The sequence below is a fragment of the Prionailurus viverrinus genome, chromosome C1 (genome assembly GCF_022837055.1).
Source record: "Prionailurus viverrinus isolate Anna chromosome C1, UM_Priviv_1.0, whole genome shotgun sequence".
Lineage (NCBI taxonomy): Eukaryota > Metazoa > Chordata > Mammalia > Carnivora > Felidae > Prionailurus > Prionailurus viverrinus.
In genome coordinates, this window is record NC_062568.1 from 58,717,119 (window position 1) to 59,005,476 (window position 288,358).

General features: G+C 39.7%; 2 protein-coding genes and 2 pseudogenes across 3 annotated transcripts; 2 read left to right on the top strand and 2 right to left on the bottom strand.

Annotated features, from left to right (window-relative positions):
* The first annotated feature begins 4,492 nt into the window (after positions 1–4,492).
* Positions 4,493–5,026, top strand: LOC125173232 (cofilin-2-like; annotated as a pseudogene).
* Positions 5,027–17,665: 12,639 nt separating this feature from the next.
* On the top strand, positions 17,666–216,955 carry LRP2 (LDL receptor related protein 2). The gene is made up of 79 exons (XM_047872129.1): positions 17,666–17,935; positions 54,909–55,016; positions 56,821–56,943; positions 66,083–66,199; positions 78,646–78,756; positions 79,089–79,202; positions 80,896–81,012; positions 82,041–82,193; positions 83,757–83,876; positions 89,856–89,984; positions 91,643–91,812; positions 92,820–93,037; positions 94,329–94,535; positions 97,579–97,781; positions 99,469–99,609; positions 101,949–102,152; positions 108,291–108,483; positions 110,229–110,354; positions 111,253–111,383; positions 113,979–114,116; positions 114,492–114,773; positions 115,931–116,170; positions 117,412–117,531; positions 117,628–117,744; positions 119,209–119,586; positions 120,783–121,031; positions 122,045–122,256; positions 123,087–123,271; positions 124,269–124,497; positions 125,528–125,705; positions 127,520–127,648; positions 133,210–133,376; positions 134,326–134,469; positions 138,470–138,579; positions 140,371–140,548; positions 142,689–142,902; positions 144,219–144,452; positions 146,029–146,217; positions 149,372–150,292; positions 150,425–150,590; positions 150,973–151,131; positions 152,271–152,557; positions 153,477–153,680; positions 154,786–155,028; positions 157,244–157,369; positions 158,713–158,832; positions 161,739–161,870; positions 163,890–164,091; positions 167,544–167,839; positions 168,918–169,434; positions 170,783–170,935; positions 171,454–171,624; positions 173,114–173,337; positions 175,227–175,404; positions 176,371–176,567; positions 177,722–177,967; positions 178,595–178,717; positions 179,714–179,833; positions 181,085–181,201; positions 181,905–182,021; positions 182,895–183,032; positions 184,981–185,103; positions 188,342–188,470; positions 192,745–192,876; positions 193,943–194,074; positions 195,768–195,911; positions 197,019–197,184; positions 198,818–198,946; positions 200,188–200,408; positions 201,210–201,386; positions 203,580–203,699; positions 206,194–206,284; positions 207,084–207,151; positions 207,529–207,646; positions 208,180–208,309; positions 209,300–209,404; positions 211,462–211,569; positions 215,163–215,234; positions 215,424–216,955. The coding sequence occupies exons 1-79, from the start codon at positions 17,857–17,859 to the stop codon at positions 215,583–215,585; spliced, it is 13,941 nt and encodes a 4,646-aa protein (XP_047728085.1). The 5' UTR covers positions 17,666–17,856; the 3' UTR covers positions 215,586–216,955.
* A 35,612-nt stretch (positions 216,956–252,567) lies between these two features.
* DHRS9 (dehydrogenase/reductase 9) lies at positions 252,568–275,617 on the bottom strand. Of its 2 annotated transcripts, none has more exons than XM_047868917.1 (5): positions 275,456–275,617; positions 261,294–261,665; positions 259,613–259,871; positions 256,024–256,187; positions 252,568–253,312 (listed from the first exon to the last, which is right to left on the bottom strand). In XM_047868917.1, exons 2-5 carry the CDS (start codon positions 261,604–261,606, stop codon positions 253,089–253,091), a joined length of 960 nt encoding a protein of 319 aa, XP_047724873.1. In that variant the 5' UTR covers positions 261,607–261,665; positions 275,456–275,617; the 3' UTR covers positions 252,568–253,088. The 2 variants fall into 2 exon arrangements, with proteins under 2 accessions (XP_047724873.1, XP_047724872.1); XM_047868916.1 differs by lacking the exon at positions 275,456–275,617 and adding an exon at positions 273,469–273,507.
* Positions 275,618–285,138: 9,521 nt separating this feature from the next.
* LOC125171619 (ATP synthase subunit g, mitochondrial-like) lies at positions 285,139–285,447 on the bottom strand (annotated as a pseudogene).
* Positions 285,448–288,358: the final 2,911 nt, after the last annotated feature.

A 288,358-nucleotide genomic window follows, 5' to 3' on the forward strand; every position in this document is an offset into this window, starting at 1 on the left:
ACCAAAACTACATTCCTTTTTGGGCTAGATGATATTGCAGTGTGTGTATATATCACATTTTATTTATTCATTCATCTGTTGATGGACTCTTGGATTATTTCCACCTTTTGGGTATTATAAACAGTACAGAAGTGAACATTGGCATACAAGCATTTGCTTGAGTTCTTATTTTCAGTGTTGTTGGCTATATACCCAGGAATGGAATTGCTGGGTTTATTGTAATTGACATTTGATAAAACACCAAACTGTTTTCCACAGTGGCTACATTGTTTTTACGTTCCAGCCATCAGTGCACAAAGGTCCTGATTTCTCCACATTGTTATTTTCTGTTTGTTTGTTTCTTTGTTTTTTTACTATGATCATCCTAATGTGTTGAAGTGGTATCTCATTGTGATTTTGGTTTGCTTTCCTCTAATGACCAATGACATTGAGCATCTTTTCATGTGCTTTTTGGATATTTGAATATCTTCTTTGGAGACATATCTATTTGCCTGAGACAATCTCTTTGCCTGTTTTTTAAATTGAGTTGTTAGTCTTTTTGTTGTTGAGTTGTAAGAGTTCTTTATATATTCTGGATTCTAGACTTTTATCACATTTATGATTTATAAATATTTTCTCCTATTCTGTGAGTTCACTCTGTTGATTGTGTTCTTTGGGGTACAGAAGTTAAAACAATTTTTTTTTAATTAAAGTATAGTTGACCTATGTTATGTTAGTTTCAGGTGTACAACATAGTGATTCAATAGTTCTGTGCTCACCACTATAAGTGTAGTTACCATCTGTCACCATACGTTATTATAATATTATTGATTAGATTCCTTATGCTGTATCATAGTCATCCCCATGACTATTTACTTTCAGTTATACAATAAATAAGAAATTTAAAAATTTTTGATGAAGTCCAATTTATCTTTTTTTTCTTTTGGTGCTTGTGCTCTTGGTGTCATATTTTATTTGATCTTATTATTAGTTAAAATTTTTTTAATGTTTATTTATTTTTGGTAGATAGAACACAAGCAGGAGAAGAGAAGAGAGAGGGAGACACAGAATCTGAAGCAGGCTGCAGGCTCAGAGCTGTCAGCACAGAGCCTGATGCGGGGCTCAAACCCACAGACCACAAGATCGTGACCTAAGCTGAAGTTGGACACTTAACTGACTGGGCCACCCAGGTGCCCCTCTTATTATTAGTTTTTAAAGATCCAAGTTGCAAAGTATTTTATTAACAGTATATTTTTAAAAAATAATCTCTATGCCCAACATGGGGCTTGAACTCCTAGCCCCAAGATCAAGAATCACATGCTCTACTAACTCAGCCAGCCAGAAGCCCTGGTGTTATATTTTAGAAAGCATTGCCAATCCAAGGTCATTTGCCCCTATGTTTTTTTTTTCCTATGAGTTTTATAGTTTTAACTTAAGTCTTTGATCCATTTAGAGTTAATTTTTATTTATGGTACAAGGTAGGGATCCAACTTCATTTTTTGTCTATAGATATACTGTGGTCCCAACACCATTTGTTGAAAAGACTATTCTTTCCCCATTGAATGGTTATGGGTGGCACCCCGACCAATTGACCACAGATGTACGGGTTTATTTCTGGACTGTCAATTATTTTCTATGGATGTATGTCTCCGCTTATGCCGGAAACACATTGTTTTCATTCCTGTAGCTTTGAAATAAATCTTGAAATTATGAAGTGTGAGTTGTCTAACTTGATTCAAATTATCTTTTTTCAAGATTGCTTTGGCTATCTTTGGGGTCCCTTGCAATTCCATATAAATTTTAAGGTTGGCTTTTCCATTTCTGCAAAAAATGCCATTGGGATTTTGGTAGGATTACATGGAATCTGAGGATTATTTTGGAGAGTATTGCCATTTCAACAATATTAAGTCTTCCAATCCATGAACACAGGCTGTCTTTTCCTTTATTCTTGCTTTCTTTAATTTGTTTCAGCAATGTTTTCAATCTATAAATCTTTTGTCTCCCTTGGTTAAGTTTATTCTTATGTATTTTATTCTTTTTATGCTATTATAAGTAGATTTTTTTCTTAATTTATTTTGGATTGTTCATTGCTAGTGTATAGAAATACAAGTGATTTTTATGTGTTGATTTTGTAGCCTGCAACTTTCTGAAATCATTTATTAGCTCTAACAATGTGTGTGTGTGTGTTCTTTAGGGTTTTCTACATATGATATCATGTCATCTTTGAACAAAGATAATTTTACTTCTTCCTTTCCAATTTGGATGCTTCTTATTTCTTTTTCTTGCCTAATTGTTTTAGTTAGAACCTTCAGCCCTATGTTAAATACAGTGGTGAAAATGGGTATTTTTGTTTGTTCCTGATCTTAAGAGAAAAGCTTTCACTTTGTTCACCATTGACTATTATATTAGCTGTGGGTCTTTCAGATAAATTCTTTATCATATTGAGGAAGTTTCCTCCTACTCCTAGTTTATTGAGTACTTTTGTTTATCATGAAAAGTGAGTTTTGCCAAACACTTTTTCTGTACCAACGGCAGTGATCATGTGGTTTTTATCATTCATTTTGTTAATATGATATATTACATTAATTGATTTTTATTTATAAAACCACCCTCACATTACAAGGATAAATCCCACTTGGTCATGGTGTATAATTCTCTTATTGTATTACTGAATTCAGTTTGCTGGTATTTTGTTGAGGATTTTTACATCTATATTTATAATGGATATTAGTCTGTGATTTTTTTTTTCAAAATTTTATTTAAATTCTAATTAGTTAACATATAGTGTAATATTGGTTTCAGGAGTAGAATTTAGTGATTCACCACTTACATATAACATGCATTGCTCATCATAACAAGTGCCCTCCTTAACACCCTCATCCATTTATAGCCCATCCCCCACCATCTCCCTCCATCAATCCTCAGTTCATTCTCTATAGTTAAGAGTCTCTTATGGTTTGCTTCCCTCTCTCTTTTCTCCCCCTTCCCATATGTTCATATGTTTCATTTCTTAAGTTACACATTTGAATGAAATCATATGATATTTGTCTTTCTCTGACTGACTTATTTTGCGCAGCATAATACACTCTAGTTCCATCCACATCATTGCAAATGGCAAGATTTCATTCTTTTTGATGGCTGAGTATTATTCCATAGTATGTATATACCACATCATCTTCTTTACCCATTCATCAGTCAATGGACATTTGGGTCCTTTTTTCCATAATTTGGCTATTGTTGATAATGCTACTATAAACATTGGGGTGCATATGCCCCTTTGAATCCATATTTTTATATCCTTTGGGTAAAATACCTCATAGTACAATTGCTGGGCCATAGGGTACTTATATTTTTAACTTTTTGAGGAATCTCCATACTGTTTTCCAGAGTGACTACACTAGTTTGCATTCCTACCAACAGTGTAAAAGGGTTCCCCTTTCTCCACAGCCTCACCAACATCTGTTGTTTGCTGAGTTGTTGATTTTAGCCATTCTGTCAGGTGCGAGGTGGTATCTCATTGTGGTTTTGATTTGTATGGTCTATAATTTTCTTTCTTTCTTTCTTTCTTTCTTTCTTTCTTTCTTTCTTTCCTTTCTTTTTTTGGTAATGTTTATTTTTGAGAGAGGGAGGCAGAGCACAAGTAGGGGAGGGGCAGAGAGAGAGGGAGATGCAGAATCCAAAGCAGGCTCTGGGCTCTGAGCTGTCAGCACAGAGCCCGATGTGGGCTTGAACCCACAAACTGTGAGATCATGACCTGAGCCAAAGTCAGACGCTTAACTCACTGAGCCACCCAGGCACCCCTATAATTTTCTTTTCTTTATAGTATCTTTGTCTGGTTTTGGTATCAAGGTAATTCTAGCCTCATAGAATTAGTTAGGAAATGTTTCCTCCTATTCAGTATTCTTGGAAGAGTTTGAAAATGAGTGGTGTTAATTTTGCTTTAAGTGTTGGGTAGAATTCACAAGTGAAGTCATCTGGTTCTGGGCTTTTCTTTGTTTGGAGGTTTTGATAACTAATTCAATTTCCTTACTTGTTTTAGGTCTATTCAGATTTTCTATTTCTTCTTGAGTCAGTTTTGGTAGTTTATGTACCTTTCAAATTTGTCCATTTTATTCATTGCATTTTGTTTTTTCTAGGTCCAGGGAAATCTCCCAAATTTAGCTAGAAGCTAAAATGATTATGATATATAAAATTTTTATTTTGGGAGTCTTAAAGTTTTCAGATAATGTTTTAATATCTAATGAATAGGTAAATAGGTTTTTGCCTGAGTAATGTGCTTAGTGCATAAATACTTAGTGTTTCTAGATTGCCCTTTTTGTGAGCATCCCAATTTCTAAGACACCTAGCTTTTATGTTAAGTATGTACTTTTATCAATGAAAGACTTTTAATGAGGGAATTCATAATTTTACTCTTCAAAAACATACCTAATATAAGAACCTGGATATAGGGCTGCAGCTCCCGCACTCGCAGCTGCCCGCCTGCCCCTCCCTCTCCTCCTACCAGTGCCACAGACCCGGAGCCGGAGCCGCCGCCGCAGCCACAGCCACGGACAGTATGGCTTCTGGAGTTACAGTGAATGATGAAGTCATCAAAGTTTTTAATGATATGAGTAAGAAAATCTACACAAGAGGAGATCAAAAAAAGAAAGAAAGCCGTTCTCTTCTGTTTAAGCAATGACAAAAGACAAATAATTGTAGAGGAAGCAAAGCAGATCTTGGTGGGTGACATTGGTGATACTGTAGAGGACCCCTACACATCTTTTGTGAAGTTGCTACCTCTGAATGATTGCCGATATGCTTTGTACAATGCCACACTACGAAACAAAAGAGTCTAAGAAAGAAGACCTAGTATTTATATTCTGGGGTCCTGAGAGTGCACCTTTAAAAAGCAAGATGATTTATGCTAGCTCTAAAGATGCCTTAAAAAGAAATTTACAGGTATTAAACATGAATGGCAAGTAAATGGCTTGGATGATATAAAGGACCGTTCAACACTTGGAGAGAAATTGGGAGGCAACTAGTTTCACTTGAAGGAAAACCCTTATAAAGTGCAAGTGCCATCTGGATCTTAAGGAGCTTCCATTTCTCCACCTCAATCAATTGAAATAGTGTTAGGTGTTTTTTGTTTCTGTTTTTGTTTTTTTTTTCTCTTCCCACTGGGTCCTTCCAATACAGTGAATGAAGGAAATACCATTCATGTAAGCAGCCTATCAGTGATTGCCATTAGACTGTTTAATACTGTTACTTTTATGTAGAACCCAAGGAATGCCTTCCCGTCATATTTTAGCCAAAACAACTGGTTATATGCCTCCCTTGCAGCAAGCACTACAATGAAAGTGATGGTCAATGTGAATAGCTTAGAATACTGCAAAGGGTAAGCTGATTGAATGCCTTGAAAGTATTATCCACTGGTCAGATGGTAAACTTTATTCAGTATTATTTATAGTTGCACTTGATTGCAGTTCTGTGAGGCTCGAGCATTCATACACCTCACCTGCCTTGGCAAGCCTATTTTTGTGACATGGCAGCACAGATATAACACTATGCATTGAAAGCACTTTTTTTGTAATGAGTTTAACTCACTCTCCCTCCCCCAAAAGGAATGCCAATTAAGTTTTGTTAACAGTGTCATCAACTTATCCTAGTACCTCAGTATTCATTCCTGTTACCTGCATATCTTAAAAGAAACAGCTGTTAATGCCTTTTTGTTTTCCATTGAGTGTACACTACTGAATAAGTGTAGGAGTTTATGTTTACCATGTAAGTTTGGCAACACTAAAAATATTTTGAATATCAGTCATGATGGCAATTTCTGTATAAAAGAGCCTTAAATGGAACATTGTTTTTGAGATCAAACTACCTACCCTCACAAAAATGGCCACGTCGCAATAAAAGTTGTGGCATATTACAAAAAAAAAAAAAAAAAGAACCTGGATATAAATAATGGAAAGGAGATCTTGGGTGGATAAAAATACTTATCACATAAGGTTGTTGGGTACTATAATGCATCAATTAAAGGATTTTATTATATTCCTTCTTCCTCATTTCAGCCATATGAATTACTTATCTTTCAATATTCAGCTTATAGATCATTTTATTCCTCAACCTTGATTTTTCCCTTTCAAAGGAGAGATAGGTGTGCCCTCCTGTGTGTGTCCATAGAAATTGTTTTTTCTCTTTTCATAAAGATGGCATATATTCATTATAGATAATTTAAATAACATAGAAAAGTTAAAAAAGATCACCTCAAATCCCACCATTTGGAGCTAAAGACTTGTACTGGTTCAGTGATCATTCTTTTAGAGTGGAGTTCAATCTTGATCTTGACCTCATGCATCTCTCTCTCTGTCTCTACACACACACACACACACACACACACACACACACACACAGACACGTACAAGCCTATGCAACCTAACAGAATAGCATGTAGAATGCACGTTACTTTGCAAACTGATTTCCTAAACATTTTTATGAAGATAAAAATAATATTTAATATTTAGGGGCACCTGGGTGGCTTAGTTAGTTAAGCGTCCGGCTTTGCCTCATGTCAAGATCTTACAGTTTTGTGAGTTCAAGCTCCATGTTGGGCTCTGTGCTAACACCTCAGAGCCTGGAGCCTGCTTCAGATTCTGTGTCTTCCTCTCTCTCTGCCCCTCCCCCGCTTGTGCTCTGTCTGTCTCTCTCTCAAACATAAACAGAAAATAATACTTAATTTTTATCATAAGCTAAAGCTTTAAATTTCTAGTAACCAAAGTGACATGGCAATTAAATTAGAGTTAATTTACAAGTAAGGGGTTTATGAAAAGCAAATAAAGTTGTTTTATTAACTTTAATTTGTAAGGTCACATTTATAATACCCTTTCGCTTCTGTTCTGACTGAGGCAATTATCTAACTGTTGGTTGAAATAACTGTATGAACAGGAAGGTACAGCAGAGAGAAGTCTTCCTTTGACTGGTGAGTGAAGACAGGAGTCTAGATGAAAACCAGCCAACTCTGAAGGAGCAGAGGCAAAGGCACTCAGGTATGGAAAATATCCTTATCTTTATCTGCCCACTGGAAAGGGCTGTGTTGGAAGAAAAGAATTTGCAGTTCTCTCTTCTAAAACCTGCATTAGGAAGCACCTCCAATTTTTCAGTTTGAGAAATAGTAAGGATTTTGATTATAAAGAGTCATATAAGTAGTAAATCAATTTTAAAGAATAATTTTTAGAGCTATTTGGCCAAAAAGTTTTCTGTCCATTTACCCACAATTACCAAGATCAGTGTAATCAGATGGTAGCAGAGTCAATGTCTCTGTGCTACTCACCCTCCCAAACATTATTAATGGTAGGTTTTATTTTTATTATAATTTTTTTTTCAGTTTAGGGAACTTCAGCTGATTCTGGGGAACATAGGTTTATTGTAAAGTGTTATTTTCCAACTTGTTTCTCCCATCAGCATCTGCTTCTGTGTCACAAAATTCAAGTGGACTGTGTCCAAATATAACCAATGACAGTATAGTTTATAATGGATATGGGGAGAAGTAAATGGCCTTTCAAAGAGAATTCAAAAAGACCATATATAATTGCTATATTTTTACTATAATTTTAAAAACTTTTCTTAGCCTAATTTTTCTTTCAGTTTGAGGTATTTCTAGACTTAAATATTATTTTATTTATTTATTTATTTTTTATTAAATTTTTTAAGTGTTTATTTTTGAGAGAGATAGAGAGACAAAGAGTGCAAGCAGGGGAGGGGTGGAGAGAGAAAGGGAGACACAGAATCTGAAGCAGGCTGCAGGCTCTGAGCTGTCAGCACAGAGCCCTATGTGGGGCTTGAACCCACGAACTGTGAGATCATTACCTGAGCCAAAGTCCTGTGTTTAACCAACTGAGCCACCCAGGCGCCCCGACTTAAATATTATTTTAAAGTTATTACTTTCATGATGACAGAATGTACAAATTTTGGATGATATCTCATCCAAATATTGTTTTGCAATATATTCAAATTTAGTGAGTTTTTATTTTTGTGCCATATTTGTTACTAAACAGGTTCCTATTACAACAGGGTGTACTGAAAATATTAGGTAGAACATATTATGCTTTGAATTGAAAAATTGGAATTTTGGAAAACTGTATCTGCCATTGGGAACTGGATAGCTTAAGTATACTGAAAGACTTTTTTCTTTTTTTTTTACAATGACTTTTGTGGTAATATTAGCCAATGTAATTTAAAAAAATATTCTATAATGAAATACATCAGCATTTAGAAGAGCTGCATAAGAGTGAATTAATATTTTCAAAATGACTAGTATATAATGATACAAAATCCATTCAAAGTTAAAGATCAATGGATTTTAATGTAATTGTGGATGATAAGTTCCTTGATGTGGTTTCAAATTCCTTATTGTAATTAACTCTTAGGAACAACTTGTTGAGTTTTGGTGTAGTATGAGAGAATAGTCGCAATTATATGAAAAATATATTTTAAAGTTAAAAATATGAAATAACAGTAAAGGCATTGGAGAACTACAGCACACTCAGCATTTGAGAGACCATGAGCCAAGAAAGAAAGGGAAAACACTTAGGAAAGCTGGAAATTCTCTGCTACTTTTCTTCTCAAAGCATTTCCAATTTGTAAGCTGCATTGATATGAGAAGTCTAATATAAATAAATGTTTACACATTAAGAGTTTAATCAGAGCTTTTGGTAGTATCATGGTGCTGCTGAGATAAAGACTGGAACTCAGAGCCACTAAGGAAGAAAAGTTCCTGGAAAATGCTGCACATTTTCTACTGAGGTATTTAAAGGACAAACCAGAACTAGTTCAGCCCTCAAAAAGATTGAAATCCAGGGGTGCCTGGGAGGCTCAGTTGGTTAAGCATCTGATTTTGGCTCAGATCATGATCTCACAGTTTGTGAGTTCAAGCCCCATGTTGGGCTCTGTGCTGACAGCTCAGAGCCTGAAGCCTACTTCGGATTCTGTGTCTACCTCTCTCTTTGCCCCTCCTCTGCTCACATTCTGTCTCTCTGTCTCTCTGTCTCCCAAAAATAAATAAACATTAAAAAAAAGACTGAAATCTAGTCTTGAGACACTTCATTCTGGTTGGATCAAAGATTTACCCCTATTTTAACTGCCTACTTGAAGGAAAAGAAATTCTCTTTGGAGGAGATAGCATCATCTATAGCTTACACAATATGTTATACTCATTTAAAGTATTCAATTAAAATTTGTCAAGCATACCAGAAGCTAGAATGAAATGAAAGGAAAAAAAAAAAAGAAAGATAAACATTTGACAGTTTCAAAAGATACAATTCATATGTTGGAGATGATGAAATGGACAATTTCATGTGAGAACTGGGCTCTTTAAAAAAGGATTTGAATGGAAATTCTGGAACTGAAAATATAATGATGGAAATAAAAAAATGTAATAAATGACTGACAGTATATAAAACCTAAAGTTAGTAGAAAGATGGAAATAATAAAAGCAAAGATATTAATGAAATGCAAAACAAAAATAAAAATGTAATTGATGTAAAAACAAATCCAAAGTTGGTTCTTCGAAAAGACCAACAAAATTGGTAATACTAGAAAAGAAAAAAAAAAGGAGGAAATAATCAATCAATGTAGTAATGAAAAGAAGGGCAGTACTGCAAATCACGCAGATTCCAAAAAGATAAGAGGAAATAATGAACAAATTTATGCCAATATATTTGAAAATGTGAATGAAATGGAAAAATTCCTAGAAAAGCAAAATTGCCAACATTGACATAAGAAAAAATAGAAAAATCAGTCCCTTGGTGGCACATTGATTACATTGGACCCTTTATATATGGAGGAAGAGGTGATTTATTTTTTCCAGAATCTACTGGTACTTTGAAGGTGGTTTTGTCTTTCCTTTTCACAGTGCCTCTGCCAGCACCATAAAAATGCCTGATTTACTAACATGGGATCTTGAATAGTGATGCCTCAGAACAAGCAACTCATTTACAAGTGAAGGAGGTTTAATACTGGGTATTTGACCTTGGAATGCTTTAGTTTTATTATACAGCTTGTCCTCGATTTATGATTTGACTTACGATTTTTTGATTTTACAATGGTAGAAAATAGATATGTATCCAACAGAAACAGTATTTCAAGTTTTGCATTTTGATTTTTTCCCCTGAGGTGGCAGTGTGTGGTATAGTACTGTGTTGTGATGCTGGGCAGTGGCAGCTTCAGCTCCCTTCATCCCTTCAGCCAGGCGGTGATGAGGGTACACAACTGATAACACTTACAACCCTTCTGTACCCACACAACCATTCTGTTTTTCACTTTCAGTACTCTGCTCAATGAATTACAGGAGTTTTTTGATACTTTATTGTAAAATGGACTTTGTGTTAGATGATTTTGCCCAACTGTAAGCTAATGTAAGTGTTCTGAGCACGTTTAAGGTAGGCTAGGCTAGGCTAGGCTAGGCTAGGCTAGGCTAGGCTATGATGTTCGGTAGGTTATGCGTATTAAATACATTTTTGACTTACGATACTTTCAACTTCTGATAGGTTTATCAGGAGGACGTAACCCCATAGTAAGTTGAAGAAGGTATGTATACCTCATAACCCAGAAGGAGCTTCCCTAATAGTACAATAGAATGACTTGTTCAATTTGTATTTAAATTACAAGGACAAAGCTTTGTAATTTGCTCAAGGACAAAGCTGTGGGATTGGGATATTGTCTTCTATGATCTAGCATGTGGCAGGTATATGCTGGTGCCTCTCATCATCACGGTAAGAATTTGTTAAATAACAAGAATGCAGTTTAGGTTCTGCTGGATCAGAGATCCTGATCCTTAGACAGAATGATTTCACCAGGGGACACGGTAAAAGTACCACAGAACATTAAGGTATGACAACTGCCTAGTCACTTGACTCCTTACACGGGTTTCACCTCACCTTGACTGCAATCATTATGCTTCAGGTGTCTGTGGCATTTCTTTCATTTTGTGCCCAGGAGCTTCTCCATTGCTGCAGGCTCTAGTGGCTAGGGTGAACACACATGCATACCCCAGGTGACAGGGAAGGTAATGCCCCCCATGATCACTCTTAACCAATAGGGGATGGGAGCTGAAAGAGAAAGAGTTCTCCTGTTGATCCAGGGGAATAATTCTGAGAGTCGATCTAAATTCTCCTTAGGAGGGTTCTGGGAGATCTAAGTGCCAGATATCACAGCAGTGACATTGATATAGGGCACTCAGTCCCGGGCAGGGTCCCGCCGCCTCGCCCTTCCCAGGGGCTAGAACCTGCCAGTTATTGCCACCCCTTCTCGCTGGAGCACCAACTGACCGTCTGGGACTCTGCTGACTCCCAATAGTCCAGACTGTACCTTCCTACCTTGCGTACCTTCCGTGGGCTTTGGTGATTGGTGACACTCTGAGGGGAGGAGGAAGGGGGAATTATTTTAGAAACACAAAAAGAGAGGCAGAAACAGACACAGAGAGGAATAAACCTAGAATTAAAAAAGAGGAGGGCTGTGAGAAAAGGTAGCAGTCACTTCATGGCTTTCTTTTTGAGATTTCTGGATTTGGAAATGCAGAGCTCTCTGCTCTGACCCAAATCACTGGAATGTGGTTGGCCTCCCTGCACTGTGAAGCGGAGGAGAAGGTGGGATTGGGGACTGGAGGGGCAGAGGGGTCTGGTGCTTCCTGACTCTGGTGAGTTCTGGCTTGATCAGAACATCTGTGCATGCCTTAGGCTCACCTGACTCCCAGGGCTTCCTGTGATTGGGTCATTAAGTCCTAACATTTTTTAGCAGAGTCCTAATTTTATTCAACTTTTTTTTTTTCAATCCGTGAGACTTACTAGATTCCCTGTTGTTTCTTTAAAATTCTGCCAAGACTTTTGGGGCGCCTGGGTGGCGCAGTTGGTTAAGCATCAGACTTCAGCCAGGTCACGATCTCGCGGTCAGTGAGTTCGAGCCCCGCATCGGGCTCTGGGCTGATGGCTCGGAGCCTGGAGCCTGTTTCCGATTCTGTGTCTCCCTCTCTCTCTGCCCCTCCCCCGTTCATGCTCTGTCTCTCTCTGTCCCAAAAATAAATAAACGTTGAAAAAAAAATAAAAAAAAAAACATTCTGCCAAGACTTTTCATATGACTATATTTGCAAATCAGGAGGATTCTCCTGTGATACTATATCTGGTGTCTCCATTTTTGGTTTGGAAAACGTGGCTGCTGCACTGGTTGTCCCTTTAGGTGTTGCTGTGGCTTTCTTGGCCCTGGCTACCTACCATGAACTGGCAGCTGACTTATGGCTCAGGACCTGGTTACAAGTTATTTAAAAAGGTAGGCGGTGGGAGAGTCATAAATGCAGTGTTCTTCCTTTTTGGATTGCAGTTGTTATTACATCAGAAGCATACTGGGGCTGCCTGGTAGGTGAGATATCTTAAGATGTCTTTTTGGTACTTTTTGATGGTTTCAGTCTTGCTCTGTTTTGCGTGTGGCAGAGATCCACTCAAGTTGCTGGAGCAAAAGAAGGATTATTTTAAGGATATAGTAGGTTAGAAGCTAGACCTGGAGTGGAGTCAGGAGTTTAGGCAGCTCCAAGAACCTCTGCCTATCTCTCCCCTATGTCTCTGAATCTCACCATCAGTGCTGGGAAAGCAGATAGTATATTTGAGAAACCAAGAGGAGGCCAGTGTGTCTAGACTATCATATGAGATTCAAGAGATTGCCAGGGGCCAGATCCTGCAAAGACTTGTAGATTATGCTAAAAGTTTTGATTTTTATTTCAGAATACTCTGAAAACTACCGAAGTGTTATAACCAAGTGATCTATGTAGTCTGCATGACTGCAAAAAATATTATCCTGGTTTCAGAGGGAGAAACTTTGAGGAAGTTACGGGAATACAAGTGTGATGACAGCTGGACTGAGGGAAAAAGAGCTGTGAGGACACATTAGAAGGGACTCCTAAGTCACTATGGGGGGCTTGGGAGGTATTCCTGGAAGAAGAGGTATTTTAGATGAGATTGGAAAATTTAATCGGAGTTAACCAGATGAAGAAAGGTGTTGGGAGGGAAAGAATGGACACAGGCAATAATAGGAGTGAACACTGGGACATAGGAGAGGAACTGTTCATGTGGATTTATGATTTCCAAGTTTCTCAAACTTGAAAAAATCATTTGATTTCAATATAATTTCAAACTCACAGGAAAGTTGCAAGAATATTGCAAAGAAACCCTCACATACTCTTTGCCCATTTGCTCTCTCTCTCTTCCTAACACACACGCATACACACAAATTTTGCTTTCTGAATTATTGGAGAATAAGTTGCAAAATCATGTTTCTGTACCCCTAAATCCTCTAGGATGTATTTCCTAAGAACAAGGACCTTCTCTTTCCTAAGCAATGTCAGACAATTTAACATTACAAGATACTATTATCCAATAGATAGTCGACATTGAAATGCCTCAGTTTTTCCTATATTTTTCCCTAGTCCAAGTCCAACCCAAGCCTGTGTGTTGCATTTAATTACCATATCTCTAAAAGGTTCCTTAGTCTTTGTCTTTCATGACCTTGCCATTTTTGAAGAATACAAGTTGGTAATTTTATAGAATGTCCCTCAGTTTGGGTTTGTCTGCTGCTTTCTCATGGCTATATTATGCATTTTTGTCAGTGATACCATGAGGCATCTGCTATATTTACCAAGTTTCTAGCTTCTGTAATCTTTAAGATGCTTTAACATCTGCCCTGCAGGCATATGCTGGACACACCTTGCAATGGACAACCTGATGGTATGCCCTAGTCACCTTGCCTTGACCTCCTGCCTCCCTCAGTGCCTCCCTCCTCTGAGAGTTCTCCCAAAGGAGTGTTTTTCAAATACAAACTGGCCAACCCTGAGCGTGTTTACCCTATCTGCGTATTCCTTTCTTCAGAAACCACAGAAAAGCTGCTTGCCCACATTTTCCCTCCTCTCCCTCTGGGAATGCTCACTTTGGTACTTCCCTGTGTGGCCCCCCAGTTGTGTGACACGTCTTCCCTCTCTTGGCAGCTGGACGCGTATAATACACTACCTTTCCAATGGCAGTCATCTCCTGATCTATTGACCATACTATACCTAAATAATAATAAAACCTACTAAGATATCTGCCAGGTTTCTCCACTTCTCCTACTATGTGTAATTTGTGGAGAGATACCTCAAATTTTTTTGACTGTGATCTATAATAAGGTGACCATATATACCTATATATACATATGAATGAACCAGTTTTGTGAAACAATACGTATGCTTTCCACATGAAAGTTATTTTAGTTTCTATTCTGTTTTATTTAATTTGAAAATAATTCTTGTCTGAACTACTGAATTGATTTCTTACCCTCTAATTAGTAATGATCTTTGTTTGAAAGCACTAGCCTAATCAAAATATCACTTTGGATCATCTGATTGCAGAATGGAAAATAGATGGATAGATGGTGGGGGGCACAACTGATGACAAGGAACTTGTATAAGGCTCTTGCCATCATTCAGGTGAGAGAGTCTAGGTGGCTACTGGCCATGAAGTTGAGAGAAGTGGGTGGGTTTGGGAGTAAAGAAAGTAGATTGAAGAATTTAAGTTAACAGCACTTCATGATTGATTGCATATAGGGGTGGGAAAGAGGGAGGGGTCAAGAATGACAATTCAGGCCTTGGCCTCTGGGCTGGATGGTGGTGCCCCTTTCTGAGATAAGGAACAAGGAAGGTTTACGGTTCAGGCTCCACCATGTTGAGTTTAAGGTATCAAGGACATTAGACTGGAGCTGTTCAGTGGGTAGTTGGCTCAATAGCATTTAAGAAGCAAGTCTGGGTTGGATTAATAGCAAATTGAAGTTGAATTTTACTCAAGGAGATTTTACAACTTTATGCCCACTGCAGGAAACAGAAGTTTAAGATAGGAACAAATTCTCTGAAAATAGTTTTAATGATTTGTTATTGAGATGCATAAGTAAAATAATATGTACAAGTCGAAAATGTTTCAAGGAAGTCAATTAACATAAATTTACTAGAATATCACTTTTCTGCACTGTTCCTCTCTGTCTCTGGCTAACTGTAAAGTCTTACATGCATATATATAGAGAGAAATGTGGAAAACAAAAGAAATTGCTCTTTACATCATATAGAAACAATGTCGGCTTAAATCACCACTGTGCTAACTCGGGCTTTCCCGGATGCTGGTCCTCAGATTTAGTCTTCTAAATCTAGATTTTCTCAGGTATAGATACCGGAGATAAACAGGCTGCAAAAAGATGCTTGTTTTCAAGCGGCACCAGTTTGGGGTTGCACTGAGAAAATGAGATTTTCTAGTGGAAAACTGGATGTGTGAATTTACACCCACAGCGTTGGGAGTGATGGACCGTGCTCCGTTAGTGGTCACTCGTTCCCCATCCCCACCCTTTATCTGCTCCCCTCCCTCCCGCTCTCCCTCCATTCTCCCCCCTTCACTGCGTTATTCTGGGATTAACGGCGGGGTCGGCCCCGTACACAAACGCAGCTGGCTCGTACCGTCAGCCTGAGCCCCGCTGTGCAACCACGTCAGGAATTCCAGTAAGTTGGCAACACAGGAGCACAAAGACAACAACAATGAGGAAAACCCTTCAGTGCAGAAAGGAATGTTTGGAGCCCTGGCTGCTACAGTGAAAGGACACACACACACACACACACACACACACACACACACACACCCCACACTCGCGCCCGCGCTCACCCTCCCACACCCCCCACGCGCCCACACCCGCACTGGGAGCCACCCAGCCCCTCCCGCGCACGCCTCCCCAGCGGCTGCCGCAGCTCTTTGTAACTCCGCGGTGCGGGGACGCTCATTGACTATGCAGTGCGGCCTGGGCGGGCGTCAGAGCCGCCTGACCCCGGCGCGGTCTCGTACCATCGCCTCGGCCGCCCGGAACCCGCATAAATCACCAGCCGAGACTGAAGTGCAGCTTCTCGCCCCCTCGCCGCTTCCCTCCTCCCACCGGCCTCAGCCTCTTTACTTCCCAGACCCCTCTGCCCCTCGGGTCCCCAATCCTGCCTCCTCCTCGGCGCCGCCGCCGGACAGCGCCAGTACCGTGCAGGGAGGCCAACCACGTTCCAGTGACTTGGGTCAGAGCAGAGAGCTCTGCATTTCCAAATCCAGAAATCTCGGAAAGAAAGCCACGAAGTGACTGCTGTCCCTTCTAACAGCACTCCTCTTTTTTTAAGTCTAGTTTTTCCCTGTGTCTGTTTCTCACTTTTTGTGTTTCTAAAATAGTTCCCCTTGCTCCTCCCCGCAAAGCGTCACCAATCACCAAAGCCCACGGAAGGTAGGGGTCCGGACTGTCGGGGGTCAGCAGAGCCCCAGACGGTCGGTCGGTGCCCCGGCGAGAAGGGGTGACAATAACTGGCAGGTTCTCGCTCCTGGGAAGGGCGAGGCGGCGGGACCCTGTCCGGGACTAAGTGCGCACAGGGCTGCCGCCTCCACTGTTCTGGCCCCTCTGGCTGGAGGAAAAGGGCTCCTGACTCCTTGGACCGGGACCTGGCTCCTGGGGCCCTGCTGCGGAGTTAATCCAGAGCCCGGGATAGGAGATTCTGGGGCGACCCCCCGCCCGAGAACGGCCCCTTCTCATAAGACAGGGATCCCAGGTCCAGGAAATAAGTCGCGCCACCCCTCCTTTTTTTCTGCCGGCTCTAGAGTCACGAACCGCCTGAGGAAGATGCTCTGAGGGTGGCTGTAAGGTCCCTCCGCAGGGCTCTTGGGGGCCGGAGTCCCCGGCAGCCTGTCTAACGCTGCCTTGCAGGAGGGAGCTTCAGGGCTCCCTGAACCCCTTACGTCTCTCCCTCATATAAAGGCGCACCATTCAATCCAGAGGACATTCATTCTTTTCCAATGTTGCTTCAAATGGAACAGATTTGTAAGAAACGCGATCTGGCGGTGACACCTGTGTATGTGCTGCTTAAGAAAAGCTGAACAAAGATCCAACTCTCCCCCCAACATTGATCTGTCCCCTTTCTCTTGGGAAAAAAAAAACACCAAAAACAAAACAGCACCCATCTCAGCATCTCAACTCTGTGGGTGAAACCGGGGTGTCCGAGAAGCCTAGAGATTTCAGACTAGAGAATGGTCACAAATCGCTCCCAGCGGGCTTATTCCTTCCGTTTTCTTCTCTTCTTTTTCTTCCTTTTTTTAAGACTGTCGGTGGTAGGTTTCCCCGCGGACTGCGTAGCCGACTTCTGTTGCGCAGGCAAACCCGCGCAGAGGCTAGGGCAGAACGTGCCCGTGTGTGTGTGTGTGTGTGTGTGTGTGTGTGTGTGTGTGTGTCTCAGGCGGGTGTTCGCACAAGTGTGAGACTTCCAGGAGTGAGTAAACGTGTGAATGCCTGTGAAGTGTGCGTGCACGTGTCGGTGTTTGTGTGACTGTGGAGTACCGCACGCGTGTGCGACTTAGGAATGTGTGTGCCGGCGCGCGAGTGAGCGCGTGAGACTGTCAGTTTGTGTGACAGTGAGGAGTGTGGGCTACGGTGTGCGCGCGACCCTATGAAGTCGTGTGTGAGTGTGCGCGCGCGCGCGTGGGGTGTGCATGTGAGAGCGCACATGTGTTCGAGTCCCTACTCCTCCCTACGCTGCGAAGTGCAGGGGGCGTGCCTGGCGGCAGGGGGCCTGCCCCGCTGGATTCCCGCATGCTAGTTCCGGGGCGGTCGGGTCTCAAGGGCTTTATGCACTGTCTGGAGGGTGGGGACTTGCGCGGGTAGAAAACGGGATGCCTCGGGCGCTGGGGCCGGCTTTCTGCCACTAGGAGCCCGCCGGGGTGCAGGCCTACAGGAGCGCTCGCGAGCAGAGGTGCCGCCGGTGCTGCGGGCTACGCGCGCCCACCTCCCGGGGAAGGAACAGCGAGGCCGGGGCCCCGGACGGTCGCGGGGATGGAGCGCGGGGCGGCGGCGGTGGCGTGCACGCTGCTGCTGGCTTTTGCCGCCTGCCTGGCGCCGGCCAGTGGCCAAGGTAAGCGCCCGCTGGGCGGAATTCCGCGCAGAGCTCCGGACTTACCCGGCAGTGGCAGGGGTCGAGTCCGTGAGCGCACAGAGGGGACCGCGGCCGGGAGGGGGCCAGGGCAGGGCGGCGGCGTTGGAGCGGCTCCCGCAGGGGCGTTCAGGTTGCTCAGCGAGGGGCGAGCGCGAGCACCCCTCCTTCGCCCGCCCGGCAACCGAGCAGCCACAAACTTGAGAAAGCGGCTCCGCCGGTTTCGGTGACAGCGCACCCCACGGGGACCCCGTCTTTGTTCCCACGGGACTTTCTCCCGATCCTCTGGAAAGCACTCTGCAGTTGGAACCCGGAGAATGAGGTTCTCTCAGCCTGTGCGCAGTCTGTTCCCCCCACTTATTTATTCCCTGGGGGTGCTGAGCGGTCCTCGGAGCTGCTCAGTGCGCAGCTTTCCACCTGCAGCGCGCAGCCCGGGAGATCCCTTCGAGGGCTAGAGCACCCCCCCCCTTCTTTTCCTCGGCGAAACTTGGTCCCGCTGTGACCCTCAAGAGACTGCATCTCGATGCAGATCATTTACGAGCCGAGATAAGGCAAAGAGGCGGGATTGGCGGAGAGAGCGGCTGATATACTGGAGCATTTTCTTGAAGGGTTTTCCTTTTCAACGGGGAGGTGGGGGCTTTTGTGTTGATGAATGGGGCCCCGTCTGCGCGGCCAGAGTTTTGAGGGCTCGAAAGCAAAAGTTTCTGGTATGAAGCGCTTTAAAATTCTCTCAAGGTGTCAGAATTTACGTTTTTATAGAAACAGAGGCAGAGAAAGAAAGGGAGGAAGCAGTGGAGAGAATAAAAACAGTAAGGGTGAAAAACAGGGAAGACAAGTAGGGAGAAAAAGGGAGAGAAGGGAGAGGAGCAAACTTTGAAGACAGAGCAGCGAACGGAGTGGGGGGTGGGTGGGGGAGAGAGAGAAAGAGAGAGAGAAAGAGAAAGAGAGAAAGAGAGAGACCAGGGATGAATGGGAAGGGCGAGGAGGAGGCCGGGGAACCCGCGAGCTCTCTCCAGGCTTTGCGTTGCTAGGTAGCAGCCCAGAGCTGCGTGTGACCGACCACCAGACAGACAGAACGGACGCTGCTGCCTCCACAGGGACTAATCTGTCTGTGGGGATGGGAGAGTTCTCCCCCCACTTCTCTCCCCTCCTGCTCCTTCCTTCCCGTCGGACAACTTAATTGCCCTACAATGAAAATGAAACCCCTATTGTTGTAGGATTAGCCAAAGCAATAAATTGATTTCCCTGGATCACATATTGGGGTTGACGGGTGGGGACTGTAGAAGTCCCCATTTATGGCAGAGAGAGGGAAAAGCTTGTGGATGGGCCGTGGCATGTATTCAAATGGTTAATCTGCTTTCTTTCCTCAATTCTTAGCGTAAGCTCCTTAGAGGGAATCAACTAAATAATTATACAGCAACTCCTAGCAGTACCCATTTCAGACTTCCTGAGAAGTTTGGAAACGCCAACAAACCTCACTGGTTTGTAAAAATCTTTGGAGAGGGAGGGGAGGCGGGGAGAGACTGTTAATAATTCTTGCTTTGCACACCTTTTTCTCAGGGTTGGTAACACGGAAAGAGGATTTATTATTATCATCGTGGAGGGTTTGCCGCAGCTCTTAGGGTGATATACATCGTATGTCCTAAGTATAGCCATAGGATTTACTGTATGTTCCTGTCAGTGCCTGGCAAAAGGAAATCTTGTCCGGATTCATCTGGGATACATCTGGATTGTTCCCATACAACCCAAACAGGTGTTTTTTCCCCTGGATTGATGGTTTAGTCACCAATAAGGTGTACTTAACTCTTTTTTTTTTAATTTTTAATATTTATTTTTGAGAGAGAGAGAGAGAACGAGAGCGAATGGAAGAGGGGCAGAGGGAGGGAGGGAGGGAGGGAGAGAGAGAGAGAGAGAGAGAGAGAGAGAGAGAGAGAGAGAGAGTTGGAGACACAGAATCCAAAGCAGGCTACAGGCTCTGAGCTGTTAGCACAGAGCCTGCACAGAGCCCAAACGCGCTGAACTCAGGAACTATGAGATCATGACCTGAGCCGAAGTTGGACGTTTAACCAAGCCACCCAGGCGCCCCTGTACTTACTCTTTTTGGTGGTTTAAATCCATCCATCTTCTCTGATAATATACAATAATATGTACAGTAATAATAGCATATCATACACTTATACATGTGGCAGACCCTGTTCTAAGTGCTTTACACTAATTCACATTTAATCTTTATAATACTATAAATACTATAATGTTGACATTTAATCTTTATAATACCCCTTTGATGTAAGTACTCTTTCTATATCTGTTTTACTGATGGGAAATGGAGGCATGGGTCAATGAAGTTAACTTGCTCAAGGTCATACTGCTAGAAAATGGCAGAGCTGTGAGGCCAGTCCAAGAGATTCTGAGTCCAGAGGCTATAATTTAACTGCTATAGTGTGTGGCTCTCCCCTCTATTTCCCTGTCTCTTTTATTTTGTACTAAAAATGTCATGGTCCCTAAGTCACTACCCATGTATGAGGTTACTAAAGAATCTGAGTGGTATTTTACAAGTCTTTGCCACTTACGCACCATAACTCTGGATATTTTTTCAGAAATTCTTTTCAGGTTTCTATCACCTGACCTCTAGGTAACCTTCCTGTAAGGTTAAGGAGATTTCTATTGACTTATCAGGTGAAGTAAAGTATGACATTGTAAAGATCCTTATTTGAGCACACACTTTAGGTAAGATTTTCCTGCAAAGTTTGCATCATTAGACATTGGAAAAGACCTCTGAGTATTTTATGGTTAGTCTTTAAAAAAAATTATAACACATCTATAGCTAAAATTATTTGTATTTTCTTCATATTTTGTAGAACGCTGTTAAGAAATATGGGGAGAGCCTGAACTCTGGAGTCAGGCTGTCTGGGTTCTAGCAATGGCTTTACCACTTTCTAGCTGTGTGACATTGGGGAAGTCACTAAACTTCCATGGCTCAGATTGCTTATCTGCAAAATTGATATGATAGAGAATCTACTCCGTGACATTTCATTAACATAAAGAGATAAAAGTGCTAAATATGTAAGGCATATAGACAAATAACTACAGCTATTATTATATTGACCAACACTAAAAGTAACATTTCTTTTTTTGTTTTCTATTCGTATTTCTAATTTCCAAGTGCACATAAGGAGGTCTTAGGCATTTTCAAGTAACATTTCTTTGAGGAATTCCCAGATCCCAGTACATGACTGAAAGTTTTTTTGAGAAAATGGTATTGATCTTCAAGTTATATTCTTTCATTCAATAGAAGCTGGGTTATGCCTTTTATAGTTAGTATCAGCTTTATGACAATTACACTTTCAGGTGAAGTTTATGTAGTTAAAAGGATTATGGGGCCCAGTAACAAACAGGCAATATTTTGGTTCTGTCACATCTCTGATACTGCTGCTGCTTTAATTTCACAGCAGTTGGCTTCTTTTTCTCTGCTTGAAGTTCTTCCTAGCCAGTTTTTATAGTATAGGGCTTCTGCTCAAACTCCCTTCAGTCTTGTGCCTGTCCTGTTCTAATAGAAAGTTAGACTTTTATAGATGGGGGAAACCTTAGCTATCAGCTGGTCTACTTGCATTATTTTATAGATAAGTAACTAAACCTGGAGGGAAGAAAGGGGGACTGACAGGAGGGAAAGGGAGGGGGTTAAGCCCTTAGCCTAAGGGCCTGTGGCCCAGGATAGAACCAGCTCTCCTCTTTGTGTCTTCCTAATTGATCATTTTTAATTTTTTTAAATATTTATTTATTTTTGAGACAGAGGGAGAGACAGAGTGTGAGCAGGGGAGGGACAGAGAGAGGGACACACAGAATCCGAAGCAGGCTCCAGGCTCCGAGCTGTCAGCACAGAGCCCAACTTGGGGCTTGAACGCAAGAACCATGAGGTCATGACCTGAGCCAAAGTCAGATGTCCAACGGACTGAGCCACCCAGGCGCCCCTAATTGATCATTTTTAGATATAGGGTGGGTCACATACCCCGGGTCTAAGAGGAATCTCAAGTCTAAGAGGATAGGTTAATACAACCATGTGTCATGTCCAGCTTGGTTCAGAACTTATGCCACGTTAGTGCCCCACCTTTCAAAGACTGTATCTCTGGATCCATTTTTCAAAATCTTGAGCCATCGAAACTTGTTACTAAGGTTTATGGATTTCATAGTACAGAATAGGTATTTATTCTTAGTTGAAGGTAATTGTTAGGTCATTTTAAAGTTTATTTTTGCGAGAGGAGGGAGAGAGGGAGAGAGAAGGTGAGCAGGGGAGGGCAGAGAGAGGGAGAGAGAATCCCAAGCAGGCTCCTCAGTGTCAGCACAGAGCCCTACGCAGGGCTCCACAAACCAACTGAGCCACCCAGGCACCCTTAGTGGCTACAACTTTAAATGTTAGTCTAGATTCATATTTGTAAATGACAGAAATCTAAATTAAACTTCCTGGAGACAAAAAAGGAAATTTATTTCAAAACATAATTGTAAAGATATAACTATTAGGTTGAACCATATGGGATTGCTGTTTTTCTAAGAAAGACTCAACCTAACATAAAATTTTATATTTTGCTCAACCTAATATAAAGTGGAGGCTCAGCCTATGTCAAGCTGATCTGGTTTCTCTATCTTCTGACTCTGAGAAGACTGTTCTCAATCATGTTCTTTAGTGTCTTAGGATGGCTGTCAGTGGCTCTTGGAGCCATGTTCTTTCTGGGAAAAAGCAAGAGTTTTTTCTTGTCTTAAAAGTGTAAGTTGCCTCTTGGGCTCTCCTTAGGTCACAGACTCATTGCAGAACCAGTCATTGTACCTGGCATGAAATGTGCCCATGGCTTAGGCTTTGGGTCATATGCTTGGTTCCTGCAGTCATGGACTAAGGTCGACCAAAGAGGGAAATTTGGATAGGCCTCCCAGGTGAACAGAGGCTGGGCTGCAAAAACCAAATCTGTCTAGGACACTTTATCAGGTAAAACCAGCTGATGCTATTTTTGTTTTATCCATGAAGACAGACTTAAAAGGCTGAAGAAACTTCTCAAGAGCAGTCAGTGCTGGAAAAACTCAATGAATTGAAGGGGGGAAACGTACTGGAAGTATTAAAGCAAAAGGGATGAAGTTTTATGTTCATGTGATCATGTTGCAATTTTAAGTTTAGGAGAACAGGAGAAAGAAGGACTTCTAGAAGATTTACTTGTAGCCTAAAGGCTTCTTATATGGAGCAGATCTTTGTGATGGATAGGAAAGTTCTGAAAAGTGAGCTGAGAGAGCAGAGTACAGGAGCTCTTGAGTCCATTATATGATTTCATTTTTCAGTGAATCCTACGTCCTTTCTCCTTTCCCAGCTAACTCTGCTTTCTTGCTTATATTTCTAAGACTTTGCTGCTTTTCCAGGCAGTAGGCCTTGGCTATGAGAATGGGGTGGAAAGAAAGAAGAGAGGAGGTTTGGAGACATTAAAATGCTTCTGTGGAGGGGTGCCTGGGTGGCTTATTTGGTTGAGCGTCAGACTCTTGTTTTCGGCTCAGGTCATGATCTTATGGTTTGTGTTGGGCTCTGTGCTGATCCTGCTTGGGATTCTCTCTCTCCCTTTCTCTCTGTCCCTCCCCCCCCCCCATAAATAAATAAATAAAAACATCTAATTAGAAAAAAAAAGCTTCTATGGAGACAATACATCCTGGGGCAAATCCAAGAGTCCTTAGCATTTAACCTAAGAACTTCTTCAATAATGGTAGAGCAGGTGTCTTTCACACCTCCCTGGATTGATTCGGAATGTCAAATATATATGCGCCTTATGCCAATGGTTATTTTGCTGGTCTTTAAGTCTTATTTCTAAAGCACGTGCTGAGAAACTAGAAACATTATCATTCCAAAATTAAGATGGTTAACTTTTATATAAGGGTACTTCTGACTTAGTACAGTGCCAAAACCCAATGCAAGGAAATAAGAAGTCTCTCTAAGAAAGGTGACGGGTTACACAATGTGAAGTTTCATGATGAAAGCTCTATGCTTTTAGTCATTAGCCCTCAGGTCATGCCTGACCCCCAAGGTTATTGGGAACAGGGAGAAATGAATGAAAGGAGGAAATGTAATTACCATTCTGTGCATTGAAAAGTTAAGCCACTGTTACCATGGATACAATGGCTTGTTTATTGTCCAGATCTTGAGATCCAAGTTTGTAAGCAATACCAGAGGTCTCCTTTAAGTTTCGGTACTATCGGTCAATAACACATGAAGATTCTTTCTTAGTAACTTTGAACAGAAGCCTTTACTCACTAATCTACTGATTGACATTAAATGAAAACCTATCTACTTTTGACGTTCCTATAGGTGTTAAATGTGAACAAGGGGAAGAAGACAATAGCCACAGTTCTGTTATGCTAGACTTTCTTGGATTCTTATATAAAAACATCCTGTCCTATAGTGTCAGAGATTTGCTTGTCTCTTTGGGCCCAATTTTTGGTTTTTATTTCATTAGCAAGGAGAAGTTTTTTTGTGTAAAGGCTGAAAAAGCAAAATAATTTATTTCATTAGGGAAATCCTCAAAGTTGAACTGAAGAATGGAAGGGTTTTTTTAAAGTATGAAATATATCAATCCTATGCACATTATAATGTCACTAAAGGAGAGGAGAAAATGCTAGCATGTGCTTCCACACTGGCTTAATTTTGATATGGGGAAGGAAGGGTGTGGAGGATACTTTTTGTTGCGAGAAACAAGAAACTGAAAACCCACCTCAAACCGGCTTAAACAATAAAGGGTATTTATTGGCTTGTGTAAGAAAATTCTGAGGCCGAGTGGGGTTCAGGTGAGGTGCAGTCAGGGCTCCAGTTCTCTTTCTTTGTGTTTTTCTTGACTCTACTCTCTTCTAGGTTTCAGCTTTGTTTTCAGTCCAGCTTCCCCTATTGTTATATTATAGCTGCCAGAGCAAATGGGGCTGCATGTTTTCTTGATCATATCTAGGGTGAATTCAACATTGAGAGTTTGCTTATGTTCTCAAAAGCACTATTTCACCACAACTTATAGAATGCTATAATTTTTAGGAACCCTAGATAGAAGTCAGCCAGTTCCCCTAACTTGGCATTATCATCAAAGTCACCTGGGGAGCTTTAAAAAGTGTATAGATTCTTAGGGCAAAAACCCAATCTTACTAAATCAGGAGCATGGGCATCTGTTTTTAAAGAGTTTCCAGTTGATTCTGAGGGTCAGACAATTTGGGAACAGCTGATCTAGGTAATCTCTCATTTTTAGTTTTGTAACTAAAGGTATACTAGCATGCCACTGCAAATTCCTTCTAGCAGGCAGTTAAATACACTCTGTTAAATCCATACTTTCTTTTGAATGGGGATGTTACAAGGTAGCTACAGTAAGAAGGAAAACTACTCTTTTATATCTAGTGCTGCCCCCATTTCTGGCCATCTCCTATCCTGCCTAACATGACCCTCCCTCCCTAGAGCTACTGTTTGTGTCTTAATTGTATTCTTTGCTCTGTCTCTGGACACAATTGAAGTCCTTCCTCCCCCTCTCAGAAACTTTGATTCTTTAAGCTGAGCAACTGTTGGATGGATCCTCTAATCCTTTCTTACCCAAATTAGGCAGATTTCTCTATAACTACTATAATCTCTCTCCTCCAATTTATGTCAGAGCATCCTGACAGAGCCCACTGGCATCTAAAGCAGCCATCTATTCCATGGTTGGAATGGGAGTATTGGAAAACCTTGTAGCTCATTTCTTTTATAGCCTAGGCTCAATTCTTTGTAGACCCCACTGGGACTTAGAGTCCGTGATCCTACCACCTGTACACTGTCCCTCAAATCCCTTGTTTATTTACTTCCTCATCTTATATTGTTATGACTCTTCATTAACATTACTTCCTTGCCTATACCGCCAGCAGTCGGGCCCCCTGTCCCATTGTCTTGCTCTCTTGTGCTCTGCCAAAGCTCAGTCCTGGTTAAATCTAATGCTCCACATCTGCATTGCTGTAGCTAAATGTGGCAAGAGAAAACACAAAACTAGGTTGACTGATCTCATTATAAATTTGTGAAACTAATCTCAACCTCAGACCTGCTGTCTGGTGAGGCCATTCACTTTCCTACTTCCTTATATCTCCTTTTTCCTCAGACTTCCGACACCACCTGCTCAGATGACATTGCTTCTTATAAATGTGAAAAGAAGCAATCAGAAGAGAACTCAACAAGCTCCCATAACTCAGCCATCATCACCTGCATACATCCTGTCTGTATATTCTGTCTTCCCTCTGGTTACACTGGATGAACTTTCCATGCTCTTAAGTTCAAACAGTTCATTCATGTTCTACATTGAATTCTGTCTTAACCTCTCACTAATTAATTGTCTACTCTCTTTCCCCACATTTCTGTTCCTATTTTCTCTGTTCCTCTTTATGGCAAAATTCCTTCCCAGATTTGTCTATACCCACTGTAATTTTTCTCCTCCAATTTTTCTCAAATCCATGCCTTTCAAGTTTTTGCTCCTACCCTTGGTAGATACTTCTTTTGCCAAGGTCACTAATGACCTCCATGCTATTAAATCCAACAATCTTCTCTCAGCTCTTGTTTTATTTAACTATCAGAGGCATCTGACACTGTGTATCCTGCCTTCCTCCATGAAACACCTCATCTGGCTTCCAAGAAACCAAATTCTCCTGGTTTCCTTCTTCCTTGCTATTTTATTCCTGCCCATCTACCTGACTCACTACTTTTCATCTCTGTCTACGCTACGTCTTTGGAGACTCATCCTGTCTCATGGCTTTACCATCTATATGTTGACAACTTCCAAATTCGTGAATCTGATCCAAATCTAGACCAAAACCATAACTCTGATCTTCTCTAATGCCCTAAACCTGCTTTCCACATAGGCTTTTCCATCTTAGTAAATGGCTGGACCATCCTTGCTCGGATTCCTTTTTCTTTTATATCTTACATTCAATCCATCAGAAAATCCCATTGTTTTAATCTTCAAAATGTATCTAGAATCCAATCACTTTTTACCATGTTTATTGCTACCACACTGATCCACATCATAGTCAGCTGTTACCGAGATTATTGCAATAGCTTCCTTACTGATCATTCTGCTTCCCTTTTGTCCCTCTTCTGTCTACTCTTGACACCTATTTAGAATATCAGTCAGATCATGTTACTACTGCTCAAAAGCTCCAATGGCTTCTGTCACACACAAGTTGAGTTGTCTAGAAACACACTAAGATGGAGTTTGGGGTAAAAGATGTTTATTAAGATCATTTCCCTTGAAGAGAAACGAGGAAGCAGGAATGGCAGAAGTTAAACACTCTGAGAAGGCCTCAGTCAACCTAGTGGGGAGCTCTGGAGCAAGACTTGACTGTGAGAGTGTTCTATGGCAGGCTGCAATGACCTTTTTTAGTTACTAGATGTGGCCTGCCCTCATAAGGGCATGACCTTGGGCAAGGTGCCTTTCTATAACTGAAGTGGACCCCAAAGGAGCTGAGTGAATGTAGAAAACCCTTTCTCCTCTCCCCCTCTCACAATGCTCTAGGCATGGTGATAATCCTTGCTTCCTCCCCCCATCCCCCCAACATAGTGTGTACCTTAAGGCTTTTAAATTTGCTTTCTCTCTGAGTGCTCTTCCCTCAAATTGTGCGTGACTCACACTCCTTGCTTCCTATAGGTCTTTGCTCATAGGTCACCTTATCAGTGTGGTCTTCAGATTTTTCTTGATTAACTCTCTTCATTGCACTTATAACCATCTGACACAATGTATGTAACTTATTTATTTACTTTTGTCTTCCTTTCTTTAAGATGTCAATTTCATGAGGGCAGGAATTTTTATCTCCCTTGTTTATTGCTTTATACCTAATATCTAGAATAGGGCTAAATAAATAAATATAAGTTGAACAAATGGGTAAATGCCCCATGGACTCTAAAGCTAAGAAGGGGCATTCAGCTCATCACCATATCCCTGGTATTGCCAGCCTTTAATTCCCCCAGGCTCCATCAAAAACCCCATGGAGGGAATAAAAAATTGCTATCTCTATTAAAACAAGTGGCTTAGCAATGCTGTTTCTCTCCATTTGACTCTTCCCTTTCCTCCGCCTCGCTGACCCCCAACACTGATGATTCCCAATGCATTTGAGAGTGGCTGATCCTGCATCAGTCTCTTTAACCTTTCTAACGTTAACTTAGACACTTGGTTACCCTGTGAGAATCCCCTGTATATACAGAATGTGTCATCCTGCTATTTTTAGGACAGATTTGATACAGTAGCTTTTACAAAAAGATAAGGCAAAGTTTTTGACATTATGTTAGTGGACTGCCATTCTGCGTTTAAACAACACAAAAGAAAGCTGTCTGAGGCTACAGCACGGTGAAAACAGCCTTGATCACACAAAAGGGCCTCTTTGAAGAGGGGAGTGGTTTCCCAACTCAGGGAGGCGGCATGGACTATGGTGGAAAGAACATCACATGTCAAGCTGTGACATTCATCAGTCTTGTTCCTGATGAATGAAGGAAAAATGGGCTCAACCAAAGAAGGACCAGACTGCTGAAAAATGCCCATGACTGCTTGTCCTGTGGGCACAACCTTTCTCATTCCAGGTCCCATTCTTTTGAGGACTCTATATACAACCATGACCAAATAGGTTAAAGGCAGAGGAATGGCTCAGTTACATGCATGAATGGGTAGTGAAGTTGCAAGAATGAGGTAAAATAATTATGGATAAATTTTTTGGAGTGCTTGCTACATGTCTGACACTATCCTAAGTGTTTTACAGGTATTAATTTACCCACTTCATTAACAATCTGAATTTATGGATAAAAGACCAAGGCAAAGACAGGTGCCCAAAGCCATCCAATTACTAAGTGGTGAAACCGAGATTGGAACCCAGAGCACTTATTCTTACATATTGTCACTGTGGACAAGTAGGAGCAGGTAGAAGATAGTGCCTGTCTACACAGTCAAACAAAGCCTTATTTAATGGTTCATGTTATGTTACGGTGACCTCATTTCAGAGATTGTTAGCTTTGCAACCCAAATGTCAGATATTTTTGTGTGACTTTGGCAATCATTCATGTAATACATGTTGATCAAGACCTTATGCTCCCGGCGTGATGTAACTAGTTATATCAAAGGATAGAGAGATTCCTGTGACATATGCCTGTCAAAATACCTTACTATTCAGAAGAGTACACTTCTATTTTAACCTACTTTTTCCTCTATACTCCTTGGGTATCCATTGATTCTTGCTTGCTGGCTTCCTCCTGTACTACCATTCCTTATCTGGCAGTATTCTCTTCTCTATAATTACATGTCTTTTCATTCAAAAGATGACACCCAATTGGAGAGTTCTACTCTAACTTCCTCTTAGGGATGACAGATTTTAAAAGGTTGCTGTTGTTTAATATTGATGGAAAAATTCTTAATAAGCTCTCTTATTCAATATCCTAGAAGATAGTAATGAACAAGTGAGAGTGGAGTCTCTATATCTGAGGAGGCTGCTCTTTTTTTTTAATTAAAAATTTTTTTTAATGTTTTATTTATTTTTGAGAGAGAGAGAGAGAGAGAGAGAGAGAGAGAGAGAAAGAGAATGAGCAGGGGATGGGCAGAGACAGAGAGAGACACAGAATCCACATCAGGCTCCAGGCTCTGAGCTGTCAGGGAGCCTCTGAGCTGTCAGCACAGAGCCTGATGTGGGGCTCAAACTTGTGAACTGCAAGATCATGATCTGAGCCAAAGTCAGACACTTTAAAAAAAAAATTTTTTTAATGTTTATTCATTTTTGAGAGACAGAGACAGAGCATGAGCGGGGAAGGGGCAGAGAGAGAGACACAGAATCTGAAGCAGGCTCCAGGTTCTGAGCTGTGAGCACAGAGCCCGACACGGGGCTCGACATGGGACTTGAACTCATGAACTGCGAGATCATGACCTGAGCCAGAGTCGGACGCTCAACTGACTGAGCCACCCAGGTGCCCCTATCAGACACGTTAAAAAAAATTTTTTTTTTTTAATGTTTGTTTATTTTGAGAGAGAGGGAGAGAAAGCACGAGCTGGGGAGGGGCACAGAGAGAGGAAGACACAAAATCTGAAGCAGGCTGCGGGCTCTGAACTGTCAGCACAAAACCTGACATGGGGCTTAAACTCATGAACCTGAGATCACGACCTGAGCTGAAGTTGGACACTCAACCGGCTGAGCCACCCAGGTGCCCCTTGAGGAGACTGCTCTTGTAGAGATGTGGAAGGCATTTGCCTATGGGCTGAAGGTGCTAAAAGGTCTCTTGGCCCCCAGACGTCTCTCATCTTGGCCAAAGATGTCTGCTTTGTCACCGTTAGAACCAGTTCTTAGGAGTAAGACATCGTTTCCTCCTGAAACTGTTTAAAAGGGTAGAAATGTTTACCCCTCTAGAGCAGAGGAGTTTGGTGAGATAGCCATGCAGGTAAAAGTTTGCTAGAGCAAGGTTCACTGAGAATGAGATCCAAAACTGGTATGGTTTGATGGGGGATGAAAGTAGGGAGGAAGCTGCCAGAGGTGACAGGTAGTCTTGAAAGGGAGTCAACTTCATCTCAACTGGGTTGCCTAAATCAGCATTTCTAGGAGAAAAAGGTCTTAGGATGATTTTACGGGGAATTTCGACTGTGAATCTGTCAAGTGGACTTCAAAGATAGAACTTCTTACCTTCTACTATGGCTCTGCTTCCTCAAGTTGGCTGTATTTGAAGTAGGATTGTTAAAACAACAGGAGAGGTTGACCTTAAAAGCAACAAAGTTGTAAGGCTCTATCAGTCATTCCTTAGGGATTCACCAGTGCCAAGTAAGTGGGAGAGGAGGCTTGTGGATTTAATGTACGTTGCAGTTATGATTTTTCTAGACCATAATGATGACTATTGATAGGTACTTCTGGTTTTGTTTTTAGCATGTAGTACATAAAAAGAATTTGCAAATGAATAAAGTAAAATGCACATATTTCTTAAGTCAATTGTTAAATGGTTGATTTTTTAAATGTTTTTTTAAATTTTTATTTTTGAGAGAGAGAGAGAAAGAAACTGCAAGTGGGAGAGGGTCAGAGAGAGAGGGAGGCAGAGGATTCAGAGTGGGCTCTGTGCTGACAGCATAGAGCCCCACACAGGGCTTGAACTCACAGACTGAGCCATGAGATCATGACATGAAGTCTGATGCTTAATAAACTGAGCCACCCAAGCACCCCCAATAAATGGTTAATTTTTGAGTACCAAAACTCTGAATTTTTCTTCCAGTTCACTTCTGCCACAAAAATTTACCTCTTCCCTAATATTTGGTGCAGTGAGGTGTTGAAAGAATTTGCAAAGTAATCATTGAAAGCCGAGATTCTGGTGAAAAACAAAATGCATGGTTTAAAAATTGAACATACTAACTGGAAGGCAGTGAAAGTTAGATGATTCTCACTGTAAATAATTAAACCCAGCAGTGAAGACAAGAGAAAACGTGGGACTTGAGCTCAGAGGGATACATCTTGTATTGAAGGCTTTCACTTCTCTGTAAGGGAAATCCTAGAGGTCTTTAATAGTTGTTGCCGATTGTGAATATGTGCAACAAAATCCCACCGTAATCCAGATTTATTTTTCAAACACTTTGCTGTGAGGGAAGGAATGAGAAAAGGGTGGGAGGGGAATCAGGTTTTATCAAGACCCTTGTGCCCTTTCCCTTTAGCAAGTGTAAGCGTGATTTGTCACAGTGACCTGGGACTTTGGTTCCCTCCAGAGCCCTCTTGTACTGTGGGTGCTTTGGTAGATCAAAGACAATTGGCTTTATTTTTTTTCAGAGAAGCAGTGGGTCTACTAATTGAGAACTGGCTAGCCATGAGAGACATGCGTTATATTCCTTCTGATTGGTTTTCTTATGCCTCCCCACCCCCTTTTCATTGAGGTGGGGGGGGGCAGGTGATTTGTCTTAATTTTTCTATCTTTAAAAAAGGGAATAAGGTTTCATAGTTTTTATGAATATTGGCATTATGAAGTGCTTTGTTTTATTTAAAAAATTAACACAGACTAAAATAGACTTTGTAGTGTGCAGCTCTATCAGTTTTAATATGTGTATATATTTGTGTAACCACTACCACAGTCAAGATTAGAACAGCTCAGGGGTGCCTGGATGGCTCAGCCGGTTGGGCAGCCGACTTTTGGTTTCTGCTTGGGTCATGAACTCTGGTTCATGGGTTCGAGCCCCAAATCGGGCTCTGTGCTGATGGTGTGGAGTCTGCTTGGGATTCTCATTCTCCCCCTCTCTTTGCCCCTCCCCTGCTTGCTCTCCCTCTCAAAAAACAAACAAAAAAAAGACAACTTAATTAAACCAAAAAAAATTAAAAGATTAGAATAGCTCAGTAATAACGTGCCCCTCAGGCCCATTCCCCCACACGATTTCTTTGTAGTCACACCCTCCAAATAAGTTCTCAAGTTATTTTTTTGAAAACTCACTTTCTCATGTGAAAGTCTCCATTGCCTTTCATTTGCTCATTTTTACTTGAAAAGTGTTCCTAGCTCATTTTTTAAAGTAATTCAAAAGGACATTGATGGTAGGGTTGCAAGGCTGCTTCTCCCTTATTATAAAAGAGGAAAAAACTCTGGAAAGATGGCAGCTCTTTCAGTATAGCTGTCTAGGGGAAAACACACACACACACACACACACACACACACACACACACCCCAAACTTGGCTTATTGCTAGATTGGAATCTGCAAAGAAAACATGCTCAAGAAATCTCCCTTGAAGAGGGAGACAGAGGTTTATTTTTTATTTAACGATTTACCCCTTGACACCTGGAAAATGATTAGTTGATGTTTTCAAAGAAGATTAAGTCAGTGTGGTTAATTAACTGTAGTAATCAGGTGACTTAAATCAATTAACTCCTTGTTAACAATTTCCATCAATTTTGTAAATAAATGACTAAATCAGTAAATTGTACTCTTGAGATTAAAGGGTATTTCCTGATTTATTTTATTGATGACAAATTAGAGATTTTCTCCTTCTCATCTCATTTCCTCCCTGCCAACCTTACTGTTACAAATGAGAACTCTCAAGGTAGCTATAGTTTGAAAGAACACACCAGGTTAAGTTTTAATATATGACTTTAAAGAAAAGTCAGGCTGAAGGACACCTTTGCTCTATCTTAGCAGATGTTGAAAGAATCACTTAGGGAAATGAAACTTAATGAGTAAGTGTGTACATAATAATATTAAGGGAGAATGTGAGTAGCAAATAAACTGACTGCAGGATAAGCCCTTACTATTAAGTTTTAAAAAATTTTATTTTCCTTCCTTTTTCTAAGTTAAAACTGAATGATGGCTATAATAAAATGAAACAGAATTTGGCTTTTAGCTAGAAATAACCTTTGATGGATATCTTAGGTGCTCTATTTAAAGGGAACTTATAAAAATAATTGGATTTATTGATTGTATTAGTCTGTAAAGCTTAACTGCGTTTTAAAAATATCATATAAATATACAAAAAAATGTTGTTTTTAGAATTTTTTTAATTGAAGGGTGCCTGGGTGGCTCAGTTAAGCACCTGACTTGGTTTCAGTTCAGGTCATGATCTCCCGTGTGGGATCCAGCCCCAAGTAGGGCGCTGCACTGACAATACAGAGACTACTTGGGACTGTCTCTCTCCCTCTCTCTCTGTCCCTCCCCTACTGATGCACTCTCTCTCTCTCTCTCTCTCTCTCAAAATGAGTAAATAAACATTCAAAAAAGAATCTCTATAATTGAAAATTCACTTCCCCGCCTATAAGATTTTATTATGTCTTCATCTCCAATGAAACGTATGAGGTGGAACATTAAAAAATGATCTCCCATACCCTCAAATACGCCATTGCATTTCCTAGAAGACATGGAATATTCCAGGGATTTGCCCTGTATACCAGATGTTTTAAGGTTGTTTAGGATTGCTTCAAGAAGGAATATTTGGCATCTTGAATAACTTTTGAGGAATTAGTATGTATTTGCAAAAATTCTATGCTAAAATAAACCACATTTTATAAAGAGAAAATTCTTAAAGTTTCCTTGAATGTACAGAAAGTAGCCTAAATTGTGGGAATGCACTGAAGCCAGTGATATAAATTTAAATCTCTGGCTGCTAAGTAAAACTTTGGGCTCTTCCCGCTGCCCCTTCTCCACCTGCCCAAGGATCCTCAATCTCAAGGGTCTACCCTGGACATGGTTAACCTGTGGCCAAATCCTTTCTGGTGCTGGGACACTGCCTGGTGTTGGAGTTTGGAGACTTAGCTTGCTTACTTTCCAGATATGTGCCCCTGGGCCACTAGATCTCTCTGAGCTTCAGTTTCCTTGACCTATACAATGGGTGTTAGTAATTTCTACCCTGCAGGCTCCTGGGAATATTTAAAGGACACTGTGAACATGTAAGTTCTTGGCACTTGGTGAGCATTCAGTAAACATTTGGCCCTACAGGGAACCTGGTGTTAAATCATTCATAGTTGACCAGCTCTTGGTTAGGTCAGTGCAGCAGAACAGCCACCATGCTGTGGTCTTTTGAAATAAAGGAACCACTTGTCAAATTCTCTATCCATAGAACTTGCTGGGGAAAAATATATCTTTTTTTTTTTTTTTTTTTTTTTTAAGGAGGTGAAACTATCAGAAAAAGAAGAAACATTAGAAGACAGGCCTTATAATCTGCCTTTCTACTCCAAGAATTTTTGGTTCTTCACTTTTCAGGTCTTGAAAGCACAGATCCCAAAATGTAATGTTACAGAAGGTTTCAAACTTCTGAATGGATCCAGTATTTCCATTTCATGTGTTCTGTATGTGTTTCCTAGAAACTTGATCCCATGCAGAGTTTACTGATGAGGTCTTTGTAACTGAGAATAACAATGATACTCTCTACTTACCCCAATGAAGAACCTTGGGGCTAAGTAGAGTTGGGTGTGTCCCCTGGTCAAGGAGAAGGATTTCTAGGGGGAAGAGTATATTTGAAGATGAACGCTTGGCTTTGTGAGAGATTTTAGGCAGAATGTGTACGAATCACAATGATGTGTTTTTTCTTTTGTGGTAGTGTCTTTTTGTTGCATGAAACTAGAGCAAGGTCAGTGAGGGGTGTTCAAGGTCAGTTCAAGGGGATGAGAAAGCTATCAGCGAATCTAGTTTTGGTTAATAATCAGTGAATATTATCATTAATGTATTCCACAAACATTTACTGAGATCCTATTGTGCCTAGAAGTGGAGACACGGAGGGATAAGACGAGTAAATAAACACTTGTGAGAGGTGCTATAGTAGAGGTTTGGGAACACAGGAAAGGATTGAAGTCAAGTAAGACCTGAGGGGGCCAAGAGCCAAGAAGACCATAAAGATGGCTGTTTGAACTGAGTCTTCAGGAGGGTGTGCCAGCAGGAGATGGAGTTGGAAGAGTGGAGTCTGGTGACACTGTGGAGGACTTTGTCAAGAAGTTTGGTGCCTTTGAAGAAATGTAAGGAGGGAAGTGCAACAATCAGACTTTTGTTTTGTAAAGATAATGCTTGCTGCAATGAGGGAAAGCAGATCAACCAGTTAAGTTAGAGGAGCCACAGATGATGAGGGTGGAACCAAACCTGTGGATCTGCAGGTGATAAGAAATGTAGAGTCACCATGGGATAGAGAGAAAGCTTTTATTTGTGGCTTTTTGGGATAATTCATGTTATTTGTTTTATAAGTTGATATGATTATTTATGGGAGTATTAGACATATCTTTTCAGTGTACATCCATGTTATATACATTTATAACTACTTGATAGTATTTTCTTGAATCCTTTGTTTTAAACACTTCTACCTCATTGACCATCTAGGCATGGTGTGTGATGTCTTCTGTGGTTTAGCTCACTGACTCCTAGTTGGTACAGCTCACTTAAGAGGCATCTAGAAATGTGTAGGCTTTTTTTGGGGGGCGGGGGGGCGTTGTCATAATGCCTGAGTGTCACTGCTAGGCGTTGAGAGGAGGGATGCTACACTAGCTGCAATGTACAGGACAATTCTATACTACAAGGAGCTGTCTAGTCCCAAATGCCAATAGTATTTCTGTTGAGGGTCCATCTTGGTTGACAGGGAGTGAAGGAAGGAATAATACTACTAATAAGAACTGACATTTTACTGAAACTTATTATATGCCTGTGATATAGTCACCATAGTCATAGTGTTCAATCCTTGTGTCAGTTTGGGGAGGTTCTATCCCCATTTTATAAATGAGCACACTGAGACAGTAGGAGGACTGGCTCTGGGTCTTGCATGCTTAATTAACTCTAATACTGACTGAACCATCCAAGCGCCCAATTCTTTAACTTTTATTGAATACATACTCAGTTTAATACAATAGATTGATCAATTACAAGAGGACAATGAGAAATACATTTGCATGGTGTGCTTACACTTTATTAAATATCTCAGAATACATCTCTTGGACACATGTCATCCAAAGTATCACCTCCAAGTATTTTTTAAAATATGGAAAATGATCACATTTATTGATTAGGAGAAACTCTTACTTGATGGCAAAACAGTTGGTGCTCTATAGATGTCTTGTGAATTGAATTGACTCTATGGAGGCACTAAGTGGTTTTAGACGGTGCTATGATCTTGAAAATTTGGTTTTTACTTCATGTAAAAGGGAATCTGCCTCAAGCACTCAAGGTCTTTGTAATTTGAAGGCATGTGTCAGTGATACAGGATGAAAAATGTGTCTCTTTCTTGGACATGCCTTACACTTTCTGGGCTCTGCCAGTTCCAGTTTGTTTCCTCTGCCAGAAATACCCATCCCTCAGATCTGCGTATTGGGGCTTATGCGCTCCTTTCTCCACAGGGCCTTTCTCGATTTCCACTCAATGTTATCTAAACCTCTCTTACAGCACTTATCATCATACCATGAATTATAATTATTTATGTATGTATTTTATCTCCTCTAGAATAGGACCCCTAATGCTGAGTTATGCCTGCCTCCCCTGGTATCCTGTGTCTGGAACAAAGCCATGTGGAAGCAAGAGCTTGAGAAATATTTGTTTTGGTAGATATTTAAGAGAACCACATGAGTGTAGTAAAGCAACTCCATCACCTAGGAGAGGTGATAGGACTGTTGTTGCAGAGAGGATTTTGTTTGGCTTGACCAGGATAAACATTTGTTTTTATAACCAGCAGTAGAAGCCTGGCTTGGTACTCCTGTGACTCCTGTCTTCCTGCTCCACCATACTCTGGTGGTGGCATCCATCCCTAAGGTCACTTCATTGTCCGAAATAGCTGCTGTAGCCACAGCCATCACTGCTCCGTGCCAGGTAGTGGAACTGGAGGAGGAAAAGGAAGAGTGTGCCTTCTGTCTTTAAAGAAGACTTCCCAGAAGTCCTGTACAACACTTCTGCTTGCATTTCATCTCCTTGATTATGACTTAATCCCATGACCACACTTAGCTGAAGTCTGGGAAATGTAGCCTTTCAGCTGAAGACCTGTTCACCTGAATAAAATTGAGATTCTCTTTCTGAATAGGAAGGGGGAATGAATATTGGGGTAGGTTACTTTGGTCTTGGCCATAGATGGCCAGGTAACACTGGGCATTTGTTCAGTGTTGAGAATCACATTTTGGGAGAGACAGAGACCATTTGAAATGAATTTGGAGGAGAGAAACAAGGATGGTGAGAGAACTGGAGGCTATGTTATGGGAAAAAGGCTGGAAAAACTAGAGCTTCTTGGGGAGATAAGAGGGAACAAATGGCTGGCTTTCCCCAGATATTTGAAGGACCATCATGTGGAAGAAGGATAAGCCTATTTTAAATGGTTCTGAGGGATAGAAAGGAAATTGTTGGTGCATAGCACGCACCAATGGAATGTTGGAATTCTACTTTTAGGTCTCTTTTAACCTTTGACATTATGTAGTAGAGCTATATTACTGTATATATGTCTGTGAGTCTCTGATTTTAAGGTTAGAAATACTGCTTGTTTCTTTACATCAAACTGCTGGTTTCTTTACATCAAAATCAACCCCCCCCCTTAAAAAATATTTTTTAGAGACAGAGAGAGAAAAAGAGAGAGAGCTCAAGCAGGGGAGGTAGGTAGGGAGAGAGAGAGAGAGAGAGAGAGAGAGAGAGAGAGAGAGAGAGAGAATCCCAAGGAGGCTCTGTGCTGTCAGCACAGAGCCTGACTTAGGGCTCAGGCTCACAAACTGCAAAATCATGACCTGAGCCAAAATAAAGAGTTGGAAGCTTAAACCAACTAAGCCACTCAGCTGCTCCTAGAATCCCCCTTTCTTTCTTTCTTTCTTTTTTTTTTTTTTAACTTTTTTTAAAATGTTTATTCATTTTTGAGAGAGAGAGAGAGAGAGAGAAAGAGCACAAGCAGGGGAGGGTCAGAGAGAGAGGGAGGCACAGAATCTGAAGCAGGCTTCAGGCTCTGAGCTGTCAACACAGAGCTCGATGTGGGTCTCGAACCCACCAACTTCGAGATCATGACCTGAGCTGAAGTTGGATGCCCAACTGACTGAACCACCCAGGTGCCCCAAATCTTTTCTTAATGGTTGTTTTAATGGTGATACAGTCAGCAGTTTACATTTTGCAAAGCACAGGAATTTTCCTCTTGCCAGATGTGGCCTCGGTTTCCTTCATGCTTGGCTTTCTTCAAAATGTCGTGGAGTAAGAAACAATTTCCACATTTAGGGTGTAGTGAGAATTCTTAGGTTGTAAACACTTAATATGAAGGTTTAGTAACTTCCTATTTTTTAACTCAGTAATTCAGTAAATACTGTCACTCTCAACTTCTTTGGACTGAGATATCTATGTACTAAACAATTTAAATACCCCTAAAATGTAATTGTTTAAATGTCTTAAAAACAGCTATTATCAACAAAAAAATAAGCTTTCAGAGAGTTTATTTCACTAAGTAGTAATGTATTTTTGAAAGTGCATAGAGTAGACACATGCCTGAAAACTTGCCTATCTTTGTGAATTAAGTTCTACTTTTCTTTTTTTTTTTTTTTCAACGTTTATTTGTTTTTGGGACAGAGAGAGACAGAGCATGAACGGGGGAGTGGCAGAGAGAGAGGGAGACACAGAATCAGAAACAGGCTCCAGGCTCTGAGCCATCAGCCCAGAGCCTGATGCGGGGCTCGAACTCACGGACCGCGAGATCGTGACCTGGCTGAAGTCGGACGCTCAACCGACTGCGCCACCCAGGCGCCCCAAGTTCTACTTTTCTAGTTCAGTTTTATTTTGAATGCAGATATATTTTTCTCTTCTAAACTTCAGATATAAGAAACAGTTAAAGAGAGAATATAATTAAAAATTGTTTTCTTTTAATGTTTATTTTGAGAGAGAGAGAGAGAGAGCACGCGCGCGTGCGCGCGCAAGTGGGGGAGGGGCAGACAGAGTGGGAGACACAGAATCTGAAGCAGGCTCCAGGCTCTGAGCTATCAGCACAGAGCCCGACGCAGGGCTTGAATTCACTGCAAGATCATGACCTGAGCCAAAGTTCGATGCTTAACCAACTGTGCTAGCCAGGTGCCATGAGAGAGAATATAATTTAAGATGAAACTGATAATTTAGTAATAAGGTATTATTCAAATTTCAGTATTAAATCAACTTTTTTTGGGGAAAGAAGCTATCATAATTAAGTTAATTTAAAAATATTTTGAAACTATGTTGCAATTATGAATATGGAAATGCTAGAGTATGAGCAAATGTGTATGAAACAAACTAAAATTCAAAGGGAGACAATATATAGTTTAAAGGACCAGAAAACACTTGTCTAAAATATTAATAATAACTAACATTTGTTGAACACTTAGTAATGTGCCAGGCTTATACTCCTTTTTCTATCTTCATATTAACCTCATAAGTAAGAGCTCTTATTATCCCATCTAAAAAGATGAGGAAACTGAGGCGTGGAAATTAAATAACATACCCGCCATAGTGTTATTAAAGCAAGAGCTGGGGTCTGAATCTATCTAGCCCATAGGACTCCAGGGGCTGGCTTCTGGAAAATTACTTGGCTTTTGAACGGTCAGTCTTCCCTTCCTCCCTCCTTTTTTAGAGTAGTATATCAAGCACATTGCTGGCTGGTTATGCAGACTTTGTGTTTTAATCTTCAACAGAAAAGCTGTTGGCTTTTAGACATACTGGGCTGATTGGAGGAAGGGAAATACAGACTATTACATTTGCTATGCATTCCTAAAGTTGCTCTTTGATCAGCAAGCTTTGATCAGCATTCCTTGATCAGCAAGCTTTGTAACACTGGGTGGGCCTCCTTGTGTGTACCTGTATGTGTATACAGGCGTATGTACATGTAGATTCCATATTGGGTGGAATTGGTAAATCTTGCACTTCTAGTGGAAGGAGTTCTTTGAGTTACAAATAAAGTAAGGGGTTTCAGTTTACAAAAGAACCCAAATAATAGTATTTCAGTAAATCATCTTCATTTGTTATTTGGGTCTCTCTAGGCCTTTGGAGTCATTGCTTTTGCAATATTTCTTTAGTGCCTTTCTCTTCAGCCCAGAGTAATCTAAGACACGTTCACTGATGCAGAGATCACACCGAATTCTCCCGGGAAGCCCTTTGAGTGTGTTTTAATTGGGCTGTGCTTTTATGGAAAAGTGCTGTCTCACTGCTGATGAGGTTTTGGCACCAGCAAAGATGGCCTTGTACAGGTACCACCACCTATGTGGAGTCCTGATAAGATACTCTATCCCCCTAAAATCTGCCCCGCCAAGCTGGTGAAGAAGGTATTTGTGCATTAGAGAATACCTAAATGCCACCATCAGAAAATTCATTCCTTTGCAGAAGGGCTCCCTATTTTCTGCTGTAAATGCAAATACCCAAGGAAGGGCTTTAAAAACCACTTAAACTTTGCTGTTAATAAGTCACTGGGAACAGATTTTGGGGGTCAGGGGTGAGAGCCATGAAAGCTGTAGCCACATTATGGGGATCCAAGGGACAGAGAAGAAAAGGATTTTCAGACAGGGGTGCGGAGAAATGAAGCGGAGGTGGGGCCATTTAACTAGATAAGGCCCTAATTGCCTCATTCCTGGACTATCAGAAGAGCCTTTTAAGTTTAAGTTGCTTTTCCCTTCTTCGTAACTTTACCCACCAAACTTAGTGAAGTGTTGAGTGCTCTTAGTAAATGGTGAGCATAGCCCTGCTCGGGGAAGAACTGGCTTCACTTAAGTTTCTGGCAGGACTTGGGGGTGGTTATACTGGTTTGCTTAAGGAGAGCCAAACTGTGGCCTTTTTCTCTTCACAAAGGTGTCCTGCCAGTTGTTGTTGTACCTTCTTAAGAACACACAGATGAACGGTCTGCCGGAGCTTCAGTCCATGTTTGTTGGAATTTGGAGCCTCTGCTCTGTGAGGGTGGAGAATACTTAGGAAGGCGGTAAGACCTCAGGGAAGCCTAAGGCTGGGGTCATGTCGCTGGGATAGTTTACTCTTCTTCTTGGAGGGATTGGATGTCCGAGTTTCATAAAGCCTTTCTCATTCAGCTAGAAGCGAACAACTTTGTCATCTCGAGTTTTCCTTTGAATGTATTGTAAAGGCATGATCACACATGATTTTAGTCAAAAAATGCTTGCATTTTGTAGCATTTTTCTATAATATAGGAGAAAGTTTAGAGAACTAGGATAATGAATATCTTAATACTTGTAGGAAGAATTTGAAATACCATTCTTTTGAACCTAGGACCTGGAGCATTTCTGAACTTCCTAAATGGAACGATTTTTAGCTTAGTTTCACTTGATTAAAATCCAGAATTTCTTGGGATGCCTGGGTGGCTCAGTTGGTTGAGTGTCCGACTCTTGATTTCTGCTCAAATCATGGTCTCACAGTTTGTGGGTTTGAACCCCGCATCGGGTTCTGCTCTGACAGCATGGGGCCTGCTTGGGATTCTCTCTCCCCTTCTCTCTGCCCCTCCCTCTTACCCTCTCTCTCAAAAAATAAATAACTTTTAAAATCCTGAATTTATTTATGACCTTCATTTCTTTATGTCCATATAGAGGCATACACTGAGGTCAATAGGAAAACTTGGGAGTCCATTGTATAGTGTAATAATGACTCAAGGCTCATTCTGGGAAAGCCTTTATATGTATCATCAAGTGTGTGTGTGTGTGTGTGTGTGTGTGTGTGTGTGTGTGTTGAAATTATACACTTAACAGTATTCCACATATAAACTCCAGAGGATCGCCTAAAGAGTGATTTTAAAATAGATGAAATAATAAAAAATGGTCATTGTGGGAAAACAGAAAGATGCATAAAGAAAAGGGAAACTGGTGGCAGCCTTGGTTTTGGGTCTAGCTTGTTTCCTAGAATAAATCTTGATTTTCAGTCTTGCCCTTGACTCTAGACTTGGCTAGATACTTTGTTCTTGGGCTGGAGGCAAAGCAACCACCTTGCTCTCAGTGCTGAGTGAGCTTCCTGGAAGCAAGGTGGTGCAGGGTTGGGAGGTTTTCTCTCAATTAGAACAAACAGCTCTTATCTGGTGAAGGTATTGATCCTGGAGTATTTTATTACCTAGACTGTTACAATGTTAGAATTGGATGACAGGTGGGAGTACCCAGGAGGGAACGAGCCTTCCTGGAAGGACTGTATTTCTAGCATTGTGCTGGTGTTTTACAGTTCTCTTCAGTCCTCACTTGAACCTGATGTTGTAGGTCAGAAAATTTGCAGGTTAAGGAAACTGTGTATCAGAGTTCATTAAATTTTTTTTTTAAAAACGTTTATTTTGAGAGAGTGAGCAGGGGAGGGGCAGAAAGAGGGAGAGAGAGAATCCTAAGCAGGCTCTGCAACTGTCATCACAAAGCCCAATGAGGGGCTCGAACACACAAACCGAGAGAGATCATGACCTGAGCTGAAACCAAGAGTTGGATGCTTAATCAGTTGAGCCACCCTGGTGCCCCATGTATTAGAGTTTTAAATCCAGGTCCCCCAAGCTAAGTCAGTTAAGCAACAAATATTTATTGAGTGAAGAGTCAATTGTTAGTAAGGCAAATAGTTCCTACCCTCATGGAACTTAGAATGATGTAGGGACAGTCAGTGCTATTGCAAGGGTTGAAACCCATGTGTTATGTCTCTTGGCTCATAATCTAGTATTTTCTCCATTAGTATCTTGTTTTAGCTCTTTTTTGTAAAATCTGAATTTGTTACTAAATTTAATTAAAAATCTCTTTAGTTATTGCAGTACCTAAAGACTCATTCTGAATATCAGCACATTCATTCAATATCTAATTTACAACTGTAACCATAGATATCCAATTTCCAGAATTGAGACAGCCAACTAAAAATTCTTGTTTTTGACCAAATCCTTCATGTCAGTTTATTTTTTGGTTGCCTTTTTAAAAAGTGCAATGTAGACAATATTCCAGTAAGAGATGGTTTTAATTATTTGTGTCAACAAAGGTTTTATTGTGTGTACTTTCTAGTATAGTTTATTACTGGAATCATTACTTTTTTCCAGCATTGAAATTCTAAGGTTTTATTTTAATGCATGGTTAAACGTTTAAATTTATAATGACAGGTTTTTTACTATCATTATTTATTGTGTTTATAGTACAGATTAGGTAAAATCTTAGGAAATGCACTCCACATTGTTTTTCCTGCTTCTGACAATCACCACAGATAAACTTATAATTTTATTTAAGCTGTTCTTAATATTAGGACACTAAAAATTCACCATATGTAATCAGAAACCCACACCCCATTTTATCACACACAGGTATCAGTTGGAGACAATATAGTATTGTTGATTCTGTGTCAATAAGCTATTGAGTTGTTTCGAGTCATGGTAATCACATTATAACACAAAGTGATGACATTTATAGAGACTGGAAGTGATTTGGAGACCTATAAATGCTCTTCAGCACAGGCATAACAAACCTGGGCCAAGGGACTCTTACTATAACAGATAACCAGCTGGCGAGGCATGTCCTAAAGTTATTTTTGCTCAATCTGTTAAGATCAGTACAGCAGAGAAGACAAGAAATTCATTCAAACATGAAAGTCTTTGCAAATATAACAGATCCTATTTTATAAATTCCCAAGTTAACAAAGGCAGCCCTACCTTTGACTCTGTATAAGGAAACCAAAATCATGATTATGTTTTTAGCAAATTGCTTATAATAAAAATTATAGCTTTTGATTTGTGGAATCAGATGTTCTTATAGCCTTTGGGGGGGGGTGGTGCAGAGTACTTTTTCCACTCTAGAGTAGTGCTGGATATAAACACGGGATCCCATCCTTTAGTGAATAAGCAGAGAATAATCTGAACATATAAATAGGCTCCCAAGGATTTGAGGTTGACTTCTTCCAGTCTGTCTGGTGTCTCATGCCAGGTCAGTATGGAAGATGATTGTTGAAATGTTAATTAGATCAGAAGAAACAGTGCCTCTAAACAGTGGCATCCATTATCAAAGTTCAGAAATCACCAAGATTTCAAGCCTTTATCATCTTTTGGAAATCATCTTGGCCATACACACACACACACACACGCACACGCACACACACACACACACACAAATTTTTTTAGACTTTTCTTTTTAAGTTTATTTATTATTTATTTTGAGAGAATGAGAGTGAGAGTGGGGGAGGGGCAGGGAGAGAGGATGAGAGAGAGAATCCCAAGCAGGCTGTGCACTGTCAGCACAGAGCCCGATATGGGGCTCCAACCTACGAACCATGAAATCATGACCTGAGCCCAAAATCAGATGCTTAACCAACTGAGCCACCCAGGTGCCCCTCATCCTTATATTCTAATGGATTATATATTGTTTATTTATTGAATGTCATCTGGGTACTAGCAGGTACTGTACTAGGCACTAGGATTACAGAAGTATTTAGTCCCGCCCTTAGGAGCTCGCAGTTTAGAATTATGCTGCCACCTTACCATTTACTCTTCCTTTGGTCACTCGATCTCATCTACTTCCTCTGTTCTTTACTTTTCATATATCAGGTCACGGTGGGAGAATTTTGAGCTTCTGTGTATAAAATTCTTTCTGAACTATAACTTGTCACTAGAAGGGAGAAAAATAAAAAAAAATGTGTAAAACAACAAAAATTGGTTAATTTTTTTTTTAAAATTTTTTCAACATTTTTTATTTATTTTTGGGACAGAGAGAGACAGAGCATGAACGGGGGAGGGGCAGAGAGAGAGGGAGACACAGAATCGGAAACAGGCTCCAGGCTCTGAGCCATCAGCCCAGAGCCTGACGCGGGGCTCGAACTCACGGACCGGGAGATCGTGACCTGGCTGAAGTCGGACGCTTAACCGACTGCGCCACCCAGGCGCCCCGAAATTGGTTAATTTTTTAAGAAAGATAATGACACCATACATTTTTATTAAAAATAATGATGTCAGTTTATCAGATGATTAATTATCAGTACTTATTCCCAAGAACAGGTTTTTAAACTTACTAGTGGAATTATTTTCACATTCTTGCTGCATAATATTTAAGAGTTTAAAAAAGTTCTTTGTTGGCAGAAACCCTACATGCCCATAGCTAAATCATTAAGGTTGAGTCATACATGTGTGTACCCCCATTAGTCTCCTAACAAATGAACTATGATAAAAGTCAGTGTTTGTGTCAATAACAATGTAATGAGCCCCACAATAAGTATCAAAATTCCTGATCAGAGTTGTCATCACACTTGTTTATTGACATGGAAACATTGTTTGCTTCAGAGTAAATTATATATATATGTATATATGTGTATTTATGTATGTATTTTATATGTAGTATATCTGATCTCTACTTTTTGAAAATGTACACATTAGAATCAGAGGGTTGTTTAGTTCCTAGCATGAAATTTGTGACCAATAAACCCACTTAGCAATTATGTCCTGGTCCAGTCTGGATTTGGGACAAAGCTAAATAAGAATGAGTTAACCAAATTGAGGTTAGGGTTCAAGATGCTAGCTCTTATTAAATTCAGTGTCTGGACACTGATTATTGACCATAACACTTCTCCTTTCCTCCCTCTTCCTTTTTCTCTTCCTTCTATTTTTGCCTCTTCTTGCTCTTTTCATGCCGTCAGAGCTTGTTGGTGTAACTATTGTAATAGTTAAGAATGAAGTAACATGGAATAGAGGAGAAAGAGCACAGTGAGGTGTTTGTAAGATTCAGCCAAGAAGGTCTATTTAGCATTCACAACTGATTTAGTCTGTGGCCGTAGAGAATCACCAAATCCACCAGTTGGGAATCAATTTCTCCTTCTGCTGCTATTGTAATTTCCAGTATCAAGCCATTGTCCATTTGATAACCTGGTGATCTAATCTGCTTGTTAAGGTGACCAAATTAGCAGTGATATTTGCAACTTTAACATATCTGTTTCAATTTGATTTATGGTTCAACACTTGGGGCTAACGCATCAAGAAAACCTTAGTTTGTTGCTGTCTGTAAACTTTGGGTTGAGAGTGGGTCTTTTGCACCATTTATAAGCCATAGGCAGGAAAGCTGCCTGCCTGGAGATGTCTATAGTCCCTTATTTCTCACAAGTGCCTAGTTTCTTTTTTAGTGTTTGATTCCATTCAACCATTTTCCAGTAATTCATATTTGCTAGTCACTAAGCCATATAAGAATACTTGGGGCAATTGGGGTTGGAAGTCAGCACTTAAATCAGGGTGATTTATAGTTTTTGTACAAGGCCTGTTAAATTATTATGTGCTGAAGGGCATTTTAGACTTTTCTTATGTATAGCGTGATTCACTGGTTCCTTACTTACCTGAGCAGGCGACTGTTTCAAATTTTCTTCTGTTTGGATAGTGTTCTTTATGGCATCCTGTAAGTATAGCTCTTTGGCCATTAGAGAGGTAGAAAACCAGGTAGTCCCTTAGAGGGAGTGGGGTTGAAGGTCTTGGACTTAGTTTTCTTCCATGTGGAGGAGGAGTCCATCCACAGGAAACACAGTGACTGAGCTGATACAGAAAATACTACATGAATTACTTGGAAGTACAGAAAAGACTAATACAAATATAGTGTCAGTGTTTTGGTAGTGGCTGCCAGGAAGTTTTCATTGCGGAGTGTTCTGGGTAAAATCTTGGAGAGTCCTTTGAATGTTTTAAGCACTCATGTGATTGCCAATTTATATTTTATTTCAAAATTTTTAAGTGTAGCAGAGATCGGGTAAGGACATTTGAAGAAATTTTTTGTTACGATAATTATACAGGTGGAAAAAGTTTGCCCCATAAAGCAGATGTGTCTGTGATTTTGTTTTTCATAACAATGATCCTTTTACATTAATGAAGAACTGTCTGAGGATTTCAGATTTTCAGCCTTTTTTTTTTTTCTCTGTGTGACTCCCCCCACCCTTGAATGGGTAAGCCTGTGGATGCACTGTGGAACATTCCAGGGTGAAGTAGGCCTCCCTGGAACTTAGATTCTTTATCACACTCCCAGGGGAGTTGATTTCAAGCTGCTGGTACTAGGAGCTGCAGCATATTGCCCAATCCCAGGCCCTCTTATTGCTGGGTGGGAGGGAGTGGGATTGCTGTTTAAGAAATTTTATTATCTTCAGAAGGGAAGAATTTATTATAGGGGTTTTGGTAGATGATCTCTTTCATGTGGATTAAGATGTTTTGAGCTCTGAATGTCCAAGCTGCTTAGAGGTTCTAAGTTGTTCTCAACTGGGGGTGGTACCGCCACTCTCGAGTGATGTTTGGACATGTATGGGGTGTTATTGTCACGGTGACCCCGGGGAAGGGCACTATTGGCATTCCACATATGGGGGCCAGAGGTGCTATACATTCTGCTTTGCCTGGGGCAATTAAATAATTGTCCCACCTTAAATGCCAACTGTGTTCTCTTGAGAACCCCTGAGAAGTGTGGTTTTATTCATAATGCTCAGGAGTACTGCCTGAAAGTCTGGTTGTTGGGGTAGGAGGTGCTCAATGAAAAATAAGTGGGATGTGAGAGACTAGGGGGAAGGGGAGGAAGGCAGGTAGCTTGTGTTTAAATGAAAATGGGAAATAATAGCTCAGTAGGTACAGGTAGAAACAATTTCCAGATTGAGAGGCTGCTCTGATAGGGCCTCACGTTATTCTGCTGGCTTTTGGTTATTGGAAAGGCACTTAAAAAATCATTAAGCGAATATTTAAGCAATGACTGAGATCAACTATCTTTTTTTTTTTTTTTTTAATTCTTAAGTTAGTTAACATACAGTGTAGTCTTGGCTTCAGGAGTAGAATCCAGTGATTCATCTCTTATGTATGACACCCAGTGCTCATCCCAAAAAGTGCCCTCCTTAGTGCCCATCATCCATTTACAACCCTCTGTTTGTTTTCTGTATTTAAGGGTTCTTTTCTGGTTTGCCTCCCTCTCTGTTTTTATCTTATTTTTCCTTCCCTTCTCCTATGATCATCTGTTAAGTTTCTCAAGTTCCACATACAAGTGAAATCATGTGATATCTGTCTTTCTCTGACTGACTTATTTCACTTAGCCTAATACCCTCCAATTCCACCCACATTGTTGGAAATGGCAAGATTTCACTTTTTTACTGCAGAGTAATATTCCATTGTGTGGAATATATATATATATATATATATATATATATATATATATATATATATACAGAGAGAGAGAGAGAGAGAGAGAGAGAGAGAGAGAGAGCACACATCTTTATCCATTCATCAGTTGATGGACTTTTGGACTCTTTCCATACTTTGGCTATTGTTGATAATGCTGTTATAAACATCGGGGTGCATCTGCCCCTTCGAATCAGCATTTTTGCATCCTTTGGATAAATTCCTAGTGATCAGCTGACTTTCTTGAGGGATGACTGAATTCCGTAGGCTGGATGCTCAGATACATTCAGCTGTGAGAGGATGGTGGGGAAAGGACAGTAGGATACTTTTGGTGTACCTGTAGAACTTGCTGATCATTTAGCATGCAAGTGGACCAGGCCTGGGGCAACTTGAGGGGCTTCAAGATGAGACTCATCTCTGCTAGCAGCCTCTCAGTGAACCACTGACCAGCTTGCTCACTGAGCTCATTTATGCTCTGGGTCGGTTTCTGGGGAAAGAAATAGAGCTCCAAGCCCTTCTCATGGTCAAAGTCTGTATCCTCCTCCAGGCTTACATCTACCCAGAACCACAGTTAGTTTTAAAAAGTTACTGGCACTAGTGATCTCTAAGCTTTCTTAAAGTCGACCCGTTTGATCACGTCACTCTCTTGCTCGACATTTTCGGCCCTTTATTGTCCATCTTCCCAGCCTTGTTGTCCTCCACTTACAAGTAGTTCCTTATGCCGTGGAGGCCTGCGCATTAGGCCTTTACCCATGATAGGCTTCTTGCAAGTTGTTTGGACGCTACACAAAGGACTGGTCCTTCCTCTTCACTTACCCAAATACTGCTCATCCACAAAGGCCCAGTGAAGTCTTATTCTCCTTCATGAAGCCTTCTCTAATCACTCCAGCATGTGGTATTAATTTTTTTCTCCTTGATACCAGTTGATTTTTATTGTCTATGTTGCTTATTTGGAACCAAATCCTCTACGGTCATATGGCACAGCTTTGGAATCAGTCTACCTAGGTCTGAATCCCCACCTCACTACCTACTAGTTGTGAGATTTTGTCAAGCCTCAATCTCCTCATCTATGAAATGGGGCTTTTAATACAATCTCACAGAGTTGTGATAGATAAGTGGGATAATCTATGGAAAATACTTAATACATGGCTAATTCATATTATATGTTACTTTTGTCCCCCCAGAATTTATGAACTCTATTAAAAAAAAACCCAACCATATCTTAACTTTCTTTGTTTCTTCCACAAGCTCTAGAACAATGTTTTGCATGTAGTAGGTATGAATTTTTTTTTTTTTTTGGTGGCTTTAGTGAATCTGACATATGCTTTTGGGTCTCTCTTTTTTTTTTAACTACACTTACATGATGTGTATACATGATCACTCATTGAGTGGCTTTGTGAGTTCTGCCTCAAAGTCCTTGACTTCTTGAAATGTCTTGAAATGAATGTCTTCTTGAAATGAATCAGGTATCAGGGCTCTGAAACACTATTTTGGAAAAAACAGTCAACTTAGTGGTTTGTAAAGTACATTAAAAAAAAGCCCACAAGAGTTCTGGCCACCTATTTGACAATCTGTTATGAAAACCAGAATGTTGCACAGAAAAAGAGTAGTAGGTTGGTTTGCTGGGCATGTCTGGTTTCAGTTCCATCAATCGAGTCCTTGACAATTCCACCAGTTGATGTTAGGCAGAGCAGGTCTTCCCCACAGTTTGTTACCCTTGCCTGTCATGGCTGCAGTGGTCAAGTTTTGGAAATAAGCAAGTGACTCTAAGTCTTTGAAGGGGACTGGCTTTGTTGGTTGGGATAGGGTGTGAGAATTGTAGCGAACCATCACCCAACTTACAAACACTGAATGTATGTCAAGGGAATAAAAATAAAGTACAGAAAAAGTGAAGAAAGAATTATGGATGAATTAAGGAATTGCCTCTTACATTTGTTTTAGCACAACGAAGGTAACACTATTAACATGTCATGTACTTTTACATGACGTATCTTTATTTATTTTTTAATTTTTTTAATGTTTATTTTGAGAGAGACAGAGAGAATGAGTGAACATGGGTGGGGGAGGGGCAGAGAGAGAGGGAAACACAGAATTTGAAGCAGGCTGCAGACTGAGCTGTCAGCACAGACCCCGATGTGGGGCTCGAACTCACGCCATGAGATCATGACCTGAGCTGAAGTTAGATGCTAAATCAACTGAGCCACCCAGGTGCCCCATCATATCTTTAAAAAGAGTACATGCACCTCCTCTTCCTCAGGTAGACCAAGAGTCTGGAAGAACCAGCACATGTTTAAGAGGATCTAACAGGAAAATAGGATTTGCCGTAGAAATTACCTTACTCTGTTCACTTTGGACAATGTTCCATTGACTACAACTTGCCTTTCTCTTTTGAGAAAAGAATTTATGAGAGGAAAAAAGAAACTTTTACAGGAAACGGTAGGAGAATCAAACCTTTCAATATGACTCAATTTTTTCCTTTTTCTTTTTTAAACTTCTGGACATTCTTCTTTCAAGTAATTTCAAATTTTTCCAGATCTCATTTTCCTTTCTTTGGATTTAAGATAGCAAACAAACTCTTAGAGTGTTACTGCTTGCCTTTATGGCTTTATATGTCTAATGGTTTTACATATATGATACCAAGAGGCTGAATCTTACGAAGAGGAATTTTCATTACCTGATGGATACGTGTTGATTATTCCATGTGGGCCTAGCACTGTGCTAGAGGCTAGAAAGAGTACAGAAGTGGTGTTCTTACTTCAGTACTATTTCCTGCACTGGGAAAACAAGTGACTTCCTCCTCCCTCTAGGCATTATCTGTTTCTCTAACACATTCTTGGTCCAACACTTAGACCAGGAAGCTTGGGATATGGCTATTTATAAAGAAAGGATTATTCTTGTTTTTCTCCAGCTTGGGGCTTTATAAGGTTGGAAAACAAGTTTATTCTCATGTCTAATATAATTTTTCTTGAAGAGATTGAAACTGTTGCTTTTGATTGGCCAATTTCCCTAGGCCCAATAATTTTATATGCAATGTTTGTTGCCAGGTATACCACTCTTCTCCAACTGAATCATACCGCATATGATGTGGTCAGGATTCCACACAAGCTCAGTTCACGAACTCAGTTAATGTTGACAGCAACTTTAGAAAAAAAGTCACATTTTTACATTCATTCTCGAGCTTGGTGGAATCATTTCTGTTTCTTTTCCTTTTTGGTTTTTCTCTTTTCTTTCTTTGGTGTAAGGGAACACAGAGCAGTGGTCAATGAGGCACAGATGCCTTTGGACCTGAACTATAACTGTCAGGTCCGAATTCTTGCATTGCACATGTTTGCTATTTGATCTCGGGCGAGTGACTGAACTGCTCTGTGCCTCAAGTTCTTTATTTGTGAAGTGTTCATAAAAATGACGTCTATCTCATAGGGTTTTTATGGAAATTAAATGACTTGAAGTTGGCAAAGTGCTTAGAGTGGTGCATGCCATTTAAGCACCATGCAAGTATTTTTCTTTTCATTTATTTTGATTCTTGGAAAAGGCCAGGGCTTGTGCTGAGGAAATAGTGTGTTTGCTTGGTCCCAGTGGTTTCTTGTCAATGGCTGCCTGGTTCCTAACAAAAGATTTTTATTTCAGTGTGGGTTACGATGTTTTCCTCGTTATTGCAAAATTACCTCTTGGTTAAAACTGGATTGACTGGATATGAATGTTTAGAGACCGTTTGTTGAAAACATTTTTTTTCCTTTTGCTCTATTTAGATTTTTTTTTCTTCATAAACTGTTTGGCTCCAGTGTATGAAATCCCTCTCCTCGCTTATTTGGACTTCAAATTATTAAACAATAAGGTGTAGATACCTGTGGCGGGTTGACTTACGTAAAACAAACCAAAATCTGAAAATAAAGTGCTTACAGATGAATTGAAATTGGGGGCACCTGCCATTGTTATCAGACCTGACCCAGACCTTTCAACTAGTAGTTTGCTTCTAAACAGCACATATTCTCTTTATAATAGAGTGAACGACAGGCTTCTGACACCAGTGGAGCACTTTGTTTGATTGCTGGGAGGCCACCCAGCAATGATATAGTATGGGTTTGTTTTTCCTGGAGAGGTATTTCCAAACAATAGTCATTTGGGAGTTACAACAGGCATAGAAGGTAATACTGAAAAGGTGAACTTGATGGATGAATTATCATGGATCTGTTGATAAAGTGAGTAAATGGAGTTTGATATATTTCTTTAGATAACTGAGTATCTGGGAGATCAATTATGAAAAAACTCTAACTAGAAAGGATTAATTGCAAAATTCCTCCTACCAGTTTTGGTTTGCATGTGTTTTATGCACTTGGCTTTGAAGTGCTTTAAAAAGTGACTTTTGGGTATCTATTTCTTTTTATGATGTGTATAACTTCATATTTTAAGAAAAATGAAAAATAACCTTAAAATCTGACTTGTAATAAGAGTTGCTTAAGGATTATATATATTTTAAAACAGGCAATAAATTGTTTTTTGAGAATTTTCTTCTGTAAGCTCAGTTTCTAAATTTATGCTTCTCATTTTTTCATAGCAATATGAAACTCTTTGTAAGTAGACCTTTAGATTGTTACCATTTTTCAACCAGAAATTATTAGATACTAAGGGAGACAAATGTACTGAACCTACAAATGTATTATGTTGGATTCCTAACAATAGACCTAATTGATAAAAGTGATTTAATATATGTTGTGTTAATAGCTAAACCTCCAAAGCCCCTAATCTCCCATGGAAATATTGCTTTGTAGAACAAAATCCAATGAGAAGTTCTGGGATTCCAGAGTGAATTTGTACATTCCTTAGGGGCATTTTTGCAAGGGAGGTTGTTGTGTTTTAAAGGTAGTTGATAAGAGACCTGCACCACCAACCCCAGACCTGCACCACCAACCACCATCGTGCATTAGTCTATAGAAGGTATTTGGGTGTACGTATTCCTGTACCACTCGGTACCACCATTTAGCCAAGGGAAGTTTCTGACCATTTGCAGCATACATTATAAATCAGGATGTCACTACCAGACAATCAGATTTGAACATTCCATGAACAAAGTAGCCTATATCCCCTAGGAATAGATCACTTAACTATGTTTATGTCATGCTGTTGATATGCCAGCATTTACACAAGTCAGGATAGCACATTGTTTATTTCTCTTAGGAGTAGATAATTGATCTGTATATTTACCTAATTTTTGCTTAATTAACCAATAACTGAAATAGGTAATTTAGCATGATCACTGAAATACCTGGGGAGAATAATTGTATTCTTTTAACCCCCCAAATTACTCCTACCACATTGGGCTTGTGAAAGAATAATTTTGTATCTTCTCCAAGTTGGGCTGATGTTGGCTGCTTTCTTTAAAAAAATTTCCTACTTGGCACATGATACCTGGGGAAGTCACTGGTCACGTATTTGGGGACTCAAAGGATTTCCAACTGCCTAATTAGTCCCCTGGGGAGACCTAGGATAATTGCTGGTTATATTGGTTGTATGAAATAAACTTGTTTAAGTTATCTTCTCTTTCTGGTATCACTAGGGGATATCACTGCCACTTGGGAACGTAGTAACTTTGGGGGGCAAATTTGTGCCCTCTGGTGGGGTACAGAGCTTTTTCTTTTGTTTGTTTTTTTGGCTTAAAACAAGCAGAGATGAGCTTACAGATCTGGCATCCTACAAATGGGTTCAACAAAAAAGCCAAAATATTGGTCTGAATCTAAGAATGTGGGACCATAAATTGCTATATATGATTTAGTAGTAAAAAGGCACTTAAAAAAATAAAGGGCGAAGAACTGAAAAAAGGCACAGTCAAGCAAATAAGAAGTTACTCATGATGTTATCATTCAGAGATAAGCACCAATAACATTCTGGTCTTTCTCTACACTCTGTATGTAACTCTGTTAAAGGTAAAATTATACATCCTTGTCTTTGTTATATGATATAAGTTTTTATCCAAATCATTTAGAAGTTCTACATAACTATTTTAATGAGTTCTTCATATGTTAATATAAAGATAAGAATTTTATCCTTTTTTTGAAATTATTGAATATCTAGGAAGCTTGCAATTTATTATAAGTAATGTTGTGATTAAAATCTGCACACATAAATCTTTGTCTAATTCTCTGATTAGTTCCTTAGGGGGGAAAATACCTAAAAATAAAAGAACTAAGAAAAATCACTTTTAAAAACCAAGATATATGTTGTCGAATTGCTTTCCAGATTGGTTACGTCAAGGTATACTGTAGTGAGCTGTGCACAAAAATGACCATCTTCCTGCAGACCCTGAAACAGATAATAACCATTATAAGAATGTTTTCTTCATTTTATAAATAATTTACATTCCTTTGATTACTAATTCATTGAAAAAACTTTTATTTTTATAAAACATTTGTATTTCTTTGAAATATCTATGTGGGTAAGTTTTTTTACTCTTTTTTTTTTTTTTTTTTTTGCATGTGGCATTATAAGAATGTGACAGTGAGCATTTTCGCTGTGAAGATGGGCATTGTATCCCTGCAACCTGGAGGTGTGATGGGACCAGAGACTGCTTGGATGACACAGATGAAGTTGGCTGCCGTAAGTGAGGAGGGGCCGGGCCAAACTCTGTTCGAGTAATATAAGTGCTTCCTGGTGAATTCAACTGTACCAAAGATACAGTTGTACCTTTAGTGATAGATTCACGACTGGGCTCAAGTCTTTTGAGATGTCTGTTGTTGAATAGAGAACTGAAGGCATTAATGATTCTTTTAGTTCTTTGGAGGAAGGGCTTCAATTCACATTCATTTCTATCTTACCCTTATCCCATGACCTTGATATGGAAACAAATTTGTGAGTAGTTTCCTAAAGCCTATAATAAAGTATTTCAGATTATTCACTCTGGAAATTTTGTCCACCAACTGTGATTTGTAATTCAAGGAGGAGTCTTTTGTATAAAGGACGTTGTGTAGCTTATGCAAATTACACAAAGAGATCACAGAAGAGCTTAGTGTGGTCTTAAATGTTTAAAAAAATGATAGTTAAAAACATGATATATTGTAAATCCAAAGTTTAATAATACAATCACTTTCACATATATTCACATATATTTCTTCATTTAATTCTGTCAATATTCTGAGATAGGTTTCAAATTAGGAAACAGGCATAGTGAAGTTGAATCATTCATTAAAAGCCTCTTTCCTGCACAAATCCCAGCCCTTAACATCTTTTGCTTTCCCAGCTTGCCGTAGGTGATCAATCACACCACTGCAGTTTCATTCATTCTGATTTGTGAACAGACAAGGGTTATCATCCGAAAACCAAGAAATCAGGGAAAAATTAATTTTGTTTGCAATTGTTGGCCATCCTGTGGCACAACAGAACAAACTTTGGTGTATTGTTTGGATCGTGATGCATTTGACAATGAGAGGAGGGTGGGGAATAGGTCCTATTCAGTGCTTCTCAAACTTCCATGCACAAATGGAGCATCGGGGAGCTTGTTGATGTGCTGGTTTCACATCCATATGTTTGGAGTGGGACCTGAGATTCTGCATTTCTACCAGCTCCCATGTGATGCTCATGCTGCTAGTTTGTGAATCATATTTTGTGCAAGGGAGTAGTTCTATCTGCAGAGACATGATCATGTGCTATCTGTTTGTCTCCTATGGGATTACTGAGTTAATTTTTAGATTAAACACCAGGAACAGAAAAGCAAGAACTGTGTATTCTGGGACAGAGGAATAAATACAGTTGTACCAACAACTATTTAGAGATTGTTAATGTAATAACAATGTTCCATAACAACGATAATAACAACAGTACCAACAACAATAGTGACAGCAGCTAACATTATACTTCACTTGCACATAAATTATTTAACTTATTTTTTTATAGCAAACTATGAGATATAGTCCCCATTTTGTGGTACACACATTGAGGCTCAGAGAACCTGCCAAAGATCTTAAGTCAAGAAAATTATAGAAATAATAATTATTCAATTCTGGGTCTTCTTTTCCAAATAGCATGTTTTTTCAGCTCATCATGATGTTTTACTATTAGTTCTTGCAAAGCATTTCAAATAGTTTAGCAATAACTCATGGTTAGTTTGTATTTAAGTTACATTCTTAATTTGATATTTTTTTGTCATGCCTTTGTGTTTTGGTTGTTTGTTTTATTCTTTGTATTTATTCTTTGCATCATCAGTTTGTTGTGATGCCTTTGCCGCAATTATTTGGCATTGAATGCTGATTAGAGTCCACAGGCTGTTTTATAGGATTGTTTACTATTTGCCATCAATGTGTTAAGCAGGAGTTGACACAGATTGTTTTGAAATAAGCATTGCTTGTTGGTGTAATAGGGTGGATGTTTCACACAGTGAGTTGAGTCCTTTCCTGGTTTGTTTTAGCTCCCCCTTCTTGCAAGTCGAACCAATTCCTGTGTCAGGGTGAAGGTCTATGCATCCCTAACTTCTGGGAGTGTGACAATGATGAGGACTGTGAGGATGGCTCCGATGAACATCAGCATTGCCGTAAGTGATTGTAGAGGAATTTTGTTTTGGCCCCCTGGACACCTAAAATTTAAAAATAATAATGGGATGATTCTTTATAAATGCTGAATTGGAACTCAAATCACAGGGCAATCTCACCCAGGGTGAGAAGATATTGAAAGTGTGAATGTGCTGAAGAATTATAAATATACCCCAGTGATTTGGAAATAGGATAGGTTCTCAGTATTAAGAATATGTCACACTCAGTAAAGAAACAGAACATTTATTGGTATCTGTGGGGGGCGGGCAGTCTTCATTTGTGTGGTTGGCGGTTGGATGGGTCCTTTGGGTCCTGCAGTGCACACTGCATAATAACCTTCCACCCCTTCTGCCTCGGTGTTAAACTGCCTTCTTTTTGATTAAGTGGCAGTGTAGCGAGGTCTGTTGGAAGCATTGTTGCTTGTTGCTTCAGTGACTGCTGGTATAGCTTGCGTCGGATGAACTGCAGGAAGGAGGGAAATGGTAGCCCTGAGGAAGACCTTGGCAGCTGCTGCATTCCTGGACACTGAGGGAGTTCAGGACAGTAAACTGGAAGAAACGCTCCCATTCTAATTTCGTTGGGATCAAACTGTAAAAGAGTTTGAAGTGGGCTTGAAAATAATTTTGAGCAAGAGAGTAATCTTGGGTAAATATTAGATGGCAGCATATGAGAAATATGCCATGTGTAGCATTCCTTTGCTTTCTCTATTAAGGATATTTGTATAATTTCAAATTATTCCTGTATCAATGAGGATGTTTTTGGCTGCAAAGAATGAAACACACGTCTCAGAAAAGTTAAGCAAAGGGGGGAATTTATTTATTTATTTATTTATTTATTTATTTATTTATTTATTTATTTAACGTTTATTTATTTTTGAGACAGAGAGAGAGGCAGAGCATGAACCGGGGAGGGTCAGAGAGAGAGGGAGACACAGAATCGGAAGCAGGCTCCAGGTTCTGGGCCATCATCAGCCCAGAGCCCGACGCGGGGCTCGAACTCACGGACCGTGAGATCGTGACCTGAGCTGAGGTCGGACGCTTAACCGACTGAGCCACCCAGGCGCCCCATTTAAATTTTTTTTTTTTAACGTTTATTTATTTTTGAGACAGAGAGAGAGGCAGAGCATGAACGGGGGAGGGTCAGAGAAGGGGAGGAATTTATTATCTCACACTATAAGAAGCCTAAGTGTATTGTTGTTCCAGGGTTGATGAATTCCCAACTCAGTAAATTATCAGCCAATTTTCTCCCACTTTTCTGCTCTCCCATCTTTAGCCTGTTGGCTTTTTGTGATTGTATGAAAGCTGTAGAAGTCCTGGAATTCACATCCTTATAATTTCAGCTTTTAGAAGGGAGAACATAATATCCATTCCGTGTGTGTGTGTGTGTGTGTGTGTGTGTGTGTGTGTGTGTGTGTTTATAAGACAACCCCACCCAAAGCCCCCAAAGTGAAAAACCAAAGATCTTTTAGAAGTCCAGGTTAGACTGAGATGGAAATTGGAGAGCAGATATCTGACTGTAAGCAACTGCTTCAGGCTCTTGACCCCAATTGTCCTGTGGAAGAGTCTAGCTCTGATCACTGTGTGGCATTCACCTTTAAGCCTCCTCCACATTCTGTTTCATTAAATACACATCCCACAAATCATGGACATCTATCATCACTTTGTTTTTGATTTTAAGATGTCAACCAAGATCCTGTTGGCATTTTTACAGTCATTGTCCACAAAGATCAAAGAAGAAACAGATGTTTTTGATGGCTACTTCATGTGAGAACTTGTTTAGTCATTATATGACTAGTAATGGAGATTCCATGGCCTTTCATTGGTCCTGGATTCATTTATAAGAGCTTGGAATTTAGCCCAGTACTTTTGAGTCCAGCATTGACTGTGAACTCTTTTCAGTCGGGCCAAGGGTCTTTTGAGGAAGAGAATAGGAATTCTCAAAATACCCTTGAGTTTGACTTCAGTTTACTCCTAAAATGAAGACTGTATAATTAAACAGCCTGTTAGGGCTTGTAAGTGTTGGTCATGGGGACTTCCAGCAACAAAGAGATGGTGATATTTGGGACAAAGTGATGAAGAAGAAACCAGCAAACTGTGTAGGGCTGTGGAGGGTGGTGGTGGTGACAAGTGACAATCTTGAGGAAGGCATGGACAGGAGCTAATCAAAGCCAAATGGGAGCATGGGATGTCCAGATGAGGTCCAGTTATGTTTCAGGATGTGAACATGTTTCAGGAACAGCAAAAGGGGAAGAACAGATCTGAAAAAGGGAGATGGGGGATGATAGTTCAGAAGTAGTGAAGGGAAGAATTAAAAGTGCCAGGCATAGTAGGGCACAGGAAGAAATCCTTGTTTGTAGGAAATCTGTCTGGGCCAATACTATCTTCTGGCCAATCTCTCAAAGGTCCTAGGGGAAAGAAGTGATGACTGCAGATAGTGAGTGCTCAGTGAGAACAGGATGGGGCTAGATTGTGAATCTCTGGAGAGCAGTGAATATGCTTTATGCGGCTCGCATCCCTACTAGCAGATAGTAGGTTCTTGATAAGCGGGTACTGAATGAATTAATGAGTGATGAGTTATTTCTCTTTTGACTAGATAGACCATTTTGGTTCCATTTTCTCTTGCTCCCCACACAAAGTAGGAAGAAAGCTGAGCTGTAGATTGTGATACAATGTAATGGATGACCCCTTGCCAATAATAATATTTACAGAGGGTATGCAAGCTCCTAAGGACAACCACTTGGGAAAAGAGACTGGAGAAAATGTTATAGCAGCAATTTATTTATTTAATTTTCAAAAATGTTTATTTTTTGAGAGAGTATGAGTGGGGGGGGAGGGGCGGGGGGAGGGGCAGAGGGGGGGAGGAGAGGGAGAGAGAGAGGGAGAGAGAGAGAATCCCAAGCAAGATCTTAGCTGTTAGTGCAGAGCCCCATGTGGGTCTCAATCCCACGCACCAAACTATGAGATCATGACCTGAGCTGAAATCAAGACGGTTAACTAACTGAGCCACCCAGGTGTTCCCATAGCAGTAATTTATAAGCAATCTTACATGCTATTTTAAATGAGTGTGGATTTCACAATATAATTCTTGCATTTTTAATGTCATAAAATTCTTTATTGGGCATCCTTAGCTGCAGACAGGATATGCCACCACTATATTCACTAAGGTCACCAGGGAACTCCTCAATGTCGGATGGACTTCCCTATTGCACAACTTTGGCAATCACGCCCTCCTTCTGGACACTACTATCTTGATTGCCATGACTCCTCATTTTCCTGGTTCTTTTCTGAACTGCTTTGATCATTCTATTTTGTACTCCTTTTCTACCCAGCCTGTAAGTATGGCTGTTGCTTAGAGCCCTGCACTTACTCAATGCTTTTCCAGGATAATTTCAACCAACCTTATGATTTCGATGAATCTGGATGGCCTGGTGACACCCAAATTTATGCTTATGACCCAGATTTCTTGCCTGCACATCAGTCTTGCATGTTCAACTGCCTGTTGGAGATCCCCAGGACGCCTCAAATTCAAGGTGTCCCAAGTGGGATTAATAATCTTCTCCCATGAACTGTTTTTTGTTTTTTGTTGATCTACGTGAATTACCTTTAAAAAAATATTTTTTAATGTCTGTTTGTTTTTGAGAGAGAGAGAGCATGAGCCGGGGAGGGGCAGAGAGAGAGGGAGACACAGAACCTGAAGCAGCCTCTAGGCTCTGAGCTGTCAGAACAGAACCCGACATGGGGCTTGAACCCATGAGCTGTGAGATCATGACCTGAGCTGAAGTTGTGTGCCACTGACTGAGCCATCCAGGCACCGCTATCTTCTTTTTTTTAAAATTTAATTTATTTTTTTAATTTACATCCAAGTTAGTATATAGTGCAACAATGATTTCAGGAGTAGATTCCTTAATGCCCCTTACCCATTTAGCCCATCCCCCCTCCCACAAACACTTCAGTAAGCCTCTGTTCTCCATATTTGAGTCTCTTATGTTTTGTCCCTCTCTCTGTTTTTATGTTATTTTTGCTTCCCTTCCTTTGTGTTCTTCTGTTCTGTGTCTTAAAGTCCTCACATGAGTGAAGTCATGATATTTGTCTTTCTCTGACTGACTAATTTTGCTTAGCATAATACCCCCTAGTTCCATCCACATAGTTGCAAATGGCAAGGTTTCATTCTTTTTGATTGCTGAGTAATACTCCATTGTGTATATATATATATATATATATATATATATATATATATATATACCACATCTTCTTTATCCATTCATCCATCAATGGACATTTGGGCTCTTTCCATACTTTGGCTATTGTTGATAGTGCTGCTATAAACATTGGGGTGCATGTGTCCTTTCGAAACAGCATACATGTATCCCTTGGATAAATACCTAGTAGGGTAATTGCTGGGTCATATGGTAGTTCTATTTTTAAATTTTGAGGAACTTCCATACTGTTTTCCAGAGTGGCTGCACCAGTTTGCATTCCCACCAGCAGTGCAAAACAGATCCTCTTTCTCCACATCCTCACCAACATCTGTTGTTTGCTGAATTGTTAATGTTAGCCATTCTGACAGGTGTGAGGTGGTAGCTCATTGAGGAAACCCTATCTTTTTATAGAAATAAAATTAACTCACTATAAGGTACTAGCAGAAAATACAACATCAGTCTTAACTACTAGAAATAGGCAGAGTGAGTCTTTTTCCTCGTTAATGTAGAATTTTATGAAACGTATTTCATTTTTTTCTAAATTTTTAATGTTTATTTTTGAGAGAGAGAGACAGAGAGACAGAGAGAGAGAGACAGAGAGTGCGAGTGGGGGAGGTATAGAGAGAGAGGGAGACACAGAATCTGAAGCAGGCTCCAGGCTCTGAGCTGTCAGCACAGAGCCCGATGTGGGGCTCAAACTCACAGTGGTGAGATTGTGACCTGAGCTGAAGTAGGACTCTTAACCGACTGAGCCACCTAGGCGCCCCTATGAAACATATTTCTTTTTTTTCTTTTTAAAATTTTTTAACGTTTTATTTATTTTTGAGACAGAGAGAGACAGAGCATGAACAGGGGAGGGTCAGAGAGAGGGAGACACAATCTGAAACAGGCTCCAGGCTCTGAGCCGTCAGCCCAGAGCCCGACGCGGGGCTCGAACTCACGGACCGCGAGATCGTGACCTGAGCCGAAGTTGGCCGCTTAACCGACTGAGCCACCCAGGCACCCCTGAAACATATTTCATAATGAAAGCGTTAGAGGAAAAATAAAGATGGGTGTTAGTGACATTAAAAATGTAATCAATTAGCATGGAAAGGATAGCACAATCCCTTAGGCACCCAAGCTGGAAATTTGGAATTATTCTTGATTCTTCTGCCCACACTTAGTCAGCCAGCTCTGGCCTAATACCTCTGAAGTTCATCTCTTTCCCATTTATAGCATAATTTCCAGCATCTATCTGGGTGACTGCAGCAGCCTCTGGATTGGCCTCCCTGCCTCTAGTCCTATGCCTTCTCAGGTTCTCCCTGACACTGATACTACAAAGATTTAACTAAAACCCTTGGGTATCTCTCTATCCACCCCAAGAAGAAAGCTCCAGCTCCTTAACATGGTTTCATGGTTTACAGTGGCTTCTAAGACACTGCCAGCCCTTATTTTTCCATGTCTATCACTTGCTATTCATGCCTGGAAATTTCCATGTGGGGTCATAGCAGTGCTTCTAGTTCCCTTGGGCATATGGTGCTGTGTCCCTCTTTCACAACTGTGCATGCTGCCTGAATGCTTGTTGCTAGACAGTCCTTTCCTTATGACCTAGCTAACCTCACTGCTTCTCCTTTAAGACCCAGGTGAGGTGTTACCTCCTAAAGGAAGCTGTCCCTGTTCACACTCTCATCTCAGAGTGAATTAGGCACACCTCCCTGATCCTTCTATAATTCCTTGTATGCCTATAATTCACTTTCATCATTGTTTTTAATTTTTTTTAAAAAGTGTTTATTTATTTTGAGAGAGAGAGCCAGAGCAAGCACACGAGTGGGGGAGAGGCATAGAGAGAGGGAGAGAGAGAGAATCTCAAACAGGTTCTGAGTTGTCAACACAGATCCTGACGCAGGGCTTGAACTCAGAAAGTGTGAGATCATGACCTGAGCTGAAACCAAGAGCTGGACGCTTAACCAACACAGCTATCCAGGCATCCCTCTAATAAATTCTTAAAGTGTCCCCTAGAAAGCCATGAGCTCCTTGAGAGTAGGGAGTGTCCCTCATTCATCATTATATTCCCATTATTGGTGTACTTTGTGGTATATAATAGGCCCCCAGTAGAGGTTTATGTAATGAATAAGTAAATTCTAGCATCAGACTGGTTCATGGAACCGTATGATTTTAATTTGTCATTTTTCTGTGTTTGAACGAGCATTTATTTATTTATTTAAATGTGAAATTTATTGCCAAATTGGTTTCCATACAACACTCAGTGCTCATCCCAACAGATGCCCTCCTCAATGCCCATCACCCACTTTCCCATCCCTCCCACCCCCCCATCAACCCTCAGTTTGTTCTCAGTTTTTAAGAGTCTCCTATGGTTTGGCTCTCTCCCTCTCTAACTTTTCTTTTTCCTTCCCCTCCCCCATGGTCTTCTGTCAAGTTTCTCAAGATCCACATAAGAGTGGAAACATATGGTATCTGTCTTTCTCTGTATGACTTATTTCACTTAGCATCACACTCTCCAGTTCCATCCACGTTGCTACAAAAGGCCATATTTCATTCTTTCTCATTGCCAAGTAGTATTCCATTGTGTATATAAACCACAATGTCTTTATCCATTCACCAGTTGATGGACATTTAGGCTCTTTCCATAATTTGGCTATTGTTGAGAGTGCTGCTATAAACATTGGGGTACAAGTACTCTTATGCATCAGCACTCCCGTATCCCTTGGGTAAATTCCTAGCAGAGCTGTTGCTGGGTCATAGGGTAGTTCTATTTTTAATTTTTTGAGGAACCTCCACACTTTTCCAGAGCGGCTGCACCAGTTTGCATTCCCACCAACAATGCAAGAGGGTTCCCGTTTCTCCACATCCTCGCCAGCATCTATAGTCTCCTGATTTGTTCATTTTGGCCACTCTGACTGGTGTGAGGTGATTTCTGAGTGTGGTTTTGATTTGTATTTCCCTGATGAGGAGTGATGTTGAGCATCTTTTCATGTGCCTGTTGGCCATCTGGATGTCTTCTTTAGAGAAGTGTCTATTCATGTCTTCTGCCCATTTCTTCACTGGATTATTTGTTTTTTGGGTGTGGAGTTTGGTGAGTTCTTTATAGATTTTGGATACTAGCCCTTTGTTTGATATGTCATTTGCAAATATCTTTTTCCCATTCCACCATGGTTGTCTTTTAGTTTTGTTGATTGTTTCCTTTGCAGTACAGAGCTTTTGAATGAGCTTTTAATTACCCCCTCATAAACCCCTTTGAAAGGTTAAGCACAAAATATACAATTGCTTTGGGAGTCAGTTTAAGAAGAAAGCCAAGATACTTAAAATAATATTGGCACTTGATTTAGTTTTTCTACGTATTTTGTTAGTACTGCTACTCATGACTTGCCATTTTGTGAATAAAAAAAGTTCTTTCGGGGTGCTTAAGTGTCTCAGTCAGTTGAGCCTCCAACTCTTGATTTCGGCTCAGGTCATGATCTCATGGTTTGGGAGTTTGAGCCCCGCACCGACAGTGTGGAGCCTGCTTGGGATGCTCCCTCTACCTCTCTCTCTGCCTCTCCTCTCTCTCTCTCAAAATAAATAAGTAAACTTAAAAAATAAATTAAAAAAAGTTCTTTAATTTTATGTGGAAATTGTCAATACATACTTAAGTAAATTATATGGGAATTTAATGAGGAAATATTAATCTTTTTAGACTTATTCAGATAAAATTGTGTCTGCTTTGGCTGAATTCAGACGTTTAAGTGACTTCTAGAAAAGTTGATCTATTCTAACTTTATTAATACAAGGTACCAGGAGAAAATATGAAATCATACTGTTGAAGTGTCAGAAATAGGCTGCCTGGAAAAATGTTGTTTGCTATTCAAGAATTACATAACACATACATAATGAAAGAATTTTCTTAGAAAGAACAGGATGACAAGATATAGTCAATTAAACACGGAATGTCTTATCATATAATAACCTGTATATGTTTGAATCTCAAGTGTCAGCTCTAAAACTGTGATTGATTATCCACTTGTCTTTTTGAAAGGTTTTTTTAGAAAGTTTAGATGATGGCACACCCCTTAACAGATACGTAATTTCATCAGAAAAGCAAATTTTGCCAAACCTAAGCATCTTTACCATGTGAAAGTATAGGAAACTATAAAAATGCAGGGGAAACCTTTTTTCTTCAATTTGAGGACTATAATTTTTTTCAGTGGGTCACATTTCCCCCAAATGCTTCTCTTTTTATGTGGACAGTTGAAAAATCCCATGATAATTCCTGCCTCAGGCTTCCCAAATAGCATTCACATGGTGCTTGCAGCATCAACTCCTTTGATTTTTATCTGTTTTATCCAGAGGCAAATTTGATAAGCTACTGATGTCCTGATTTTACCTACCCTAATCAACATAGGCTAAAAACAAGCTAGTTTAAATTGTTTATATATACAATTGACACATGTTCGATGTAGAAAGCTGATATAATGGGGAAAAACTCACCCATAGAAAAAAAAATCACCTACAATTTTATTACTCAGAAATAACCACTGTTATAACCCTTTGGCATATTTCCTTCTTGTTTAAACAAGTATTACGATGACAGGTACCTCAACCGATACTCGGCTACTACTTATATCTGCAAAATTTTTGTTTTACCATTTTGGTTGTCAATGTATATTGTATTCTCAACACATGTTGATCCTATAATTGTCTACACTCACATGCTTGAGTGTTGATGTGATTCTGTGAGCATTTAGATATAGTATCGTGATACTAATACCTTTGCTTTTGCATTGTAGACAGCTCACACTGTCTACATTGGGGTAGGTGGGTACTCTGCTTTCTAAGCCTATAAACTTTATGTTCGGTATATTCTCTTGCCTTTGCTTTTAAATTTTCCTCACTCATCTTTGGTAAACGGCAACGGATTGGTCTGTATTTGGCAGTAATTATAAAGTAGTATCTTTTCCCCTCCACAGCTGGGAGAACATGCTCAAGCCATCAGATTACATGCTCCAATGGTGAATGTATCCCAAAAGAATACAGGTGCGACCATGTCAGAGACTGCTCAGATGGAACCGATGAGAAAGATTGCCGTGAGTCCCTTTCAGTCTTTGCACTGTGTTTGCTTTCACCTTTGTCCCTTTGGCATTTTAATCAATTTGTTAGATTTGTTGATGGACAGAAATGCCTACAATATGCCTCTTGTTATTGAAATTTCTTGGCAGATTCTTTTGTGGATTAGAGGTGATATTCTGATAGGAGACTATTTTTAGCAAGACATTCTAAGTGTGTCCTGCCTTAGCATGTCAAGTTTCTGTATTTTTGGAAGAGACTTTTAACATTAACATAGAATCCTGAAAAGTTATTGAATACATTGAATATAAAATCCAGTTTGGTCAGTGTTGGGTTTTATTGAATTATGATGTTAAACCAAATGTCTCATTAGTTTTCTGCTCTTATGGACTCAGTATTTTCCGGGTTACCTTTGGAAAAGTGTTACATTCTGAAAATGGCTTTCTCCAATGATGACATATTAGTTTGTAACTGATCACAAGATAAGGCATAGAAATCACACTATTCTATGTGTAATGTTTAGACATTACCATAAACAAAATAAGAGAGTGTATAATCATAGTGCATCATGTACTTCTTACAAATCAGTAATCTGCCTCTCTTGAGGTTTATGTGGAATTGTTAGAATATGAGAATATTGGAGTTATTCTACTATGTAAGTTCTGTGGTCTGTCTAACTCTATCTTTAGTCTCAGACATATTCAGTTTTGTTTAAAAGTTCTTATAAGTCTATTATTTATGCGTTTATCATCTATGGTATCATTTATGAATCAGAATGTCCTTGAGGTTTTAGACATTTTTTCCTGAATTTCTTTTGATAGGCTGTGTCTCGTAAGTTTACTGTGAGCTAAGTGCAGTTAGTTTCTTTCTTTTGCTCTTAAATTTATATTTTGGAGTTTAGGGAATTGTTTTAATATTTCAGTATTCCAATACTCAGTGGATAGATTTTGAGTGCCTTGATCGTAAACTTAGTTACGTCTCCAACGGAGATTTAAGTTTTAGTCTATTCTCATGGGACACCTCTATTGTTTGATCATTTTGATTCAATTTTAATTTTCTGGACTGTTCCTAAACTTCTTTCTTCGGTCCAATTGGTATATTTTATGCTTCATGAGGAGAGAACCATCTTCTGGTTCTTTTTTTTTGGTACATTCCCCAATATGGTGCAGTGCCTTGGGAGGGAGCTAACATAAACTGGTTATGAGCAAATCATTCCTATTTCACCGTACTGTTCAAACTGTACTTTTCATGGAAGAAATATTGTGAAAGGGAAAGATCTGGCTCCAAATAGGTCCAGATTCATGTTGCATCCATACCATCATCACATGGTGCATTTTTTTTTCAATGTTTATTTTTATTTTTGGGACAGAGAGAGACAGAGCATGAACGGGGGAGGGGCAGAGAGAGAGGGAGACACAGAATTGGAAACAGGCTCCAGGCTCTGAGCCATCAGCCCAGAGCCCGACACGGGGCTCGAACTCACGGACCGCGAGATCGTGACCTGGCTGAAGTCGGACGCTTAACCGACTGCACCACCCAGGCACCCCATATGGTGCATTTTAATGTTTATTATTATTTTTATTTTGAGAGAGAGAGAGAGAGCATGAATGGCAGAGGGGAAGAGAGAGAGAGGGAGAGAGATAGAATCCCAAGCAGTCACGCTGGCTTGACTTGAACTCTTGGACCGTGAGATCATGACCTGAGCTGAAATCAAGAGTTGGATGCTTTCTTTCCTTGGGTCTTATTTTTCTTTGAGAAAAATACTGTGATTTGTTTTTGTATCTCCATTTCCTAGCAGGATTGCTGGTATAGTTGTGTTGTGGTATAATTTCCAACTTAAATGTTCTCTCGGAAAGAGATTATGTTGTCTCTAATTTGGATCTCTTTTCATTTTGGAAATTTTACAGAATTACCGGCAATTTTAAAGATAGTGTATGTCTGGATGTCACAAAATAACAAGTCCATGAGTCAAGTACTGTCAGTACTTTGTAAAGCAAACAATAGGTCCTTCATTGTGGCAAGTGAAGAAAATGTTTTTGACTAAATAATAGTGATGAATCATATATTTTATAGTATTTTGTAAACTGTAAGTGTTATATAAATGTTGGTTGTTATTCTTAATTCGGTTCCTCAATGAGGACAATCGAGCAGGTGCTATTATTCTCTCACAAATAAAGAAACTAAAATTGCAAAGAGTAGACTGGCTTGTTCAAGGTTGAAAATATGTGGCAGAGCTAGGGCTAAATCCATCTTCTGGTTCCAAGTCTGGTGATTGCTCTTCATGAAAGACTTTATTTACAGAAGGAGAAAGTTCTACCTTGTGCAAGTTTAAGAGAGAACCAGAGGCTGTGCCACCAGCCAACAGTCTGTGTCTTTATCCCTAATTTACAAGTGGATAAAAATGAGTGCTTTATTGGAAATGCAATGGAACTGAAGGAAATGCTACTCTAGGGAAAATAAAAGGCAACTGAAACAGACTGTTTGGATTTATTCCATGTGAACACCCTGCAGCCAAGTCTAAAGTCATCAGTACAACTGCCTCACAACTTTGCCAATAGACCTTCCGGAAAAAAGCTGGCTGGGTACAAGTATGCAGGCTGCTGTTATAGAAAGGGGTTATGGAAAGGAAGTGAGTGAGCTTTATAAAATATCTGAGCAGGAATTTTTAATCAAGTTTTTGTTTATTTTTTTAAGTGCAAGTAATAGGTGCAACAAGGATTTCTTAAGAGAGCCAGATTTATATGATAGTTAATTGCTCCTGGAATCATACAAGTCATGAATCCTTCAGGGTTCATGGCTCTAAGATGAATCTGACACATGCAAAAGGGGTTTGTAATGAAGCATTCTTTCCTATTTCTCTTTGCCTTATTTATTTATTACTACGTGTTATTTACGGAGAAGTATAAAAAAAAATCTAACAAATCAGGAAGTTACGAAAAGAATCTTCATGCTTCTTTGTGCTTTGATCTCCTGGCCACAGCCAGATTTGTACAAGAAAGAGAATAATGGCCTGGATCAAAGTCTTTAGAAAGTGCTAATATAGGGAGACAAATTGGCCTCATTTTGTTTTCCCTTTGTTTGGAACCCTTGCAGGAAGTAGGGAAGAGAGCTGCCATTTGCTGGGCTCCAATCACTATTTTATGCAATTTTTACCTTAATGACACAAGGTAGATGTGATGACCTGACCATCTCCTCAGGCTTTTAACCTAGGTCTAAACTGTATGCCCATGCAGGTTTTAAATATAATCAAAAGCAGAGTGAATTGATAATGAACTCCTTTGTACTCATCACCCACTTATATCAATTACCAACTCATAGCTAATTTTGTCTTACCTATATCTCTTTATTCTTATTTTGAAGCAGTTTTCACACATCGTATAATCTCATCTTTATTTCATTTATCTATCTATCTATCTATCTATCTATCTATCTATCTATCTATCTACTTGAGGTGGGGGGAGGGTGCAGAGAGAGAGGGAGACACAGAATCCGAAATAGTCTCTGAGCTGTCAGCACAGAGCCCAATATGGGACTAGAACTCATGGACTGCGAGATCATGACCTGAGCTGAATTCAGACGCTTAACCAACTGAGCCACTCAGATGCCGATATTTTATTTTTGAGAGAGAGAGAGAGAGAGGGTGCAAGTGAGTGAGTGGCAGAGAGAGAGAATCCCAGGAGGGGGAGAGAGAGAGAGAGAGAGAGAGAGAGAGAGAGAGAGAGAGAAAGAGAGGAAGAGAGAAACGGGTTCACCGGAAGTGGGGATCCTGTTTTTCCCGAAGTGGGGCTTCAACTCACCCACTGTGGGACTTGAACCCATGAACAGCGAGATCATGACCTGAGCTGAAGTCAGATGCTTAATGATTGAGCCACCCAGGCACCCATAATCTTATCTTTAAATAATTTAATATTTAACTCTAAAATATAAGGACTGAAACATAGCATAACAATATCACAACCCACACCTATGAGTTAACAACCATTAAAATAATCAGTTCTTAAAATTCCCCAATTGGTTTTTTATTTTTTGTGGTGTCATTTAAAGCAAACTCCAAATAAAATCTATGCATTGGAATTAGTTGCTGTCTTTTGATTTGTAGGTTTACCTTCCATTTCTGTTGTTTACCTCTTGCAATATATTTGTTGAAAAAACCAAATTACTTGTCCCGAGTTTCCCACAGTCTAGATCTTGCTCATTGCATCCCCAGAGCACATCCTTTAACGTGCTCTTCTGTCCTGTAGTTTTTGGCAGCTACATTTACAGCAAGGTTCCTCAACCTTTGTACAAATGACATCAAGGGCCAGGTAGATCCTTTTTGCATGGAACATTATGCATTGTAGAATGTCTAACAGTATCCCTGACCTCTGCCTACTAGAAGCCAGCAGTACCTCCCATTTGTCACAACCAAAAATGTCTCCAGACAATGCTAAATGTCCTGTGGGAGCAAAATCTCCCTCCACTAGTCTAGTTGGGAATAACATTAGTCTAGAGGCTTGAACAGATACAAAGACTTCTGCACGCGCGCGCGTGTGTGAGTGTGTCTGTGTGTGTGTGTCTGTGTCTGTGTGTGTGTCTGTGTCTGTGTGTGTAGGGGCACAATACTTTGAAAATACAGGTGCATATTTCCACTAGGAGGCATATAATGTCTATCAGCCATTGATTGTTGCTAACATCCATTTAGTCATAGTTACTTCACTTCAGATATGTAACAGCTGTTTATTAGTTGTTTTAAATTGGAACATTACAATATGATGAAGGATTAAACAAGGCTTGCCCAGAAATCATTTTCATGAGACATGGTACATGGGAATCATTACCTGTGGACAAATGCAGGATCAGCCTATGAGTGTGACTTTCATTTTTCTATTTCTCAGAAGTAAGATTGTCTACACGAAGGGGTCTAAATACATTATGCCCCTAGAAATCATTTAAATATAGTAATGATGTTGGAAAAGCTCCAAGGAAGGATCTAATTCTTTTCCCCAAATATTTGAAAGGATCAGGAAGCTCGACCCTGTAGTTCATAGTCCTGACTGTTGGATCAGACCCCTAGTTTATAGTCTTTACCCTTTCAAGCTTTCTAAGATCAAGACACTGCGCTCCAACGTAGAGCACCTTGTGTCTATTCCAGACATTCCTTGTACAGAACAAAGAAAAGTGTATAAGAGTTCTCTCAGGGAGGCAGGGAGAGGGGAGGGAAGAGAATGGGCCTGATGATGAGGAAGGCAAACATAGTAAGATTCCACTAAAAAGATTGTCCTTGAGACAAATTTGTGTTGTATGAAAGCTTTTCATATTGTTTGTCTGCTGTGTTCCAATATGCATAAGGTATTTTTTGATTATTCTATTATGTGAGAACGATTTCTGGTTATGTCTACTATAAAAAGCTGTGAAACAGGTAAAAGTTCATTTTCTCCAAGTTATTTTATTCTTCAGTCTGGCTATCTATAAAATGGCACCTACTATTAAATAGCTGTCAATTAATTTTTCCCCCCAAGGAACAGGAGATTCAAAACTGCAGTCCATTTTACTTCTAATGGGATTAGCATCAAGGAAAAACCACTCATGCAGAGTCTAAGATAAACATCAGAACAATGCAGCAATTATGGGTCATTCAGTTAATATATTACAGTGACTTTAAGTTGCTCAAAACTAGTACAGTTTTTCCCAGTTAAGAGAACAGATTATTTTGTTTTTATCGAGTGCCATATTAGAGTGATGTTGGTGTGAGTAAAACTATTGCTAATTATCACTGGTTTGCAGTACTTCTCTTTTGATACTTAGGAATGCCAAAGAAAGGGTAAAATCCCTATTACAATGAAGGCTTTCTTGCTGGTAATCAGCAGTATTTGGTCTGCCTGCAACTGGGGCCGCTTTGTCCGTGAAGTTTTATTTCTATTGACTTTCTGTTCTTTAGAATTCAAACATTTTCCTTTATATATCTAATTGCTGAAACTCCAAATGGGAAACAGAGGAATAAAGAGGATGATTCAAGTCATTCTGTAGACTATGATGGCTCGTAAAGAACATGCTTTTCTTCAAACTCAGTTCCACGGTTAAGCTGCCCCTTCAGCCTTGCTCTTACTGTTCTCTTTCTACTACTCCAGGTGAGAAAGCAGAAGCAGAGAGACTGACACCCTTACCTATCACATCACAGACATACCTGTTTTGGTGTTCTTACAGTCGAGATAGAATTCAGAGCCCTGAAACCTTGGGGAAATAAAAATTTCTTATTTAAATCTCCATCAGGGGCACCTGGGTGGCTCAATCAGTTAAGTGTCAGACTCTTGTTTTCGGCTCAAGTCATGATCTCGGGGTTCATGGGGTCCACCCCACGCTGTCAGCACAGAGCCTGCTTGGGATTCTCTTTCTCTCCCTCTCTCTGCCTCTCTCCTGCTTGCACGCATGCTCTCTCTCAAAATAAATAAACTTAAAAGAAAATATCATACAAGCACATTATAAATATTTATTAAAAGCTCCCAAGGGGTGCCTGGGTAGCTCAGTCGGTTAAGCTGCCGACTTCAGCTCAGGTCATGATCTCGCGGTCCGTGAGTTCGAGCCCCACGTCGGGCTCTGTGCTGACAGCTCAGAGCCTGGAGCCTGTTTCAGATTCTGTGTCTCCCTCTCTCTGGTCCTCCCCCATTCATGCTCTGTCTCTCTCTGTCTCAAAAATAAAAAAATAAAAAAAAAGTTAAAAAAAAAAATAAAAGCTCCCAAGACCCCTCTCAGCTGTTGTCCAATTTCTTTGCTCCCTTTTATAACAAAGTTACATAGAGTTGTCTTTAATATCACTGCCTCCATTTCCTCTCCTCTTTCTTTCTTGAACTCCCTGAAAACAGCAGTTTCCACCAATCTCCTGAAAGCATTCTTGTCAATGCCAGCAATGACCTTGTTTTACTAAGCCTAATGGCTCCTGTTCAACTGTCACCTTATCAGAGAGCTGCTCCTCACTGTCATTCATTTTTGAGAGAGAGAGAGAGAGAGAAAGAGAGACAGAGTATGAGTGGGGGAAGGGCTGAGAGAGAAGGAGACACAGAATCTGAAGCAGGTTCCAGCCTCTGAACTGCGGGGCTCAAATTCATGGATTGAGAGATCATGACCTGAGCCACAAGTTGGACGCTTAACTGAGCCACGCAGGTGCCCTGATTGAATAAAATATTTTTTAAAACATTGTGGGAATTTCTTTTTTTTTTAAGTTTATTTATTTGTTTTGAGAGAGAGAGAGAGAAAGAGAGAGAGAGAGAGGGTGTGTGAGCAGGGGAGGGACAGAGAGAGGGGGAGAGAGAGAGAATCTCAAGCAGTCTCCTCACTGTCAGTGAGGATCCTGAAGCGGGGCTTGATCTCACAGTTTGTGAGATCATGACCTGAGCCGAAATCAAGAGTTGGACACTTAACCAACTGAGCCACCCAGGTGCCTCCCAACATTGTGGGAATTTCTACCTCATTTGTAATTTTAAAGTTTATCTCTTTATCCAGTTCTTAGCAAAGTATCCAGGAAGGTGGATTTCAGTAAATGTATGTTGGATAGAATGAAATTCTAATGAAAAGGAACTCTGTAGAATAACTAGCTTTCAGCATAATGACGTTCATGCAGCAATCATTTGCTGATGAATCTTCAATTATCTGGAACAGTTTCTCGATAGGAAGACTGAGCCACGCCATTTCTAGCTATGGTTTGCAAGTGGCCACTCTCATAATTCTAGTGGTGCGGGTACTCTTCCTGTCTCTTCAGTTAAAATTTGCTTGTTTGTTCTGCCCAGATGAGTCACAGAGGATCACTGTAAGGAATAGATAGGAATAGATAATGTGTTTTCTCTTTTTGGCTTCTGCTTCCTGAAAGCTACTTGGATTAAACTTGATTTTAGTCCCATGGTACTAGCCCTTGGGATTACTGTGTTTGCTTTCTCTCTCTCTCTCTTTCTTTTTCTTTCTTTTTAATGTTTATTGATTTATTTTGAGAGAGAGAGCAGAGGAGGGGCAGAGAGTGAGGGAGTCACAGAATCTGAAGCAGGCTCCAGGCCCTGAGCTGCTTGCACAGAGCCCAACGCAGGGCTCGAACTCACGAGTGCGAGATCCTGACCTGAGCCGAAGTCGGACGCTTAATGGGCTAAGCCATCCAGGCATCCCTGCTTTCTCTTTCTAAGGTGCTGAATTGCTATTTCCATTTTATAAAACTTATTATGTATATGCTTTTTATTGAAAGCCATTGTTAATTATTTTTGAAGAGTGGCAGGAAATACTTTCCTCTTGTTTTGCTGTATGTTGCTTTATTTCCTTGGTGCTAGTTCATGATGGCAGTCACTTTGGGGATTTGAATTTAACTGGGGAGGGGGTAGAGTGAGTTCCCTGCTATATTGTGGTCTATTTTTTTGGTGCCGACTCTCTTGTTTGTTCTGATACTCCTGGAAAGCTTTGTTTCCTAGCATAGAGTTTCCTTGAATTCCTGGATCATACCAGATTGAAGTCCTTAATAGAATATGCCATTACTTGCTGAAATCTAGAGTTGGCCTCACCACTCCAGACTCCCAATGTGGGATGGGAAATTGAATGGAAGAAACGAAAACTTTGCTTTTTCTCTAGAGTTATTTATTTTCCTTTCAAAACTATCTTTCTAAGAGTTTCTATTTCTTTCATTCAATTTCATTTTGTTTCTGTAATTTTTTGCTTCTTCCTATTGCTTGCTGTGAAGCTTCTAAGCAGTAGCTACATCTATTGTGATGCTAGGGATGTGCATTGTGGAGCCACATTGCCTGAATTTGAAATCTGGCTCTCCAGTTTACTGGTTGTATGACCTTTTTTAAATTGCTTAACCTCAGAAAGGTACATATATAGCATCAATAGAATAGAAATCTATAAATGGGAGTAATAGTGTCTACCTCATAGGGTTGTGATAAGGATGAAATGAGTTCATACATACTGAGTACTTTCTGGCACCTACTTTCAGTCTATGTTATTGATGGCTTTTATTGTCATTGCTTATTTAACTGTGGGTAGTACTTGCAACTAAGTGCTGGTGGCCAAACTAGCAAACTTTTTCTGGCAAATCATTACTTTGACTGGATTAGCCAGAGTAACTAACTTACAAGGATGAGGCTAAGACCTTGAAAGGTCTCAGGTATCTTGGGCAAGACTTTTATCAGTAATTTCTTATTTTCCTTTAAATCTTACCTTAACTTTCATAATCTACCTTTAAGATGTCTCCCCTTTCTTTGTAATAAATTTGTCTTCTTTTCTATGTGCTTTTTGACCATTTTGCCAAATTCTGAGACTAGAATGTAATCACAGCCCTCTTGTCAAGATAATAAAGAGTAGTGTTAATATTTATATCTTGCTCTGCTGTGAATGATTTCCATTCTGGGAGTTCCATGAGGTCTTCAAGCCACTTCAGACCCTTTAATTATTTGATTATCTAAACATGGTACTTTCTTGCTCAAATAAAATCATTAGCATAGAAAAATTTTAAAAATCTTCAAGCACCACACCAATCTTGTATGGATATTTGGGGGAAGCTCCCATTTGTAGGGGAACAAACACATACATTTGGCATGTGGAGAAAGTAAGGAAGGGAGAAGGAAGAGGTGGTGTGAGCAAGTGTGTTCTTTTTGTGAATTTTTATGTCAGATAAGCTTTAGAGGTCTTGGGCTACTTGATCGTTGTCAATCTTTCCATTAAGACAAAACTTAGAAGGTTGGGTTTCTCTGGTTTCTTGTGCATTATCTCTTCTCTTAAATTTTCTCTCTACTTAAAATCTTGCAGGACATTTCAGATACATGATGGGTTTGCTCCATGGGAAAAAGTTTCTGAGGTTAGACTCTTGACCTGGTTAGGAAATAAACCAAAAAATAAGATTTTAGGTATCTGCCAGTCCCAAAGTATTGTGACTTCCTATTTCCTGGGGTTGGTAATAGAAATCTTTAAGGGAAGTAGAATCTGTTCATTTCTTATTTTGTTCAGGGTGAATAGTTTGGAACCATTCCCTCTGTGTGGGTCTCCAAATATTTTCAGTATTTAGCTGAGTCAGGTAGTTCCATGCAGTCTTCCCTATGGGCATGTACCGCGGTTAACTATGCACAGAATAGACCAGAAGGCTTGTAGGAGTTGAGGCAGGTTCTTAGCTGATTGAGAAGAGATTCATTATCATTGTGGATGGAGACAAGAAAGCTGTTCCTCATTCCCGGTGTTTAACTGCTGACCTCTGACCATCACAATACTCTCCCTGACGCCCTCAAGCTGGCCTTGTTGTTTGTTGGGGGGAATGAGGCGTGTCAGAAAACTTTTAGGTCTTGTCAGTGGATACTGTTGTAGTTCTTCCCTTTCCGGTTTTATGGCACTGGCTCTCAAAAGGCAGGACGGCGAGAACAAGTGATCCTCTCAGTATATTTGTCCCAGATCCTTCATATCTGCCATAATCACCTTAAGTGAGGTAGTCACCCTCCAACCCCAAATAAAATTTCCTCCAAACAGATATCTTATCTATTACAAAGACAGGGTTTTCTAAGATCTTTCTCCTGCTTAAAAGGCTACACAACATACTCTAGGAGCTGTCTGGCACACAGGGAGGGGAATTGCTGGCCAGACTCAACTGGCCTCTTGCATCTCTTGAAGTGAGAATTAATAAACAGAGCTGTATGACCCTTTGAAGGCACATTTGTAATGCATACCTTCTCAATGATGAAAAGACAGCAGTAACCCTAATCTGATTCTTAGACTACTAAAAAAATAAATTAAAATTCAGAAGAAATTAAAAATTTTAATCAGCTATTTTAAAATGCCTTCCATTTTATTATATGATTAACTAAATGGAACTTTGGCTATTTAAGTACACCTAAGTATTAAGACACTTAGTAGTCCAGTTTTAAAGTTTTGGAGATGAGAATATTTGGGGTTCTTTCACTGTACAAAAAATGGAAAAGTATCATTTGAGAGTTCATCTTCCATTAAAGTGCACGTTGTTAACTCAGGATAAGTTTAATAAAGTTTCAGCACAGGATTTTGTGCACTGCTCCTGCTTGAAGGAGACTTTGGGACTGTTTAAGGAATTATCTGTCCACATCTATGAAACCTCAAAGCAGGTTCTTAAATGAAAAATTGAGCCACAAAGTGGGACTCTATTGTCTAGTCTTTGAGCCCTTATCTAAGGCATACCTTTTGCTTACAGAGAAATTTGAAGATAATATGAGAATCATTATGAGAACAATCTTTAATGGAAAAAAAAAAAGACCAAGAAAAATATCAGTTTGAGAAGGAGGATATTGAAGACCATAAAAGGCAGAAATTCAAAATGGTTTTGAAAGCTTTGTACCTAAAAAGTTCATCTGTGATAAGTCAGTAGCAATATCTAACATATCTTGAACACCTTGAGTAATGATCCAGTTCTTGCACTAAGTGTTGGGGATTCTAAAATGGGTAAGACAAGGGGCACTTGGGTGGCTTGGTCGGTTAAGCATCTGATTTCGGCTCAGGTCATGATCTTAGTCTGTCAGTTCGAGCCCCGTATCAGGCTCTGTGCTGACAGCTCAGAGCCTGCTTCAGATTCTGTGTCTCCCTCTCTCTCTGCCCCTCCCCTGCTCATGCTTTGTCTCTCTCTGTCTCAAAATAAATAAAAACATTTAAAAAAAATTTAGATGGGTAAGACAGGATCCTAGAACTTAAGAGGGTGTCATTATGTTGTGGGGGAAACAGATAAACAACCACTAGAATGAAGCCTTCATTCGGAATCATGAGAGGTATGTGTTTCAAGTATGGGGACACACAGGAGAGGGACTATCAGCATGTTATTCCTGCAAGGGACATCCTGATTTTTCCATCTTGAGCTAGAAAACCAGAGTTAAGCATCTGGTTAATAGCATATGTGTATAATGTGGTAATAGTTACTTGTGCTTGTAGAACACATTATGGTTTTCAGAATGCGATTGTAGACATTGTGTTTTGAGGTCCCTCTACCCTGTGAACTAAATTATGTAAATGTATGGATAAAGAAGTGGTAACAGAGACGATAAGCAGCTTGAGTAAGAGTAAATAGCTACTGAGTGGTCCCATCCCTCCTAACTTAGAAGCCTGTTTTCAGAAAGGAAACAACCCTCTGGCAAAAGAAACAGCCCTTCACTTCTCAAAGCCTGTTTGGTAGTACACTAGCTATCTGGGATGTTATCTGTATTATGTAAAAGAAGGTTCCATTTTGGAATAAGTTAAATTCCTTCTCATTCTTTAGCTCTGAGCTCATAGGTCACTTCTTCAGGGGAGACTTCCCTGGGCTCTGGACTCCCCCCTGCTATGCATTCTCATAGAACCCTGCACTTCCCACATTAGCACACAGCCCAGTTTGTAATTTGTAAAAGGAACCAGGTCTCTTTTGTTTTCCAGTATATGCTCAGCATTTAGTGTCTAACATGTAGTAGTCACTGAAGAAGTGTATGCAGAAGGAATGTCTTAATTTAAGATTTGTGTGTTATTTTCCTTTTTTTAGAATACCCAACATGCGAACAGCTTACCTGTGCCAGTGGAGCCTGCTACAACAGCAGTCAGAAATGTGATGGGAGAATTGACTGCCGAGACTCTTCTGATGAAAGCAATTGTAGTGAGTAATGTATGCAAGATGTGCAATGGTGTGCACAGTCATTTATGCTGGCCAATTCCACAGTCTCTTCCCGAATTTCTGTTCGGTGAATTCATGTTGGTAGCCTGAAGTCAGTATTTGGAAGTGGGAGTATTTGCACCATGGAAATTGGCAAACACTACGAGTCAGGGCCTTTTTGTTCCTGGAGAATTGGTTGTTAAACATTTACCAGCATGCTGCTGCATAATAAAAATCTCTTTTTAAACTTGAGACAGAATCTTCCTGTGAAATTAAATGGCTACAGTGGAATTGAACTTCTCTTTCTTCTTGCCCTCGTTAACTTTGTGTCACAGCTCAGGAATGTTCACAACACGAGTTCCAGTGTGACATTGGGGTGTGCATCCCTCGTATCTATGTCTGTGACCATTACCCTGATTGCGAAGACGGCAGTGATGAACGTTCTTGTGGTACGGTGATTTCCTTATGCTGGGTCAGGTTGCTAGGAGTGTTGCTGTAGTTATTTTCTGACGAATGTACCACTCTTTTCAAACAAAAGGGTCACTATGTCTGATGGCAGATGGAGCCAGAAGATCACTTAGGCCTCATGGCATGAGTTTCAGCAGTGTAGTTAGACCTGGACTCTTTTATCTTCTAAGGATCTGTGTAGAGTTGAAGGATTGCTGATGGACAGTGTGCATTTTTCCCCCTTAGGCTACAAGGGTACAGGGTGTATTGTATCACCAGGCTCTCAAATTACCCATACCTCAGTAATGGGTCTGATAACCTTGATAGTTGAACACTTCGAAGGGAGAGGAAGTTCCCTTATAGCAGTGGTCCTAGCTCTCCTCTTTACTTTGAAATTCTTATCACATTGATATTGGAGGGACAGGAAAGTTTCAGTGTGGTGCAGGTGGCTTTTGTTGCCTCCACTTTTTAACTCTGTCCCTACTTTTTATTTTCCTTTTAATTGCCTATGAGGCACATCACCTCTCATGGTTGCCAACTGTGGACTAATTTTTTTTATGTATTTTTTTTAAACATTTATTTATTTTTGAGAGAGAGAGAGAGAGAGAGAGAGAGAGAGAGAGAGAGAGAGAGAGAGAGAATGCAAGCAGGGAAGGGGCAGAGAGAGAAGGAGACACAGAATCTGAAGCAGGCTCCAAGATTTGAGCTGTCAGCACAGAGCCTGATGCAGGACTCGAACTCATGGATTGTGAGATCATGACCTGAGCCGAAGTTGGACACTAACTGACTGAGCCACCCAGGCACTCTCACTCTGGACTCATTTTATTGGAATATGTAGTTTGAAGTCTCTGTGAGAGAGTTTTACTGATTTCACAAAATGAGGTGGCACCTTTTTGTGGTCATTTATGTACTAGAATGTTGTGATTTTTGTAACCACACTCATTTTGATTGATTGCTAAATTATTTTCAGTATCATCCTAACTTTTCTTTAAACATTTTTTTTGATGTTTATTCATTTTTGAGAGACAGAGAGCATGAGTGGAGGAGGGGCAGGGAGAGAAGGAGACACAGAATCCGAAGCAGGCTCTAGGCTCTGAGCTGTTCAGCACAGAGCCAGACGTGGGGCTCGAACCCACAAACTGTGAGATCATGACCTGAGCCGAAGTTGGATGGTTAACCAACTGAGCCACCAGGCGCCCCATCACCCTAACTTTTTATGAGCCATGCCTGACTTCCTTTCTGACCCCTGGGCTTATTTCAGTGACTGTATTAAAGGGAATGTGACAACACAGAATGGGTGACTCAGAATCATTTGGTCTTAGATAGCAATTTCGGTGCTTGTGATAAAGTAAGGGCATGCTGGACATTGACCTGTCTGGAGCACCTTTATCAATCTGCATTCTTTGTTCTGTGTCAACCTATAGCATACTGCCTTGTAATTTTGAGAGACAGACTGGCATCTGAGTTCACATCCTTGACCCAAAGATGCTGTTATGTTTTCTCCCCTTCTTTTTTCCACTCTTCCCCCTGTTCTTTCCTGGTTGTTTTTGTTTTGTTTTGTTTTGTTTTGTTTTGAGATACTTTAGAGACTAAATTGACATAGTCAGTTTCGTTTCAGTTTAGGCAGTGAGTTGAACTTCTTGATTTTTCCCAAGTGATTTGTGTCTTTGGAGTGCAACTGCTGTTTTCTTCCAGCCTACGAGACCTGCAGAGGCAACCAGTTCACTTGCCCCAATGGCTACTGCATTAGTCAAAATATGGTTTGTGATGGAGAGGATGACTGCAGAGATAATGGAGATGAAAATGGATGTGGTAAGGAGAAGAGATTCTTATTGGAAAGCATTTTCTTAAAGTGTTTTCCAGAACTTGTATTCCTACTCTCCTTGTTAGAAATTATCTGTGATAAGCAAGTCTCAGGATTGCCTGCATTTTAAGTAACTTAGTGGGTGGGGAAGAAGGAGGTGACTCCCCTGGCTTTTCTTAAAAAGATCCTGGACCCAATTATAGAATAAATTATGATTTCTTCCCTGTCATCATTAAAGCAGAATAGGTGGGGCAGTCTGTCCCTCTTCTTTAATATATGCTGACTTTTTTCTGTTTTCAAATTCGGATTTTCAACCACGTAAGTCACTGACATCCAGTGGTAGAAGATAGGCAAAGTGTGAGAGAAAGAGTTAGGGACTGGTAGTTGCAGGAGACTCTGCTACCCAGGGAATTGTTTCAAGATTCTTTGAGAAGGAAATTGACAATGATATTCACCGCCTTCACCAGCAGTACCTCCAACAGTGCGGAAGTTACTAACGCCCACAGCATAAAGCAAGTCCTGTACTGTTCCAGCCCCTGATATAGTAAGAGTGATGCTTGGGGAAGATCCATTGGTTTCAGTGTTCCAGGCAGCAGTCTTCCTGCAGTTTAGTTGTAGTTTTTCTTACATTGATGACATTTCACTAAAGAAAAAGAACAACCAAAAAAAGGACAGACAAAAACAAAATAAAAACTCAGGAAACTTGCTATTACCTTGATAACCCTAGTTCTATAATTCAGGATTTAAATTAACTGCATTTTCTTCTAGGGGTTATTAATCTAGTTTGTTTGATAATTCAGGTCCATGTGTCTTCTCACTCTTATAATCTGGCTGCCTACCTTAGAACAGAACTTGAATAATTCCATTTGCCACTTCTCATCTCAGTAAAAGCCCAGTAGTACAGTTAGAAATACTAGTTTACTAAGAATACTTGTGGACTTCTCTTGTCCACCTGGTCTATATTCTCTATATTGATTAAAAAGAGTTGGCTCCCTCTCCCATGTGGCCTGTGTCTCTTTTATTCCACCCCCTGCAGAAAGCAGTACTCATCATATTCGTGAATGTTACCCAGGCGAATGGGCTTGTCCAGAGTCTGGAAAATGCATCCCAGTTTTAAAGGTTTGTGATGGGACTTTAGATTGTCCAGGAGGAGAAGATGAAACCAATATTACCAAAGGACGATTTTGTGGTGAGTATGGAAATTTATCTGGGTAGTTTTCAGATAAATACTGTTTTTGAGAGAGAGCACACATGAGTCAGGGAGGGAGAGGATGACAGAGGATCCAAAGTAGGGTCTGTGCTGACAGCAGGGAGTCCGATGTGGGGCTTGAACTCACGAACCACGAGATCATGACCTGAGCCAAAGTAGGAAGCTTGACCCACTGAGCCACCCAGGCACCCCTCAGATAAAGAGGTTTCTGTTTTTCTATAATAGATTGCCAAATACAGAGAGTATTGGTGTTTGCATAACTATCCTAAAACTTACTGGATTAAACCAAGCAATATTTATTTCTCGTGGTCCTTTGGGTTGGCTAGGAAGTTTTGTGGCCTAGACCGGCTCATTGACACATCAAAGATATTAAAATGAAAACCTAGTCTAGTCTTTTTCCACATGGTGATAGAAAAGGCAAACCCTAGCGAATGAGCTCTTTTAAACCTCTTCTTAGGTCATGTTTGCTAAATTTGTTATTGGCCAAAGCAGGTCATCTGGCCAAGCTTAGATTCAATGGATTGATGAAACAAACTCCATCTCTTAATGGGAGGAGCTTCAAAATATTTGTGGTGTTTTTTCTTTCACCCAAGCAGAATGGTTTTAATGGCAATTTTGATGATTCTAAAGGTGTTCTGGGGATTTTATTCTCTGGCTTATACTTATGGAGAAGTCTTATCTGGCTATATTGGAAAAAAAAAAAGAACCTTCTGGTTTTTGGGATATATACCTTACTTTAGTTTTTCTTTTTTCCTATCTATATATCTATCTATCTATCTATCTATCTATCTATCTATTTACTGAGTGAGTGGAGGAGGGAGAGACAGAGAGAAAGAGAGAGAGGGAGAGAGATACACACAAAATTCGAAGCAGGCTGACAGCTCAGAGCCTGATGTGGGGCTCAAACCCATGAACCATGAGATCATGACCGTAGCCAAAATGCTTAACCTGAGTCAGACTCTTAACTGATTGAGCCACCCAGGCACCCCAGTTTTTCTTTTTTTTCTAAATGGTTGTAGAATATCCCCCCACCGTCAATCCATCAACTGTATGGACAATTGAGTGTCCTATATGGGAATACAATTTATGACCTGTAGTCTATAAATTATCTAGTAGTTGTTTAGAAGTAGCCATGGTTAACATGTTTCATGTTGCCAATCCAGTCACTTGGGAATTCTTGACTTTTTTCTACTATGTAAACAAAAAGATAGGCTTATGAGTTGATTTTTCCATAAACCGCCTTTAAGATGACTTGACTTGCATGTAGTTATAACTTTAAAAGGATTTATTTTTAGTGTACAAAAATCCTTTGTATACACTAATCTTAGCTCTTAAAAAAAATAAAAGGACTTATTTTTTTAAAAATAGGATTGAGCTTTTATTGCATAAAATTGCAGGAAGGCTTGAATGGTAATAATTTCTGTGTCTCTACTACATGCTTAATTAACTTTTAGGTTTGATAAAGGAAGCTTTTACTTTATAGGTAAATCAGTCTTGTCCAGAGTTCACTATTTATTTAACAAAGTGTTTTTCTCTGTTTAGATGTGAATTTGTGTTTTATATTGAGCTGTGAGTACCAATGCCACCCGTCACCAAATGGAGGGATATGTCATTGTCCCCTAGGTTTTGTCGTTGACCAAAATAACACCCGCACCTGTGTTGGTAAGTGACAGGTGGGAGTGCCTTGTGTTTCATCACAAGTGCAACGCTGCGACACTGATGTGTTATGTGATCTCTACATCAAGGTGTTTATGCTTGTGGATAGGAGTGACTATCTTTATAACAAAGACCAACACAGTCCCCATAGAAAACCTGGACAATAGGAAGTTTTAAGTCTGAGAAACTTGTGAAATGCACAAGGCAAAAGAGTGGTTCTTTTGAGTGGGTTGACTAGCTACATGGATACTTGTCCACAACATAATGAAGGAAGAAATCTTTTCATGTTTTTTAGTATTTGGAAGCAGGGTTGGTGTGGCCACACTGGTTGTTTAATATGGTATTACATGCATTTGGATGTATTACCACATGGCTTCTTCTCACCCCTGGCCTCTTCTCCAGGATGCTCATACCTCTTCAGGACCCAGCAACTAAAGAGTGGTCACGTAACACAGATCATCAGCTCTCTGCTCCACTGACCACGGTGGCCAGTCAGTACCCATGCCGTGCTTGTTGTTAATCCTATTGATTTCACCTGTGTTTGAAGATTCTTGAAACTTGGTTCAAGAGTAGACATGGTCATTTTGCTTCATTTGGCTGGCATTGAAGTAGATGCTGGTGCACCAGATACTTCTCACATCTCTCTTATCTGAATTGTAACAGTGATTTTTCCCACTAGGAAATTTTTGAGTGTGATGTGAGCCAGCTTTGCATCCTTCTGAGATTAGGATGGGGTCTGATGATAGGAAAATTACTATGGCCAAGTAACATCAATTTAGTTTTTGTAGGATTTAAACAGTGATTTTTAATGCTCTGATTTCTTTCCTTCTTTCTGATTTTTGATACACAAACAACAAACGTATTAGCAGAAAGTGTCCATAGGGGTTTTTATTTATTTATTTTTAATGTTTATTGTTTATTTTTGACAGACAGAGAGAGAGACAGGTGCAAGCAGGGGAGGGACAGGGAGATGAATCTGAAGCAGGCTCCAGGCTCTGAGCTTTTAGTACAGAGCTCGATGTGGGGCTTGACCCCATGAACAGTGAGATCATGACCTGAGCCAAAGTCAGATGCTTAACTGACTGAACCACCCAGATGCCCCCATGTTTTTTTTTTTTTAACTTTATTTTTACTGTTGTTGGCAAAAGGGCATCTGGAAGGTAACTGTAATGATTCATTAAAATTAAGTTTGGTAGTCATCTATGGATCTCCAAAAGACAGATAATTCAGATTTTTCCTAGGATATCTGTGTTCTTTTGATATTCCTTCCAAATAAGGGGTTCTTCAGGGTTTTCTGAATAAAAACAGACATGGCATATGTAAGACATACTTTTACAAAAGTGCTTCTCCTGAAATAATTTCCAAAATATTAATATAATTTGGTCAAAAATACTGAATTTGGGTAAAAGTAATGAAGTTATTCAGTCTTTAGTCTCAGCTCATGGCTTCCAATTTGGTTATACTATATCAAATATGGTTGATCTTAATAACTGTTCACAGCCAGAAAAAAATTTAATGCCACAAATTAACTCTGGTTTACAAATTTAACTTGAAACTTTTGAGAAAGTCTATTCCTCAGTGTTATTGAGAACCATAATGGGACTCACTTATGTGTCATATGCCAAAGAAAAATAAGATTTTTATATCCGCTAAGCAATCCAATTAAGGTGGTCCTTGTGGTGTTCAAAGGAGGCAATTTTAGGTTTCTAATGTTGGGACCATGCCCCAAAGTTTGCCCATGATCTGATTGTTCCCCTGAAGTAACAGTATAGTTACTTGTTGAATATAAGACATGTCACAAGACAAGACATGCATATAAGATAAGACGTGCTTTACACAAATCACTTCAAGAGATTCTGAAGACTCAGAGACAACTCAAAATTATTTAAGGAAGCCCCTAAATTTCTAATCATTTGAAAATATTCTATAAAAAAAGATGATGATCTGCAACGGGCATTAAATGAAATTAGGACACTTTTTGTGTTTTATTATTACAATCATCATCATCACCACCACCATCATCAGATTGGGGATGCAGTCAACTAATTAAAAAATACCGGTCACTTGAGTGTTCTCAACTGTTAGGTGGTTTTCTGAGCCCCTGCCTGTGCTGCCTGGCTTCATTGTGAAGGCAGCGTCCCCTTTTCCTCAGAGTGCTGTTCATCTGTGGGTGCGAGGCTGCTCCTTTTGTCTTTGGCAAATGTCAGGGTCTACCCCCCCTACCCCCCGCCCCACCCCGCCACTTATTGCCACCCACCTGCCAATTCGATTTCTAGTCTTTTTAGTTCTCTAGGCATTTCTCCTTTCTCTTAGTAGAAAAGGAATTCCAATAGAAATACCAGAAGCCACATTCTCAGTATTCCATCAGCTTCTCTCTTTTTTCTTCTCTCACTCCCCGAAGAGGGGACTGAGACGGCTGCTGAGCTGCGTTGCATTTGGAACTTGATAGGCCGTGAAGTCTATTCAGTAAAAGTGATTGCTCTTTCAGAATCCTTGGCTTAGTTTTGTGATGCCCTACAACCTGTTCTTAGACATTGTTTTTTTGCATCCTAGAGTCTAGATAGCACATTTTCCAACACTTTTCCCCCCAGTATCTAAGTCTATGATGAGCTTTGGGTTCTATTTTCAAGTGTCTAGGGCTACTTGTCAGAGGTCTGGGCCACTTTGTTTTGAAGTCTGAAATAAATGAAAACTGTCATAATGAGTTTTTAAAAATACATTTAACCTATTAGTGAATGTAATACAGAAAATGCCAATGTTCTGCTGTGGCATAAGATAATTTCAGGGTTTCTAAAACTCACCCAGTTCCTAGCACACTGGAAGTCGTTGATCTAATACTATGACACTAGTTTCAACTTACATGATGAACATCTTTTTTTTAATCCCTGCAGTGTGTGCCTGGGACTTTAGTACAGATGACTTCATTTGGAGATAAACTCAAAAGTCTGCAGTTGGGGGCCTTTGTGATTGTTAGGTCCCGTGCCACCTGTAGAGACCTTTTCTGTGATCTCTGTTTTTCAAAGATGTGTTCTTTGAAGCTGGGTTAACATTTATTTCACAGACTGTGTTTTGCTCTCTTTGTAAAGAGAACACATTAGTTTTGATACGTGACATTACGAAACCAGTTACACTTGTTTCAGCAGGGTTTTTAGGAAAATTCTTTTGGTTTGCTCTTTCAAGCATTTCAACTCAATAAACACTCTCTGTATGACTGTGACCCTGCATGGCTGGCTCATTACAGAGGCTTCAGGTGTTGGAAACCTATGCAACATCTATCATCTTAGACATGGCTCCCCAGTGAATGCCTCAGTGGTAATCAAGAATAAAATTGAATAATCCTGACAAGTAATCTTGTGGACTTCTACCATTCATCTGCCCCTGGTAGTCTTGACCTGGCTGTGGAGCCTCCGAGGCATGCTGAAGCAGTTTACCAGGGTTATTGTTTCTGATTGACAGGACATGCTGTTTGTTGACGGAATGACATCATGGTACGGAGTTAGGGCAGGGAGGTCATTCAGCATGGTGGGATTTCAGACAACCTGACGGATCAGAGGGTGTCCAAGGGGGTCTAAGCTAAAAAGGGGTTTTTGAATTATTTTCAAAGCAGTATCTGTTGGTATGAGGTGACAAAGAATAAAAAGGAAAGAAAAATAGGTAAAGGTAATGGCGTGGGAGGTGGCATTATAAAGCAGTGTGTTAGGGTTTTAGACAGTTTGCACTACTTTTCTATTCTCATGAAAAGCCTCAAGTCTACTTTAATTTTTCTTATTTTCACTTTGGCTGATGACGTGCAGTAATTATCCTTCATTTTTCTCCATAATGTAGACTGTAATCTTATTCATTCATTAAAAGTGACAGTGATTTTATACACTCATTCAACCTTTAACGTACTTGTAGCCCAGGTGATAGGAAGGGCATTTGCACCCGAGAATTCTTAGTTATGACTTCTTCACCTTTGGTTTTCTTCTGTTTGACATCAGAACTCCTGTTCCCGGGGTGACTGCAGGCCCTTAAGACATATTCTCATCGGTCTTGCATTCAAAATGAGGTCATGACATTCTGGGAATTTGAGGGCGAATATCCTGTACTTTCATTTCTACTGAGGTGAAGCCTCAGGTGGTGCTTTCTCAGGGCTGAGGTGAGGGCACACAAGAGATAAGTCATGAAAGGCCTTTTATTTATACACACATGCCTTTTACCTTGTCATGTCCAAATTGGATTAATGTTTTCCTTTGGTTAGTCACAGTCCTTGGAAAGGGCCATGGAGGCCCATGTTGTTGTAGTTGATCTTGAGGGAAAACTGGAAACTTCAGCTTGATCCCAGCGCTTTCTTGAGCTTTGTAGTTGGGGAGTTGTGAGATAGAGGGCCACGCAGCAAGTATAGTAGAACCTAATTCACAACTGTGACATTTGTTGCAAATGTAATCGGGTCCTAGAAATGTGGAGAATTCTAGACCCTAGGGTACAATGCTTTCAGAAATTATAATTTACTGAGAACCTGTTGGTATAGGATGTGATGGTCTTTCTCCCAGGTGAAGAGAGCAGGGTGAAGGAGACTGAAGAGTGGATGTGAACTTGGAGGGTCAAATGAAATATTTGGCAACAATCTACTAAGGATAGGCTACAATTTCTGTAGCCCTTAAGCTGTACAATCTTTGAGAAAGACTCGTTATATTTTATGTTGTTCCATCTGCTTCTCCCCCCCCCCCCCCCATACTGTATTGTTTATATGTCAGTTTTAGAAAGTAGAACTAGGACAATGGTGACAGTAAACCCTACTCAGTCATGTAATGGACTTCCAATGAACACTTATTAAATGAATGAATGAATGAATAAGAAGTTAATGAATAAGTAGAAGAGAAGATATTTAAAAATGATTTAAATTTAATTTTTGTTATAATTTTTTTTCCCAACTTTTTTTTTTTGGGGGGGGGGGGACAGAGAGAGACAGAGCATGAACGGGGGAGGGGCAGAGAGAGAGGGAGACACAGAATCGGAAACAGGCTGCAGGCTCCGAGCCATCAGCCCAGAGCCTGACGCGGGGCTCGAACTCACGGACCGTGAGATCGTGACTTGGCTGAAGTCGGACGCTTAACTGACTGCGCCACCCAGGAGCCCTGTTATAATTTTTGATGTCAGAGGAAAGGCAGCTGGGCAAATGAATCTTTCCAAATACTTTATTGCAGTTACAGTTTTGTAACTTCTTGATGGGATAGATATAGGGCAGGTCTTACTTTATTCTGATGTAGCACTGTCCAATAGAACTTTCTGCAATGGTGGAAATGTGCTATATCTACACTTTCACATTAGGTAACCCTTGATCATATGTAGCTGTTGATCACTTGAAATGTGGCAAGTAAGACTAAGAAAATAATTATTAATTTTATTTCATTTTATTTATTTTATTTTAAAATGTTTATTCATTTTGAGAGAGAGCAGAGAGGGAGGGGCAGAGAGAGAATCCCAAGCAGGCTCTGTGCTGGCAAGGTGCAAGCCATGAGATCATGACCTGAGCCGAAATCAAAAGTCACATGCTTAACCAGTTGAGCCATCCAGGCGCCCCAATTTTCATTTTAATTAATCGAAATATAAATTTAGGAGGCTACGGTGGGCTAGTGGCTGCTATATGGGAAAACACAGTTTTGAAGGGAAGAAATTCAGATATTTTGTAAATCAACATTAAAAAATGAAATGCAATACCACAAGGCTATGAATCTAAGCAGTGCTGTGCATCCTCTGTAAAATTATCCTTTGTGCAGATTAAAAAAAACTGTTTAAATCATCTTAGATTTTCCATAGTATGAAGATGCCTGTTCTGAATTCCTATTTTTTGTTGTATGCCTAGAATCTGGGCTACCTCCAGAGGGGACTTATTTAGATATGGGCATCACCACATTCCTATATGGCCCGTCCAAGACTTTTGTCAGAGTGTGCTCAAAAAATGCTGGTAAACATGGTTATAAATATTTATTTCCCATGTGGCAGATTTTGATGATTGCCAGATATGGGGAATTTGTGACCAGATGTGTGAAGACCGAACTGGCCATCACCAGTGCCACTGCGCAGAAGGGTATGTCTTGGAGCATCAGCAACATTGCAAAGCTAATACTTCCTGTGAGTAAATTAAGTACGCTTGCCATATCTTGGAACCGGAAACAGGAAATATCCTCCTTCCATAGCAGATGACAAAAGAAATATCAGCATTTATGTGGATAGCAGGGTTTTTTCATCACAAATTAGGAGTGGGCGCTGCTGCCAGAAGAACGGGTCCACGTAAATTTTATACTTTGTTTCTTAGGGACCAACTTGTGGATTAATTATGACCATTATTCATATAGTTTTTTAATTGGTTGCTTGTCCACTTTGAGTCTGAGCTTTTGTGTCATCCACAACATTTAATTGTGGTATGTTACTTGTACATTTAAATTTTAATTTACCTACCGCAAATGTGGGTGACTAGTATCTGTAGAAATAATTTTGGTATTGTTTATGAAACATTTAGGGGTGGTTCCAAATGGACCTATGAAACTTGGGTTGGAATTTTGGGGAATGCCCTCATTCTGGATGTTTGGTTGGAATCAATCTAAGAGTACTGTAGTATAGAAAATTTATGGGGAAAATCTGTTAAAAAAAAAGAAAAGGTATTCCCCCTCCTCCATTTTCATGACATTTTGTCATTGAATCATGCATTTCTGGGATAGAAGATCTTGACTTTGTTTCTTTTCGCCAATGTTTTTTTTCACATATTAATTTTGAAGTTCCTTTGGCCTGACATTTATCTGCTCACATAATTGATCAATTGCCCATTTCCAAGTTATTTTCCTGTACAAAATCTGACTTGCTGTGTAATAGCTTTTTGGTACAGCTGTTTTTTTAACAATTAAATGTAGTTATTTTTAAATGGGTAATAAATTCATATGTTCAAAAACTGTAATCTATAAAAATGTCTTTCTCCATCTCTGTTTCTCTCTGCCCAGTTTCCGCTTCCCTTATCCCATGGATATCATTGTTTATTTCAATTCTAGTGATTGTTAAATACATAAATAAGACTGTACAAGTATTTAATTCTATTTTTCTATACACACGGTTGTGCATTGATATGTATCAACACAGAGAACTTTTCTTCACTTTTTTATGTTAGCATAATAGTCCATTTTTTTGATGTATATTATTTATTTAGCTATTTCCCTACTAATGGACTTTTATATCATTTTTTATCCTTTGCATTTTTGATCCTTTAGCCATTGCAGACAAGACTGTGAGGAAAATCTTGATACTCATATGTCATTTTGCAAGCCTGTGAGTTTGTAGGGAAAGCAGATTTGGATCATCATTGCCATATTTTTAACAGTGATTTCCCAGTAATCCTTAAAATATGTTCTGTGCTTTACATAATCTGAAGTTGCACATGGGGTAAGGTGCCCATATCACAGAGGATTCTTGAAAATACCTGATGTATTCCCCTCAGTGTCCTTGAAAGCACATTGGACTAGCAGTCAGGACACTTGAATTCTTGGTAGACTCTGTTCCTAACTTACTTGGATTTTGAACATTTCATCAAACATCTTTTGCCTCCATTTGCTTATCTGTAAACTGGGTAGAATGACACCCATATGCCTGCCTCAGAAGTGTATTTTAAAATCAAATAAGATGACATGGAAGAAGTATTTGAAAAGGCAGGAAGCCTATCAGTTGTAAGTTCTTCTGAGAGAGTGATATGCATATGTTTGTTCACTTAAAGGTGTGATAATACCTTCCTTCTTCACATTTAGCTGAGCAGCCCTCCGTTATTTTCTCCAATGGTCGGGATTTGCTAATTGGTGATATTCATGGAAGGAACTTTTCCATGCTGGTAGAGTCTCAAAATCATGGAGTGGCTGTGGGTGTGGATTTTCACTATCACCTACACAGAGTCTTTTGGACTGACACTGTGCAAGATAAGGTAAATAGAAATTTCAGGAGTGTAGCTTGGGAGTTGATAGAACCCCAAGCACAAAGTGTTGATAGCTTTCATTTTTGGGGGAGTGAAGGGGAAAGTTCTTTTGTTTTCTAACAAAAAAGGCCCTTGAGATATTTTATGTTAATCAGCACCTTTTCCATGCTATACTATTACATGTGACCTATTAAACAAAGCAGTCTATTATATGGATTAGCCTTGAGCAACTTTTAATTTTATTCGAAATGGAGTCCAAAAGCCTAATTAAAAGAAATAGTAGACATTCTTTCAAAACTGGACAGATATTTGGTAGTAATTTTTGAAACTTGATCATTTAAAATGTAAAAACTACTCTGCTGCTTTGGATGATAAAAATCAGATTTTACCTGCATCTTCTAAATGGAACTGTAATGGAAGATTCGGTAACAAATAGTGACAACATTTTGTTTAACAGCCAAAATTTCATTATGCTGTCTTATTTGGAAAGTGTGACAGATTTAATTTCAACATTGAGTGATGCAATAGAGATTTTTAAAACAAACTTTAGAGGCTTCTAAAGAGTTATGGAATTGTATTTCTTCCTGTCACATTTTCTGTACTATTAGTAAAATTTTAATTCAATTATGTGATGACTTTTGCATAAAAATTCTAAAAAATGAGAATTTGGATTATTAACAATACTGATTTGCTTACAGCTAAAAATCAAAACAAACCATCACCACCTCCTCCACAAAAAAAGCCACATTTTTTAATGAAACTTTTGGTAGTTACCAAGAATTAGAAATGGAGGATTTAAAAAAATCCAACTTTTTATATTTGCCTTACATATACTTTGAAATAATCTTTTTCTCCCTAGGAACCCATTATATAAAATATTTTAGCAAGTCTCAGTGAATTTTTTTTTAAGTCCAGCTGACTGATTGGTACAGCATAGATGATAAATATACTGAATGAATATAGGAAAACAGTGCCCACAGCTTAAGACATGTAATTTTGTTTTTTCTTTCTTTTAGGTTTTTTCAGTTGACATTAATGGCTTAAATATCCAAGAAGTTGTTTCTCTTGATGATCCAGAGAATCTGGCCGTAGACTGGATTAATAATAAACTTTATTTAGTAGAGACCAAGGTCAACCGCATAGATATGGTAAATATAGACGGAAGCCACCGGATCACCCTCATAACTGAAAACTTGGGGCATCCTAGAGGAATTGCTGTGGACCCAACTGTTGGGTAAGAGATGTGGAAACATACTGATTTTAGTATTTTTGGAGCTTTATCTCTCCTCTTATACATAAAACATCTATTGGATTAATTAAAGGTTAACTCGGATTTCTTGTAGGCTCCAAAACCCATGCTTATTTTATGTCTCCACTCATAGAAGCTTTAAAGGAGTACCTCTACTGGTGTACTAAGAATATATGATTTTTTAGGGATATGAATTTTATTTTTAGTGTTCGCCACATTTGCCTGCTGAGAGAATAGACTCTGTTCTGACTCAATCTAATAATGTTGTTACAACTAGATGTTGCTTTTGATTCACCATGATCAAGATGATCATTCTAACATGAATTAGCTGTAGTTTTTTAAAGAGGGGAAAGAAGATCGGAGCTATTCTTTTGGCAATTGTTACAAACTGGGATTGAGATGACAATGGTAATACCTAATTACAAGTTGTTTGATGTGCGACATGCCATCAAGATTGGTAATGCTTACTTGTCTGCAGGTGTAAATTCAAATTTTCCTTGTGTCCACATTTGAAAACAGTTATAGGAGACTTAGCTTTCTCCCAAATTCTCAAAGTTGGATCTTAGCACACTTGGGGGTGCCTGGGTGGCTCAGTCGGTTAAGCGTGTGATTTCGGCTCAGGTCATGATCTTGAAGTTCATGAGTTCGAGCCCTGCGTCGATCTCTGTGCTGACAGCTTGGAGCTTGGAGCCTGGAGCCTGCTCACACTCTGTCTCTCCCTTTTTCTCAAAAATAAACATTAAAAAAAAAAAAATTAGGGGGCGCCTGGGTGGCGCAGTCGGTTAAGTGTCCGACTTCAGCCAGGTCACCATCTCGAGGTCCGTGAGTTTGAGCCCCGCGTCAGGCTCTGGGCTGATGGCTCAGGGCCTGGAGCCTGTTTCCGATTCTGTGTCTCCCTCTCTCTCTGCCCCTCCCCCGTTCATGCTCTGTCTCTCTCTGTCCCAAAAATAAATAAACGTTGAAAAAAAAAAAAAAATTAGAAGGCTTGTCTGAACTTTGGGCTACTGAAAGTTTGCTGAATGATGATTATTCATTTGTACTTCATGACATGAATTTTTAGGCTGCCATATTAGTGCATTTTAATAGTTGCTATTTGGAGTTGTTAACTCTCCTGATTGTCCCTCGTAGTCTCTGATTTTTTTCTTTTGTTGTTTTATACTCCCATGATTCTCTAATCAGCTGGAGAAAATTTCCATTGATCCAAACAACCTAAAAACATATTTTCCAGAGAAACTTGTAAAATAACTGACTGTCATCTTTTGTTTTTCTTTTGTAGTTATTTATTTTTCTCAGATTGGGAGAGCCTTTCTGGGGAACCTAAGGTGGAAAGGGCTTTCATGGATGGCACCAACCGGAAAGATCTGGTAAAAACAAAACTGGGATGGCCTGCTGGGATAACCCTGGATATAGTATCAAAGCGTGTTTACTGGGTGGACTGCCGGTTTGATTACATTGAGACTGTAACTTATGATGGAATTCAAAGGTAAGAAGTATTTTTATAGCTTCATAAGTTTGGGAAAAAAGTGTATACATATAAATATAAATATTTATAAATAGTATATATATAAATTTATGGAGAAGGGTACAGCAGGACCAGGATTAAAATACTTTAATTAAAATTAAATTACTGGGTGGCTCAGTTGGTGAAGCATCTGACTTTGGCTTAGGTCATGATTTCATGGTTGGTGAGTTCAAGTCCCCCATGGGTGAGCTTGAGCTCTGCTTTGGGTGAGCCCCGCTTCTCTCCCTCCCTCTCTCTGTCTGCCCCTTGCTCACTTGTGCTCCCCCCTCTCAAAAAAATACGGACTTTGTGGGTTCAATATCTTGAATAACTTTTGTGTTGACATTTGCATGAAGTGACAAGGTTTTGTTTTTGGATTGTTGTTAACTTTTCTTGTGTTCCATGTTGATACTCATTATTGCGTAGAGCATTTGTTCTTTGATTTCTCCTCTCCGACCTTTCCCCCACTCTCAGATGGAACACATTATTTTCATTAACTCCTGAGTCCATTTATTTCTCTGGGTCCCTTATGGTTTGTTTCCAAAGAACACTTTATCGTTTAGCTTTCTAACTTTCCCCCAGTGAATAAGTGCGTATTATTATTTATTTAGCATAATCTGGTGGGAATTAATTGGATTTTACTCTGCCCTTATGTATTTCAAATTTCAAAGAGAAATTCTGACTTGCTTTTCACCTGATGTACTTCAAAGATACTTAAGAATATTTGAGCATAAACTATAGCATACTTTTTTTGCATTTTTAAATGTTATTTTATTATTTTTTAGATTTTATTTTTTTTTTAAATTTACATCCAAATTAGTTAGCATATAGTGGAACAATTATTTCAGGAATAGATTCCTTAATGCCCCTTACACAACCTCTCCAGTAGTAACCCTCTGTTCTCTAAAATATGACAAACTTTTTATTTCATCTTTTTAGTCTGATTACAGTTAACTGTATTAGTTAAATTGTTAACTGTTTTAGTTTCTCTCTTTTTCATATTTTCAAAAATTGGTTAAACCACAGTCTTTTTTTTTTTTAATTTTTTTTTCAACGTTTATTTATTTTGGGGACAGAGAGAGACAGAGCATGAACGGGGGAAGGGCAGAGAGAGAAGGAGACACAGAATCGGAAACAGGCTCCAGGCTCTGAGCCATCAGCCCAGAACCTGACGCGGGGCTCGAACTCACGGACTGCAAGATCGTGGCCTGGCTGAAGTCGGACGCTTAACCGACTGCGCCACCCAGGCGCCCCTAAACCACAGTCTTTAAATTTGACTAGCAAAAACTACTCTGTGGATTCAGCAAATAAACTGCCCAATTTAATTTTCCAAATGACTTGATTTTATTTTTTTCTTAATGGAAGGAATATTATATTTTTTCTTCTTTATATTTTAAGGGTGGTATCACAGTTTACCACTAGATTTCAGATTCTTAAAACAATCTCTACTTGATGAAATGAAGTGATTGGATATTAAGACTGTGACTTCTTATCACTGAAACTGGTGAATCACTTTAACATAAAATATCAATCAACCCAATAAGTCATACAAAAACAATTGAGAAATTGCCTAAATTTTTTTTCTCTTTCACAGGTGTTTTGACATTATATTAGATAGCCTAACTATTTTTATGCTAAGGTTCAAGTAAAACATAAAACCTAAAAAAACCAATGTAGCTTCAGAAATATTTGAGTGCTTTGCTGGCTGTGAAGCAACATCAAAGAGCTATATTAAAGCTCATGAGTACAGCTGAAATCATAAAGTCACTGCCTATTGCTGTGCCAGCAGGTGGCATTCAGGGTTCTGGAATTTGCTAAATGAAAAAGAAAAACCATTCTCTAATCTTAATGTGCCATGTCATTATTGAGTGTTTTAAAGTGTGTGCTTACTTGCCCCCTTAGGTTTCTTTGTTTTTGTTTTTTGCTTTTTGGTTTTGTTTTTTTTTTTTTTACATTTTGGTGTGAAACCTTAGCATCTTCAGTTCTTAGAGTTCTATAGTGCATTTTTGCTTTCAGGGCTCTTAAGATTTTTCTTGAAGGTCTTTCTATTTTGCCACGAGGCAAAAAATAAGTTTTTTTTCTCAGAACCATCTTCTACTTCACTTTCTTTATGTGGCCTAAGTGAATTATCACTGATGTAGAAGAACTTATGGCAGACATTATCCTTGCTTGGCACCTTTTACTTGTATTTTCTTCTACGTAAAGCAGCTCTGGCCACTATGTGCCTCCACTACAAGTGTGGTGAGCAAACAGGTTTATCCTGAGGCATGACAGTAGTCGTGCTATTTTTTGGTTTTCCAGAATGACATCAGGAATAGGTCTGTATGGTTGTTCTGGAATTGTTCTACTTACTATCCAGCTCCCTAATTGCTAAGAAATGGTTAATGCTGCAGCGTGAAGTAAGTTGAAGGTATCTGCTACTACATTTCCATTCCCTTGTTATACCCTTTCACCTATGGATTTCAAAATGGTATCTCACATCTTAACCCTCTTCCCCTTTTTTGTGTGATAACCTTAAAGAAGCATTTGAGAAAACAGTAATTTTTCAAAACGTCTAGAATAAACTAGGACTGGTGCTAGAATTTTATTTTCAAGGGTCTTTCCCAAGAGACACATGAAAATCTTTCTATCAAATGTAGGTGGAGATATACCTACAACTTAAAAATATTTTTCTATATATTCTACATTTGGATCAAGAGATTACTTAGCTTTTTAAGCATTTACTCGAACTAATTCCACCTTTAATCAAAATGAAGGTATGGGGCACCTGGGTGGCTCAGTCGGTTAAACGTCCGACTTTGGCTCAGATCATGATCTCACGGTTTGTGAGTTTGAGCCCCAAGTCGGGCTCTGTGCTGATGGCTCAGAGCCTGGAGCCTGCTTCGGATTCTGTGTCTCCCTTTCTCTCTGCCCCTCCCTGCTCATACTCTGTCTCTGCCTGTCTCAAAAATAAATAAAACTTAAAACAAAATTAAAAAAAAATGAAGGTAAAAAAAAATTGTGTGATGTACATCTTTTGCAACAGGAAGACGGTCGTCCACGGAGGCTCACTCATTCCTCATCCCTTTGGAATAAGCTTGTTTGAAGGTTATGTATACTTTACTGATTGGACAAAGATGGCTGTAATGAAGGCAAATAAGTTCACGGAGACCAGTCCACAAGTGTACCTCCAGACCTCCCTGAGGCCCTTTGGAGTGACTGTTTATCATTCCCTCAGGCAGCCTTATGGTATGTTTGCCCCAGAACAATGGAAATCCTGCTCAGTACTAGCCTTGGTAGAAAGATTTTTTTTCACAGCCATGGAAGTTAGTGATGAGCGATATCATGAGATTTAGGTGGCATTTTCAAATATATGGAGGGTTATCTAGAGAGTTAAACTCTCTGAAATTGGCTCTGTAGATCCTGGGGCCTTCTGGAGAAATTGACGTATTTCAGAGTTAAAATGCCGAATCTACAGGGAACTTAGAGATGTCTTTTACAGATATTATTTGGCACCAGCAATGTGCCAAGTCCTGTCTAAATGCTGGGGACAGACAGCAAACAAAGCAAACCAAAATATGTATTCTTATTCTACTAGGAGAAATCTTGTATTCAATCCTTTAATATTAAATTTGAGGAAATCGAAGCCCAGAAGAAGAAAATAACATGCCCAAGTTGAGGTGACATCAGAACCAATTTCTCTTCTTCTCTGTTGTATATGTATGACACTTGTTCTTTGGTTTGCATTGGGTCTGTCATAGGCTGACTGTGTTTGGTGTCATAGGCTGGTCACATCAAAAAAAAAATTATTTTGATTCAGACATTGTATAGACGTCTGTTATTTTATAGTAAGTCTTGTTTTAAATTGGCATGACTATGACTGTATATGGCTCTTTTCTGTGTTGATAGAAAGTTTACAATCAATGAACATTAATTCAGGGAAAGGCAGATTTTACTTTAAAACTCCCTTGTTAAGTGGCGGGTTTGACTTTACAGTGGAGAAAGACTATAATTAGGTTTATTTATTTTCTTTAAACAAAAAACCAGCCACTAGAACTGATACATTCAGGTGAATATCCTTCAGTGTATTCATCCTGGGAAAACATACGTTAGCTGAAAATGCATGCTGCCCCTGAAAACATTTTTGAAATATTTATTTGCAATAATCAGTTTATCAGCTACTAAATTCCTATTTGTCCTTGACCAAAAATATTACCCAATTTTATCATCCAAATTATTTTTCTTTGTAGTTTCCCTAAATCAATCCACCTGAGAAGGTAAAGATATAATTTTAAAGAGTAAGTCAAAGGTTAAGAAGGTAATTTTCAAAGCAGACGTGACATTTTTGGCCATGACAAAAGCTTTGTGTACAGTGAGCTTTTTCAGTCATTCCTCTGAGAATGGGTTTTGGAAGTATAAACTGGTTTGTACTGCAGGCATGTAAGGTTTTGGAATCAGATCTGGTTTTGACTTCCAGTTTAGTTGCTGAATAATCTTGGGCAGTAATAAAACTGAGATAATAATATTTAGCTCTTAGAGTCATTGATTGTAAATTGGCTTACTTACAAAGCGAGCATCCAGTGAATAATAGTTACTTATTATATCTTATGAATGGTAAAAATAACCCTAAAGTTTTTTGGGGGGAGGCAGTTACTTTCTAACCACTGAGGCTAGCAGACAGGGTCTGACATAATTGTCTTGGGGAGAAGAATTCCCAAAGTTATCTAGCTGTGGGAACCCTGTGTGTTGCAGTTTGAGAGTAGGTGGGAGAGTCAGAGCAGGTAAATGTGGATGTACACAGCAACAACCAGCGGTGGTGTTTCTGAGTTTCAAACCCATTATTCTGTTTCACCTACAGGGCTCAAAGTGGTTTCACATGTCTTTGGCAATCATACATTTCTAACTGAGATTTAACCCTGTATATTTTTTCCTCTAGTTAACAACCCATGTGGAGATAACAATGGGGGCTGTGAACAGGTCTGTGTCCTCAGCCACAGAACAGATAATGATGGTTTGGGTTACCGCTGCAGGTGCACATTCGGTTTCAGCCTGGATGTGGATAACCGCCACTGTGTTGGTAAGAAATCACTTTTGGGCTCTCTTTTTGGCAGGCAGCATAAGGGTATATGCTGCTTTTGGACAGGACTGGACCAGCTGTCATACTTCTTTTGTTTTGTTTTTAATTTTTTTTTCAACGTTTATTTATTTTGGGGACAGAGAGAGACAGAGCATGAACGGGGGAGAGGCAGAGAGAGAGGGAGACACAGAATCGGAAACCGGCTCCAGGCTCTGAGCCATCAGCCCAGAGCCCGACGCAGGGCTCGAACTCGCGGACCGCGAGATCGTGACCTGGCTGAAGTTGGACGCTTAACTGACTGCGCCACCCAGGCGCCCCAAGCTGTCATACTTCTTAATGGTGAATAAGCCTTCGGTAGCTGACAGAGCATCTTCCTCAGTAGGCACTACTCCCTTCATACACAGAGCTGTCCCATGGGTCTTTCCTTTAATTGCACATTGAGGGTTTCCTTGGACTTCCTTTCCCCTTTGTCTCCTTCCTGAAATCTTTGTCTCCTTTTAAAACTATTCTCTCTCTCTCTTTTTTTAATGTTTATTTATTTTGAGAGAGAGAGAGACAGACAGACAGAGTATGAGCAGGGGAGGGGCAGAGAGAGAGAGAGAGGGAGACACAGAATCTGAAACAGGCTCCAGGCTCTGAGCTCTCAGCACAGAGCCCGATGTGGGGCTCGAACTCACGGATCGTGAGATCATGACCTGAGCCAGAATCAGACGCTCAACCAACTGAGCCACCCAGGTGCCCCTAAACTATTCTCTTGAAATTCCATACAATTTAATTTTGAGTTCTTTTCTCTATTGTGTATACTTTTTCCACTTTAGCTGGTAGCCTTAACTTTATTGGGAATAAAGCCTTGCCTTTATTGTTGCATTCCACAGCAAACTAAGTGTCGGGGCAGCTCATTTACTCATCTAGTTTTTCATTTTTCAGTTCAGATTTTATTTATATCTGCCTCTATGCTCTGGGATGCAATTCAGTTCTTTTCTTCTTTTTCTTTCTTCTTTTTTTTTTTACATTTTTTTTTTTTACATTTATTTTTGAGAGAGAGAGAGATAGAGAGGCAGAGAGAGAGACAGAGCAGAAGTGGGGGAGGGGCAGCAAGTGGGAGGGAGACACAGAATCCAAAACAGGCTCTGAGCTGTCAGCACAGAGCCTGAAGCAGGGCTTGAACCCACAAACTGTGAGATCATGACCTGAGCCGAAGTCGGATGCTTAACCGACTGAGCCACCCAGGCGCCCCTTTTTCTTCTTTTGTTGCCTACACATCTTCTCATGGTTAGGCTCTTGCCTCAGCTTCAGCTGATGAAATGCACACTCTTACAACTTTTGTTTCTCTTGTCTTCACCTTGAAAACTCTCCTTTTTAATGCCTTGACAAATTCTTGCTCCCCAGATGGTGCTGCTTTGGGCTTGGAATGTAAATTCTCTAATTTTACCGGGGACAAATTTGTTAACTTAAAAAAAAAATGTTTATTATTTTAAGAGGGGGGAGAGAGGGAGACACAGAATCCAAAGCAGGCTCCAGGCTCTGAGATGTCAGTACAGAGCCCAATGTGGGGCTTGAACTCACAGACTGCGAGATCACAACCTGAGCCAAAGTTGGCTGCTTAACCAACTGAATCACCCAGGCACCCCAAATTTGTTGACTTTGTAGGTAATCCCAGACTCAGATAAAAATCACCCTCATTTAAAAAGCCATGTATTTCTGACTGTTACATTGACACTACATTGTGTAATAATTTTGCACTTAAACTCCTGCAATTTTAATTTTTTGGGTATACCTCTTGGGTATACCTCTTTTTGATTTCCTGACATACTATTACTGTCTCCTTCTTTGATTTTAAAATCACTCCTTTTCCCCTATTTCCTCTATTTTTCCTCTCTCCTCCCATCTTTTCCTTCTTTGTTTATTTCTAAATAACTTAACTGGTTACTGTTAATTCTTCCTTCACCCGTCTTAATACCTTAAAAACTGCAGTAGGATTCTTGGTATAGATATCTATTCAAAAGTTAATCCAAAGCAAGGGTTTTGATGGAATTACTATGCAGGCCAGTTAATACTGCCTTAGAAATTCAGCCTATGGACCATGTTTTATATAAATCTTAAGGATAAATTTCTCGAGAAGAAGAAAGATTGTAATAGTTATATTGCCGTCATAGCTGCTTATCTTTTTTTCCTCTCTTCCCATTGTTTCCAACTATGTTTTCCACAGATTTATTTTTTATGTTTATTTCAAAAGTACATTTCTGAATTATAAAATGTGCATTGTGGATGTATAAGTAATTTCTCTGGAATTCAAGAACCAGCCTGTGGCTCATGGCGATGTGTTCTTCTTCCTACAGTTGTTAAGCAGTTCCTGATCTTTTCATCTGAGGTGGCTGTTCGTGGCATCCCGTTCAACCTGTCTACCCAAGAAGATGTCATAGTTCCAGTGACGGGAAATCCTTCTTTCTTTGTTGGGGTTGATTTTGATGCCCAAGAGAACACTATCTTTTTTTCAGATACATCAAAAGACATGATTTTTAAACAAAATATCAATGGCACAGGTGAGAATACATTAAAATTTTTTTGCATGCTTTGTCTATTTTTTAATAATAACAATAATAATAATAATAATAATTTTCTAACTAGAACTTACTTGGCTTGCTAAATATTTTTAAATAAGGAAAGAGAGCCATTACTTTTTTGTGACTTAAGTTAAAACAAAAACTTTTTCTTAAGGGTATATTTTTAATGATGAGAAATGTTAATATAAAAGAAGCTGACATTCCATAAAAGGAGAGTCAGTAATGGGTTAATTGATTAGAAGCTATTCCTCATATTCAAGCAGCCAGAGGATCTCTCTGGGAAGGATGCTGGGCTTGAAATAATAGTAAAAAAAAAAAACAACCCCCAAAAACAAAAACATGAATTAATATGTGAGTGTCGATTTACTATAAATTTTCAATTGATTTGGGTTCTGTTAATATCTTCATAATCATCACAGAGAGACACATTATAATCAGGCACACTTTACTGTTGTGTACTTTATTGGATGATGACATCATCTTATATTTGGATTTTATAACCCACTGGAGAATTCTATCAAATACCACAACCAGATAAGGATACCATAAGAAAAGAAAACTGTAGGCCATTACTTCTGGTAAATATTGATGCAAGGCTTCTCAACAAAATAAACAATATTGCAGACAGAATTCAGGAACGCATTAAAAGGGTTATATATTATGACCAAGTGGGATTTATCCCTGGGATGCAAGGATGATTCAATATATGCAAATCAATAAATGTAATACACTACATCAATAAAATGAAAGATAAAATCACACAATCATCTCAATAGATGCAGAAAAAGCATTTGACAAAAGAAAACATACTTTAATGATAAAAACTCTTAACAGAGTGGGTATAGAAGTAACGTATCTCACTATAATAAAGGCCATGTACAACAAACACTCAGCTAACATTATACTGAATGGAGAGAAATTGAAGGCATTCCCCCTAAGATAAAGAACAAGGCAAGGATGCCCTCTGTTACCACTCCTATTCAATATAGTGCTGGAAGTCCCCGCTAGAGCTATTAGGTAAGACAAAGAAGTAAAAGCCATCCAAATTAGAAAGAAAGAAGCAAAAAGGCAGTTATTTGCTGCTGACCCTATATATACAAAAAATCCCAAGGAATCAGTCAAAAACTGTTGCAATTTAATTAATAATTTCAATAAAATGGCAGAGCAGAAAATCAACATACATAAATCAGTTGCTTTCCTTTACACTAATGATGAAGCATCCAAAAAAGACGTAAAAACAAAACATTCCATGCACAATAGCATCAAAAACAATAGAATACTTAGGAATCAATGTAACCAATGAAGTAGAAGATCTGTAAAATGAAAACTACAAAACTTAGATGAAAGACATTGAAGAAGACACATACAAATGGAAAAACATCCCAAGTTCATGGACTGGAAGAATTGATATTATTAAAATGGTCATAATACCCAAAGTCATCTACAGATTCAGTGCAATCCTTATCAAATGACCAAAAGCATTCCTCATAGAAATAGAAGAAACAATCCTAAAATTTGTAGGGAACCACAAAAGACCCTGAATAAAACCAATCCTGAGGACACAGAACAAGCCTGGAGGTATCACACTTCCAGATTTCAAACTGTACTACAAAGCCAATGCAGTAACAACAGTATGATATGGACACAAAAATAGACACATTATGGAACATTAGGACAAAATAGAGAGCGCAGAACTGAACTCTAGCATATATAGCCAACTAATATTTGAGACAGGTTTCAAGAATAACCAATGGGAAAAGGATAGTCTCTTCAACAAATGGTGTTGAGAAAACTGGAGAAACACATGTAATACAGTGGAATTGGATCCTTACTTCACACAAGTCACAAAAATTAACCAAAGTAGATCAAAGACTTAAAAAATGATTTCTGATACCATAAAACTCCCAGAAGAAAACATAGGGAAGAAGTTCATTAGTATTGGTTTTGGCAGTAAGTTTTTGTGCACAAACACAACAACAAAAATGAATGAATGGGACTACATCAAACTCAAGCTTCTGCACAGCAAACTAAACAACAAAATGAAAAGACCACCTACAGAAAGGGAGGAAGATATTTTCAAACTATATATTGGTTAAGGGGGTTAATATCCAAAATACATAAAGAACTCAGTCTAACTCAGTAATGATGACGACAACAACAGCAGTCAAATCCAATTAAAAAATGGACAGCAGAACCAAATAGACATTGTCTTAAATAGGGCATCAAAATGGTCCAAAATGGTCCACAGACACATGAAAAGATGCTTAAGATCACTAATCTTTAGGGAATTGAAAATCAAAAGTATGATGAGACATCACCTGCTACCAGTCAGAATGGCTAATATCAAAAAGACAAGAAATTGGCAAGGATGTGGAGGAAAGGGAATCCTGATGCACCATTGCAGGGAAGGTAAATTGGTGCAGCCACTGTGGAAAACAGTATGGAGATTCCTCAAGAAATTGAAAAGAGAACTAACAGATGACCCAGTAATTCCACTACTGGTATTTACCTAAAGAAAATGAAAACACTAATTTGAAAAGATATCTGCACCCCTAATTGTTGCAGCCTTATTTCCAATAGCCAAATTATGGAAACTGCCCACATGTCCATCAATAGATGAATGGATAAAGAAAATGTTGTATATATATAATGGAATGATATTCAGTCGTAAGAAAGTAAATCTTGTGATTTTCAACACACGAGAGTATAATGAGTATAGAGTATATGAGTATAGAGAGTATAATGTTAAGTGAAATAAGGCAGTTAGAGAAAGACAAATACTGTATAGTTTGCTCATATGTGGAATTTAAGAAACAAATGAACAAGGGAAAAAATAAAAAGACAAAGTATAGACTCTTAACTATAGAGAATAAACTGATAGTTACCAGAGAGGAGGTGGGGGGGGGGCATAAATAGGTGAAGGGGATTAAGATTACACTTACCTAGATGAGTACTGAGTAATATACAAAATTGTGGAATCACTATATTGTACATGTGAAACAAATATAACACCGTTAACTACACATTTTTTTCCCCTATGATGGAAGCTTTCTTCAAATTTCTGTGATTTTTGTTTAAGCTACCAGAAGGTCTTTCTGTCTGTTTGGGCCTCATCAGCTGGATAACTTCAGATATTGAGGCAGACTTTCTGTTGGGGAGCTTCCAAACATCAATATTAGTAAATCTTTTTCTAGGGATAGTCCTTTGTCCTTATCAGAGGTCTCCATTCTCCTTGGTATGGGGATTAAGAGGAGGTGAAGATAGCTTGCCGTCTGTGTTATAGGAGAAGTACAGAGGACAGGGGGCCAAGGACCCTTCAGTTCACTAGTCACACAATTTGCCTGTATTCAGTTTTGTTCCACCCAGCAGATGCAGTGCCATTGTGCATTGTGGTGTCTTTGAGCCCACAGCGTCTCTGCATCATTTCCTCCAGAGAACAAGATTGCTGGTCTGTTAGAAGAGGTAGATGGACAGAAGCGGCAGAATTGCTCAGGATCCGGGAAGGACCTGGTGGTCTCACTGCTTCTAATACCAACTTGTAACTAAGCACTTTAGTTCTTCACCCTTGTGTGTCGCAGAGCCCGGTATCTCTGACCCCGAATATGTTGAAGTGTCTCTGTGTGTGTGTGTGTGTGTGTGTGTGTGTGTGTGTGTGTGTGTGTCTTCCCCCTGCTGGACTTAGTTTGCATCTCCCCCCCCCCCCCCCCCGCCCTTAGTGAGTTATTACCTGCAGTCCCTTTCTCTTCCAAAGTGTCAAAATTTCTTATCTGCTGTCCCTTTGTTGTCATGTTAGTAGAGTTTGGAAGGAAGAGGAGAAAACATGTGTGGTCAGTCTTCTACTTTCAACCAGACTGCATCTATCTGAAGACTAGAGTTAGGTCCACTGAGCTTGGAGAACTCCAGTCAATGTTAGCTTTCACCAAAAAGCAGAGTTAGGTTTTTTGCCACATGTAGGCTCAGTCTCCTACAGATCAGCTTCCTTCTGCTTTGTCAAACTGGAATTCTCATCACGCTTTTTGTCAGTTTTAAGTCTACATAATGAGCAAGTTACCTTTTAAAACACTCTATAGTATGCTTTGGTGAGAGAGGTTTTACACTGCTGTTTTCCACGAATACGTGTCATTGAGTACGTATGTAGAGAATGAGTTGTCAGAAATCAGGTTAAAGTCAAGATCAGCTGAATGAAGCTCTCAAGGGACTCCGATATGCTCAAATCTCTCCCATCCTAAAAGTGCAACCCACATCCCAGTCCAAGTGTCTCTCTAGTTACAGCTCTCTCTCTCTTTCATTTCATGGTTGGACTTCTTGGAACATTGGCCTACATGTTCCTGTTCTCACTTCCACATTTATACTTTCCACTTATTCCTCACTCCATCTCAATCTGCCAACTATGTCACTTCACACTCTTCTCATCTTGGTCACCTCCAGTGTCGTTTCCTTATCTTTCTGGTGTTCTTCAGAGGTCGTTCCTTCTTTGCCTGTTTCCTATATAGGCGTGTTCTCTATGTTCAACATGTGGGTCTCTTCTCCTCTATTTTCTGCATAATTTTGCGCCTTCAGCGTCTTGGATTACCATTTATGTAGCCATTATAAATTAGAATGGGGAGACTTATGGTAAGGCATTTACTGAATGATTTTCCTCCTAACCTGGCAAATGAGGGAAAGATCAGGGAAGACTTTTTTCAGGTGATATAAATATCCCTCCATAAATCTCCCTCCAAGCTCTCTGAGATTCACACCCATAATGCCAACTGCCTGTTGTGTATCTCACCATATATCCCACAATTACCTCAAAACCAACAGATGTAAGTAGACATCTTTACTCCATGTAAGACTTCCTGCCTTAGAGCATGTAGAGCATGACCACTGTCCCTTTCCCTCGCCACCCCCATTCCTCCCAGGGTCTGGTGGTTACCTAAATTTCTCCCTTTCTCTTAACCTCTGCCATTAACTGATTAACCTCCAAAACGCGTGGAGTTCTCAATCTCTCTTTCTCACTTCCAAGTCTTTCCTTTCCTACAGCACCTAATTCACCCCTTCCTTTGGGAAAACTGTCCACACCTCCACCTCGCCTTGTGCTTCATTTGGAGTCTGTGTTTCATACCATTCCATGCATATCTGTCAAAATACCCATTACTTTTTGATTTCTACCTCTTAGTTTAATTGCCTCCACTTCATTATAAATCCTTCAAAGGCAGTGTCCACACTTCTTTCAAGATGCTTCACTTTTCTATGACTCAGTTTCCTCATCTACAAAATAAGGTTGCTAATAATACCGCCTTCCTTGAACTGTTGTGACGATGGATGATTCCATGTAAAATCTTTGGGCCAGTTCCTGGCTTGTAGTAAGTGCTCAATATAAGCTATTATTACAAATACTATTAGCAATATTATGTTTCCTAAGTATCTAGTATGGTGTCTGGCACATAGAAGACTTTCTTTTATAATTTGCTAAGTAAATGAATGGAAAAAGCACTACGATGGTTTTCCCTACTTCAAAAAAAGTGTTATTGACTGTGATTCAGATTTCCTTAATGAAAATAAGAAAAAGGGGAAAAGACATAAAAATTTCACCAAGAGAAAAGTGGCCTTTTTTTTCCTCCTGTACCTCTGATTTCCATTTGGAATCTTTGCTGGTCTTTTCAAAATAGGGCAACTTTGCAGTTTGAAAGGCTGTTGAGAAGGTTGGGCGGTCACACCTCAGAGATCTCCTGCCAGTGGTACCTGGTCGCTTATCAGAGCTCTCTGTGGGTGGTGCTTGTGAATATGTGAACTCAGGTATCTTCTCTTCTTTCAGATGTTCTGCAATGAGAAATTTTTTTCTGGAAGGTTGAACAAGGGAGTAAATGTAGGGCATACCACTTCTGGTTCAATTTATCAGAATCATATCTGTTTTTTGAGATCCAAACTTTTGGGAATGGATAGATTCTAGTTTTATCTCTGTGGTTGCTCGTTGCTCAGCAGTGTTTTTTTTTTGTTTTTGTTTTGTTTTTTAAGAATTCCACGTGGGTTACTGAAATATGTTATAACTTTGACACAATTTAAATATGCAGTATTTGGAAAATGTGTGGCATAAAATATATTTAGCTTAAACCTTGTTCATATCTCAACTTACAGGAAGAGAAATTCTCACCGCCAACAGGGTGGAAAGTGTTGAAAGTTTGACTTTTGATTGGATTTCAAAGAATCTTTATTGGACAGATGCTTCTTACAGGAGTATCAGTGTCATGAGGTTAGCTGATAAATCGAGACGTGCAATAATCCAGAATTTAAATAACCCACGATCAATTGTAGTTCATCCTATTGCTGGGTAAGTGTGTTCATGTTTCCTGAAAAGCTTGAAACTGTATGTCTTTTAAAGTTATTGAAAAGTGATGCCACATTTATTTGGCAAGCTCAGCAAATACAAGATTGAACTACATAAATTGAAATCACCTTAAATTTTATCCGTGTGGCATAAGTTTAAGGAATCATTTCATCTCCTTGAAATCACTTTCTCCTTAGTTTCAGCTTTCCCAGTCTTCACTGAAGTGTGTTTTTTTTCCACAATTGAAGAGGACCAACAATGTGATACAGATTCAGTAGAAAAGGATTGAATGTGCAGTGGAATTATCAGGAAAGGATCAAATTCTTTCCCTGCTTTAATGTATTGATACAAAGCGTGGCAAAACTTGCTTAATCATTCAGTAGTTTTCAGAATAAAAAGTCTTTCAGACCACAGACTAAGTTTCATGTTTAGCCATTCCGTGATTGGTGGTGTCAGACAAGAAAAGACAGAACAGTTTATACTATTCCTTTTAGGTTCTTACCTTTCTTATTTAAATCTGGTTAATAGCGAATATGTTTGTTTGGAACAAGTCTGAGCTTGGTAGCTGTATTTGAGTGGAGTTTAAAAAGAAAAAAAGTGAGTGGTAAATCACTAAAACCTGATTTCTGGAGGACACAGAGTAAGCACTTTACATAATCTTGTCTAATTCAAAAGCTGGTTTGTGAGCCAGGAAGATATAATACCTGATAAACAACAGTTAGTACTCAAATTTCAGACCTATCTGACTACAAAGCCTTTGTGTCTAAAGAACTCTGTATGATGCCTCTAGAGTGTTTATTTTGTATTTAAATTTCTTCCTGTGAAATAATGTAAGAAACATTTAAAAACTGGTGATATTATTAATAATACATTTTACTGCCCTGTAAAGAGTTGATTTCCTAATGAACTTATCTTAAACTAAATCTTAGCCATTTGGTTTTGAAGAGCTGTTAAATTCCTTTCCTACTGACTCTTTCATTTAAATAATATGAAGTCACATTTCAGAAAATTATGTTTTTGAAAGACTAATTTTAAGGGTCATATGAGAGAGAAAAGTTTTGTTTGTTTGTTTGTTTGTTTTTACCCCTAGATTTTTCTTTTTGTCACTCCTCAGAATAAAAGTTTACCTTGGATAGAGAGTGAGAGTTGGTTTGGGTGCATTCTTCAACCGAGATGAAATGCTTTCCTTGTGGAAGATGACTAAAGAGCTATCTAGTGTGACCTAGATGTTTAATCCAGAGAGGAAAGAGAGATTAAAATCTGTATTCTTGCTCATAGTATATTATTTCATTTCAACAACTTGGGAGTATTTAAAGTAACCCAGGGGTGCCTGGCTGGTTCAGTCAGTGGAGCGTGTGACTCTTGATCTAGGGGTTGTAGTTTCGAGCTCCATGTTGGGTTTAGAGATTACTTAAAAAATAAAATCTTAAAATGTAACCTGAATTATGTCTTTTTAAAGAATCTACTTGGTGACAATAGTTTCATGTCCCAAGTCTAGCACATTGGTTCTCTGCTCTGGATGCCCATTTTAATGCCATTGTATTTATGACTTTAGTTATATATTGCTAACTGAATTTTTAATTAAGAGATCGATAGTACACTAAACTTGCCTATTAAACAGATTTTATTTTTTCTGCATAAGCCCAAGAACATATACAGAAAATGAAATTGTAACATGTCTCTGGAAAATCTGAGTCATGTAGTTTGTTCCAGTGTTAACATTTTTGATTTATTACCTCTTTTTCTAGGTATATATTCTTCACTGATTGGTTCCGTCCTGCTAAAATTATGAGAGCATGGAGTGATGGATCTAACCTTTTGCCTATAGTAAACACTACTCTTGGATGGCCCAATGGGTTGGCCATTGACTGGGGGTAAGTAGGAATCATTGTGAATTATTAAGTTCCCTCTTAGTGTGGACCACATTAAGCAGTATGATGGAGTGAGGAAACTGGTACTACTTGCACTCAGATATTTTTACATCATTGGCACTGGGAGAAGGACACAGTATGATACAAGGACACAAAGAACACATAGTTAGCCAGCTTCTGCTGGGATGAAAACTAATGCACTCATGAACATTCTGAGGATATTGATAGAGGGAGCAGAATGATAGGACCTTGTGGGAAGTCCATACAGAGGAGGCAAGATGGAAATCACATTAGAAGTAGGATAGGGGATTTGATGAAGTTCAGGTGATATGTAATTTTCATAGGGAGCATCTTGTGGGTAGGAAATCTTTAGTGTCAATTAATTAACAAATGTGTATTTGCATATATATACTCTGGGAGAATTTTGAAGTATAGGATAGAGTTCTCAGGAAATTGATGATCTAGGAACATAGGAAAAGATAACAGGGTGAAAAAGCTTACAGAGATGAATGCCAAAGTAGTCTATAGAAGAGACAAAAGGAAGAAATATATGTAGTCTTTTAAACATAGATTACTACCAATATTTTGTTAACTTATGGACTTAACCAGGAGAAAAATAAAATACCTAACTGGAAGATAACATTAAAAAATTTTTAAGACAATTAAAAATTGCTTCGTTAGAACGTATTGTATCATTGGTGGGGGGCATAAGTAAGGTGATGAAAAAGAATGAAATCATGCCATTTTCAAAAACTATCACATTTTTAATGAATATAATCTAATCTTTAAAACTTTGTTTAATAAATGTTTCAACTGAACATACCATTTATGATTGTCCTCCGTGGAAAGGGTGCATTACTAGTTTCTGGATAACAGATAACTAAGTATTTTATCATTTTAGTGCTTTACGGTTGTACTGGGTAGATGCCTTTTTTGATAAAATTGAGCACAGCACCTTTGATGGCTTAGACAGAAGAAACCTGGGCCATATACAGCAGATGACACATCCATTTGGACTTACTGTCTTTGGAGGTATGCTTTGAAGCAATAAAAGTGTGTGTGTTTTTTTTTTATACTTTGCAAATTGTTAACAGTAGACTCATCCTCATTTGGCAATCTCACAACTCCAGAAAAGTTGGTTACTTTAGAATACAAAAAATGAGAATGGTGCTATTATGTGTAGACAAAACATTTGGTTTTTTTCACTTTGTGAATTTTTTGTTTTAGACGCTTTTAGATAATAATTGACAATTTATATAAGTATAGCATTTTGTAGATTACATGTATTATAAACTCCCCAAGTACTCTATGATATAAATATCCCCCAAAGAAATAAACTACTGATTCTATCACTTTTAAGAATAAAACACTAGGAGTGTTTGTGGTGTCTTGTGTTTTGTTATTCTTTGTAAAAACCTTCTTAGAATTCATGTGGGAAAGCTACTACACATATTTATCAACTGCATAGGCACTGAATGACTCTGAAACTTTTTAGACACATAATGGGTAACTGATATCATTGTTGTTATATAGAAATTAGTGTATGTCTTGTGGAAAAACAGCGAGACGTAGTTGCTTTTTCATGAACCTTTCCGATAATTTAATGCTGCTAATAAAGATTGCTTGTGGGTGTGAAATCCTGGGAAACACAGCAGCAATGATCACAATGTTTCAGTTTTCCTTGTCCTGGCTCCCCTCTTGAGTGGAGTGGTGGTATTGAGTTGAGTGTAGCTTGGCATTGTGAAACAGGTGGTTTATTTAGTCTTGAACACAAGGTTTCTGCAAATGATTGTATAGCTTGCGCATTATACAAAATTGCCAGGCCAAGAGGATGAAGAGAGACTCAAATCTAACCTGGTTCTGTTTGACAAACCATAATTAGTCCAGTTAGTGCCATTTTGTGATCCACAAAAGGCCCTGGACCATATGCTACTTGTGTACTTGGATGGAACATCCTACTCTGGATAATTAGTAAGGTGCTTTAACAGGCTAGATACTGACTGTAAATCAAAGACTTTCTCCCATGCATATAGTGTGGAATGAATAGGTAGTAAGTATATTGCATGTTCCATCCTGCTGTCTGTTTATCTGTGGAGGAGTGCATGGTATTTAAAAATATTTTAAAAATGCTCTTGAGAGAGTAAGTTTTTATGATGAGATGAGTCAATTCTACATACTCACCCCTTTCTATTTATGCCTTTCCACTTACTCCCTTTTCACTAATGATGTCAGACAGCCATTTGATGTCACATAGGAACATTGTAAGAATGTTAAATTTTTCCTGCTCCTTGAGGGAATGTTTTGGGATTGAATAAAAAGGCACTTTCAATACCTTTTGGTTTCATCAGTATGAAAAAAATTTTAGTGCATACTCACAAAAGCAACACCATGTTCCCCAAATAATAATAATAGTAATAATAATGATAATAATAATAATAATAATAATAATAATAATAATAGTAGGTTTCTCCCAACACTGCCCTTCATTGTGAATTTCTTATAGAAAATTATTTTTTTTTAAGTTTATTTTGAGAGAGAGGGGGAAGAGAGAGAGAATCCCAAGCAGGCTCTGCATGTCAGTACAGAGCCTGATGTGGGACTCAAACCCACAAACTGGGAAATCATGACCTGAGCTGAAACCAAGAGTTGACTGAGCCACCCACGGGCCCCTGGAAAATTCTTTGATTGCACAACACCATAGAAATTATCCTTCTTTTTATGGAAAGGCTAGATATGCTTGGCTATCTGTGCACCACATAGGAGTGAAAGGTTTATTGAACTTCTTATCTATTTAAGTATAGTAAGATACCTTCATGAGTGGTGGGATTGAGATTGTCAGTCAGTCTAGATAAGGTTTAGTAAGTCCAGTGACTGATTAGTCATTGATTAGGCCACAGATAAGGGAAATTGGTCTAATGATAAAATTTGTGGCATTTTTGGCATTTTTTTGGTTAGCTGGGAATTTTAAAGTATTCTTAAAAAGAAAAATCCACTGATTCTATTCAAAATGTGTGTGTTTACTTTCTTGCTCTGGTAGCATAAAGGGAACATGACTAACTATTTTTACTTCATGGAATATTACTACAGTTGGAGAGGTAGGCACACTTCTGTGGATAATTTGATCGATCCCCAGAGCTACAAAATTAGTGTCCTCAATTAAGACATGGGATATATAGAGGGGTTGATCTGGAAGGGAGCTTAGAGATTTAGTTATTTCCTTAATTTTACTAAAAAAAGAACCCTCATCCAGTTAAGTACTCGCCTATAAGCGCTGAGAAGTTTAGTGCTTTAGGTGGGATAAGAACTCGGTCATATGAGACACATCTAATGCTCTATTGAATAATCCAATTTTTTATTTTTACCTGTGGAAGTCCAAACCTAATTGCTACTAAATACCATCACAATACTCCATACATGCCTGCCTGAACCAGAACTCTGGTATCATTAAATATGTAGCCTTCTAAGGAGCCATTTCTAGAGAGTAATAAGTCACAGAAAATGATCACAGAAATATATTACAGATATTTGTGGGAGAATCTTCTCACATTTGCAAGAAGCGTTACAAGTCTATTGCATTTTCCAAAGTGAGCTGTGATGATAATACTAATCACTGGTATTTCTTCTTAGACTATGTGTTTTTTACCGACTGGAGACTGGGTGCCATCGTTCGAGTGAGGAAAATGGATGGTGGAGACATGAGAGTTATCCGAAGCGGCATCACTAATATAATGCATGTGAAATCATATGATGCCAACACTCAGACTGGTGAGGTTGCCAAGTTCTTTTACATGGTTGTATTTTGTTCAATATGGTGGCTCCTTTACTTTTTAGTATGTATGATTTAATACAGCTCCTGATTGTTATATATTCCTGCTACCCAGAGAGTTAAATAGTGTAAGACTTAACAATCTCTGTTCAACTTTGTTAATCCTAAAGATATTGTCAGGCAAAACACATTTTAGGACATTTTCTGTGTTTAAACTGAATGTTCCATTTGGCATGTTGATTTCTAAGAAGCAGCTACTTTTTAGTGTTGGGTGTGAACACTGTTCTTTCCCATTTGTTTTCCTTCACCACTAATCCTGTGATCAACCCAGTGGAAATGTACATAACTCACTGTCTCCCTCATTGCCTTTGCAGGTTCTAACTACTGTAACCGACCCACACATCCAAATGGTGACTGCAGCCACTTCTGCTTCCCAGTGCCAAATTTCCAGCGGGTGTGTGGTTGTCCGTATGGGATGAATTTGACTTCTAATCACTTGACATGCCAGGAAGACCCATCCCATGAACCACCCCTGGAGCAATGTGGTGCCCTTTCCTTTCCATGTAGCAACGGCAGATGTGTGCCCAGTCACTACCGCTGTGATGGAGTAGATGACTGTCATGATAACAGCGATGAGCACCTATGTGGCAAATTTAGTAAGTAGCTTATACATAGGAGATACTCAGCGACGAATAGAACAGAGAGGCGGACCTTTTTTTTTCTTTTTTTTCTTTTTTATGGTTGGGTTATCTCTGTGGGGGAAAAAATCTTCTAGAAGTTTGGATTTTTTAATATGTACCCCCAAGGCTTTAGGAAGCTAGATAGTAAATATCATTCATAGATCATGCTACAGTTGATTTCTACCATTGATTTGGGCTATCTTCAGCAACATTTTGTTTTTATCTGACATTGGATGTTTGGACCAATGCAGTTATTACAAGCTCCTCCAAAAGTCAAGTCAGAATAAATAGATTATAACCTTTAGTATCTGAAAGAATATATTTCATAATCGGTACTTGTAATCATTGCGTTTGAAAATTTCAAGTGGTATATTTCCTTTCCCCCACTTTGGAGTAAAATAGGGGTGAACTGATGGTCTTAATGTTTACTTTCTTCTTTCCATGGTAATCTGGTGTATAAAGTCGGGGGCCTAATGAATGCTATTGTAGAAAACAAGCATTCCATTAAAATTAAAAAAAAGAATCATTGAAATCTAAGAACTCTCTATCAAGGTGAGATCAATAATACTAATAACCTGTCTTTTTAGAGAGAAAGAAGAGTGTCAGATATGAAAATAAAAGTGCCCACTTGTCTGAAATTTCTAAAATTTTCTTCTTGTTTTAAATGTACAAATTTTTACCTGAATATTTTATCAATTTGCGTTTTTCCAATGACACCTTTTCAAGGTTTCTTTAGACTAAGTGTGAAATTGAGATTAGACGAAGTGTAGCTGAGAAGTACGGGATGGGTCTCAGGTCGCACCAACTAGAGATTGAATCTTAGGGAGATTCCTAAATCTCTCAAAGCCTCAGTTTCCTCATCTGTAAAATGCAGATAATTATACATACCACACAGTATACTTGTGAAGATTAAGAGAGAAAAAGTATGTATAAAACACTTAGAAAAATGCCTGGCTTATGACAATTAATTGCTACATAAATGTCAGCCAATGGTGATGGTAAGAATGATGTGCACGTCTCTCTTTATTTTGTATATTTGCTCCCGTTGAAGAACTGGGCCTTTACAAGGTAAGAACTCACTTAATAGGGCTGTAAAAGCAAATGTCTTTGTGACCAGTTTGTTTCCGTTGTAGATAATTCCTGTGCATCTTCAGCATTCACCTGTAGCCACGGAGAGTGCATCCCTGCACACTGGAAGTGTGACAAGCAGAATGACTGTGTGGATGGCAGTGATGAGCAGAACTGTCCGTCCCAGGCACCCACTTCCTGCCCTGCATCCTTATTCACCTGTGATAATAATCTGTGTATCCCAAGGAGCTGGCTCTGTGACACAGATAATGATTGTGCGGATGGATCTGATGAGAAGAATTGCGGTAAGTTTTGCGCAGACTTCTCTTGGTTGGTCAGCCTAATGAATAGATTTGAACAATTAGTAGGCCTTGCACATTTTCCCCTGAGGCTCCCACAGTTTTTGTTGGATTGTAATCATTGTTCCATCTGTCAATCCCTGTATCAATAGGCTATCAGAGTAAAGAGTAAAGATGCTTAGAGTCCTCTGATCACTGAGTTTTATGGATGCAGAAAAAGGACTGTGTCTGTCTAACATCCAGACACGAGTGGGATACAATTCCTCCACTATATATCCACTATATGTATGTATGTATATATGGATAGATATAGATATCTATATCTATATAAAACAAATTTGTGATATATAGATAGATATAGATATCTATATCTATATCTATATCTATATATCTATATATCACAAATTTGTTTTATTCTAAATCATATAAGACATTTGGCTATTGGTTTTTCTTTTTGTTTCATACAGGCAAAAAGGGAATAAAGCACAGAAGCACAGAAAATTTAAATTTCATTGGTGCTGTCTGCCTGCTTTTCATCTTGCTAGTTCTGATTTCATGTAGGTTGTTGTTTGTTTTTGTGTCTACAATAGTAGTTGAAGGTGGATGGAGTTCCCTGGACCAAGGTCTAGTCTTGGTTACATGACTAGGCAGGTCACTTCCCTCTGTAGCAGATGGGTTTTCAGACCTCTTCTAGCTTTCACATTCTGTGCGTCCATATTTAATATGGCTTCATATTGTGGATGGGACAGCCAGCACATCTGACTCTAAGGGTATGTCTCTTTAGCAAGGTAGGACCCTGGCTTCTAGAAACGTTCTGCTTAGACTTTGGACTAAATCCAGTCATGATCTGTCTATATACTGTTGCGGCATGTGGGTCAGGCTGACCATGGTGCCCAGTTGGGCTCCGTTGCTTAGCTTTGGTGGAGAGTCACAGACCCAATTGTATTCATGAGGTATAGTCCAGTCCAAGCCCATGATGCTCACTTTGGTAAGTGTAATGTATTTTTCAAGGTTTAATCACAGAATCTGACTCTGACCTATAATCTTCTTATTCCTCTTCCCTCAAACTGTCCTTGCTTTGAGTACTCTTCTGGGCTAACTTTGGCTATATGGCTGATGTGAAGGAATTTTGAACACATGTACAAATGAGATAACCTGTGTATCTCCTTAGCATTTTGCAGCTTCGGTCCGGTACACACTGAACAAGAAATAAACTGTTACTTGGTTTTGTTTTTGAATGACGTTAGAATTTACAGAGACATGCCTACCTAGTCAGTTTCGTTGTCCTGATCATCGATGTATTGACCTATCTTTTGTCTGTGATGGGGACAAGGACTGTGTTGATGGATCTGATGAAAATGGTTGTGGTAAGTGGATTGCTTTATTTGTATTCATGACATTTAAAAATGTGTAGTCATTTTTTCCTTGAGCTAATTTCGAATGCTTTTTTTTTTCATTCTTAGTAATTAATTGCACTGCTTCCCAATTCAAATGTGCCAGTGAGGGTCGATGTATTAGCAACATATATCGTTGTGATGGTGTTTTTGACTGCAATGACCACTCTGATGAGGTAGACTGTTGTAAGTACCATATTCCTACATGTTTCAGGCCAAGGAATCATTTCATATTACCACAGGTTTTTTCTAATTCGCATACACTGGAGAGAAGACAGCTTAAATTACAAACCATTATCAAACAGTATCGAATATACAGTATTGAATATACAGTAGAGTTGACTAGGTATTTCCAAATAATAAATTTGTGAATCAAGTGGTTTTACAAATGGGCACTTTCCAGTCTCTTAAGTAGGTTCCATGTTTCTTAGATATTTTTGTTCTCACTATGAATATTTCCTAGGACATCCCAAATTCGTGGGTTTCAAATTTTTGAGGCTTGCTATATATAATGATATCTTAATTGTTTCTTTTAAATTTCAGTAGAGCAGTCAAATCATGGTATAGATAGGGTGTGGAGTGGTATTTGATATTGACTCGAATTCTTTTGTAGCTATTTTTTGCTGAATATCTGCTAAGATGTTATGTGTTAGAGTAGGGTAAGAAATTATATAACATAAGAAATAATTGAAGCAAGGTACATATTAATGAAGGCCTTAGAAATGATACAGATAAAATTCAATTGGGTTCACGGAAAAGAAATTCCTTCTAGTCATAGGATTCAAGGAGAACTTCATAAAATATAAATCTGACGGATCTATAATCTCCATGGGCTAGAGACCTATAGTGGACATGATTTTTTATTGCTCACTAATTGTGTCAAATGGATTTAGTTGATCACTTGTTAGAATAATGGTGTTTTCGACCATGAAAAGCAGGTGTTTATCAATTTTCCTCCCCATTCAGAAAATAAGTTTTTAAACCTATGTATAAAAATAAAAGTTAAATAAAATGCTTAATACTTTATAGATGTATACAACACCCAGAAATTCGTAGTCACTGGTGTTCCTGTTTTCTGTTGAAAACGTGGAATTCTTCTGTGATTTGTGGTTAAACTACCAATTGCCACTGACTTGTGGTTGCCTTACAAGGTCCCTGGGAGGAAACTTGGCATAGTGGAAACTTAGCAAAGAATTAAGGACTTACTGTCACCCTTTGTTTACTTATTGTGTGCTGGTTTCATTGGATGTAGTTCATTTGAGGGAAAATTAACAACATCCAAATACTTGATATTAAACTGGTCAATTCAAAGTAACAAATTAATGGCAATTTGAATTCTATTGAAGTGAACTGGTGATTATTTAATAAAGAAGAAGATGAATTTTATTATTAACCTGTAGTTGAACGAATGTCAAAAACACATGAAACGATTTTCTTTTGATTCAGGGACAAATCGGACTCATAGAAAAATTTTTGTGCACTGCAATGTCTGAGAACCCTATATCGTTCTAGATTTTAATATTAAATTTGTTATAGTCATTATCAGAAACCCACCATTGATCCAAAATCATTTCTTCTTAATCTAGGAATTATATAAAAAGGATTATGAATTACCTTCATAAACTCATCTCTCCCATGCATTTATCTTAGCAACTAGGCCTCCTGGGATGTGCCACCCAGATGAATTTCAGTGCCAAGCAGATGGTGTCTGCATCCCGAAGAGCTGGGAGTGTGATGGGCACCCAGACTGCATCTTTGGATCTGATGAGCATCACGGCTGTGCCCCCAAGACCTGCCCTTCAACTCACTTCCTGTGTGATAATGGAAACTGCATATACAGAGATTGGCTCTGTGATGGGGACAATGACTGCAGGGATATGAGTGATGAGAAGGACTGCCCTACTCAGGCCTTTCACTGTCCCAGTTGGCAATGGCAGTGCCCTGGCCATAGCATCTGTGTGAATCTGAGTGCAGTGTGTGATGGCATCTCTGACTGCCCCAATGGGACAGATGAATCCCCACTTTGCAGTAAGTTTCCTGACCACAGTTTAATGGCCATAAATTCCTTCTGAGCAGTGGCCTTCTGTGCATCACCATTGTCAGAGTCCCCATGCAGCTTTAAGGAAGGGATTTCAGTTCCTCTATGAATTCAAATCTGTGTAGGGATAAGCATCATGGACTTCAAATAAATCACCACTGGATGATATTTCTCATTAAATCCTTTGCACTTGGTTCTGTGTTTTTACTTCTTTTTTTAGAAAAATGGGACTAAATGAGGCCATTAGATTGTCAAATTAATTTTTGTTTTGGATTGTGGTCCTAAGTTTTTCTAACTTTAATATTTTCTAATTTCAATCAGAACTTGCCACAAAGCAAATGAAGTCCGGGGATTTGTGTTTGCTGTGATTAAAATCCTGTGATTGGCATGTAATCCTAATTGCTGTCCTTTCTTTCTTTCCTCTTTAATCAATGCTCACTCTCAGATGAACCCCAGCCAGGTATGATTGCAAAATATTTTAGATTCTTATGATATTATATGGATTGTGTTTGTGCTGAAAATATTCTAGTAATTTTGACTTACTTCCCTCTCTGGAGCATGTTTCCTGTCACGTCTCTTAAAAATAAGTTAGAGTACACATGGAAATAGAGGCATTTGCATATCAGCCATGTGAACCAACTTTGGGTGGCTTCAGGCATTGCTGCTGTGGCCCTGAAAGGAAGGAGTGATGGCATGTTGGTGGATCTGTGCCCTCTAATGTTCTTATTTCCTTTCCCTTTCCATTTATTCCCTTTCATAGACCTTCCAGCCTTGCTCTTGAATGTCTCATCTTTCATTTCTGTATAGGTAGAAGAATGTCAGAAAGCAAGCAGGAAGTAATTTAGGTCTCTTTTCATGCTTTCTCAATGACAGTTGTGTTTTTTGATGTTGACAGTATTTCCCTAAGTTTCTCTCATTGCACTAAATGGAATTATAATAGAAGTGGTAGTGAAAAAAGTGGTTTAAGTACAGTGATTATGGAGGAGAGTAAATCCTTAAGGAAATTAGAGCAGACACTGACTAGCCTGTGGAGCTCATCCAAGTGAATAGCTGCTCTTAGCTCTTACCCGGGTATTACAATGAAGGTGGCATGAGACCGTATGATAAATATTACAACAGGGTGGGACAAAAAAAAAGCAAAGATTCCTGACTTTTTTCCTTTGTGATTTCTCTTTCTTTATTCTAGACCAGGACAGCTGCTCAGATTCCAATGGTGGTTGCACTCACCAATGTGTTCAGGGGCCCTATGGAGCTCAATGCGTGTGCCCATCAGGATACCTGCTTGCCAATGACTCTAAGACCTGTGAAGACATCTATGAATGTGATGTCCCAGGCTTTTGTAGCCAGCATTGTTACAATATGAGAGGTTCCTTCCGGTGCTGGTGTGATAAAGAATACACGTTAGACACTAACGGAAGGACTTGCAAAGTTACAGGTAATAACTGAACTTGAAAGTGAACTACCTCCAGCCAGAATAACAGCACACTCCAGAGTTTAAGATCAAATGTTGCATGCAGGCATTTGACAGTGTTGGAGTTGAATCCTGGATGGGTTATGTAACTCCTTAACCCACAGTTTATTGTGCGGATTAAATAAGTTAATAATGATAAAGATCTTGGGATATTTTGGAAAATAGAGAGTAAAATATAAATAGGTAGATGATTTTTATGTTATTTAAAGTATCAGTGGCTTTTATATTATTTAAAAATTATTTCTATATCATATTTAAGCATTTTATATATAATGCTTAGTTGATTCAATTCAACCAATATTAATTCAGTTTCTACTATGTGAAAGTGATTATACTAGCTATTAGGATATTGATTTGGATGGTTCACCTAAAAAAATGACCAAATAAAGAAGGTTATCATAATAGTTTCTTTTTCAAGTAGGAGGCTGAATGGTAGACAGTCCAGGGGCGGGGGAAGGCTGTGCACCATGCTAAAAATTGGTATGATTTATTACTAAAAAGGAAGTGAAGAGATATTGAGAGATAATTAAAAGTCTCTGCCACAGCTCAGTGCCTCAGGCAAAACAAAAATATTTAAGACACAATTCTTATCAGGAAGAATTATCAGGAAGCCCACATTCTAGGAAAGAAGATAAAATTCAAAAGTAACTGCAAAAGTAACAAATAGTAACTGGAACAATGCAAGTGTAGTTTGCTTCAGATTGATATTTAGGCAAACACTGGGGTATAACTCAAGGAAAAAAGATATTTTGGAAAAAGCTGGTTTTAAATACTCATGAAAATGAGCTAACTATCAAGATAAAGAATGAAGTGATTAAATTATTTTTTTAAGGAATTTGCTTTCCCTATTACGATAGTTTGGAATTATATCTTCCTTCTGTTATCAAAAGTATTGCATCAAATATTTAAGAGATGTTTTAATTTAATTGTGGTTGCTCCCTGATTCATTGACATTTTTGCATTTTCTTCTTGAACAGCATCTGAAAGTCTGTTGCTACTTGTGGCAAGTCGGAACCAAATTGTTGCTGACAATATCACCTCCCAGGTTCACAATATCTATTCAGTTGTCCGGAATGGTTCTCACATTGTAGCTATTGATTTTGATTCAATCAGTAGTCGTGTCTTTTGGTCTGATGGAGGTCAGGGTACAATCTGGAGTGCATTTCTAAACGGAACAGATAGAAGAGTAGTAAGTACATTTCTACTGATCTATGGCCTCACTAGTCCCCCTGTCTTGGGATTATTACTCTTACTCATCAGTGAGAACAGGTCCTACCTCATCCTGGGTAGCTCTCATTTTTCCTTTTGGGCCACATTGCACCCAAGGGGCCTGGGCATTCATAACTCTCAATATATGCGTGTTTTAGAAAAGAATGTGACGTCTGAAGGTGGATCCATGATTCTAAATTCCAGGTCACATGACGCAGAGACTTCAGAAACTCTCTGACATAGCTTTAGTAATTTTTTTTTTCCCTAGTGGATGAGAGCAGAGGAAAATGCAGGGTAGTTAAGGGGTTGCTTTTCTTTAGCTTTAATTTAGTTATATTTCTCAATCCATCTCCCACAGTTTCAGTTTCTCGACCCTTGATGGTTATGTTTCCTCTGCCCCTTAGGACTTTATTTTGTAATTGTTGGCATTTAATCAATAAAGATATTATTTTGGCATGTGAACGTTATAAAGTTTCATAGTGTTGCCAATTTAGCGAATGGATAGAGCTTTTGTTTAAATGCAAAAGCTTTGAAACCAAATGAAAGTACACACTCACCCAACGGTAGAGTTATCCCAGAGTATTCAATTCTACAAAATGTAGTATATTTTTCGTGGAATGCCGTACTTTTGATTTGTGGTTAGCTACATGGAAGACAACATTTTCTAATCCTTACAAGCAATCCTAGGACAAGTTTAGTTGCCTTATTCTAGATTTTCATAGAACTTCAATCTATTCATATAATTATTTACATAATTTCAATTTATTCATTCTCCGCAGAATTCACTCTTAATTCACCTTTTTTCTTTAGCTACTTAACAGTGGTGTCACCATGACTGAAAGTATGGTGGTAGATTGGGTAGGTCGCAATCTTTACTGGACAGACTATGCTCTGGAAACAATTGAAGTATCTAAACTGGATGGGACTCACAGGACTGTGCTGATTAGTCATAATGTATCAAATCCAAGGGGACTAGCATTAGATCCCAGAATTAGGTAAGATTTTTTTTTTTAATGATATCGCCTTGAAATGGTTATAAGGGAAAAACAATAATAGCATGATATGGCCTATACGTGTATCTTAAAATTTTAAATGAAACCTTGTTTAAACATTTCTATAGATATGGTAACCATCCAAGTAGTTATTGGTACCCTTCCTTTATCTGTGTACTCTTCTTCATAAAGTACATAAGAGCCATTGGTTGTTCAATTAAAGAACACATTGATTTATTAGCTTGGTAACACAATTATTGAATTGATTGTCATAGAATTATATAATTAGGTCTCTAATGAATGCATTCAGTGGTATTCCATAGACGGGCCAGTTTGCTGTAACATGGTTATACAACCAAAAAGGCAAGATTTTCCTGCTTCAATTTCATGTTTATTAGAACTCCGTTTTATGTCATGGAAGGAAGAAAAGTTTTGCCCGCTGGTTGTAACGGGAAGAAGAAATTCTCCCATGTGCTTAGAAACCTTTGATGGCTTCTTTCCTTGAATTTACTTAAAATTCTCTAACTTCAGTTCTTCTCTGTAAGATCGTGAGTTAGACAAATTATGCTTGATGCAATATAGATTTCCTAGATATTATAAAGTAATACACACCAGTGAAATTTATGATGAATCTCTGATGAATAAATTGACTCTTATCTTAAAAAATGACAGGGTAGATAAATAAGGCCAGATGGATTTTTCTAGATCAACTATTTGTGGATTGTACAGAAACATGAATAGGCATTGAGACTTTCATTGTCATTATGTACTGCATGTTTTATGAACATTTTAGAAACACCCAGATGGCTTATGATTGTATTATGATTACAGTTTTACTTTGTGACACTCAGAGGAAATAATAAACTCTGTATAGATGTTCTGAATTAGAGATGATTTACTTTAAGCAGAACATAAAGATGATGTTGTATTACTTAAAATGGCAGTTACTTTCCCTATTGAAATATATCCTTTCTGACTGGTAACTGATTTCTTTCCACAGTGACCATTTGATGTTCTGGTCTGACTGGGGCCATCACCCTCGTATTGAACGAGCTAGCATGGATGGCAGTCTGCGCACTGTCATTGTTCAGGACAAGATTTTCTGGCCCAGTGGCATAACTATTGACTACCCCAACAGACTGCTCTATTTCATAGATTCCTATCTTGACTACATAGACTATTGTGATTATAATGGACAGCATCGGAAGCAGGTGATAGCCAGTGATTTGGTAAGTTGGTTTTGAGGAAGACCACGCTGAACCCACAATAGCGGCTTAGTAGAAAGCAAATAGAGTTAACAAGAGAACTAAGAGATTAATTTTTGTATCTTAGACATTACAAGGTCAATCCAGGAAATATCAACAGGAGTGAGGGCCAATCCATCTTTCCTTACTAACAGAAAATAAATATTTTTATTCTAGTTCATGGTCAGATTGTGCCATGTCTGGGAACGATTTGTGTGATTAAGTTGATCTGTAGAGGCTAATCTGTTGCTTCTACACTTTAAAAAAGTGCGTTAAGCAAAAATTAATAATTTATATTTAGCTTTCTCAGTTAAATCATAGCCTGTTGTATATTTTGTATTTTTTAATTTCAGAATAATTGATATACAATGCTATATTAGTTTTGGGTGTACAACATACTGATTCAACAATTCTGTACATTAATCAACTTTTATTCAGAAAATTATGGTGAATTTATTTTCACAATTTGAATGGGAAGATATAGAAAATATATATTTTATCAAAGATCCAGTATTTAAAATTGCCATTGGTGATAGTTCTGTGGCTTTAAGGGGCCCTGGCAGGGCCTCCCTCCCTTCAGGAAGCATGCAAGTAGGCTCGGTCAGATTTATGTGAATCTGTAGTGGCAGAAATAGCACTGGGTAACGAGTGGTGATAACAGGGGAGGGGGCTAAGGCTTGGGAGTAGGGGATACAGATAAGTCACCTTACTTTCTGCCCTTCAGTGTTGCTTTCATTTGTAAAATGGATGCCCAGTGTAATGACCAGAGAAAAAATGAAGACTGAGCGACACAATGTGAAAGTGCTTTCTCAACGTGAAAGCGACAAAAATGTGAAAGTATCTTGAGTGCTATAGTGGGATAATTATAGGTCAAGCAGTGTATTTTTTGTCTGTCTCCTGAACAATGACTTCCCTATGTCTTAAATGATTAAATGCTAAACGATACCCTTTTCTACATTTTTTGCCTTGGTTTGTACTTGTTGGCAAAGTCTCATCTTTTCTCTTCACTTCACAGATTCTGCGACATCCCTATGCCCTAACTATCTTTGAAGACTCTGTGTACTGGACTGACCGCTCTACTTATCAGGTTTTGCAAGCCAATAAGTGGCATGGTGGAAACCAGTCAGTCATAATTCGTAATATTCAGCAGCCCCTGGGGGTTGTTGCAGTTCATCCTGTGAAACAACCTAATAGTAAGTGATATTGAGACACTTGCCTGGGAATAGCTTGGAAAGCACTTATTCTGAGAATGCTAAGTGTACAATGTTGTAGACCTATTTGTTTGGGCAATATACTCCCTTCTTCTTTACTAACCACCGCAGTCCTAACATTTTCATTACTTTTATTTATCATGGTAAACTAAAAATTTGTATGTAACAACAGCAGACCTAAACTGTGTCATTTTATTCAGCAATTGGCTACTGCCTCTGCGACAATTTCTAAATCCCTGTTTCCTCGGCTGACAAATACTGCATAGACCAGATAGTCCCTTAGATCCTTTTATTGCTGCCCTTCTGTGATCTAAAGGAGCTTATTCTTAGGACTCGTTTATTATGGCGCCAGTGCCCTGTAGGTGTAGCTATCCCAAGTCATCCTAGATGTAGATGTGATATACGCCACACATCCTAGATGTGTGTGTGGCTAGATGATTTAAAAATTTGATTAGTTCTATCTCCCTTTTTTAGAATATCTGCTCCCATGTTTATAGTATTCTCAGTGCTTAGAATAGTGCTTAGAGCACAGTGAATGTTTTTTGAGTGAATGAATAGATTAATGAATCTAACGCAATATATAATAAGAATGTATAAGATCTAGAGGACATCCTGAGAGCCTGGGGTGCACATAGGTTCCCTTATTTTAAAAAGCAGAGACGCACAAAGATACAATCAATAGAAAGATAAAAGATTACTATCTAACCAAAATTTGGACAATAGTGGATAAACTTCAAGGTCACAAAGGGAACATGCACATTGATTTCATTTAATATAAAAAGATTTTTTAGCTTAGGCAAGGAGACACATGTTATTTGGCATCGTATTTCTATTACTGAACTTTGGGTTACTCAGTAGCTATTTGTTCATAAGCTGGTTATAGATAGGATTGACCTGTGACCTTGGGCAAGTCAATTCTCTCTCTTATTTCTCTTATGAGTTTTGTGTTGAAAGCATGATGCTGGGGAAGGGTAAAGTAATTTAGGAAAAAACCAAACCAACATAGGTAACTTAATCTATTTGAGTCTCTACTGGGGGCCTCCAGGGGGACAATAACAGCATGACTATGTGCATACTTAAAAATTTATTTATTTACTTATATTGAGATAAATTTGACATATTATATTTTTAGGTGCACAGCACAATGATTTGATAAATGTATATATTATGAAATGATAATGACAATAAGATTAGTGAATATCCACCATTATACATAATTATAATGTGTGTGTGTGTGTGTGTGTGTGTGTGTGTGTGATGAGAACTTTTAAGATCTACTCTGTCAGCTACTTTCAAATGTATAATACAATACTGTTAATGGTAGTCATAATGCTGCACATAACATCCCAGGACTTATTTATCTTGTAATTGGAAGTTTATACCTTTTGACCACTTTCACCCATTTTGTGCACTACCTACTCCATGCATCTGGCAACTACCAATCTGTTCTCCATATGAGTTTGGTTTTTCTTAGATGTCACGTATAAGTTATAGCACATAGTATTTATAAGTTATATAACTTATAGCATAAGTTATATCATATTGTATATCATATAGTATACTATAGTATAGACAAGTATATTGTCTTTCTCTCTTTGATTTATTTCACTTAGTTTATGCTGATTGCAAATGGCAAGATTTTCTTTTTTACGGCTGAATGATATGGCATATGTGTGTGTGTGTGTGTGTGTGTGCACTACATTTTACTACATTTTCTTTATTAATTCACTCTGTGCACTTTAATGTGGGAGGTTTTCCATTCACCAATGTTTTCTTCTCTTCTTTTTCCATTACAGGTGAAAATTCATGTGCTTCTTCCTCCTGCAGCCATCTATGCTTGCTTTCCTCACAGACGCCGCACCTTCATTCTTGTGCTTGTCCTTCAGGATGGAGTCTTTCTTACGATTCTATGACTTGCTTGAGAGGTACCATATGCCCTTTAAGTGTGGAGGCTGCCTTAGTTTAGCAGAGCAGTGTGAGCTCTAAGCCACTTGCTAACAGAACGTGTGCTGTGTTCCCTTTGATTCAGCAAGTCTTTGGAGTACGCATGCCATGTGGGACGTATGCTGTGTTCCCTTGGAGTACGCATGCCATGTGGGGTGATTTAATTGAGCACCTCAGTTGTAATAGTTTCTGTATATAAAGCTCATATTATGTGTGGATATGACTCAACAATCCTTAAGCTCACGTTTTCTTTTACCTGGTTACAGTTAGACAAGCAGTGATAATGGGAAGCTCCAAATTCTGCACTTAGGAAGTAAGGATTCTTAACACTTGTGTATGGCTTCCTTCTCTCAGGTTCCTTATCTCATTTTTATTGTTGTCACTAATAGTCAGTGATGAGTGTTCTAGCATAGGCCTTCTGACTCCAACTGCAATAACTTTAATATCTGGTATTTTAAAAATGAAAGTTTTCTTTGTATGAAAGATTGTTAAGTGATTATTTGAGCAATTTAATCTTTGTCTCATCCAAGATACTTTATTGGGTTGATGGAGATATTCTTCTTATTATTATTAGTATTATTAGGGAGTGAGAACAAAAGGGAAAGATACAGTCAATCCAAAAAAGAGATTTCTGCTGGAGTATGTACATGATACAAAATAAAGTCTTTTTAATGTTTGTTTATTTTTGATAGAGAGAGTGTGAGCAGGGAGTGGGTGGAGAGTGGGAGAGAGAACCCCAAGCAGGCTTTGTGCTGTCAGTGCAGAGCCTGATGCGGGGCTGGGACCCACAAACTGCGAGATCATGACCTGAGCCTAAATCAAGAGTTGGACATTGAACTGACTGAGCCACACAGTTGCCCCCAATAATAAAGTATTTTTAAAAATCATTTACCTTTGCTTAAAAATCTAGAGAGTTATTCTAAATTCAAGGTCTTTGACTTTAGTTTTTGAATGTGTTTTGGTCCTGACAAAAATGGTTGCAGACAAGTTAAAATTAAATATTTAATGATAAAAAATCCTTAAGCTAAGAGAAAACAGAATCTTAATCTAGAGGGAAAGTTATTTTTCAAGTGGAAAATTTTTGCTGAATCCAGGAAATTAATGGTGTTTACAGATTTTGCAAATGTAGGCTTACTGAAAATTGAATTCCATCAAGATATAATATTTTGCAATGATACTTTCATGATGAAAGATTTTAATTATTGGTAATGCTTACAAAGGGATTGGCATTTGCCATTTTTCTTCAGAGACTTATTATGCACCTAATCCTTGTTGACACTGTTTAATTTAGTGTGTCCTCAGAGTCTTTCAGCAGGAGATTAAACTGGGCTATAGACATTTTGGATACAAAGCATTCTTTCACCATGCAAAGGTTGTTGAACTGTGCATTGGGGATTGGTGTAATCAATGTAACGATCTGATGGTGATTGATATCTAAGTAGTAGCTTTTGTTGTTTCACAAATAATTCCACTAGTGGGTTTTCCATTGGCTGACTTTACTGAGGTGGAACTTTTTTAGTATTGCTCAATTGATTTTTGAGTACCACTTGGGTAACTGAATGCCAATATATGTTAACTAAGAAAAAGAGGGGCACATTTTTTTCAATCAGAAGCTTAGAAGACTTGTTAACATTTATAGATGAAAACATTTTACTTGATTTACAGGTTAAATAGCTTTTAAAATATTGTTTACTAAATGTCTGCAATATCTTTGGAAGTGCATACAATAAGGTTAAGTGAAAGGCCATGTAAAAATATGCATTAAAAAGATCTGGGAGACAACACACATAAGCACCAATAGTGGCTACAGTTGGGTAAGGGAATTATGAGATATTTCTATTTTTTCCTAATGAGGCGACATAAAATTTTAAGCCAAGAACTTTCTCTGCATAAAATAGCTTTTTATTCTTTCAAAAATATGTTCTCCACAATGCCAAAACCAAATAAACAACAACAAAAGCAAACCGAAACAACACCCAGCGTCCTCTACAATAAACAACCTCCAATCCAAAATGAGTTTCCGACTCAGTGTGAGCGAGACACAAGACAATTGTCTCAGTGATTATGTGCAACATAAGAAGAAAACACTCCTTGCACACACTGTTAGAAAGGTTGAGGCTCTGATCATTTAGTGCAATGTCTGAGTTAAGGGGAACCTAGCTAGGAAGTAGTAAACATTGCTGTTCAATTACAACATAAATTTCCCATTACCAACTGCTTCCTCTTTACTTCTTGCCCTGCTAGTACTAATCTTAATGGGATCATGACATAAAGAATAAAAATGAAGTAATGATTTTTAATTTCAAAAGACATACTGTGGTAGGATGGCTTAAATATCACCTCCTTCTGAACTCCTTCCCATCCCACCCCAGGTACTTTTATGCATATTCCTTCATGGCCATTATGATCCAGAATCCATATACTTTGCCTAGTTCTGTAGAATCAAGTTCCTTGATGATTAAGCCTCCACCTGATTCATTGATATTTGCTCGTTGCACGCAGTAGCACTCAGTAAATGTTCAGTGAATGACAAAGCCCTCCGATATTCTTTCTTGCTCCTTCTTCATTCCTGTGTTTTCCGCCTATTTATTCCCTTATGGCTGTATTGTGTCATCAAATCACTCGTTTTATCTTTCCCACAGAACACTTTTCATGCACTCTCTCTGGTATCATCCTTCGCCTTGGCTCTCACACTTTCTGCCAGTGCAGCACTAAATGACTCCCACCCTCTGGTTCATTGCCCATAAATGTTCACTAGTGGTAAGTGGTATATATATTTTCTCAAATATGCCAGCAGCGATCAGATCAAGAGCCTGAGACTTAGCCTGACAAAGGAATAGTGGCCAAAGGAGTAGAGCTGGGTAGGGCTTGAGAGGAGTGCTTCTGGGAAGAATCAAGAAAGCCCATGTTCGATGGGTGAGAAATGCAGTTCTTTAGGTGCTTTGGTTGAGAATTCCTCCAATTAAGCAAAATGAAAATTACACATTAAAAAGAGCAGTATTCGGTTTTGGGTAAGTAAAATTTATAATCTCTACTGTGAAATTGGGGAATACTTCTTGTTTTTACTGAACCAATGAACACTTACAACATATAATCAATAAATAATTAAATGTCTCAATGTAATTTCAAGGTACATATAAACCCCCAATATAGCTTACACATTTTATTACTGCATGTTAAATTAAATGAATTGAGTGGTAATTTGATATTCAATAACTAGTACCCAGTCTGCACTTTTTGTGATTAAGAACACAAGTTTTGGAGTCTGAGGACCTGACAATTGTTTAATTTCTTTGTGCCTCATTTGAAAGTTGGGGGTGGGTGGGGTTGGTAACACTCTAACAAACAGGGTTTGGAGGCTTCAGGGAGATAAATTAAGTGAAATAATATCTGGTCCATACTATATGGCCCATATTCTCAATAAATAGGGGCGATTATTATGGCTCTTTCATTTGTTCAGAAGAGAGGCAATGTGGAACAGTTAAGAGAGAATGGGCTTGTGAACCTACACTCTCACTAGCCCCTGCAAATTTCATTGGCCTCAGCTGAAAACAACTTCACAGGTTTAATGGAAAGACGAAATGCTATATATTGTAGGACTTTGTAAAATATAAACATTAATAGCTGCAGTATTTACTTTAAATTTATTCCAGGTTTATAAATGCTAAGTAATTTTTAGTAACTGAAATGCCAGGAGAAAGGAAAAGCTAATGAGATGTTAAAATAAGTTAAGAGCCAGGGGCACCTGGGTGGCTCAGTTGGTTGGGCATCTGACTGAGTTTTGTCTCAGGTCATGATCTCCTGGTTCGTGAGACTGAGCCCTCAGTGCTGACAGCAAGGAGCCTGCTTGGGATCCTCTCTCTCCCTCTCTCTCTGCCCTCCCCCACTCTTGCTCTATCTCTCTCTCAGAATAAACTTAAAATCACATTGAAGATGGAAAATTTTCCAGATTATCAAAATAATGAAAGCATCATTTTTAGCAGATGAAAATTATGCAATGATTAATCATTTTATATTTTGCTTAATATGTGGTATATGTCATATACATGTCTTCATAACATGAAACTCACACTCCAGTTTTCCTTTTATTTAAAAAAAATTTTTTTTAATGTTTATTTATTTTTGAGAGAGAGAGAGAGAGACACAGCATGAGCGGGGGAGGGGCAGAGAGAGAGGGAGACACAGAATCTGAAGCAGGCTCCGGACTCTGAGCTGTCAGCACAGAGCCCGATGCAGGGCTCGAACTCACAAACCATGAGATCATGACCTGAGCCAAAGCCAGATGCCTAACTGACTGAGCCACCCAGGTGCCCCCCAGTTTTCCTTTTCTGAGATAATTATAAATACGTCACTCTTGACTTTCATCATTTTGGATTTTTTTTTTTTTTGACAAAGCATCTACAGCTAGGATAAAGATTATCTTTGAAAAAGGACCTTTAGATCAGAGAAGAAGAGACAGATGGCCAGGGTGTATCCATGTCTTTGGCACTGGGAAGGGATGAGGAATCTTGGTCATCAGTTCTGGTCCCTAACCAGCAAGTTTCCAATCTGAGACAAGACATCAGTCTATCAAACCTGAGTGGCCAGAGTCCATATCTGAGGCTCACCAAACAACTTCTAGTATGACTTTGTGCTTTCCTATGGGCTGAAGATGTGTGGTGTTTCTACTGCAAGCATTCTGTTTACACAGTGGTTGGTTTTGTCTTGAAATAAACCTTGGAACCTGCTTAGAAAAAAAAAAAAGCATGAAAAAGAAAAGAAAAAGGACCTTTTATCTATTAAGGAGGTTAAGTGATTGCTAGTTTGATATTTTGAGGATGTTTAAAGTTGCAAAATACAGATACTTTTGAGAACTTTAGAAGACACTATTTACACTTCCACTTATGCATCCATCCATTTATTCATTTATGTGGTCATTCATTTAGTTAGCAAATATTTATTTGGCAATGATTACATGCGAGGTTCTGGGGACATAATAGTAAATCAGACACAGTCACTACCTTTTGGGAGTTAGAATCTAGTGTGAAAGACAGCCATTGGGCAACAGCAATTGGGGAGGTTATAAATTGGATTTTATTTAGTAATTAAAATCTCTAATAAACACCAAGCCACACGTGGTAGTGTTTTTATTTTTTGAGCACACTTAAGACTAATAAATTGAATAGTCTGTATGTTTTCTTTCACTTTTTAAATTCAGTATTAGTGAGGTTTCTCTATGTGTAGAATGTGATGCTCAACACACATGGATGCTTTATCCATGTAAGTAAGGAATTCATGAAGAGCAAGGTAAATACTGATCTACGTTGGGAAAGTCCAGAAGTGTTGCATGTATGGTTGGAGGTTTGGTGACCTAGCAACCCACTGAAACCCAATCAAAGGCCCTGGATTGTCTGATGAAATATCTACCATGTATGGTATTTTTTGCTACAAAGCTTCAATGGCGTTTTATCCTATGAGATGGTAACAATCCACTGCTTTCCATTACTCTAAATGTCTGGGAATAGTAGGATATAATTTTGACTGATATCTGCTATTTTCACAGATGATCAACCTTTCTTAATAACTGTGAGATACAGTATAATTTTTGGAATCTCCCTCAATCCTGAGGTGAAGAGCAATGATGCTATGGTTCCCATAGCAGGGATAATGAACGGTTATGATGTTGAATTTGATGACTCAGAGCAGTTCATCTATTGGGTTGAGAATCCAGTAAGTTTTGAATAACATTCAAAGTATATAACTTGTTTCAAAGAGCTTACCTACACTAATGCCTTCTTATAAGCCAACTTTTGCTGGGTGGATAAAAGGGAAATGGTCCAGAAATAAATTAATTTACCGCTAAGTTTTTTTGAATCAGTGAAGGATGTAAATAGGAGGCTGACCTGGAGCAAAGAGCAGATAATAGTCACATTTAACCTATTGGATGTTATTTATTCATTCAGCAAGCAATTACTAAGTGTCTACTTTTGCTCTGCGCCAAACTAGCCACTCCCAGCTGTAGAATACACACCAAGAATCAGTAACAAAGATTACTCCTAAGGAGCTTTAAGCTAATAGAAGATACTAGATGAATATAAAAATGATTATGAATCAAAACAAAAAGCAATAGTTCTCTGAAAGAATTCCAGGAGAGCATTTGATGTGGCTGCTGGGATCTTCTCAGCATCTTTGCCTCCAGGATAAAAAGAGCCCTCCTTCAGTTCCCTTTCTATTGGAGCTCACCCTTTAGAGGAGAAAGCTGTGAGGAGGGGAAAGGGGCAAAGAGATTGCAAATAAAGAAGAGAGGAAGATCTTTCTGTTTGAGGCTTGTCACCTCTATGTAAAATATGCTTCTGGCCACCTGATTTTCACCTTTGATGGGTTATTTTTATGACTATGGCCTGTGGTAGTTAAGAAATAAATCTCTGTAGCCAATATCAGAAGCAACCCGAATGATAAGCCTTGCAGAGTCCTCTGACACACTGAAAAAATCATTATTTTTGTAGTGTTGCTGGTGTTATAGTATTATACGCAGCGAGCCCACCCAATGGCGCTGAACCTTTGCCTTTCCCCCAAGTGTGAGGAGTGTTCAAGAAACATAGCAGCCAGCAGTGGCTGTGCTTCCATGTGGAAGCTGTGGCCTTTGAACCAGCTCACCTCTTCCTGTCCTTCTTTCCAGGGTGAAATTCACAGAGTGAAGACAGATGGCACCAACAGGACAGTATTAGTTTCTCTGTCTAGGTTGGGTTCTTCCATGAGCCTGGCCTTAGATTGGATATCAAGAAACTTATATTACACCAATCCTGGAACAATGTCAATTGAGGTAATGATTCCATTATACCAGTTACACAAACACTGGTTTTTGATGCATATAAAATCTATTCTCAGGAAATGCTTTCATTGATTTTGAAATTATTTTTAAGCAGAAGCAAAAGAGAGGAGCTATCGGTATTAACTATCAAAGTATTAGAAGTGATGGAGTAAAACCACTTTAGAAATAAATTATTGGAACTTTCTACTGCCCTATTTTGTTTTCTTCCTAAGCATCAATACTAACTTGTTCATATAAAAGGATTTTAGATAATTTATAAAAATATATAAAAATAGTTTAAAAAAGGAATTCAGCATTAGGTATGGAAGGAATATAGTAGGCAGGAGATTTTCCTCCCTATCTTTCCTCATCAAGTCTGTAATGCTGTTTCAGTCCCAAACCAAATTTATAGGTTACCTCTGTTCTAAGATGGAAATCTTTCTATGGCTCCAATGCAGTTTTTCTAACAGTGCAACAGAAAGTAGAAACTTGATTCTAATTCCTTTGATACTTTTCCTCGGTGTGATAAGTGTTCTTTTTACTCTAATTCCCAGAAGAAATTCTAGATGGGGCACAGGTATGCAATCGCATGGAGTAAATCAGAGGTAATTCAACTAGTACTGGTTTGTTCCATTCTGGGACAAGGTTATTAATTCATAATAATTTTGAAAGTGAAAATTTCTAAAGCAAAGGGAGGGTTTTGTGAGAAGGCAGTCTGCAGGACTGTGTAGAGTGATCCGTTCACTGCTCAGGGTGAGGCGCCAGCCAGTAAGTAAGCTGGTTCTCTATGGGGCATTCAGAAAGGGAAATGCTGAAGGTGAGAAAGGCACATAGCAGCCAAGTGGTGAAATTAGAGCAGATTGGTCAGAACAGTGGTTACAGTCTACAAAGTCTTCTACAAACAGGATCTCTTTTAGTCCTCTCAACATTCCCAAAGGCAAGCAACACAATTAGAGGGGAGTTTGCAAGTTGCACAAATGCTAACCTCTGAGTTATCTCAAGCCAGGTAGAATCATCAGCTCTTAACACGAGGGGAACCTTGGAGGCTCATCTGGTTCAAACCCTTTGTTATTTAGATAAGCTCCTGAATTTTACATAATTTAAGAAACTGGCTTAAGCAGTCAGCTTCACTGCCCTGCTTCCCAGGCAGTGTTCTGTTCTGACTTTGCCTTATTATAACGATAACTCCAGCAATCCAGTCTGCTTTAACCCCCTTTGACAGTGACAAAAGGTAGTTTTTCATAATCTCAACTAAAAATATCACTCTCCCATCAAAACATTGGCACAATTGACTGCCTAAAACCCTTAATTCCAAACGCATCTCTAGTGTCTGCTTAACACAAAGCTGTCTTCATTCTGAATGGCAATGAATATGTTCAGACTCTGTCTTTTGGTCTCTTGTTTTGTAAACGGGGGTCTTCCCTTTTAAACTGATAGTTTTCCAAAAGCAGGGGACATGTTTCCTCCATCAATATTAGGTACAATGACAAGGCACCCGCTGATGGATAACTGTGTGAGTGAGTGTGTGTGTGTGCAAATGTGTATCTTGGTAAGTTCACCCTAATCATATAAACCTAAAGTTAGTAATTGTTCCCCAATGCAGTGAGGCACAGAGGAAAGATAATTTGCTTTGGAGTCAAAAGACCTGCTTTGAGTCTGACTTACTCATTGAACAAATACTAGTAAATGAATCCGTCCCATTGTTAGTCCTGGATATTCAAAGATGAATAACATATTTTTTCCTGCTTTTAAGTAGTTCGTGCTCTGAGAGCTAGACATATAAACAAATAGCTTTGTTCTAGTGTGCTAAGTGTGATATGAACAGTGACTACAAACTGTTCTGTGGCTAGGGGCAAAGTAAAAGTGTGGAGAGGGAGAATGGCAGGAGAATCAGTGACTTGTGAGCTGTGTCTTTCTTGAAAGAGGGCCAATATTTATTGCTGCCAAATGAAGAAGTAGGGAAAAAGCACCCCAGGCAGAGAAAAGCACTTGATAAAGACTGAGACTTGAAAACGCACTGTATTTACTCTGCTCAAAGGGTATTTGATATTGCACAAATTGCTTAACTTCTCTGAGTTTCTGCTTCCATATCTGCAAAATGGGGTTATATCTCAGTAACTAAAAGTACGTCTTGAAACTAAGATATCCTGTGAATACAGAGTCCTTTTTCCCTCAAATCATCAATATATTTGAATATCCACAGAGGGCCCATGAGAATAATGATCTAAAGGTAAATTGTCCTTTTAGCGTTGTTGTTTTTTTTAATTGTTTTTCTCCTTTCGTGATATCAGTGGTGACTCAGGTGAATGTTAGATTGCTTAAGGGCACAGAAATACTGTTCACTTACCACTTACTCGAATAATATCCTTCCAGGATAAGAGTTACTCCTATTTAATTCAAATTTGAAAATAAAAGAAGTACTGAATAAATGCTTTCCACTAGGGGTAGCTGTGTGCCCATTCACTAAATGTAATTTTGTAGCTGAAAAGAAGTCTACAGAATGGTTGTGTGAGAGAGAACTTGATGTATCCCCCAAAAAGGAAAAGAACTTTCCTTTGAACCAAAGAGATCCTTAGCCTTAAGAAAAGGAGTGAAATTTTGGCAGAAAGGGGCAAATTTAAAAAAGACACCAGATAGGAAAGAGAAAAATTTAGAGAGGAGAGTGAGGGATTAAAGAGAGGGGTGTGTGTGTGTGTGTGTGTGTGTGTGTGTGTGTGTGTGTGTGTATGTGAGGTAGGAAGAGAGGGAGGGAGGAAAAAAATAGAGAGAGAGACAGAGAGAGGGCAAAGATAAAAACATAAAGACTGTGGGGTCCGTGGGTGGCTCAGTCAGTTTAGTGACTCTTTATTTCAGCTCAGATCATGATACTGAGCCTGGGTGTGGAGCCTGCTTAAGATTCTCTTTCTCCCCATGACCCTCCCCTGCTCATGTGCTCTCTCTCTCTCTCTCAAAAACAACATAAACACAGATACACAATCTATTTGCATTAAAAAGCAACTTTATAGAAAAACCTTTGTGCAAATAATCAATATACATTTTCTAATTTCTTACTAGCTGTTTCTCTTCTCAGACTGTCTTAAGTACATATTAGAATAAGAAACTGCTTCTAGTCTGGTAATCCATATTTTTCCGTGATGTTTCAGAGTTCTGTTAACATTAGCAATTAGAGCAATAATAATTAAAAATGGGTAACTTTGAGAAAGCCACTAAATGTCCATAGGCCTCTTTCATCATCTGTAATATGGATATCTATCTCACAGAACGGTCGTGAGGATTCAATCCAATACTGTTTAGTATAATGCCTGCTACATAATAAGTGTTCAATAAATGGATCAATAAACAAAATAGGAAACACACTTGTACTGAGCTCTGTGTTAAATGCTATACATGTATTATCTCACAGCTCTATGCGCAATGTGCCATTATCATCTGCACCTTATTCATAAAGAAACTAAGTTCAGACAGGTGAATTTACTTGTCCCAGTCAGATCTAGATGGGCAGGGATTTGAACTCTTCTGTTTTAACTCAGGCTGTTACCGTGGCACAGAATTCACTTTAACTCTGAGTAAATTTGAACTGTCTGGTCAGCTGTGTTTTCAGTGAAGGACCACCAGGTGCCTTGGCCACATCACTGGGATGCAGGAGAGCTGTGGGGTTTTCATTTGTCTTCCAGAGTTTTCCTGTATCTTTTTCTGAAGACGTTTTTGTAGCTTCTCTTAGGCAGTGATTTTGTATGTTCACCCATTTGAATCCTTCTTTGATCCATATAAATGTCCTCTCCTGAAACATTAGGTGAATTGAAATAGGAATTTGAGAGGTGATTTTGCTTTTCTTACTCATTTTCTATTGAGGGGATTTCCTCATAGCCCTGAAATGCAATTAGGGATTATTGGAATCTCACACAAACCCTCCCATTCATCTCAATTTGTTGTGTGTGTAAGTTCTCCTTCACTCAGCCTTCTTTGTTTCCCGTTTTGATATTCAGTTTTAATAAGTGATTTTATGCTATAGGTTTTGAAACTCCGGGGAGATGTCAGATACAGAAAAACACTGATTACCAACGATGGGACAGTTCTTGGAGTTGGTATTCCAGTTGGCATAACTGTTGATCCTGCTAATGGGTGAGCATTCATAAATGACACAATCTGCTCTATGCAGCACCATTCTTGTTAATGTTGTGACCTGATGAAATGGAAGATTTCAGACTTAGGACCTTTTTTGATTTCATATGCCAACATTTTGAAAAATACATATCTCAGTGAGAAAGAGGAATACCTCTGAGTTACATCTAACATGAAAGATGTAAATATGTGTTTTGTTCTATGTTCTTTAAATTAGCAACGCTGGACTTAAAATTAATTCCAGGAAAGAATTTTAGACATTTAAAAATGGAATTATAGCAATTAACAATGCATTCTGACTTTGAGTGAATGTGGAAAGCTTTAAGGAGCTAGATAACATTTGAAATAGAACTTGGAGGAGAAGGCTTCCCATGGGTGGAGAATGGGTTGGGAACTGGGGAGTGGTACTTGAGGCCAAACAAGGAAAGCGCAGAAGCATCACAATATTTAGCATGATTGTGTAAAGGGCTGAAGCCAGAGTCTTAGAGATTAGTGACAGTTGACAAGATGGAAGCCAAAGGAAGGATTTAATGTCGTCTTGCTAAGGAATCTCACTTCTTTCTTTTGAGTCAGTTGGGAATTTGGAGGAAGGAAATCATAAGATCAAATTTGTATTTCTGAAGGATGGGTCAGGATCAGAGTGGAAGAGGCCAGGGGCAGGGAGAACAATTAGGAGAAAGTGTTCGGCTGGGAGGAGAGTTCTCAGATAAGATAAGGTAGCTTCAACTTTTAAGGAACTCAGAATTCACAAGAGTTTATGACTTTGTCCAGCAAACTTTTGATAGCCTGGAATTTAAGAAAAGAAAGAAAATTATGACACGAACACAGGGCTAGTTGTTAGTGAGGTAGGCACAATGGGACATGATGAGAATAAATAACGATGTTGCTAAAATGGTTATGCATGAGGTCCAGGCAGAGAGTGACGGAAGGCTTGGAAGCTCAGGCAAGTTTTAAGGTGGAAGAACAGGCTCAGTAGAAGAAATAAAATGGGGGAAGGGAAGAGATTGGAGTTTGGTTGAGGCAGAGAATGTCAGAGTTTGAGAACTTACAAGTAGGGAAGTTTAGACTTGAAGATGAGGCGCATGGGACGGGCATGCAAGAAGTATGCAAATAAAGATCAGAATGAAGGGGTTTGAAGACTTGTGGGGAAAGAGTGTAAGAGGATTGTCTCATGAGGCTATGGCAGCAGCTGAGATAGAAAGGAGTGGAAACTGAGATTCAAATCTAGACAGTGTGTCCTCAGTGGAAATAGAAAGCAACCCTATATATTTTAATGAAATTTTATATATCATGGGTTTGGCAATTCTGTGTGGCAATTAGGGGTTGTGTGTAATATTACATTTTCCATCACAGAAATCAGAAAAGAAAGTAGCTGGTCTTGTGCTAGATGATGATTTAGAGAAGAATTAAATAATAGGCCTGAGAGGTGAGCAGGGAGGTACTTGGCAACTTTTACATCAGCTTTGTCCTTCCCAGGGCACTGCACAATGCGTGATTCTTTGAAAGGGATTGACCATTGATGTAGGCAATTTCTTAGTCAGTCATAAGCTTCCAAATTGTCTGACCATGGTAAAATATTCCCAATGCAGGGTGCTAGCATCCTACCCCAATAATAACTAGGAAAAATACAGACATTGATAGAACACTGGTTATGTACTCTTCCACATTGTATGTCACCAGATATTAATGATTTAGACTTCCTCCATTGACTTGAGCACATCTCGAGGGCAATTCTTTTAAATATTCAATGAAATTGTTTTATTAAATGCTGGTGTTCTTTCATGGTTGTAGGAAACTGTACTGGTCGGACCAAGGAACGGACAGTGGTGTTCCTGCCAAGATTGCAAGTGCTAACATGGATGGCACATTTCCAAAAGTTCTCTTCACTGGGAACCTTGAACACCTGGAGTTTATCACCCTTGATATTGAGGAGCAGAAACTCTACTGGGCTGTCACCAGCACGGGAGTGGTATGCACACCCTACTGGTCTTTATTGCTGAGCATGTATAGCTGATAATGATTGTTCCTTGTGTGGCTGTGTTTCCTAAACAATCTCACTTGGCCACGTGGACCAGTGTTTATTATCCTTTTTCCCAATAACTTTTTCCCCTAGAGCAGATATTGCCGTAGTTGAATATTTTCTAGTCCCAATATTTTCTACTATGTGCATAGTTCTATATAGAATAATGTTCATTGCCATTTTCATCATCCTTTGTTTTTTTTCAAGATCAAATATTTCCATTTCACATTTCTTACTTGACTTGTAAGAGCCATTATTTCATGTTTTAGTGATTTCAATGCTTTTCTTTGAAAGTTCTTTAGGCTCTCCAATTGTAGAGACTGAAGGGGAAAAAAATGTACATACCAAGTTCCTGTGCACAGCATCCCCTCTTAGCTACATGTCATTTTCTAATGTTTTGATATGGTTGGCACATATATGAAAACTCCCCTATAGAGGTAATTTTATATTCTGCAATAAGAAGCAGAAACTATATAATTTCATTCATTCACAGATATAGTATTTGATCATCACTGTTGTGCTTATGCAATTGAGCTGGGACAAGGCACATAGAAGGTGCTCAATAATAACTTGATCAGTTAAAATATTGCTATGGATATGGAATCGAATGTGTGCTAAGTCTCTTCCTTGCCTTCTAAATAGTAGTGACTTCAGATCTGGTTTTGATGTTGGTGTTTACCATAATATTGTGCAGTAGGTTTGGTTTTCAGTTCATTATCAGTTCAACAAGTGCTAATTTCATTCCTAGTATGTATTTATCATGGTGATAAACTTGGAGGATTAAAAAGGAGCAGTGATGCTTTAAAAGCACTTAACAGACTTTGATGCCTATGTGCAGTGATGAGGGAGCTCTTGTCCCATGGCATGATTTCTGGAACAACTTAGCCTGTTCCAGACAGTGCCCACCACCTTTCTCCCTTTTTCATCTGCTCTGCACTCCTGTGTGAGCTTGTTATTTGTGTGACTCTCCATCTTTTCTCCCAGGTCAGAACCTTCATGTTTCCCCTCACTCGAATAACTGTGTCCTTATTTAGCCATTACAAAATCCTGACAAATTGTCCTCTGCCTCTTTTCTCCTGTTCTGCCCTTTTCTGCCACTTCTACCATACTGAGCCTCTTCTCTCTAGCCTTGAGTGGATGACAGCTGTCATTAATAAACCTTGCTTTCGTGATGGAGGCCTGTTACCTTCATAAAACCACAAAATAGGTTTGATCACTGCTCAGTCTATAGGAGTAGCTCCAAACACTTCAGCTGAGCATGGTCAGCTAATCTGGTCCTGGTCACCCCTTCAAAGCTCCCTGCTAAGCTTATCTTCCCTGTGCTCTAGCTTTCTGAAACTTCTGTCAGTTTCTAGGGCATAACCTGCTCTTGTAACTGCTGGGTTCCCTGTCAAGCAAGGCAGTGAGCCAAACCTCATTTGTCTCTCTTGCCAGAACTCAGCTCAAATCCTGGCACAGAAGAGGCACTTGAGACAAGTTTCTGGAATGAAATCAAACCAGTTATGTCCACATTTTATTTTTCTTCCAAAAGCAGACAACTTGTCATTTCTCATTAGGAACTTCATTTTTGTGAGCTCTTTTCCAGTTTTCCAGAGTCATTTTCACTAAGACTTGTTAGCTCTTCTAATATAACAGCATTACCCTTTGCCCCATTCAAGTCTCGTTATCTTGTCATTGAGTGGAGCATATTTTCTGTTCCCATTGCAGAAATTGTTGGTGAAAATGTGAAATGCAGGGTCAGTCAACTCCTGCGTAATGGTCTACGGTTAGATGTTGAATGTGTATCCTTATCCGGAATATCACATGCAGGGCCTAAAGAGGTTTATTTCCCTTTCCTTCACCGTGCCATTTGACAAAGTTGTTGGACTTACTTGAGCTCCAACTTCATCATCAGTGAAATAGGCATAATGACATTTGCTTGATCTATTGCTCCATGTAATTGTGAATATCACATGAGAAAACAAATAGGAAAAATCTCTGTAAAGGATAGAGTGCTATATCAATGTGAGGTATTATTATTACGAGAATGTTAGTTTTTTCTCTCATTTCACCATGAATCAGTCAATGACAACAATTCTGATCTTTTTAGATTGAAAGAGGAAACGTGGATGGTACAAATCGAATGATCCTGGTAAACCATCTTTCCCACCCCTGGGGAATTGCTGTCTATGATTCTTACCTTTATTACACTGATGAACACTATGAGGTCATTGAAAGAGTTGACAAGGCCACTGGGGACAACAAAGTAGTCTTGAGAGAGAATATTCCAAATTTGAGGGGTCTCCGAGTTTATCACAGACACGGTAAGTATTTGTCACTGAAACCTACATATTCACAAATGTATAATGCATATTCCACACATCTACACACTTACATATAAAAATACGTGCCCACACACAGACCTATATACATACACATGCATGTAGGTTGAAATTGCCTCAAATATTTAAAAAATGATAACCCTCTCATAAACTTGGCTAAATGTCGAAGACTAATCTGGCATTTGGAAAGCCAGGTTGATTTCAGAATAAGCTTATTCCCATTCCTTCTTCATCACTCCTTACTTTGCTTTTGCTTCATAGCAGTCCCTGACATATTATCTATCAGTTTGTTGTCTCTGTTTCTCATTAGAATATAACCTCCCAGGGCTTCTGGGTGGCTCAGTCGGTGGGCATTGACTTGGGCTGAGGTCATGATCTCACGAGTTTGAGCCCTGCATCCGGCTGTGTGCTGACAGCTCAGAGCCTGGAGCCTGCTTCCGATTCTGTGTCTCCTTCTCTCTCTGCCCCTCGCCCCCTCACACTCTGTCTCCCTCTCTCAAAAATAAATACGTATTAAAAAAAAATGTAAAAGAATGTAACCTCCCTAAGGACAGGCATTTTGTCTATCCTGTTTCTTGCTCTATATACAGTAACTAGACAAGTTCCTGGCACATTGAAGGTGGTCAGTAAACATTTGTTGGATACCTGCTAGGAAAATGTTAACAGGATAGAATTTTTAATCTTAAAAGGAATACTTTCTGATTTCAACATTTTTTTCATAGATAATGTAATTTTTGATTTGCCCCTTAGATTAGCATTATGATCTAGAGGTGATTTTTTAACGTTTTGACATATTTTACAGCTTTTAGTCTGTAACTAAAGTTTATTAAACGGTTTGTTTGCTGTCTATAACCTAGGTTTGCTACTTGGCATTTGTTTTTATTGCATGGGAAAAAAACCTTTAAATGTTATTATTTAATATATTCTAAATCAAATGCCCATCACATTGTTGATCATATAATTAAACGGATGTAATTTTAAATGCCAGTACATAGGTCGAAAGGGTGAAGAAAATTAGAATTTGCATACTGACCTCTCTAATTCTTCTAATTCCTATATGATTTGTGGAAAAAAACCATTGATCCTCCAATCTCTATTAAATAATGGTTGTGGTACCTTTATATGTTAGTTGTATAAGCTGTAGTTGATTCAATGCTGTTTTTATGTTGTTAACCCAGGTATTGTGTTATTGATTAATTATTTATTATTAATTATTTGATGACCCAGTATAAAGTATTTGAGATGGAGTGGCAAATATGTGAGGTCAAAAGTTACAAACTAATTTTGATTTCATTTAGGCACATCCTTCAATGGCTGTAGCAACAATGTGAATGCCTGTCAGCAGATTTGCCTGCCTATACCGGGAGGATTGTTCTCATGTGCCTGTGCCAGTGGATTGAAACTCAATCCTGATAATCGGACCTGCTCTCCATATAGTTCTTTCCTTGTTGTTTCAATGCTGTCGACAATCAGAGGCTTTAGCTTGCAATTGTCGGATCATTCAGAAGCCATGGTGCCAGTGGCAGGCCAAGGTATGCCAACTCCAATATAAGTAAGATTTCACTCTGTCTTGGGCCATGTTGAATTCTTGGTGCCATAAAGCATTTCTTCACGTTTGGATTCAGCATGTAATGAGGTTCTCTCCTGAAATAAACTGGCTCTGCCTTGAATAGTTCTCAGACATTAGTGTGCATCAGAATTGGAGAGCTTGTTAAAACCAGGTCTGGACCCCATCTCCAGACTTTCGCATTTGGTAAGTTGGGGTAGGGCCAGAGAATCTACATTCCTAACAAGTTCCCAGGTCATCTGATGTCACTGGTCCATGGACCACACTGAGAATGACAGAACTAGAGAAAGATAGAATGTAGCATGAGATTGCAAGAAGTAATCAGAGTTGGTGTTTAGGAGAACAGTTAATGGAGATTTAGGGTCAAGATTATGCTACTTAGAATAGTAATGAAGTAGTCCATAATCTGATTTGTTAATATCTGTTTGAGGAGTTGAAATAAGTTGACAGCATTAGTATCTCCTTAGTAACTGTATTTTTGCAGTACTTTATGCTTATATACAGTGAACATAGAAAATAATCACTTGCTTTCTAGATGAACCAAGAGATTTCTAGGTGTGTGTTACCACAGGGGGAACTAAATGTTTACTCGCATCATAAGGAGTGTGCCACAGGATAATGATAGAAATAAAAGATAGAAAGGGAAGAAAAAGAGTGAAGGGAATGGAGGGGTGGATGGTCAGAAGAGGTGGCAGGGTATATAGTGTAAGAAGTCAGGGAGCTTCTGGTGCCAAGTGTGCTCCTGCTTGATACTTACATTCACAGGTACTTATGACTCATCTTTGTTTACTCATATCTAGTATATGTGCTGCCGAAGCGAGCACTGTTTACTCATATCTAAAAAGTTATGGATCTAAGTTACCATCTTGTAAAGATAGTATAAAAATCAATTAATTTTTTTCATAACTTTTATTTTGAAAATTTTCAAACACAGGAAAGTTGAAAGAAAGGTACAGTGAACATCCTTATACCCTCCACCTGGATACAAAAATTGTTAATATTTCAGCACATTTGAACTCTCAGTCTGTGTGTGTATGTACACCTGCACATACATTTGGTGTTACTAGTTTCAGGTGTAGAATATAATCATGGACTCAAGTTTTTACTTTATTTTTTTTTCAATTCAATATATTATAAATGTTTACCACAATTACTCTTGATGCTCTGTTAATTCATTGTGGCCAGGTAAAACCTCTTAAAATGGCTACCTGTATGATGTTATGATCTCATTAGTGTTTGAGTGCTTCCTTGCTTCTGTGTATAAGAAGGTGTTCTAGGCTTATCTTATACCTTCCATTCCCAAACTTATAATCAGCTGTTTCTCCCGGAAGCCAGTGTTTCTTATCATGGGAGATGGTTTTTAGAAACCATGATCTGGGTGGTAGGTGTGCTCATTGCAACTGGGAAACAGTTTTATTTTGCAGTGGGGGGCACAGTCAGAGAAGGGGGTTGGAAATGATGGTGTGAGAGGGAGGGCAAGCATTTTAAAGTTCTAGTTCAATCCAGAGTACTGTTTAATGATCTTTTCTTAAATGTTTCAGGACGAAATGCACTGCATGTGGATGTTGATGTATTCTCTGGCTTTATTTATTGGTGTGATTTTAGCAGTTCTGTGACATCTTATAATGCAATCCGTAGAATCAGACCTGATGGGTCTTCTTTTACAAACATTGTTACACAAGGAATAGGAGAAAATGGAGTTCGGGGTATTGCAGTGGATTGGGTAGCAGGTAGGTAAGCCATATAGTGATTTTATTGAGAAGTCTCTTTTTGTGTTTGCATCCCTATCATCTTGTTTTATGCCAGAAAGTTTAATCTAACACCATATGCACTACAGAAATATTTTTCTAGAGAATTATTAGCATTATTTAAGATAAATTGAATTATGCTTTTAGACTAAGCTATACTTTTTTTTTTTTTTTAATTTTTTTTTTTCAACGTTTATTTATTTTTGGGACAGAGAGAGACAGAGCATGAATGGGGGAAGGGCAGAGAGAGAGGGAGACACAGAATCGGAAACAGGCTCCAGGCTCTGAGCCATCAGCCCAGAGCCCGACGCGGGGCTCGAACTCACGGACCGCGAGATCGTGACCTGGCTGAAGTCGGACGCTTAACCGACTGCGCCACCCAGGCGCCCCTAAGCTATACTTTTATTAAGTTAATTATAAGGTACTTCCGTGGACAAATTCATAACAGCTAATACATTTTGTTCTATTATCAACATAATCAGAACTGTAGGCAAAATGATTAGAAAAATTATGTTGATTTGTTTTTTTTCACACTTAGATTAGCACCTAATTTCTAAATTAGAAATATCTAAATGAAAATTTAGGATATTAAATAAGGATATTAAACTATGTGAACCATAAAATGACAATCATTTATTTCAAAGCTGAACAATTTTATTAAAGAAAATTTTTTTTAATGTTTATTTATTTTTGAGAGAGAGAGAGAGAGGGGGAGCACGAGTGGGAGAGGGGCAGAGAGAGAGGGAGACACAGAATCCAAAGCAGACTCCAGGCTCTGAGCTCGAACCCACAAAACTCGAGATCATGACCTGAGCTGAAGTCGGATGCTTAATTGACTTAGCCACCCATGTGCCTCAAAGCTCAGTAATTTTAACTGACAAATTCTTAATCGCTTCCTCTTATTAATGTGTTAAAACCCTTTGATTATTAGGCACTTTCTCTGTTTTAATTTTATTGAAATTTATTTTATTTTTTATAATGAAATACATAACATACACTTATTAATATTCTAAACAACTCTAAGAATGTAAATATGATCTCCAGGTGGTAACAGGACCTCTCATCACTGACTTATTCCCTCGTTAGCCATTGTTGAAGCTCTCTTCAACCCCTGCCTGATCATAACCCTTGTTTCTCCTTTGATATGCTGACATTGAATTGGTTGGTAACTATCCTCACATGTGACTTGACATTTTCCCACTCTTGCATATAGAAAAATCACCTGCTGTTTTTTATTTTATTATTTTTTAAAGTTTTTATTTTAGTTAACACACAGTGTAATATTAGTTTCAGGCATCATGTACTTAGTTTTAAATTAAATTTTAAATTAATTTTTGTTTAATGATATACTGAGAAACAAATGTATTAAATGTATTATAATTTTTAGAATATGATCCTATTCTATAAAAAATTGGTATCATTGTGTCTTAATCAAGTTGGGTAAGTAGACAGCACTTAAAAATATTAAAATATATTATGAAAATCTAAGTACTCTAATAAGAGTTTATTGTAAATAGTAAATATCATAGTATGCTTAGATAAGGGTTTAATTGAGTTCCTAAATCCCATTTCTGATTACAAATTCCTATATTACTTTTGAGAGTATAGCGTCAACATCTATGGCCGATGGGCCAAATGCAGCCCACTGGCTGTTTTTAGTTCCACAGTTTTATTCAGAAATAATTGATATACATCACTGTATGAGGTTAAGGCATAAAGCATGATAGTTTGATTTTCACATATTGTGCACAATAATTCACAATAGGTGCAGCTAACATCCATCATCTCATATAGATACAGTAAAAAGGAAAGAAGAAGAAAAAAATATTTCTTCTTGTAATGAGAACTCTTAGGATTTACTCTTAAATACTTTAATATATACCATACAGCAGTGTTGACTATAGTTATTATGTTGTACATCGTTAGTACTTATTTTTTTATAACTGGAAATTTGTACCTTTTGATTATGCCTGTTTTTGTAAGTAAAGTTTTACTGAGACACAACTGTGCCTGTTTGCTAATGTATTGTCTATGGCTGCTTTTTGTGTTTACAGTGGCAGACCTGAGTACTTGTGAAAGAAACCGTGTGCTCTATAATGCCTTAGATATTTACTATCTGGCCCTTTTTGGAAAAAATTTGCCAAGCCTGGATTGAAGGATTTAAATATACAAAGAGTAGATCAGTAACATATTGCATATTGGCCTGATTTCTCCTGAGCAATTTTGATTCAGACCTAGGAACAAAATAGATGTTCCTTGGTAGCAGAATTGACAGTTCAACAATAGGCTTTTGACTACGTGGAATCAATATGGGATCACTATCTCCTCATACTGCCTTCACACCATTGTGGGTTTTTTTTCTTTAATTTATATTTCAATTTTTATTTTTGAGAGAGAGAAACAGAGACAGAGAGACAGAGCATGAGCAGGGGAGGGGCAGAGAGAGAGGAAGACACAGAGTCTGAAGCAAGCTCCAGGCTCTGAGCTGTCAGCAGAGAGCCCGACGTGGGGCTTGAACCATGAACCGCGAGATCATGACCTGAGCCAAAGTCAGATCCTCCAACTGATTGAGCCACCCAGGCGCACCCCCCCCCCCCAACAGCATTGTTTCTTTCTAGCATTTACATTGTTTTGTAATGTCAAAAGACAAATGGGTTTTTGTTTTGATGGCTGTAGAAGGTCCATGTGATGAAAACTGCTACACTGGTTATTAACTCATGTTAATTCTAAGCACAAAGAGCTCTTGATGACATTGATAATGTCAGAAACTGCTGGCTTTCCCTCTTTACTCCTTTCCTCATGTTGGGAGTAGAAGATATGTCATGATAATATGTATTAGAGTCTTTGGAGATTTAGGTGTTAAACATTCAGTTGCACGTTCTGAAAAATATATTTTTCAGTAGAAAGTGGGTTATCACATTTACTATAAATTCCAATCTGCTTTAGAAGCTGAAGGTAGGCACTATCTTTTTAAATTTGAAGAAACAATTTCTTTAATAAATAGTTATTATCTTGGAAAAGATAACATTTACTGATCCAAACCTCAACCGTATATATTTTGTTCTGAATTTGAAAGGTACCCTCTTTTTCCTTCTTGGTTTTGCACTTACCAGCATGCTCTTTCATTTTCCTGCAGGAAATCTGTATTTCACCAATGCTTTCGTGTCTGAAACACTGATAGAAGTTCTGCGGATCAATACCACCTACCGCCGTATTCTCCTTAAAGCCACAGTGGATAGACCCAGGGATATTGTTGTAGACCCCAAGAACAGATATCTCTTCTGGGCTGACTATGGGCAAAGCCCAAAGATTGAACGTTCTTTTCTTGATTGCACTAATCGAACTGTGCTTGTATCAGAAGGCATTGTCACACCACGGGGGTTGGCAGTAGACCATAGCAATCGCTATGTTTATTGGGTTGATGATTCTTTAGATATAATTGCAAGGATTGGTATGGAGGCAGAGGTGTCTGAAGTGATTCGTTATGGCAGTCGTTATCCAACTCCTTATGCCATCACTGTTTTTGGAAATTCTATCATATGGGTAGACAGAAATTTAAAAAAAATCTTCCAAGCTAGCAAGGAACCAAACAGCAATGAATCACCAACAGTGATAAGGGACAATATCAATTGGCTAAGAGATGTAACCATTTTTGACCAGAGTGTTCAGCCCCGGTCACCAGCTGAGGTCAACCACAACCCTTGCTTGGAAAATAATGGTGGATGCACCCATTTCTGCTTTGCTCTCCCTGGATTGGACACCCCTAAATGTGGCTGTGCCTTTGGAACCCTAGAAGGTGATGGCAAGAGCTGTGCCATTCCAACAGAAAATTTCCTCATCTTTGCCTTGGAAAATACCTTGAGAAGCTTACACTTGGACCCTGAGGATCATAGCCCACCTTTCCAACCAATAAGTGTGGAAAGAGTTGCTGTAGACCTGGCCTATGACGACATAAGTAACAGAATCTACTTCACACAATCTTTAGGATCTGGAAATGGTCAGATTTCGTATGTCAATCTAAATTCAGGGACCAGGTCTTCCACTGCCATTATTTCAGGTAAGAGCACTTCAGGAGCAGCTTATATTGGAAATTGACACAGTGTAATCAACACATGTGGATGACCTAGAGGTTCTAAAATGCTTTTTGAGATTCTAATACCTCTGTGTGTGTTTATTGGTATATGTCCAGGTAAAGGGAATCCTGATGGCATTGCCTTTGACTGGATCAATAGAAGAATATATTACAGTAACTACACCAATGAGACAATTAACTCAATGGCCGAGGATGGGTCTAAGCGCACTGTGATAGCCCACGTTTCAAAGCCAAGAGCAATTGTTTTAGATCCTTGTCGAGGGTATGCTATGGTCTCGTTTATCATATTTCTGTATGTTTATTTCTGGAGGGAGTGGGGCCTGAAATTATATTATGTTCCTAGACAGCCAACATTTTATTGGCTTGAAACTCTATAGCTGTATATTCAAGTGTGAAAGAGCATGAATGATTTTGACTAGGAAGTAACTCCTGTTGATGCTGGAAAGGCTGGCCGCTCATCAGGAATCAATGTTCTGACTCAGTAAATCCCTTTTAGGCAAGTTGTGTGGGTGAGAATGGAGTGGGTTTCATTTGCCGTATTAATGTCAAATTTTCAGGTAAAGAAGACCGCCATTCTTTTAACCTTTTTAATTATTGTGAGCTTCCTTGTGGTGAATTAATTATGACTCCTTTTGGATGACTAGGTACATGTACTGGACTGACTGGGGTACCAATGCCAAAATTGAGAGAGCCACACTGGGAGGAAATTTCCGGGTACCTATTGTGAACAGCAGCCTGGTCTGGCCCAATGGGCTCACTCTGGACTACGAGAATGACCTTCTCTACTGGGCAGATGCCAGTTTGTATGTGTCTTTCATTATTCTTGTGGGTGTTGATAAGAGTTCTTGTTTCTACTTCTACAGGAGGGATTTGCATAATGTGATGAAAATATAATATGCCAAATAGACATGGCCAAAATGTAGAGTCACAGTTTTATGAACTATGTCTCAGCTTGATGAATGTACCTGTGAAAATTGGTCTATCATGAGATTGAATAATTATGAACTAGAAAGCATCTAAAGACACATTACTATAATTTCAATTATAATTACAAATATAATCACTCAATTTATAATCTCCAGGCCCCATGTAACTATTATAAAATATGAATGACTTTTAAATGCACATTGATATTAAGTTTCCTCTGGGCTTTAGTCTTACATATCTTGTTAAAAACATTTTCCTTTTGTCTTTGACTATTGGTCATCTTCTCAGATAGGTTTTTCTCAGCCAATTTTGCAATGTTTTCTTATAAACCTTGGTCAATTCTAATTTTATATGTAACTTATTTAAGTAGCCCTGAAATTACATTCCAGTCATCTTAATGGTACAGCTGAAAAAAATGAGATGATTTCATTTATTATTGTTTCCTTGTCAGAAATCTTAAACTTATTTTGCTTATTTTCTTAAGATTTTGGTCTTTTGACACTAAGCACCTAACAATCTCATCTTTTCTTTATCTTCTCATTTGAAGCAAGCAGTGATGTTTAAGTGTCTAAGTTTGGATCATTTTAGGTAAATACCTCAAAGGACTAGGTACAATTGAAACGGTCATTAAGGGAGTAGGAAGGAATAAGTAATTCACATTTCATTGAGTGACTAATATGTCTAGACATATGTACTAAATATATACTAAACATTGAATTCCATGCTTTGCATGTATTATTTCATAATATTCTCCTGTTCCTAATTTCAGCCTGGTTCCCTGTGTAGGCTTTCTTATAGGCTATACTAATGTTTGGAGATCAGTGATTTATACAGGCCATTGTTTCATAAGCAAAACAAGACCTTCCATCATTGGATGAAACTTTTTTTCCTGCTTTATGCTACGCTTGAAAAGAAAGTTGGGGCTTGTGTAAAGGGATGGTTGGAATGGTTAGCATTGGGTTGCCATTTGAGGAACTTATTTCTGGATTGCAACATGTTTCTTGCTTTATTTTAGGCAGAAGATTGAGCGCAGTACTCTGACGGGTACACAGCGTGAGGTCATTGTCAACAGAGCCTTTCATCCTTTTAGCTTGACTCTCTATGGCCAGTACATTTATTGGACTGACTGGAACACAAAAAAAATTTACCGAGCTAACAAATATGATGGGTCAGGTCAGATGGCAATGACCATGAGTTTTCCCTTCCGGCCTAATGGTATTCGCGTTATTGTGAAGAACCAACAGCAGTGTAGCAATCCTTGCAGTGAGTTTAATGGAGGCTGCAGCCATATTTGTGCACCAGGTAAGGCATTGCCCATGAAGACCGAATCGTGTAGTGTAATAGTGCTGATGACTGGTAGGGAAGGCTGAGTGATACTCAACTCTAAGAGGTGAAAATCAAAATTCTCCTTAATTTCAGGGTAATTCATAAAATAGACTTAGGGGTTTGTATGTTAAGAGGAAGACTTTGATAGGTTCTATTTGATATGGAGGCCTCTTAAAAAAGGCAATTTTAACTCAAGGTTGATGGAAGTAGAAACATGGAGTCTGTGGCCGCCAAACGTCATGAATTAAATAGAAATTCCATGAATGAGGGGCACCTGTCTTACTTCGGCTCAGGTCATGATCTCACTGTTCGTGAGTTCCAAGCCTACATAGGGCTCTGTGCTTACAGTGCAGAGTCTGCTTGGGTTCCTCTCTCTCTTTCCCTTCCCCACTTGCTCTCTCTCTCTCTCTCTCTCTCTCTCTCAAAATGAATAACTAAACTTAACAAACTTTTATAAAAAAAAAGAAATTATATTACTGAGCTTACCTCCCTTATGAAAGGATTTACTTCTTCCACGTAGTAGGTACTATTATAGTTTGATATTTTATAGTGTGATATTATGTGTTTCATAGTGTGTTTTATAGATAGCAATAGGTTCATAGAAAGATGCATCTTTTGGTACTACTGCTTTATAGATTTTGCTGAGAAGGGAGAATGGTTTCTATTGTGTCAGTACAGGCAAGAGCTAATTGTTTAAAGATTAAGGTGAATTAGCTGTATTTATTAGAATTGGTGGTTGTTCTTCATGGAAAAAGGACTCAGAATATAGTTGAGAGGTCAATGGGAAGAGTTTCTATGGCTTGTCTTGTAGCGCATTTAATATAGAAATATTGCCACTGCTATTCTGGAGGGGAAAATAAGCAAATCCTTTGCTTTTTCGGCAACTTTTTTTCAGGTCCAAATGGTGCCGAGTGCCAGTGTCCTCATGAGGGCCGCTGGTATCTGGCCAACAACAAAAAGTACTGCATTGTGGACAATGGGACACGGTGTGATAGCTCCAAGTTCACCTGCCTCAATGGGCACTGCATCTCAGAGCAATGGAAGTGTGACAACGATAATGACTGTGGTGATGGCAGTGATGAGCTGGAAATTGTCTGTGGTGAGTTGGACTCTCAGAGCTTTCGTTAGGAAGCGAACTTGTCTTTATGCCATGTTTTTGGTGCAGAATCCTTCTGTGTGTGCGTAGGTTTCAATTTTGTGCCAGTGTGTCTTGTTAGAACTGAAAACTGAGAACGCAGACTATTATATCACATAGAAGCTGGTATATCCGCCAGGGAGTAATGTATGATGTTTCAGTAGGAAGCACTTCCTCCGTGGTTGAGAGCAAAGGTGCTGGAATAAAATCCTAGCTCTGCCATTTGCAGTCTGTGAAGCCATGGAGAAGTTACCCAGCCCTTCTGAGCTTCACACACCTCCTCTGGAAACTGGAGGATTTTTGTGAGGAGAGCGACAATATATAAAAAACACAGCATGGGGTTTGGTGCATGTGAAGCATGACTTAGCATGGAACTAAGAACTCTACTAGGTGATTGTTATCATTTTATTAATTTTCATAGCAGAAGGGTCATTAATGATTTATTGAAATCATTCAGTATTCAGCTTCCAACTGAATGGGGTGAGTAAAACACTGGAAGTTAGCTACCTTTTCCCAATAGACTGTAGGGGCTGAGAGTTTTATTTTCCCTAAAGAGATTGTATTTGCATGCTTTTCTGTGATTGAGGTAAAATTTTAAATTGAGATGACAGAGAATAACATTTGCTTAAGATAACTAATTTACTTTAAAAACATACACAATATGTTTTGATTAATCTAATTTAAAGTTTACCTCATTTTGCACACAGTCCATTTTGCAGCCTATTTTGCTTTAGAAGGTAAACTCAAAGTACCCATTTTATTTGAGTGTATTTTTCTAGAAATTAGGATTCCTAATTTGTTTTTTTTTAACATTTATTTATTTTTGAGACAGAGAGAGACAGAGCATGAATGGGGGAGGGTCAGAGAGAGAGGGAGACGCAGAATCTGAGGCAGGCTCCAGGCTCTGAGCTGTCAGCATGGAGCCCGATGCGGGGCTTGAACTCACGGACCGTGAGATCATGACCTGAGCCGAAGTCGGACGCTTAACTGACTGAGCCACCCAGGCACCCCTCTAATTTGTTGAATGCTTTAATCAAGAAGTCTCGTCAATGTCTTTTCTTCCTCTTAGCTTTTCACACCTGCCCTCAGACAGCCTTCACCTGCGACAATGGGCGATGCGTCCAGTATCATTACCGCTGTGATCACTACAATGACTGCGGTGACAACAGTGACGAGGCAGGGTGCCTGTTCAGGGACTGTAATGCCACTTCGGAGTTTACTTGCAATAATAGAAGGTGTATTCCTCTTCAGTTTGTCTGCAATGGCATAAACAACTGCCATGATAATGACACATCAGATGAGAAAAATTGCGGTAAGTTCACCAAGTACTTACCATGGGAGCTCTGCTAAATTGGTTCCTCTGTTATTTTAACATGGCCCATTCACTCCATAACCTATCTCAGACCTGGAATTAGCCACTTATCCCAAGAGACCTCATTCCTTTTGTAGATTTAGAAATTACCACAGTGTTGAGTTGCCCTTTCCTTGGCTTTCATTGCTTCCTGGGCTTTTCAGTGTACTAGAGCTAGGAAATACAATTTTTAAGGGAGAAATTATATTTTAATTTAAGATTAAATTTTTTTACCTTATATTTTATAAATCCTATCTCTTTTGTGCTTAAAATTGGTTTCTGATTACATTAACATAGTTACTTTATTGCTTTATTCTACAATAATTTCAAAATGCCTATAATAATTTCAAAATAACCACACACATAATACTACTACCAGTAAATCTAATCATAATCTAAGATTTTAGATCCCTCTTGTTCTTAGATTATGTCCTGCTAGGGATATGTAGCCCAAATACTGGTTTTTAAAGTCCTTTGAATTTTTTTCCTCTGAATTGTTATGCTATTAACTTGATGCAGTGTTTGCTTATGTTACTGTTTCCAAATTTTAGGAATTGCTTTCCTTCTGTTTTTATTTCTTAGTTTTTATTTATACAAACTAATGTACATGGTTCATGGTCAAAATTGTATGATGAGTTACATTCACAGTAGTCTTTCCTCCTTGTACTCTCCACCCCACTCACTCTGAAGTATTCTCAATTTAACATTATTTTATTAATAATAATAATATTATTATTATTTGACACTGGCTGAAAGAGAACTTTCTATTACTTTTATAATGCAGAAAATTCAACAGTATCCACTTAGGCCAGTTTGATGGCCAGTTCCTTCCCCTTTGCTTTTTCCAGCTTGAGCCATCGACTTTGGTCCCATGATGTTGCCTTCCCAGTGATGGTGGATCTCATCATATCTGTCATTATAATTGGTCCTGATGTCTTCCACCAGCTTAGCCAGAGGTCCTTTGTCTTCTGAATTAACCTGTGTGACGTTGACAGTGGTGCAGGTTGTCGTGTGGACCAGACATCCCAGCCTGGCCTTCCCCGTGATAATGCAGTAGGGAACCCATCTTATGACACAGGGTAGGCAGGAAGACAACCAATTCAATGGCATCCACATCATGTGTAATCCCTACTGGCTGAGCCTTCTTATTATCCACCAAGGTGGTGACAGTATTAACCCTGGCTCCAAGGACAGGCAGCCTCTTAGTGGGCACATCCCCTTTGTTGGCAGCTTTCTTCTCAGCCCGGTCCAATAATCTCTGCTTCTTCTCTTGCCTTGTCTCTGGTCTGTATTCATGGACCAGCTTAAGCAGTTGAGTAGCTGTCCAAAGCCTGGGTAAACTGGTTAATCATGGGAGGCACTTTTTGATGTTTCTAGAGAATAGCCCTTTGCTGCTGCAGCCGGATATAGCTAGGCCATTTGGCAAATTGACTGAGGTCCCTTTTGGTCTGGATGTCCTGTCCGATGCCAAAATTCTTGGGACTTTTCTGAAATGAGGGATTAACCACCTTCTTGGCCTTCTTCTTCACAACAGCAGGGGCTGGGCCACCTTCTTCCCCTTAGCCATCTTTCCTTTCAGCATCTTGGATGCCTCGAGGAGGGACTGATTATTGTTTTTTATTATAAGCATCTCTCTTATTACACACACACACACACACACACACACACACACACACACATTGTTTTTCTTACACATATTGTTTTTCCTGCTGTTTTGAATCTTGCTTTCTTACTGTTAACATATATGCTGGAGATCATACCATCATTACTTGTCAATATATAGAGCTCTTCTTCATTCCTTTTTATAGCTACATATTACCTCATTGTGTATATGCCACAGTTTATTTAACCAAGAGTTGAGACTCTTGTTGATGAGTTAATTAAATAATTAAAATTAAATAAATAAATGAATAATTAAAATAGATGGTTTGCTACAAAGTAAGCGTGCTCCCTTCTCCCCTGCCCTTACCAGCTAGAGATACCTCTTTTTATTCTAGAATCTATGGTGAAACAACTGTCATGGTTATTGCCTCCGTGATAGCTTTAAAAATGCCCCCCTTTCGGTCTTCCCAGCTATTTTGAGTCCAATAGCTCTATTTGTGTGGACGTTGTTAATGCTATATATATATATGTGTGGTAGATACGTTCCAATATTTACCTGGCTGTCTTTTCTAAGCTGAACGTGCCTGCCTGCCTGGATATGTAAAATGTCAGACTACGAATATTTGCATTCCTCATTTTTACTTGTGTGACGAAGACAATGACTGTGGAGACATGAGTGATGAAAGCCCTGTTTTCTGTGGTAAGATAAACTTGTTTCTCTTTCTGTGGTTCCCGTGACGCATGTCTTCCGCTAATACATAGATATATGGTCTGGGTGTTTGCACTTTTTGTCACTGGAAATTGACCTCAATGGTAGATGCAGTGGGCAGTTCTTTTAGGATGTGATGAGAGGGGCAGTCCCACTCTCTGTTTTCTGGCTGGTTGCCCTACATATTTCTTCCAGAGAACTGCTCTGACACCTGACCTTTTACAGTTGCAGAGCTATTTCTCCCAGAGACGAGGGCCTTTTGTCTTCAGGAACCCCAGGCAGAATTTGTATGTCAAGTCCTTATATTTACTCCTAATATGATTATAATCACCATTAGTGAATGAAATACCTTTTCTGTCTTTTTAATATGCTTGAGTTTCAGAAATCTTTATTCCATATTTAGCAATTTGGTTCAAATATTTTTCCTGGGTTTGTAGACTGATTTAAAAGGCCTTTCTTAAGCTTGATAACTATTACTATAAATAGATGCATAATTTAAGAATTTAATAATTCTCGCCAGGCCAGGGTACAGTCTGAAAGCGAGTGTCAGTTGTAGTATAATAGCAGCAGGAGGAAGCAGAATTCAGGATTTAGCCATCAGACAGGGACACATAGATTGGAGACAGGGCTGACCTTTCAGGGACCTCTGCAACCTCATCAATTTTACCCCTGGAAAATCATCAGATATTATGGATCAAAGCAAGGGAGCCTCGTAGACCAGAAGATTTCTAAGACTTGATTCTAGTTCGTACCCACATAACAATTTAGAAAATACATCTGAACTAGAGTTACCTACGTTTACACAAGACAAGAATCAATATTCAAACATAGGCAGTGTCATTTACTCAAAGGTCCCATATAACAAGGATGAATAAGAACACAGATGTGCTAACTTTTTAGAACCATGGTCTCAACACAGCCAAAGGATGTGTGTGTAGTGAGCTCAGATAGGGTCTTATGTTGTTTTTGCTTTTAATATTATTTCAGTAGAATTTATTTCATTTTAGGTTACAGCAGAAAACATAGAACTAAGTCTTCTTATACATTATTTGTGGTTTCCTGTGTCAAACAGATATTTTAACAAATAAAATTTACTTTTGGGTTTCTAGAATCTAGAAAGAAAAATTCTGGAAAACTGAAGCAGTATTGCCTGTCTTCTCTTTCTCACCTACATCTCCCTTCCTGTGGAAAGTTTATAAAAAACCCTTTTCCCAGGCCTCAGTCTTCCCTCCCTGGCACCTGTTACTTAGTTCAGAGATATAGGCAGATGGTTAAGAATGATGGGAACAAGCTTGTGTTTTACTCCTGGGTTTTACCTTCTTTTCATCCTCCAGCTGCTCACACATGCAACAATGAGGAGTTTCACTGCACGTCTGGACGTTGCATCCCCAGACACTGGTACTGTGACGAGGAAGCAGATTGTCCTGATGGCTCTGATGAACCTGACACTTGTGGTAAGAGAGTAATAAGCAAGCATGACAGGCATTATGATGCAGCTAGAGAACCTCTTCCAGCTACTTCCACACACAGAGTTGGCTCATGGCTGCCTAATGTTTGTACTCTGCTCTTACTCTCAGTTAAGATGATGAAACCACTCAGCAGACATTCATTAAAAACCCATTTGTGTAGGGTACTGTGTGGGGAGCTGATCAGGGTGTGGAGGTTGCTGCCTAATAATCATGAAATGAGATTATGTTGGTGATACCCTAATACTGTGCCTGGCTTTTAAACTCCATTAATTTTAATTGACTGTGAATTGGAATTTCTGAATTTGTTTGAGTTCTGGCCCATAAGGCTGTGGGAGGATCCAAGAGTGATTGGAATTATCATATATATGGGGAAGGGGCATATTATGGCCCCTCCAGTTTAGGTGCCGACTTATGAAAGGTAAGGTCCCAGGGTCATCTGAGTTTCCCAAGAAGTTTCAGAGACCCTCTGGTTGTATTCCTGGAGACAGTTGTGGCTATTTATTTGGGGGGTGCTATTAACCTTAAAAGTTCTAATCTATATCCGTGCACATTTTTTTAATATAACTGTCATTGCTTTTTTATCTGGCAATAAATCAGTCTACAAACTATGACCATGGCTGGCTGCCTGTCTTTATAATGTTTTATTAGAATGCAGCCACGTTTCGTCTATGGCTGCTTTTGTGCTACAATGGCAGTGTCAAGTGGGTGTGACAGAGAACATATGTCCTGTAAGCCTAAAATATATGCTATCTGGTTAAGAGAGACATATGCTATCTGGTTGCACAGTCTTCACATTCCTTTTTAATGGCAGCATGATATTCCATTGAGTGGTTATATTATCTTCGAGTTAACTGCCTCTATTTTAAGCACTTCGATTGCTTTTATCTTTTCCCTTACTATAAATAGAGCGGCAGTAAAATCATTATATATAAAGCTTTTTATTTGGGGGGTATTTTCTTAGTACCATTTTCATAATTTTACAGCTGAATCCAGACTGTTTTCTATTCCCGTTTTCTCTCAGGTTCAAATACTGTGGCTAATAGTTGGAAAGTGGTTTTTGACGCTCTTTGCCAAGTTCTTTTTTCCCAACATTGAAAGTTTTGTAGAAAGCAAAGGGCATGTAGAGTTGTGAGGATCTATAAAGGAAATAAATAACTGTTAGGTGAGTAGAATAGTGTTAGAGATTGGTTTAGATATATGAATGATTTGTTCAAATATATGAAGAGTAAGTATAGTTTCCAGACTTCTCCATGGGAACCAAAGTCCATAACTGCAGTTGGTACCAACTGCCTGTCACAATGAAATAAAGATAAATGCAGAATCTATATAGGAATACATTCTCACAATATGAAGGAGTTTTACTTTATTTTTATTTTTTAAAAGTTTATCTATTTTGAGACAGATGGAGGGGAGTGGTGGAACACTTGGGGGAGGGGCAGAGAGAGAGGAGAGAGAAAAAGAATCCCAAGCAGACTCCATGCTGCCAGTGAGGAGCCTGACGTGGGGCTCGAACCCAAAAATAGTCTGATCATGACCTGAGGCAAAATCAAGAGTCAGTTGCTTAACTAACTGAGCCACCCAGGCACCCCGGGAGTATTATTTTAAAGAAATAGTAAGATGTACACAAAAAAGCGAAATTTTCATTTTCTTAGACTTCTCTAATCTCACTCCCCAGAGATAATCACTGCGAAGGGTGAGTGTGAATTCTCCTTACCTTTTTCCGTATATCCTAATATATAGTTTCAAAAACACAAATGGAGAGCTCACTATGCATATTTGTCTGCAGCGTTGCCCATTTCAGCTTAACAACATCTTTTCAGCACTTTAGCAAACACAGAGCTACTTATTCCTTTGCCCTGCCATCTCAAGGATGGACGGCCCGTGTGTTGTTTCCTTTTCTTAACTGATGGATGGTGAGGATATTTCCATTTTTTCACTATGAAAAATAATACTGGAATGAACATCCTTTTAGAAACCTCTTGGTGCATATGTGGGAAGATTCTTAAAGGCTGGATTTCTAGAAGTGTGCTCTGTGTGTGTGTGTGTGTGTGCCAAAGGGACCGTGTCTCTTTGTAGGCTGTAGTCATGTGTACTCCTTCCTTAGCAGCTTATGAAAGGTCCTGTTATCCTTACTCTTATCATTGGGCTGCCTTTTTCATAGTTAAAATTTAATGTACTTTGCCCTAGGTTAATTTTGAGAGGCCCCTGGGTGTATGGACCTGTGACAAATAGTTGATAGGTACATGTGGGGTTATGATGGAAGAATTTGAATCAGTGATGGCTAATTTAAAGCATAAGGGTGTCTTATCAGTTTAATTCAACAAATATTTCTTGAGCACTTACGTTCTAAGCACTTCCAGACTATGTCAGTAAAGAATTCGAAGATCCCTGTCCACATGGGGCTTATATTCTAGTGAGGGGGGACAGGCAACAAAACAAGTAAGTGAATTGTATAGCATGTTGAAAGGTGATAAGTGCTGTGGAGAAAAGCAAAAAAGAGAGCGGAAGACAGGGATCAGTCATGCTGGGGGATGGTTTGTGCCAAACAAAATGCTTTTGAATGAAAAGTAGATTTAAGAATGAAATGAATGAAATAGTTATTTATACCCTCTTGGAAAAAGACTGTTATTCCTCTATCATGCCTGAAAGGGAATATCGAGTCTCATCCTGGTAACAAAAGATAATGAGAGCTTTGCACTGTCAGTCAAGTACTTCAATCTCAGAACACTAGTCACTGGTACAACACTCCTTGGAAGACCCAGCATAGCTGTACACAGCTGGGTAATGCTCTGTTTCAGGTTTTTAGACAGTCTGTGGGATAGCAGGCTTCTGTTAAGATTTTTGGACTACAGACCACTTTTCCCCTGAGAGTGTTTTATATATTTTCTCAGAGTACCATGAGGCAACATGTTTAAGTAATGAGTTCAAGTGTGACAGTGGGAGGTGCATACGAAGAGAATGGATCTGTGACGGTGATAATGACTGTGGGGACATGAGTGACGAGGATGAAAGGCACCACTGCGGTAAGTGAAACCATTCATTCCTCTGCAGAGTCACATTCCATGGAAGGTTGGGAGATTAGTTTTTGTGTCTTTGGAGAGTATGATTGTCAGCAGATTCCTCTTTGGTTGTGTACTGGTAAAATGTTACCATCTTTTTCCACTCTGAAATTGTTTGATAGCATCCACTTCAATGCTTCAATCTGATAAAAATTATTTTAATATTTTTTTGTCTTTCTCTTGCATTTAGCTAACAGAAATAATGTCCTACATTTCTGAAGCAGATAAAGAGAACTCAATCTTTTTTAAAAAATTTTTGTAAATTTAATTTTTTTTATTTTTAAGTTACATCCAAGTAAGTTAGCATACAGTGCAATAATTATTTCAGGAGTAGATTCCAGTGATTCATCCTCTATGTATAACATCCAGTGCTCATCCCACCAAGGGTTTTCCTTAATGCCCCTTGCCCATTTAGCCCATCCCTCCACCCACAACCCCTCCAGCAGCCCTCAGTTTGTTTTCTACATTTAAGAGTCTTTTATATTTTGTCCCCCTCCCTGCTTTTATATTATTTTTGCTTCCCTTCCCTTATGTCCATCTGTTTTGTATCTTAAATTCCACATATGAGTGAAGTCATAGAATATTTGTCTCTCTCTGACTGAAATTTTGCTTAGCCCTCTGGTTCCATCCACGTGGTTGCCAATGGCAGGATTTCATAAGAGAACTCCATCTTTAAACAGCTTTAAACAGTGTAGTAATTAACTGTGCCTCCAGTTTCATGTATTACCTTGTTATTTGGAGGAGTGGGTAGAGGGAGGGTCATTCCTTTTGAGTGGTTTGTGGAACAGACCATGGAGCACCGTTTTCCATTACCAACAGAGCATGGAACTCTTAGCTAAGATGTCTTAGAAGAGCATCTTTCCATGGTAAAACGATAAAAACAATGGCTTGCTGATGTTTGCATTTCATTTCATTGTAACCCCTTATGTCATTGACTTTGGTTGTCTCTAGCTCCACATGTACTCAGTGCATTAAAATGGGGAGTTGGCAGCTGCACAAACATAGACTGTGGCATGTACTTTCCTCCCAGCTCCACTCAGCAAGACAGCCCCTCCTTTTGTCTCCCATTCATCCACAATGAAATTGGATAAAATACCAGTTCTTTTATTCTGCAGGCATTAATGATTATATATTAGCATCTCATCTTTTTCCTAACAGTTGTCATTGTTGCTGAAAACTCTTGTTGACATATTTCCCTCCTATATACCCTAATTCTACTTAGGTGGTAGCTGTAATGTAGTTGAAAAAGCCCTAAATATTGAGAAAAAAAAAAGACCTAGGTTTGAATCCCTAGGTCTTTAGAAAGGTCTGTGACTTGGACCCATCTGGTTAACCACTTTGAACTTTAATTTTTATCTGAAGAATTGGCATAAAAATACCTATCCCGCATTGTGTGTGTTTTTTTAAAAGTATTTATTTTGAGAGACAGAGTGTGGGGGAGGGGCAGAGAGGGAGATAGGGAGAGAGCAAATACCAAGCAGGTTCTGCACTGTCAGTGCTGAGCCCGAAGCGGGGCTCGATTTCATGAACTATGAATTCAAGAGCTCAGTGCTCAACTGAATCACCCAGGCGCCCCTCATGTTGTGTTTTTGTAATTACAGTTTGTTAGCCAAAAATTATTATCAAGTATAGGGCATTTTTGGTGTAAAGATAACAAAATGGGAGTAGTTTTCTGAAGCTCCAAGGGAAATACATGATTTTAGATCAATTATATGGAAAACTAAGCGAGGTATTTGTTTCCTACTTCTGAAAAAAAAAATCCAAGGTCCAGAGCAATTAAAATGGAATTTAGAAGGTATTTTTTATTATAATCTTTTATTATGATAGTGATTTGTCTATTTGTCAATGTGTTTTTACCCTCATTTGCTTTCATCCCTCAGGCTATTAAATAACATAAAGCAAGAGAAATAATGGCTCAGAATGAATTCAACTGCTAGAATGAGTTGTCATGTGGTTTCTGATTCTTGTGTGCTTTGGTTTCAGACAGTCACAGCTGCTCAAGTTCTGAGTTTCTCTGTGCAAATAACGTGCCTCCATCCAGGAAGTGCATTCCCCAATCCTGGGTCTGTGATGGTGATGCGGATTGCACTGATGGCTCTGATGAGCATCAAAATTGCACAAGGAGATCTTGCTCTGGAAATGATTTCACCTGTAGTAATGGACGGTGTGTCCCACACTCATACAGGTGAATTGGGGATTAACAAATTTCTCAGTAACCTCATACGTCCAAAGGGGCAGGGGTAGCTTATCCATTAGGCATAGTGACCACAATGCCTAGGGTCCATAGAAATTTTAGTGGCCTATAAAAATTTTTGGATTTCTTTCAAAATCAAAGGAAAAAAATGAGAGTTTAGATCAAATAAAGTATTTTAACATATAATATTAATATATTTGCCTTTGTGCCAATGTGATCATTAAGTACAATTTTTAATATTTTCATGGAGAAAGGGGCCCATGATGGTAAAAGGGTTTATGGCTCATGAAAGTTACAATGTGGACCTTGCATAGAGGGCCAGGGAGATTAATGAAGTGGGCTTGATATAAGAAAATTCTTTCCAGAAGTAGGTGACACTCTTGGTTTTCCACTTGGAATAGAGGAATGGGTACAAGAAATTCCTCATTTTCTTCTCTCTGCTATAAGAAAAATAACAAAACAAACATGATCATAAATGGAGCTTGGCACTTACAGCCAATGAAACAGCGGGGAGAGGAAGGTGAGGTAAACTGAGAACACACCTTCTAGCTAAGAGATACAAATGCTGTTCAACATTGTGTGGGAGTGCTGATCTGTTTTTAGGGAAATTGGAAATATGGATTTTCATATGGAATTGTCTGATTTTAAGTGCTGGAAACAAAATTTAAAAATCCTAAGAGCACTACAGGTCAAATAGATTCAGTGCCCAGCCTGCCAGCATCGGAAACCTCTCCTGTAATATTCTGTTGCTTGATTTCTTGTCACTTTCTCCAAATGGGCCATTCCAAAGGTTTATACTTTTTTGGTGCCCCGCCTTCTCACTATCCCCACATGGCCAATTTTTGGATATACAGGGAAGTAGAGCAGAAAAATGATGTGTAGATTTCAATCCTGATGGACTAGGGGAATAGTAAGAACATTAACAAAAGGAAGGGGTCCAGGAGGGAGTTGGCTCTATGTAGACAGCAAGTCTGATGTCGTGGGACTTCCTGGGGTGAAAATGTGTATCAGGCATTTGGACACATAGAACTGGAGCTAAGAAAAGATGTTGCATGTGCCAACGTCTGTTAAAAGACATACATGCATACTGATAGCAACAGGAACTGTCAGCTTACAGTTTGCTAAGGAAGGAGATGGAAAAGATACACAATGCTGGTGCAAGATTAGAGCAGCCGAGCTTCTGGAACCATGTGCTTTGGGGCAAGCAGGCCCTCAACAGTACCCGTAAGTACTTCTGGAATCCAGTGTGGTACGGAACTGTGTGTTCATGATGGTAGTCCTGAGGAAGCCAGAGAAGGTCAAGTTGCGTTCTGTGAATGCTGCAAAAGGAGCAGGGACTTGGCATGATGGCGAAAAAATGGTAGTGACGAAGCCCAAGTAGACACAGCTGAGAGTTGGTCGTGTTGATACCCTGAAGACATTCAGGAGACAGAGCTGTCTCTTTTAGTAGTGAGATTGCGTTTCAATATGCTTTGTCTATATTTAATGGATATGGATGTGTTCTGTGGATTTTAAATTTTTGTAAATGAAAGTGAATAATATATTTTCTCCTTATTTGCTCAAGAGTTCTTTTATGCTCTTCTGCTATTTGTTCTTCTGAATTCAGTAAATATTTAGTATCATCAGTCTGAGATATATTCTGAAAACCTAGCCTTAGGAGCTACAGAAGAGAATTGTATCAGATCGTAATTTTTTATGTCAGATTCTAGATTTCTCTACTTCCTTTCTGAACTTTCTGAGTTCTGTCTCATTACATTACTACTGTGATCTTTCAGCTGACTTACCCTGTCCTACCAAACTTTTATTGATTGCATCTTTTCCTTTCTTTGTTCCTTACTTCCTCCCATTCTTCCTCCCTCTCTCTCCCTCTCAAGTGGTTGTTTTTTGTTTTTGTTTTTGTTTTTGCCTCAGCTTTCTGAATTGCTTAGCCAAGAGCTATGGCAGAGCAACAACAACAAACAACGACAAATACTTCTTATCTGGACACATGAGCGATAGAGTCTAACATAACCCTGGGTTCTCTTGTTTTTGCCAGTAGTTGCTACTAAGAGCCCTCTTAATGTGCATCCTTTTGCTTGCTTGGCAGAGTGTGTGTTCCCCCATTTTGTATGGTGCTATAGGAGATCAGTTTTCCTATTGATTTTTTTTTTCTTGGCTCATTATGATGTTGCTGAAGAACCTGGATGAGGCTGAGTTGTGAGCAGCTTTCTGGAATATTGATGTGCTGTGATGTCCAAAAACCTGGTGATTTGCTTTTCTAAGTTCGGAGTTGGATATAAACTATAGGATAGACAGCATCAGTGTTTCAGATCATTTGGAAATGAGTTAAATAGGTCCCAGGACACCAAATGGGGTTAAACCAGCTTCCTCTGATCACAGCTTTTTTTTTTTTTACCGTTACATGCACTCATTTTGTTATGAATCACTTTGCCAGTGCCCTAGGTTTGTGGGTGGCATTGCTGATTAGCGACCTGACCATAGATCAGTTGTAAAATTGACCACATTCAGCTTTTGTACCTTAACATCTTTTAATACTGTGCCTCTAGTTCCTATGCCCTCCATGGTAAATCCTTTTATGAACTGTCAAACATTAGCTTTACCAATCCTTGTTCAAGATTCCTTTATACTTATGAATTCCTTTATTATGAATTTCATGATTCCTTTATACTTATGTTTTGTTACTGTCAACGAGACCCTCATCAGTAATCATAACTTTCATGGGATTTTGCAGTAATATAGAGAGGAGAGACCAGTCTGGCTCACAGAATTTCAGGGAACTATGTTGTCCTCGTGATGCCTGGGAATGCTAGGTCCACGGACAATAATAGGAAATGCCTTGTTCCTTTGCCCTCAGCCCATACTTAACTTTTAGTTTTTCCTCTTTCCCGTCACCATGACACTCACATCTCATGACAGGTGGCAGGGTATCATAAATAAAAAGATGGAAGGAACAGGACAATGAAAACATTACTGTAATTGGAAGATATGTTAGGGGACACATAATAATCTCATCATTTATAATATATTTTCACTTGGGTATGGCCGCTTTTATCACATGGCTATGCAGGATATTTCCCGTGCCCATAAGTTGTCATCATTATCTGATGAATAGATATTATGAACACCAAAGCTATAAAAGTTCTGTTTAATTAGTCAACTGCTTAAAAATGAATATGATTATTTTTAATATCTCTAGATCCACATGTCTAATGGTAGCAACCAGCACCTGGGGAAATTATATGGAATGCTAAATATTAGATTCTTCTTGAGCTGGAGATTGGTGGGGTTCCCTCTCTGGGGGAGAGGGAACTAAGGACATGGGTGGTCTTGTTACTGAAATGGTTCACATGATGTTCAGGTAGAAGAAGAAAGCAAAGTCCCAAGTAGGTGATAGTTGAGACTTGTCAACCTTTCCAAGTGTGGTACTGGGTCTCATTACACAGGTGTGACCGGCGCGATGACTGTGGTGACTACAGTGACGAGAGGGACTGCTTGTACCCCACTTGCAGTGAGAGTGAGTTTACCTGTCAGAACGGGCTGTGCATTTATAAGCAGGAAGTTTGTGATGGGGAAAATGACTGTAGAGATGGATCTGATGAGGAGGAGCACTTGTGCCACACTCCAGAGACTACGTGCCCCCCTCATCAGTTCAAGTGTAACAACGGGAACTGCATCGATATGGTAAAAGTCTGCAACCACCTAGATGACTGCTCAGACAACAGTGATGAGAAAGGATGTGGTGAGTATAGCAGAAGCTTTGGGAAAAGGAAAACAGGGAGACTGAATGTGGATTCTCAACCCTTTATGACTCACAGGGACTTCCCAGTCTGTCCTCTAAATAGTATATCACTAGGAAATTACTATTGCTTGTCTATCAGAACGCAAGGATTTCTTGGTATATAAGGTCAGTACACAAACATTGTTCAGCTAATTCATCAGTTGGGCAGTTATTATAGAGAATGGAAGATGAACAAATTCATACCATTGGTAGTTAAACAGCATTGTTAAACAGGGCAAACACTGTTGATTCTCTTTGAACCCTTGAAATGACTTGTTGCCTGAGCTGTCCCTCTGCTAGGATTCCTTTGCCTATTCATTTTCATCCTCAGGTGACCAAAGGGGGGAGAGTTTTAAACCCCCTCTCACTCTGACCTCCCCAGGTAAACCAGTTGAGCATTTATAAAACATAGAATTAATGGGAACATGTTATCTTCCCTGCGTAGTTTCTGGGTGAGCTTGGCTATGTGTCACAGGACCAGCTACAAGTACACTTAGGAGGCTGCTGGCCGGCTCATCCTATCTTATGAGAGCCAAATGTCTACATCTCTTCCCAGCTCCCTGTTCAGTGATGTCGCCCTGGTAACCTGGAATTGGTCATGTGAGAGAGTCATACCATGGAAATGGGAGATGCTACAAATCATAGCATTCCTCTACCTACCCGCCCCCCCTCCCCGAGATGCTGTTTTACCAGCATAACACCTGCCAGGCTCTTTCCTTTTGCTCTTCTTTCTCCTCTCTCCCGCCATTTTACTTTTTAAATTATTAGTTACAAGGAGAGTAGCAGGTATAGGATTAGAAGTCAAACTTAATCTTACTAGTTAGATTAGTTGTTCAAACCACCAGTGAAGCATTAAGTAGGGGAGGAAGTTGAAAAATGGTGACTTTTGAATAATCTATGGCCTTTAGAAAGCCCTTATTGTCTGTCTTCCTTTAGCATGTTTCATTAAGAATTGGGCCGTCGAGTGGGAAGCTTGACCCATTATGGTGGGTCCTTGGTGGACATTTTAGCTTCTCTAATACCTGTCTTTTACTTACAGGTGTTAACGAATGCAATGACCCTTTACTAAGTGGCTGTGACCAAGACTGCACAGACACCCTCACCAGTTTCTATTGTTCTTGCCGTCCTGGTTACAAGCTTATGTTTGACAATCGGAGTTGTGATGATATTGATGAATGCAAGGAGACGCCCTTTGTCTGTAGCCAGAAGTGTGAGAATGTAATGGGTTCTTACATCTGTAAGTGTGCCCCAGGCTACCTCCGAGAACCAGATGGAAAAAGCTGTCGGCAGAACAGTAACATCGAGCCCTATCTCATTTTTAGCAACCGTTACTATTTGAGAAATCTAACTCTAGATGGCCATTTTTATTCCCTCATTTTGCAAGGACTGGGCAATGCTGTGGCATTGGATTTTGACCGAGTAGAAAAGAGACTGTATTGGATTGATGCAGAGAATAAAGTCATTGAGAGAATGTTTCTGAATAAGACAAACAGGGAGATAGTCATAAACCACAAACTACCAGCTGCAGAAAGTCTGGCCGTAGACTGGGTTACCAGGTAAGAAAACATGGAGGAGCTTTTTAAAAGTTAAAAGGGCTTTTAAGAAATATTATAGGCAATGTTTTCAGCTTTGTAAAAATATTTGTTTGTCTATTTATTTGAGACAGAAAAACAGAGTGAGCAGGGGAGGGGCAGAGGGAGAGAGGGAGACAGATTCCCAAGCAGGCTCCTCACTGTCAGCTCCGAGCCCAATGTGGGGCTTGAACTCAGGAGTCGTGAGATCATAACTTGAGCTGAAACCAAGAGTCGGACGCTTAACTGACTAAGGCACCCAGGTGCCCCTGTTTTTATCTTAGAGAATTGAATCCAAGCTTGTGGACACCTCATTCATCAGGATTTACCCAACTGAATTAACTGGCAATGCTTGTAGATTTCTGCATACTCATTTCCTCATTCTCATCCTTAAAAGGATGCTGCCATGCTAATAGTTAAATAGTCTGAACATCCAGGTTGGTTGGAACAGGGGTCCCCTCTTGCAAGGAGACACTCACTCTCCTTCCAGTTGGAACTGACCATCAGATCTTAAATGACCCTCAAATTCTAGGGGGCATTGAATCCTTTGCTTTAAGACTGGTGAAAGTCGTGAACCTCTTGCTGGATAAAAGCACTTAGAACATTTACACTTGCACAACTTTGCATTGGTTTTAGAAGGTTAATAGATCCCTCAAAGCCTCACCTATGCTGATGGTAGATTAAGGACCACAGATTAAGAATAGAAAGTAAATGGATTTTACTGAATAGCAATATATTTAGAACTGAAATATCCTTGAGGTAGAAGTTTCTAAAAGATTCTAATAAGTGTCTGAAGGTTCTTAAGTTTGATTAAGTAAGATTGCCCAGAATAAGCAACTCATTTTGTCAGCCCAGTCTGACAGGGCCAGGGAGGGGTAAGGTTTCTCTGTATCTTAAGGTTGTCATAATTCAGAGTTCCTTCGCGCGGTCTCAATAATTCACTTAGACAAGTCTGCTTCCTCGGCTCTCTCATATGACACTAATTGCTTTCCCTTCTGTGACCCTGCTCCTCTAAGCCTTTACATTGCCTGAGAAGGATGCCCTATGCTGCATTAAGAAAGTAAAGCCAAAATCCTTATTCGAGGTGTGGCCCCAGAATTCCCTATGTGACAATCTCTTTAAGGTGGGAATTGTAATTCACAATCTTGAATCTTCTGTTGCCTCATTGCAGGAAGGTTAGTTTCCTGTTTCCCCTTGCCCCTGTTTTCTTGGGGGAAAGTGCCTTCTAGCAGCGGTCTTTGTGATTCCACCATAGTACGGATAGGAAACTTGGTAGCTAAACCGTTTAACAAGCAAAATGGCTTTATCGGTAACTCCTGGCCTTTCATTTCAGAAAACTCTACTGGGTGGATGCCTACCTGAATTGCCTCTCTGTCTCTGACCTTGATGGTCGATACCGCCGCAAGTTGGCCGAGCACTGTGTGGATGTCAACAATACCTTCTGCTTTGAAAATCCCAGAGGAATTGCCCTCCACCCTCAATATGGGTATTGTCTCCCTGTCATCTTGGGCTCTTCTCTCATGCCCTTATTCTGCCTCTGTAACCAAAAAGGCTGTTCACATACTTATCTCAAGGCCAATATCTTGCTGGGATTTGTCTTCTGCTTTTCTTAACTGGTAAATGGTTTAGTTATAATGGGTAGAAGCATGGCATACTCAAATGATATTCATCAATTGTTCTGTTTGCTATGACATACCATTTCACTTTTCAAGTCACCTGTTTTGGCTGCATGCAGAGAAAATTGAGGTTAAAAAAAAAAACCAAAACACCACCTCTACTGAACTCTCCATGTGAAACCCACTGAAATCCCCAGTTAATCATGTTCATTCTTGAGCATTTCCTATACATCATCCTTTTTAAAGATTGTTTTCTGTTAGTTCTCTTTCCTTTCTGAGAGACTCTGTAGCATGTCAGTTCTATGTCTCTATTTGGAGAGAAGCTATGTCTTTTGGCTACTGACTTCTTTCGGCTTCAAGGACTGACCCTTTGTGTTTTCTCCAACAGGCATGTCTACTGGGCAGACTGGGCTCACCGAGCATACATTGGGAGAGTAGGCATGGATGGAGTGAATAAGTCTGTGATTATTTCTACCAAGATAGAGTGGCCCAATGGCATCACCATTGACTACACCAACGATCTACTCTATTGGGCAGATGCCCACCTGGGTTACATTGAGTACGTACAGAAAAAAGGATAAAGTAAACTGGGCAGCTGTTTATTTCAGGGCTTCTGTTGCCAGTGTGTTATTCCCAGGCAGCTTCTAACTGCCTGTGTGTTAGAAGTCACTTGGAAGTCATTTCTAAACAAAACTGACTATAGGCAATTCACTGAGCTCTGTGGTTATGGTATAGTAGAAAGAATGTGAAGATTGAAGCCAGATAGATTAGGTTTTTGTCCTGGTGCTTTCATTTCTTATTGCTTTTTCATCTAGGAAATGGAGGTAGTAAACTCTCCCTTATTATAGACAGCTTGGTGCTCAACTCGTCTTAATTTTCTTATCCCTTTTTTAACCTGTTTTTTTTTTTTAATTTAATGTTTATTTTTGAGAGAGAGAGAGTGCACGCGCGCGCGCATGAGTTGGGGAGGGGCAGAGAGAGGGAGACACAGAATCTGAAGCAGGCTCCAGGCTCTGAGCTGTCAGTGCAGAACCTGATGTGGGGCTCAAACTCACGAACCGTGAGATCATGACCTGAGTTGAAATAAGATGCTTAACCGACTGAGCCACCCAGGCACCCCTAACCTTTTTGTTTTTAAAATTGAGACATATAACATTGGTCAAGAAGGTCTTGAAGTTTTCCTGTAAGTTACCGTAAGTTATCATGTTTTGGAGATATTTTTAATATTGTATGTCTAACATCAAATTTCTTAGCTGCTAGCTCGTTCCACTTCCCATTTGAGTTTTAGGGTCTACTCTAAAATTGATATCAGTATTTTGACATAGACTCATAGCAATGAGCAAGGCAATAGAACTGGAAGGACCTGGAAATCTGGCCATAGATGCTCTGTGATATCTTGAAATCAGAAAACCTCCTCTGGAATTTTATTTGTCTGGAAAAGTACTCATCAATAGTGCCCAAGGAATGATTCATAATAAATGTGCTGCCAGGGTATGCAAAGTGAAGCCTTCAGGCCTATACTTTCACTCAGTTAGTATATTCCTTGCAGGTGACACTGAGAACCTCGCTGTCTCTTAAGAACAGCTTCTCCTCAGAAATGTTCGTGAAAAGGCAAAATCCCAGCTTTATATTGCTATCCTCTGGTTTCTTCCAGTGACTTAGGAAACAAAAATTATGTCCATCCCAGGATATCAAAAGGATGTTGAATGGAGAACATTAATGTAAGAGGTTATAAGCCTATAAGAGCTGAACCAGCTGCATCTGTAGCAAAGCAACCATGGTTAGGATTTAGGGATTGTGGAACTCCTGTGGCTATTCCTATTTTTTAAGCATGGCTCTTTCAATTTTTACATCTTGTGTTCAGCTAAAATATGTTTTAAGTTTGGTTTTTGTTTAATTAGAGTCTAAGAGTTTCGGGGAGGATCTGAGTGGGCTTCAGTTACCACTAGAAGGTAGAATTTTATTAATTGATTTTTCAGTTGGTCTATCCCTAAAGCTATTAGAAGAAAGGAGTTAGCTTCATTAAGTGACTCTTCCTCCCACCCTAGGTATTCTGATTTGGAGGGCCGCCATCGACATACCGTGTATGATGGGACACTCTCTCACCCCTTTGCTATTACCATTTTTGAAGACATTATTTATTGGACAGATTGGAATACAAGGACAGTTGAAAAGGGAAACAAATATGATGGATCAGATAGGACTGTCCTGGTGAACACAACACATAAACCGTTTGACATCCACGTGTATCATCCATACAGGCAGCCAGTTGGTGAGTACGTGACTGAGAAGCCTGGCCCAGTTGCTTTAGTTTCTATGCATGCCATTCTTATTTCTTTAAGCATAAACATAATTTATAAAGAGAATGACATCACTTGTTAGTGTTTCCTGCAAAGCATATGGGAAAGGCTGCTTATAACTTTTTTTTTTTTAATTTAAATTCAAGTTAGTTAACATACAGTATAGTCTTGGCTTCAGAAGTAGAACCTAGTGTTTCATCACTTACATATAACACCCAGTGCTCATCCCAACACATGTCCTCCTTGAAGCCAATCACCCATTTAGCCCATTCTCCCACCCACCTCCCCTCCAACCCTCAGTTTCTTCTCTGTCTTTAAGAGTCTCTTATGGTTTGTTTCCCTCTCTGTTTTCATCTTATTTTTCTTTTCCTTTCCCTATGTTCATCTGTTGTGTTTCTCAAATTCTGCACATGAGTGAAATCATATGATGTCTGTGTTTCTCTGACTTATTTTGCTTAGCATAATACTCTCCAGTTCCATCCACCTTGTTGCAAATGGCAAGATTTCATTCTTTTCATTGCCGAGTAATATTCCATTGTATTAACATACCGCTTCTTCTTTATCCATTTATCAGTTGATGGACATTTGGTCTCTTTCCATAGTTTGGCTATTGTTGATAGTGGTATATAACTTTTTTTTCCTTAACATCTGGTTTATTCTGGGCTTTTGTTTTTAATAAGAATTAACAATTGTTATGTTGCTGTAGTTACTGAGCTGAAGTATTTGGTGAGAGGACTGAAGTATTTTAAAGTGAGTTAAAAATATCATGACATTTCACCCCTAAATACTTAAGAAAGCACCTTTGAAAAATAAGGGCATTTCCTATGTAACCACAATAAATAGTCATTCCATAATACCAATCTATTAAATGATTGATTTAAAGGAAATGTTTAAAAGAAAATTACAATAATTATAAAACATCATTTATTAAGTGTCTATTTGTGTATGACATTTTATGTGTTAAGCATATGTTATGCTTGTCATCTGGAAGGTAATAATGTTAAGAGCAACACAGTGTCTCATAAGTTAGGGAAAATTTTTTCTTTTGAACTAATATTCCTCATCATGTAGTTAAAACCATTGTATAACTTAAAGATAATCTAGCAAAGGTCTGGAATATGCTTTGGGGATAGAATGGATTTTGTGGGCCTGCTTTGTTGTGGTGTTTTGTTAAACATGATAAACTTATAAGTAAGGAAAAATGAGAATTGGCAAAATAAGGATGTTCAGGTCCTCCCACCCCCCGGAAGTGAATACTTTTGATATTATTTAAACAGAAGTTCAAATTAGGGGCGCCTGGCTGGCTTAGTTGGTAGGGCACAGACTCTTGCTCTTGGAGTCTTGTGTGTGAGCCCCATGTTGGGGATAGAATTTACTTAATTATAAAATATAAGTTCAAATTAATCTTTACTTCCAAGTGATGACCCAGAATATTAGTAAAGGTGCTACTGCACAGTTTACCTGTTCGCTTCATTCTTGGCCATACTTCTATTGCCCATATTCTCAGAATGAAAGAAAAATTTCTAGCATCTGCTAGAAATTAAAACTGTTAGGTTCTGGGCACATGAACTTAAGCTAAGTTCCCCACCTGATCTCCAAAGACTTTGAGAAACACATATTTTCTAGTCCTAAACACCAGTGGGTATGCCTTACTTCTGGTAGCACATAGATCAGTTTTCTCAAAGCATAGCATTGCTTACACAGTTCTACCATCTGTCCTATTTATGAATTTTTGGAAAAAGCATGTAACTGGGATAATGATTTTTCGTATGAGAGGTGACTAGTTTGATTAGGTGAGCAGTCAGCTCACCTGTGCTTGATATTTTAAATGAATGAACATATATTTTCCTTCTTTCACTAGTGAACAATCCCTGTGGGGCCAACAATGGTGGCTGTTCTCATCTCTGCCTCATCACAGCAGGAGGAAATGGATTCACCTGTGAGTGTCCAGATGACTTCCGAACCATCCATATGGGTGACCTCAACTTCTGCCTGCCCAAGTGCTCTAGCACCCAATTCCTGTGTGCTAACAATGAAAAGTAAGGCTCTCTCTTCCCTCACCCCACTGCCTCTCCATCCCTGTGGACACCCATTGAACTTCGAGGGTCCAAAGGATGGGAATTTCCTAATAAACTCAGATTTGGGGTAATTAATGTGGTTCGTTCGGAATGCACCAAGACTCTCTGTCTCCAAGTTCAGATAATATCACCCATGAATAGAAGCTATTTATTAACCAAAAGGTCATACCTACATATGCAAGTATTTATATTTTAGAGAGAAAGCAAGCTGTGTTTTTTATTTCTAATAAATTGTTCTAGGTGTCAGGCCCAAGACTGTATATGTGCACACTGAAAAATAGTCCTCAAGAGTTGTAGAATTTCTTTCTTTCCCACTCATATACTGGCCTAGCTTCTTAGTTAACTATGCCAGAGGATCCAGGATTATACATTTAAATCCATTTTTGATCATTTGTGTCTGTTACAAAACATGCCCACAGGTTATTTCCCTGACAATGGCTGTAGGCCACTGATGACTGAGTCAGGGGGAGGTGTTAATTCAGATCATGGCATGTAAGATTCAATGGCAGATTAGTCTGCTTAAGTAAAATATCTTAGATTAAGGATCTAGCATATGCCTATCTTGACCTAGGCTGTCAATAAATGTAAGTGCCCTCTACCTTTCCAACCAATACCTGTATGCCTTTTATGTCACCCCAGCAGATACTGCCAACCAATTCCTGCTACCAGAATCACAACCCCAAACACACACTCCACTGTCTTCTGTGGCAGGAATTTAATCGTTAGGTCAAAGCATTTTTTCCAGCATGCGTTTGAGTCTTAACCAACCTGTTCCATCTTATCTAGTTAGTTATATTTTCTCTGAAAATACACCACAGTAAATACTCCTGCGTATTATCACCTGGGATTCAGGTTTGACATCTTCTCTCTGGATAGCCTCTCCTACCAAGTGTTTTGCTAAGAGAAGTGCTGCGTTTTGTCTGTCAGGTGTATTCCTATCTGGTGGAAATGTGATGGACAGAGAGACTGCTCGGATGGCTCTGATGAACCAGTCCTTTGCCCACAGCGCTACTGCCCATTAGGCCAGTTCCAGTGCAAGGATGGCAACTGTACCAGCTCGCACTTCCTGTGCAACGCTCACCAAGATTGCCCTGATGGCTCTGATGAAGACCAGATTCTTTGTGGTGTGTTGAATTGCTTTATGCCTTCTTTGCCCATTTCTTTTTTTTTTTTAAATTTTTTAACGTTTATTTATTTTTGAGACAGAGAGACAGAGCATGAACAGGGGAGGGGCAGAGAGAGAGGGAGACACAGAATCTGAAAGAGGCTCCAGGCTCTGAGCTGTCAGCACAGAGCCCGACGCGGGGCTCGAACTCACGGACCGTGAGATCATGACCTGAGCCGAAGTCGGACGCTTAACCGACCAAGCCACCCAGGCGCCCCTCTTTGCCCATTTCTATAGCAGATTGTGTGCGATTGCGATTCTGTGGGGATTTTCTGCATGCCGTAACCCAAAAACTTGTCCACAGTCCTAGAAGAAATGTCGCGTCCATACTATATTTTTATAAAGTAAGGTCTTTATAGGGCAAACAGTTGAGGTGGGTCGTATGTCATCTGCATTCCGTGATTCTTTACCATGTGCTCTGCATAGAATCCTCCTGGGGTGCTAACATTGAGGGCGAAATGAGGGTTTCCCACTCTCATTTTAAACAAGGACTCTCGTGTGTAATATTTATTTGTGTTTTCATTTAAAAAAAATTTTTTTTTCAACGTTTATTTATTTTTGGGACAGAGAGAGACAGAGCATGAATGGGGGAGGGGCAGAGAGAGAGGGAGACACAGAATCGGAAACAGGCTCCAGGCTCTGAGCCATCAGCCCAGAGCCCGACGCGGGGCTCGAACTCGCCGACCGCAAGATCGTGACCTGGCTGAAGCCGGACGCTTAACCGACTGCGCCACCCAGGCGCCCCTGTGTTTTCATTTTTAAAAGCCAAGAAGGAAACCCTCCAAACGAAAAACAACACATTAATAACAACAAACGTGAAGTTTGAAACACGTTGTCCATTAGGAGAACAGGGAGAGGAGAGGGTGAATTTAGTATGCCATCAGAGAGTAGTCTTGAACCCCTAATTCTGCATGCAAGAGAAGGATATTTATGAATTTGGGAGATGGTCATAGTCAAAAGAGTAACTGACTATGTAATTGTGCTGGTTGACAATAAGCGCATTAGGACATGAGTCCTCTGAAAAGAAATTGTGATCAGGCTCTCTAAGATCCATCAGCGTAAATTAGGAGCTTCTTTTCCTAACACCTTGCAACGCAATGCCCCTGCTTGCAGAGCATCACCGCTGCGAGTCCAACGAATGGCAGTGTGCCAACAAACGTTGCATCCCAGAAGCCTGGCGGTGTGACTCGGAGAACGACTGCGGGGATAACTCAGATGAAGATGTTTACAACTGTGCCAGCAGGATATGCCAGCCAGGCTATTTTAAGTGTGCCAATAACCACTGCATCCCTCAAGGCTGGAAGTGTGATGTGGACAATGACTGTGGAGACTACTCGGATGAGCCGGTGTCAGAATGCAGTAAGTGGGAGGGACATGCATGACCCGCATCAGGAAACCAAGGGGCCCCTGCTTTGGCCCCATGGCACACTTCCCGTTGGCTCTCCCTGCTAACTCTGGCACTGCAAGGCCAAGTATGTCTTGCAGGTGGGACCAGACCCAGTTTTGAAAGTGTCTGATTCCTCCTCTTGAGACCCCGAATATCTTACTACCCAGAATATTTTGTATGTTTAGCGCTTTCTCATTTGAGCCTTAGGGCAACCCTGTGAGGTAGGGAATGTATTACCAATTCCCATTTTACAGATGAGGAAACTGAGGTTCACATTAAGTGGATGATCACATTTGTATTTCGTGGCAGACCTGACACCCAGGTTTCTTTTTGCTTCAAGCCTGGTTCTCCCCCACCCCAGCCCCCATAGTTATCCTGTAACACAAATGAGTGATACTGGGATAGTGAGGAAACTTAAGACACTTTCTGTTCTTGGTAAATAGATCACACCTAAAACAGACACATGTTGCCAGAATTAATCCAGTTGGTAACATGATAATTGTTACTCCTTAATATGACAATGGGAAGGTATCTTTTGGTGCTGTTTTCATGCAGGACTGAGACTTCAGTTCTGACTTTGCTATTTCCTCTCTTTTCAGTGAGCCATCGCTGTGACAACCATACAGAATTCAGCTGTAGGACGAACTACCGCTGTGTCCCACAGTGGGCTGTGTGCAATGGTTTTGATGACTGCAGGGACAACAGTGATGAGCAAGGCTGTGGTAGGAGGGGCTGCAGGGGTTGTGGGGGGAAAGCAAGAAAACCTAAGTGTCAGGTGCCATCTAGGAGATGAGAGTGCATTTCCCGTGTCATTATTGTTCGTCTGTTTAGCTCTGGAACAGCACCTTCTGATAACATGGTACATTTTTGTAGCATTTTATCAGATAATGGGGGGAGTTTAATTTATATCATCTTAAATGAAATCCCATCCCAAAGGATGTTGTAATTGGGCAAGATGTTAAGATATCAGGAACTTATATAATTTCTCCTAAATGTGGCATCCTTATTCACACTTGACAAGTTTAAATTGTCTAATTATATAGATTGATTAAAATTGATGGAAGGATGGTACAGAAAAGATGTGGTATCTGTCTCTAAAAAAATAATTCATCATCAGAGTATTTCTTGTCTGAAGATTTTCATATTCTGAATGTCTCTCTGTCCATACCATCTATTAGAAAGCTGAAGTCACATTGCAACATTGACAGAACTTACGGGCAAAAGGCCCAATGAATTAATAGAATCTGTCCAGGTTAGCCATATACTTTTACTTGAAACCTGAATGTCTGTGAGTGTATATGCCAGGCTTAGTTGGAAGAGAGTAAGGAAGATAACAGGTTATTTTAACACTAAATTTAATAACACTGAATTTAATCCACTAAAGGCAATGAGATGGAAATGTTCTATTAGCTCGTGGCATCACTTAATCTTCCTTTCCAGGCCTTTGTTGCAAATTTACAAGCCAGATACCAGTTCATTTTTTGAGCAGTTTCTATGAAAGAGAATGAATTTAATTTGTAGCAGTTTCAAGTTTAAGTAGGATAGGTTCAGGTTAGCCAAAAGAGGGATATTGATAGTGTATGTTGCTGGCGTTCCTCTCTGGGAGCTTTGAGTCTATGGTAGCATAATTCTCAGATTGTCTCGCAAGAAAGCCAGCACTACCTTGGCATTTCTTGACCTTTGGCTTCTGAAATCTTGGCAATGACTGTGCTTTGTAGAGGAGAGGACGTGCAAACCTTTGGGAGAATTCCGCTGTAATAACCACCACTGCATCCCTCTTCGCTGGAAATGTGACGGGCACAATGACTGTGGAGATAACTCAGATGAGGAAAACTGCGGTGAGTGTTCAGGGTTTTGTGTGCCACTAAAGCTGTGATGCTTGTTCTTTTTGTCCATAACTCAGTTGTCTATGCCATTCTTCCTCGATGGGTAGGATGACAATGACCTGACCTCTTGCTTTCTGCTGACTGCTACATTTCTACTTTTTCTTTGGATAAAGACATAAACATCTCCTTTTAAGATACTTATAATGAAATTTGGGGGAGAAGGATGTTTACCCAAGTATGTTTTTTGCTTGTTAAATTTATTTATATCTAACTTTTTCTACAAAGAACTTGAGGTGACTTATAATAAATCAAGGACAAATATAACAAGATAAATAGAATAGAAAGAAAAAAATCAGAACGAAGAGAAGTTAAGGAAGGAAAGGTGCTAACCCAAAGACTTTGCTTCTTAAGCACTTGCCCCAAAATGGCCTTAATAGCAGAGGAAAGAGATCTTGAAGGCTAATGGTTAAATGACTGGTCAGGTTTTAGTTCCTCTCTCCCAATGAAGGTGCTAACCACAAAGAATTGGATAGGGAGGTCAAGAAAAGGAATCCAAAGGTCTGGATCATATCAAACTAGATAGTCAGTCTTGAATAACTGGATGCATTCTGAAAACAACTTTGAGACCCTGCCCTGAACGTATTATTAGTGATTCATGACATACATGTCAATTTCAGATCGACTAATACGGAATGCATTCTTTTTTTTTTTAAGTTAGCCTCACACTCAGTTTGGGGCGTGAACTCACAACCCTGAGATCAAGAGCCATATGCTCCGCTGACTGAGCCAGCCAGGTGAATTGTAATATGGTACAAAATATTGTAATTTTGGTCACCTTTTGGAAATAAGAAGTGATCACCATTTGCCATAGGCAATTGAGAGAATCAGAATGCTGATTGCACCTGCAAATATCAATTGGCTAAAAACTTCTTACATGAAAGTGTGATCCACTGGAATTTTAAATCTGAGAAAGTTCATGTTTAATTCTATTGGAGGTTATCTAGACTATCATGAAATCAACAATTATCTTGAGATTAAATCATATTTGGACAAACCTCTTAATAAAGGTCATTCTTTATATTCTTAAAATTGAGTTAGAAGGTCTTATTTTGGAGGGCAGACAGTCGGTCAGCCCAAGCAAATTGCTAGGACTTGGGACACAGGAATGCCTCGCACACTGAGGGTATTCAGGCCAACTCACAAGTCTGTCTTCTGTGTGTGATTCCTGGTCCTCACTGATGGCTGTGTGGCTTTCCTTTTCAGTCCCCCGGGAGTGCTCAGAAAGTGAATTTCGTTGTTATGATCAAAGCTGCATCCCCTCTCGTTGGGTCTGTGACCATACCAACGACTGTGGAGACAACTCAGATGAACGAGACTGTGGTAACTGTCAGAGTGCTTTGAGAGGCTTACCAGGGGTTGTGGTAGTAGGGTCAGCATTGTTGACAGAAGTAGGGACTTCAAATGCGACTTTATATGTTTTTTCAGGGTAAAACAATTTTTTTTTTGTAATTTGTGTTATATATAAACCTTAGCATAACACAGTACCTTCTGTTCTGTATTTTCTATGCTTTTATTCTTAACTTACAGCAGTCTTGATTAATACAAGGGGGAAATGGCAAGAGATTTTTAAAAATCTCATTTTAACTTAAACATTTCCTAGGAGCAGACTTCAGTCTGCATTGTCCTTATAAATGACAAAAAATACATTCATTTTTTCCTACTGCTCCCCAGAAAGTGGCCCTCAGGGATATATTACTATAGTTCCCTGGTATAGAGGCCAGAAGATTAGAATAGGAATCATAAACCCCAAGTGATTTTTTTATAGCTCTTTACTCATTAAGGGTTGGGTCTGGGGATTCAGATTTGTGAGAGAAAGCTGGAGATTATTTAATAGAGGAGAGATAGGTTGTTGAGTGGGGAAAGTGTATTTTTTGAGAGTTTATTCATTTGCTAACCACAAGTTGTGCATTTGCTGTAAGCCAATCACAAAGTTTGGATAGTAATGTGATGAAGTACTTACTATATTCCATGGACCTGACTGAGAATGACAAGGCCTTCTGGAATGACAGTCTTTTCTCTTCAGAGTTGAAGACCTGCCAACCTGGATATTTTCAGTGTCAGAGTGGACACTGTGTGCCTGAACAATCAAAATGTGACGGAACCGCTGATTGTCTGGATGCCTCTGATGAAGCCACCTGTCGTAAGTTCTAGGCACCTGTGGTGCTGTTTATCTGAAATGAACACATATGGCCTAGTAGAACCTACCTCTCCACAGGCCACCACTTCTTAGATGAGAAAGCCATAGGGATTTTCTATGCATTCATTGATTATCTATCAATGCATTCATTGATAATTATCAGTTCACTTGGGATTTGAGTCACTGTATCCAAGTAGTTCATAATAGTCATTCAAGTGCATTTCATTAACAATATTTTAAATAGAAAATATAGTAAATATCTGTGCTAAGAAAAATAGTTACACATTATTAACTATGATACAAATCATTAATTAGAAAAAAACACAGGTAAACAAGAATATTTGAATAGATGGATATAAAGAACTTGGATTGGGTAGTAGAACATTCTGAATTTATAGCACTAACATTTTTCTAAAGTGCATGATGGCATAAAAAAGTTCTTTAAAATGAAAGCCAATGTTATTCTTCACATTTTAGTTTTTATGAATCACTGAATGAATATTAAGTGTTGTTGATTGTCTGTGATGGATATTATTGATGTGGTTGCCACATCTTGAAACCTGGTTTCAAATAAACTGTATAAATGGATGATGGGTAAAGCCAGTACTGACACAGCTGCAGAGTGGCTTTTGCCTCTAAAGAAGAAGTCCAGTGCTATCCACAGAATGACTCACACCTTTGAAAACTGGGATTGGACAACTGTCCTTAAGAAGTATTCCCTCATTATTCTCTCATGGTTTCAGACAGGCAACAGAACATCTTGATGAATAAGGAAGAGCAGGCTATAATGGAAAGGGCTAAAGGAGAAATAGAAGCTAACTTTTCAAAACTAGTACTTTTTCTAATAATTTGTATTTGTCTCCTCCCCACCCACAGCCACTCGCTTCCCCAATGGTGCATATTGCTCGGCTACTATGTTCGAATGTAAAAATCATGTTTGTATCAGGTCATCTTGGAAATGTGATGGTGATAATGACTGTGGCGATGGTTCTGATGAAGAACTTCACCTGTGCTGTAAGAGGCAGAGAAAGGGCGGGTATGGGAGTGGTGTTATATGGCAAAATCTCAGAGTTTCTTGTGTGGAGCATGTGATACCAGAGAGCAGTTGGACAATTTTTGAATACTAGATGCATGAGTGGCATCACTGTGATTGTACTTGGTCTTTTGCCTTAGATCTGTGTTTGAAACATTCATCACTATTCATTTTTAGCCCAAGGATTTGACAAAAATGCCATGTCAGAATATTTCCTTCCCTTCAGAGAAATTTGATTAGGATGCATTATATTTTCACAGTGGCATCTCAACATTTTTCTTGCTACCTCTTTTCTTGTTAGGAACTGAGCATATTTTGTTTTGCTTTAACTTAATGGATCTTGAAAAATATCTTAAGTATGTGTAACTTTCGAAGAAGTCCTTAGGAAGTTGCTCCCTCTGTAAGATCAAGTGCCCACAGCTAGTAAAATTAAACCTTGGAGAGGCAGAGACATAGCCACATGAAAAAGTAACCAACACTGTTTTATAGTGTTGCACCTGTCATTCACAGCAAAGTATTTCTGCAACAGTTCTATTAACAATAATTCCAGTGCCCCTGGGTGGCTCAGTCAGTTGACTATCTGACTGTTGATTTTGGCTCAGATCATGATCTCATGGTTTGTGGGATCAACACCCCCCCCCACCCCCCGCATCAGGCTCTGTGCTGGCATTGCAGAGCCTGATTGGGATTCCCTCTCTTCCCCTCCCCTGCTTGCACTGCTCTCTTTCTCTCTCTCTCTCTCTCTCTCTCTCTCTCTCTCTCTCTCTCTCTCTCCTTCTCAAAAATAAATGAGCTTGAAAAAATAAATATTAACAACACTTCCAAGAATCAGCTCTTGGATCTGACTCCCCCACCCGCCCCCCACCAACCAACCTTATTACAAGTTTCTCCTTTTGCTCCTGTGTGTGCAAAAGCAGAAGGAAAATAAAACAGCCAAAGCCTTCCATGTAGAAGAAGAACACATATGTGTGTTGAGTTTACCCAATTCCAGGTACATGCATGAAGGACCATGCCCCTATACCAAACAAGTAAGGAACCTGGGTTCTACCTTTGGGTTCCTCACAGGTGCACAAGCATCAGCAAGAAGTCTAATTCAACAAAATAAGACAGGGTTCAATTGTGAAATAGCAACTTTAATGTAAGAGAGGTGAGGGAATTCAGGAAGGAAAGTCTGTCATGGTGGGAAACTTCATGCTCTAGAGAGTCAATGACAACTGCAGTCAGAGGGACAAACAGTGGCCTCCTTGCTATTAGGGTAAGAGCTTGTGTAGGGTCCTGCCAGCCTCTCCAGCTTCATGGCTGTCATTGTTCCCCTCATTCCATGCTCCAGCTACAGAGATTTTGATTCAGGCCCAAACACCTGCCATGCTCTTTCCCGACTCAGAGCCTTCCCAAGTGAAGCCTCTTCTTATCCCTCCTCCCCCGGAACTGGATCAGGTCTCGCCAGTAGATGCTATCATAGCACGTCTAGTTTGTGGCTCACAAGGACAAGCATTGTGGCTTTCTTTCTTTTTAAAATTTTATTTATTCATCTGAGAGAGAGAGAGAATGAGCAACTGAGGGAGGGGCAGAGAGAGAGGAGGAAGAGAGAATGCCAAGCAGGTTTCACACTGCCAGTGCAGAGCCCGATGAGGGGCTCAAACTCAAAAACTACCAGATCATGACCTGAGCTGAAATCAGAGTCAGAGACACTTAACCGACTGAGCCACCCAGGCACCCCAGGACTGTGTCTTTCTTGTTTGGCATTGTATCTGTTTCCTAGATACAATGCGTGTATTAGATAGTCAAGATGTATTTGTCAGTTGGTTAATTGGATGAACAGATGAATGGATGAATGAAGCCAGACTGTTGCTGGCCGGGAAGCATTTTAGATACTGACCCATTCTACTCTTAACGTGTACTTTTGTTTTGCCATCTTTCCTTTCTCAGTGGATGTTTCCTGTGATTCACCATACCGGTTCCGATGTGACAACAATCGCTGCATTTATAAGCACGAGCTGTGCAACCATGTGGATGATTGTGGAGATGGGAGTGATGAGAAAGAGGAGCAGTGTAAGCAAAAGTGAAAAAGAAGAAGGAAAGACGAAGGGCCCCAAATTATCTGCAGTTTGCAAAATGTACCTCTTGGATTTCAGTTCATTCTGTAGAGGCTCAAGTTGGACCTATGACAGTGGATCTCTGTTGACAGCTGTTTACAGACTATAAACCTGCGTGTTACTCAGATGCATCCCTGCCCGCTTTTTCCTGTCTGATTTGAGCAAGTCCCTTAATTATTCAGTCTTCATTTAAATATTCAATAAGCTTCCCCCCCGCCTTTTTTTTTCTCTTAAAATGAGAACAAACCCTAATTGCTGGTTGGCACTTCACAAATTAATGGTTTATTTGTTTTAAAGAAATGAAGTTCGGCTACTTTTTTAGCCTAGAGTTACTTCTTGCTAGTCTAGGCATGTGAACTTCTCAATGTCCAACTGAAAAGATCATGTTAAATAAGGCAGCTCCGGTGTTAACAGATCTTGTCTTACGTGCATCTTTAAAATGAAAATTCATTTCTCAGAAGAGAAAAATAAGGGATTATTTTAAGATCGAAGTTTCAAACTGGCTGCATTTAATGCTTTAGATATTGAAAAAAATCTCTGCTTCCCCATTTTGAGAATGTTTTAAAATCTATTCATTGGACGGGAGAGTTGATTAATTTTTTGGATAATTTACTTAGGAAAAAGTCAGCGAGGAAAATGATTTCCCCAGACTCCAATTATATTTTTTCCTTAAAGGATACTATTTGGGAAAATTGACATAAATGGCTAATTTTTCTGTTTTCCATCCCTTGTATTGATGTGGCCTTGGAATTCTCCCTGCCAGCTGTCATCCTGGAGGGGACGTTGGGGAGGACACTGACACTATTGCAGTGCTCCAATTGTACTCATTTTATGGTTTTTTTTTTTTGCCTTTTGGCAGAGGCGAACCTATGGTTATAACATTGTTGCTATGTTTATTTGAGGTAGAGAACAAAAGGATGAAAACCCAGAAATCAAACATTTAAAAATTTTGGGGCAAGTTTCCCCCTACCCCTCTCCCCTTTCCATTTCCCTTACTGTTAATGCCATTTTTTTCAATGGATCAAGACAATTATAGCACATAGGCAAATCTGAAAGTGGATAAAAGGGTCCGTAAACTTACTCTTCCCAAGGAGTAAATTGTTAGTTAAAGGAATCATGGCTTGCCATCACAACAGATAAACTGCAAATTTCAATGGCTGAAGATTGCAGAGGTTGATTTAAAGTTCAATGAAGGTCAGGCAGTTCTCAGTCCTGTAATTATGCCACCTGGAACACATAGTCTTCGAGGTTGCTGAGGCAGGAGAAGAGAGAAATGGAAGAGGTACACAGGTTCTTAATCTTCTGGGTCTGGAAGTGATAGATTTTGCTTGTGCTTGCGGTCATTTGGTGGAACTGGTCACATGGACCCAATATGACTGCAAGGGGGACTGGGAAACCCAGGGAAGTGCATGGATATTTAATGAATACCAATGATTTCCACCACAGTTTACCCTTATGTCAGTAACAATCCGTTTACACATTTCTTCCCATGCATAGAACTCCCTCACCCTCACTCCAAGGGATGTGACTCATAGTCCCATTCAGTAACTGAAATCTAGGAGCCCTGGATGGGTAGGCTGTAGCCCTGCTGTCAATTCCAGATTCGGTTCCCCTTGGTCCATAAATAAGTTTTATTTGTGTCCCCCTTGCCCCCAACAGATAGTGGTGGATCAGGGGGAAGCATAATAGAAATAAAGATTCCCACTGGGCAAGAAAGAATTAGAGATCTACTGCCTTCACCACTCTATAGCAATTCTGAAACACCAGGTGACACTAGGTGACACGTGTTGGTGCAGGGCAGTCCTGATTTATGTCTGTTGCTCTGGTGGAGTTATTAACAGTGCCCTTTTACTCTCAACTATATGGTTACCCTATGTAGACTTTGTGAAGGCCACTACAGTGGGGAGTGGAGGAGATTCACTGACGAGGCCAAGGCTCTGCTCTGAGAGGAGCACTGGGTCTATTGTCCCTCATTGTCTCCACCCTTTGGGAGTATTTCCTTGTCTTTTCCCCTCTTCGTTGAAGAGGGAACAAGAGAATAAGCCCTTTTTAGGAGCTTCACAGCTTTCAGCCACTCCCTGCTTGTAGGTTTGGGGGCCCACGGGTTTTAGAGTCCCCGTCAAGAGTATTTTGGCTTGCTTGGTCATATATCCTGGAAATTGACAGGCTTTTCACCTGTTTGATTCCAGTCACTTCTAAAAGTGAAGAACCTCACTTTTGAGACATAGTTTTTGAATCTGCTTTCTTTTTTTGCTTTGTTTTCCCCATGTACCTTTGTCTCAAATGATCATCAGTTATCTTCAGGCCATCCAGAAAAACAGATGGGCTGTCATTTCATCCAAGTCAGGTTTTCCTGGGTCTTTCTGTCTCAGTGACTTCTAAACAGCAGAATCTCACTGTTTGGGATCTAAATGCAGTCAGTTCTTCCCATGCATCAAGTTTCTAGACTTTATTTTATTTCATTTCTGCTTATAAATCATCTGGTTCTTCCCTGAGCTTTTCTCTGTCTTAATACTATCTGGCCCAACTGGTAATGACAAGGAATGCACACTACTAACATTCTGTTTTCTAACCTCTTTCCATAGATTGACATGCTCATCGAGCAGTTGGTCTGCCTTCTGATTTTTCCCAAGTCACACTTTTACCAGATGTTTTGCCATTGCATAATATGGGTCTCCATCTTTCCTGCCTCCAATATCACTTTCCTCATTTCTTGCCTCCTGACTATGAAGCCAGTGCCAAATAATTTAGGTGTTTATAATGGAAGCGCTTTATATATATACGATTCAAGGTAATTAATACTAGCTGCTGCACCCAACAAATTTCAAACTCTCAGCAGTGAACCTAATGAAGACTTACTTCTCACCCAGGTAAAGGCCTGTGTAGGTTGCCCAACCCTCCTCCATCTTGTAACTAGGCCACCTGAAACACATGGCTTCCCAGGTTGTCAAAGCAGAGAGGCACATGGGCTTTGTTTGTTTCAGTCTAGCAGTGACATATCTCGCTTCCTACTCATAGCCCATTGACCAGAACGAGCCACATGGTCCCAACATAACTGCAGGGGGGACTGGGAAATATAGGGGAAGCACAGGCTTATTTGTGAGCAATAACCATCTTTGCCACAGAGGGAAGCATCTTGTTCCACAGAAGAGAAAGTTTTGACTTTGACTTTAACTTCTGTTCTTAAATTACAGGTGTAGCTTCGACCTCTAGACCTTGTAGAGAAGATGAATTTAAGTGCAGCAACGGACATTGCATTTCACAGCATCTTGTATGCGATGATGTCGATGACTGTGGTGACCATTTTGATGAAACAGGTTGCAGTAAGTAAATATATATATTTCTAGAGTTCATTGGAGTAACCCAGGTTTACCTAATGAAAGCATGCAAGAACATAAAGTAGATGATAACCACATAGTTCTTTTAAATTTACTTTGTGCTCTGAACTGCAGTCGTAGCTACCTGTTACTGAGCATTCGCTCTACCAGACGTTGGTACCAGACATTTACTCTGTACCAGACATTGTGCTAAACAGTACATGGATTATCTTATTTCACCCTTGTAACAATCCTATGAGCTAGATATTATTCTCTCCCTCAATTTTTTTTTTATTTTTAATGAGGAAACTGGGTTACAGGTTTAAAAAAACTGGCCATGCCTTCTTACCGTTAAGAGGTTGAGCAGGAATTTCAATTCTGATCTACCTAACTGCAGAGCACATCCTTCTCCCGTTAACTAGGTGCCTCTCAGCACCTGAAAGCTGTTTTTCGTTTATGAGTCTGCATACTTTTTGACCATAAGCTAGATGCAGTATCCTTTGGCACTTAGGGGAAAATCTTCTAAGGGGAGTTGATAAAGATGGGGATGTCACAGGGAGCCTTGGAAGGAACATTTATTTTTATTGTTAAAGTTGAGGGAGGATTTGTGTAGGAAAAGAATGATGAACACAACCAACGGGTGGTTCTAGTTCAATATTGTGATGGAAATGTTGGGATGACATGTTAATAATTTACACTTTTTTAGTCCTTTAGAGCTCTTATGAAATTCTTGCACATACATTATCTAATTTGTCACTCAAGTCAACCCCATTGGGTTGCTATTACTATGTCTGTCTATATAATCTCAGAGAGCTTTAGGACGTTGCTTGAGGTCATGCAGAGTGGCAGAGGCAGGATTCGAATAGTCCTGTGAGTCCCAACAAGACCTCTAGTTTGCTCTGCCACTAGCTATGCCCCTTTGATCATCAACCGACCTCTCCAGGCCTCAGTTTCTTCATAGGAAAGAAAGTTCTTCAAACTCTAGGAGCCCATGACTTAATCATCCTAGTTAGTTCCACAAGATTTCAACTTCTTGGGCTTTAAATGTTCTTTCCTGAGGCATCCCAAGGATTTCCTGGCAAATTTTCTCCTGTGTGAGTTACAAAGGAGGGTAAATAACTGGTCATAATGAGTTGATTTGCCTTTTATTTTACCCACTTCCCAGTGGGGCTTGGAGTTTTTGACATAACAATGTGACTTGATGAAATATTTTAAAAAGTATGAACATGACAGGATTTGCAAAACTAGGTGTTAGATTTGAGTCTAGATTTGGTGCCACGACTGACATGTGAACTGTCCCAGGAGTTTGGAGAATTTCCAAGTTGGGCATGGGTCAAACATTAGTTCCTCTTTTAGTTGCCATGTAAAAGGCTTACAATAGACCACAGTACTTTTAATTCAAAAGACATTTGATTAAAAGCAGCCTTTATTGAAAGGGAGTAAGTAGCATAAACATTAATTTAGGTTTGGAAGCAGCATATTTTTTTTTTTTTAGGTATTAAGTGGATATGTGATAACGAATTCAGTCTTCTGTGGGTCAATAATTTAAGACAGAATTCTTATTTAAAATATCAGTTCTCAGGTGCTACTAATCTACTCGCCTTTCTTTTCTTTTCCCTTTCTCCCCTTCTTTCTCCTTCTCTTTTTAATTTTACACTTGATCTTAGCCAAAAGGCCAAGAAGCAATCCTTTTAATTTTAAACAGGATCCCTGAGGTGTTCAGGGCATATGTTTGCTTTTTAAAAAATATTTTAAAATCAAGAGAGAAAGACATTAGTATTTTTCTAGCATCATTGAAGTATAAAGAAAATAATTAGCCCCATAAAGGTAGATTGACTTGCTATTTCTCTGCTTACTGGTTCTTATTCCTTCATAAAATAGAAAATAGAGTGCCTATATTATAAATACAGTGTCATGTTTGGTTTTGGATAGATCTGTTGTTTGTGGATTAAGATGGTGATTGTTTCCAGATGAAAGAAGTTATAAGTTCCTCATATTTGAGGAAGAATCTTATAATGTTATATGGTTTCTGCTCTTGTTTGAAGGACTATTGCTTCATAAGAGTATAACTCACTCAAGGGAGCAATTGGTCTAGAAATGTTTACTTCATGGGACGTTTAGTCACAGAAGATTACAGAGTCTAATTATACACATGAGACCCAGAGAGGTTATGTGAGTAGCTTAGGGCTGTCCAAATTAATAAAAACAGGTCACACTTATTAACATTGTAGTGGTGACATCACTACCAACCTTATAGAAATTTAAAAGAAATTTAAAAGGGAATACTATGAGGAACTTGATGTCAGCAAATTAGACTACTTAGGTGAAATGGCCAAATTCTTAGAAAGACAAAACAATGACATGACTCTAGAAAAAATAAAAAATCTGAATAGACTTATTTAGCAATGTGTAGTTCCTGAGAGCTAGACAAGACCTTTATTATAAGGCGTTCATGTATATAGCTTTGAAGTATGAACTCCCATGGCAACATTCCATTAAATACCATGGTACTTTATTTTGTGATTATTTTTCTTTTTTGAACTCAATGTTTTTAGTCGTTTCAAACCTCATATGCTTAAATAGTCATTGTACCCTAAGGAACCCTCATTACCTGCTGTAAGAGGCAGATAGATACAAATCTATTTTGCTTTAAAAGGGCTGAGCCAGGAGATACCACAGTCTCTTTGGCTAAAATATTCAGAAGCCTGTGACCAAGAGAATTTCATTTGAGAGGGAGACAAAGATTGAATCCTTTATGGAGATAACCACCGCCCTTCCCACCCCTGGTCCCCCCATTGTCTCTCACTAGGTATGTTCATCTTTGTCAGCTTCCCTGTAAGACCCGGGTTTGAGGGTTAGATGGAGACTCATGATAAAAGATGCAAAGTTACAAGAATACAAAAATGAAAGCCAGATGGCTTTGACAGATATTGGCAGAGACAAGAATTCAGGGCAATGAGGAACAATGAACTGTGAGGATGGAGTATGAGTTATTAAAAGTCTTCCCTGGAGAATCTGGACCCCAGAACAGTAGGGATAACAAGAGTCATTCATATGAGCCCTATAAAAATGAACTATTGTTGAATTTTTTTTTGTATTATGAAAGCTATAAAATCCAGAAAATAAATATTAACAATCAAAAGTAAAAATCACTTGAATCCTATAACTAAAAGACAACTAATCTTAAAGTTTGGTGTACTTCTGTTGTCTTTTTTTGCACATGTATGTGTAAAAATTATTAATATTAAAAAAATAAAGATACATAGTCTTTATGTAGTGTTACAATCTTTCCCTCCATTTTTGTTATAGATATTTCCCATGTCAAAGTATCATTCGAAATCATGAATTTGAATGATTGCCTAACAATCCATCATGTAGATAATCATAACTCATTGATTCTAAGATGCATGTTTATTTTCACATTTTAACATCTCTGAAACAAGGATCATTCTTCAGTTGATAACATGCCATAGTGTAAGTCCCAGAGTTTTTTAGTATTACATAAAGTAGTGCACCAGTGGTGGCTTACTCAGATTTGATAAAATGCAGTGTACCATAATTGTTCAAGTTTTCAAAATTTTATTATCAATAATTTATAATCCTTAAATAAATCATAGTGCACATTTTTATTTCTTTTTGAAGGAAAATGTATTAACATGGAAAACTGGATAATAGGGTCTGAATATTTTTAAAGTCCTGGGTTCATATATGTTGTTGCAAAATTCCTTTTCATGCAGGCCACTCTATGGTTCTTATAGCAGTGGTATGACTTATAACTGGCCAACACTTGATATATATGTGTATACATATCTCAGTTGGTCTTCTTATAACTTTATAATTTCCTCCTATTTGTTATGTTGCTCTAACCTGTATCAATGTCCTTTATTATACATATAATAGGATATATATTACATATATCATTTTATATATCTTAATTCTAATATATATAATATATCAGATATTACATATCTAAATATATATAATAGCATAACAGATGGTTACAGTTGTAAAGAGCCTCTGACTTCATAGTTCTGGACTCTGGAATTGGATGTCCTGAGGGTAAGCCTGGCAGTGATGAGTAAAATGGAAAAATTGCCTCAAGAATCTAACATTATATACATTTGTATAAGTGGCATTCAGGGTGTTACTAGATATTTGAATACAGGGGGCCTCAATCCTTTACAAAGACTTATGGAAAGGGGTTATCTTGAGATGTCCTATAATAGGCTATAGGTAAGTGTTTATACCTTTCATTTGTAACACTAAGATTGCTTTTCCAGATACAGGAAAAGAAAGATCATGTGCGGAGAATCTATGCGAACAAAATTGTACGCAGTTAAGTGAAGGAGGCTTTATCTGCTCCTGTAGACCTGGGTTCAAAGCCAGTATTTTGGACAGGAACTCCTGTGATGGTAGAGTATATTTCCTACAATTCCTACTTTTTAGGTTTTCCACTCATTCCCTTTTATAAAACCCCTGTTGAATTCCCTTAATGGGGCCAAACTCTTGGTTCTTGCTCATTAAAATACTTAAGTGCACCAATAATTTTACTGTTAGAGGGTGACGATCAGTTCTGAGAGTATAAACTGTACATTCATGATGTATGTAACCAATGATGATGTTAAGATTTTGCTCACTAATTTCTTGGGACATGAAGAAACAACACTCGGGAATGCCGATTATTTTTTTTCCATGCTATGTTGCCCATCCCTAGCAGATGGCTAGGCAGATAGCTCATCCTTAGTGATGTCTGCCGAACCGGTAAGACTTCAGTAATGCTGACTGCTTATTGTATCAGTGTGAGAGACCAGTTTGTTTTTAAATCAACACAAATTTTATTTTCTTCATCAAAGTCCAACAACATATTTTTGTTACACACTTTCTTAAGCCAAACATAAGTGAGTTCTGAGGTATGGGGTTAGAAGCTAGCTTATCAAGTTGGTAAGGACTGAGTATGATTTTAAGTGTCTTTTCTTATTTGAATTTTCTGTTTCTAACTCATGATGTATCATACTCAGATGATTGGGACAGTTCTTTTGGAAGCTGAAGCTTAAGAACTCAAAAAAAAATTAAATGAATGAGTCCCTTTCCTGAAGCTAGTGAGGGCAAGGGAACTGGAACTGAACAACGCCAACACACAGCGGCTTTCCAAAAGTGAAAATTTTATTCTGCTATTGTAGAGCTGCACTGTTGCAGTTGAACCCCATCTTCATTGCTTCCTAGCTTTGGGACTTTGGGTTTAGGAATAGTCCATATTGCAGAGTCGTTCTGGAGGACTAAATGAGGGAAAAACAGCAGAGGCATGTGAAACCACATCTGACTCTTAGTAAGTGTTCCACAAATGATGGTGTCATGGCTTATTTTTGTCTGCAGCTTTCTCAGTCCGCATTGTTTATGAGTATGGATTTAAACAGAAGCAGGGTCTCTAGGGAATGGTTGGGAGCAGATGGTGCATATTTGCTTTTATTGTATCTACAGACATCAACGAATGTGAGCAATTTGGGGTTTGTCCCCAGCACTGCCAAAATACCAAAGGAAGTTATGAGTGCTCCTGTGCCGAAGGCTTCAGGTCTGTGAGTGACCACTATGGAAAACGATGCGCAGCTGATGGTATGCTGGGTTCTGCTGGGATTAATCAATCGACTTTTAGAGAAATAAATGCTGATGAGTACAATATACCAGAAAATAAGCTTTAGGCTCTCAGTCTTATTTTTAATTCACCAGCTACTTCTCTTCCAACACCCATCCACTCTCTTCTCTCTCCTCTCCTGCCAGATTAAGACAGTAACTGCAATCCCACAACAAATACGTAGGAATTAAAATGTGAGTCAGGTATTATTTATTATTCTGGGCTTAGCATCTTGTCCACCTTGATAAAAACTTCAAAAAGTGGACAAGATGTCACCTTCCAGAATATTTACACAAGAAAAGCTTACTTATAGGGTGGTGGTCAACGGAAGGAAATTAATGAAACCCTCCAGCTCCCACTCTAAGACTAAGGTGTGGGAACCCTGTAATTCATGAAAAATAGTCTCATTCAGTTGGGGCAAGTCAAGGACATTCTGTTGGTAATTTCTTTTTTTACTGTTCATGGACTGCTGATCATAGACAGAAAGAGTCTGGCTCATTTATAATTTCAACCATTTGTTCTACATTTTAGGTTAATGCCAGTATCTGAGAGGCCTGATAGAAAGCAGTAATAAGTACTAGATAGAAATGACAAAAGAGAAAGACTGTGTGGCAGAAGTATTATATAGTCCAAATTTCCAGAGTTCTGACCAAAATCAGCATATCCCCGTCGAAGGGTATAGGTCTTCACAAGTCTTACAGATTTGAATTTGAAGTTTGTACTGGAGTTTAAAGAACTTGAAAAGGAAATCACATTTTTAAGATTTAAGAGTAAAATGGCTGTTCAATTTCTTTATACAAATTGGGCTTTTAAAGCATACATTTTATTAGCATACTTAAATATTTTACCCCCCCAAACCTTCCTGACATTGAGTGAAAACTAGAGTAAAGGCATTTGAGCAGTTGGTCTGGTAATTAGGCAGCAAATTAAAAAAATGTTCAAGTCGTTTAAGGAGATGACTGAAATAAATTCTCGTAGTCACATAAAGCACAATGTCAAGACAGAGGAAATATATAAAGTGAACTTTCAAAAGTTACTTAAATGAGATTTGATTGATATTATTGCAAGTAAATTAAATTTTAAAATTCAAACAGTGCACTTCGAGATGAGTAACCATTGAAATAGCTGCTTTGGGTAAGAACAAGGATGAGCTGTTTTTGTCATTAGCTGGAAGATAAATTGAATCGTGGAGCTGATTACCTGCTAAAACAATCATAAATTCTGTCAGTAAAGAGTAAGGAATGAGGACTTCCTGGTAAACTTTTAGTAACGCTATACATATTGTATTTCTTCTGTGATATTGTCTACAGTCTTGTGTTTTATTGCCAGTGAATAAAGAAAAAAAAATCAGTGGAAAAGAGGACACAGTCTAGGGGTCTCAGGCTTGCCCTGTTCTAAACCATCACCCACCGGGGATAGGAATAAAGAACTGATAACATCCCTAGCAGAAATATTAGCTTTCCACCTGAAAATGGAGGCAAGAATGTCCACTGTCACAGATCTGGCAACCCAGTTGGGTAGTTAGCTCTACTGATTAGCAGAGATAGTCAGATTTCTATAAAAACTTATTTTTTTTTAAAGGTGGGAGGATACTTGCTATTTTATATCTACTTTATACAAAAAAGAATTCAGATAGAATTCAAACAGATAAAGAGGCCCTTGTCTTATTTACAGGTAATCCTCCTTTGTTGCTACTGCCTGAAAATGTGCGAATTCGAAAGTATAATCTCTCATCTGAGAAGTTCTCAGATTATCTTGAAGGCGAGGAACGTATTCAGGCTATTGATTATGACTGGGATCCTGAGGGCATAGGTCTGAGTGAGTATGAACTTTCGCATCTGTCATTGATATTAATTGAATTATAAGGTGTTGAACTTTGGGGAATTTATTTTTCAATGAGTGAATTTTGTTGCATGAGTGGAAGAGGGGGCTCCTCCTGCCCAGCGTGTTCTGGACACCTTAGCATGACGGTGGGTCCCAGCCAAACTTTGTCAACTTCTAACCAAACCGTCTCCCATCTCTGGGGATTATCCTTCCAGGACCACCTCATATCTCTTTGTCTTTGCTCAGGCAGGGACTGTTCTTACCCATCACTGTACCTTTCAAAATTTCTACTCAAACTCAACATTTCTACTCAGATCAAATGTTACCTCCTCTGACATCTTCTATAGTTCTTCCTGGGCACAGTTCCATAAGTACTCACTCATGAGCCCGTAGTGTTTTATATATGGTTTTACTAAACCACCTTAAATAATTGTAACAATTCTCTGGTTCTCCATTTCTTACCTGTAAAATAAGAACAGTATTCTTGTCTGCCTGACTACCTCTGAGAGTTCTTTTGAAGATCAAATGAGATAACATGTGAAAATGCTTTGCATACTATCAATAACAATGCAATGTAAGATTTCTTATGGTAGTGTTTTCACACTTACACAATACAATAAAATTTTTAAGCATGGAAAATACCTAGGAAGCCATAGTCTTCCTTTGATTTTTAAATGCCTGCCATCCACTATCCTGTAGTCTATACGCTAAATAGGATTTCTCGTCTACATAGCTCCTTTACTGCCAGTTATTGAATAGTCTGCCCCTGGTTTATCTATACATTTTTTTTTTTTTGAAACTAGAACTTGATCCTATTGAGAGAAAATAGGCTCTTGACTGAAATGTATTTTAATAAGTTACCTTGAAATAGAGACAGCTAAGTCAGTATCAATAAGCTATCAGTTGAAGTATTTGTAGCTAGTAGCTCAAGTATAATGTGTTGAGTTTGATCAGATATATGTAATTGAATTACTAGTCTTATAGGAACAATAAGGAAGTAGAGATGTCAATGAAGGAACAGTAGTCCACCTGATTAGACCCCAGTTCCTCCCTTACCTGATGTTCTTAACATGAAACTCACCTGTTTGTCTTGCCTTGCAGGTGTCATATATTACACTGTGCTAGGCCACGGTTCTGAATTTGGTGCTATTAAACGTGCCTACATCCCCAACTTTGAATCCGGTACTAATAATCTTGTGTCAAAGGTTAACCTGAACCTGAAATACATAATGCAGCCAGATGGATTAGCAGTGGACTGGGTTGGAAGGTAAATTTAGCCACGTTCCCCTCTTGTCAATTCTGTTTTCCTGGCTAGATCTCCCTCCTGCTTGTCACACCACGTGAGTTAAGCTGACCCAGATATGGGTGCACTCAGCGCTGGTGCAGCCGGCTGATGCCTGGGCTTGCTCTAGCCCCAGCAACTACCTCTGCTTACCCCAAGGTGTCATATAGACAGTATCATTTCCTATAGTCTATGTATGCCATGAAAAAGTTTGGGAAAGCACCGAAGTCAAGATTTTGTATTATATCTAGGAGAGCTTTCTTGCCGACAGAGTTTTGGATTCCAAAATTAACTTCCAGTATGGCAGCACTATTCATTTTATGAAGAAATGGAACAGTCTCACAATTCTACCAGCAATGCAGTTGAGATGAGACATTTTTCTCTGGTAATTATTTTGAGGAGGAACAACCCACATCTTGTGTTTTGAGCAGACCGTATTGTCTGAACAGATTGGAAATTTGACTTTCTTGTGTAGTCTTTGGGTTGAGTTAATAGCAGTGTCAGCTTTGTTCTGCTCTTTTAGGTCTCCTGGAGCCCCAGGGACTAGAACCAGAGCTTTTGTATGATCTCGAAATAAGAGCCTTAAGTAGGTTTATCATCAGGCAGATTCATGACATGCAAACTGATGTGGAAAAGTTCATAAGCTCCTTTTTTGAGGAGGAGCCTTGCATTGGAGTGGCATTTATGGGAAAGTCACGCATTCATAGCCTCCCCCATGGCCTTGGAAATGAATGAATAATGAAAAAAATGTTTGAGAGGGGAGTCTCAGGGGCTTGTTGCCGACCTCTGGGAGAATGAGAGTCATTTGCAGCATAAATTAATTTTCACCTTTTAACAAACCTGTCTAATGCTCCTGGAAGACTTGAACATCTCTGAAGAAGTTAATTAGGTCCCTGCTGTGCCCACAGGCTATCAGGAGAGTCATTTCAGCATTTTTTGTCAGGAAACAAGGCCTCAGAGAGTCAGTAACTTGAAACTATATAGACCGTAGCACTTCCTTCTGAAAACCAAACAGGCAGTAGCAAATCTGTCTTCATGTGTGAAATTTTGCTTCTTTCTCAGCCTTAATGAAAGAGCGAGTGAAGAAGCTGACGGAAGTCTTTCTGCTTGTAAGAGACTGAGACCTGCAGCTCTAATAGTGAAAATAGGGCAGGGTGGCCTTGCTGAGTTCATTATTTTGGAAAGGCTATTTCCGCTCATTGGAGCTGATGCCAGATTCCTATTAATTCCACTGGGGCTCTTGGTTGAATCGAAACAGATTCACAGGGCAGTTTCAGTTAAAGGGCCCGCTAAACAATGCCTGGTGACTTCCACCTGGAAAGTACATGTCTCGTAGTAATGTCAGATGTGATGTCCACCATCATCACTGATCCTGGCTGATCAAGAAGGAGTCCCCTCTATCCCTTACTCTTCCACTTGTAACTTTCCAAAGATGCTCCCTTGGCTGAAGAGATTGGGGCATTCCTGATGGAGGGAGACTCTGCTCTCATCATGAGTATCTAAGTGGTTGTCTTGTTGGCCCCAGCTTCCAAACTGAATTCTTTCATCTTCAAACCTCTTCCCTAGAAATGACCAGTCGAGATTTTTTGGATTTTTAACTTTGTCCCTTTAAATTCAGGCATATTTACTGGTCAGATGCCAAGAGTAAACGGATCCAGGTGGCTAAACTTGATGGGAGGTACACAAAGTGGCTGATTTCCACCCAACTGGATCAACCAGCTGCAGTGGTTGTGAATCCCAAACTAGGGTAAGTACTTGTAGGAGTCCTTTTTTTTTTTTTTAAAGTTTATTTATTTTATTATGAGAGAGACAGAGAATGCCAGCAGGAGAGGGACAGAGGACAGAGAGAGGGGGAGAATCCCAAGCAGGTTGCACGCTGTCAGTGCAGAGCCAATACACTGTGAGATCATGACCTGCCTGAGCCCAAATCAAGAGTTGGACACTTAACCAAGTGTCCAACTTAAACAAGTTGGACACTTAACTGAGCCACCCAGGCACCCGAGTACTTGAAGGAGTCTTTTCTAGATATTTGCCACTGGATTTTCAAGAAATTATATCTTTAATTATTTTTCCCTAATTGTACTGAAATTGACTTTGAACTTTTTGCATTGACATCTATGACTAATTTAAGATGACCTAAAGATCTTTAGGACCATCCAAGCTTCAGACTGATACTGTGTAAGGGGAAGGCCTCTGGCCACAATTTTTTCCATAGCCCAGTTGTCCAAAATCCACACATTTCTCAATAGAATTTAAGGATTGGTTTATACCTGGTGATTGGTTTAGACTAGAGGCTGCAAAGTGGTAGCTGGTAGGCTAAATATGGCTCACAGATATATTTTACTTGAACTAAACAGAGCTTTAAGGTTTTTTAAATTTAATTGCTAACACACACACACACACACACACACACACACACACACACACATTTTACGCTGTATGTTTGGCTTGAAAGACCAGAACAACTGATAACACCAGTTATCAGTTATTCTTGATGCAGTATTGCCTGGAACTTGTAGACAGGGCTTTGCTCTCACCATCACTTGATGTTCATGACTGCTGTGCTCCAGTCATTTTTTTTGCCTGCCTGGTCTTTTCCCGGTATTTGAGGTGGTGCAATCCCTGGTCTCCATTTTAAAATAGGAATTCTTGTTTTGTTCTCTGATACATCTCGAACACAGGACAGTGCTGCTCACACATAGGCATTCAATAAATACTTTATGAAGAATGAACAGCTTTGTCATTATACATTTTAAATTGTCTGAATGTATATACTTGGACAGGGCTGGGCAGTCTCTATTGAGGAAGTTTTCAGGAAGGACTACAGATGCACTGGCCCCTCCTTTTCTCTCCCTTTCTTCTAAAGTAAAGTATAAAAATAGCATCACTTAGCACCCAGATCTCAATGAAAAACAGTTGATTTCCTTTTTGGAAGTTCATGCTCTGCTTCAGTGTAGAAGCCTCACTAGAGGAAACTTTCCATTACAGGCTTATGTACTGGACTGACTGGGGCAGAGAACCTAAAATCGAGTCTGCTTGGATGGATGGACAGCATCGGAACATCCTGGTTCAGGAGGACCTTGGTTGGCCAACAGGCCTCACTATTGATTATCTGAACAATGACCGGATCTACTGGAGTGACTTCAAGGAGAACAATATTGAAAGTATAAAACATGATGGGACTGATAGAAGAATCGTTGCAAATGCAGGTTAGAAATGAGTTACAATTTACCATGTTAAATAATAAATATATTTTGGGTCTCTGCCCATTTTCTCCAGAAGGAATCTGAATCTTAGGAACCGATTGATACATTTTCTTAGATACTGCTCCCCTCAACTTCCAGCTGCTGATTTAAATGCAAATGAATCCGTTAGCAGTAATTAAGGTTTGGTTTGGTTTTGTTTTTATCCTTTTAACATAATTTTTAAAAGAGAATCTTAGCAACAGATATTGAAATAACCAAGTTTCCCATTAGGTTGCCCTGATAGGGGTGACAGTCATGTGTACCAATGGAAATCCATGTCTAACCATTTCTAGACCTATTTGTTTTTATTATGCTCAATTGTTTATTATGTACAACTGGAAACATCTAGAAGGAGAGAAACATTTTATTTTCTAATCCAGATTTCTGCAGAACTGCAACAATCCAGTATCTACCAGCTTTTCCTGATAAGTGGTATCTTCTGTTCAAAGAAAAAAAAAAGGATCTCTGCCATCCAAATTATTGTCCAAAGAGAAAATCAAATCAGCAACTTGAAAGCGAGCAAGTACTCTATAATTGGCATGAACCAGTAGACATTAATCTAGTTTAATGTCTGTCATCTTGATCTCCCAAAGTAGCACACTTTTGTGGTCACATGTTCAGAAAGTCTGCCTGAATGTTCCTGGATTTTCAAGGCATTGAATTAGGGAATAACTCAAGCATAACGACATCTGACATAAAAGAGGGGTAGGGAATTTTCTATTCAATTATCTTGCTTTGTTTTGGTTTTCCTCTGTGGGTAAGCAGCAATGAACCCATATAACCTGGACATCTTTGAAGGCCAGTTTTACTGGATATCTAAGAATAAGGGAGAAGTATGGAAGCAAGATAAATTTGGGCAAGACGAGAAGGAGAAAATGCTGATGGTGAACCCATGGCTCACTCAAGTTCGAATCTTCCATCAACATAGATACGATCGGTCAGGTAACATCCCTTGGAGTAAGATGTTCCTCATTATCTAGAAATCTTATTTCAAATTAATGGCTATATTGTTGGAAAATGGTAGTGGATTATAATAGTCTGATCTCTTGGTGCATGAAAGGTGTGTGTGTGTGTGTGTGTGTGTGTGTGTGTGTTTTAACCATTTCGACCAAAGAAAAATAAAATTGGCGGTCAAATGTAATTATATACACCACCAGCAGATATGAAGTAAACATATTTCAGTCCTGGGGTGCCTGGGTGGCTTAGTTGGTTAAATGTCCAACTCTTGATCTCAGCTCAGGTCTTGATCTCAGGGTCATGAGTTCAAGCCCTGTGTTGGCCTCCACACTGGGCTTGGAGCCTGTTTAAGAAAAAATTTTTTTTTCGGCCCTCATTGTTTGGAGTTACAAGTATGTACTTCTAGGCCACAGAATCCAGTAGGCGTCAAACCCTTGCTAGGTGTCAGGTGGGTAACAATGGGTTTCGTGAACATTAGGCTAGTCAAGTTATCCTGAGCTACGTGAGCTTCAGTTTAAAATTGTCAGTCATGCATTTCTACCCCCTCCCCTCTCTCCCATTTTCTTAGTTGTGGGTCCTGCTTCACCAGGTTACCTGTGTTCTAATTCATCCTTCACCACTGAATCAAGCTAGATAAAAGGGAAGGAAATTTTTGAAGTGAGGAAAGGAAATAGGCTTTTATTAAGCTCTATAAGTCAGATTCTCTCTTCAAGTGTTAACCCAGACATTTGTTACTTTAGTTAATCTCCAGAATTATAATTAGATTTTATTTTCATCTCACATATAGGGAACCCCACCAGTATAATAGCTCGTAAGTCCTCCATGCTCCTGGGGCTCTCGTGCTGGGCAGTTTTAAAGGCAAGAAGGGAGAGGACGGTACATGTGGTGAGCCCCCTCTCTGGCCTTTGTAGAAAAGGCTACCTAGGAGTCAGTGGAGTTGGCTGGGCCCCCTTTGGAGAATGCTGATTGCTGTGTAGGCCAGAAATCTAGACCAAGCTGTGCCAGATTAACATTTACTCTGGACCAGTAGTTCTCAGATTTTAGCATATATCATAATCATCTAGAGGGCTTGTTGAACACAGATTGCTGGGCCCTACCTGAGAGATTTCTGATTTAATATGCCTGAGGTGGCCTAAAATTTGCATTTCTAACAAATTCCCAACTGACACCAATGTTGCTGGTTCAGGAACCACATTTGAGAAGTCCTGCTCCAGGCCCTACTCAAGTATGGGCTGTGGACCAGTAGCACTGGTGAGACATGCAAGTCTCTCAGGCCCCACCCAGCCTTTTCGAATCAAATTCCCCAGGTGGTTTGTATTAATTACATTCAAGTTTGAAAAGCTCTTTTCTAGAGAGCTGAAGAAATGGTAATGGGGCAGATTTTGAGTGAGACTTTGGAATATGGCTTATTATTTTATAGCCATTTCCTTGTCTGTAGTTATAGACTGGATGACAGAGAATCAGGATCACAGAATGTTAGTCTGAGAAGTTTAGAGGTCATCTATACCTTGGAGAAATCATAGTACATGCTAAGGTAGAATTCAGATGACTCTAGAATTACTTGAGGAGCTTTTAACGGTAACACTTGTAACATCCTAGACCAATTTAAATCTGAATTTCTGTGACTGGGCATCAGTAGTTGTGCATAGCTCTCAGGTGATTCTGATAATCACAGGTCTAAATTCCCTTGTTTTTCAAGTAAGGAAAGTACTTGAAGAAAGTACTCCTGTGCGGGTAGGGTGGAAATCATATGTAATATATAATTTGGACACATTATGATCTATCCAAATTTAGGTAACGACAAATATTGACATAATAATAGGGTCTTTGTGGTCTTTTGAACTATCTCAAATTGCTTTGTGTTGATTAGTTTTTGTGGTCATGCAGTGGACTGGACACCTACCTTCCAAATCTGCCAGAGACGGGGAGGAGATAAGTGATGGCCAGTAGACAGTGTGAGTGTAGGATGGTGAGAAGTAGGAGGGTGGCTGTGCCACTCTGATGGGGTGCCATGGGGACGGTCATGTAAATGAGGTGAATAGCCAGGTGGCATGTGACCTAGAGGTGCTGGGCTCTGATGTCACCTGGCAGGGCCACAACTCAGTTGATGGGTGTATCTTTGGTTGGTGAACTCATTCCCTCTTCAGACCCTAACCACTGTTCTCATGTGCTTTCCAGTGCCCAACCGCTGCAAAAATGTCTGCAGTCACCTCTGCCTCCTGAGACCTGGAGGATACAGCTGTGCCTGTCCCCAAGGCTCCACCTTTATAGCAGGGAGCACCACTGATTGTAACGCAGGTAGGGGTGCTGTCTGCACAGCCATGGGGGCCTGGGAATGCTCTTCTGCCTTCTTCAGTAACTTCCCTACTTGTGCTTCTCTTCCTGCAGGAGCCTGGAAAAAATCCTTGTGTGGCTGGGTCCTTTGCAGGATAGAGCGGGGGTGGCTCGAAGGAGGGATGAGAGATGGGGAGATATGAACAGAGCTGAGTGGGACTTAGGGAGCCAAACAGAGTTGGTGTTCCAGTGATTGCTGAGAATTATTTGCTAGGATCTGTAGGGTACAAATCCAGTGCCCCCAAATCTACCATTGTGTTGTTTTGTAAGGATATTTGGAAGAGTGGGTTTTCGATAAGGTCTCTACCTCCTTTCTTTACCTTCATACTGGATGTCTGTTGCCCCAGAATCCATCTGGCTTTAATTGGGGTTCCTCAAGTGGGGAACCAGTTTCCTGAGGTGGGGGACCTTATCCAGTGCGGATGGGAGGGCGAGAGGAGGGTCACTCTTTTCCTCACATGCTCATTTCAAAGTTTTGACAAGTGAAAAAGGTACATTTAAAAAGATACCTTATGGGGCGCGCCTGGGTGGCTTGGTCGGTTAAGCGTCCGACTTCGGCTCAGGTCATGATCTCACGGTCCGTGAGTTTGAGTCCCGCGTCGGGCTCTGTGCTGACAGCTCAGAGCCTGGAGCCTCTTTCAGATTCTGTGTCTCCCTCTCACTCTGCCCCTCCCCTGTTCATGCTCTGTCTCTCTCTGTCTCAGAAATAAATAAACGTTAAAAAAAAAAAACATTTTACATTGTTGGAGGCTGGAATAAGGAAGCAGTGCTTTATTTCTCATCCCAAATGCTGTGGATGATCTGTGCCTAGCAGGACCTTTCTTCAGTGACTCTTAAATTAGGGAGTATATATAAGTCCTGGGGAATAACTAGTGTCCCTGGCTGGTATCCAATTCTTAATAATACTCATTAAAAAAAATCATCCTGTAGTTTGCTAGCAGCCCATTTTGTGGCTCACATCCTTGTTTTTATTTTTTAGTGGCCCATTTTATGGTTCCCTTCCCTCAGTTTTAGCTGATGATGCTATGCTTAACCACCTGTGGCCACCAGGGGGAGCAAGTGGTTAAACAAGGCACCAACTTTTGGCTCTTCTGAACCAGCTGGAAAAGTTGGCAGGTTTAGAGAATGAACGCAGGAACCAAAAAACAGCTACTCCCGCTTCTCTTCCCCTGTCCCCACTCTCATCCCGAGGCTGGGGGAAATATTGGCAAGATTACAGTATTTAGTAATATTTTGAGCCAAACAATTTCAAGCTTTTGACATTTGTTGTATGCTGTAGACAGATGGTTCTGACATTTATCACAATTTCGCACTCATGGGCGGTGTTGTCCAAGATGTTACTTCATCTACTACTTTCCTCATTTACATTGTTTGCCAAGTGCATTATAGTCAGATTCTTGTTTAAAAGAACTTTAACCAAAGCAAGCACAATAATGGTGGTAGTTGTTCCATATGGGGTCTTAGTTTGGCATTTTAATTAATTAATTTGATAAGTATTTATTGAGAGCCTACTATGTGCTAAGTACTAAGTGCTGGAGATAATGAAAGTGAACAAAACAGATCCCTTGCCTTTGTTGAGTTTATATTCTAATAGAGATTCTAAATAGAGACTGCCCCCCCTCCCCAAATGTATAATGTCAGATAGTAAAAGCAAAAGGAGAAAACGAAAGCAGGGTAAGAGGGATGAGGGTCAGGTGGGAGTTGGGTGGCCTTTAGGTAGAGAGTTCTGGGAAGGCCTCTGTGATAAAATGAACTTTGAGTAGAGATTCAAATAGAGGGACTGAGCCAGGAGGATATCTGAGCTCCTTAAATAAGTGCACATGTGACAGATACTTACTGAGCATCTTCTAGGTATAAGACATGGAGACGCTAACAGCCCCATCAGGCACCTCCAAGGAGTACGTGGGGGCTGAGCTGGAGCAGGGACCCAGAGCAAGGGCAAGTTGGAGGACTTAAAAAATAGGACATCTCTAACCAGCTGTCTATCAGGCATCTGTGTATCTGCATTGTTGCTTGATTGATGGGTCCCTGATGCTTTGAAGCCTTCAGATGAAGTGTTGAGGTGTGCCCAGATTGAACTCTTGTGTTTCACTGGGCTTGCAGAGGAGAATTCTGAAAACTTCAAATGAGAATACGAATGTCCTAAGAGATTTCTTTACCACAAGTTTCTTTTAAATGTTAATATATGTTCTGGAGTGTAGCATCTCTCCACTGGGGGGAAAATGCTATAAATTGCCTCTTTCTTTCCACCAAATGTACATTACTCTCCAAGACCTTATTATTGATAAGGATATTCATCTGACTTAAGTGGAAGGTACCGTTTTGATGAGGAAACTAATTAGCTGCCCTGCCCCCATCCACTCCCCACTCTGACCCTGGGCCTGAAGCACATTTGCATGGTTTGGGTGCTCTGCTGAGTGTGGCTGACTAACACATGCATGGCTTTCCCTTTCTGCAGCCATCGAAAGTCCTATCAACATGCCCCCCCCATGCAGGTGTATGTACGGAGGAAATTGCTATTTTGATGAGAATGACCTCCCCAAATGCAAGTAAGTCTGAATGTTGAGGTCCGAGTTGTAGGCCTTGGGGGAATTTAAGACAAATATCCAGAAAAACAAGTAGAGGAGCCTTGCCAGTTCACTAATTTTCACATCGTGACCAGCTTGCCCTCCCTTGGGAGAGTCTGCAGAGAACTAAGGCAGTGCTTCTCAAACCATACTGTACATAAGTATCATCTCATTCACAGGGATTCTGCATTTCCAACAAGCCCCCATGAGATGCCACAGGATTGTGAGCCAACTGTAACAGGGATTAGAGAAGTGACAGCCCCAATTTCTCTACTCACCTGGTGTTAATTACACTTGGAGTGTGGGAGACCAGCTGTCAGCAGAGCTGAGTCAGCCCAAGCACTTGTGATGAGCAGAGACTGGGCTAAAGATTTGGGGGAAAAAAAAAGAATTCTTGAGAAAGCTCTAACGTGGCACAAGATAAATGGAGGTCTTTAAAAACCGTTTAATGGAAACATATCAGCGGAAAGAATACAATCTTGGTTTCCATTTTCATTCTCAATGGAAACATTGCATAGAGTAGACACCAATACATTTATTTGATGACCTTGAAGGTGTCATAGCCACAGCATTGAAAGTGAATTTCATAGTCAGATCAAAGTCAGTTGTTTTTGCTGCTCATCATATCTTGGCAGAATAAACAAAGTCGTGCAAGATACACTGACTGTCCCACGTGTAATTTGCTCGGTCAAACCTCTCTCTACCTGAAGATGTGCTTGTACAATAGCTATGGAAGCCTAAGAATGCCACAGCTTGTGAGCAATTCTCCTTTCACTTTCAGGTGTCCCAGTGGCTACATGGGAAAATATTGTGAAATAGGACTTTCAAAAGGCGTCCCTCCAGGAACAAGTAAGTTTTAAGAATATGAGCAACCTGGGGGCGCCTGGGTGGCTCAGTTGTTTGAGTGTCCGACTTTGGCTCAGGTCATGATATCGGTTTGTGAGTTCGAACCCCACATTGGGCTTCCTGCTGTCAGCGCAGAGCCCACTTGGGATTCTCTGTTCCCCTCTCTCTCTGTCCCCCACCTCTCTCACACTCTAAACATTAAAGAAATATATATGAGTGACCTGGAAATGCTTCACAGCTCCTAAGTTGAAAGCTGTTTATATTCTGTTTAACTCAGTCTTTGAATTGGTTCTGCCCTCAGCTTCCAGTCTTAAGTCTATTGGTTTCTTTCCCTTTCCCCATGCTGATATGGTCACTTTTTCTTCCCTCTTTGGTGGCAGCAGTGGCTGTGCTGTTGACAGGCATCCTGATCATCATAATTGGAGCGTTGGCAGCATTAGGATTTTTCCACTACAGGAGAACTGGCTCCCTTTTGCCTTCTCTGCCCAAGCTACCAAGGTCAGTTTCATCATGTGGAATATTGATTTTAGAAGCTTGGGTGATGTGACTATGTGAATAATTCAGGGTTTTTTGTTTTGTTTTGGTTTGGTTTTTTTGTAAGTTAAAATAGCATAACGTGCAGCTTAACCTATTCTGTAGAAAAACAAAAAGTATTGAACTTAAAAGCCATCATTTCAAATCACAACCTCTTAATCTAATGCTTTTTTGAAGCCTGAATGCAAATCACACTTTATAGTCCAAATAGTTATGCCCACTGGTGGGGATTCAGGTTAGACTGGAACACAGTCTGTGGGTTGGACCAGGCTTTATTCCTGCAAGTGCCAAGTTAGCCCTCTCTTAGATGTCAAGCATTCAACAATGTGCTTTAACACATCTGTGTAGCTAAGGCAACTTCCTACCATATTTGATGTATGAATTCAGAGTGGGAATTGAGCGTTTCATTTAAGTAAGCTTTAGCAATATGGAGGAGAGGGTACTATTGCAACAGGTGGCTTAAAAAATCGTACACTGTTTCAATTACTTTATTTCAGCTTAAGCAGTCTGGTTAAATCCTCTGAAAATGGAAATGGGGTGACCTTCAGATCAGGAGCAGATGTTAACATGGATATTGGAGTGTCTGGTTTTGGGCCTGAGTCCGCCATTGACAGATCAGTGGTGATGGTGAGTGTGGCTGCAAAATGGCTGTATGTTTACTGTTTTATAAAAGAAACACTTTTTATAGAGAATAAAATTAACCTAGAATAAAAATGAAACGGTATGCTTCTCAACGTAAACTCTTTACAAAATTAGGAAACATTACGTTTTTGCAGAAAGGTCTCTAACATATTAGTAATAAAATTGCACTTTACCCCTGCTCTAAGCCACACTTGAATTCTAAACTGTGTCAAGTTTAGTGAGAATCTTAAAGAGTCTTATGTTTTTTGGGGGAGAGGGGAGAGAGAGCATGGTATTGTTTTTATTTGATGACTCTTTGTATGTTAAGGGAAGGAGTAGGGAAATCCATGTTTCCTAGTCTTCTATATTTTCCCACCAATGTGTATAGTTGGGATACATAGTGATTTTAGATGCAGTGGTTGGTTCAAATCACAGCTCTGCCGCCTTCTAAGAATGTAATAATAGGCATGAAGCTTGATCGCTCTGACCCTCGTTGTCCCCATCTATAAAATGGATACAGTAATACCTCTTGTGAGGACCAAATGGCTACTTTATGAGTGTACTAGTACAGGATCTATAACCAGGACTGGAAAATAACTTTCAATATTTTGCCTTTCTCCCAAATCTTTCATGTTTAACCTCCGCATAAAAGTACAATATTACCTATTCTTTCTTCTTTCCCCTCTCCCTCTTCTCCTCTTTGCTCTTTTTTCCACCAGCCACCCTTTTCTCTGCTGTGCAGACCTATCCCCAAGTGAATATTTGCATTAACGAGCCAAAGAGAATGTGGGTGTAAAAGAGTGTTTCTGTTTCCTTGATCTGATGAATTAGTGCATTTGTTACTTCATGTGATGTTTGCCGTGTGGAGGCCTTGTGTCTCCTGGCTTTTTCTTTAAGTTCTTTTTGGATAAATTTGGCATAGCAACTAGTATACCTCCAGGTGTGAGGAGGGCACCTTCCTTCCTGTGTAAACCAGATACTTCTTTTCTCCGTCAGAGTGAACACTTTGCCATGGAGATGGGGAAGCAGCCCATAATCTTTGAAAACCCAATGTATGCATCCAGGGACAGTGATGTCAAAGTGGTTCACCAGCCAACCCAGGTAAGAAGTCACAGCCCTTTCTTTCAGGTTCTGCTACTTCTCAATCTTGTGCTATTGAATAATGCCCTCCTAGGGTTCTCCTTACTTTCCCTCAAATGGAAGGAAGCAGTGTTCCCACCCTTCAGGTTCACTAAATGTGATAATAGGACTGACCCAAGGGTATGACACCAACGTGTTGCAGAGTCGCTGCGGCTTGGCAACCATTCTGTGCTGACCAAGGGCCTTGTCATGCTGAGTGGTCAGAGCAAGAATTACAAGTCCACTCAGGGGCTTGGCAAGCAGTGCCTGACTCACACAGACTCTCTGTAAATATTTGTGAAACGAACAAGTGAATGATTGTCAGGTCATTATATGGAGATTTGGGGGATTGGGTATACTCTCTGGGTTCTTATTGGTATCACCGGTGCGTTATTTGAGGTGACCTCGTTATGCTTGCCTTTCACATACTTTTTTGAAAACTAAAGTCCCCAACGTTGGTAGGCAGATACCTAAATTTCCTTTGGTGCAGCCCTGTTACTCACTCATCTTTAAGAGGAGCAAGGGGGCGCCTGGGTGGCGCAGTCGGTTGGGCGTCCGACTTCAGCCAGGTCACGATCTCGCGGTCCATGAGTTCGAGCCCCGCGTCAGGCTCTGGGCTGATGGCTCAGAGCCTGGAGCCTGTTTCCGATTCTGTGTCTCCCTCTCTCTCTGTCCCTCCCCCGTTCATGCTCTGTCTCTCTCTGTCCCAAAAATAAATAAACGTTGGAAAAAAAAAAAAAAAAAAAGAGGAGCAGGGAGGTGACATAGGTGAGTAGATGAAGGGAAAGAACTTTTCCCTGGACCTGGAACAGTAGCTCCCACACCACTTCTAGTGCCTGTCAGCATTTAGCCTACTTCCTTTGTTGAAACAACTACAGCGTCAGGGAAATGCAGTTTCGTGGTTAATACCTAACCTTCATTTGAAATCATAAGATATGGTACCTTTTAAATATAAAAAGGTTTATTTTATGGATAGCATTCTTAAGATCAGAAACAGTTGCATCTTACGCATTTTTCCTGGTCCTTTGATATCCAGGTAGCAAAAATATGATCACATGATACAATAGATGTGGCATTTCATTTGGCATTTTCACTCGAAATAAAATGAGGCCATGTTTACAAACACATGTTTGAGAAGAAACGAAACAGTGAATGTAAAAATATGGGAAAAAGAGTGAATTTTTACCTTGTAATTTGTTAACTATATATTCATGGTAATTTGGGCTTAGGAGGGAACCTTGGAATCACATGAATGTTGCAGAAAATGTCTAGAGGGGTATTAATTCCATTATGTCTCTTGTTTCAGAAATTCAACCTCTTGTAAGCAGTCATCTCAGAATAGTAATTTTATTCTAAATATCCAAAGATAAGAGTCTCAGTTCTCCACTGAGTTTGGGAATAATTCATGCTGTTCCTCTAAGATTTGGCTGCCAGTATACAATTGGAGTTGTTTGTCTGAAAATATGGTCAACAGTGGAAATAAGGCAGCACAGAGAACACAATAAAATTGTCATTACTAAGTAAGAGTATGACTGTGATGGGTGTTTGCCTCCCAGGACTAAGGCATGAGACAGATGACATAGTGGTTGGTGCTTTGATTTTGGGGAGATGGGAATGGTGTTTAGTCCTAGGGCACGGGATTGTTCTCCTATTAAGACAAATAGTGCGGGGCGCCTGGGTGGGTCAGTCGGTTGAACGTCTGACTTCAGCTCAGGTCATGATCTCACAGTCTGTGAGTTTGAGCCCCGCATTGGGCTCTGTGCTGACAGCTCAGAGCCTAGAGCCTGCTTTATTCTGTGTCTCCCTCTCTCTCTCTGCCCCTCCCCCACTCATGCTCTGTCTCTCTCTCTCTCTCTCTCTCTCTCTCTCTCTCTGTCAAAAATAAATAAACATTAAAAAATTAAAAAAAAAAAAAAGACAAATAGTGCCTGACCATGTCTGTGAGAAAGCAAGGCAGTAAAGTGAACCAAAGAGCTGATAAGAAACTTCACAGCAAAACTTCTTTCAAAACTGGATAATATCCTTTAATATGCATGCAGGTGACTGTATCTGGAAATGTGGATAACCAGAACTATGGAAGTCCCATAAACCCTTCTGAAATAGCTCCAGACACAAAGCCGGCTTCCCCAAGTGCTGATGCAACTCAGGTAACAGTGTCTGGCTACTGAAATGGTATGGGATTTGCAAAGGGCTTAAGAATTGCTGGGTTTGCTAATGCTAGGGGAGACTAGGGAGACCCTGATAGGCTCATGGACCCAAGATAGGCAGTTAATAAAGGTAATTTTTAAATAATAACAAATTGAAAATTGTTCCACTAACTAAAACCACATTTCTAGCATGGATTGAGATGGAATGATATTCCTTGTGACGTGGGAGACCATATGGAAAAAAGAAGGGCAACTGGGGCATTGAGTGTCTGACTTTGGCTCAGGTCATGATCTCGCTGGGTTTGTGAGTCCGAGCCCTGCGCCGGGCTCTGTGCTAACAGCTCAGAGCCTGGAGCCTCCTTCATATTCTGTGTCTCATCCTCTCTCTGCCCCTCCCATGCTCATGCTCTGTCTCTCTTTGTCTCTCAATAATAAATAAATGTTAAAAAAAATTAAAAAAAAAAAGAGGGGCAACAGATTTCAGGATCTAGTCTCTTCAGACTAGAGTTACTTGATTTTACAGAATGACTTAGAATAAAGAGTTCACTGTGTCAATCACACATATAGAAGACCTTTTCCTTTTTCATGTAATGCAGTTTTTCTACAGTCTACATCTTTGTTCCCTGAATAATGTACTGTGTTCTTAGCTCTACTGCTATTACCTATATTCACCACGAGATGGCACTAATTCATACTCTCTTCATCTGTCCATCTATCCATCCAACCAACATTATTGCCCTCGGTGTGCCAGGTACAGGGTTTAACACTGGAGATTAAAAGAAAAAAAGATCATGAATAGAGCTTCTCTGTCATGCTTTCAGGCACTTTGAAATTTTTAGATTGGTCTACAGAGAGAAATTCAATTAAATTTGATATGAAATTTTGTGTTAATATATAATCCATCACTAGTTTTAATGGACACATATGAAGCTATTTAAGATCTAACTGTCTGATTTTGGGCAAAATATTTTTCCTCTGGTTTTTAGAGTCTTTATGTTTCTCATTGGGCTCACTGTTGGCATAGTTCTTTGTGGTACAAAAGTTTGTCTATGCATTGCAACACATTTTAGTATTTCTGGCCCCTGTCCATTAAGTGTCAGTAGTGTCTCCCCCAATGCCTTGTGATCCCAGAAATCAGCCCCACTCTGCCTCAGCACCTCCATTTCCAATTGGGAGCAATAGGATCTGGAATGTCTCAGTTTTAAGGTTCTATGACCCCTGTAAAGTAATATAAAGAAACAAATCCAAGGGTAGTGAGAAATCTGACTATTTACACAATCCTTGTTTCTGAAATAATCTGTAAGCATAACTGGTATCTGCAGAGTTAACTTGGAAGTCATGCTGAATTTTCAGCACCTCAGAAATTGGTTTCTATTCTGCTTGTTTGGATCAAAATAAAAGTTGAACTAAATTAATGCTAATGAAGAGTTTATAACAAAGGTCTCTACCTTTTCATATTTCATTTACTAATTCCTTCTTCTGATACACACATGCACGAACACACATACACACACACACACACACACACACACACACACACCAGACACATAAAAATGTCTTAGAAAGGAATTTTCAGTTTTATATTTTTTCAAGGGACTGAATTTTTTTTTAAGCTACATTTTAAAATGGATTTTGAAGATTAATTTTCTACAGACACCGAAATACTTGGATGTCACAAGTCTTGAGTGTCGCAATGTTGTGTCTCTTGAGTGTTCCCTAAATCTAACTCAACCCCAAGGCAGTGCCAGATTTATTTTATATTCTCAACTTTTCTTTCAGTCCATTTCAAGTCTAGTGATCTTCTCCATTGGACAGAGCTCTCTCCCAGCCTGAGCAGGAAGGGGAATGTGGTGGAGATGTTGCAGCCTCTGACCTGCACATCTATCATCAGAAACAATGAACACTGAAAGACTTTTCAGACGAGAGTGGATCTTCATCAGTTATAGTCTCTTTCTTTCTCATCTTCACCTTTGCAGTGTGTTGGCTCTTCCTCTGTTTTGTTGTTTTTAATCAGTTGAGGCTGAGACCCTCTAAGGTCTGTCCTACGTGCTATGTCTAGGGATCTCTCTCTATCAGTTGTCTTCTGGGCACTGAGATGGCAGCTAATGTGGCTTAAAGCAGTAAGGCAACACTTGGTTAGGCTCTCTCTAGGTTGACATTAATGTGCCAAAGTGGCTCACAAATTTATCTTTCATCAGTAAATCTGCTCAAAAGACTCAAAGCTAGGCGCAAGAATTCCTATGACTCAGTTCTATTGTTTTCCAAGTCATGTTGACATGCACTGGATTTCCCAAGGAGATAAAAGTGAAAATCACCAGTTTCTCTTGTTAGTAATTGCTTAACTCCAAGGAGCCCATCCCATAAGTGTAAGCTTCCAGAGGCCAGGCTCTTGATCTAAATGTCTTTATCTTTTTCTTGGTGGCTGCCATGTACAGAGTAGGTGTTCACTTACATGTGGGTTATAGTGAATGGTCTTCTCCTGTAGCCATGTGCCCCCTATGTCCTCACATGTTGGCCGCCTAATTTCACAGAGCAAGAGATGCCCCTAAAACATATGGGCTACCTTAGCTTCCTGCTGGAGTAGGCTGTCCACGCCCTTCCTTTCTGTTCCTTTGTCTTCTTCCATCTCGAAGCAGCCAGAGCTGTTTCCAGCACTGGCACCATGGGTAGCTTTTCAGCGAGACCTGGGCCACCAGCCATAGTCTGTGGTGATTTCTCTTTGGGGTTCTTCAGTGTATGGTCCTCTGAGTCCTATCATCATTGCCTACTCTTCCACCTACAGTTCAGTTATATGCGCTTGCTGTGACTCCTTCCTCATCTATAAAATAAGAGCACCTACTTCAGAGTTGCCAGGAAGATTAATTGGGAAAACTTGTCAAACTTTTAGACTAACCCCTGATACATAGTAAGCTCTCAATAGATGCTATTTTTTGTTGTCACCATTGCTATTTTGATTACAGGAGGAAATGATGAAGGGGAAGGGATAGGTTTGAGTTGACCAAGGATCAAGACATCATTTTAGGAAATGAGAGTTACAATCTGGCTTTCCCCTTAAGTTTTAAGCAACCCCTGAAGAAATCTCTTGCCTGTCTCTGTCAAAGCTTCTAGACTCTGTTGGCACAGATTCTGTCAACTATACATGTCAAGTCAAGGAAGTCTTTGAACTTATTAGATGAAAAGAGCCCAGAGACTTTCAGTTTCAGTTTGGAGACTGTCTGAGGAGGAACTGAACAATGTACCCATGGGTCAGGTCATGGGGTCCCAGGTCCCAGTTTGCTTTTTCCTTCACTCAGAAGACATTTTAAGACCTACAAGGAGGTTGGGCACCTGTGTGGCTCAATTGCTTGTGCGTTCAACTCTTGGTTTGGGCTCAGGTCATGATCTCAGTTTCATGAGTTCAAGCCCTGCATTGGGCTCTGTGCTATTAGCACAGATTTTCTCCCTTTTCTCTCTGCCCCACCCCACTTGTGCTCTGTTTCTAATAAACAAACAAACTTAAAAAAATTAAAAAAAAAAAAAAACCTCCATGGAGGAACAAATCCATGCAAAAAATTCCATTACTGAAGGTTTTCTTTTTCCCCCTTTTCATTTAGGCAACAAAATGGAGTATCTTCAAACGAAAATTGAAACCAACTACCAACTTTGAAAACCCAATCTATGCAGAGGTAATTGTTGACAATTTTTGTTCCCACAGGCGTTCAGCATTCTTTCTTAGCAATAACTTGTCTGGCTAAGGTGGGTATACACTCAGATTATTCTGAGCAAACTGGTAAAGATTTGTTTTCTTCACACAAAACTGTTTCCAGTCCCACTGGGGGAATAAATGGCTGATTCGTTTTTCCCTGTGGTCTTAGATGGAGAATGAACACAAGGACAGCACTGCTGTGGCTCCCACTCCCTCTCCTTCCCTCCCTGCTAAAAGTTCTCCAAGGAGGGACCCAGTGCCAACCTATACTGCGACGGAAGACACTTTTACAGACACCGCAAACCTTGTTAGAGAAGACTCTGAGGTATAGCTATGCCATCTGTTTAGGGATCATTAGAAACACACTTTTGCACATATATTTTTTACAAACAGATGAAGAAAAAGTTAACATTCAGTACTTTATTAAAAAAATATATTTTTTCCCATTTGCCTGTAGTTGGAAGTGTCTTTGGAAACCGTGTCTTGTGTGTCTTTTTTTTTTTTTTTACTTATGCTGTCTCATATTTTTACAAATAATTATCACAATGTACTATATGGATATCTTTGCACTGAAGCTATCTGAAGGTAATGCTATAAATATACTGTACATTTGTAAATTTTGGAAAGATTATCACATCATTAAATTTGCTGAGAAAAGTATCTGCTGAATTGGTTGGTGATCATTCCAGTAAATGACCCAACAAAGAAAGGAATTGACTTGGGGCCTTTCGCCATGTCTAAAGAAGAGGTACCACTCATATTCCCTATAGGATTATCAAGCAAAGAAACCCAGGCCCCACTCTTGGGTCCATTTTTACACCTCAGCACTTAATGTTCAAGATTAGCTGATTATTCGATTAGCTGATTAGTAGGCATATGGATACAGGGCACTGTGTGCTATCTAGACATCTGGGTCTGACCGTAGATGCCTCAGATAATGCAGAAGGTAGAAGAAAACCAATTCAATTTCACCCTTCTGCATGTTTGTGTTGTCTAGCCAGAACACTTTCACATGTGTTACCTCACTAGCTGTCAAGTCAACGTTTTTATTTGTGATGTCTGTGAGAAAATTCCATGTCAGGAGGTACAAGTGTCCCGCAAAGAGTTTGTGTCCAGTTGAACGAGCTCTTTTGCCTGATGGACCATAGGGCAGTTTCCGTCCTTGCCTGGCATCTCAGGCGGTCACCTACCCCAGACACTGGAGCTCACCAGCTGAATGACTCAAACCAAATCTGTGTCTTCATCAAGTAAGGTGCAAAGCGAATACCAGTTAAGCAAAGCCTCAACTGGGTTTTTGTTTCTGTCTGAAAATATCATTATAATGACTATTTATTTCCTAAGTTGAACATGAATAGAAAGGGAAACTGTTCTTATTGAGCCTTTTTTTTAGGTCCTTTTGGCTAAATTATACATTTGTATCGGAATGTACTGTAGAGCCTAGAGTTTCTCTTGAATAGTGGGCATATCTTCACAACAGGACCCATGGCAGGAATATACAAGTTCCATACTGAGTAGCATTTCTGGCTCTCTGTGCTAATATTGCACATTTTTAAAACAATGAATGGATGGATGGATGGATGAATGAAACATGTACTACTGATTATTTTGTTACCGAGTTCTCAAAATATTTGTGGCTTGTATTTTGAGAGCTTATTGTAATTTTTTTGAAATATACTTTGATTAGAAAAGCAAACGGAAATGATGCTGCTGAAAAATTTCTAATAAATGTGTATTTTATCAGACTTCTTTGGCGTGCTTCTTAAGACCAGCTTATGAATCGGTTGTATTTCGCTGTACACAGAGCTCAGGGCTGTAAGTGCCAGGCAACCTGAGAGCTAGGGGTGTCCAGAGTTCAGGGAGGGGAGGAAGAATTCCCAGCACATGCAGACCTGACAGGCCTGGTGGGGTAATCTCAGAGGGGAGTAGCTCCTTAGGTTCCCACCTGAACTCTGGGGAGGCAGCCCCTTTAATTGCCTTACAAAGTCAATTTCCACCTCTTCTTACGCTGTAGGCCCTGAGCCAAGTCCCCCTTTTCGGATCTGATTGTGTTCCAGAGCTCAGTGAAAGGACCCACTGCTGAGGGATCTCCGGGCTCCTCATGCTGAGCCTGACAGAAGAGCAGTGAGGACAGTTGCAGCTGGGGAGAGTTTTGTTCCAAATTGGAATTCAAGCTTCTGTGGGGTGTGTATTCTGATGCATTAACATGGGGGTGGCTGCATCAGCCAGTAGAAAGTGTGAATGCACGGGTAAAAGGGAGCCAGGAGAACCTGCACTTGGAAATGTTTGTAATTTCCAGCTTTGGTATTTGTTTTGGGCATTAAGCTCACTATGAAATTGTTCTCAGGAATTTCTTTTATGAGAATTCGTTTTCTGCTCAGCTTCATTTCCCGGTGTATCCCAGAAAGGACTCAGAGAGCCTGCTGGTGCCTTCCTGTCCTCTCTAGTGGACTTTGGCCCTCCCGTAGCCCCTCCTGGTAGGCTCCCCCAGTGCCGGGTTCTCCCCCCTGCTTCCTTCCTTCCAGCCAGGGCAGCTGTTTGGAAACTCTGCCAGTGCAGGAACACCGGGGAGACAGGGCACTATTTACAGGACTGAAGTTGAGGTTGCTCATCATTTTGGCACGTGAAACAGGGGCAATTTTAGTAGCAGACATGGAGTATTGTGTGCAATATAAAATCATGACCACAGCAGGTGTGTCCACCCAAAGCTGTCAGATCATACCGGTCACCTTTTTCCAGGGTTTCCCAGTAAGCTTTCTACTATTTATTCACTCACTGATTCACTCACTCACTCACTCTCTCTGTGTTCTACCAGCACTCAGTTGCAGACAAAGGGATGCAGAGACCACGGGTTTCAGGAACATATGTGACGGGAGAATTTTCCATTGAGAAGTCCATCCATTACGTTGGTTTTTCTCTGAAATGGAAAAAGACCAACGTTTGATTTTTGAGGTGGAATATTTCAGACTGGCTCAAAGACAGTTAAGAACTATGTAGGCCCTGGGGTGAGGGAGGGTTCTAAGGAAGCTGGTTGGAGATACACAGGTTTTCCCAGGCATCCTAGAAAGAGCCCTGGACTGCAGGCTTGAGTCCTTGGCTGCCCTTAATCTCTCAGCCTCTGTTCCGCCTTCCCCCTGTGTTCATCATGGTCACAAGCCGTATGTCCTAAGGGGGATACTATGTGACTATGTGTTTCCTTTCTGAAAGCTCCCTCAAGAGAATAAAGCTAAAGTTGCTTTCTTCACATCTGTGATTTGCTTTGAAATAAGCCAGTGTGTGCTGGGGAGAGAGTGAGGAACAGGATAGAGATACAAAGAGATTGGCCACAAGGCAAGAAATGTTGCCGCTGGGCCTTGGGTCCATGGGGGTTATTATACTATTCTCTCTATTCTGGTGTATGTTTCAGATTTTCCTGAATGAGCTAGGAACTCACATCCTTCAGTTTGTTTGCTCTCCTCTCTAAGTAACACACAATCATGAATTGTCACGAGAGAATCCCGTGTTACAGGCACCAGCAAATCACAATAGCTAGTAGAATGTTTACACGCCAGGTTCGGTTCTCAATACTTTACGTGTTTTATCTCCTTTCATCTTCATAACAGTCCTATGTGGTAGATACTATTCTCCCCATTGTACAGATGAGGCACCGAGTGGCTAAACACCTTTGGTTAAACACTAAAGTCGCACAGCCAGTAAGCGATAGGGCTGGAATTTCAATCCAGCTGTCTCAACCCGCTGCCGTGGCCACTTCTCTCAGAGGATGCAGTCTAGTGCAGGAAACTAATCCCAATAAAATGTGTGGGAGCACAGGAGGACAGCGCTTGTCACAGATCTTCACATTTGACCTCCAAAGATGAATTTGTCAGTAAAGAAGTCCAAGGAGGAGGGGAGACAGAAAAGATAGCATGGGCAAAGACAGGGAAGTGGGGACGGACACGGTGCAGGGGATGGCACAAGCCGTGCTGTGTTGTTCCATCGGATACTGCTTGGGTGAAGATCCTGAAGACATGTAGCTGCATATGTAGCTTAGAGAAGGTTGGATGGGCCCATATATGAAGGGTCTCTGATGCCCTGGAAAGGAAGATCCGCACCGATTGGCTCACCTCACCAGGGGCCCTGCCCCAGCCACTGCAAGGGATGGATCCAAAAACAAAACAACAACAAAAACCCCCAAAAGCCCCCCAAAACAAAAACAACAACATTTGGGTGTGTCAGCTCTTTAAAGTGACCAGCTTTGCTCAGTTCTTTTGGTCTTACCAATTCTGAGCCACTCCTTCCTGGAAGTGAATCCAGAGCATCTTGTTTGAAAATCAAGCCTCCGTGTTCACTTTGTGTCTGTGATGTTCTGCAATTAATGATAAGAAGCCAAACAAACAGGTCTCTAGAAACTACTAGAGGGCATTGAGTCCCACTTACATAACAATATTGCCAGTCATTGAGTGCTGTCTCTGCTTATGTGGACCAGAGAGGAGGGGCACCTATTTCTGTTCCTCTGAAAACTGATGCCCCCTGATGATAGCCATCATCACAGGACAAATGCCTTCATCATAGGCACTAGGCCATCCTCCTGCTGTTAATCAAAGCCCCAGAGGCTCCTTCTATAAAACAGGTTGGCCATGGGAGTCTGATGTGAAATGTGTGTAAAGAATGTATTCGGCCCACTTCCTGGCACAGAGGAAGCCCTCAGTCCACAGTAGCCACGCTTACCGTCATTAATTGAGTGGAGGAGGAAGGAAGAGTTTTTTTTTGAAAACGGGAAATATATTTTTAAAAGCTCCTTGGGTGATTTTAATATACAGCCAGCATTAGAACTACTGATCTAATTACAAGAGGCTGATCTTTGATTTTTTTTTTTTTTTAATAAAGGATGTTATGGGGATGGTCAAGATTTTATTTGGGCCTCTGGACGAATGGACACATCTTGTCTGTAATGAGGCCGGAGGGGAGATGATAAAATTTGGGGTCTCATTTTATTGTTACATAAGTGTAATGAGAAGGAAATTAATACCCCTGGGCATGAAAGATGGGAAAACCAAGACCCAGAAAGGTAAAGTGCATATTTAAGTCACAATGTTCAGAGCCACATTTCTTGTCCCAACAAGGCAGGGGTAGGGTCTTTCACAAAATTCCCAGTGTCTAGTACCCAGGACTTCACTGGATTGAAGAACAAGCTGATGTAGAAAGTTACTTTTTTTTTTTTAATATTTATTTATTTATTTATTTATTTTTAGAGATGTTCTAGAGCTACAGCGGGGGAGGGGCGGAGAGTGGGAGAGAGAATCCCAAGCAGCCTCCGTGCTGTCCAGCACAGAGGCCAGTATCTCACGAACCTTGAGATCACAACCTGAGCCAAAAGCAAGAGTTGGACACTCACTAACCGAGCCACCCACGCACCCCAGAAATTTACTCTTTTATCCCTTCCCATGTTTCCAGACTTAGCTCCAAGGGACTTCTCTTCCATTATGTTCTGTGTGTTAGTTTTCCTCAGCCCCATTGTGGCTATAATTTCCTCAAGAGGCCTCTCTTAGGAGCCAGGGAATAGAAAACTTTAAAAAGTCCTGAGCTTTCTTGACAGTAACACCACTTACCTCCAGTCAGGTAAGACACGGTCTATAACCAAGAGTCCAACTGTATAGTTACAAGAGTGCATTTGTTGAGTTTTTATGGTTTTATTTTGGGGCAAGTTCTAAGAATAAAGCATTTCAGAGTGACACTTCAGTTTTATAAGATGAGCAACCTCAGGTTGTTGGCACAGTACTTTGTTGCCATTTTCCAAATCTTAAGGTGACCAAATACATTTGGTGGAGGGCAATGGAGGCTTATTTGCAATAAAAACTCAGGAGGCAGGGGGGTACATAAGGGGGTGTCACTTTATCTGTCTTTGACCTCATGTATGCGGCTGACACGGACTTTAGTCACATTGAGCAAAGCTCTAACTGGCCATGTGCCTTGGGTTAGTTTTTTCACCTCCCAGGTGATTAGTAGCTTCACCTGGAAAGTGAAGGGGTTGAACACAATTATCTCTAAGTTCTCCTCTAGCTTTCAAGTGCCATGGTTCAATGATTTATCCATCCTTGAGCCTTCATGTGGAGTTCTGTTCATTTCAAACCTACTGCAGCTGCTCCAGTAAGTTCTAGGCTTGTTACAGAGATTTCAAAGAAGTCGGATTCAATGACAGCATCTTAATTTTTATCCTCAAATGCTGCCTCTCTCTAGGTGAGCTATCAAAGAGATGCATTTTAGAAAAAAAAAATTTTTTTTTAAAGTATTTGAAAGACTGCCTGTCAATTTTAGGGCTGAAAGCTGCCATGAAGTGCCCCTTTCTGCAGGAAACTCCCGCAAACATTGTTTATACATCCAAGGCTTCAGGGGCCTTTCATGGAACCCCAGGCCCATACTGAGCTTCCTAAGTCATATGAAGGGACCTTAACCAGAAGGACCAATGGTATCCTGCTGACTTCTGATGAGATTCCAGGCCCATGCATGGTCTCTGGATTAAAGAAGAGATGAACCTAGGAATAAAATAAATTAATCACGGGGCTTCCATTCTTTGAAAGTTAAACTCGAATTTATTTTTTAATTATGGTGAAATACACATAACATAAAATTATTTTTTTAATTACATTTATTTATTTTTGAGAGACAGAATGAGACAGAGAGCGAGCGGGGGAGGGCACACAGAGAGGGAGACACAGAATCCAAAGCAGGCCCCAGGCTCTGAGCTGTCAGCACAGAGCCCGACGCAGGATTCAAACCCACGAACTGTGAGATCATGACCTGAGCCGAAGTCGGACACTTAACTGACTGAGCCACCCAGGTGCCCTGACATAACATAAAATTTTAAACTTGCATTTGTAATCATCCATCTGCTATCTGGAGCCTTTTTGTTTTTATTTTTGTTTTACAAGATGGTCTTAGAAGGCTGTCTATAATGTCTGGAAATAACCAAGGTGTGATATTTCCTTCTGCTCTGTGTCAGAGCAAAAAGATGGCACAAAAAGATGGCAGGAGACGTAGCTCAGGCAGGTCCAGCCCAGGAGGGAATGCTCTAGTCACTACGATGGCCACGTGGGTTACCACTCAGAATGGGTTGCGCTGTGGTGTTTAGAGTATAAAGACACCAATGTTAATAACTTAAGCAAACGGCCACCAAGCTCTGGTTTAGGAGTCAGTTTTGGCATCTCGGAAAGTAGAGATGGAGCCATGACTCTTTTCCTACCTAGCTGGCTGGACTTGCCCACACTACTATTGGGCTTTGCAAAACTTCGGTTTCTTACCTAAAAAAAAAAAAAAAAAAAAAAAAAAAGAAAAGAAAAAGAAAAAAGAAAATGGAGATGATAAACTCCACAGGACTCTCATGAGGATAAACTGATTCATTCGACAAATAGTGAATGAGCATCTACTAGGTTCCAGGGCATAGTATCAAATACTAGCAGCTAACATTTACTGAGCACTTTATGTGAAGTAGCTCATTTAATTCTCCTGGAAGCTTTATACAGGAACTACTATTTTTACCCTCTCACAGATCAGAAAATGGAGATAACAGATGGGAAGATGCTTTGTAGGTTGCACGGCATGACCCAGGAGAAATTTTCCTTTACTTCCCCTATTTTATTTCTATGGATTCTTGTGACCTATACTGTCTAACAGCTATAACAGCAGGTATTTATAGCATGTTTTCTGTGTGCAAGACTTCTAAGCACTTTCCAAGTGTGAACTTGTTTAATCTTCCCAACCACCCAATGACGTAGATTAGTATTGTCACCCCTATTTTACAGATGAAGAGATTGAAGTCAGAAAGGATTAAATGACTTACACAACCTATTATAACTACTGTTGGATCCAGGACCCTAACTCAGATAAGTCAGATAAATCACCCCTGGCCTCTGTGTGTTGCTATCTTGCCGTCAGTTAGCACTAATGTGATTTAACACGAGCCGTTGGAGGAGAGGGCTGCAGTCACAGGGAATTCCTCGTGCAGGACTGGCTCTCGGGGTGCTCCTCCCCAAGCTGGGTGCTGGCTTCTCTCCCTATGAAGGGCCAAGCCAGCCCTGACTAGCTGTGCCAACCAGCATTAACCTTTTCTTTGTTCGAGTCACTTGCGTTGAAATAGATAGTGAACATACGCCTTGATTTCTTCTGTGGAAGATGGGCTGAAGATTCGTGGTGTGACTCCTGCATCCTATCATGCAAGGTGGCTGTTCCCGGGGAACAAAGATGCAAGAAAAAGGCAGCTGCAGTGATTTTTCTGAGCCCTGCCTCAACACGGATAGCGGAGCCAAACAGCTCAGACACCTAACCCTAGACTAAACTCTAGTTGTAATTTCCTGGTGGGTCTCGCTTTAATCAAGAGGGATGCATGGCCTTCTCCTGCACTCTCACAGACCTTCTCGGCTTGCCTCCATTCTGGTCTTGCCTCAGGAAGACTACAGAATCATCTATTACAATGGGTGGGTTTTTTTTTGCATGTCTCTCCTACCCTGTGTGAATGTCTCAGGGACAACAGCTAGCTTTCACTGCTGTATCCATAGCTCCTAACACTGAACCCAATACTTAATAGGTGTTGAATAAATGTTAGGCTAAGTAAATAAATGAACAAAGTTACAGGCTAAGGCAAGAAAGAAATCCATCGAATCCTGAGCCCCCAGTGAAAGATGAATGATCTCACAGGTGCACATTTATCCTGCCTACATCACAGGCTGGTTCAGAGAAGTTAATGCATGTGAGGTCACTCTGGTCTTGATAAGTTGCCGTTTAAATTTACATCTTGACTTTTTTCTCCTAATCTCCTGATAAAGGTTTGTAATTGAATAGAATGGCCAGATGTTTCTTTATTTATTAAATGTATTTTTAAAATGCTTACTTATTTATTTTGAAAGAGAGAGAGAGAGAGAGAGAGAGAGAGATCATGAGTGGGGGAGAGGCAGAGAGAAAGGGAGAGAGAGAAAGAATCACAAGCAGACTCCATGCTCAGCACAGAGCCTGACGCAGGGCTCAATCCAATGATCGTGAAAATATGACCTGAGCTGAAATCAAGAGTTGGCTGCTTAACTGACTGAACCACCTAGACACCCCCATCAGGTGTTGTTTAAACAATATCTGAGAAGTTAACCTTGTACCCTTCCAGATTCCTGACAGGAAATAAGCTGTTACTATAAGTTCACCTGATGTAGGGAGAGAAGCTCTACCCTTCCTGGGTCACCCACTCTCTAAAATTTAACAGTGCTCTCATACAGAATAGGCTGTCGAGAACCACTTATGAAACTGCCCTGGGTTTCTGGCCTTTGGAGACCAGGCTTGATATGAACTCAGGTCATAGCTGGTATCCACCAAGCAGTTAGTATATGCTCTTCTGTACTAAGGTTTCTGTACATAGTATCTCATTTAAAGAGTACAACAAGCTGAGGGAGGTATGATTATAAGCATCCTCAATTTATGAAGGAGGAAATAGGCACAGAATTAAAATAGCCTGCTCAAAACTACATAACTAGTAAGTAGCAGAGCAGTGCTTTGAACCAGGAGGTTTCAATCCAGGGCACCTCTCTAACCATGGCCAGCACTGGTTTCTGGGTCATCTCTGTGATTTGAGACATGATGCAATGGAAAGATCTCTGTTCTAGAGAGAAGACTCAGGTCTTGGTCCAGGTTGGCCAGAAATTAGTAATCTGATCAAGTTACCTGCTTTTGTATTTCTTAAGTGGGGAATTGAAGATCAGTGTTCAAAAATCTTTCATAAAGGAAGGCCCCCTTTTAATAATTCCATGGGACCCGTGCTTTGAAAAGTATCATTCATCAAAAGAATTATATTTACTGAAGTTACTTTTTCTATTTTTAACTAATTAAGTCAAATCAGAGTTATCAGTTTCAGCAAAGTCCCATCTGTCCCCTTGACCTAGTTTCTACCCTGTTTTTCTGGGTCACATCACCAATTATTTTCGTTTCTTAGACCTGGCCACCATCTTTTATATAAGTCTGTTTACTAGTTTTGTCTTTCTCTCCCTCCAGAATGTAAACTTCTATGTGGGCCAGCAACTCACCTGCTTATTCACCAGGTACCACCTGCTCCAGGCAGGGTAACCCTCAAGGCCAGGTAACACAGTGTACTACATTCATGGTGGAGAGACTTCTGTGGTAGCAGGACTTCTCTAAAGATCCCAGTTGATGGCAAATATATACCCTTTCTACTCAGTTAATGTACAGGTTGAAGGAGTTGAAGAAAATATTCTTTATCTATGAAAGATGCTTGGGTCCATCCCTTTATGAAACTAAATGTTGATATTATGAGATCTTGAGAATGTTCTGGAAAGCTATGCATATAGATATAGGGATGGGTGGGACAAAGGCAAGATAGGACAAAGAGATAAATTCTGATACATTTTACATGAAGGCTTCAGTCATTCCTATAGGATGCTCTGGAGCTAGATATAGTCCTTTTAAGTTGTCCCTGACTGAGGCAAGGGTCAAACCTTTGATCCATGTACTAGCCCGGCATTGGCCACCAATTTCCTTGTGCTAATCTGTTCAGGCTGCTATATCAGAATACCAGAGACCATACCATACCATAGGGTGGTTTCTAAACAATAGAAATCTATTTCTCACAGTCCAGAGGCTTGAAAGTCCAAGATCAAGGTGCTTGGAGACTCAGGGTTTGGTGAGAACTCACTTCCTGTTTCACAGACAGATGGTCGTCTTCTCTCTGGGTCCTCATGTGGCAGAAGGGATAAGGAAGTTCTCTGGGGCCTCTTTTATTTATTTATTTATTTATTTATTTATTTATATTTTATTTTTTAAAATTTACATACAAATTAGTTAGCATATAGTGAAACAATGATTTCAGGAGTAGATTCCTTAATTCCCCTTACCCATTTAGCCCATCCCCCCTCCCACAACCCCTCCAGTAACCCTCAGTTTGTTCTCCATATTTATGAGTCTCTTCTGTTTTGTCCCCCTCCCTATTTTTATATTATTTTTGTTTCCCTTCCCTTATGTTCATCTGTTTTTTTTTTTTCAACGTTTATTTATTTTTGGGACAGAGAGAGACAGAGCATGAACGGGGGAGGGGCAGAGAGAGAGGGAGACACAGAATCGGAAACAGGCTCCAGGCTCCGAGCCATCAGCCCAGAGCCCGACGCGGGGCTCGAACTCACGGACTGCGAGATCGTGACCTGGCTGAAGTCGGATGCTTAACCGACTGCGCCACCCAGGCGCCCCTATGTTCAACTGTTTTGTCTCTTAAAGTCCTCAAATGAGTGAAGTCGTATGATTTTTGTCTTTCTGTGACCGACTAATTTCACTTATAATATTATCCTCCAGTTCCATCCACGTAGTTGCAAATGGCAAGATTTCATTCTTTTTGATTGCTGAGTAATACTCCATTGTATATATATACCACTTCTTTTTCCATTCATCCATCGATGGACATTTGGGCTCTTTCCATATATTAGCTATTGTTGATAGTGCTGCTATAAACATGGGGGTGCACGTGTCCCTTCGAATCAGCACATCTGTATTCTGTGGATAAATGCTTAGTAGTGCAATTACTGGGTCATAGGGTAGTTCTATTTTTAGTTTTTTGAGGAACCTCCATACTGTTTTCCAGAGTGGCTGCACCAGCTTGCATTCCCACCATCAATGCAAAAGAGATCCTCTTTCTCCACATCCTCGACAACATCTATTGTTGCCTGAGTTGTTAAGGTTAGCCATTCTGACAGGTGTAAGTTGGTATCTCATTGTGGTTTTGATTTGTATTTCCCTAATGATGAGTGATATTGAGCATTTTTTCATGTGTCTGTTGCCCATCTGGATGTCTTCCTTGGAGAAGTGTCTATTCATGTCTTTTGTCCATTTCTTCACTGGATTATTTGTTTTTTGGGTGTTGAGTTTGATAAGTTCTTTATAGATTTTGGATACTAACCCTTTATCTGATTTGTCATTTGAAAATATCTTCTCCCATTCTGTCAGTTGCCTTTTAGTTTTGCTGACTGTTTCCTTCACTGTGCAGAAGCTTTTTTTTTTTTTTTTTTTGATGAGGTCCCAGTAGTTCATTTTTGCTTTTGTTTCCCTTGCCTCCGGAGACGTGTCAAGTAAGAAGTTGCTGCAGCCAAAGTCAAAGAGATTGCTGCCTGGTTTCTCCTGGAGGATTTTGATGGCTTCCTGTCTTACATTCAGGTCTTTCATCCATTTTGAGTTTATTTTTGTGTACGGTGTAAGAAAGTGGTCCAGGTTCTTTCTTCTGCATGTCACTGTCCAGTTTTCCCAGCACCATTTGCTGAAGAGACTGTCTTTATTCCATTGGATATTCTTCCTGCTTTGTCAAAGATTAGTTGGCCATACATTTGTGGGTGCATTTCTGGGTTCTCTATTCTATTCCATTGATCTGAGTGTCTGTTCTTGTGCCAGAACCATACTGTCTTGATGATTACAGCTTTGCAGTATAGCTTGAAGTCTGGGATTGTGATGCCTCCAACTTTGGTTTTCTTTTTCAAGATTGCTTTGGCTATTCGGGGTCTTTTATGGTTCCATACAAATTTTAGGATGATTTGTCTTAGCTCTCTGAAGAATGCTGGTGTTACTTTGATAGGGATTGCATTGAATATGTAGATTGCTTTGGGTAGTATTGACATTTTAACAATATTTGTTTTTCCTATCCAGGAGCATGGAATCTTTCTCCATTTTTTTGTGTCTTCTTCAATTTCTTTCATAAGCTTTCTGTAGTTTTCAGTGTATAGATTTTTCACCTCTTTGGTTAGATTTATTCCTAGGTATTTTATGGTTTTTGGTGCAACTGTAAATGGGATCCATTCCTTGATTTTTCTTTCTGTCGCTTCATTGTTGGTGTATAGGAATGCAACCGATTTCTGTGCATTGATTTTATATCCTGCAATTTTGCTGAATTCATGAATCAATTCTAGCAGTTTTTTTGGTGGAATATTTTGGGTTTTCCATATAGAGTATCATGTCATCTGCGAAGAGTGAAAGTTTGATCTCCTCCTGGCCAATTTGGATGCCTTTTATTTCTTTGTGTTGTCTGATTGAAGAGACTAAGACTTCTAATACTATGTTGAATAACAGTGGTGAGAGTGGACATCCCTGTCTTGTTCCTGACCTTAGGGGAAAAGCTGTCAGTTTTTCCCATTGAGGATGATATTAGCGTTGGGTCTTTTGTATACAGCTTTTATGATCTTGAGGTATGATCCTTCTATCCCTACTTTCTTGAGGGTTTTTATCAAGAAAGGATGCTGTATTTTGTCAAATGCTTTCTCTGCATCTATTGAGAGGGTCATATGTTTCTTGTCCTTTCTTTTATTGATGTGATGAATCACATTGATTGTTTTGAGGATATTGAACCAGCCCTGCATCCCAGGTATAAATCCCACTTGGTCATGGTGAATAATTTTTTAAATGTATTGTTGGATTCTGTTGGCTAATATCTTGTTGAGGATTTTTGCCTCCATGTTCATCAGGGAAGTTGGTGTATAGTTCTCCTTTTTAGTGGGGTCTCTGTCTGGTTTTGGAATCAAGGTAATGCTGGCTTCATGGAAACAGTTTGGAAGTTTTCCTTCCATTTCTATTTTTTTGGAACAGCTTCAAGAGAATAGGTGTTAACTCTTCCCTAGATGTTTGGTAGAATTCCCCTGGAAAGCCATCTGCCCCTGGACTCTTGATTTTTTGGGGAGATTTTTGATTACTAATTCTATTTCTTTACTGGTTATGGGTCTGTTCAAATTTTCTATTTCTTCCTGTTTCAGTTTTGGTAGTGTATATGCTTCTAAGAATTTGTCCATTTCTTCCAGATTGCCCATTTTATTGTCATGTACTTGCTCATAATATTCTCTTATTATTGTTTTTATTTCTGCTATGTTGATTGTGATCTCTCCTCTTTCATTCTTTATTTTATTTATTTGGGTCCTTTCCTTCTTCTTTTTGATCAAACTGGCTAGTGGTTTATCAATTTTGGTAATTCTTTCAAAGAACCAGCTTTTGGTTTCATTGATCTGTTCTACTGTTTTTTTGGTTTTGATAGCATTAATTTCTGTTCTAATCTTTATTATTTCCTGTCTTCTGCTGCTTTTGGGTTTATTTGTTGTTCTTTTTCCAGTTCTTTAAGGCATAAGTTTAGGTTGTATATCTGAGATCTTTTTTTATTCTTTAGGAAGGCCTGGATTGCTATATACTTTCCTCTTATGAACGCCATTGCTGCATCCCAGAGGTTTTAGGTTGTGGTATTATCATTTTCATTGGCTTTCATGAACTTTTTAAATTTTCTCTTTAACTTCTTGGTTAGCCCATTTATTCTTTAGTAGGATGTTCTTCAGTTTCCAAGTATTTGTTACCTTTCCAATTTTTTTATTGTGGTTGATTTTGAGTTTCATAATGTTGTGGTCTGAAAATATGCACAGTATGATATCAATCTTTTTGTACTTGTTGAGGACTGATTTGTGTCCCAGTATGTGGTCTATTCTGGGAACACTCCATGCGCACTGGAGAAGAATGTATATTCCGCTGCTTTAGGATGAAATGTTCTGATATATCTGTTAAGTCCATCTGGTCCAGTGTGTCATTCAAAGCCATTGTTTCCTTGTTGATTTTTTGATTAGATGATCTGTCCATTGCTGTGAGTGGGGTGTTGAAATCTCCTACTATTATGGTATTACTATCTATGAGTTTCTTTATGTTTGTGATTAATTGATTTATATATTTGGGTGTTGCCACATTTGGCACATAAATGTTTACAATTTTTAGGTCTTCTTGGTCTATAGACCCCTTGATTGTGATATAATGTCCTTCTGTATCTCTTGTTAGAGTCTTTGTTTTGAAGTCTAGATTGTTTGATATAAGTATGGCTACTCCGGCTTTCTTTTGTTGACCATTAGCATGATAGATGGTTCTCCATCCCCTTATTTTCAATCTAAGGTGTCTTTAGGTCTAAAGTGTGTCTCTTGTAAACAGCATATAGATGGATCTTGTTTTCTTATCCATTCTGTTACCCTCTGTCTTTTGATTGGAGCATTGAGTCCATTGACGTTTAGAGTGAGTACTGAAAGATATGAATTTATTGCCATTACAATGCTTGTAGAGTTGGAGTTTCTGGTGGTGTTCTCTGGGCCTTTCTAATCTTTGTTGCTTTTGGTATATATATATACCACACTCCTTTAATTTTTGTTTGTCTGGGAACCTTTTTATCTCTCCTTCTATTTTGAATGACGGCCTTGCTGGATAAAGAATTCTTGGCTGCATATTTTTCTGATTCAGCACACTGAACATATCCCGCCACTCCTTTCTGGCCTGCCAAGTTTCTGTGGATAGGTCTGCTGCAAACCTGGTCTTTCTTCCCTTGTATGTTAGGGACTTTTTTTCATTTTCTGCTTCCATGAGTCTCTCCTTGGATGAGTATTTTGTGAATTTGACTATGATATGCCTTGTTGATGGTCGGTTTTTGTTGAATCTAATGGGGGTCCTCTGTGTTTCCTGGATTTTGATGTCTGTGTCTTTCCCCAGGTTAGGAAAGTTTTCTGCTATGATTTGCTCACATAACCCTTCTACCCCTATTTCTCTTCCTCTTCTGGGACCCCTATGTTTCTGATGTTCCTTTTTTTTTTTTTTTAATTTTTTTTTTCAACGTTTATTTATTTTTGGGACAGAGAGAGACAGAGCATGAACGGGAGAGGGGCAGAGAGAGAGGGAGACACAGAATCAGAAACAGGCTCCAGGCTCTGAGCCATCAGCCCAGAGCCTGACGCAGGGCTCGAACTCACGGACCGCGAGATCGTGACCTGGCTGAAGTCAGATGCTTAACCGACTGCGCCACCCAGGCGCCCCTCTGATGTTCCTTTTTAATGAGTCACTCATTTCTCTAATTCTAAAATTGTGTTCTTTTGCCTTAATCTTTTTTCTGCTTTGTTATTCTCTATTAGTTTGTCTTCTATATCGCTGATTCTCTGTTCTGCCTCATCCATCCTTGCCGCCGCTGCATCCATACATGATTGCAGCTCAGTTATAGCATTTTTAATTTCATTCTGGCTATTTTTTACTTCTTTTATCTCTGCAGAAAAGGATTCTAATCTATTTTCTACTCCAGCTAGTATTCTTATTATCGTGATTCTAAATTCTGGTTCAGACATCTTGCTTGTATCTGTGTTGGTTAAATCCCTGGCTGTTGTTTCTTTGTGCTCTTACTTTTGGGGTGAATTCCTTCGTTTTGTCATTTTGAAGGGAGAGAAGGAATTCATGAGGTAGAAAAATTGAAATTAAAATTTAAAAAATATTAAAATTAAAAATTAAAAACACATACACATACACAAAAATCGAATAGATGATGCTAGATCCTAAGTGTGTTTTGGTCTGGGTGTTGAAAGTGGTTTGACAGATTAGAGAAAAAAAAAGGGGGGAAGGAGGGAAAAAAAAAGGAAATCTTTGAGAATTTGAAAAAATGAATACACTGAAGTAGACTAAAATGAGATGATGGGGGTAAAATAGAATTTGAAAAAATATATGCAAAAGTAAAGAATATAGTAGAAAAAATTAAAGAAAAATTTATTTTTTTAATTTTTTTTAATGTTTATTTATTTTTGAGGCAGAGAGACAGAGCATGAAAGGGGGGGGGGGGTCAGAGAGAGGGAGACACAGAATCTGAAACAGGCTCCATGCTCTGAGCTGTCAGCACAGAGCCCCACGCAGAGCTCAAACTCATGGACCGTGAGATCACGACCTGAGCTGAAGTCAGACGCTTAACTGACTGAGCCACCCAAGCACCCCAAGAAAAATATTTTTAATAAAAATTAAAAATAAATATGAATTTTTTTCTTTTCTAAGAAAAAAGGAAAGAAACAAAAAAGAGAAAAAAGAAATCGTTTGAAAATTTGAAAAAGTGAATACACTGTGGTAGACTAAAATAAAATGATGGAAGTAAAATAGAATTTGAAAAAAATTTACATAAAAGCAAAAAATACAGTAATAAAAATTACATAAAAATATTTTTAGTAGAAATTGAAATTTTTCTCTTTCTGCATTCAAGAAAAAGAAAAGAAATGAAAAAGAGAAAAAAGAAAAAGAAATAAAAAAAGGAAATTGTTTGAAAATTTGAAAAGGTGAATACACTGAAGTAGACTAAAATCAAATGATGGAAGTAAAGTAGAATTTGAAAAAATTTACACAAAAGTAAAAAAATATACTTATAAAAATTAAAGAAAAATATTTTTAATAAAAATTGAAAATAAAAATGAATTTTTTCTCTTTCTGTATTCCATAAAAAGAAAAGAATTGTTAGAGGGAAAAAAAGAGAAAAAAAAAGAAAGAAAATTGAATAGATGAACCTGCTAACAGATTGAAGTAGGGCTGGAATTGCTTCGTTTTCCCCTAGAAGTCAGTCTATGTGGCTCTTTAAAGTCCATAAACTAAGCCGGCAGTGAGACTTGTGTTCTTGAAGAGCGAAATTGGCCCAGTTTGGCGGGGCTCAATGTAACGGCTCCACGCTCCACTAGATGGCGCTGCTAGCCTACTGGGGTGGATTGTTGCAGTGCTCGTGGGTGCGTATGCGCTTGGGTGGGAGGTGTGAAAAGGTGCCACCAACCTACCCAGTTTGTGCTCCCGGATCAGCAATCGCACACCCGTCCTGTCTTCAGCTCTCATCCACTCCCCGCTTTTCCACTCTCCGTGACCAGGCCGCTCCCTTGAGTTTTCTCTGTGATGCAGCTGTTTTCCCCAGTCCCTTACTTCCAATGGACTGCGGCTTTGACCTGTTCCCCCCTCTGTGGGAGGGTCTCACTGAGCAATGGCCGGATGAGCAATGGCTGAATGTCGGCTGCACCCAGGAATGCTTGCTGGACCCTGCTGCTGCCGATGCCCAGAGACAGCCCGCCACAGAAAAAGTCCGCGAGACAGTGTAGCAGCAGAATTTCAGGGATTATGGAAAATCACAACGCATCTGGCACCAGGCTCCACCCCCAACGACCCTGTTCCAGCACCAGCGAATGTGGCCGTTTTCTGGGGTCTGCTGGGACCAGGTGGCTTCAACAGTCTCTACTGAATGTCCTTCCAGCAGTGGAACCACTTTTCCCCGTGTGGCCCGAGAACCTCCCGGACCCCACTCTGTTCCTGGGGATTCGCCCTTCCCACCAGAGCACCGCCAGGTATCGAGCTGTGGAGTTGCAGACTTTGTGTTCCCCTTGTTTACAGGCTTAATGGAATTTAAACTCTCTCCTTTCTCCCTTTTTAGTTTAGTCCCTGCGGCTGTTTCCAATTTTCCACTTCCTCTCCAGCTGCTTTTGGGGAGGGGTGCTTTTCCCGTATGCTCTCCCCGCAGTCTCCATCCTCTGTCCACCCGCAAAAGCGGTTCCCTACCTTTTGCGGCGTCACGCTCCCCAAATTCGCTTCTCCGCACCGCGTACCTGCTGAATTTTGTGGTTCACGTTGTGCAGATTGTTGTTTTAATCCTCCAATCAGTTTTCTAGGTGTGTAGGATGGTTTAGTGTTGGTCTGGCTGTATTTCATGGACGCGAAACACACAGAAAACGTCCATGCTATTCCGCCATCTTGGCTCCTCCCTCTGGGGCTTCTTTTAGAAGGACATTAATTTCATTCATGAAGGTTCTATACTTATGACAAAATTACTTCCCAAAGACCATACCTCTAAGTACCATTACATGGGGGACTAGATTTCCACATGTAAATTTTTGGGGGACACAAAAATTCACTCTATATCATACCCCCATAACCTTGGGGGAGGCAGCATAAGGTGAGTCTTGCTGAGGGCAAGGCCATCAAAGGGCATGGTGGCGAGAACTTAGCAGCTGGGGGGAATGGTACACGGGCCTCAAAGAGGATCTCGAAGGATCACCTGGCAAATCTTCAACTTCCATCTGGTGCTGCCACCCTATCTTAGCATACTTGATTACCAGAATGGAACAGAACAGAACAATTTGCCCAGCCAGTACTGTGTTGCATATAGCAAAGAATGAATCAACCTAAAAACAAAGATGGCCTGGCCTTCCACTTGCCAGATTTCCTGACAAATCAGCCATCCAGAGTAAGCACTAGAAGAAGGTTCCTAACACTCCTCTCTTCTCACCTGTTTGCTTCCCCTTTACCTCTTCTCTGTTAGTTTTATTCTCCAGCTAATCTGACAGAGACAGCCTTTGGGAGGTGGGCATGAAATTGGTCCTTTGGTCTTGCCCTGGAGACGGGGGCAGGGACTGTGCCTCCTTGTGGGAAAGGGGGTACGGGTAGGAGTGAAGGGATGGGAGTGGGAACTTTGTTTCTGGGTAAGAATCCTTTTGCTGACCAGAGCTACACGTGATAGCTGTTCTAAATGGAGGAAGATAGCTGACAGTTTTCTGAGAATATGCAACTAAAACTGACTTGGGTGGCACCAAAAGCTGCATATTGCACAAGAGAGGTATTCTGAGCTTACAGATATGAAGGATTTTTCTAAGATCAAGTGTTAGCAGAGGAAGTGTATCCCAGGGTTTTGTTTTGTTTGTTTCTGAAGAACACTGAGTCATACTAAAGAACCAAACAGGTACTCAATTCTAGAAAGGTCGGGTGGTCAACATTGTGCTGGCCTTGACTTAATGCACCTACTTTCAGACCTCATGGGAACCTTGGCCCCTCTAGATGTCTTTATTTGCTTCCTTAACTCACTGACTAGTGAGTGTGTGTGTCTCACACTGGATTGCAAAAATAGTTTATATTTCCTAATTCTTTTGTTGTTGGTGGTGGTGATAACGTAAGCCACCAAGTAACAGCTTTTGAATGAATCTATTACACCAAATGTTTTATTTCAAGATCTATACAATGATGGTCTCCTTTGACAGTTACCTATTCTTGAGGTTTCAAGGAGGCTTGAGAAAACCTGTAATTAGATCCATGGAGACTGCGGTCATAAAATCAACCCCTGGTTCACATATGACCCATGGCTCCTGGCCTGCCTCTCCTGTCTCCTCCCCTGAGCTTGGGGGAAATGTGTGGCTTCTTGAGAGTCTTCGAGTTCAGAAGACAAGAAAAGGAAGAGGCTGACAAAAGCAACAGTCTGGGGCCATTACGCCCAGGGTTTTGGCCCTATCTGTGGTGGGGGACCAGGAGTCGGGGAGCTCTGGCTCCTGGATGGCTGGGCCCAGCAGTGAAGACATGGGCACAGGCATCACAGAGAGCCTGACTCGGAGTCCTAGTTTCAGTACTTAACCAGCATATTCTTACAGTGCATATTTAATCTCCAGGCTTCTTTGGGGATTATGAATGTACAAAAATGTAAGCTCCATGAGGACAAAGACATTTGCTTCATTTGTGCTACAAGCCTAAACCTCATGCTCACACCATTGTTTATGGTGCTCAGATATTTGCTGGATAAATGAAGTAGGCAAACCACTTAGCACAGGGCCTGAAGCATGGCCAATGCATGGAGCATCACAACCACCGTTATTTCACCAGGGATGCATCCTGCACCCTGCTGCTTCCTGATCCACTCATCTACCAGGACTTTTTTGTGGGTGCTCCTGGGTGCTGGCCCCTCGCACTTCATCATGAGTTGAGTTTGCTGGCTTCCTTTTATGACTCAGCCAAATGGCAGATATGTGCAGCGGGACTGTGGGACTGGGGCAGCAGGTCTAATGCTGGTGACTTCAGCCTGCTGAGGACTAGGACAGGCCTGGGTAGGGTGCCAAGCTGAAGCATTTCAAACAGCAGGAGTCCCGGAATGCTTGAGGAGAGGCTGTTAGGTGCCGAAGAAGGGGTCCAAGGGGGGAAGTGGCAGGAAGCCAAAGACACAATGTGCCTGGTTTGTTTGAGGAACTTTCCCAGGACCAGTCCTGTACCCAGAAAAGCAGAAAGACATTTTTCTTTTCTTTTTTCTGTATACTCCTCCCTCCTGATTGTGTGAATTCTCTTGTCAAATCACAGAACCGAGCCTAGTACAGTTAGCTCTACAGCTGAGCCACAGTTTGGATTCCATGGGCTCTTGCTATTTGGAGAGAGACCTGAACCACCCATTGACACATTGTTTCCATGAGAAATTCATGCCCAATTCCAAACAGATGATTAATGGTGTAGGTCTCAGAATGAAACCCATTCTATACCCTGTCCTGGAATCCTGACAAATCAGAGCTTGATTTTGGTGACGGGCATTGGGGAGTTTTGTTTGCATAATAAAGAATTTGCAGGCCCCCAGGGAGAGCCAAGGCAGACTCTGGGGCTATCAGCTCCAGACAGATAATTCTTTAATAAATTGGAATGATCAAACTGGAGGCCAAAGGCACTTCTGCAGCTTAACATACTAGAACCCAACTTGAAGAGAAAACGCAGATGCATCAGCTGGGATGGAGGCTGGCTGCATTTGCACAGCAAGGAACATCTTGAGAGTGGTCATCTAAGTGTTCATATTCTCTCCCAGCCAGGTTTCCTAAGGGGCCTGGGGCAAGAAGCTTATTGAATGAGCAGAGAAAGCCAAGGAAAGATGTGCCCCACTAGAACTGTTACAGAAATACAGACAGGGGAGTGCTTCTCGAGGTACCTCTTCGAAGGTTTATCATGCTGGTGAGAGAGCAGTGACTGGGGCCATGTCAGGGTTGCGAAGGGGGAAGATGACCAGATCGTTCTTCGGCAGCCAAGGACGGACCTGTCACCCAAAGGGATGCGGGGTGCTGAGAGAGGAGCCCATGAGTAGCTGTCAGGACTGTTGGTGCCCACAGCCTCTTGGCTGCCAGAAGCACCCAGGGTCCCACCCCACCACGCCTGAACATAACCTCGGCTGCTCTCAGAACCAGAGTTACTCTTATAGAGGCTTCTGGAATACACAAGGTTTGACATGTAGGCATTCACCCTGTGGATTTCTGCTTGGCGTCTTCTCCCATCTTCCCTCTAATGAGAAGGTAAAAGGAGGAATAGGAGGAGCTGGCCAGATGGGTGCAAATGTTCATGGACCTAACCTGTTACATAAGTTATAATTGTTTCCAGTTAGTTCCCTGCCACCCCTTGTTAGCTACAGCAAACTGATTCGACAAAACTTTACACAAAGGGCAGCCAGCTCACTTCCCACTGCCTCCTTCTCTTCTCCCTGCCCACAGTAAGAATGCTAGGAATTGTTGCCAAAGCATTGGGAAAAAGAAATAGGACATTGGGGGTTGATCCATTGCAACCAAGCTTTTCTGGTGCCATCTGGATATGTGTTTCTCTGGAACACTGCACTTCCTTTCACAGATTATAAAATATGATGGCACGTCCTAATTATACTCCATAATGAAGATGGAGGGGGGAAATTACATCTGAGAAGTTAAAAGCTAATTCCTAAACCTGACCTTAACAAGTGGTTTCCACCTCACCCACACCCTTGCCCCCACCCCATCCAGGAGAGTTTCTAGAAAAGAGCCAGTTTCCACTGCTCAGTAGAGGCTTTCAGGCCTAAACTGATCTGCAGCAGGAGGGAAAAGGACAAAGGCTAAGGGTGAGAAATACACGGGGAGATCCATTCAATTAGGAGACCATGGTTGCCCACTGGGCTGACAGAGACCTTCATATTCCAGTGTTGCTCTGATATTGCATGCCTGGGGTGGGGTGGGGGGCATTTGTGGTTCCAGCACCTCATCTTTCCCACCTAACAACTGGGATTCTTTTTCTTTCTTTTTTAATTTTTAAAATGTTTATTTTTGAGAAAGAGAGAGAGCATGAGCAGGGGAAGGGCAGAGAGAGAGAGGGAGACACAGAGTCTGAAGCAGGCTCCAGGCTCTGAGAGGTCAGCACAGAGCCCGATGCAGGGCTCGAACTTATGTCACCATAAGATGGTGACCTGAGCTGAAGTCCACGCTTAACTGACTGAGCCACCCAGGTGTCCCTTAAGGCTGTGCTTCCTAATACGTATTTCCATATCAATAAGGAAATAACATCCAAGAAACGTTAAAAGGTGTCGAAGCCTTAGAGAAGATTTCCACAGAAGGAGTGGGGGGGGGGGGGGGCATATCAGTTTCATGCTGAAGGCAAGGACATTTATCAAAAATTGGAGGGGAGTCAAGAGCTAAGGGCCGGAGAACGTTGTTGGGTGTGGACGTGTGGGTGTGGTGATCATCTACCAGCCTGCAGAGGTGGGACCTGGGAGCATTCTTTTTTTTAATCCCTGTTAGTATATCGTAGTCGTGTTCCCTGAGTCAGTAAGGCCTCGGGGCCACCTCTTCCTGGTTCTGCACTGGCAGATAAAACATAGTCTGCCCTGTCTCCTGGGCTACAGCTCATGACTCTGTCCCTGAGGCAGAAGCCTAAAATTCCCTGCTCACTGATGATCCCAAGCAAAGATATGTCCACAAATGGATCCCTCTCAAAGGGTGCCAGGAATTTTGAACACGGGTGTAATTCATCTTCTAAAGACCGAATACGGTTTTTTGTTTCTTCACCATTCAGCTATTTGTATTAAGTTTGGTTTGACAGTGGTGTGAAGCTTTATTTAAATTTGTCCCTCCCCCCGCCCCAGGCGGGGTGGGTCAGTCGGTGGGTCAACACTCACTGTGGGGCTGCCACAGTCTTCAGAGTGGGAGGGACCACTCACGTTCCTGTCTCAGAAAAGCGATGGATAATGATGCAAAATTCCTTTTTATAATTATGTTCAGCCAGCTTGAATTCCCCAAACTCGTTGTCACTTCTAGTTATAAAGACATGCCTGCCCTTGAGGTGCCTCCCCCCAGGCCCACCTCCAGGGAGCAGGCGAACAAAGAAAGAAGTATGGAAGCCAAAGTGATTATTGGGACCAGAGTGACAGGATGGAGAGACTGTAAGGAAGTGATACGCACAATTAGCGGCCTGGCAAGTTTACAGACATTACTCAGTGAGCCCCCCCAGGATTTCCCTGAATACACTGATGGGGGCTTTGTAGCAAACGTTAGCTTTTTATACATCTTTGTAGCAATGAAAATAGAGCAACTGCAGTTGATTGACGGAGCCAAGTATAGCCTATTTATCCATTCCCGAGCTTTTGTTAGAGAGGGGAGGTGAAAATGTCTTAAGCGCTCAGTGGTCCCTGCTCCTCGTTGAGACCCCAGCCATCTTTTTCTCTCCTCTGAAAAGTGCTTTGGCTCTAGCGCAGGGAGGTCAGTGGGAGAAACCAAGTGAAGGTCAAACTTTTTCTTTCTCCTTTATTTTTTGTTAGTCATGGTTAGTGGCTGAATTTTTAAAAAGATCCAAAAGCAGGAAGTGGGCAACTTGAATATTCTAATTTGCATATTCATGTCAAACCTGTGTTGCCAGGACTGTTATTTCAGAGACTGTTGCCAAGGGCCCAGCTTGGAAGGGCCTCCGCATGTAGGGGGGCACCTGGGCCTTTGCAGAGGGCTTCACAAAATGAGAATACCCCGCCGTTCCCCTTCTTTCTGCTGCTCTCTGGTCTTCCCCTGGTGGAATGAAGGACAGCTTCTCTAAGTGGCTGATGTCACCCATCCGTGTGCCTTTCTCCATGAAGGTATTCACGTGTAGTGAGCTGCAGGCACAGGATTTGGAGATAGGGGTATTTTTCTTTTTATGTCTGTGTTTTTGATCACCTGCTTGGTTTGTTTGTTTGTTTGTTTGTTTGTTTGTTTTGAGAGAGAGAGAGAGCATGAGAGAGGAACAGGGGAGGGTCAGAGAGAGAGAGAGAGAGAGAGAGAGAGAGAGAATCCCAAGCAGGCTTCTTGCTGTCAGTGCAGAGCCTGATGCGGAGCTCCATCTCATGAACTGTGAGGTCATGACCTGAGCCGAAATCAAGAGTTGGACTCAACTGACTAAGCCACCCAGGTGCCCGTCACCTGCTTTTTTTTCTTCTTTTAAATTACACTTATCATTGTTTGTGCTCGGTGTTAACCTGGGTTATCCTAGATGCTAGCAATAGTGGGGCAGGGAGCATGATGGTTTTCCATCAGACACAGGAAACTTGTACTTTTACTATGTTCTCATAGCAAAGAACTAGAGGAATGTCGGATTTAGATGGCCTGAGAGGAAGAATTCTTCAATAAGATAAGCTATTAAACAGAGAAATTAGTTTGTTTCGGAACATGCTAGATTTCTATCCATTAGAAGTGATACTTCTTAGGGGTAGAGGGACGGATTATGTTCCTTTCCAGGAAGAGCAAACAGAAACTGCAGGACCCTTCCTGGAATCCCAGGGGTTTTATGAGCACCAGGTGCCCCCTAGTGTCCAAATGGCACCAGTGGGTTTGCATGCTTTAATCCTGACAAAAACATAACACAGGTGAGGGAGAGAGGAAGGGGAATTGCAATTTCTATTTGTTCCCTGGGGCCTGGCGTGTTGCAGGGGAGGAATAGAGGAAGGAAGGGGACCAGTTTCAGGAAGCCATAGTGTCTTGCCCCCAGACCACTCGGGGAAAGGGCCGACCGAGGCTAGGGCTTCCTCACCAAGTATCACCATAAGAACAGGTCCATGCAGTGGAAAGAGCCTGGATTTGGGAATTAGAGACACTGGAGCTCATCTCCTAACTTAACCTTTAACCAACAGTGCGACCTTGGACCGAGCGCTTGATCTTTTTGATCGTGGCATCTTCTAGGTGGTGGCAAGAGCAAGCGTATTTCAAGGTTAGGATGAGTATGAGACAAATATGTGAATCACCTGCTACCTGACCCCCTTTGCCTTTTGCCTGTCCCTCCTCCCCAATTTGAAACCGCTTCCCAGGCCCAATTCGCTTGACACACAGCTACACGGGCTGGCTTCATGAATATGCTATTTCCATTTATAAAAATATTATGGGGTTTGTGGGTTTTTTTGTTTTTGTTTTTGCTGTTCTAACTGATAATTAAATAAAGTAAATCTCCCTTAAACTTGGCCAAAAAAAAAAAAAAAAATACCTCAAGCAATCATTTCCACGTGAGATGTGGCCATTTGGCTTTTGGCAATTGTAAGAAAATGCTGAGCATTCAAACCTGCGCCACCTGCCGGCTGAATGAGGTAATCCCCTAATGGGCTGCCGTGCAGTGTCTGGGAACGACTCTTCTGAAATGAAGCTTCTGGCTTCATTAAAAGTCATGAATATATTTCCCTTGCGATCCACTGCAATGTAATATCAACATATTTTCCTGGAAAATCACAAATCTTAGCTTCTAACTGTCTCTTATCTTTATTTGGGGAAGCTTTTTTTTTTTTAATCAGGAGAATTTGGATTAATTAGAAAAGACTCTCCTCCTTTCCATTTTTGCAATGGAGGAAGAAAAGAGGGATTATGGGTAGCCTAGGTAGCATAGGTAAATGTGAAAATATTTTACAGACTAACTTCTCTTACCATAGTCTTAAGTCTTCCCTAGAACAAAGGGGAATAAATTAGAACACATGAATAAGTCATTTTGAAAAACTTGCCTTGTGTGTGAGAGGAAGGGGCAGGAGGAATGGAGACATCCATAAGTATCTAATGAACTAGGACTGAGTTCCACCTCAGTCAGGTCAGGTGTGTGTGTGTGTGTGTGTGTGTGTGTGTGTGTGTGTGTGTGTTTGGGCATGACAGTCAATGTCTCTCAAATCTCTGGTTTTCTCAGCTGTAAAAAGATTCGTTATAATAGCACCTACTATAAGGTTGTTGAGATTACATGAGATAATGCATACATTCACATAGAAAGTGTTCAGTACATGGTATGTCTTTCTACTGTCATTCATTCACTTTCTTTTTGTGCTTATTTTGGGTTTGTGATGTATCTTTCGCAAGCTTCGTTGGCAATTTACAGAAGGAACGGGTGGTCTTACTTCACTTCCTGCTGAAATGTAAGAGAGTTGTCGCTTTAACCATCTAGGGATGAGATGTAGAGGGAGGTCTTATGCAATCCTGCAACAGGACATTTTGCCAGCCCTTGACTTGGCTCTGAAAACAAAAGACACAAAGGAAATGCTCATCACCTAACTTAGAGCCAAGGACAATGCTAACTACTAGGCAATATGCCAGTACTTATACTTGTAGGCATCATCAGATGTAGCCTCTTGTCAGCACACTGCTTCTGGGAGCTGAGGGGGCGTCCAAGTAGAGTGTCCCACTAATTTGTTCTTGGTTTTGATTTTAAATGGAGACATTTGTAACAAAGAGCCATAAGTCAGGTGCCCCAGTGATGTTTCTGTTGTCATCCCCAGGCTGCTTTGTCACCTAAGGAAGGACCTGGACCTCTCAATTTTGAACCCCCCCTTTTTTTTAATTCCATAGTACCCTTGTCACAGTGTTCGGGTTGAGTGTGATGGCTCAAGTTCAAAACCTAACCACAATATTTCCTGTGGTTTCCACTGCATTTCATTACACAGTGCTAAGAAAGTACAGGGGGGAAATGTTGTAGTGTCATTACCTGGGAGAAAGGCAATAATGTCAGTGAATTTATGGTAGCACAAACAATATCAGACCTAAATTCATCAAAGATTTTGTATAAGAACCTGTTCTTACATCAAGATGATTGTGGTGCTTATTTGATGATAATTTTCATAGTTCGAAACGCCATGTGGAAGATCAAGTGAGTTTACTTCACTCGTAAAAAATAAAACTTCTCATTGCTGTGGCTTAGATAGTCTAAAAATATACACTTATAGAGCAAGATGGACCCTTAGCAGCATCTGGTGCTGGTGGCTGCCTCTAAGAGGCTGTCCAGAGTAGAAGCTGATTGTCCTGACTGATACCCCCCAGCTCTAGATGCTGGGTAAGTTGAGTATCCTACCTGAACTCTACTCTTCTTCATAGCCACCTTGCAAGGTTGTTGTGTGAAGGTTAAGTGAGGTATTCATGCATGCAAAGTAATTAACATAGTGCCATGCATGCATAGTAGTTGCTCAATACGTGGTATTATTGTTATCATCAACCCATTTCTGCAGCTCTTCAGGAATGATGATGTTAGGGGTCTTAGATGTATATAGGTCACTCTCTAGGGTCAGTCTTCCTTCTGTATCATGGAAGTCTCTTATCTTTCTCACAAAAGAAGAAACCCAGGTCTTATCTGAGCCTTGCTCTGTTGTGAAAATGACAGATAATCTTGTTGCAGTCTTCCTATCTTTCAAGACTCTTGTTCCTTTTTTTTTTTTTTTGAAATTAGAAGATGAGTCAGAGATCTTAAGGGTCTTACCACTCTCCTTCTCCAATTCTAACACATGTCTAGTAACTGGATGCCTTGTCAGGCCAGTCCTCTGTCTTTGTCATAGTACCTTAGGTAGGACACAGTGGGTGCTGAGAAAATGGTGACTGTTTGTGTGGCTGTTTTCTCCTCCACAGGTGTTGGTTCTTCCTTTCATCATGTTGAGTGCTCCACTCTGAATTTAATCCCTTCTTATCACACTTAACTTATAGAATTGAGAAGAACAAAAATCAGAATATTGCTCTTGTCCTTGTCTCTGGCCAATCCATTCAAATAATGGGCCAAGATGGGGCTGACCTACAGCTAAGTTCTACCATGAACCTTAGATAATTTGAGAAGGTTCCAACAAAATAAACAATAACAATAGCTGACATTTATTGAGCTAAGCTTGACATGCATTCACTAATTTAATTCTTATAACTGTCTTAGGTAGCTACTCTTGTCATTCCCAGTCTATAGAGGAGGAAACTAGGGTTTAGAGAAATTAAGTACTCATCAATAGTAAAGTCAGTTGTAAAGGCAGAACTGGGTTTTTGACTCCAGCAGCTCAATCCAAGAGTTCTTTCTTTTCTTTTTCTTTCTTTCTTTCTTTCTTTCTTTCTTTCTTTCTTTCTTTCTTTCTTTCTTCTTTCCCTCCTTTCTTTCAGAGCTCACACAAGCAGGGGAGGGGCAGAAGGAGGGGGAGAGAGAGAATCTTAAGCAGGCTCTACATCCAGTGCAGAGCCTGCTTGATCACATGACTGTGAGATCATGACCTGAGTTGAAAACAAGAGTCAGACACTCAACTAACTGAACCACCAGGACCCCCGAGAGTCTTTGTTCTTAATTACTTGTGAAGTACTTCTAGAAAGGTATATCACAGTTTTTAAAAGGTATTCATTTGGGACAGATGCTTAGAAGCAAGAAGGCAGAGTAGGTGAGCTGACAAGGATTGCTTTACTCCATAATTTTGCCCAATCAATGTGATGTTAATACCATCATATGGCTCTCTAACAAAGTAGCACAAACTTTGGCTTAAACAACAGAAGTTTGTTGTCTCCCAGTCCTGGAGGCTAGAATTCTGAAATCAAGATGTTGGCAGGGTTGATTCCTCCAACAGCTGGGAGGGAAGGCTCTGTTCTAGGCTTCTCTCCTTGGCTTGTAGATGGCTATCTTCTCCCCTTGTCTCTTCATATTGCCTTCCTTCTAAGTGTACTTGTCTGTGTCCAAATTTCCCTTTTGAGAAGGACACCTGTCATATTGGATTAGGGCCTAACCTAATGACCTCACTTTAACTTGATCACCTCTGAAAAGACCCTATATCCAGATAAAGTCACATTCTGAGGTACCACGGCTCCAAGCTATCTATTTATGTGGAGGGGACACAATTCAGCCCCTAACGGCTCCCCTCTGTCATTTCAAAGTAGTGATCCTCATCATGACCCCATCTCCCCATAGCAGGGAAGTGGTTTACTTGACAAGGAACTGTCCAAGAGAGTTAGCTTTTGGAATCAAATAGGGCAACTTTGTTAATGCCTCATTTGCCACTTTTAGGCTATACCTCTGAGAACTCACCTACAAAAATAGAAAGGACAGGTTTAAGAAATAAAGAAAGAAAAGGAATGTTTCAGTCAGTGGCTAATGTTTAGAAGCTCTTGACTGTTGATGATATGCAACAGACTCTCAAACACCGTTAAGGAATCAGATATCCCTGAAAGAGGGCGAAATGTTTTCTAATTGGCTTCCTAAAACAGTTAGTTAGTCTCTCATAGAGGAGAGACTTACCTTCTGAATCACTTATTAATGATTTGGAGATCCCGCTTGTAACCAGTAGAGTTGGTCAATAGCATTATACTCTTAAGAACTGCTTATAATCAACACAGTTATCTCCTTTCTTATTTTATCCAGGGTAAGGATTGTTGCACTAAATTAGAGAGGAAACAAGGCTGTAGGAAATACAAATTTTAAGATCTATTGAATGAAAGGATAACAGCACCATAATTAAGTCAGGGGCTGAAGAAGTAAAATGATGAACTCACAGCTGTCTATTGCCTCTGGCTGGGCCAGATTTAGAAAGGAAACTGTGAGCATTTGTTTTAAATATTTCTACTCTTTCGTTCATTGAAATTTGAACATGTTATTGAGAAAAATAGAAAAAGTGTGTAGAGTCTAATACTGCTACCACTTGTGTAAGAATGAGCACAAGGAGGAAATCTATATATTGGTATTTAATCTACATGTCCCAGGGGGACAAGAGCTCCTAGCTAGGAACTAGAGGACTGGTGGGAAGAAAAGTAAATTCTCACAGTATATTATTTGCAGAGTTTTATTTATTTAGACAATATCCATTTTTATTATTATTTTTTAATTTTTTTTTAACGTTTATTTATTTTTGAGACAGAGAGAGACAGAGCATGAACGGGGGAGGGGCAGAGAGAGAGGGAGACACAGAACCGGAAGCAGGCTCCAGGCTCTGAGCCATCAGCCCAGAGCCCGACACGGGGCTCGAACTCACGGACCGAGAGATCGTGACCTGAGCTGAAGTCGGACGCTTAACCGACTGAGCCACCCAGGCGCCCCACAATATCCATTTTTAAAAGTCAGTCCATGTTTTGGATAACTGCATACACACAACTAAACTAGTCAGGGACACACAAGTTCCAAGCTCCTTCCAGCCTCCCCTTCTCTGTGCTGGCCCCGGGGCTGCCTCTGGGCACTGTCTCAAGTATAGTTTAAGTTCATCTGGAAGCCTATAAATGTGGCTTTGAGCACCTTCTTCTTCGTCCTTTTCAGGCTAAGATGAGCTTTCCAGGATTGAAGAAATGACGTTTCAGACCTTATAAGAAGTGGGATGAGAGGCATTTGGCTTCTTGCTCTGTCAGATTTCAGGGACTGGAAGTTCTTAGCTGTCTATCACTGGAATGTGCCATATCTGAGTAAATCTTAGGAGTCTTAGGTTTGTGAGAGTCTTGAAATATCAACCAAGTCAGCCATTCTGGCTCACTTGAATTCCTTCTCCAGCATCGTCCCCCCAACGGCTCTCCTCCCTGTGATTGCCTATCAGCCATGCTTGTTCTTCAGTCAAGCTCTTTCTGGCAAAAACAAAAACAAAAACAAAAACGCTCCTCCTTTATATGGTGCTGAACTTGAACTCTAACTAACTTCTACTCCTGACCCTGGTCCTATTGTTATAGCCCCCTGGAATAAGTTTAATTTCTTCTTTCACAGGGAGGACTCTTTGAGTGACTGCTCTGTCTCCTGTTTCCCAGGCTCTTCTTTCAAATACCTCCAGAGTCTTCAACTCTGTTTCCACTAAGCTGCTTTCAGATAACCTTGATCTCCTGGACACCCTCTTTGGAATGTCTGTGGCTACAAGAGACTGGGGTTCCCAACATTTTACCAGTTCTCTGAGCAGCTGAGAGTACAGATAGACATCACCAACCTTAACTATATATTGTAAATTTAAAATTTAGGGATGCCTGGGTGGCTCAGTCAGTTGAGCATCTGACTCTTGATTTTGGCTCAGGTCATGATCTCTCTGTGAGTTTGAGCCCCATGTTGGGCTCCTCATGGGCAGTGTGGAACCTGCTTGGGATTCTCTCTCTGTCCTTCCTCATGCCCGCATGTGTTCTCTCTTTCAAAATAAATAAACTAAAAAAAAATAAATAAATAAATAAAATTTAAACCAAGGACAAATGATCATTTATTTATTTTTTCCTTGCAAGGGTGGTGGGAGGGGGTAGGCAGTTACTTCCTACCATTACATCACACTGTTGACTCTCTTTGAACTATTGCATAAAATGCCTCAGTATTTCTACAACGTGGCTTTGAATCCCATGCTTGTTTTTTAGAACCACAGCAGAACCCTGTCTCTTTCTCTATATCATTTCATCTTGTTAGCCCATGGCTAGAACTCAGATTTGAAACCCAGATTCTGTATTCTTAGGTATTCCCTTGGTGGGTTCACAAACTGCCTCTTGTGTCTTCATCTAAATCAGTGATAAAAACTGCTCCTCTTGGGGACAGAACTCAAATCGGATTCAATTCTACTTTGGAATTAGAATGTTCAATGTGGGGAAGGGGCCCACAGAAGACTTGAGTACTTGGAGAATTTTCTGACCAGATATTTATGTTTATCTCAGTTGAATGAGCACTGGAGTTTGTAAAATATGAAGATGACTGTATTTTTTCTCATGAAGAAAAGCCCTGTTTCTTAGAAAGGTGTTAGCAGCTAGGGGTGGAGAGTATGTAGAGAAATGAGAAGAGCCTGAAGCCCTTATCAATCATTTCTCTCAAGGGCTCAAGGACATAGGGAAGGGGCCTGGAGATCACTGGCCAGGAGATTTGTCTTATGATTTCACCAGTCAGAATTTTAGAGTTTCTCAATTAGGATGGCTGCAGAGTTCCAGAAAGAACTTTAAAGTTTTAAAATCCACTAACTTTTCTTTCTCTTTTTTAATTATTTTTCTTGAGGGGAGAATTCATATTTTAGGGAATTAGAGAGAATTTAGGAATCATAGATCATTAGAGTTGAAAGAATCTTGGCTACTAGGCTCCTCATTTGTGAAATGGAACAGTAAAAGCACGTGTTGTGTAAATGCTATAAAAACTATATGAGAACATTCACAGACAGCACTCTGGATGCTGGTGTATTTTAAAGGTTCAGTGAACACGAACTGTTATTATCATGATGGTTTCAGAAAAAGCAGCTTTTTCTCCCCTCTCTTCTCTCCGCTGACAGATTTTGGCTCAAAAATAATAAAGAATATTCCATTAACCAGAGCTAATCAACAAGGTAATTAAAAGGTGGTCAACCTACCATTCTTCAGTGGTTTTGGAGCAGAAACATGTCAGACCAGGAATGCTGCTAGTGGGAATGTCTCTGTGAGAAATACTAGCCTGCATGTCCTCTTCCCACCAAGTCAGAACGTCCAGCTACCTATGGGATTATCTTGGATTGCAGTGTGTTAGTGTTATGAGGCCCTGACCCCTTTCCAGCTAAGATCCTCTCCTTTTCTCTCACTAGTATTCCCAGGGCTAGCACTAGCCACAGTGACTACAACAGTCCACCCCTTCCCCCCACCCCCCCACCCCCCAGTGGCACTTCCAGAATCACTTCTGGAATTGACAAAAATTGACAAAACTACAGCCATGGGGGAAACAGTATTTGTGATATGCTAGCTTTCTGTCCTCTTTCCTTTTTCTGATCTTAAAAGCTAAAAGATCCAAAGAGTTGGTCTTGGGTCAATACAGATAATCCAAGATTAGCAATAGTTGATTACATATAAATTCTTCAAACTAACAATAATAGTAACAACAAATAAATAAAATTGATAACTAAAAAGAAAAACAAGAAGGTAAAAAAGGAAATCTAGAGATTTTAGTTAGAAAGCTTCAAGGACCTGAAAAATGGTGTATAAGTACTTTTGTTATTTTATAAGAAGTGAGAAGAATTTTATTTATTTGTTTACTTATTTATTCATTTATTTATTGTAATGTTTTTATTTATTTTTGGGACAGAGAGAGACAGAGCATGAGCAGGGGAGGGGCAGAGAGAGAGGGAGACACAGAATCTGAAAGAGGCTCCAGGCTCTGAGCTGTCAGCACAGAGACTGACGTGGAGCTCAAACTCACAGACTGTGAGATCATGACCTGAGCTGAAGTCGGATGCTTAACTGACTGAGCCACCCAGGTGCCCCAGAAGTGAGAAGAATTTTAAACTAGAATAGAGGAAAACAAAAAGGAATATATATACTCAAAATTATGCATCATTCTTATGCATAATATTATTGCCTAGGCAAGACTCATGTTAGATTAATTTAATAAAGTTTTTTTTTACAGGCCCAGTATTAAACTTTGGAAAAGTACTCTGTGAGAGTCAGTTTCAGCACAGTGGCTCTGAGTGTGAGCTCTGGCATCAGACTGCTTGGGTTTGAACCCTGGCCCACATTTACAGTTAGCAGTTAGCTTGGGCAAACTGCCCACATCTCTGTGATTTCCTTTCTCCATCTCTAAAACAAGTATCTAATATCCAAAGATACAATACACACATATTATATCTAATATCCAGAATATATAAGGAACTTCTTCACCTCAATAACAAAAACAAATAACCCAATTTAAAAAATGGGCAAAGGCCTTGCGTAGATATTTCTTCAAAGATGTGCAAACAGCCAATAGGTAAATGAAAAGGTGCTCAATATCACTAACCACTGATGATCAACTAATGCAAATCAAAATTATAACGAGGTATCTGGGGTGCCCGGGTGGCTCAGTTGGTTGAGCGCTGATTTGAGCTCAGGTCATGATCTCACATTTCATGAATTCGAGCCCCACGTCAGGCTCTGTGCTGACAGCTCAGAGTCTGGAGCCTGCTTCCGATTCTGTGTCTCCTTCTCTCTCTGCCCTTCCCCTGCTCGTGTTCTGTCTCTCAAAAGTAAATAAACATTAAAAAAATTAAAAAAATTATAGTGAGGTATCAACTTATATTTGTTGGGATGGCTGTTACCAAGAAAAAAAAGATAAGTGTTGGTGAAGTTATCGAGAAATTGGAACTCTAGTTCACTATTGGTACAAATATAAAATGGAGCAGCTGCTATGGAAAACATGGTGGAGCTTCCTCAAAAAATTAAAAAAAAAGAAATACCACATGATCTAGCAATCTCACTTTTGGGTATGTAGCCAAAAGAATTAAAATCAAGATCTTGAGATATTTGTACTCCCATATTCCTTGCAGCACTATACACAACAGCCAAGATGTGGAAACAATCTAAATGTTTACCAATAGGTAAACTAACAAAGAAAACGTGATATATACATACAATGGAATATTATTTAGCCTTAGAAAGAAGGTGATCCTTTTATACATGACAACATGGATGAATCAGGACACATTATGTCAAGTGAAATAAGCCAGCCACAGAAGGACAAATACTGCATGATTTACTTACACGAGGTACATAAAATAGTCAAACTTATAGAAACAGAGAGGAGGGACACCTGGGTGGCTCAGTCAGTTAGGCTTCCGACTTCGGTTTAGGCCATGATCTCATGGTTCATGGGTTCGAGCCCCGCATCAGGCTCTGTGCTGACAACTTGGAGCCTGGAGCCTGCTTCAGATTCTGTGTCTCCCTCTCTCTCTGCCCCTCCCCCGCTCCCACTCTGTCTGTCTCTGTTTCTCAAAACTGAATAAATGTTTAAGAAAAAAAAAAAAGAAAAGTAAAGAAACAGAAAGGAAAATGGTGGTTTCCAGGCACTGGGGGAAGGGTATAGGGGGAGTTGCTGTTCACCCAATATAAAGTTTTATTTGTGCAAAATGATTAGGTTCTAGAGATCTGCTGTACGTTCTGATGATACAATACTGTATTGTACACTTAGTTTAAGAGAGTGGATCCCATATTAAGTGTTCTTACCACATTAAAAACAAATAAACAACACAACAATAGCAACAACAACAAAACATACCCTGGATATGGTTGGGGTTAGATGAAATCATTTGTGTAATGTACAAATGCATTAAGAACCTGACATGTACTAAATATTAAATAACCATTGATATTATTTTCTTACTATACTTGTGGGAAGCTAGACTTCTTGGATTACCTGATCCATAAGCCAGGCCCCACCGTCTATTGGGCAGCATCATACTCAATTTCCATTTGTCATATCTAAGAGGAAAAAATAGACCCAGAATCCCGAGAGTAAATCTTTTACCTGATCGTGGGACTGAATGATTTTTGTCCAGGGTTTATGCTATGTATCCATAGCAGAACCCTTCCCATGTCCAGTTCCTCAAAAGGAACTGGAGTGGGACTGTTCAGGGCAGTTGCCTGTTGTAGAATGTGACAGAATGCCATGTTACCTTGCCTGACCTATTTCAGGCCAGAGTGCTGTTTATTTCTAGGGCCTAATCAGGCAAGAGCCGTGATCTGGTTCTTTCTTGGGCAGGTGCTGTGTGCAAAAAGAGTTTGAAAAATTCTGCTAAGCTAGAATCTGCATTAGAGCCCTGGCTATTTTAGTACCTCATATATATAGTACAAGGGAAATTACTCATATTTTCATTTTAAAAATGAGTCACAGAGCTGAGGAAGAATGTCAGTATTATGAATGTCAACAGAATTGTCTTATTTTTTAACAGGCAAAAATTCAGGAAACTGTTGACCAGCATTGTCCTTATAAACTGTGGTTTAGATTAAATTGTTATGAATGATTTCTATATATTAAAAGGCTTTTCATTTTGCGACTGTTTAGCTATTTCCTCCATGCTGATGAGATTGTGGTCTCTCACATTCCTGACAGTTATTGGAATTAATAGAGAAGAAAGTCAAAATTGGTCATTTTCCTTAGAAGCTCCTGGAAATTTTCCTTATTAAATATTGGCTGGGTTGCCCAAGGAAATTGTGGAGTTTCTGGACAGATTTTCAATTGAAGTGGTGGTTCTTTTTAGCCTGGATGGCTTGGCCATATCCTGCTTATAGGCAGAGAATTAGATGAAATGATTCTTGATACTCTTTGTTCTGTGACCACTGAGCCCAGAAAGCCTCAACATGGAGTTTCTCCAGACCAACAGATAGATCATGAAAAGTCACCATGGCAACTAGTTTCTGAAGGGAGACTTACAGCAGAACCAGAGGTAGGGAGCCATTGTGGAAGTAGTCGAAGGCTTAAGGAAGTTACAGGATTTTAATTGAACTGATTCTTTTTTTTTTTTTTTTTAATGTTTCTTTATTTTTGAGAGAGCCAGAGCATGACTGGAGGAGGGGCAGAGAGAAAGGGAGATACAGAATCTGAAGCAGGCTCCAGGCTCTGAGCTGTCAACACAGAGCCCGATGCGGGCTCAAACACAGACGGTGTATGCGTCAATGTTCACGGTGGCCTTGAATAGGCTGTTTAGCCTCCATAGCTCCCTCTAAAATAGGCAGGCTTGTCCTGGAATCTCCCTCTCTCCACTTTCATACTTGTTTCTTCCATTCAGTACTCTTGTCCTGCTCTTTTCCTTCTCCTACTTGCAGTCCTACTTTGTGTTTTTCTGCTCCCTGTAGCCGATACCAGTCACATGATGCTTCCTCACCCTTCCTTCTCCTGACCTGTCAAAGCTTACAAAAGTGAGTTCCAACCCTTCAGAGTCTTCTCAGCAAAATAACATATCCAATCCTCTCATGAAAAGCATTCTACTTACCATTTTTTTAAAAAAATGCTGTTAATTTTTTAAAGTTTATTTATTTATTTTGAGGGGAACAGGGCAGAGAGAGAGAGAGAGAGAGAGAGAGAGAGAGAGAGAATCCCAAGCAGGCCACACTGTCAGCGCTGAGCCTGATGTGGGGCTTGAACTCATGAACTGTGAAATCATGACCTGAGCTGAAATTAAGAGTCGGACACTTAACCAACTGAGCCACCCACGTGCCCCAGTATTCTACTTATCTCAACATTTTGGTAAGGGGTAAATATTTAACATTCTGGAGTTCAAGGGGTAGTGGCTAGAGGCATGGAGCAGGTGATAGATATAATTTTGAATGGGAAAGTCTTTCAATTTCCTTTACATCTTATTAAGCAGGCAAAACCTCAATATTGGGCAGGTGCCATCCTGGCCTTTCTATATGACCCATCATCACTGCCCTTCTTTCCAAAGAAGGCTTGGAAAAGGACCCTGGGACATCCCGAGTGGTGGTTGGATTCCCTCATTTATCAAAAGAGGCATGATCTAAATGAGTCCAGGTTGGATCAGGTAAAGAATGAGACCAAAAAGGAGACGTGTCCTTGAAAGCAGCCAATCTCATAGCCTGGGGGCAGGCATTTGTTGTCAGTTGACTCACACTGCCTTGGGATTAGCCAGCTCTACTTTCTGTTTCAACAATAAAAAGTCTTGCAAAACTGCTGGCATGTGAGACAGAGGTATCCAGAAGGTCTTGGCATCTCTTCCAGCAGCATAATGGGTCTTGGGGAAGAGACTCGTGAGAGCGTGGTCCATGCACTCCACCACCAGGGAGAGGTCCATGTTCACAAAAGAATTAGTGTCTTTCAGTTTGTCTAGACCTGTAAAAAGAGACAAAAACACCCTTACTCTTTGGAAGAAGGGGAGAAGGGGTGTGGGAGGCTAGGGTGTAAAGGGGAGGATGCGTATGTGGGTATTTATTTTGAATTTGCTGTTATAATTGAGGCCCTTTGTGGTGGGTTTCTATCTGTTCTTCAGGAAAGGATACAACCGTGCTTTTGTTAGACCCCTGGCTGTCAAACTTGAGTGGGCAGCAGAGTCTCCTAGAGGGCTTGTTAAAACCCAATTGCTGGGTTGGTTCTGACTCACCACCTGTGAGATTCATATATAGCCTTTAATACTACAGTGTTAAAGCGGGACCCAATAGGTAGGTGTGAAGTGGGACTCAATAATTTCCATTTCTATCAAGTTTCCAGGTGATGCTGATGGTGCTGGTCCAGGGAACAAACTTTGAGAAGCACTACTTTAAAGCAATGAAGGACAGATGCTTTATAGTCTATGAGGCCCCTGAGCCCAGGAAGTTGTGGGTTCGAGTCCAAATTTGTTTTAAGGGAATACTATATAGGAAATGTGGGTGTGCATGTGTGTGCATACGTACACTCACATACCACATACTACTATAATTCAGTGAATAAAGAGGGAATCATCCCCAAAAGTCTTGATTCAGAATGCTAAACACAGGCTGGTTATCAGACAGATGAAATGTCTGCTTAATGAATTATGATAGCTTTAAAGAGGCAGGTATTTTATCAGAGATTGGTAATGGCTCAAAGCATTCCTCCTGTGCTCTTAAAACATACCTGAGTTGTGTCTTCTTAAGAGAAGTCTATGATTTTTAAATCTTCCCTTCTACTTCAGGCCTTAGTGGCTGCAAGTTATTCACAAAACCTAACTGAGATTACCTAATAAGTCTTAGTGTCTATTTTAAACTCTTACAACTATTGCCTTGGAAATGAAGAAAGGTGAGCTTAAATTTGTGGTCTGCTTTGGAACTGTGAGTCTGGCTGATGTCCAATTCCTGATTTGGAAAATTCTAATAAGAACAATCAATAAAAGAGAGGATACCTCAGCCAGGGGCCAAGTAAAAAATAATTTTCAGATGGCAGTTCATGATATATTCATAGGCATTTAGAAATATCAATGTCAATATCAAATAGAAAAAGCTCTTTTAAATGAGGGATTTTTTTTTCTGAACTTAGAATCTTCAGAGTTGGTAATGAGTGAGAAGCTGAGTTTTTAATGGCAGAGGTTCTCAGCATATAGTGACATGATGGCACTGGGAGGTTTGTCAAACCAGATGTTCTCGTTGATATGTATGTATGCATCTGTGTGTGTGCACAAGTGTGTGTGTGTTGGGTGGGGTTGGGTGGTTGAGGAAGTCTGTCATTCTAAAAGCCTCCCCAGGTGGATCTGACTCAGCTCTTGGCTCCACCTCCAAAACTTCCAGCCTTGAACCTTGTCACAGTTGGCTGACTTACCAAATCCATCAACAAAGAGGCAGGACCAGAGTTTTAAGGTTAGAGTGACACAAAGTTAGGTGGGGCCCTGTTCGGCTCAAAGCAGGAGCTCAGTAAGTGTTTGAGGAATGTCGACTAAGCTTGTAATAAGACCAGGAAGTTTGAGGTGGAGGCAGAGCCCTGTCACAGAAAGTTCCACCAGCTCCTTAAAGCCTTGTTTACATTATAGTGCAGGGCCCAAGGATAAATGGTGAAGTCAGGCTGTCTGGGTTCAGATCTAGCTCTTCTACTTACTAATTGTGCAACATTGGGCAAGTTACTTCTCTATGCCTCTGTTTCTATAAAATTAAGGTAATAGCTACTTCATAGGGTTTATTTGGGCATTTTAAATGAAAGAGTCCATGTAAAGCATTTAGAATGGTGACAAGTACATAGCAAATGTTCAGTATACGTTAGTCATCATAATCTAGTCTATTATTATTTCTCCATCCCTGACTCAATCTGATTTATGTTACTTCTCCTGCTCTCTCCACCCCCACCCCCACCCCCCCCCAACCCATGCATTCTTGCTCTGGAAAGCTTCCACCCAAATAATTCCTTCCTGTCCTTTAGGCCTTACTCTAACCTGACCTGTCTTATAAAGGCCACTTAACTAGCAATGCATTCATCCAGTTCTGAATTTCTTGGGTAAGTAGAGACTGCACCATCTAGCACCCACTCTGGGCTGTTGGGCTCTGTCTAAGAAGTATAGCATCAATTTTCTTACACATTGTAGAGTCACTGTTTTACAGTTTCACGTGGTTACTTTTTCTTGTCAACTTGACTGTATACTAGGTAAGGGTCAGAGTCTGAGTCTTTATATTTTGTAACCTCCATGAATCCTTGGACAATGTTTAGTGAGTGGTTGTTTACCAAAAAGAGGAGATTTATGTAGAGTTGAAGATGGGGGGCTCCAGCCTGGACACGATCAGGAGGAGCTGTATAGCCTTCGGTAGGACATGCACCTTTCTAAGCCTCTGCTGACTACTCCTATGGTTCTTTTGAGGAGTAAGTTATAAAATTTATAAGGTGTTTAGTATAGAACTTGGCACTTGGTAACTTCCCAGTAAATGTTTATAAACCCTTGAAGTGAGAGATGGCACTGGAATTAATATGAATCTCTGATCCATATCTAAGATTCCCTATTGGTATATTATTATGAACACCTTATTTTTTTTTTTCATTTAATTTTGAGTCTCCTTCATGTTGTCTATGATAATGAACCCCAGAGGAACCCTGGTCCATCAGAGACTTACTTTTTTCAATGTAACCTTCTCCGTATTGTTGTTTTATATCTGGAGACAGATGTTTCCAAATGGCAAGTTTTTTTTCGGTGGCCTTTACTGGATCTGATAATCCTGTTTTGAATAATCCTGGTTCAATACATGAAACGTGTACACCAAAAGCTTTCATGTCCCGTCTGTGAAAAGAATACACTGATGATGTTTAATCCAGCTTGGTTTGGAGAATGTTTGCTATTTGGATGACTATTTTCTTATGAATTTTTTTCATGGAATCACAGAATTGGATAGGTTGGAAAGGAGTAGCTTGTTCTATGCTTGCAGCTTGCAGGTGAGGAAGCTGAAGTTCAGGGTGGCGAAGGGAGGGCGGTTTAGTGGCAGAATGGGAAAGGCATCTGGGTAGGCCCATCCCCAGTTTAGTGCTCCATGTGAAGCCAGATTCTCTCATTAAATTGACAAGCATTCAGGTTAAGGACAGGTTTCTTCTCAGTACGCAAAGCACCTTCTGGAGAAATGGACTGATGATTGGTCTGGGTGGATAAGTTTACCTCCATTCTAGGAATGTGAAGGGATTGTGGAACAAGTGAGGCTAGGCTGAGGGACACAGTGTGACAATCCTTGATGTGGCTAATCTGTTCCCTTTGCTGCTCAGTGAGCTCTTTCATTGTGTGGCCTCAGAAAACCAAAGGTCTGCTCATTTACTGGGCAATAAGGTTTTAGGGGAATCATGGAACCCCCCTCCCCTACCCTGGGCCTTTTAAAGCAAAATAAAGTATTGCAAACCATTATATGAGTAATTACCTCCTAAATTTAATTTATATTTCCACCAAGGATATATAAAGAAGTAATTACTCATGTTATACAAGTCTTTATCCTAAGATTTTTAAAGAACTCTACCAATGAACTTAAAATGTGATTTATCTTAGGTTCTGCTTTCTAGCAACATGCCTAGTGGTTAGTTTGCAGTGTACTTGACTAAAAATACAAATTATCTTGATCTTGAAAGATTTTGAAAATATGTTGCTTGCATTAAAATTTCAAGGGTTATTTTCCAACTTAATTGTACTTCACACACCTATCTTCTGATCTCCTTTGGGTTTTGGAAAGTATTTGGGAAGATTTGTCTCCCCACCCACTCATGAAATACCATATAATCTGGGGACAAAAGGCTTTAAGTCACCCAATAAGCTTACCAGGTAAGTAAAACCAGCATGAAACCCGTATTTTTGCTTGGCAAATACAGCTTTAAAGAGACCCAGGCTTCTTCCAGTTGGACCACTGTCCCTAAACCCTCCTACATATAGAAATTCTGGAGCTGCCACTTGACTGTGGCCTGCATGCACAGTACCTTTTCCAATACCAGTTCCATGATTTAGAAAAATACCCACTCTTTATTGGGTAATTTCAGTCATGTAGTGCTGTATTGCAATCACACACACACTTCACTTGAAAAAAAATTTTTTTAAGTGGTTATTGGTCCCCAAGAGGAAAGGAAGAAACCCTGTTGCTTTTTGTCTTTCTCTTTCCACCCATCATGTGGCCCTATGCCCAGCACACACATGGGAAGTAGATGGCAGAATAGGGTGACATCTGGTTGGAGGGAAGTCCCAGGAAACAAGAAGGAACGGGAAAGATCACAGAGAGGAGCTGAGGAAAGTGACCCCGTAACATTGTTTATGCACTGCACTTGAGCATGTATGGATCTGACTTAGAGAAGCAAACTCTGGGACAACCATCTTCTGTATCCTAGACTGGCTACTGTGTGGTACATCTATGGGACATCTCTGGTAGCAAACAGGAAAAAGTACAGAATGATGGTTAGCAGTTGTGACCTGAATACAACCTCATCAATTGTCTGCTAAAACAAAAATATCAACCTTCTCTATAGGACTTCAATAAGACCCATAGTCTCATATAATTCCAAATATTCAGCATAAAAAGAACTGGAAACATTCCAAAAGAACTGGAACATTCCAAATGTTCACATAAAAAGAACTGGAAAATCTCAACTCACATGGGAAAGACAATGGCAGATGTTAATGCCAAAAGGACACAGATGTTGGAATTATCAAAGTCTTTAAAGCAGCTATTATAAAAATGTTTCAAGTACAAAAGAAAATACTCTTGAAGTCAATGGAAAGTTACAGCACTTCTCCCCAAAAGGAAAAGGCAAAGAACCAAATGAAAATTTTACACTTAAAAGATATAATAACCAAAATAAAGTATTTATTGGTTGGATTCAATAGCAGAATGGTGATGGAGGAACATCAGTGGATTTGAAGGTAGATCATTAGAAATTATCCAATTTGAACAGCAAAAAGAAAAATGATTGAGAAAGTGGACAGAACCTTAGGGATCTGTGTGATAAAACCAAAGGTCTAACATTTGTGTTATAGTCTCAGAAGGATAAGAGAAAGAATGGATTACAGGAAAAAATGTTTGAAGAAACAATAGCTGAAACCTCACCAAATTTGGCAAAGATATAAATCTACAGATTCAGGAAGCCCTGTGAATGTCAAATGTTATAAACCCAGAGAAATCCATGCCTGGGTGCACTTTGTTTGCTAAATAAGTCCTTTGTTTTAAGCTCTGGGGTTCTCTGGTAGGCACACAGGAAAATGATGTGGTCAGTGCTTTCTTGGGGGAGCAAAATCTCCACCTCTGATTAGTAAATTCCTGCTCTGAGTTTTATTTGGAAATGGAAGCACCAGAGGAAAACTGTATTTCTTGTCCTCAGGGTGGGGTTGGGGAGGTTATCATCTCTTTAGCTGTAGTGTCTGAAATGTATGGGAATATGGGTCAGGAGCTTGCAGAGAGAGAGAGAGAGAGAGAGAGAGAGAGAGAGAGAGAGAGAAAGCTATGTAGCTGAGTCATTATTTTGTGATAATTACATTTACTTTAGCAGATAATTTTCTACTGAGGGTTTATTTATTTATTTATTTTAATGTTTATTTATCTTTTAGAGAGACAGAGCACAAGTGGGGGAGGGGCAGAGAGAGATGGAGACAGAATCTGAAGCAGGCTCCAGGCTCTGAGCTGTCACCACAGGGCCCAACGCTGGGCTAACCTACAGCTGTGAGATCATGACCTGAGGGAAGTCAGACGCTTAACTGACTGCGCCACCCAGGAGCTTCTCTACTGATGGTTTAAACAGAATGGTGTTAGGGGCGCCTGGGTGGCGCAGTCGGTTAAGCGTCCGACTTCAGCCAGGTCACGATCTCGCGGTCCGGGAGTTCGAGCCCCGCGTCAGGCTCTGGGCTGATGGCTCAGAGCCTGGAGCCTGTTTCCGATTCTGTGTCTCCCTCTCTCTCTGCCCCTGCCCCGTTCATGCTCTGTCTCTCTCTGTCCCAAAAATAAATAAACGTTGAAAAAAAAAATAAACAGAATGGTGTTGTTGTGTCTGCAACTGATAGTTACACTAACGGAGAGCTAACCCTAACCCTGGGTGACCTTGGGCAAGTTACTTAATCTGTTTCAGGGGTATTATCTATTGGGAACTATTATTGGGAATAATTTAAAGCACTAAATAGAGTGCCTAGTGCATAATAACCACTCAATAAACATTACCAACTAATATTTCTTAGTATGTCAATGTTTACTTTACCTTAAGCTGTCATTGAAGGCTTCTAATGCATATTTGGAGAGAGTATAACCCCCTCCACCAAGTGCAAGCCGACCTCCAATGCTGGAGACATTGATAACCCTTCCTTGAGCTTTTTTGACCAAGGGAAGCAAATTTAATGTCACATCGATGAGTCCAAACAAGTTCACTTCAATAGGTTCCCTGTAGTCTTCCACTGTCAGCCAGTCGGTGGGAGCCAGCACTCCGAGAACACCAGCATTGTTGATCAGACCCCAGAGACCTAGAACAGAGAGGAAAGAAAGGAGTTGTGATAGAAGATGGCACTGATATGGGCATCCTTGATGGAAATACAGCCCCTGCTTTACACAATTGTGCCATTTCCTCCTTCTAGCCATGTTCCTGCTTTGAAATACATTACAGTTTTGGGAAGTAACTACTCTCAGAGAAGGTGGGAAGCTAAATTGGAATAGTTGAAGCTCTGTTACAATTTCACAGTAACTCTATTTCTGGTTCTGAATGTAAAATACTGATACTATCTGAATGAGCCTTTTACTTTTTCATCTCAGATGTAGAGTAAAATGGTCTATTTTTCCCACTTGCTAGATGGCAAAGTGAGAGATTATTTATAAACTGTTTTTTACAGACAAAGAGCGGTATCAATCTACTTCACATCTACTTTTGGTAAAAAATCTAGTCATCGAAAGTTTTATTTTATGATGGAAAACATTTAATATTGTTAAATTTGTTTGGAAATCAAGTATTAAAAATGGTCTGTGGGGCACCTGGGTGGCTCAGTAGGTTAAGCGTCTGACTTCTGCTCAGGTCATAATCTGACGGTTGGTGAGTTAGAGCCCCTCATTGGGCTCTGTGCCGACAGCTCCCAGCCTGGACCCTGCTTCAGATTCTGTCTCCGTCTCTTTCTGCCCCTCCCCTGCTAGTTCGTTCTCTCTCTCAAATATAAATAAACATTAAAACATTTTTTTAAAGAATGATCTGGGAACATTATCAAACCATTGCTTTTAAGGTTCAGAGTCTCAACTACACAATGAAGATGTGATAGAGAAAAATCACATACATTTGGTTTCTTTTTTTCCATTTTGGACCCTAATATCTTCATTAATGAGAATATTTCAAGCTTCATTCAAGCCAATAAAAGTCCTCTAGTTTGGAATGCTGTCATCTTGGCAGAATGAGGTCCGATGGCTTACTACTCTATCACAATGATCTAAGACAGCTTTATCAGAGTCTCAGGCTATTTTCTACCTTTTCCCATGGAAAATGTGTGAGTTGTGGAATGATTTTAGAGTGAGAAGTAGGTCCCAGGTATCCAGATGGCAATTTGGGGATTGCTCTCATGATCTCCTGTAGCTTTTAGCTCCAAGTGCCTTTGCTGTATATGTGGCTAAACTAGAACTTCACGAGAGAAGAGCAGGAAAACTCAATACCTCCAATTCACTTCTAAATTTGCCCACCGAGACTTATGACTGAGAATAATGGGGGCTGTGTCTTTCATGCAAACAGAGAGCTTGCAACTTGGAACGACTGAGGGCTCTATCCTAAGATTTTCCCAATATTCTCCAGTACCATAACTGGTCTTTAGGAGACATTTTCTTGAAAGGCCATTTAAGATCCAAACACATTTAACTTAGCTGTAGCTACTTTACAACACCCCCTCCATTTTTCCCACCCCTGTATCACTCACCTTTTTCCCCAACTTGGTTTTTCACCCACTGGGCAGTCCTCTTGACATTCTCTGGGTCCGTTACATCTAGAAGCACGGTGTGAAGCCTTTCTGAGGTTTCTGCCTTTAAAGCTGTTGATTTTGATTCAGTCAGACAAGCAGCAATTACATGAAATCCTTTTTTATCAAAAGTTCTGGCTGCCAAATTTCCAAAACCCGTGTCACACCCAGTAATGAAAATGTACTTATCAGTGATGTCTGCAATCTTTAGTTGTCTTTTGTAATTCCATACAAAACCACAAAAGATTAGGAGGGCTAATACCCAAAAGAACATGTTCTTTCCAGTATATGATAGGAACTCTCCTTTCTTGTACAATAAAAGAAGATGGTGACCTGAATGTTCAAAATTAGAAAGAAAATTCAAATTAGAACCATCAAAGGATTATAACCCAATTTTTACGAACTTCAGATACTTTAATGCATTCGAGTAGTTTTTTAAAAACAGTAACTGTTATTTAGTTGGAAACATGGCCATTTAAGTGCTAAACCATAGCTCTAAGTAATGTGAAAACCAACCAAGCTACAGTCAGAGAAAGTAAACAGGAGAGAGAGAGACAGAGAGAGAGAGAGAGAGATTGAGAGATGCCATGGCAAAGCAGACACAGGTCATTGGGTTTGATGTGACAGTAATCTCATGTGTGAATTCATCTATCTGAAACACGGACTGTCATGGTAAAATCTTTTTTTTTTTTTAATTTTTTTTTTCAACGTTTATTTATTTTTGGGACAGAGAGAGACAGAGCATGAATAGGGGAGGGGCAGAGAGAGAGGGAGACACAGAATCGGAAACAGGCTCCAGGCTCTGAGCCATCAGCCCAGAGCCTGATGTGGGGCTCGAACTCCCGGACCGCGAGATCGTGACCTGGCTGAAGTTGGACGCTTAACCGACTGTGCCACCCAGGCACCCCTGTCATGGTAAAATCTTATCTCTTGCAACTTCATGAAATTCAATCCATTAGAAAATGTTCAATTTCAATTGATTGATTAGATTCTTAATTATTCTTAGACTGTCAGCAAAAGGAGAGTATTTTGGTATTGCCATTATGAAAATGTTCCTAAGTTGGTTTCCAGTTTCTTATTTTCAGTAGCTTATTGTCATCCTTCAACCCAACTCTAAAAACCATCACAACATCATGCAGAGAGTATGCAGTGTGCAGCCGCCAAGGAGTTCATGGAGAGAGGGTGAGATGAGTGGGAAGAGACTGAGGGATGCTGGCCGAAGGCACAGTGTCCCAAACAGAATCAAGAAGCGTCAGATTCTGTTCTCTCTGGCTTTCTGTGAGGAAAAAGGTTTACACGTACATAGGACAAAGGAGAGCAAATTCTTTCCTGAAAACCATGAAGCTTTGACTATAAGCAGTGCAGAATGACTTGGACAATTAGTTTGACAGGGCTAGATGGCCTAGGGCCTAAAATCAAAAAGGTGGAGGGCTTCCTTTCCCCTTTACTCAGAAGACTGTACCTGCACTTTGCCTCAGCATGTATTACCTTTTTTTACTTTTTTTAATTTAAAAAAATTATGTCATGTACACTTACTATATCAATTTAGAAATATTACACTTCTTTTTGGATTAAAAATACATGTTAAAAAAAGAATATTATATTAATTTTATAATCTTGACATTTAAATGCATATGCTGTCTTAAAAGTTACAGTAATTATTGGGGCACCTGGATGGCTCAGTCAGTTAGGCATCCAACTCTTGATTTCAACTCAGGTCATGATCTCATGGTTTGGGCTCTGTGCTGACAGTGAGGAGCCTGCTTGGGATTCTCTCTCTTCCTCTCTCTGCCCCTCCCCTGCCTGCAAGTACTCTCTCTTTCAAAATAAATAAATAAACATTAAAAAAGGTTATTATGCAGTGTTTGGCTGCAAAATTACAGTTGTGAATGAATGAAGCAATTGTATAATTGAAAACAAGGGTGATATTAATTTGGAAGTGTACTATCAAAAGTATCACAGGGAGGGATTTCAGACTATTTGGAGATATAAAATTCCCCAATATATACATATTCCCCATAATATAGATATAAAATATGTATTATGATGTTTGTTATTTACAAAGACAGCCAATACCGTCAATTTTACTGTGGGTACCGGTGGCCAGGGAAGGGCAAGCTATCCCATAGGACAAAGTGAACAAGAATTGGGGGGCATTTACCTGTTTGCCTAGGTCTGAGCATCACGATGGCTCAGGCCTCCTAGCTCAGCCATAGGGAACACAAAGGAGGAAGATTGTGAGGTCCCACCACATGTAAGAGCAGCCCTGGGCCTGTATTGGCTCTCTCTGCCTTTGGAAGCAAGAGGGGCAGCAGAAAATATCACCTTGGGAAAAACCCTATTTCCTTTGCTTTTGACTCAGAAAGTTTCCTTTCTTTGCCCCATGTTCACACATACCTCTGCCCTTGATCCAGAGCCACCCTTAGAATCAAGAGGGGCCTTATGTGCTAAATAGAAGATAAGACTTGAGTTGAAGGTCAGACCTTACGGGTGCTTCTGGAATCATGACTGTTTATGGACACTGTGTTCAAAGTACTTGCAAGGCCAAGCAATTTTATAAACTTTGAACTTTCTCTTTTTTTAATGTTTACGTATTTATTTTGAGAGAAAGAGAGAGAGAGAGAGAGAGAGAGAGAGAGATTGAGAGAGAGAATGAGAATGAGTGAGCAGGGTAGGGGGCAGAGAGAAAATGGAGAGAGAATCCCATGCAGGCTCTGTGCTGACAGCATAGAGCCCAAACCATGAGATCGTGACCTGAGCCAAAATCAATAGTTGGATGTTCAACCAACTGAGCTGCCAGGTACCCCCTGGACTTTCTTTTTCTTTCTTTCTTCCTTTCTTTCTTTCTTTCTTTCTTTCTTTCTTTCTTTTTTTTTTTACAATTATTTCCTGGTTTTTCATTTGAACTATTTAAAAAAATTGTTCCTTTTTTTTTCCTGCTTATAAAAGTAATTTATGCTCATGGTAAAAAGAATTTGGCAAATACAGAAAAAATTAAAGAAGGAAATAATGATTATCACATTTGGCTCTTAGTGTTTTGGTAAGTCTTCTTGTATATATATTTTCCTGTATATGTAAATGTTTCTCTCCCTAATAAGGAATAGAAATATACAGAATTATACACACACACTCATGTGCACACATACACACAATTTTTGTCTGCTGCTTTATAAGGAACAGATTATTTCAGATAAAAAATAACGCAATCTAACGTATCTTCTTCACTTCTCAAGGAAATTCTGGGCTCTGCCTTCATCTTTTTTCCCAGAAAAAGATATATAGGTAAAGAAAGAAAAGGCAAGAGAACTATCAATTGATAAAAATAAGTCAGAGGTAAACATCAAAATATGGTAGGTTTAAGCAAACTAGTTGATTCTTTTGATACAGCTGTGCCTATTTCTAAAGCAGTCAAGTTTGTAGACTATCGTGGCTTAATAATTTGGCATAGTTTCACAAATCTTTCCTGCGTAGGAGTTATTGATTTGCGGCAAATCAATGTCCATGTAGTAGAATTTTCCCTTCTTAAACATATAAATACATTAAAAATGTATAATTTTGAGGTGAAGTGTTGGTGTAACTACCTTTTGCAAAATTTCATGTTTAGATATTTTAAGGAAATTTTGTATTTATAAATTCAATTAGTATAGTGTTATGTTCAAGTCTGGCCTCAATAAATTGAATAATTGGAAAACTAAATGTTGAATATGTTTTCTGAATGGATTCTGTAGCCTTAACTGCAATCCAAACCCCATGGAATTATTTGAAGAAGGCAAATGCTCATGGAGTTTAATGTGTACTAGATCAGAGAGTAGAAACTTTCTATGTTGTCAAGTTTTGCTGGGGGCAAGCATAAGGGGAGTAATCGCAAAAGAATGGTTTACATTTGTGAAGCATTCTACACTATACTTTTACATATAGATCTCATTTGGTTCTCTCAACAGCTTTTTGAGTTAAAGAGGGCACATTGTTTGCCTCATTTTATAGAAGAATCAATATGCTAACTAATAAATGTAAAAGGAATGGTGGAATTAGAAAATCATCATTTAGCAACTGACATCATAACAATTATATCAGAGAAGTTTGATCAATGGATGCTAAAACTAGTAGGTGAAATTCTGATAAGAAACCATTATAGAATCTCAAAAAATCTCCCCATAAGATAGGCACTAGTTAAAAAGAGAGTAATAATAATTTCAAAGAAGAGAAATCTGACAGATACCACCTTACCCAAGTGATAAAAATTAACACTGCTAGTCATGGGACAAACCAACATTAGGTGCCTCCTGGGATGGTGCACTGGAAAGGACATAGCAACACTTTTGTACATAAATGGATCCTAATCCTGCATGGAGCTATATCTTCCATAGACAATATATGGCATATACTCTTTAAAAATGTCAAAGTCACTGGGGCGCCTGGGTGGCGCAGTCGGTTAAGCGTCCGACTTCAGCCAGGTCACGATCTCGCGGTCTGTGAGTTCGAGCCCCGCGTCGGGCTCTGGGCTGATGGCTCAGAGCCTGGAGCCTGTTTCCGATTCTGTGACTCCCTCTCTCTCTGCCCCTCCCCCGTTCATGCTCTGTCTCTCTCTGTCCCAAAAATAAAATAAACGTTGAAAAAAAAAATTTAAAAAAAAATGTCAAAGTCATGAAGGAAAAGAAAGATTGAAGACTGCTCCTGATAAATGGAGACTGAAGAGATATGACAACCCAATGCAACATGTGATACTGGACCAGAAAACTATTTTTTTCTTTTGCCAGAAAGGATGTTATTTGGTCAACTCGTGAAATTTGAGTGAGAGTTGTTGATTTGACAAATAATATTGCATTCTCAATAAATATTAATTTTTCAATTTTTATAATTTACTAAGATTATATAGAAAGTTCCTGCTTTTTAGGAAATAAACACTGAAGTATTTAAAGATTAAGTAGCACCATGTCTCAACTCAGTGAAGACCATGTCTTTAATTCTGTTAAGAAAATAATAAGAATATTCATATAAATAAGTAAACATATAAAGGAAGCAAGCTGAGTTTCCATTGATAGATGAATGGCTAAAGAAGATGTGGTTGCCCAACCACAAACAGGTGGTTGCCAGGGCAGAGGTGGGGGGTGGTGGGGGTGGTTGTGGGGGGATGAGTGAAATAGGTGAAGGGGATTAACAGGTATAAACGTCACTTATAAAAGAAATAAATCCCAAGAATAAAAAGCAGAGTATAGGAAATATAGTCAATAATAATGTAATAACTTGTATGGTGATAGGTGGCATGCATTTTGTAATGTATATGAATGTCTAGTCACTATATTGTACACCTGAAGCTAATATAATATTGTATACCAACTATACTTCAATTAACAACAAAACCCCCACATACATATGGTTATAAAGAGAATGAAAATGCAAATGTGGTAAAATGTCAATATTTGGGAATTCTGGGTTGTATTATTTTTTCAACTTTTCCACAAATTTGAAATTATTTCAAAATAAAAAAGTACAAATTTGGCAAGGGAAAATAAAACATTTTTTTTTTTCCTGAGAAAAGGCTTCACTAGACCCAAAGGGTTTCATGCACAAAATAGGTAAGAACTCCAGCACTTCAGAATCTAGTGACCTTGGACTTCTACTCTTTGGTAAGTTCACCTTCACAACTAGTGGAGAAAAACAAAAACTCAAACCAAAGCAGTAAGATTCCTTCCTCCTTCCTCATCCTCTCCATTTCTCCCTTACTTCCTTGTTCCCTAGCCAAACACATTTTTCCTTGGTGACAAGCCACAGAGAAGAGCTTTTTAGTTGTTAAGGATGGGCTCACACTTTTGTTCAAATTTTTTTGAATATTTATTTTTGAGAGAGAGAGAGAGCATAGTTGGGGAGAAGCAGAGAGAGAGGGAGACACAGAGTCTGAAGCGGTCTCCAGGCTCTGAGCCGTCAGCACAGAGTCCGACGCGGGGCCCTAACTCATGAACCATGAGATCATGACCTGAGCCGAAGTCAGACACTTAACAGACTGAGCCACTAAGACGCCCCAAAGATGGGCTCACATTTTAAAATGTGTTGTCTTTATTAGGTACCTCTCCAGGCTGAGGGTCATTTCAGATGCTGGTGTCCCAGCCTGCAGCTGGAATCCAGGGGACTACCAACTCTGACCTAGAGTTTTATAAAGCCTGTCCTTACCCCAAATATTATTGTCTAAAAAGTACTGGTTCTTCTTCAATTCTTAAGGTTCACATTCCTCTAGGTCATCGGACCAGTCAACCATAAACCAATACATACACACCTCTGACCTCTAATAGTATTTTAGCCAAGATTCCATGTGTTGTCATGTTCCTGAGCAGCAGCCCTTGGTCAGAGTCATTGGGAACATGACCTGTATACAGAAGCTGATTGATGGCTGGTTGGTTCATTGACCACCAAGAAGTAAATGAATAACTGTGATTACTATGGCTGCCTCAACAATACACCGCCAGCCTGGTCACCTTCACATGGCTCCTTGGTCCCTAAAATTCAGAGACTTGGGACACTGACCTTTGTGGCTTGGCTGTTTATCTGCTTTGTCTTCCATCTCACAACAAAGTGCTTACCAGGGGTACACATCTCTTGGTTCAAGGCAAGGAGCACCTCATCTGTAACAGTCCTCTTAGGATGCAGTGGCTGTGAGCTTGTGGACTCATCAAAGGTGAGAGCAGAGTAAAGGAGAGCAGGTCTGCAGCCCTCACACTGCAGCGTGTGGACAGCCGCATCCTCTGAACCAGTCCTGGAGATATTTCTTAAGCCCAAATAAACACTAGCCACTTTGCTAGGAAAAATAAATGTGGGAAGCAAGGACTGAGGCCACACACACACACACACACACACACACGGCAGTAGGGCAGAGGTTAGGAACCCAGGTCTCAAAATCAGAAAGGTTGAGGTCTAGTCCCATCTCCTCTATCATCAGAGGTCTTTGGGCACATTATTTATATTTTCTTAGCCTCCATTTTCCTATTTGCAAAATGGAAATAATAACTTTTCCGTTGGAGAGTACCTCGTAAAAAAAAGTGACTAAATATCTGCTACATAGGCAGAAGCTTATCGCTGTGGCAGGATCAATTATGCTCACTTGGGAAGGCCTGTGGTACTTTTCCTATTTTGGGTCCAATAATTATTTGTTGTGGAGTCTGTCCTGTGCATTGCAGGATGTTTAGCAGCACCCCTGGCCTCGATCCTCTACATGCTAGTAGCACCCCCACCCCAGTTGTGACAACGAAAAATGTTTGCCAGTTGTCCCCTGGGGGACAAAACTGCTTCCATTTGAGAAACACTGGTCTAGAGGTTCCTTGCCTTGTGGGTCCAGAACTTCACAACATCAGAACTATTTTTCTGGAAGCTCAGTCATTAGTTCTTTGGTGGTGCCACATTGATGAGAGTTTATTTATTTTTAATGGCTTTACCAGAAAAGTTTTATTACTTATAAAATATAACTCACATCTTGCTAATATTAATATTAGTTTCTATGATTTAGAAAAAGTGCCTTTTTGTCATCATGAGGTTGGAGGCAGTGAAAAAGCCAAAGTTAGAAACTACCAAGTTAGCACTCCCAACATTTGTGAGGCCTCAATTCTGGCTAAGACTTTTGAGTTTGGGCCACTACAGGTTCCTCTGTGGAAGCCCTTCTGGTGGGATGCCAATTGATTCTGCAGAATTCAGAATATGGTACTATAAAAACCATGGTACTTGGATTCCCAGTTCACCAGGTCAGGTAGGAACGGTAATAACTGCTATTGTTTATTGAGTGCTTGCTGTATTCCAGGCCCTCTGGTAGAATCTATGAATATTTATCTTATTTATTTATTTAATTATTTTTGAGAGAGAGAGATACAGAGAGACAGAGAGAGAGAGAGAGAGACAGAGCATGAGCAGGGGCGGTGCAGAGATGTGGGGCTCGAACTCATGGACCGTGAGATCCTGACCTGATCTGAAGTCAGCCATTCAACCAACTGAGCCACCCAGGCGCCCCTATCTTACTTAAACCTTACAGTAACATTATCTCCATTTTATAGAGAAAGAAACAAATTCAGAAATGCAGGTTAATTGGCTCAAGATACAATCATAGTGCTGTTTGGGGACCCCGGCCACTTTGATTTGGCTATTCATGCTTTAATCCTTTGCTGCACTGCCACCTGGATTCCCACTGAACTCTGGGAGTCTGGGCTATGTGTACAATTCTCTACAACCACCAGTACTTGTGTGATACTGGGTATTAGGTAAATTAGTGCTGTAGAAGGAAAGAAGGAAGAAAAGAAAAGAAGGAAAAAGTTTCAAGTCTAAGCCAAGGGTTCTGGTGATAGTTGGGTTAAGTCTTTGAGCCCTCTGAACCATCAGGCGAAAGGCTAATAATAGCAATATAATGTTCACACTTCCAATTTAGGAAACTTTAAGAACTTTTGAAGAGTGTTCAAGTAATATTTATCTCATTTAATTGTCAAAATATTTCTGTGAGCTAGGTACAGTAGGTATCGTACATGAAGTTATCAGCCAGAGAGTGGCGAGAGCTAAAATTCTCATCTCTGAACCCCTAGACTGTGTGGAAGGAGAAGGAATAACTGCAAAGAAATTAGCACATTATCGGTTAGTAGGAGGAATGGAAATACTTTATCAAAATTCTTGACCACAAAGATTCAAAAGGAACCAAGAAAGGAGAACTAATTGTGTCTTTCATTTGCCATGCAAAATGCTTTGTTGCTTTGGGAAAATATTGCAACTCGATTGCTGTCCTTGCTCACTTCTGCTTTTTTTTTTTTAAACTTTCTATAACTGGGTTTATTTCCTTAGTAAAAAGTCCAAAATAAGATGCTTTGATTTCACTTCTCTTACTCATCTTCCTCTCCCCTTTAAAATTAAATGACACAATTAAAAATAAACAAAAGAACTGAGAATAATGTCTCAATGTCATTCTGAGCAATGCTTTTCATAAGAAATATATAATTCTTTTAAAATACATCCTCCAACCAGATTTCTTTTTTTTTGTTTGTTTTAATTTTTTTTTCAACGTTTATTTATTTTTGGGACAGAGAAAGACAGAGCATGAACGGGGCAGGAGCAGAGAGAAAGGGAGACACAGAATCAGAAACAGGCTCCAGGCTCTGAGCCATCAGCCCAGAGCCCGAGGCGGGGCTCGAACCCACGGACCGCGAGATCGTGACCTGGCTGAAGTCGGACGCTTAACCGACTGCACCACCCAGGCGCCCCCCCAACCAGATTTCATTTCATTTCTACATAACTCCATGGAGGGCTTTGTTTTAGAAAGCAATAATGAAACTTGTCAATCACACTGATTGATAGGAATTTGTAGGGTTTGAATTTACTTGCAATTTGTTGCAATCATGGCCTAAGTTGAATCAACAACTAAGTTGTTCATTAAAAAACATCAAATAGTGGGGCGCCTGGGTGGCGCAGTCGGTTAAGTGTCAGACTTCAGTCAGGTCACGATCTCGCGGTCTGTGAGTTCGAGCCCCGCGTCGGGCTCTGGGCTGATGGCTCAGAGCCTGGAGCCTGTTTCCGTTTCTGTGTCTCCCTCTCTCCCTGCCCCTCGCCCGTTCATGCTCTGTCTCTCTCTGTCCCAAAAATAAATAAAACGTTGAAAAAAAAAAAACATCAAATAGAGAGCATTTAGAAGTAGCTTTCTAATATTTTCTTTTTGAAGTTCTCTTGCACAGCTTTCGTAATATCGATGGCATTCTGGACATATGTGTCCTTAGTACATTTAAATATCATTAACCTAGCTAAGTATACCAAATTCCTTTTTAGTTTGATCTTTTCATTGAAGTAAGAAATTCTATTTGTTTGTTTTTGTAACCCAAGGGACCTTTCACAGATTTCAGCTGCACTTTTAAGAAAAATAAGTGTTTAGATCTAATGACACAAACTAAATCATATGACTAATAAATTATGTTTCTGTGAAAAAAAATGTTCAAGTTGGTCACCCAGAAATCTAAGGAGAAAATTTTAAGTGAAGCCAAGGGATCCTATATGAAGTATGCTTCCATTAAGTAACAAATGCTTCTTTGAGGGTCTGATAATAAATAATAATTGATGATGATGATGACGAAAATGATCATGATGATATAACTGAGGGGGTATTTGTCATCATGGAAACATTAAGTTCTCTCATTCAATGGAATGAAGAAGCTCCTTTGACAGTGACATTCCCCTTGAGTCCTGCTTCCTCCAGGAGGGAAGTACCCTGGGTGTACTTTGTGTGGTGGGACCGGTGAGACACGGAGGAGGGCGTGCTTCCTTTGCAGACTCATTCATTCAGTCTCCTAGAAGAGGTCTGGCAGCCACTCTTAATGAAGGGAAGGCCTGACGCGTGTACATTTGGCGTTTTTAGTTCTAAGGATAAAAGTATCTCTGAGTTGCTTCTGCCTTTTCTCAAAACTTTTTCATTATCATTTATCATAACACCTACAATTATTAATTAATTAATTATCCCCGGTGCCCCTAGTTGATGGCTTTGCCAATATGCTTCCTGACAGTACTGGCAGGGTAAGAATTATTGGTAAAGCCATGGCTGCTTTACTTAAGAGATTGTATATTGTATATGATTTAGTTTATCATCACAAGGCTTCAAAAAAAGCTTAGAATATGGAGAGAATGTTAGGTATGTATACAGAAAATGTGTTCAAAACTGCAGTGTGTTTCTTTTCCTACACAGTCATCTTTGAGCGGAAGTAAAGGTGTGAGTTTTGAAAGTCTGTACCTTAAGAAAGTGACATTGTTATAAGGGTTTTAAGACAAATTCCCCCTTTCCTCATCTGAAATGTATGAGATAATGATTTTTTTCCTTGTATTCAAACATTGGGATTTGTTCTAAAATTGGGTGCACTTTTGAAGTCTCAAAAACATGAAGATGACACAACATTTAAATTTCATTTCATGCAGCACCTAGCCAAGGATATTCTTAGAGCATCTAACATACGCTAAAGGATACTAAGATAAATAAAGCATGGGGTGCCTGGGTGGCTCAGTCGGTGAAGCATCCAACTTCGGCCCAGGTCATGATTTCACAGTTTGTGGATTCGAGCCCCACGTCCAGCTGTGCTGGCGGCTCAGAGCCTGGAGCCTGCTTCAGATTCTGTGTCTCCCTCTCTCTCTGACCCTCCCCTGCTTGCTCTCTGTCTCTCTGTCTCTCTCTCAAAAATAAATAGACATTTAAAACAAAATTTTTTTAAAGGATAAATAAAGCACTGTCCTTACCTTGGGCTAGTAGGGTAGGGGGACATCTCAGAGCTATTTGTACAACCTTAAGTTGATTTTTAATCTAAATGCATGTTTTATTTAAACTTTTTCCTCAGTTGCTAAAAATTAACCCATTGAGAGAGTGTGCCATGGCACCATTTTATTCATAAAGCCTTTAACAAAGGCTGCCAAGATTAAGTGGCAGTGAAGCCACTAAATTGACTTTCTCCCTTACCTGTTGCGTGTTGGGAGTCAAAGTGAATACAGACTCAGACTGGGGGAAAAGCCCAATGTCTTCCAGGTAAAATGCCAGACACAGGATCATGAAATGGAGAGTAAATATCTGAAGCAAGTTTACTGCTCTCATCTTAGTTTCCAGGAATCAAATATGCACTGTGAGGAGTTCCCTGCTTCCTTCTGCCCTAGAAGGTGTTTTTCTCACCCACTTTAGTGTGTATGTGTGCATTCACCTCAGGTGACATCTGATAATATTGGCAAGGCCGGTTGATAAACAGAACAGAACTATAGGTAGCAAATCTGCTGCTCTAGTAAGAAACTCAGCTAAGATTCCTACTCTTTTTTGGAGCCCCTCCCCCATTCAGTTTCCAGCGAATTATAAGTTTTACAGATGGTGTCAAATAGGCACAGAAAGAATAACTAGATATAAATTGGATTGTAACTCTAGAGTGCCAAAGAACATTCAAACAGAGACCTGGGAGAGCTTAAGGCAAGGATCTGGGTGACGTTGGGATCACTTTTATGGTAAGATGGACTCAGTGTCCATCACAACCTTCTAACATTGTTATTATTATTATAGCATGAAAAATAACTCGATTAATTTTGTAAGAGTGAGGAAAATGAAAGGCAGTTTGAAGACTGACATGAGAAACCAAGAGATAAAGGACAGAATTCAGTCATCGGTTACCTTACTGAGAATGAACTGGGGAGCAGAAGCTGTTGTGGACCGGCTGGGCTAAGTGCCGTCTGCCTACTGTGCTGGGCAAGGAAGTGTTGAGCCACCTGACCAATTCCCTGGAGGTGTTGATGCCTGGGCTTCCGTCAAGTTCTGAGTTCATATATGTGTGAGAAGTCCTCCGGTTCCCACCTTACTCTGAGTCACTCTTATATGACACTGATGACTAACTCTCTCTTCAGTGGATGAAGAAAGCCAAGAAGCTGGGGGTCATGCGTTTCCAAAGGAATTGGTAGTAGCTTCAGTAAATTAAATTTAGCAACTTTCAGAAGAGACTTAAAAATGATTAATAACATTCCTTTGAGCGCAATCTCTTGACCAAATTCAGCGTACAAATAGTGTAACGTGGAAACATTTTGTAAACTGTCTGGTGCATTGTTTTAATCATTTAATTTTGAATTATGATTACTGTTCATAATCTCTAGGGTTTTTTTTTTCTTCCTGTTAACCTGCCTTTGCTAACTTAGTACTCCTTCCTTCCTAAGAGAGTAGGTAAGGGACACCAACCTGATGATTCTTTTTATCATTTTTTTTTTAACACCGATGAGCAAGGAGATCAAAATAATTTAGTGAAATGAGGTTCTGTACTTATTTATGAGTCTTAAGGTATGTCGAGGAGATCTTACCTAAATTATTTTTGGGACTAAATCACTGAGAACAGGAAAGGATGCCCCTTCCCTTCCCAGAGTTGTTCTATTTCAGAGTTTATCACAATTGACCTGCCGTATCCAGGGACTGCAATGGAAAATATTGAGGCTCCAGAGGAAGAGGAGGAAGAGACAACGCTATTATGCACCCGCCCCATCCCCTAGGCTACCACCTCCCCCCTTAGGCACACAGCCAGGTACAAACTCCACTGATTGTTTACTTTCAGTTTCCCTACATATCAGTTTATTGCTTTATGTCTCAGACTGCCCAGACTTCTGTCTTCCCTCTTTGAAAATGCAGTGTATTTTGGCTTAGCTGGGATGAGTGAATGAATGAACATATCTGTCTAGGTAGAGCTTGAACACTGCTATCACACTATAAATTAAATGGGGATCGTTTGTCTCCAAAACAATAAGAAGCCAAGACTGAAATTTATACAGGTAAAGATGTAGGGCGCCACAAATATGCCAAATATACTTCTTCCCCTTTAACATTCTGCAAGTCAAAGTAAGGCTTACATAGAAAACCCCTTAGAGAAATAATACATTGACTTAGATCTACATGAAGAAAAGTATAAATGATTAATATCAGATCCTTTCTGTGAGCAAGTTATTGTCATTGAGATGGAGAGAGCTATAAGCACCTGGGTGGTCATGTAGGATTGAAGGGAAAAGGAGAAAGAAAAGGCTATGACATTAGTATGTTTTCCCCCTTGTCAAATGGTCCCATATAGGGGTTTAAGCAATGGAACTATTTGTCAGCAGTAACCATATCTGGACTGTAACTATATCTACATTCAAATTCACATCTTAAAAGCTAAATTTCCTTTCATTCTATTCCTTAACAAGGCAAACTATGAGATGTTACTTTGTTCAGCACTCTCTCTAAGTTAGTTACACTTCTGGTTGTCGAAGGTGATGTAAAAAATACAGAGCAAATTGCAATTCTATTTTTTCCCTAGTTCCTTTATAAAGCAAAAGATTGCACTGTGGATTTCATTTAAATGTATTCAATGTTGATAATTGGGCTGTACTTTTATAGGTACTGCCAGTGTCAAAACACTAAATATACGGCTCTCCTTTTTCTTCTAAATCTCTATGTCTCCCATATTTCCCCGAATTTCTGTCAAAGGGTGCCTTCTCCACGTTTCCAGACACCAAAACGCAAGGAGAATGTCCAGATTCAAGACAGTCTCTGGTGACATATATCGGGTTTTCTACAACTAACTGCACTGTGCTGGGGTCCAAGCCAGACATAATCCTAAATGAGTCAGATGAAGAAAACCACTTACCCCAGCACCGTAGGCTGTGGAGGGTCCAGCTCCTGAATATGGTTGGTGTCACTCTGGTAAGGGGGTGGGGGGCAAGGCTGTTTATGCTGAGTGTATGTTGGCCTTCCCCTTCCTGGAATAGTATAATCCACTCTCTCAGGTCACTCCCAGTGGACTGTGCCTTTCTGAATAACTATGAGTTGTTATTACGTCTTTGTATTTTTAAAAGTGTACTTTGTAATTTTTACTTCCTCCTTTTGTCAACAGACAGCGCTCTTATTTCCAGTATAAAGATTCCCCTTTTTGCACCAACAATGCGTTTGACATTCGAGCTGCTTAATTGCAAATGCTGCCCATAAATGCGTTGCTAGGCTTGGTCAAAACTAGCAGCTTTGTTGCTCATTAGGCATTTCCTGACTCTCCCCATTGTAAGATGAAGCTGGGCTAATCTTTTGTTTCCCTCCACTGTAAAATCCTTACAAATACTAATAGTTAAGGACTGAATTGTGAGAACATTTAGTAGATTCTTTGAAGAAAGATCTTATTTGCAGAACACACAACCGTTTAGCTTACTCAAACAAGAGGTCTTGGTTTGAAAGATGGGGTGAGGAGTATTATATTAGGGAGCATTGCTCTGGAAAGAGCAAGAGAGATGAATGAAGGCTTAATAAGAAAAATGTGACTCTCACAGAGTAAGGAAGTGGGTCCTCCTTTTGGTGTGACTGTCACATGTAGACCATTAAAAAAACCATTAAAAAGACCATGACTTAGGAATGATCATCTTGCCAAGTTTCTTGGTTTCTTCTAATTCAAGACAACTCCCCCGCCCCCCCCCCCCCAGAATCTTAGTTGAGATGGCTAATGACTCAAATGAAATTAAGAGCAGATGGTATATACATTACATTGTACAATATGTAACACAGTAAGAAAGAACTCACTGGGATCCATGAAATGGAGAGAAGTTAGAGGTTAACTCTTAGCAGTTAGAGATAACTGTCTTCAGACCCTGTTTGGGGGTATTTTATATTATCTGTTCTGTGCCAAGCCTGCATTAGGTTCATGAGATACAAAGATGAATAGGGCCTTTTCTATTGAAGAACCACTTGCCATTAGCTCACTGAATGCTGATTAGGAGATCCCACAGAGGTTTTCCTCTCCTTGAATGGCCCCTGCTCCTTGCTGGCTTCCAACATGTGACTCTTACTTGTGACTTTTTTTTTTCCCACTCCTTGAGACTGTTTTAGATTGCCAAGGAAAGGATGATCTCACCCTTTGCTGTGGATGTGTCAAATGCTACAGCCTTTTTTGACAGCTATCTGGAAACATCAATTAAAATAAAATATACATGATATCTTTTGACCCAGCAATCTCACTCTCGGGAATCCATCCTACAAAAACAAAAGCCAGCATATATGTATATGTGAACAAGATGTGGCAAAAAAAAATCCAGGAACAAAGTATTTGCCACCTGAAGTAGGATGGCTGAGTAAATTGTGGTGGATATGCACATGGAGTATCATTTTGGAACCATTAAATAGAACAAATTAGAACTCTTCTACTAGGCTTGGAAGGTTTTTCAAGACCTCATTTTTATAAAGCAAACAGAGAATCTCTGCATGTGAATAAGATATTTATGTGAACATGGAGAAAATATGGAGGGATATGTATTGGATTGTTAATATGGGTCACCGTAGTTAGGTGGTGTAGTGTGAAACAAGAGAGGGTGAGGCAAGAGAAAAAGGAAAAGATTTTTTTTTAAGATTACAGTGAGAATGATATGATTCAGCACAATGGCAACTAGGGAAAAGTCTTATCCACACTCATGGCCTCCCCAAAAACACCAAAAACAAACAAACAAAAACCCTCAATCTAATATAGCCTTCACATCCAATTACCAATTTACAGGAAATATAGAGAATAGAGGAAACAGATTAAACTATATCCTGGAGGTCTCATCAGCAAACCAATGAGGGCAATTCTAAGGACAAATAACATGGTTTATTTAATAGAAATAAATTGCACAGACAAAAAAATGGAAAGGAAGTCTATTGATTAAAAGATGTAATAACCATGTGCAATATATAGAAATTATTTGGATCCTGATTCAAAGAAACATACATTAAAACAAGAACAAATCCATTTGAAGCAATTTTTCTGAGACAATTAGCAATTTAGATAATGGAATAGCTGATTCTATTCAGAAATTATTGTTAATTTTCCAGATGTGATGGTGATATTAGGGTTATCAAAAAAGGAATGCTTGTTGTTTAGAATAATTACTGAAATATTAATGGATGAAATAATGTGATGTCTGAGAATTGTTTCAAAATACCATAGTAGTAGGAGGAGTGGATGTGTGTGTGGTTGGGCCAGGATTAGCCATGGGTTTATGCTGGGGCTGGCGATGGGTACCTGGGAGTTCAGGATACTAATCTGTCTACTTTTATGTATATTTGGAATATTCTATTATAAAATGTTTAAAACCTGATAAAACCATACTTTTTAATTTATATACAATTTTTTACAAAAGCGTGTAGTTTTATAAATATGTTTATACACACACACAAATACATATATACATACACACATATAATCAATGTTCTTTGGAATTAAAGTTCAAAACTTAATTAGGCATTGTAGAAGCAGGGAGGGGCATACTGAGATTAGTTTCTGGTCTTGTAACTGGGCCTGGAATGCATAGCTTATTAAGAACAGACTGCTCACCTAATGGAAAGTGCAGTATTGCTGTAGGTTTTTTACACTTCTAAATATACTTTCTTTTTAAAAAATTTTTTAAACGTTTATTTAGTTTTGAGAGAGAGAGAGAGAGAGCGAGCGAGCAAGCAGGGAAGGGGCAGACAGAGAGGGAGGCACAGAATCTGAAGAAGGCTCCAGGCTCTGAGCTGTCAGCACAGAGCCCGATGTGGGGCTCAAACCAAAGAAGTGAGATCATAACCTGATCCAAAGTCAAATGCCCAACCCACTGAGCCACCCCGGTGCCCCTTCTAAATATATTTTCAAATTTTCCCTACTTCTTTGTCATAATGATAATAAAAAGTAAGATACCTCATTGCTATTTTATAAAATACATCAGATGCTTTCCTTATAGTCATGGAGTTGAAGTTGTATTTGTAAGCACCCAAATGTCAAATCAAGTGCTTTGGCTATTAACCAACAAAACTAGTCAGGCCCTAAGTATTTATGGTGCAAAATAATTTGTCAGGTGTTATGGGAAATACAAATAGACAACAAACTTGGCCATCAACAAGCTTGCAATGTCTGGAACAATTGTTTTTATTTTATTGTATTTTATTTATTTTTAAAAAATACTTTTAAGTAATCTCTACACCCAATGTGGGGCTTGAAATCACAACCCTAAGTTCAAGAGTCACATGCTCTATTGACTGAGCCAGCCAGGCGCCCCACAATTATTGTTTTTAAATCTAAACATCTTTATCATCTAGGTGCACTGGATTCATTTAGTTTGCAAGATTTATGGACACTATTCTATTGACTGAAATTTGTGAGATGCTATTAGCCTTTCAGATTTTCTGAATATAATGTTCTTGTCCTGCTTCAATACAATTAAGTACACATGGCTTTTTGGTGATTGTTTCTTTTTAAAGGTGAATTATTAGTTTGAAAGCAAATTGCTTAGAAGCTTATTTGACTATAAAACATCACATCGTGGGAATGGCCATGTTATTGTTAATGTTATTAATGAAACCGTCCCAAAAATAAAGGACATGTCCTTGTTATAATAGTCTGTTCAAGTTGATTGGCTGTAGATGCAGAAAATGACTCATAGTGGAGTATACCTGACCTAATGCAGGTCAGCTGCCCAGCCACCAGTGGCCCTCTGATGCAATGCCAAACATTTGTTAAATAAATGTCCCAAGTGGACTTTTGTCTTATCTTTACAATGTCCTGGGATTACTGCCTGACAACGTCTCGAAGCAGGGGGCTAGTTTCTTCAGCTTCTCCCTGAATGAGAGCCTTTCCTTTGCAGAACAGGGACTGCAGAACCTGGGTTTTGGCTCTGTTCCATCTGTATGGAGGCTGGTTTAACATTTAAACAAAATCTCAATAATTCCAAGAATTTTTTTTACTATTATCCTAGTTCTGTTATTAAATAAAAATGTGATGTCATCAGAGAAAAATAAACAGAAAAATCATTCCTTATTTAGCAAATCAGAGCAATCCTAAAGTTCAGTTTAGTTTGTCAAGTAGTATGCTACAAGCATTATCTCATTTAATACTCATAACAACCCTATCAGTTGTTAAACTACCAACTAATTTAAAGTTGAGAAAACAGAGACCCCGAGAGGATTAAATAATTGGTCCAATTTACTTACCTAGCTATTCAGACCCAGATCTGTCCTACCTCAGAGTCCATACGAGTACATTCATGATCACTATCGCTATGTAGAGTACATTCATTTTGTCTTTTACTCCTGTGATCTGTGTTTGTTTGTCTGCATATGTTTTATATTCATTTTATTTTTTTTTACCAAAACAGTGTCATATGTATTATTGGCTGCTTTCTAAAAAAAAACACATAAACTTATCCAGAACACTTTCTGATATCAATAAATATTCTTTTGTTCAGTGATTTAAAAAACAAAAATTTGTATTGTATTCTGTCATATGGGTTTGTTTGGCTAACCTCCCATAATCAGACATTTAGATTGCCTCTAATTTTAAAAAATTAAAAAATTTTTTTTAATGTTTATTTATTTTTGAGAGGGAGAGAGAGAGAATGAGCAGGGAGGGGCACAGACACACACACACACACACACACACACACACACACACACAGAATCTGAAGCAGGCTCCAGGCTCCGCACTGTCCGCACAGAGCCCGATGTGGGGCTCAAACTCGTGAACTGTGAGATCATGACCTGAGCTGAAGTCAGACGCTTAACTGACTGAACCATCCAGGCGCCCCTGAAGAACATCTGTAAATGAACATCATCACACACATCTGATGTTTACTTAGAATAAATTCCTAAATGTGGACCACTTATGCATGTTTATATGGTCGAAGTTTCTGGTAGACTATTTCAGTAATGGACAAGCCTCCACATATCCATGTCCATGTGTGTAGTCCCTTCCCGTATTGAATCTGGGTTTGTCCATGTGACTGATATTGGATAATAAGTCATCAGTGGGAGTGATACAAGGACAGGTGTTAAAATGGCACATTGGAGCCTGCCTATTGGTAATGCTGTCACCGTGTAAAGTCTGGCCTATGTTGCTAGGGTCCCACAAAACAGCTGTCTGCCAGAACCAAACCACCAAACCCATGAGTGAGCCATCTCAGACTATTAGTCTGTTAGTCCATGAGACCATCAGTCACCAGATGATGGCAGCCTGGCACACGACCCCCAGTGAGACACCCCCACTCCCACCCCCACCCAAGTTGGCAGAACCCATCACAATGCTTAACTCACAGAATTGTCGGCAAATAAAGTGGTGCTCTAAGCCACCAAGTTTTGGGGGTGGTATGTTATATAGCAAAAGCTAACTGATACAAGATTGAATAAGTTTGATATATATTTTTATGCAAGGTTATTTGCAAGTCCGGGATGGAACATGACACTGGGAGAGCTTGGTAACATTATACCAGCCAGTAGGTGGTTTCTTAGTCTTTTCTAATTATCAGCTCATTTAATATGGATTTTAAATATGCAAAACATCTTTTAATTTCCTTGGAATTTCCATTAATTTTGCAGTAAACAGCAGTTTATATGCTTCCCTAGTAAAAAAGCAAATTATTTATGGTTCTCTGGACAAAGACAATGTTCTATATTTGCAAAGAGTTGAAAAATTATTTAATCATTACTATAACAGAACCAATAACTTATAAAATGATTAAAACTTAACCTTTCTTTCAGCCTGGAAGCTTACAGAACTTTTCCCCTCTGTCCTTGTAATTTTCTATGGAACTAACCAAATATGGTTCTGTTTTTATTGACCTTCAATCTTTACGCTTCAAAAATTTTCAGCTCCATTTATTTCAATGATGATTGCTTCAGTTTTTTTGGCTTTGTTTCTTCCTTGGGGAGCCTTGTAATTCTTATCTTAAGCCTCTATTTTCTATCACTTTTATTTATAATCTCTATTTACGGGCACCTGGGTGGCTCAGTCGGTTAAGCATCGACTTCAGCTCAGGTCATGATCTCACGGTTTGTGAGTTCGAGCCCCGCATCTGGCTCTGTGCTGTCAGCTCGGAGCCTGGAGCCTGCTTCAGATTTTGTGTCTCCCTCTCTCTCTGCCCTTCCCCTGCTTGTGCTCTGTCTCTGTCTCTGTCTCTCTCTCTCTCTCTCTCTCTCTCAAAAATAAATAAAACATTAAAAAAAATTTATAATCTCTATTTCATCATTTTCTTATTTTTGTCCTCTTCCTCTACAGTCTGAAATAATTCCCACATTTAATGTAATGTGTCACTGATTCCATTTCCTACAGTGTTGGCTTGTGGTTTACTACTTGTAATGAAGATTTTAATTCTGATAGTACATTTTTAGTTTCTTGCTTCTCTTCCATATCACATTCTGTTTTCTTTCCATGTCCTTGTTTTGTTTACTCATATCTTTTACTTCTATCTCCTGAATCCGTGTCTTCCTATTTTCTTTCTTTCTATTCAGATTGCTGAACAATTTTCTAAATTTTTGTGTGGGGATTCTATAGAAAGTCACTTTCAGATCCACATACCTGTATTAGATTGCTAGTGCTGCCATGATAAAAGATTACAAACTGCGTGACTTAAACAATGGATGTTTATTTTCTCACCCTTCTGGAGGCTGGAAGTTCAAGATCAAGATATTGACGGGGTTCAGTTCTTCTGAGGCCTCTCTCATTGGCTTGCAGATGGCCACCTTTTCCCTATGTCCTCACATGGCCTTTTCTCTGTGCTTGCTCAGACACGATGTCTCTGTGTCCACACTTCTTTTTTATAAGGACATCAGTGAAATTGGGTTAGGGCCCACCCTAGCAGCCTCATTTTAACATAATCACCTCTTTAAAGCCTTATCTACAAATACAGTAACATTCTGAGGTACTGGAGATGAGGTACTGAGTACCTGAGGTACTGGAGTTTCAACATATGAATTCTAGAGGGACACAATTCAACCCATAATAGTATCTCGGTTATAAAAATCATGTTCCCTTTTCCTCAATGCTTGGCCACGCCACTTAGAATTCTGAATTAGCCTTCACTTCCTGCATATGCTGAGCCTAAAGATCAGTTAGAAATGAATGTTTATTGTCTTTTCTAGTCTTCTCTGAGCATGCATGCTGCCCTGGGCACGTGCGTAGCTTTCTGGATTAGCTAGTATACTCAGGAGCTTTTCAAAGCCCTTATTCCCTGAAGAATCTCATTCCCCAATGCTTTCTTCCTGGCTTTTGTCATGTCTATTGTTTGCTTCAGTTGTTAATTTTTGTCCCAGGTGGCAGCACTTGACTGTCAACATTTCTGAAGAACATCCTCCACCCTAAGAGGGTTATAAGTTAAGTGAAACAAAGGTAGGCTTTTTGTGATAATTCTTCAGGGAAACCACAGACAGGTCAAAACAAATGTGATTCCTTGAGAGCAGTTTTCTCTACCTCCTGTAGTACCGTGAATTCATACAGAGGATTCAAGCTGCCATCTTGAAGACTGCCATTGTACCAGGGAAAGGGATGGGAGAAGGCTGAATCAAAATGCCATAGAGTTCTCTTACTATGTTCTAGTGGCCTTTCTCCTGGTTAAGTGTTCACTTGATTGCTGTAAACCCTTGCCTATTTTACAGAATTCCAATAATGTTGGTTTTTACAGTTTTTGCCAGGTTATTTGGTATTTCTGGGGGAGCACAAGCCCCTTCAGGTCCCTAATGTGCCATCTTCACTGACGTTATCAATCTGCTTGGACGATGTTTGAAGTCCTTTTGTGTATCTTCAAGTGGATAGTGGATTGATCCAAATACTACGAATTTGCCTTCTACAGTCTAACATACTTTAATTTTTTTTTTCAACGTTTATTTATTTTTGGGACAGAGAGAGACAGAGCATGAACGGAGGAGGGGCAGAGAGAGAGGGAGACACAGAATCAGAAACAGGCTCCAGGCTCTGAGCCATCAGCCCAGAGCCGACGCGGGGCTCGAACTCACGGACCGCGAGATCGTGACCTGGCTGAAGTCGGACGCTTAACCGACTGCGCCACCCAGGCGTCCCTACAGTCTAACATACTTTAAGGGGCGCCTGGGTGGCGCAGTCAGTTGAGCGTCCGACTTCAGCCAGGTCACCATCTCGCGGTCCGGGAGTTTGAGCCCCGCGTCAGGCTCTGGGCTGATGGCTCAGAGCCTGGAGCCTGTTTCCGGTTCTGTGTCTCCCTCTCTCTCTGCCCCTCCCCCGTTCATGCTCTGTCTCTCTCTGTCCCAAAAATAAATAAACGTTAAAAAAAAATTTTTTTTTTAACATACTTTCTTCTTTGATGATTGTGGAGGATACTGGCAGAATTTTTTCCCCTGGTTCAATGTGTGCATCTCTGTTATGCTAAAAAGATGGACTATCTGAAAAACTTAGTTTTTAGACTCTGCCACTAGAGATTCTTCTTGTTTTTAATCTACATTCTTACAGTCATATTTTAGTCTATTTTGATTATTTCTCCTTCTTTAGTCCAACCTCAACTGATGGAGTCCTTTCAGGGATCAATTGTAGATTTTTTTTTTCCATTTTATGTTATAGGAGATTTTATTTTATTTTTAAAATGTTTATTTATATTTGAAAGACAGAGACAGAGCATGAGTGTTGGAGAAGCAGAGAGAGACAGAATCTGAAGCAGGCTCCGGGTTCTGAGCTATCAGCACAGAACCCAATGCGGGGCTGGAATCCATGAACTGTGAGATCATGACCTGAGTGGAAGTCGGACGCTTAACCATCTCAGGAGTCCCTCCTCTAGGGGATTTTAGATCCTTCCAAGCCTGTAAATACCACAGATACTCCAAGTATTCCAAAATTAACATCTCCAGTTCTGTAACTTGTTGAATTCAAGACCTAGTTGTTACTCAGCATTTCTCCTTAAATCGCACAATATCCCAGAATAAGCATATTAAAAACTGGACACTTAGTTCTCAGTCTTGCAATATTTTTTCCCCTCAGTTCCTTTCCAGAGAAAAGCCTTTGGATTGTTGAGGAAGTTCAAAAAGCCTTGGGTTTATAAAAATGATTTATCAGAGATGTTCTAATATTAATGAAACAAAATTAGAGAAAAGGAGACTGGAGTTAGGATAAAATTCAATAGCTGTGTCAAAAAACACAGCTGCAGATCCTTACAAGGGAAAATAAAAAAAATGTGAATCCAATGGGAGTGTGAAAAAAAGAAGAAGTGACTTCACGGAGTTGGAAGTTATAAGTACGTTCGGTGCTTAGAGATTTAAGGTGATAATTGAGAAGCCACATTGGAAATCTGAGGAAGGATGTGCAAATAGCATTGCTGTGAATTTTATCGCTATTATAAAATTTAAATGGGAATGTTTTGGAATTTAGGATATACTAGGAGATACTGGAAATTACACATGGGGTTTCAGGCATGAGAAGGTATAAGTATACTTGTAAGTATTATACATTAATTTATTATACATTATTACAGATACCAGTTTGATCACACATGGTCCCAGAACCCTCACATAGTAAATCAAATATCATCAGATGTTAAAGATTGGTCCTCAAATGTTATCACAAGTGATGCCATGATTGTCTGTGATCTCATGGATATAAAACTGCATCCATACCTCTGTGGCCACCAAACCATTCAACACAGCTTCTTTAACTGCAAGCTGTTTGTAGCAGTTTAAGCACCACGGATGATTTTTTTTCCAGGCTCTAAGTAGTAGTAGGATCCTCAGCAGGGGTTGGAGAAACCAGCTCAACCTTAAAGTTGTTCCAAAAGCTGGCTAACCAGGCTTTGAGTGAGTCACAGCAGCATTTATCAGCACCAGAGCCTTTTCAGTAAGGTTACGGACAAACTGGACCATGGTTCTAGGAAGGAAAGTTTGTCACCTTGAGTGGCTGGCTAAATTAGGTATAGATATTTTACAAGATTAGATATTTTACAAGACTTATAATAGGAAAGGGAAGCAGAGGCAGTGGAGGAGAGAAAAGCTTAATGCTTTACCAGTAAACTTGAATTGTCACTGACACATCAGGAATCAGGGCAAGGGAGGAGGGGAAGTCAGTAATCACTTAGGTGGGGAATCACTCAGAAAAGCCGTGATAAGTGATTGGAATGATGATTTGAGATGAATCATCAAGGAGTCACATAGTTAGACTGTTTTTCTTTATTTCCTTCTCTTAATTTCTTGTGTCATTTTCTGAATTCTCTACGATAAGATCTGCAGAATGTATAAAATGGTGTGTGTGTGTGCCCAGGCTCTTTCTATTGTTCACCCCTTTCTTGGCACGTAGCTCTTCATTTTTTGATATGTCACCTCGTGGTCTCCAGACATAATTCCTTGAGGTCTGATTTGGAGAAAAATACTGTAACTTAGAATATGATGTGTTCTGAGTTGGGCTTCTTTGGCACTTGCACACACAAACACACACACACTCCATACACATTCATTTATGCTAGAAATAAAGACATATGCAACAGTCCAGAAGAAAAAAAGGAACTTTTGACTGTCATTTGTACACGCCCATGAAAGACACGCGACACTTTGAAATGAATTTCTGGTAATTCAAGCGGCCACCCATCCATCCTCAATAAGGAAGTGAGGATGTGCCAAATCTGCTACTGTGGGATGGGCTGTGGTCTAAAGGTAAGGGTGGCTGGCAGCATCCTGGGAGAGATAAGTATGGACTCTGAAATGCGGTCTGTTGAAAGCCCTGGGCTGACTAGGAGACTCCCTAGTGTTATGGCAGCAACCTGCATGGCCGCAGAGTCAGATGCAGCTTGAATTTCGCTGCAAGTCCTTTATTTTATCCTGCCTTAGTTTGAGTTTTGATGCTCATGACCAAAGTCCTTGAATTAATCACTCTTATTCCATGTTACTTAAAAATGTGACATTTTCTCTGCACTGTTTCAATTCTAAATTGTTATGGCATTTTTCTGCAGGTAAAATTAATAAATAAGGTGAGGCATTTTATCACTGAAAAAGAAAATTGTGACATTTTCAAATGTGTGCCTAGACAACTCAGTGAGAAGCAATGAATTAGTGAATCAGCTCTAGAGAACTCACTGCTTTAAAACTTTAAAGCTAAGTTTCCTGTGTATTAAGTAGTCACCCAGAGTTAGTAAGAGTGGAACTGGGGAGCTCTGAATTGCCATCTCCAAGAAAGCAGTAAAAATAATGCGTCTTCAATTTTTTTCCTCAAAGCTATAAGACTAGTTTGCCAACATCTACCTGGATTGACAAGCTTACAGAAAAGAGAGCTGGATTTTGGTTTTATAAGTCTATTGGATTGTTGTTCAAAGACATGATTGACTAATTTGGTAAAACTGGTTCCTTGTTGCCAGGATATATTGTATTAACAATGAATTGCCTTACATTAAACTAGGGAGTAGCAGATACTTTCTCACACTCATACGTTATTTATAACCACTTGGCAGAAATCATTGTGACCTCTGCTTGACGATGGTTTCCAAGATTTACATATCACTTTAAGAAGGGAGGTGTCCTGGGTGAAGCTGCGACTTGAAAACCTAGTCTTCCCAAAGCCTCAGCAGGCTTGCCCCTCTCCAGTGAGAGATGAATTCATTTTACAATTCAAGTGACTGCTCAACGCCATAGGCACAATCTCTTGGTAATGAATGTTGTTCTATAGCATTATCTTGGATTTTCTTTTTCTTTTTTTTTTCTCACCTATTCTTCTCCCTTTTCCAGTTACTCATGATTTTTATAGGTATATGTCCAACAATGAGCCTTCAGGGGAAGATGAGAACTAGTACACTCAAAGGTATGAGAAAAGATTTGCTCACAGATGAAATATATATTTTTGTGTCAGTTTTCCTCATTAGAGAGGGAAACAAAAATAGAAATTCTGGCCAAGTACTGAGAGCTGAAGAAGATAAATAGTTGTGGAGTTTAGTGCATTTCATCAGATAATTGTAAGCCACAACTTGCTAAGAGTGTGATGAAGAAGTCTCATTTGGTGTCGTTAATTCTATAGGGGGAAGATAAAATATCTAACAATATACTGAGGTTACCCAACTCACTATTTTTAACTTTTGTCTCCACAACCATCTTAAAAGAAGCATGAAGACCATCAAGAAGTGTTTTATGAGCCAAATGTTTTACTCTAATGGCCAACCGAGTGGGGTGAGGAGGAGTCCCAGGAGCCAAAGCCAGATGTGACATAGGGTTGGGGCAGACTGTACAAGGACCCAAAGGGGATCTCAAACACTGTTCAGATTAGAGCCAGCTTTTGGGAGAAGTGAGCCCAGAGGCACAGGTCTAGAGTAGGATGAAGCTACCTCTAGGTTTAGGCTACTGGGCCGTACTACTGAGTAGCAGCTTCAGGGCTTGTCTGCATTTGGATGGACCCGGATTGCAATGCAGACAGACTTCAAATCCATAGTAATATTCCCTGTTATTTCCAAATGAGGGCTCCATAGTTTTTGCACAAACTAGAGCCTCCTGGAAGAAAAGCACTAACTGAACCACAGCTAGCGTTTGGAGAACATTCAAAACCTGTAGATACATTATCAACAATAGTCAACTATGGAAAGAGCCCAAATGTCCATTGACTGATGAATGGATAGAGAAGATGACGTGATATATACATCTCTCTCTCTATATATATATACAAGTAGATATATATATATGTATACGTACATCTATCTATCTATCTATCTACACACACAAGCCATCAAAAAGAATGAAATCTTGCCATTTGCAATGATGTAGGTAGAGCTAGAGTGTATTATGCTAAGTGAAATAAATCATT

Bases quoted from the DNA above. Each gene is read 5' to 3' on its own strand.
- LRP2 (XM_047872129.1), top strand. From the start codon at position 17,857: ATGGAGCGCGGGGCGGCGGCGGTGGCGTGCACGCTGCTGCTGGCTTTT. The intron at 81,013-82,040 runs GTAAGGAGAAGA...CACCCCCTGCAG, and splicing joins TGGAGATGAAAATGGATGTG to AAAGCAGTACTCATCATATT. The intron at 157,370-158,712 runs GTAAGATAAACT...TTCATCCTCCAG, and splicing joins TGAAAGCCCTGTTTTCTGTG to CTGCTCACACATGCAACAAT.
- DHRS9 (XM_047868917.1), bottom strand. From the start codon at position 261,606: ATGTTCTTTTGGGTATTAGCCCTCCTAATCTTTTGTGGTTTTGTATGG. The intron at 259,872-261,293 runs GTGAGTGATACA...TCTCTGTTCTAG, and splicing joins AAACCAAGTTGGGGAAAAAG to GTCTCTGGGGTCTGATCAAC. The intron at 256,188-259,612 runs GTAAAGTAAACA...TTCTTTTCACAG, and splicing joins GCCTTCAATGACAGCTTAAG to ACGGGACATGAAAGCTTTTG.